Source organism: Nycticebus coucang, chromosome 24 (genome assembly GCF_027406575.1).
Source record: "Nycticebus coucang isolate mNycCou1 chromosome 24, mNycCou1.pri, whole genome shotgun sequence".
NCBI lineage: Eukaryota > Metazoa > Chordata > Mammalia > Primates > Lorisidae > Nycticebus > Nycticebus coucang.
Window position 1 is genome coordinate 12,076,894 of NC_069803.1, and position 288,358 is coordinate 12,365,251.

General features: G+C 41.6%; 1 protein-coding gene, 1 long non-coding RNA gene, 2 other non-coding genes and 1 pseudogene across 12 annotated transcripts; 3 read left to right on the forward strand and 2 right to left on the reverse strand.

Annotated features, from left to right (window-relative positions):
• Positions 1-5,597: 5,597 nt before the first annotated feature.
• Positions 5,598-195,738, reverse strand: RBPMS (RNA binding protein, mRNA processing factor). 9 transcript variants are annotated; one of them, XR_008377414.1, is made up of 11 exons: positions 194,599-194,809; positions 112,892-112,969; positions 109,088-109,126; positions 107,825-107,887; positions 74,974-75,124; positions 33,681-33,811; positions 22,477-31,153; positions 20,503-20,572; positions 13,336-13,450; positions 12,215-12,318; positions 5,598-5,715 (listed from the first exon to the last, which is right to left on the reverse strand). XR_008377414.1 is itself a non-coding variant. In XM_053578762.1 (8 exons), exons 1-7 carry the CDS (start codon positions 194,662-194,664, stop codon positions 20,510-20,512), a joined length of 591 nt encoding a protein of 196 aa, XP_053434737.1. In that variant the 5' UTR covers positions 194,665-194,809; the 3' UTR covers positions 5,598-5,715; positions 20,503-20,509. The 9 variants fall into 9 exon arrangements, 4 of the variants coding, with proteins under 4 accessions (XP_053434737.1, XP_053434738.1, XP_053434736.1 ...); XR_008377415.1 differs by lacking the exon at positions 22,477-31,153; XR_008377413.1 differs by lacking the exons at positions 12,215-12,318; positions 13,336-13,450 and having other exon boundaries at positions 194,599-195,175.
• LOC128576636 (U6 spliceosomal RNA) lies at positions 60,851-60,958 on the forward strand. The gene has a single exon (XR_008377467.1). It is a non-coding gene; the product is annotated as a U6 spliceosomal RNA (small nuclear RNA).
• Positions 195,739-195,926: 188 nt separating the features above from the next.
• Positions 195,927-198,119, forward strand: LOC128576542 (uncharacterized). Its single transcript, XR_008377419.1, has 2 exons — positions 195,927-196,060; positions 196,736-198,119. It is a non-coding gene; the product is annotated as an uncharacterized LOC128576542 (long non-coding RNA).
• Positions 198,120-215,784: 17,665 nt separating this feature from the next.
• LOC128576215 (galactose mutarotase-like) lies at positions 215,785-216,342 on the forward strand (annotated as a pseudogene).
• Positions 216,343-276,994: 60,652 nt separating this feature from the next.
• On the reverse strand, positions 276,995-277,101 carry LOC128576632 (U6 spliceosomal RNA). The gene has a single exon (XR_008377463.1). It is a non-coding gene; the product is annotated as a U6 spliceosomal RNA (small nuclear RNA).
• Between the last annotated feature and the right edge of the window lie 11,257 nt (positions 277,102-288,358).

Here is a 288,358-nt window from a genome sequence, read left to right on the forward strand (position 1 = left end):
TTCTGGACTCTGCCGGTTTCTGCTGGTCTGCTGGCCACGTAGAAGTAGGAGGCAGTGGGCATGCTTGAGTGAGTTAAGAAGTTAGGACAGGCTGTGGTGCATGTGATTAATGATTTATCACACTCGTGTGAGGCTTTTAGGGATAGTCAAGAGAAATGTAGCTGAGCCCAGACAGAGTATAAAAAATGAACACTTGGCTGCTGCTGTCACAGTCTGTAAGTGTGGCCAGATGATGGTGGACCCAGGGGGCAGGAGCAGTTGCAACCTATTGAGCAGTGTTTAGTGGAGAGGTTACTCCGGACACCCCATTACTTCCATCCTGGTGTTCCTAGGGACTGCGGATGTCCAGTCCCCGATGCCTTCAGTGAGTTGCTTTGTATAAAATCACTAGCAGCAAAAACACGTTGTGTTGGCCGTTTTGTGGGATTGAGGCGTTTGGATTTATCTGTTCTCAGGCTTGCATCAGCTAGTGCAATTTTCTGAGGCATAGAAGGTGCTAATCAGTGTCCCCTCTTCTTTGTAGCCTCAGTTTTTACTTAAAAATGACTTATTTGTGGGGAAGATTTTGGGCTTTTGGTGACAGTTGTTGACAGGGAGCCTGGGGTTGTACCTTCAGCAGGGCTGCAGTGCGATGCCTGAAGAGCAGCAAGGATCTGTCACTTGGGTCGTCCTGAGCTCCTTGTAGGGTGCCTCAGCATTGCCCAGTGTGGGTTTTGTGGGTTTTGCGGGATATCTTGAGAGATAAATGGGTAAGTTCTGTGGGTGTCAGGCTGTGGGAGGTTCACGGACCTCTTGGAAAGCGTTTCTCAGACTAACTGGCCCAGTGAACACTGTTGCATGGTGTCTTCAGTGTTGGAGGAAGCACACTTAGAAAGAGCTAGGCTAGGCCCTGGCGCTGTGCGGTTGCCCTTTCTCTGGCTATGGCTTCAAGAAGAAAAGTGCATTTTTCTTCATAAATGGAGTTCCTTTAGAAATAAATATGGATGGTCACTCTTCTGCAGAGGGACAGGCTCTTACCTCAGATAACAAATGCAAAGACTTACCTTTAAAATTTCTTTAGCTGGTGTTAGGGTGGGTGCCTGTAGTCCCAGCTGCTCAGGAGGCTGAGGCAGGAGGATCGCTCAAGGCCAAAAGTGTGAACTTGCTATGAACTATGGCATTCAACCCAGGGTGAGAGTGAGACTGTCTCAAAAAAAAAAAAAAAAATTAAAGAACACGCAGAAGGGTACGGACCAAACAACTGAGTAGACCACATCCTGGCCTGGCAGGACCTGCCCTGGCAGCACTGAGGCAGGTTTACCTTGTGCGTGACTATCATGGGCTGCTGCCGTGCCTCCTTTGCCCAGGTAAGTGCTTTAACTTGAGCATCATTTCTTCTTGCATTTGGGTCTTCTCTTGTGCTCAGAAGAGAAGTTTGGAATGAATTTGAGTATCTGGCCTAATCAAGGGTTTTCTTTTTTTTGAGACAGTCTCAAGATGTCACCCTGGGTAGAGTGCTGTGCCATCACAGCTCACAGCAACCTCAGACTCTTGGACTCAAGCAGTTCTCTTGCTTCAGCCTCCCAAGTAGCTGGGACTACAGGTGCCTGTCACAGTGCCCTGCTATTTTTTGGTTGTAGTTGTTGTTTGGCAGGTCTGGCCTGGATTCGAACCTGCCACCTCTGGTGTATGCAGCTGGCACCCTAGCTGCTGAGCTATGGGCGCCGAGTTTCTAGTTTTTGTTTTTCACCCTCTTAGACCAACTTCTGCATGTTCTAATTTTTTTTTTTTTTTTTTTTTTTTGTAGAGACAGAGTCTCACCTTATGGCCCTCGGTAGAGTGCCATGGCATCACACAGCTCACAGCAACCTGCAACTCCTGGGCTTAAGCGATTCTCTTGCCTCAGCCTCCCGAGTAGCTGGGACTACAGGCGCCCGCCACAATGCCCTGCTATTCTTTGGTTGCAGTTCAGCCGGGGCCGGGTTTGAACCCGCCACCCTCGGTATATGGGGCTGGCGCCTTACCGACTGAGCCACAGGCGCTGCCCTGTTCTAATTTGGTTTTAATGAGCCTGTTCAGAGTTCCACTTGATTTTGTCACGTAGAAAAAAAGGAAAGACCCCATTTTTCTCTTCTCTTGTAGACGTTCCATAGAGAAAGAGGATAAAACGGTCAAGTTTGGCTCATGCCTGTAATGCCAGCACTTTGGTAGCTTTTGGTAATCTGTCTACATTCTCAGAACAGAGCGTGTCTTACCCAAAGCACTCAGAAATGACTAAAGCTGGATGAATTGGCTTGTGTTAAGCTACTGCAGGCACATGCTGCCATAACCTGCCTTTTTTGTTTTTGTTTTTGAGGCAGAGCCTCAAGCTGTCGCCCTGGGTAGAGTGCTATGGCATCACAGCTCACAGCAACCTACAGCTCCTGGGCTTGAGTGATTCTCTTCCCTCAGTCTCCCAAATAGCTGGGATTACAGGCACCTGCCACATCACCTGCCTATTTTTTGGTTGTAGTTATCATTGTTGTTTGGCAGGCCCAGGCTGGATTCAAACCCCCCAGCTCTGGTGTATGTGGTTGGAGCCTTAGCCACTTGAGCTACAGGCATCAAGCCACCCTGGCTAATTTTTTGAATTTTTAAAAAAATTATTTTGTAGAGGCCAGGAACGGTGACTCATGCTATAATCCTAAAACTCTGGGAGGCCGAGGCTGTAATCCTAGAACTCTGGGAGAATTGCCTGAACTCAGGAGTTTGAGACCAGCCTGAGCAAGAGCAAGACCTCTAAAAAAAATAGCCGGGTGTTAATGGCCAGCACTTGTAGTCCTAGCTACACTTGGGAGGCTGAGGTGAGAGGATCGTTTGAACCCAAGAGTTTGAGGTTGCTATGAGCTATGATGTCCCGGCACTGTATAAGAAAAAAAGTTTTGTGTTCGTCTTGAAATCCTGGCCTCAAGTGATCCTCTTGCCTCAGCCTCCCGGAGTGTTTGGAATACAAGCCAGATGCTAGTTTTATAGCTTGTGTTCACAAGGGACAGTTCACTCAGTAATAAAACTAAAAGATGGCTTAATTACTATCTTTCTGGAGCCTACAAATTGGGACATTTTGCATTGGACTAAGAACAAGCAACTGGCTTTTCCTTACCCTAAGTTCCCGTTTCTAAAAGAGACACTATATTCATTTTTCTGGCTCAATACAGTGACAAAAAGGGCAATTTTTCACAGATTGTGATGAACTGGTGTTCAGCTGGTGGGTCAGTGGGACTTTATCTGGAGTTCACACTAGATTGGTAAAGACCATCCAGGCTTGTTGCTTGCACATCAGCATGGTAATGATTGGGGCACTTGTCTACTTAAAGGCCCAGTGTGAAAAGTCATGTGAAAGTAATTCATGTTCAGCCAGTGGCTGATTGAGATGGGGATGGCCCTAGGTGGCAGAGGACCCCAAGGGTAAGAGGCCTCCCAGTGGGCAGTTTAAAGGTGGAATGAAGGCAGAGCCACAAGATCAAGCTAGCTCCTGTGCTATCTGCAGGCTGCGGGAAGCTGAATTTTACCTTCCTGCTATGGTGTGGGGATTGGGAGGCATGACAGTCTCCCTTCTAAGAGGGATTCAAGAGCCTGAGCACAGAACTGATCATCTCTGCCCAGCAAAACTCATTTACTTGTGGTTGTTGTCATGACTTAGGCTAAAGCACTGTTTCCCTTTTGGAGGCAAGAAGGGTAGGGGAGAATGTATAAAAAACATTGTCTTGGCTGTTGACAAGCTGCTAGGTGTTAGTAATTAACACGTACTAAATTGTACTTAGGATCAGCAGAAAACTATGACGCTTTAAATTAGAATTCAAATAATTTTGAGCTCAAACTCTGGATATGGCAGTCAGCTGAGTGTAGTAAAAGGCATTTCAAAATGGAGTGTGATCCAGGTTCATATATGTTAAGAATTATGTGAATCTCCCTTGAGATTCTCCTGCCTCTGGTGTCCGTGTCAATCCCTGCGTGGCTGCAATAGTGCCTCTGTGAAGGGTGTTCCCTGGGTGCACTGTTCTCTTTCTCTTTGGGCCTTGTCACAACGGCCATGCTTTGCTCTGCTGATGCCTGACATGGGAGAGGCCTGCGGGCCCCTGTCCACAGAGGATTCATTTGGTTGATTGTGCAAAAAATGAATTTGCCAAACAGTGGTATGACTGGAATAAGCACTTTATTTTTAAAAAATGACAATAGAAAAGTACCTTTAAACAGTTTATAAAAGCATAATAGACCATGTGGGAGCGCCTGTTTGTTTTCTCAGAAGCTTCACCAAGAGCCATGCCAAGGGCACAGCAGGCCCTTGTCTGCTGAGGTGGATGGATCTGAGTGCGTGAGCTGCCCTCTGCCCCGTATTTCTGGTAAGAAACAGCTCCTCCCTCCTGGTCTTGTTGGTTTTTTTTTTTTTTTTTTGTGATAACCTTTAAAAGCTTTACATCTTTATTTCTAATGGAATATAATGAAATAAAATCAAACCCAAACCAACCATATAATCATTAGAACACTGACATTTTCAACACAAGGTGAGTAGATCAGTAAGAAAGTTTGTGATCATGTTTAGCTAGTTGAAATTCTCAGGTCAATGGAATTTTACACATGGCTCTTGTACAAGGGAAAGATGAACTGTAAGACTCTAGAGCTATGTCAACTTACAACACAAAACTGCTTTTGGCTTTGAAGACGTCTTGAGGAAAGCTGAATGATGTTTGTTCCAAACACCCTGTCCTGTGTCAGCACAGTCAGTAACTCACAGTGAGCACACAACCTTCGAGTGGGTGTGTCAAATGGTCCGCTGGCAGGCACGGTGCTGCCAAGACTTGGGACCACTAGCTCAGTTCAGGCGATGGTTTGCAAATCACTTGAGATACGAGCTGCCCATGGCAGCCAAGGGGGTTGGGCAAAGCCAGCTTCCTAGTGGGGCAGGGCTGGCCTCCTAAGTGCTTGCTGCCTGTCTTTCTCCAGGACAGTGGGGACGGCTCTCGGAATGTGAGTCATGCTTCAAGTGGTTACACACACAGGAGCGTGCTGCTATAAAAGATAGACACCAAACTGCAAAAAGTAACACTTGGTACAGTTTGTATTCACATCTGGAAGTGCTAGGGCTAAGGACAATCTCTTATCAGGAATTTTTACCACCACAAGTTTTCCTTGCCTAGTTATGAATAAGCCATCAAGGTAAGAAGCTCCTGGAGGATTCTGATTGTCTTGCAGAGAGACCTAAGCTACTAGAACCAGGACTACAGACCTAAGGATAGTTCTGTTTATAATGTCTAATACCACATTACTAATGCACCCTGGACTCTAGTCAGGGAAACAGATTTCTATACATTCACAATACAATTCAGGAAATTTTGGTAATATTTAGAAACATGCCTCAAACATGCGGCTTAGAGGAAAAAAAAATAGATATTTTTAATTACAAGCATTCAAAAGTCAAGCACAAAAACTGTGATCCATCCCGTCATACTTAAATGTTTAGTATAAAAATACTCACTTTCTTGGTTTTATTGTTGACTTTTTATGTTTCATTTGAAAATAATCTCCAAACTGTACAGAAATGTATATCATGCATTCACAAATAACACACTATCTTAAAATTATACAGTGTAAAAGAGTAAAACATTTTTATTATATTTTTTTCTTCAAGGAAAACAGATGTGTGATAGAGGCTGTGGCAAAGTCTTGAAGGGATCAAAACTGGGCATGGTTTTTTCAAGCCTGAAACAGAAAGAAAATATGTTAGTTAGGAGAGCAGGCCTCAAAACCACGCGCAGCATTTCTTCCTAGATGCTACAGCTTCCTTTTGGAGATGCCTCTGGAAAGGAGAAGTAATGGTCTAGATGACAATGGGTATGTGTATTTATTAATACAAACATTTACTTACCATCCAAATAAACACTACACACAAATCAGGTACATGGGTAGTATATCACAAGGAGAAGGTGGCTAATGTTAGTCGACATAGGAACGAGGCTTGATACTGATACGTCCATGTGGTACATGTCTGGTCTATGAAAATTAGGTCGACTTAAGGAGGTTCTACTGTATTTAATTTCCACTTTTTTTTTGGAGACAGAGTCTCACTTTGTCATCCTCAGTAGAGTGCTATGACGTCACAGCTCACAGTAACCTTCAGCTCTTGAGCTTAAGCGCTTCTCTTGCCTCAGCCTCCTGATAGCTGGGACTACAGGTGCCCAGCTTCTGTTTGTAGTTGTCCTTGTTTGGCAGGCCCAGGCTGGACTTGAACCTGCCAGCTCCAGTGTATGTGGCCGGCACCCTAGCCACTGAGCTACAGGCGCTGAGCCCCAGTTGTCTCTTAATAGAAGAAACTTTTCCAGATCTCATTGAAGTGGCTAGGAAATGCTGATGTATTTGTTTTGCTTTATGGCAGAAAAGACCAGTGGAGTCCTTGACTTCCACAGACAAGAGTTCCACCCTGCTCCGAGGGATTTTCTTAAACACATCTCACCTCTATTGTGTTTGGACTTACTTAATAGTAAAACATCCTTGCTGTATATCATTCATTTCCCTTTCTCCAAGTCCAAAGTAGGAAGAGGCTATAAAGAAAACTGATTACAGGTGGCACCTGTGGCTCAAAGGAGTAGGGCGCCGGCCCCATGTACTGGAGGTGGCAGGTTCAAACCCGGCCAAAAACTGATTGCTACTGATATCAAATGGTAAGTTAGATTTATTTGGGAAAATGTATTTAGCAGTTAAGTCCTGATTTCAACATAGCTTAATGGACTGTCTTGTAAGTATTCCTATACAAACCAAATCCATACAGTCCTGGTTGCATGTTAACTATGATCAGGTATCTTCTCACATCCGAGTTGTTGGATGACAGTATAAATGGGTGGAAATAAAAATGGCCTGCATCTTGAGACCCAGTATGATCATTACGTCCCTGTGGCTCGGGACGAGGAGAGAGAGCTTTCCAGGGCAGGAATCTGGACACCCAGAACCTCAGGTGTGATATTATACTTTTAAGTTCTTAGAAATATTTAGTACCAGCACATCAACTTAATTATGCTTACTGTAGAGAGCGCTTTGTTTGGGAAGTGCTCTGAACTCCAGCTCTGTGAGGGCCTGACACACCTGGTGTGACCACCCCCGTTATCCCAGAACTTTCTGAACCAGGAGGGTCTCTCCCCAGGAGTGAACCGGGGAGAAGCTCCTCCAGTTACCTGCTTCCTTTGTGGTGAGGCTGACCACTCATTACCACAAGCTCTGTGATGAGTGAGCAGGGCCTTTTAGAAGTACCAATCTGTACTGGGGGTCCCTCAATCTGCGGGTCTGTATAAAGCAGCCCTGCCTGAGTGGGAGTGAAGACATGCCCAGTGTGGGGCACCTTTACTGGGGCTGCAGGGCCAGGCCTCATCTTGGGGACTGGAGCAGCTTGATGTTCCCTAACACTCCAGGACCTTCTCAGCCTCTACTATTTTTTTTTTTTTTTAAGACAGAGTCTTATTATGTTGCCCTTGGTAGAGAGTGCCGTGGTGTTACAGCTCATAGCAACCTCCAACTCTTGGGCTCAAGAGATTCTCTTGTCTCAGCCTCCCAAGCAGCTGGGATGACAGGTGCCCACCACAACACCCGGCTATTTTTTTGTTTGGCAGGCCCGGGTTCGAACCTGCCAGCTCGTGTATGTGGCTGGTACCCTAGCCGCTGAGCCCCCAACCTACTTCCTGACTCGCTGCCCTACCCTCTGGTCACTGTCAACAGTGGGGCGAAACCAGCTTCTAGACACTGGATACCAGGCCAGTTTCCTTCCTCAGCAAGTCCCACATATTTCTAAACTTGACCACATGCCAGCCCAAGCTGTGTTGATTCCAGGAAACCCTTTCAGAGGAACAGTCACCCTTCAGCTATTCCTACTTTGGAATAATTCACAGGGACAGCACTGGGCCATCTTGGGAGAGCAGATGGGACTAAATGTGGGGACCTGGCCTCAAGACTAATGAGCTGCAACCAGAACGCAGGCAGAGGAAGATGGACTACGTGCGCAGGCTCTGCTCACTCCTGGCAGGTGGAGTTCCTGCCGCATCTGGCCAGCAGTACTGTCTGGCAGTGCCCTGGCTGCTCAACATCGGATCTCCTCGACCATCTGTGAGCAAACCTGCACTGCCAGCCCCGCCCCTCCCTTCCCCCACTAATGAGACCTCAAAGGCAACATGACTAACCCCGCGCCAGCCTCCCAGCCCCACCCCCTACCAGGACTCTGCACAGCCCTGCTCTCGGGTCGCCTCCTTAGTGCTTCTGCATCCACTTTGCTTCTAGGCTGCAAGAGAAGAATGATCCCTACAATGGCCCTACCACAAATCTGAGGGCCCCCAGTTCCAAACCCGTACCACCCCGCGAGGTCCTCCGTTAGTCTGTGACTGCGGCGGCTATGTGTTCCCAGTTCCTGTCCTCTCCTGCTCGGGTCCCCCACAGCACACACATCCCACTCACTGTTTCTGCTCCCCGCAGCCTGCAGGCGCACCCCTCGGAACTAGCTGGAGTCCTCACCATCCAGCCACTTCTCTGGCATTCACAGGGATTGTTACGTTCCTCTCTACCCCCTCCTTCCTCAACCCCAGACACTGGGCTCTGGGCGCTTTGCTCCTGGCGAAAGTGCAGTCCCACCTATACCTTGGGGACAGGGCCCTGGGCCTCAGCTCCCAGTCTGACAATGCCAGGCTGGGGCCACAGCACCTTGAGCAGGGCCAGTGGGGAATAAGCAGGCCATTCTGACTTCACACTCTCTCCCTTTCTTCCTGGACTAGGGTCTAGTACTTTGGCTGATGAGAAAGGCCCATCTTCTGAAGTGAGAAAGAACATGGGTGGGGGGAGGAGGACGGAGAGGGCTTGCATCTTCCTGAAGCCTCCATAACTGTGTCATGAAGTGTAACCCTCACATGGGAAAAGAATGTATCCACACTGCCATAGATAATCCCAGACAGAACAGAAGGTCAAAATGTGGCTATTTCAGTCCCTGTAAACAAGGAAAAGGTTTAGCTAGGAACAGAGTTCAGACCCTGGAATGTATTGACAAGGACATTTCCATCAGAACCCAAAGGCATCTGGGAACAGAGGAGCAGAGGGAGGGCGGGTCCGCTCTGCTGGGAGCAGACATATTCTCGCCACAGAGCCTTCCTGGGAGGGGTGGCAGCAATACACAGGTAAAGTCTCCTTGTCCCAAGTAAACTGGAACTGCCCAATCTGAAGACACTGGAAGCTGTCTCCTGATAGCTTTAGGAATCTTCTAAAATTCAGAAACCTCACATTCCCTAGTCTTTGATAGAGAAGGTCAGCATGTGGCACTTGGCACCAGGGAACAGTTGCCAACTGTGGGGTGACCATGTCCAGCAGTGGCTGCTGCCTCCTCACCCAATGTTCCTGCTGTACCAAGTCAGCTCTTTGTCCAGATGCCCTGTGAGCTGTTGCTCCCAGCAGTGGGAAAGAATCCCCCAGTCCAGGGCCGTGCCTGTGGCTCAAAGGAGTAGGGCGCCGGTCCCATATGCCAGAGGTGGCAGGATGAAACCCAGGCCCGGCCAAAAACTGCAAAAAAAAAAAAAAAAAAAGAATCCCCCAGTCCACCCACATACACTTGACTTAGCTACTGCTGATGTCTTCCTGAGTTTAATATTTATTCATTTTTACCAAAAGTCGGATAAGGAATATTCTTCTCCATCCAATTGCAAATAAACATATGACCTAGCAGTGGTTTTACACTTAACAGCTTGATTTTTTAAAAAGTTACTGATAAAGACATTTAAAAAACATGTCATTTGAAAAGTTCACAGTCTAGGTGGTGCCTTAAAGCTTAGTAGGCAGGATACCGGCCACATACACTGAGGATGGCGGGTTCGAGCCTGGACCAGCTAAAACAACAACAAAAAAAGCTGGGTATTGTGGTGGGCGCCAAGTAGTCCCAGCTACTTGGGAGGCTGAGGGAAGAGAATCGCATAAGCCTAAGAGTTAGAGGTTGCTATGAGCTGTGACACCATGGCACTCTACTGAGGGCAACATAGTGAGACTTTGTCTCAAAAAAAAAAAAAAAAAAAAAAAACCGGGCGGCGCCTGTGGCTCAGTGAGTAGGGCGCCGGCCCCATATGCCGAGGGTGGCGGGTTCAAACCCAGCCCCGGCCAAACTGCAACAACAACAACAAAAAAAAACACCCCAAAAACAAAACAGTCTCTAGAGCCTCAAGAGGAACAGTCTTCTGCAGGTAGTAACTCTACTCCTAATTCCAACCCCAGGCCACCCTCTTGGTCTGGTCTCAGGCTGTGCAACCCACCTTGGCCATCAGCCCCTGCAAACTTCCAACTCCTACCTGGGGTGCACATAGGGGGTCCATCTGCCCACCAAGGGTAGGTTATCTAAGTAGTGTCATGTGATCTCTGAACTAGGAAGGAAACAGCCTCCTTCAAACTCATTCCTGCAACCTCTGGATGACCCCAGCCCCAAGAAACACCTTGCTCCTCCCCTCACACTGCCAGCCATCCACTTTCCCAGCCCCACCTCCTACCTCTTTTCTGCGCCGCTCACTAGGCCCTTCCATCGTGTATCAAATCACTACCTGTTCCCACTGCCTTGTGCTCATGTGCTTGAATTATTGACTGACTTCATTTTAAAAGTCATGTGTAACCTGCTTCCAAAAATGGTAAGGATAGTCATTTGAATTGGTCATTAAATTTCTCCAGAGAAGGGGAAAGGCACAAATTGTGCCTTTTCTTTTTGAGACAGAGTCTTAAGCTGTCACCCTTGGTAGACACAGCTCACAAAGCTGTCACCGGGGGCGTCGCAGCTCACAGCAACCTCAAAATCTTTGGCTCAAGTGATCCTCTTGCCTCAGCCTCCCAAGGAGCTGGGACTGCAGGCGCCCACCACAATGCCTGGCTGTTTTTAGGGGAGGGGTCAGGCTGGTCTTCAACTTGTGAGCTCAAGCAATCCACCTGCCTCAGCCTCCCAGAGTGCTAGGAATACAGGCATGAGCCATGGTGCCCAGCCAAATTGTGCCTTTTAAAAAAAGTTTTACTGAGCATTAAGATCGGGAAGAATGCCACGGGCATTACTATTAAGAACTATGATAAAAGGAAAAGATAAAAAAGGAGAAAGCTACAGAACTAATGGGATAAAGACCAGCTGTTGTTTGCAGTGTAGAAAAATATTACCTGCTGGTAAGTTTGGGTTAGTGCGAGAAGCAAGGTCAGCAGACAGACGTTCACAAGCAGATTGTGAGCTGCCTGTCCCCTTGTGCTTCCCAAGAAGCACTGACAGGGACTGTTGTGAACCTTAGGTGACCAAAGACCCCAAATGTGGTGATGACCTCCTTGGGCCTCTGTCCAGAAGAGGGGCCTTCCTGTCCCACTCATTGTTTTTCCAGGCCCCTCCTTGGAGTGCCGTTTGGGCTGAGACATAATCTGCTGCGTGGCCTGCCCCGGGAAGTCCTGGTGTTCTAAGATGAGCTTGCCAGGAAGCACCTACCTGTGCGTGGTCACCTCTGGAAATGCTCTCTCTCTAGATTTAAGAGTAATTTACTACTAGAAGCTGAGAAGTGACAGCTGGTCTCAACTGAAAAGACAGATCACCAAAATCATTACCTGCTAGGAAAACCCAGCACTAGAGAGGAATTCACAGAGACTCCTAAATGATTCCATCATGCCCAAGGGCAATGAGCCTCTTTCCAAAGAGGCACATAAAAATGTTCCTGCATCAACAAGGAAGGACTGATTATCCTCAGTATACTGGATTAATAAAATAGAGGGAATAATCTGAAATAATTTCTGAAAAAACGGATAATTTCCCAAAGCAGCTTTGAGACTTAAAGGGCAATGTTTCATTTCAGTAGACGCTCAGGGAATGGACTCACTGGCGGTTAGTGGTTATCCTGCCAGCCAGACCTGAGAAGAAGATGATGTGCTTAAAAATGTATCAGTTATCACCCCACTCCACAATAGCATATACATGTCACAGAAAGTCACTGGTAGGCCCCTAAATCTATTACATTTTTAAAAAAAGTTAAAAAAAAAAAAAATCAGACGTTTCCTACGGAGGCCACAGGCAGCAAAGAACAGCCTCAGTACTACCAAGGAGCCAGGCCCAGCCCAGAGTGGTGCAGTGCCTTGGGGATGCAGAAGTGACACTCCTGACCACAGTGGCAAACACCATCATGCCCTACCCAGGACAAGCTGCCCCTCTGGCAGCTTGCTCAGTGTTGACTTTGGAACTCACCAGCACGCTCCAGTTATGTAGAACAGCTGGAAAACAGGAGCCACCATTGAAGATTGTATTAATACCCACAAGACAGATTGCAGCTGCCATCACACACCTGGGACCTGAGATGGAGAAAGAGGGACCAACCATTAATGGGCACAGGAACCTCGGCCCCGCTGCCTCCTGCTGGGGTCGCCTGGGTCTTGAAGACCAACCTGTTCTGAGAGCAAAGAGCTGACGGAGCAGGGACAAGGTAATGGAAGGCCTCTGATGGTGAGTTGAGGACAAGCCCCACTAAGGAACGATCTTACATCAGGGTCATGAAAGCACTCTCAGCCAGGAAAATGAACTTAGGACTTGGTGGAGCAAGTGAGAGGAGCTCTCAGGCAAGGAGGAAGGCCACCTCCCTCCTCTTGGGCAGGAGTCACGCCTGTGGCAGAGGCAGCAGGAGGAGGCTGCCAGGTCCAGCAAGCAGGGACTCAGCACACATGCTCTCCGGTCACATCCCAAGGACTGTGGCCCACACTCTGAGGGCTAACAAAAGCCCTGCCGAGGGAAAGCCTGGGGTATGCAGCCCCCAAACAGGAAGTTCCAGAAACATAACCAGCTCCGGCTTAGACCACACTAACAGGTCTGGTCAGCCCAAGGCCACAGCAGAGCCCTGTATTGTCACATCTACCAGTGACTAAAACTTTGCTCCCAGCACCTCCTAGAAAACAAAAACTGAAAGGAAACACATTTGTGAACACACCCTGTTACTCTATAGGGTCTGAGAATTTTGAAATATGAAGGTGCAAATACCTGGCAAATAATACATTTGCAATGTTTGTCTCGTGGGCAAGGCTACCTCTGGGCCAGCTGGTTTTTACCAGAATTCCTGGTGCCAAGGAAAGAAGCCCAACTCTGTGCATCAGGATGCCAGTGGCCTTTGTCCTACTAACATTTCTAGAATTTTCCATCCTGCAGAAAGAGAGGCTGTCTCTAGCAGGCAGGGCTTCATGAACAGAGGTGCAACATACTGCTACAAACTGAGTCCCCGAGAAACCAGCCACTGGTTCAGCGGGCATGGGAGGCCACCCCATCTGAGAGACCTGTGGCCCCCACAAGTGGTCCTAACACTCAGCAGGGAGAGAACCTACCCCATGCTGAAACTGCCTCTGGAGCCCTGGGTTAGCCTGAAGGAAAGGCCATCTTCCTAGGATTATCTCTCTCTCTTCTCAGAATTAGGGAGAAAATGTTTTCCCCAGAATTTCCCTATAAAAACATTAAAGAGATAAGTGGATAGGATTCTAGTTTCTTAGTAAAAGTTAAGTTATATGAGGATAAGAAAATAAACATTTATCTTTGCAAATGAAACCTACTGGCTCCCATATCCTCTCCTAGCTCTTCCCATATTTGTCAATAGCAGGGGAGGGAAGGAGGGCAGGAGTGAGTGACCCTCAGGCACCTCCAGAGCTGCACAGCCAGGCTGAACTTCTAGGGAGGCTGCACTCTCAGGCACCTGTCTTTTAAGAAGTCACATTGGTGGCTTGGCACCTGAAGCACAGTGGTTACAGCATCAGACATAAATACCAAGGCTGGCGGGTTCGAACCTGGCCTGGGCCAGCTAAATAACAATGACAACTGCAACAAAAAATAGCCAGGTGTTGTGGCGGGCACCTGTAGTCCCAGCTACTTGGGAGGCTGAGGCAAGAGAATCGCTTAAGCCCAAGAACTGGAGGTTACTGTGAGCTGGTCAACAGCTTGAGACTCTGTCTCAAAAAAAAAAAAAAAAGTCACATTGGTTCCTTCTGGCCTCTGGGCTTAAGCTGACCAGCATGACTCACATTGACTGAGCACTGGGACTAGCATGTTTACCCCGTGACCCCAGAGCACAGGGCTCTATCACAAGCTGCTCTGCACAGCAACAATAGTTGCAGTTGATCATTAACAATTATTATATCAGCACAGGCGTCTGTATGCCAGGCCTCCCTGGTGGGCAGCGAGGACAGAGGCTGTGCCACAGAGATGCCACGAGATGGCTCCCCAAAGAACACGGATTTCCAAACTTCATACTCCTGAATCTCCATGTTCCACCAAGGAAGAGAGAACTGGTTACGGAGGTTTGGGGTAGAGGCTCCTGGAGGTGGCCCTGACCTAGAATTACTCTTAGGACCTGTGGCACCACTGGATTCAATGTCCTGGTCTTAACACGTGGCCACCCTCTTTGAATTTCCTCCAGGGAACAGTCAGGAGCAGATGCTCAGGATCTTGAAGAACTCAGCTAGACTCACGGAAAACAGATAGTGGGCAAAAAGCAGGAGGGGAAGACTCTCAGCTTTTACTGCATCTGCTGGTCACAACAGTCTTGGTCTGGAGGGGAGCTCAGTAAGTGCTGTGGTGTCAGCAGACACCCAGAAGCCACAGAAGTGGCGAGAAAAACACCCACTGTAGCATCTGGTCGGTGCCCAGGGTCCTCAGGCCCATCCCTACCATTTCAACTCACACAAGAACTGCAACAGACACAAAGGCTTTCAAGATTCGCTCTCCTCAATGGGAAAATGGAGAAACTTCGCAGAGTAAGGCTGCTGCACCCCCAGGGCTCACCTGCACCGCTGCCCAGGCACTCTCTTCCCAAGGTTCTTTAGAGCCTCACCTGATCCCAGGCTGCTGCGTTTCAAGCCCATTTATTTCGATTTAGAAAAGCGAAAGGCAAGAAGAGGATCAGAGAAGTTAAATAACTTTCTAAATTTCATTTCAGTGATGTCTTGTTCTGAAGCAGCAGCTCCATACAAATCTGGTGAAGCTTTTGGTCTCTGCTCGGATGTAATCCTCTCAGGCAGATTCCGACTACTCGGCTGAGGCACCCACAGCATTTACCCTCTTACTTTCTTCACTTAACACTTGCCATCACCTGACTATGTTTATTATTCTGTCCCCTATAGCTGTTCACTGAACCTTTATCTTGTTAATAACCTTAGGTTGGTGTGGGGCCCTTGATTCATAGGAGAATAGCAAATGAATCCAAGTAGTGCACTGGCTTCTGGGCATACCGCGGTATGGGAGCCCCCCCCACAGGTCTCTCCAAAGGGGAGGGCAGGGCTGACTGCAGAAGCTATGGCAGCTGTCTGTGCCTGCTTGGAGACCCAGTGACCACCTTCCCTGGACATTGGCACTTGGGGCTCCAGTGAGGACAACTCTTTACTCACAGCCAAAGACAGGCTAAGCCATTCCTCCCAAAACAAAACATAAGGAATAAAGCGCTCCCAAATTCAATCTCTCTTGCCTTTTCCTTCTTTCATTTGGTGATGCTGTAACTACATGTGCTTGTAATTTCTATGCTGTGGTCCTGGTCCATGGCCAGGGAAATTTCATGAGTTCTTACAGAATAATACCTCTGCACACCACCGACTCCCACACTCTATCTTTTTATTAAAAGTTTAACTATATTTGGATATCCAACAATGAAAGCTGTCTAACTCTCATTACCTGTAAGGAGTGACAAAAACTCACTCATGCTCTCTTTCTCAGTAAGTCCGGGAAACCGATCAATTTTTACCATTATTATGGATTCTGGAGTTCACGTGGCTGGACCATGAGCAAAATTCTAGTGTCATGAAGATACCCAGTAATACCCAGGGGTCTGACCACCACTCCCTGCTGGCCTCATGTGTGCCACTGATGATAGCACACGTACCCTACTTTGCAGCTGTCCCCGCAGCAGGCTAGTCTGGGAGCATCCTGAGTGGCGCTCCCCTTTCTAACATCTGCAGTGTTTTCCCATTAGGACTGAAGCTCCTTAGGGGCACAAGGCTGGTTTTCTCACATTTTTATATGGAGCACACAGCAGACACAACATATGTTTACAGAATAAAGCACTTATTTACATTTCTGGTCTAGTCCCTGATTCCCCTTTAGCATCGAAAAGTCAAAGCAGATAAATTAAAAATCCCTGAAGGACCCCTGGGAGAGCAGGCCCTGACTGCTCAGGATTTGGGAGGATGGCGTCTGGATGCTGTGCCACAGCAGAAGTGACAGCCAGTCTGCGTGGACCGAGGACAATCTTGCCTCCTGTCCTGGTAACATCTCTCCATGCAGGGAGAGAAAACGATGAGTGGGGGAAAAGCTTCCCTCTCCCCCCATGGAATGCAGGAAGGGCCATGAGGCCAGGGGTGCCCTGGGTGGCACCTGCCTTTCATTTGGCCTTTCTGAAAGATGCATTTAAGTCTGAAGTGTTTATATTAGCTCATCAGCACCACTGTTTCCAATTCTAATTTACATTTCTTTAGGATTACATAGTTTGGATTATTAGCTGACCTGGAAAGGACCTCATCCAAGAGACTAGAAGGAGCTGAAATCACAAACCCACAGTGAGCTGGTTCCACTTCAGATGGGACCACAGATTGGGCCCCCAGTGTGGCAGGGGAGGACACTGTTACACACTCCTTCCCAGCCACCCACCTGACCCTCTGGAGCCAGGGAATCAGAACAGATGATTCATCCACAGGAAACATTACGTGTTTTTATTTAGATCATACGGAGTTTTTATAAGCTGTATTTACCTTTTTTGTTTTTTGGAGATAGTGTCTCACTATCACCCTGGATAGAATGCTGTGCCATCATAGCTCAAAGCAAACTCAAACTCTTGGGCTAAGTGATCCTCCTGCCTCAGCCTCCCAAGTAGCTGGAACTAGGGACTACTACCACCTGCCACAACACCTGGCTAGTTTTTCTATTTTTAATAGAGATGGGGTGTCACTCTTGCTCAGGCTGGTCTCAAACTCCTGAGCTCAGGCAATCCACCCACCTCGGCCTCTCAGAGTGCTGAAATTACAGGAGTTAGCCACTGTGCCCAAAAGGGGAGCAATCCAGTCCTCGTTTGCTGGCCCCTGCTGCCCCCAGCGCTCTGGTTGTAGGGTCCGAGAACATTAAGGGAAGATGCACAAGCAACGCCCAGGATCTTTTTCACTGCAACACATGGAAATGCTCAATAATGAATATCTGCTCTTTGAGCTATGGAATTTTAAAATATAAAAAATTATAAAGCCGGGCGGTGCCTGTGGCTCAAGGAGTAGGTCGCCGGTCCCACATGCTGGAGGTAGTGGGTTCAAACCCAGACCCAGCCAAAAAAAAAAAAAAAAATTATAAAGCCCTTTCTTAGGCCTTGTGCCAACATTTCTTGCTAACAGCTTTACCAACGGCAAGCGCCAAACTGCAGGTCTATACATGGCAAGTGACAGGCTCTGCCCAGGCTGCCAACCTCACCTGCCCCTCCCAGACCTTCTTCTCTCACTACAGGCTGTGACACTCATGTCTAAGTGATCTGCAAGTTCTGTGCTCAGTGACTTCTCTTCCAATTTCATTAACACCCCGGACTCCTGGCTACTGCTCAATTTCTGATCTGCATTTCAAGCCATGAACTCTCACAGGCCTCAGAATGTTATTCTGTAATCCTAGATACTTCCACTTGAATACCTTACCAGCCTGTGAAAACTAAGAGACAGACACACGGCCATGGAAAATGGAGGTGCTCCTAGCGGGATCCATGAACACTGTACCTTCTGCATTTGTAGGACAGTGCTGGGCCAATGTCATCAAGGTGGTGGAGGAGACTAAATGATGAAGGCTTTGAGATCTGTAGTATAACTGTAAAAATTAGTTAGGAGGTCTGGGCTAGGTGGCTCACACCCGTCTGTAATCCTAGCAATCTGGAAGGCCAAGGTGAGAGGACTGCTTGAGTTTGAGCTCAGGAGTTCAAGACCAGGCCGAGCAAGAGCAAGACCCTGTCTCTACCAAAAATAGAAAAACTATCTGGCATGGTGGTGGAAGCTGGTAAGTCCCAGCTACTCAGGAGGCTGAGGCAGGAGGACCGTTTGAGCCCAAAAGACTGAGGTTGCTGTGAGCTAGTATGATGCCATGGCACTGTACTTACGGTGGCAGAGTAAGAATCCATCTCAAAACAAATAAAAACCCTGTCAGGGCCGGTCACCATAGCTCATGTCTATAAGCCTAGCACTCTGGAAGCCGAGGTGGGTGGACTGCCTGAGCTGAAGGGTTCGAGACCAGCCTGAGCAAGAGCAAGATCCCATCTCTAAAAATAGCCGGGCATTGTGACAGGTGCCTGTAGTCCCAGCTACTTGGGAGGCTCAGGCAAGAGAATCCTTTGAGCGCAGGGGTTTGAGGTTGCTGTTTGAGCTGTGATGCCACCAGGGTGACAAAGTGAGACTGTCTCAAAAACAAACCAAAAAACCCAAAGACGCCCCACCGCCAAACCCTGTCATTTCTTAGCACTATCATTTCATTTCTGAACACACATAGAAATAGAATTTCAGTATAAGAGACAAATTCAAATAGCTGTAAAAAGCTACTACAGCATCCTGATTTTTCCCATCTCGTCACAGATTACTGAGTGGTATCACAGATGAACACTGATCACAGGATCTGTATTTAAGGGGGTTATGGGTTTAGTTTCTGGCTATGAAATCAGGGTATGGTTCCCCAAAGTGTGCTTTATGTAGACCAAACTCCTAAGATTATGTTAAAAAAAAAAAATCCCTGGTCTCAAATAAAATTGACAAATATTACATACTAGAGCACCCTCCTCTTAAAAATTAATGGTGTTCCTACTGACATAAAGGTTCTGAGACTCTTTTGGCAGAGAAATCTGTTTGACTATTTGACTTTGGGGAGATTTTTATACTCTCCCTATGATTATATCTGAGGACTAGTATTATTTGCCCACACTCAGTAATATGTTGGGTCAAGGGAAGAACAGATGTAATTCTAGTTTATTGACGTTGATGTCCTACAGCACAGAAAGGTGCTCGACATTGTTCCTCATATCACCTTCACAGAAAAACCCCTCACTAGCTGGCTTACACTGACTAGCCACGCTCACCACCTTGTGGGATTTCTGATGCTCTGACACCCGTTACTAATGTTTCTCCTATGTGGTGAGGCCCTTTCTTTTGGAACAAAAAAAGGCTTCCTTCTGACGTAGGACTGGAGCTTGTCTGGAAGTGCCGAGCTCCTCCATGGGGAGAACTTCAGCAAATCAAAGCCACACGCAGCTGTACCCCCAGATCTTGAAGGTTACCTGACCCACCAACTGAGACTTCAAGTTAACAGGGTAACTTGCTGTGGAAACTCTTTAAAAAAAAATGTTACTCTATGCTTTTTTCCCTCCTCACTCAGAGGCCACTGACCTGCAGGGACGGTTCTAGGGTCTACCGTCTCTTCAGTCTTTTCTGAGAGGGCTGATTGTCTCTCCATTTAAGTGGAATCTAATTCAACCAGACATCTGCTCTCTCCTCATAATGCCTCTTCATTAGAGTCTAAATAGCCTCGAATGAGCTAACAAAGCAACAGTACTGGGTATTATTGGCAGAAAAAAAGGAAATTAGTTTCATTTGAGGTATTTTAACTTTAGACTAGAAGGTCTCTGAGAATAGGCCCAAGACTCTATCGTTAGCATTAGTAACACATGCAGAACCGCTTGCCGCGACCTCTAGCTTTTCTAACAGGATGGAGGTCTTGCCTCCCTCATTTTCTTCCTGTTTTCTGAAGGAAAGATGTAAACCAAGAGAAAGCTGACTATAGAGGCATAACACTTAAAAAACCCAACTTTAGACTCCTCAAACTCACACATGAAATAAAGAGTTTAGGATAACGTGCTTTGTCTTAACAGAAATTCAGACAAAATACTTTACAGAAGGCATTTGGTATTTTGTAGAAATTATATGGGAATAAATTTATTGGGTAGTTTTCTGAAGCAAAGTTAGGCACAAAGGTGCCAAATTAGGATCATGCGTCCCTCAAGACAAAAAATTATGTCAGACAGCCTACTGGAAACACCACACTGCTTTTGGTACAAAAATCGGTAATTTTATAAAGATCAGAACTTGAGATGTGATGCGCACAGGGAGATTAGCTGTCAAAAACTTCTACAACTCCCATAGGAAACTACTATGGATACCTTATACCTGTAACTGGAGAAGGGTTTAATGCTGCCGGCAGGTGAACTAGTAATGCAATGACACTTTCTGACACCTGTTCCACAGACGACGGCTCTTGAGTGCTTATTTATGGAGTGGGAAGGCCAGGTATATCACTCCTATCTCCTTCAATCCAGGGGAAAACGTACTCAAGAGATATATTGCTACACAGCTCTTCATGTGAGAACTTAACAAAGATGGACAGCTGGAGGAAGTGTAGCTGGTGTGGGTGAGGGGAAGGATGAGAGCTAAGCTCAGAGTCCTATGTACCAGATATTACACACCAGACACACGTGAGGTGCTTCGCACTCTGCAGTGAAACCCAGTACTTACATAGTATTCAGCAGAACTGACGGGACTTCCAGCCCTGAGAAGTAGCCTCTGAGGGAGGGAGCCAGCGCATCTGCAAAGACATTTGGGGAAAAGGCTGTGAGCCAGAAGGGTCCTGCTTGCCACCACTTCCTCACTGCTCCAAGACCACACCCACTCACCCCGGGTTGAAAAGGAGGTTTTCACACACCCTGACAAATACATGGGCCAGTCTTAAGAAAGCAGCCATCGCAAGAGCCCAGAGTTCTACCAGCTCCTGTTCCCATCCTCCTTTCCAATGTTAAAGCCATTCTGAGGCTAAAAGCTGGCCCAGTGAATTCACCTTCCCATACTTACTTAGAAATGCCTAGGTTGGTGAAAAGGCTGCCTGACAGTTTTCTAAGCAGGCTGTGGAAATGTCATCTGCCTTGGCAGGGAAGGGGCAGTTTAAGACTGCATCGACACCAACGGCCTGGCAGGACTGAGATTCTGTTCCTACTCTTTTAGAAAAAGGGTATGGCTCCTTGGCGCTGTGAGGTGTCTGCCCTCTGTTGCTCTGCTGAGAGCTGCAGCCTTTGGCAAGGAGCCTCTCACAGGTGAGAAACGCCTGTTGCGTTTCTAAAGTGGAAGGCCAGCCCCAAACACAAATGGACTTAGTAACACTTTGTTCACTTGCTAGGTTATTCCAGGTCCTATGCCAAGGAAAATACGAAAAAAGCAAACACAAGGGCAAGTGCACCGTGTCTTCAATAAACATCCATCTGTCGCTGTGGTTCTCAACCCTTTAATTTCGTTCCTCATGTTGTGGTGACCCCCAACCATAAAATTATTTTTGTTACTACTTCTTAACTAATTTTGCTATGGTTATGAATTGTAATGTAAATATCTGATACGCAGGATGGTCTTAGGTGACCCCTGTGACCCACAGGTTGAGAACCACTGATACATTGGCAGTGTCTTTGGACAGGCAAGAGATGCCTGCTTCCTGCTGCTCTTCTCAGAGGAGGGACAGCCTCCTTGACTGCGACCAGCCACAGGAGGCAGTGCTGAAGTGGAGATGGGAAGAGTGAGTTACGACCCGAGAGGAGACCTGCATCAGAAGCCCACGTGAGTGGGTACCCTCTCTGGTGTGGCTGGACGACTTATCCAGCTCTCCAAAGCATACAGGGAAGCCAGATGTACTTCTGGCATGAATGGAGGTACACTGGGACCAAGGGTGGGCTGAGAGGTCTCTGTAGAAGGCCAGGCTCTGGAGGGACTGTGGAGAGTCTCCTGCCACATCGGATCTTACCTTACAGGTGGGCAAATCAACTGAGGTCTGGGTATCCCGAGTGACCACAATCAGAGCCCAGCGAGGTCAGGTAGGGGTCAGAATCCAGGACTAGGCTCTGTGAGATCCCTTAACTTGATTATAGAAGATGTGATGTCTGGAAACTGGTCCTAACATTGTACCTTTCTGCCCTTGATGGACACATGGAAGCCCTTGGAGTTTCCTTCTACCCCAGACCTTCTCAGAGTGGCTGCTTCCTCTCTGGCTGTCAATGCAGGGTAAGGGGAACTCTCTCCTCCCAGGTCCCTTTGGGGCAGAGGGGTCTGGCCTTGCCTAATGGAATGGGGGCAAACAAGACTGAGGACACGTGCTGAGCCTGCCCAGGAACTCCCTCAGGCCATCTGTGGGTTAGGTCTCCTTCCTCTGGTGACCACTTCAGATATTGCCAGCATCAGGTTACCAGCTAGAGTGAGTCTCCAGGAGGTACCAAAGCTCCTGTAAGGCAGCACTGGAGTCCCTTTCAACACTCATGCCAATTGTGGGGATGAGGGATCCCAATCTTTTCCCGTGCAGGCAAGCTAGAAACCACATTGCTTTAGAGATTCAGGAGAATATGCAGGACACAGGAAAGAGAAGAGAAATGAGGGGAGAATGTGGGATGAAGTGGGGTGGGGAGTGAGGAGAAAGAGTACAAAGAGGAGACAGAGAAAAGAAAAACTCATACCTACCCATAGCTTATGGCTCTGTGCATCTGAATCCACTTGCTCACTAAGCAAAGAGCAGAGCTGGAGTTGCCTTCCTGAGACAGGTGGTAGAGGACAGGAAGGGGCACGGGGCCCCTAAAGCAGGTGGGGGGCTGGGAACCTAGACACACAGCAGGAGGGGGATGGTCTGTGTGCACTGGGTCAGTGTGGAGTGGAGTGGTGGGAACTGGTGCTGCCTGGGGCACCTTGCCCCGCAGAGGCCATGGAGACACAGGAAGAGGGAGCGCTGTCCGGGGGTAAGAGGCGCAGAGTGGATAGTATGGTTCTGCTTGGGTAAAGGTGACCGCCAGAAGGAAGCCGGTTCTTCCCTCCCCAGTCTGACCACCTCTCTGGCATGGAGGCAGCTGCACCCACACAGCCCTTGGGCTCGCTCCATTGCACGCACCTGCACTGTGTGGGACAGCCTGTCCTCAGGTTCCTGTCAGCCTAGGAACACTCCTAGGTGACAAGAAGGCGGATTCCAAGCTGGGAGCTCCAGGGTAAGCTGTGCTCAGCAGGTGTGAGGGTGCCGGTGAAGCAGCAGGCCGGCGGATCCTCAGAGTGGATGTGGCAGTGGGAGGGGGCAGACCCCCAAATCCATCACTCCTGTGCCTCATGTCTCATGGGCTCTTCTCACCGCATTCCACAAGCATGAGGCTGGACCCACCTCCCAGCAGAGGGCAACGCCTCCCAGGCCAAGTCTAGTTCCTGTGGCTGGTCTGGGAGAACAAGCTGCCCTACACTAATCACTGCTGTGGGAGAGTAATGAGAAGGTCCACCCCTCACCTTAGGACAGGCTGCTATTCCCTAGGGCAGTGGTTTGCAACCTTTTTCGTATCACGGCACACGTGAACCTATAAACTTCCATGGCATAAATTATACACTTACTATGCTTTGAGGTTTTTTCCAAAATAATTTAATTAATGATCTTTAATTTTTTTCATGGTACCTCTAAGATCCTCTCATGGCACACTGTGCCAGGGCACATGGGCTGAAACTCACTACTCTAGGGGCTGCTTTAGGACACCCAAAGTTCCCTCCAGGCTCCCCGAGTTAGGATCCTCCCTACCTATAGTTCAGCAGGGGTGTAAGTCTACTCATCTGAATTGAGTAATACTGGCTGGCCTTCCCCCTAGGGCAATGACCCTTGACATTTCTTCATCCTGTCTGCAGAAAAATGGATGTGTCCATACACACTCACAATCCTGCATTCATACAATTCCAGGAACTTCTGAAATGCCTGTAAGAAACTCTAACAATATATTTAACCAAAAATGACCCTGACTGACATCTGAGTAGGCAGCATGAAAGACCATGGGAATATTCTCCACGAGAACTTAGTAATAGTTATTATTACTATTACAACTCACTACCCAGGAGATGCACTGTTTTAGATTTTTTTTTTTTTTTTTGCAGTTTTTGGCAGGGGCTGGGTTTGAACCAGCCACCTCTGGCATATGGGGCTGGAGCCCTACTCCTTACTGTTTTAGATTTTACCACGTCTCTTCAGGAATGCTCTTTTAAAATGCAGTGCTCCTGCCGTGTTAACACTGTCCGTCTCCAACACCTTAATGTGGTAACAGATTAAAGTAGCAGAGCATGAGATACACCCAGAAAAACTCGGAGCAAAAATAAAATGGAATGCTAGAGAAAAAGTATCCATAAAAATAATTTCCATCCTCTTCCATTTATAGATGAGAAAAACTAAGGCCTAGAGGATTAAAATACACACAGAATTTATTTCTGAACACTGCTGCCAAGGACAGAAAGACTTTGACTAGTCTTTGGGGTGGAACCCCACTCTGATCCCCATCCTTTGTTTGAGTAACGCAACATAAAGCAGTGAAAGTGTTATTTGCCTTGTACTAGCTCCTTTCTAGTGACTGGATTTCATTATCACATTGAAACAGTCATGAGGCGTGATTAGCAGGTGACCAGCTCAATTTGTGGTTACTGTTGTTAGTAAATACCCTTTGGCGTGACTATTTTCTTCTCTGTGGAATAAAGGGCTAAGTCTAGACCAGTGATTCTCAAAGTGTGGTTCCTGGACCATCAGCATCCCCTGGGAATTTGTGAGAAATGCAGAAACTCTAGGGGCAGGGTCCAATCTGCATTTAACAAGCCCTCCCCTTGCACATACACCAGTCTGGGAGACACTGCTCTTAATTAAGGTTCTCAGAAGTATGGCCAGAAAAAGACAGAGATGCTCCACAGTTAATACATGTGAGAGAAATGCGTGCTCTGTCCCCAGCAGCAGATTCTTGATAAGTATCAGCACATTTAAAGGCTCTGAGAAGTTCCAAAATAAAGAAACCTGTGTGACCTGATTTAGCTCTGGATTTCCCAAGTTTATCTGACTGCAGAATCTTTTTAATATGTAACGACTATTAATACCTGTGGGTGGTAAAAATGCTGGTCTGGACAGCCTTCCAGTAGTTAACATTTGGTGAGTCTAAGAGGCTGAGGTGAGCCAATGTGGCTCCTAATAAAAATAAGAGGGCTGGAAGATCACAGCAGCTGGTGCCCTGGATGTCTAGTCTACAGGGAAAAGCTAAGATTTTTCTCTCGCCTTTCCTAACACAGGTGCTAGATATGACTGCAGATTTCTCCAGCACCATATTCAGAACTAAGATATCCCTCTTTTGACAAACAGTTACAAGCAGTTAATTTCAACTGTTTATGTGAACTGTATGTTATCTCAAACAAACGGACTAATTGGATTTCAAGGCATGGATATTCTCAAGCAGGTTCTACCACTCTCCCCCAAATGAAGCCCTGAATACCTGGTGGAGACACTTTTCCAACACGGAGCCGTCTGCAGCGGGCCACTCATGCTGATTTACTATACCTCAGGACCCACTCTTGGGTAGAGTCACCAAATAGTGTCTCAGGCCCTACAAGGCAAGCTCTGTCAGAGCCTGCCATGTTGACAAGCTGCCCCAAGCATATGTGGTTCAAGAAACTCCAAATTCACCAAATAGGCTGAAGTAATGATTTACGATACAAAAATACCCCTAAGGTTCTAGGCAAAATGTTCAGAATTATGTGACTGGGTTCAAAGGGGACGTCTGCCATCTCACCTACCACAACAGCTGGAGAAAAGGTGAGCAAAAAAGGCCTGGCTGGAGAAGGCCATGACCACCCCAGCCATGTGCTCTTAAACAATGGTTCTCAACCTTCCTAATGCCGTGACCCTTTAATACAGTTCGTCATGTTTCACTGTTAAGCAACGAAAATAATTTTATGGTTGGGGGTCACCACAACATGAGGAACTGCTTTAAAGATCATGGCATTAGGAAGGTTGAGAACCACTGTCTTTGCAGATCTCCCGGCAGGGCGGTGCGGAGTCCAAGCCAAGGCAGGCATAAGATCCAGACGGCAAGAACAAGGTCCTGGGACTGTGAACTCCTCCTGCCAAGACCAATCAAGGCTGGTTTAATTAAACATACTTTTAGGGAGAATTTTTTTCTCCTGGGCTTTTAGACTCTTTGTCTGTCTTAAGCACAACAGGCTTGTGAAATGTGCTCAGACATCTTAGAAGTTCTTTAAGACGCCACTCGGGTTAAGGGCACCCAAGCGTGTAACACCCTGTGTCAGATTAAGTCCACAGTGGTTGCCTGTCATCCATATTTAATTTTGTCAGTCTGTTAATTTTTAACCATGTTTGCTATCAAGGGCCATTAGAGGTCCCCAGGAGCTGAGCTCAGTGAAGCAAGTGGAACTTTGTGGCAGAATGCATGAAGCTTAAGTTGGGGCGTCCCACTTTCCCATCCTGTCATTGGGTTCGGGTGCTCCCTACTGGCAGCACAAATCCTGAATAAAACATGATCCCATTTGGAGTTGAGTTCCCTCCCCATCCCCCATCACAATTGGTTTTCTTCAAGTGAAAGTTCACTTTCTCCTTTCACACAAGCATAAAGACTACAGTTCCAAAGTTTCTTCGCAGCCTTGGTTTTGTTTCCAAAGCAGTTAGAATTCACATATTTGTGGATGGCATTTGGGTGCCTAAGCCTAGGGAAGGAGGCCAAAAAGCCTGCATGGATGGCCAGCTGACCCACAGAGGCACTTCTCAATACGTGCCACAAGCTGCAGACCATACCTGCCCTGGCTCCAGCCACTTCTCCTATTTACCAAGCCCAGGCACCTCTGTCATCAGGGTCCTGGTCTGGAGTGCCTGTATCCTAAGTGCTTCTGAAGATTGTACGGAGGGCCAGGAACCCCTGAGCCAGGTCAATTCTGACAAGGGAAGGTGATGGAGGAGCTGCTGTCATAGTTGTCACTACTAATTTCTGCCCAACATTTTACTTTTGAATGCAAAGTAACTCCATGAAGCAGGTGTTTATTCTTCTAATTTATAGCTGAGGAAACACGGAGGCTCAGTGAGATAAAAAAACCAAAACAAAACAATAAAAAAAACCTTGCCTAAAATCTCAAAGGTAGCAGTGTGGGCAAAAACTCATTAAAATCTTTGTCAGATTTAAAAACACTGAGTCCCAATTAGGTTCCAGGCCCTCTGCACCACCCTATGGTGACAACTGGACCATTTTTTTTTTTTTTTTTGAGAGAGTCTCAAGTCGTCACCCTCAGTAGAGTGCTATGACATCACAGCTCATAGCAACCTCAAACTCTCGGGCTTAAGCAATTGTCTTGCCTTAGCTTCCCAAGTGGCTGGAACTACAGGCACCCGCCACAACGCCTGGCTTTTTTTGTTGTTGTTTGCAGTTGTCATTGTTGCTTAGCAGGACTGGGCTAGGTTCGAACCTGCCACCCTAGGTGTATGTGGCCGGTGCCCTACTGACTGAGCTATGGGCGCCACCCCACACATTTTTTTAATCCCAGGAGGAGGTGAGCTCACAAACAGTACATACAGGTGCCACTCACCGAGACTCAGGGTGGGGACTTACTGCTAACGAGGTTGGGGGTACTCACATAGGATGTAGGGAGTTTAGCCTTACAGAGGACAAAACAGAACCCACGTAAGAAACGTGGAGAACAGGGCTCAGAGTGGGTAACCGAGGCCCACTCTGAGCAATTTCTCCAAACGTGGCAAAAGTACTGTGGTTTCTAAGTCTTTTTGAGATCAGTGACCTTGGCCAGAGCCAACAGGCCAGTCTGGGCTTCAATAGCAACAGCTCTAACCCAACACCTCTGGATGACTGATTCTGGATTGCTAGGTTCTAAAGAGGCCAGGTAACAAGGTAAATAAATGTCTCTCACTGCCTTATTGAGTACGGGACTCCTCGGCAGATGAAGGGCTCAGAGAAAGAATCTGCTTGGCTAAGAGTCACGGGACTACGAAGGGAGTCTTCCACAGCACAGAATGTATGCTAACCCCCCTGCCTGGAAACAAGACTGAGGGGAACCCTAATAGAACAACTATGGGAAGAAAGTACCAGAGACTAGGGAGGAACAGGCCAATGACCTGTGGGTCTTTTTCTCTTCTCCAGTTTCTGATGGGAAAGCAAGATAAGGCAGCAGCTGGAAAGTTCAGCAATAGCGGGTTTGCATAAAGCATTGGTTCTCAACCTTCCTAATGCTGCAATATATTTTCATTGTTACAGAGGGGTCACGACCCATAGCTTGAGAACCGCTGGTATAAAGCAAACCACAGGGCTGTTCCGTTTCTCTGGGATTTTAACTGCTTCTCACTCTGGACCGTATCCTGTCAAGGTAGGTTTTCTTCTGGCAGGCATGTCCTGGCCTAGCCTGGAGGAAAATTCCTCCAATGCTGGCACCACTGTGTCGCTGCAGGGCAGATGCTGTCACTTGGTAATGTAGGTGGCACTCTGTCACTTAAATGCCTCATTTAACTCTCTGTCCTTCATGCATTCCTCCAGACTCTGGCTTTCCATTTGGCTATAGCCAGGCTCTGCAGCCCCTATTAGTGTTGTCCAAATGTGCTATACAGTGTGCTACATGTTTGAGCTACCACTGCCTTGTGGGTAGGCTGGCTTAGTCCTGGGCTTCCTTTTCCTTGCTGAAAATTCATATTGCTCTTAAAGGTAAATTAAAAGGAACGATTCTTCTTCTTTTTTTTTTAGCGACAGGGTTTCAGTTTGTCACCCTCGGTAGAGTGCTGTCACATCACAGCTCACAGCAACCTCCAGCTCTTGGGCTTAGGTGATTCTCTTACCTCACCTTCCGGAGTAGCTGGGACTACAGGCTATTTTTTTGTTGCAGTTTGGCCAGGGCCAGGTTTGAACTCACCACCCTTGGTATATGGGGCCGGCACCCTACTCACCAAGCCCACAGGCACCGCCCAAAGATTCTTTTTTTGTTTAAAGTAAACCTTTACTAATCCCTTACTTTATGCTAGCCACTCTTGTAAATTCTTCTACATGATATTAATAACCCCATTTCCCTGATGTCAAGAGAGGTTAAGGACCTCACTCAATCAAGGTTAGACAACTTGTACGTGGCAGAGCCTGTGTCTGACCAGGTAGCTGGAGTCTGTATTCCCACACCTCCACCACTTTCGGACTCAGAAAGGAAAAGCAGCATCTCAAAGGTCTCCCAAAGGGGTTAGTTCACAGCCCCCTGCCTCGTGGGGCAGGTATGGAACTCACAGAAGGCTGGTGTTGCCAGCACAATGCCTGCCCACCCTGCCCCATCTCCTAGGAGAGCTAACCTAGGTGCTCCTAGAAAGCCTCACAAAACAGGAAGGCAGGCAAGACTGGCACTTTCAGGAGATGTAACACTCCGAGGCAGTTTTTTCTTAGTCTGACATTCAGAGAACTACAGGGTTTTAAGGAAAGGTAAATGTCTGAGGATTAATACTTTCATATATGTTTGAAAACAACCTAAAGCCTTGGGCAGAACAGCCCCAAAGGTAACCTCTGTAGTCCTCCAACACGGGGGTATTCCATACAGTCAAAAACCTTAGGTCTGGAAGAAGACAATACGCCTCTGGAAAAACCATGCCTCAAGTTCAAGGAAGTCATGGGTTAAGTGCTAATGTGATCTGGGATCCACAGAAGCAAAGAACTACAATCTCCTGATTCCTCGCCTTTGGGAGGCAGGCCAGCACTTGGTGAGGTATGGACCCTACCTTCCACAGGTCCCAGAGATGGTTCTGTTCACAGGTTCCCGAACAGGCCAACCACACTTATGGCTTTGGCTACTGCCTCCCAAATAAGCAGGAGAGCTGGAAAATAGGAGCCCTTGCCATGTAAGTCCCCGATTAAAAAAATGTTTTAAAATCCAGTTCTCAGAAGTTGCATCCTGGGTCAGTCCTTCAGTTAGGCAGCTCACACACTTTTTGTAGGCCATCTGTGCCTTTGTGATCTCCTGGGCCTGTTTGCCCATGTCTCTTTTCCCATGATTCATTTCTGTATTTATTTTGAGTTTAACCTTTAAAAATTTTCCAGTGTGTCATAAGGGATCTCCCAAGAGGCATGCACGCCTGCCCCCAGGAAGTCTGTGCAATGATTTTTAAACTGTTTACGTATAGGCATGTATATGAATCCTGAGAGAACCACTGTTACCGAGGGCAGATGAAGCCTTTAAAACAGAAAACAGGTAACCAGGACTTAATTAGTCCTACTTACCTGCAAGTTTCTGGGCAGACATTGTGTCTCTGACTCTAGTAAAGGGCAAATGCTGTATTTCTAGAATGGGGTGAGGACAGCACACTTTAGTGATTTTCTCATGAGTTTTCTCCCTGCCCCGTCAGCAATAAGACTAAAAGGAAAAATGGAACCCAGACTTAAAAAGCCTCTGGAGGTGTGTGAATATGAGCCAGGAAGAGCTGTGTACTCTTCGGACTATAACTTTCCTGTCTTATCCAGAGTGGCTTACATAATAAACAGTATTTAATAAACTTCAAATACCAGATAATCACTTCTAAAATATTATCTTAGAAATCACAGGTGTGCTGCACAGTTTCGCTCTTTAATCTCTAAAAGAAAGCAGTACTAGGGCTTTAAGTTCTATTACCTTATCCAATAACTTCTAAAAAATGGGATCTGATAGCAAATAAATATGTTCAATTTAGAGCTGGGGAATTTGAAGGGGCACCAAACCACAAGTGAAACTGGGTCAGGGTTACACATGTGACTCAACTCCATTTCAATGACAGTTTCTGTCTCCCAGGTCTTCTTTTCTCTGGATCACAGTGGGCAGGCTGGAAAATGTATCCATTTGTTTCATATGTACTTCCACTAGCTAGATACACCATCCCTGCTGAAGCGAGATCTCCCGGAGGATGACTCATGGAGGTCCAAGCGAGAATCTTCCAGTAGGCAGCTCTCGCCGAGAAGAGGCAGGCGGCAGCAGTGTGAGGCTCGACGTCTGGCCTCCCCAGGATGCTCTCTGTGAGTCTTCTCCTATGTAAGGTATACTTAGCAGCCTGGGCCCACTTCTCCCAAAATCTTAGAGTAACACTTTAGTTCCAAAATTGCATTGCCACAAAAACAAAACGCTGCAGTCTACTGGAGACCATTTTTGCTCTGATTAAAATTTTTATTGAAATCTCTCAAGCGTCGCCAAGAAAGTTTTTGCAAAAGGGGAGAAAAATAGTTAACAAACAAATTCAACATGGGAGCTCCCTCTGCTGGTCTGCAGTAGGTTGATATGTTACAAACACATTCCCAGAGACAAATCTAATTTGCTGGAGAAGTGGACAAAAGACAGGTGTGTTGGGCTTTGCCTCAGGAGAGAAACACTAGAAGAAAAAAAAAAATCCATGTCTCAAAACAGAACACAACATTGCTAAGAAAAGCAAAATTATTTTAAAGCTTCTCCAAGGATATTATGAAATTTCCAAAACAAAATCTGAATTATCCACTAAGGGGAGAGTCTCCGTTTGGGCCTTCCTCACTCTGCTCTATGTCCAATTAATAGATTCTCTGAGGCCCTTTGGGTGAAGAGTAAGTGCTGATTCCCTTGTCTTTGCCTCCAAGTCTCTTCTTACAGGCTTCCCATCTACTTAAAGAAGAAAAGATCCAGGTGGTCACTCTGGAGAGAGGCCTTTCCAAAATTCCATTAAAGAACAAGTCTTTGGGGAGGCAGCACCTCTGAGCAGAAGAGCAAGGCCTGAGAGTCAGGTGGCCTGTGTCTAGTCATAGTAGAGCCACTCACGATTTGGGGTAACTCCATCTTCTCAGGTCTGTTTGCTCATGTGTAGAATGGGTCAGACCAGCTGATCTGTTCACACTCTCTGATTCTGATACTGGACAAATACATTTAAATAACTGTATTTGTTCATGAATCTTTAGGATACAGAGTCCAAGACTGTACTGGGAATGACTTCAAACAAGAGGGAGGTAGGGCACATGGATCTCACTGATAGCAGATGAGAGCTCCACCAAATATAGGACTGATGAGGCAGAACCAGGTGAATCTAGGGTGGGAAAGTCTCGAGATCAAGGAAGAACTCAACGGGGGAGGGTACCAATAAGGGCCACTCAAGTCAAATGGCTGAGTCCATCTAATATCGGGACTGTCTTGCCCCATCTTTCCTTACAATGGCATAGGCTTTCTAATATCTTTAGACAAAGTCTTTAGGTCCTTTTCCCACTGTATCTCCAGAATTACTTCTGATTTCATCTGTTACATCCCAGTCCTTTCTGGTCATTGTTAGCTCTTGATGGTGAAAGGCTTTTTCACTAATTAAAGCCATGGATATTCAGAAGACTATGCAAACTTGCACTGTTTCACGGTATTTATTAACATTTGCCTTAATTGCCATGAATCTGGAAAGTCTAGTAAGAGGCAACAGCCATCCAGTGAAGGGGTGAGAAAACAAAAGAGACATTTAGCTGATATATGTCATCTACAAATAATGCATAGCCCACTACAAACATCCCGGTGACTTAGCAGGTTTCTGTTTGATCCCTCTTCCCTCTCCTGTTACCTGCCAGTCGGGAGGGTTTCCAAGCACTGGTATGGAAAAAGGTGGAAGGAGCAGCAAGGGGGCTTGAAGCAAAGGCACAGATGACTCTATGTTTTTATTGACTTTCTGTGCCAAGTGTTCTCGCCACCATCTTCATTTTTCCTTCATTACTTCTCCTTCTTCCTCCTAACATATAGGGCAACTGCTACTGGGCTCAGACACCCAGGGCTCTGTAGTTTGAGTGGTGTCTGAACACATGGAGAGTGCAGCCCCAGGAAGCTGGGTCACCAGTGCTCACACAGAGCACCGAAAACTTGCTAAAGAGAAGGAAGCTGCTGGGAGCTGCTTACAGGAGTCTGAGTCAACATAGTGAGTACTGTACAACATAAAAGTTTTAAGTCAGAAGGACCAATTTTCTGAGAAGCTGTTTATTCCATCCAACCTTGTAAATAAAAACTAAGCAACACAAACAAAAACCCTACCTGTCCAGCCAAGTTTTAAGGCTGAATTGCGCATGTAGTAAAACAAATGAAATCTACATATATACTTTCTATGTATTTGTTATTAACCTTTGCAGGCCAAAGAATGAGTAGTTATCTCCAAAGGTGAATCTTTACACTGAAGACTACTACTTACACTAAAAGCAAAGCTAAGAGAAACACTTTCTCCAAGGGAAAAGGGGGTGTTAGTATACAAACAGCAATCTTTGTGGAGAAACAGGGAGTTTGTTTAAAAAACTCAGGCTATTCTTAACTAAGAAAGAAAGCTGGTCAGAACAAAGCTCTTTATTTACCATGACCTGTAATTACATCCTAGACACTATATTGCACATCCTTTTTGACAGGGTTTCTTAAAAACAGAGAAGGGAATCCTTAATCTTTCCTCTAACATATGTAAGAAAATGCATATAGTCTTCTCCTGGAAGCTTCCCCTTTGGTTGCTAGATTCTCACAGAACATGAGAGCAAAAATTTCTCAGTACACAGAAACACACGCAGACACACGTAACTCCTGCTACTACGGCCTGCCTCTGCAGCCCTCCGCACGACAAGGCACATACGTCTACACTCTCTGGTGACGCCCTCTAGCTAGCTGGGAGGGTTTGGAAAGGGATAGCCTTGCCCCAGTCTCATGTATGATATGAGGTGAGATCAACAAGGAAAGAGAGGTGTCATTTGGGGCAGACATCAGGCAGTGGGTGATATCATTGCTGTCAGATGATCCTTGTAAGTCCTGGAGGAGTGTTGAAGGTGGATCTGTTAGCTAGATAGGTGTTAGTTGTATGGTGTGCTCTGGGGTACCAGGTTTGAAAGGACGTGGTGGAGTGAGTGAAGTCGTGGCCGATGGGCATAAATTACCTGGGCATGCAGTGAAGCGGGATAGGTGAAAGCAGGAGGAGGTAGAGCAGGCGCTAACTCCGCTGGGTACAGAGGGTACGGGGCCCACACTTCAGGGCTACTGGGGTAAAGTGCAGGCACTGTGAGCTCATCTGCAAGAAAAGAATAAGGCGAGAGTTAGTTAGTGGTTATCAAACAGCTAGTTTCATATCAGAAAACACAACACCCAATAACCCCAAGCTCCAATCGATATTAGAAGTTAAGTTTCTCTCATCCTTTTTTAACAACCTGTTGTCTTTGGACCCTGAAACACTAAGCAAGGGAATGAAAAATTGAAACAGCAACAAGCATCTGTCTGGCCTGCTGAGATCTCAGGCCTGGACTCTGCCTTGGACACTCTGATGTCTTTCCAATTGTGGCTGGGGATCCCAAGAACAGCGGGAACTTCCTAAACAAAACAGAAAATGTGGGCCTTTGAGGAAAAGGAAGGGAAAGAATTAATAAAAGATATCCCATGAGAACCCATTGCAGAGATTTGGGGAGAACAATGGCTTAATGGCAGGACCCCAACAGACCAGGGGAACTGTAAGACTCTCCTGCTTATTAGTATAACCACTATTGACAAACGTATCATGATCAAACATTTCCCACTCAGTCCAAAGAAGTGCATGGCAAACACTGGCATTACAGGATATTTAGGGTGTTAAAAGTTCAGAAAAATGGAAGTAAAAAACCTGAGTATCTTGATTAAAATTAAATATGCAAATAAGAACACTTATAGTTGCTGTTTACACTGACTATATTTTCCTGGGGAGGGGGGTAGAGTGTCAGCCATGTTGCCAATTGCCTGGTCTAAATGTTCTTCATACAGCTCCAATTCCACTCAGGTCAAGCTGCAGTTTGCCAGAATAAAGGGCAAGTGCTGGGTGCCCCCCCCCCCATGTAACAGGAAGCAATCCATTAAAAGTAACAGCAACCACATGAGAGAGCCTCCCAGCAAAGGCAAAAATAACATCAGTCAATAGTTATGAATTCAGACCCTGTGAAGCAGCAATTCCAATATGTGCTTTTATCACCTGTCAAAATCTGAAATCAAGTATGCCAAAGATGCTATCCAGGACTGCTGAGGGAGACAGGAAAAGGTGACTCGATAAAGTCATTAGTAACTCCACCATTCAGAAAGCCTAAGTGTGTGTGACCCAAGGTCAACAGAGTCACTTCACTCCTTCCCACCCATCTAAGGAGCTCTTCCAGCTACTGTCTCTCTCATCCTTCCCATCTCCGAAACTTTGGTTGGGGGTAGGATTTTTAATAAGGAGAGGGGGCTAGAAATAGAAAACTTTGCAGGGTGCATGTGGATCTGGTGGGCAGAAGGGGGTGAAGCTCTCCTCAGCCAGCCTGTGTGGCAAGAGCCTCTCACAGGATGGTAGGGTGTCAAAAGTTTCTCATGGATGACGACCCATTCAGAGGGCAGTTTGTCCTCATTTCCAGTTACAGTGGGATCCCAACAATGTGGTTTAATACACTGTGGCTGGCCTCCCTGCTTCTCTCAAGAGGCAGATAAAGTACCTCCTCAGACTCGGTGATAGGAACACAGACTGCCTGTGTGTCTAGGCTGGAGCAACTAGACCGTGAGAGTGGACTGACAGTTATTATTTGGGTAGAGAAGCAATAGTACCACAAGCCTCTTTAAATGATCGGGTCCACGCCATTCAAGTTCTAGGATGTGTAGGTGTCTGTAGCCTAAAGCTTAGGAAACCCCTCACAGCGGGTTTGAGAGGACGCTTAACAGATTCCTGTGCTTCCTGTCGTGATGAAATCATATGATTTCCATTAGAGCAACTCTTATGGGAGCCCAACTAGGGGAAACCGCTGCCAGAACCAATGCCTTTGATTTTAAACAACCATTCTCAGGAATGGCAAGCTATTACTGTTGTTGTTATTTTAGCCACTAGGCTATTAAGATATAGTGAGTCTTTTTAAAAAGTCGAGTCTCAAGCCCCAGTAAACTAATGTCTAGCCCTGCATAACTGATACAAACAGAAGACCCTTCAGTGGGATGGACCTGGCCTACAGTTGTCAGCCGAACAGGAACTGGGTAATGGGGGAGCAGGGCTTTTACCTGGTCAATGGGTGCTTCCTTTAGAAAGTCTTGTAAAGGAAATGAAAATCTCCTTTAAGATATTTTATCCTGGGCGGCGCCTGTGGCTCAGTGAGTAGGGCGCCGGCCCCATATGCCAAGGGTGGCGGGTTCAAACCAAGCCCCGGCCAAACTGCAACAAAAAAATAGCCGGGCGTTGAGGCGGGTGCCTGTAGTCCCAGCTGCTTGGGAGGCTGAGGCAAGAGAATCGCGGAAGCCCAAGAATTAGAGGTTGCTGTGAGCTGTGTGACGCCACGGCACTCTACCCAAGGGCGGTACAGTGAGACTCTGTCTTTACGAAAAAAAAAAAAAAAAAAAAAAAAGATATCTTATCCTAAAGAGATAAGTAATGGAGAAAGACTGTGATGAGGTTTTAATCTCAGCTAACTGCTAGAATTTATAATTTCCAGACCTTTCTAAATTTTTATCCTAAAGCATTACTTCCCACCAGGTCTACACTGATGCCCAGAGAAAAGCCACTGGTTGACATGTGCACAAAACCCAGCCCGTCAGAATAAAGGATTCGCTCTGAAATCCCCTAAACTCAAAGTTGTTGAGTGATATAGTCCAGTAGGTACTGAAACCCAGGCCAAAAAGAGATTAGGATGAACTTACACTTGATAAGTCCCTTGGTACATCTTAGTATTATCCGTCTCTCCTTTCTCCCTTCATGAAGGAATATGGAGCTCACATAAATATCAAGAGCCATGTAGCCCAACCAGGTCAGGATCCACTGGGCAAGTGAGGCAGTCCCCACTGACACCTACATTTCAGCATGAGACTGAGAATTCTCCTAAAACACACATGGACTCCTTTGATGAGAAGAGGGTATTAAGCAGAATGAACGTTTTGCATGCATTTGTACACTTTTTACTTGCTACTATAGTTTTTTTGAAAAAATTACAAAAGTTAAAGAGGCAGGTTTTGCACAGCCCAAGCTGGTACAAGGTCTTCCCAACTGAAGGAGACAGCGGCAGGGGAGCGGCAAGGCTGTGATGGGCTTCACCATTAGAGCTGTTGTTCCTCCTGCTCAAACTGATGGGAAGGTTGGGAGAAAAAAACTGAAACAGAATGCTAAAACTATAAAAATACTAGAAGAGAGTGCAGGGAAAACCCTTGAAGAAATTGGTCTGGGCGAGTACTTTATGAGGAGGACCCCCCGGGCAATTGAAGCAGCTTCAAAAATACACTACTGGGACCTGATCAAACTAAAAAGCTTCTGCACAGTCAAGAACACAGTAAGTAAAGCAAGCAGACAGCCCTCAGAATGGGAGAAGATATTTGCAGGTTATATCTCCAACAAAGGTTTAATAACCAGAATCCACAGAGAACCCAAACCTATAAGCAAGAAAAGAACAAGTGATCCCATTGCAGGCTGGGCAAAGGACTTGAAGAGAAACTTCTCTGAAGAAAACAGGCGCACGGCCTACAGACATATGAAAAAATGATCATTCTTAATCATCAGAGAAATGCAAATCAAAACTACTTTGAGATATCATCTAACTCCAGTAAGATTAGTCCATATCACAAAATCCCAAACCAGAGATGTTGGCGTGGATGTGGAGAAAAGGGAACACTTCTACACTGCTGGTGGGAATGCAAATTAATACATCCCTTTTGGAAAGATGTTTGGAAAACACTTAGAGTCTAAAAATAGATCTGCCATTCAATCCTATAATTCCTCTACTAGGTATATACCCAGAAGACCAAAAATCACATTATAACAAAGATATTTGTACCAGAATGTTTATTGCAGCCCAATTCATAATTGCTAAGTCATGGAAAAAGCCCAAGTGCCCATCGATCCACGAATGTATTAATAAATTGTGGTATATGTACACCATGGAATATTATGCAGCCTTAAAGAAAGATGGAGACTTTACCTCTTTCATGTTTACATGGATGGTGCTGGAACATACTCTTCTTAGTAAAGTATCTCAAGAATGGAAGAAAAAGTATCCAATGTACTCAGCCCTACTATGAAACTAATTTATGGCTTTCACATGAAAGCTACAACCCAGTTATAACCCAAGAATAGGGGGAAAGGGGAAGGGAGAGGAGGGAGACGGGATTACACCAGCGGTGCATCTTACAAGGGTACATGTGAAACTTAGTAAATGTAGAATGTAAATGTCTTAACACAATAACTAAGAAAATGCCAGGAAGGCTATGTTAACCAGTGTGATGAAAATGTGTCAAAACGGTCTATAAAACCAGTGTATGGTGCCCCATGATCGCATTAATGTACACAGCTATGATTTAATAATAATAAAAAAAAACAGATTGCTGCCCAACACCCATTGGGATGAACTGGAGTTCAGGGAGGGGGTGAGACTCCTCTTGACCACCCAGAATGAGGCACACTCCAGAGAGCAGAAAGAGGGCAGATCAAGGGACCAGGGCTTTTTTGTCTCAAGGGCCTAATCCGATTGTCCAGAGAGGCCAAGCAAATCCTTTCTCATTGCACCAAATCTGGCTACATCTTTTCTCCTTTTGAACCTTCTGAGGATAATGTTGTCTAGGGCTCACAATACACATCTGAATAGGTCTTTTTCTTAGCACGAGAATATGCAACCAGAAGAGCTCAAACTGGATTCTGAAAAACAAGGACTAGAAAACTCCTAACTCCATCCTCTAATCTTCTTGAAAAGAAAACTGCACAGTGTATGGTGAAGGTTTAAGCCTAAAGAGCTGGGGAAGTCTGCCTTTTCATTTTAGATGAGGAAACAGATGAAGAAAGGTAAAGCTTCTAGTCTAAGGTCACATCGAAATATAGATAAAGATGAATGGCTCTAAGAAAGAACAGAGAAAGAGAAACAAGGAAAATTTTGAATGAACTTTAATGTGGCCATAGCTGACAGAACACAAAGATCAAGAACTTTGTATCAGTATTTTACCCCTTGATATTTCCATTCGGAAATATTCCATAGCAACTTCATGGTCAACATAGCCCAAACTAAACACACCCCCTCCAACGGTCTATCCTCTTGGTTCCAGATTTCAGTACAAGATGACACCTTTCACTCAGCTGCCTAAGTCATCCCATTCTCTTTACGTTTAAACGTCCATCAAGGGACTGCTGTGTGTCCCATCATCTCCTCTGATCTTCATCACTACTGGACTGAAAGGTTTCCTACCCTGCCCGCCACACTGAAGCCAAGACAACTTTTAAAATACACAATATTTGTCACGCACTAATTCCCCTTGCTGTCTGGACACTCTGAATACCGGGTCATGGACTATAAGACCCTACATTGTCAAGTCAAAGCTGTACCTGGGGCACTGGGGTGAAGGATCCCACATAATTTGCCCTATCTCTCCAGCCCCAGCTCTTGACCTGGTTCTCCCTCATTTCTACTGTCTGACCTCGCTGCATCTGTCCCTCTGCCATGCTTAACATTTACTCACAGGTCAGTTATTCCTTTCGCATAGCTTAACTCTTCAGCAGACTCTATATCGACATGCCACTTCTGGGGGGCCTAGCTTCACTCTCCCAGTGTGGAAGAGTGCTTTTTTGTGTGCTTTGCTGGATACTGCACCTCCTGAACTAGAAAAGCAGTTACCGCCCGGGTGCTAAACTCATATTCTTGCTCACCCAGTCTCTAACATAGTATTATCAGACAGTACCAAGAAATCAATCACTTCTACACTTGAGAAAATGAATGGAGAAATAAATATACTTCCATCCTGTCCTCAGAGGGGGAAATAATCAAATTGTGGGTGAGAAATATGCACATAAAAGCACCATGATCTATCTAAGGGCTCACAGCTGACTTACAGTGTCTGAACTGAGACTAGGATTCATGACTCTTGTCAAGTAGCTCAGGGTCCCTTCCATATACCATCTGGCTCTCTCTGGGGTGCGAGATGCCCCCACTACGGGTAGCAGTAAGAGGGCCCCTGAAACATAGGTGGCATTTATTTTGAGCTTTCATTGTACCCAGGATACTATAATAAACTCCAGGAGTCTTCCAGGACAGCTTGCCTGATAAATGAAGAATTTAGCCAGGAAAAATAGTAGGTGTGACACAGAAGATCCCAACATGATGAAAAATTCTGTTTTTAATAGAAAAGAAAAATCAATTTTGAAACAAACATGAATCAAGGATTCTGTTAGCCATCAACTCTCACTCACACAGCTTGGCAAGCAGTTGATGTATGCCTGTGAAGTAAACCCTTCAATACATTCAGAGCCAGGTCTACTAGGACGTCCTCTTCAATGCTAGGTCCAGGGAAGTGCACACTTGCTCCCTGTCATGGACAGAATAGTGTCCCCCCAAATTCACACCCAACTGGAGCCTCAGAATGTAACCTTTTGTGGGAAAGTCTTTGTGGATACAATTATTTAGGGATCTTGATGGAGGGAGAGACAGGAAGGATGTGTCTACAATCCAAGGGATGCCAATGGTTGCCAGGAGCCACCAAAGTTAGGAGAAAGGTATGGGAAAAGTTTTTGCCTCAGAGACCTCAGAAGAGCCAACACCACCGACCCCTTGGTCTCAGAATTCTGGCCTCCTAAAGTGTAAGGGAATACATTTCTGTTACTTAAACCATCCAGTTTGTGATTTGTTGTAGCTGCCCTAAGAACCTAATATAATTCCTGTACAGAATCATACATGCCCATTGGCTCCCCAAGAGGTTAAGTGCAGGGAGATTTTGATGACAGAAGCTAACGAAGAGACTGAGTGAAAAGCTCAAAAGAGGTGTTCTATATTACTCAGCATGAAGGATCACAGTACTTTTTGTGTTTTGCACAGGGAGACAAGAAGAGAAATCAGTTTGTGCTCAGCTCCCCACCACTTCCATCTGCTCCTTATCACAGACCTTGGCTATTTCCATTGCATCAACTATCCATTCTCCAAGGACAACTCAGAAATCTACAGTTTTGAATTCCACTCCAATGGAAGTATGTTTAAGTCATCAAACTCAACTCATCCAAAAAAGTAAACGCACTGTTATTCATAAACCAATTCCTCTTCTTACTTTCAAAAACTTTTTTTTATTCCATTTACTCAGGTTTAAAAGCCCTTCATTTTCTCTATCTAAACAATTGCTAAGTCCAAATAATAATAAAGATGACAGAGATAAGAAAGTTTACTGAGCACACTCCATGTGCCAGTGCTCCCCTGTGGGAGGCATTAACAGCAGCCGCTTTTCCTGAAGGCCAAGACAACAGAAGGGTTAAGACCTGGCCCAGTAACTGGCATTTGTCCAGACTCTTCACGTTTGCACTCCACTGCTTCTCCATATTGACTCCGTTTATTGATTATAAAATCTCTGTCTTTCCTCCTTTTTTCTCCTTTCTTGCCATCATCTGTAACTCAAAGGCAAGTTCTTGCCTGGCTGTTTTAACAGCCTCCTGACTTTAACTTCCACTAACTCCACTCCAGTATTTCTCATTTCACTCACTCTGGGAACAACCCTTTGAGTCTGCAAAAAGGCAAACAGACCCACAAAGTATGTATGCCAAGGTAGTTCCAAAAACAAGTTTGTCCTGATTCAATTGGTTCAAAGGTGCCACCTCTCTGCTGAACGACTTTCTGCGGTTCCCCTCATCAGTCATTGCTCCATGGTCTCTTTCATCCTGCCTGCCCAACTGGGTGACACCAGGAAACTGTCCAATGCAATCCATGTTTGTAAAAGGATCTGCTCCCCGAGCTGAGAGTAGAAGGGAACTAGGAGCATGATCAGGAAGAAAACTGTTCCTGTGAGAGCTTAAGTCACTTCTGTCACCTGCTGTTGTTCATCACACTGGGACACTTTTATTTTTCTTCTTTCCTATAAATTCCACACAGGGATGAGGATCACCCAGGTTAAGTCCACTACCAGTCACTGGCAGATTAACATTCAAAAGTATGTCAGCCTTTTGCATGGATTTCATTTCATTTCTTTCTTTCTTTTTTGAGACAGAGCCTCAAGCTGTTGCCCTGGGTAGAGTGCCATAGCGTCGTCACAGCTCACAGCAACCTCCAATTCCTGGGCTGAAGCGATTCTCTTGCTTCAGCCTCCCAAGTAGCTTGGACTACTTGCACCCACAATGCCTGGCTATTTTTTGGTTGTTAGTTGTCATTGTTGTTTCGCAGGCCCGGGCTGGATTTGAACCTGCCAGCTTTGGTGATATGCGACTGGCGCCTTAGCTGCTGGAGCTACAGGTGCCCAGCCAGAGCCTGGATTTCTTTCTTCTTCTTTTTTTTTAATTTTTATTTTTACATATACATGTGTTAATTAAGTTTCCATTTTTTTTTTTGCTTCACAAAATTAAAGACTTAAAATTTAGTAACAATAAAAATGTTGAAGATAAGGTTTAGAAACAAAAACCTTGTAAAGAATGAAGGAACAAATACATTCAGAAAAGGAATCAATTACTTCATCGAATATTGAGCAATAATAATAATAATGCAAAGAAAGTAACATTCACATTGTCAAATAAGACCAGAGCCTAGATTTCTTTCTTTTTTTTGCAGTTTTTTTGGCTGGGGCTGGGTTTGAACCCACCACCTCCGGCATATGGGGTCAGCGCCCTACCCCTTTGAGCCATAGGTGCCACCCTGAGCCTAGATTTCTTAAACAACCGCAATTAGGTCTGGATGTTTAACAGAACCTGTATTTTCAGAAAGCACTGATTTTACATTACATGAACGTTAAGAACATTTACTTTCACTCAACCCCGCACTGCAAGACCTTCATGAAGGTAGCACACTGCTCCATTTTCACTAATATGCCTGGCACTAAGGAGGCACTCAACAAATACAGTAGAACCTCCATAGCTGACCACCTCCCTACAGTGACCACCTCCTTAAGCTGACCTCATTTGCATAGGCTGGACATGTACCACATGTACTCAATGGAAGTTTCTCATGCTGACCACCTCTAAGTTGACCAGTTTGTTACAATCCCTTGGGCAGTCAATTTACAAAGGTTCTCCTGTATTTCCTGAATGACTGTTGCAATACCACCACTCTTCTCCAGAACCATGTTGCCAGTTAAAGTGTTTCATCTGCATCTTTTGTTTCTCCAAACAACCTTTCTATCAGTGGTAGATAATTTAGATTATACAAGAACTTTAGTATTATACATGAAGATGGCTGTGTGGCTCATGTATAGCACTATTCATATATCAAATGTTAATAATAAGGATAGCTACACAGGGTCCACTCTGTGCATTTAACAGACAGTAACATATTTAATTTCCATAAAGTCCTTTGAGGATGACTACTGTTAACAGCCATGTGTGGTAGTGAATGACTGTAGTTCCAGCTCCTTGGGAGGCAGAGGCAGGAGGGTTGTTTGAGCCGAGGAATTTGAGGTTGCAGTGAGTTATGAAGAATCCAGTGCATTCTAGCTGGGGCAGGAGTGATACTCTGTCTTGAAAATGAAAAAAGAGAGGGTACTGACTAAGGTTTGGAGAGATTGAGTAGTGATAGGCCCAAACCAGGCAGCTAAGAGGGGTAAGGCCATGATTTGAGAATGTAAGCACTAGAGCTCCAGAGCCCATGCTCTTAAATACTGGTAAATCTAGCATGATGGGATTGTAGTACTGTATGGCCAATGAACACCTTTGCCCAAAACATGTTTAATGCTTAATAAGTAAAGCTTAACACTCTAATCAAGAAAGAAACACTACTTTAGGGTAGATAAATGGCACAGGGCTTATTTTAAAGACAAAATAATTCTATCTGCTTTTCCAGGCCATAATGACATGTAATTAATATTTAAATTTGTTTTAAAAATCTACTATAAAAACAAGAGCTTATCCATGAGGCGATTCTGACATACATTATACATGTTATGAGGAGATAGGTGTATAAGAGCACTGAGTAGGGGAGAAACAAAGCATGAAAAAGTACAGGTTTAGAACACAGAGATGACTATGAGAAGTGCCCACGACTTCCGCCTTACTGAGAATACTGGAGTAGAAATGTTTACCCCCCAAAAATTACTTTAGTAGAACTTTTACTTGTCACTCTTTCACCTCTTCGGTGTACACGTGTTATTTGGTGAGGGAGGAAAACCAGCAAGAGAGATATGTTTATAAGCATAAGGGGAGGCACATGTACCTTTTTAATGAAACTGTTGCTTGGGCATATCTATTAGTCTACAAAAATCAGATCCCCTGCCAAACTATTTTATTCAATATAAGATCCCTGAGTACAGGCCTGTTTTCTTTACCCGTGTATCTTCAGTGCCTAACACAGTACATGTTACAAAGTAGGAGAAATCTTGGAGTACATCTCTCTATTCTTTTTTTTTTCTTGAGATAAGTTCAAGGACCCTCGTACCTCTTGGGCTGTTAAAATGTTGTTTCAATGCACTTTCCCAAAAGAAATAGTTACATTTGTATCAACTTAATATAATACTGAGAATCACCATTAAAAACAAAAGTAAACAAAAACCCACAATCTTATAATTAAAACTGAAGTATCTCCTTTACTTTAATGTATACTTCTTTGATAATTAACAAAGCCAAACTAACATGCTTTCAGTTTCCATGCTTTCAGTTGGAACAGGTTTTGCCGAAGACAGTCTTCGTTAAGGTACTTTGCTCTCTTGAAAATCCGGGATGGACCAAATATCCTTTCTCTCAGTCCCCATCACAGTCTATGTGTACCCTGATCATTGCACCTCTACCACTTATATTGAAAATGATCTCTTTCAATGTCCTTCTCCTTCACCAAATGGTAATCTTCCATCCTCAGCATCTATGTCTGGCACATAGAAGATATTTAATGAAGGCTTATTAAATTTAACTGGTATTAAAAGTGTTTGTAATTCACAACCAGCAAGAGCATGCAAACTTGACAATCATATAATCAACCAATGACTTATACTTTAGTACATTTCCTTGACTTTTTAGAAAATGTCAGTCTCAATCTGCAAAGGTTCCCTGTCCTTGATAAAAAGGCAGAAACTCTTAATAACATGTCATAGTTATCAGTTTTAAAGAGATTTGACATTGACCTAGGGAACTGACGAATCATAATCCCAAAATATACTTCAGAGTACAAATAACATGACCTAGGTGAAGACCTCCTGAATGAAGCTGTGCGCCCAAACTGAGATCCCCTTCTCTTCCACTGCCTTCTCTCCTGCTCTCGGAAGAGCTCCAGCAACTCTACCTCTTTTCTTTTGGTGCCATTGTTCTAAAGAAAGTCTTCTTACCCTTCCTTACCACTGCTGTGTCTCTATACACTTTCAAGTTGTTATTGTTACTCCACTGAAAATAACTATGGTTGTGAAGTATTTAAAAATCAGAGAAATTTTAGGATATAATTCTCCTAGGATAAACAATCTTATTTATACTACACTAATCCACACAGTGATCTACAGAAAAATATCAACAGCTAGAGTTTTTATAATAACAAAAATAGGGGAAAAAACCAGTATGTTCAATGATTAGTAAAACTGAAGTATTAATATATCCATCTAATGTACTTTAATGAAACTGAAGTAGAGCTATTTATACTTACCTGAAAAAAGACAACTAAAATATTACTAAGTGAAAGCAAGGTTGGAAAATAGCATGTTGTCCGAAGAACTGAAATTCTATTTAAATCTCCCTAAATCCTGTGAGCTAGATACTGTTTCCATTTTATAGAAGAAGAAATTAAGGCCCATAGAGTTTTAGTGACTTGTCCAAGGCCAAGGAGTTTCCAGGTGGGGATGGAGGTATACAAATCTAAAGAATGCTCCAGGAGTCAATGTTCCCAGGAGGCATCACTGCCTCCAAACTGTTTATTTTCTTTGTTTTTCTCAAGTCAGAATACAAATTATATTCTTTTTTTTTTTTTTGGTTTTTTTTAGCCAGGGCTGGGTTTGAACCCACCACCTCCGGCATATGGGACCGGCACCCTACTCCTTGAGCCACAGGCACTGCCTACAAATTATATTCTTGAGCTTACAAACAAAGAAAACATGTTAACATACTTGAAATAATCTAGTCTGGCTTGGGTGAAAAAGAAAAACAGGCCATGGGAAAGGAAAAAAATATATCACTACTAGCTGTGAAAATAAATTCCTTGGCCTTTATTTTATAGTCTTTGAGTAACGAGTATTTACTCATAAGTATCAGATGTATCAGCAACACCATGCTGGTGAACACGGAGAAGGCTGTGCCAATGTATTTTAACATCTCTTTTAGGGAGGCTAGGAATAAATCACATAAATACTGTTTCATAAAATTTCTGTGAAATAACAAGAACAAAGCCATTAGTAAACCCAGAAATGACTCGCCACAGGTAACAAAGTTGCTATAACATGTACTTCTCTGAGAAGTGCTGTCTTTTCCATCTATCCCAAATTCTCCTGCTTCAGTTGATTCAGTTTTATTATCTGGTAGCTTTGTCTGGATTAAAATTAAAAAGTACAAAGCAAACCGCCACTTTCAGAAACATTTGCTGCCATAGAAGAGTTGCTATCTTTCACCCATCTACGCTCTCAGAGGTGAGTCAGGTTTCCACATTCACCCTCTATGACGGCAGTGAATAAAGACAAGTTCTGTAAGCGTTGAACCAGGAGGCCACAGCATGGAGGAAATAAGTCTAGTTATCCAGTTAAAAATAACAAAACGAGACTAAACTAGCTCCTAGTTCAAGTTAAATACAGCTCAGGACCAACATGAATAAATCAAGCACTCAGCATTCAAAAAAAAAGTCAATTAGTAAGGGCTACTCTGTCTTAAAACTTTAACTCATCTTGGTCAATGTCTCCCACAAGTATTAATACTTACTGGGCATCTGCTATGGACCAGCTGTTGGGTGAATGCCATCATCTTTCGTTTCTCTAACCCAAATTTTAGACAGTGATACTGAGCCAAAGAAGGGCCTGATTACTCACAAGTAATTCTTGTTTAACTGAATGAATCTGGTGAGCATAGGTGGGAGTGAGGAGCAGAATGTACATGAAAAAAATTGCAGCAAAACCTCTGTAAGTTGACCACCCAAGAGACTGTAACAAACTGGTCAACATACAGAGGAAGTAGTCAACATAAGGAACGAGGGTCACTATTACCAGACCAAGAGGGTCTGGCTGTCTGTCACTGTCAGCCAATATACAGAGATCGGGATAGGTCCACCAAACTTTGTCAGAAGGCTGAGATTCTGGAGAACAGTGAGAGTAGTCTGTCAAGACTATTCTGTCCTTCCATTTCCAAAATCACATTTTTAGACATAAAAGTAAAAAGTCATGTTAATCTTTATCTTTAACAATAATCAGCATAACCCATGACTCATAATAAATAATTAGCATTACCCATGCCTCAAAGCAACATTCCAATTCAAAAGTTAATCTCCAAAATCAACTGCCCTGAACTACTCAAGATAGATACTTTTAGGTTAAAGCTGAATTTACAAAACAGCAAGAATGGGAGATAAGAAGTAAAGCTCACATAGGACCTGAATGACTCCAGCTTACTCTTACTACACATGCTTTCACCACTGTACTGACACATACATGTGATGCATGTTCAGTCTATAAAAATTAGGTCAACTTATGGAGGTGGTCAATGTAAGGAGGAGGTTCTGCATTTGGAAATGGTATCAGGTTATTATTAATTTAATGGTGTCAGGTTATTAGAAAGAAGATGTTATGTCAGACTATTAGAAAGAAAGTGCCTGGCAGTGCCTGTGGCTCAAAGGAGTAGGACGCCAGCCCCATATGCTGGAGGTGGTGGGTTCAAACCTAGCCCCAGCCAAAAACTGCAAAAAAAAAAAGTAAGAAAGTACCTGAAAAGTTGTGAACTCTTTGGAGAGTCAGTAAATGGTCACTGAAAAGGATATGGACTTTTTTTTTTTTTTGCTGGGGCTGGGTTTGAGCCCACCACCTCAGGGATATGGGGCCAGTGCCCTACTCCTCTGAGCCACAGGCACTGCCCAAGAAAGAGACCTTCTTATAACAGTATTATACATGAGGTAATTCTAGAAAATGTGTCTGTGGTGATAAAAAGAAACTCAAGAAACTTCACTTGAAAGTCAAACCAAAAAAAAAAAAAAAAAGTCAAATCAGTATCTCTCTCTAGTCCTTTAGTTGTAAATGTTGCTGGCTAGTTGGATAGCTTACCTAATCTGAGCCTCAGTTTCCTCAAATAAAAATATAAACTATAACACAGGATCATTATAAAAATTAAAAGAGAATTTGAGATGTATACAGCAAGAACACAGTGTTAAATAACAACAATAACAATGATAATCGACACTAATTAGAACAGGAGGTGAGGATATAACCTGGGGGTATAAACAATGTTTATCTATGTTATATAGGAAATCTATCCTTAGTGCAAGAAAATTCCTTGATTCATCAGATTATCTGGGGTCATACCTGCTTAGAGGAGGCAGCAGGGAGTGGCGCTGTGGAATGCATGCCGTCAGCCACTTCTCACGTTTAACGTTGTTTCTTCCTCATTCTTTTATGCCTTATACATATTATTCAGTTCTTTTTATTAGGAATAAGTTGGTGATCACTGGAAACATCCTGGTTAATTATATGGTTGCTTATTTTAAAAATGAGAACAGTGATCTTCATTAAAGAGCAGAAGGCTTTTTGTTAAAAGTTAGTCTCCATTCCCAGGTTCGCCAAGGGAATGTGATCTGCTCAAAAGGTCTACTTAACTTCATTAAACAAAAAACTGACTAAGTACCTTCGGAGACTCTGATCTGTGTCTCCCTTCCATCCATTCCATTGGCTGCAGTGAAACTGCCAAGTCACAACAGCAGATCCAGGTGTTGGTGTACCTCAGCTCTCAGAGGAGCCATACTTTATTTTTTCCTTTCTCTACAATTCTTTACCTTATAAAACCCCAAAAAATTTAGCCACAAGTTTAAGAACAATCATAACAAAAGCACAGCATTTAATTATGCAGGAGGTTAATAGTCATACTGCTGACTTTACGATAAAATAAACAGCGAACATTTGGCAAATGCTAACAGAAACAATCCCCCCTTTTTCCACCCTGTAATTCCTGAAGATTGTACTCATTCTTGGGAACTGAATGACAGGCAGAATTCATTTAAGAGAACAGGGCATCCTAACCTGGTTAGAAGTACTGAAAACTACCAAAAAAGAAAATGGAGGAGTTTGGGCCAACTGAGCTTCTTCACTTGAGGCAGTAAATAATTCTATCTCATGAAGATCACTGGTCTGAGATGAACAGATTACCTATCAGCTCTAAAAGGTTGCCTTGTCAGTATGAATCTTTTTCCAGTTTCACCCTGATGCAAAACCAAAGAAATCAGGGTATGAGGGTCAACAGGAAGGTAGGTGGCTCTGACATGACTTCTGAGCTTTTTTGATGGGTGATCCACACAGGAACCAAGGAGTTTCTGAGGTTTCTTCACTCCCTTAAGCCAGGGACCCAGGGCCTTTGAGTAGAATAGGGGCGTTCAAGCCGGAATAAGGCTTGCACCCATGAGCGCAAGGTTGCAATGACCTATAATTGTGCCAGAGCACTCCAGCCTGGCTGACAGATTGAGTCTATGTTTCTTAAAACAAAAATAAACAAACAAAAAAAATACTTGACTCAGACAACTAAAGTGTGACAGGCCTCTATTTCAAAACCCAGATCTGCCTGGCTCCTGTAAATACTACAAAATGCCAGTCAACAGGGAGTTCTCTGCAACATAGTGTGATACACAGGTGTGAAGTCAGGAGATTCCATCGGGGGTGGTTCTCAGTTTATGTTGTAATACACATACTAGTTAAAACCAGGGCTCTGCACAATAAAAAGTTGAAAACAAATCAAGTGTCTAGCAACAGATGAATGAATAAACAAAATGTGGTATATCCATACAATGAGTTGTTACTCAGCTACAGAAAGGGCTGAAGTTCTGATACACAGGTAGCGGTAGGGTGATAAGATTATACAAAGCGAAAGAAGCCAGACACAAAAGGACAAATACAGTCTAATTCCTCTTACATGAAATGTCTAGAATAGACAAAAGCTAACAGGGACCAGGAAAAGGAGGAAATGGGAAGTTATAGCTAAATGGTTTAGAGTTTTGATCTGCAGTAATGAAAAAGTTTTGGAAATAATGGTGATGATTGCAAAACACTGTGAATATAATTAACGTCACTGAATCATATGCTCAAAAATGACAAGTTTTGTGATATATATACCACAATTTAAAGAAATTAATAATACACCAAAGAGTGTTGAACTGTATAGTCTGAATGGCTGAACTGCTAAAACAACCAACCAGAAAACCACCTTGGGTTCCAAGGCCAGACAGACTTACCAAATGTTGACCACAGGCACATTTTAAAAACTCTCTGAGCTTGATTCCTCATTTGTGAAGTGAGGGTCATAACTGTATTTATACAATAGACTGTTGTGAAGATTAAATGAGATAATGAATATAAAGAGCTTAACAGAATACCTTGAATGAAAAACAGCTGCTATTATTATTTTTCAACTTCTCATTCCTAAAGATGTCCAAAGTCCAAACATGCACTGCCTACTGACCCCAGGTTTTACTAGTTCTCAGACTACGTAAGAAGGAATGAGTCCCCCGCCGCATGGTAACAGATATGTTCTGGCTCTCCATCTAGAGCCCGGTAGGCAAATATATCTGCAGGAGTTCCCCCAGCATGCATGTCCCATGCAACAACCATTCTCTAATGCCTTTGCCAACAAAATCTTACAGCTCATCAGACAAGAGATAGAAAATATAGGGGGTAATATCCTATTATAAAGGCTGTTTGAACACCTTAAAAGAACCACCCTCTGAAAAATAAAACATCTTACACAAACAAGAGTCCATCACTACAAAATCTACCTAAGCACCTTTATGAATAATACAGCAACCATAATGAAAGTGATGTAAAGGGACTGCTGACCACTCTCTCTCTCAACATATCTCATTCTCCATCTCTTCTCAAAGGTACACTGACCTCATTCCCTCCTCCGCTTCTCTTCTTTCCCATCTTTCATTCCTCTCACACTGGGTCTCCTCCCAGCTTTCCTTTTCTCACACAGTGCGGAGGCCCCAGCACAGGATGCTGGGGCCAGGAACAGTCTGGTAAACAGACCATAAAGCCCACAGCACACACAGTGTGGGGCCTGGATGGTAAATTATAGAAGAATTGTGCTGTGTATGTAACCAATGGCTGTGGGCCAGTTAGTGGGTGACATTAAAGTAGTTTACAAATGTCTCAGAGGGAAAGGAAACTGTTTGGAGAGTTGTCTCTGAACCATTAAGGAGAACTGATGAAAAGAAATGAGAATGGAAAGGTTAGTTCAGAGACCTGGAGAACTGGTGGTTCACACCTCCCAGAACGAGGCTGGGAGAATCCAGAAAAGGCTTCTTAGGGTGGCTGTACAGTCTGACTGGGGCAAGGCCCCTGGTATAGAGACTTCACACTGACAGCTAGAGTCACTTCATCTGGTAACTGCTCTGACCCTGCTGCATCTCAGGGCTTATAATTACATTATCTCAAGGTTTTTGTCAGGAAGAATTATTTTTCTCAGGATGTATACAGAGGGTGCCAAAACTATGCATATACATTTTAATAAAGGAAAAAACTGTAATAAGATTCTAATGGTCAATATATACCGTAATTATCTTGCATCTCTTGTAATTGCAGAAGTCAAACATGACTTGTACTTCTCAAATCATGTTTGACTCCTCCAATTAGAAGAGGTGCTCAAACCTCAGTTGTATTCATCTTTGTTATCGGTACAAAGTGAGTATTACATTCTAATACAGTTTTTTCCCATCTTAAAATGCGTATACTGTTTTTTGCCCTCTATGTATTTGTTTCCTACAACAGAACATCTTTAGATAAGAATCAGGTCCAGTGGGGCAAATGGTGCTGGAAATACTAGCAGTGGAGAGAGTTTCTTGAGGGTACATCCTCTTTAGGGTGGAGCTCCAGAACGCTATCTGAATCATCATGCTGGCACTTTGGTGATGTGTTTTTAATCACTCTCTTAATTCTTTCAGATGAGGAAATAACCTAAAACAAAGCTGTATCTCCTTTAAAATCCACTGGTAACTTCTGATAATGTAATTCTACTTTTTACAGATCTCTAATAACTCTCAACACCTTCTCAATCAAAAACAACTCCTAATTGTAACTAAGATTTCCATTTATTCCTTTCTTCTTTCTTCCCAACTCCATCACACACCATCAACTTACCACCAGCTGGGTAAAAATTTGTTATGATTTTCTGAATAAAGTCAGTCTTGCCACTAAACTTTTGAACCTGTTCTTCCTCTTGCCTGGAATGTAATTAATCTAAATCAAAGGGCAGCTGTTAAACCCAGAATTGGTTTTCCTAAGTCTATGTGTGCTTCTCGGGTCAACTTTAGGGTTTCTTAGCAGCCTTCAAAATTACTGGTAATAAAAATAAAAACCTGCACTTAAAATTTTGAACTCAATGAACTATCTCCAGTTTTAAAAATTTGCCTTCTACCTAGTATTCTACTTAAATGCAGTCAAAATCTAGGTTGCTGCCTGTGTTGTCTTCCTTCCCTCCTTAGAACAAGGGCTATAAAACCTTTGCCTGCCATTCCCCAGGAGGAAGGCCGCTTCTGTCCTCCTCCTGACAGCTCTTCCATAAATCTGCCTAGGTCTAAGAAATTATTCTTTCTGGGGAAAGAATGGAGAAATCTAGATTCTAAAGGACTATCATGTGAAAAAAAGGACTTTGTTTCCTGAGGCCCAGGGAGTAAAACCAGATCAGAGGGCTGAAGTTCCAGGGCATATAGATTTTGGCCAGTTAGGAGCACAAGTAGGGCTGGAATTAATTTAGCAAGTATTTATTTAAACTTACTATGTGTCTGACACAAAGCCAACCCTTACTATTCAAGGAGCTTGGAGACTATAAAGGGAGACAGAGAAATGGCAACTGTATACAGTATGAGAGGTTTGTCTAAAACAATAAATATGTCTCAGCTCCTATGGCTCAGTGGTTAGGGCACCGCCCACATTCACCCAGGCTGGGGGGTTCAAAAGCAGCCAGGGCCAGCTAAACAACAATGACACTGCAGCAAAAAATAGCCGGGTGTTGTGGTGGATGCCTGTAGTTCTAGCTACTTGGGAGGCTGAGGCAAGAGAATCACTTACGCCCAAGAGTTTCATGCTGCTGAGAGCTATGATGCCACAGCACTCTACCAAGGGCGACATAGTGATACTCTGCCTCAAAAAAAAAAAAAAAAAAAACCCACAACAATACAATAAATAAGTAATAATAATAATAATAATAATAAAACAGTTCTATAGCAGCAACCAACACACTAGAGCATCCATGGTTGGAGAGTCACACAAGTTTTATAAAGGAAGAGACAGTTAAGGGGACTTTTGAAGTATCTGCAGTTGAATTTATGGCATGGGAGTGGGCACTCTAACCCGAAAGCCTGGAGGCAGACAGAGCACATGATGAAGTCTCTTTGGACTCTCAAAGTTGATCACTAATGAAGTACAGCTTTGAAGAGACCAGTGGCCAGAGGTGAGGAGTGAGGCATAAATTAGGACAGGTGTCCAAGGTGTGTTGAGGAGGAGAGACTTTTTTATTTTTTAAAGAGACAGTTTCACTTTATGGCTCTTGGTAGAGCGCAGTGGTGTCACACAGCTCACAGCAACCTCCAACTCCTGGGGCTAAGGCAATTCCCCTGCCTCAGCCTCCTGAATAGCTGGGACTACAGGTGCCTGCCAGCCACAACGCCCAGCTATTTTTTTGTTGCAGTTTGGCCGGGGCCAGGTTTGAACCCTCCAACCTTGGTATATGGGGCCGGCACCTGACTTTCAACCAGATGAAAGTTGTAAGACTTTATACTTAGAAACAGGAAGTAAAACAAAGCTTTTCTTCCTGTTTCTAAGTATAAAGCCTTACAACTTTTATTACCCAGGGGGTAATGAAGCTCTTAAGTCACCACAGGAGTACCCATTTATTAAAAATGGCTTTTTATCAAATAGGTATCTTATTGTAATTGCTACTAATCTGGGATTTAAATACATACTTATATTGACATAGGGTCTCACTGTATTACCTGAGCTGGAATGCATGGCATTGTTAAGTCACAGCAACCTCAAATTCCTGGGTTCAAGCAATCCTCCTGCCTTAGTCTCCCAAGTAGCTGAGACTACAGGAGTGTGCACCACCATATCTAGCTGAACCCTTTTAAATAAATCAACACATCTCAGTTGAGTGAAGTTTTTTACACACTGCATAGGTGTTCAGGGCAGAATGTGAAAAAGAAGCTGAATGCTGAGAAGCCTCAGAGTAACTAGGCATGGTTGGGAAGGGCACTTGGAGGGGTTGTGACCAGCAGCAGAGAGGGAGATGTATCTGGGTGCTTCCTGACACAAGCAACCCACCTGCCCTTAGGTCTGTGCCCCATCTCTACACTGGAATTTACCTACCTATAGTCCCCTCAGAGGTTTTCATTCTCCTGATGATAAAATCTCATTCCTGATTCATTTAAAGGAGTAACATGATACCTTATAAAAACTGGGAGGGGAAAAAAAAAAAAAAAACTCTCATGGTTCCAGTGCATCATCTTAAAACACTTCATGTTTCTAAGTCTTTTTTTTTTTTTTAGGACACATTAAAATTTGCTTTAATACTTCTTTTGGGGGAAAAAAAACCCCACACTTGCAGTGAATGAACAAGAAACATTTTTATGCTATTATTTGTATCTACCATGCCATGAATTCATAGGGGAAGAGGTTCCAGCAGCTCAGGGAGGCACCTTGCCATTTAATGTGACGAAGTGTTGATTGACTTTTGAATTCATGGGAAATAGGTCCCAGCACCTTGTATCACTGTTACACGGGGACTATTGGTTATCTTGTGTGTCCCTGCTGTACACATATTATGCCATGAGCTCATGGGGAATAAATAGGTTCTTGCTCCTAAAAACATGGGTCCACTAGTACTCCTGTGTGCTATGTTATATGCTTATTATGCCATGAATTCATAGGGAATGGGTTCCAGGAGCTCAGGCTCCTTTCCGTTAGTTCTCACAAAGTGGGCTTCTCTGGGTGGAGCAGGCTGGCGCTTCAGTTGAACCCAGGTACCTTTCTCTTTGGCTTCCTTCTTTTTCTGATCATTTTCCTTCACACGTTTCAGGAAGCTATCTCGGCTCTTAGAGTGCTTAATATGCTCAATACGAACATTAATCCTCTTCGCGAGGATCTTGCCCTTAACTTGTTTGTTTACAACAATGCCAACAGCATGCTGGGTAACATTGTAAACTCTTCCAGTTTTGCCATGGTAACATTTGTGTGGCATGCCTTTTTGAACAGTACCCATTCCCTTGATGTCTACAATATCACCTTTCTTGTAGATTCGCATATATGTGGCCAAAGGAATAACTCCATGTTTTCTAAAAGGCCTAGAGAACATGTATCGGGTGTCTCTCCTCTTTCCCTTTGTGTTTGTCATTTTGGTGAATTACTGGAAGATGGCGTCTCCGGCCAAAAGGCTCTAAGTATAAAGTCTTACAACTTTTATCTGGTAGTTTGTATTATGGCTCCAGAATTTCAAAAGGCTTCAGAGGAAGCCAGTGAACTTTGAAAGAACATCATTTACATCTGTTTGCCATATCAGGTGGCACTTTAAATAACTAAATAGGAAGATGCAGGGAAGAAAAACAGAAAGATTTCTAAAGTTTCTACAGGATTAGTGTAGATTCTTTTTATTGTGGGGGAAAGGGAAGGAAGGAGAAGGTCAAGTGGAAAAATGATTTTATGATTTAAAACATTTTAAAAAATAATCACAGTTTCCTGTTTGTATATCTCTTTTGGCATTTGCTGATATCTGAGTCTAGGTCTTGGGAGAGGCTAGTGTATTTTAGACTTTTAAAAGTTTACTTTGATTTAAACTAGGAGACTGCTAATCCCTAAATTTAACTTCTACTAAAAATTACTACATTAAAACTTTTCTCAATTTTGAATAACTATTTGCCAGAAGTTAAAATGCTATTTTTGGAAAAGAACTTAAGTTTGAGAAACATTTAAAGACAAGGTTTATGAAAACAATCTAGATTGAATTTCTGTAGAAATACATCCATGATAAATTACTAGGAAAAATGGTATGTTTAGGTGAAATGATGTGGACTAAACATGGAATGTTTCTACTCTATTGCAGTTTTAGTACTTTTTATAGACAGTGTTAATAAAGGGCATGGGGACCCCTCCACCAGTTGAGGCAAGAGGGGCACTTATCTCAGGAGTTTGAGACCAGCCTAGGCAACATAGTAAGATCCTGTCTCTTAAAAAAATAAAGGGCATGGGAGGTGGTGCTATAAAATAGTTTCATTCGCAAAGTCTGCAACTAAAATTTTAAAGCCACCCATATGGTCAAATGTGTATTTTGAAAATAAAAAGAATCTAGGGCGGTGCCTGTAGCTCAAGGGGGTAGGGCCCCGGCCCCATATGCCGGAGGTGGCGGGTTCAAACCCAGCCTCGGCCAAAACTGCAAAAATAAATAAAAATAAAAAAGAAAATAAAAGGAATCTAAATAATGATCATCCATGGCTAGATCATCACAAGCATCAGAGAATCAATGAGAAGAGAAACCAAGTAAAGTTCTGCAAATCACTTTTGCACCTTAACTCCCCTCATGTGATCGGTTTGGTCCTGTCTTATAATCGCTCACTTGAACATATTTTCTTGCTTTCTATCAGTTCTACAACATGAACACAGGCGATTACCCAGGGCTGTGGCGAAAGGAGAGGAAGAGATTGAGGGAAAATTTCTATATTTTGTGTTATAGGTATTGGATTGAATAGTTGTGACCTTGTGCAAAAACGATGAATCTCCTCAGATATCTCATATATAAAACAAGAAAATTAAAATTTGGATACTCTGATATATCACTGTTAGCTATGTAAATTGGTATAAACTTTATTACAGTGCTCTTTGGCAAATATAAAAAATTCTTTTTAAATTTCATGAAATGCTTTAAAATAACCAAAAGATAAGTGAATAAATGTAAAAAGAAATGGGCAATCAGATCTTGTTAAGATCATAAACACCTGTTAACATTACACAAGAGAGACAAAGTTTATGTGCCTCCTGCTCTCAGTAGAACACTACCAGTACTATTGGAAAAGAAAAAAAGACCCAACTACTACTTTCCAAAAAAATACATAAACAGAGCCATGCTAAACAGTATTACAGAGATGCAATCAGCAACCCTTACACTATGGGAAATTAAAGGACAAACAATCTGGGTTCAAACTACAAGGGGAAAAAAGAGAGAATGAAAAGGAACATATAGACAAGTGTATGATAACAGACAAAAGAAATCAACCAAATACAAAGATAGTATAGATTTGGAGCTTGACTCCAATACACAAAAACAAAACACTATGCTAAAAATCTCTACTTTTGTGTATGTTTGAAATTTTCCATAACAGAAAACTAAAAGCAAAAAATTAGGAAACCACCATTAAAAAGAGTTAACACTTGAAAGCAAGATAGTCAACCTGTGAACAGACTCTTTTCTTGTGTATCCTCTTGCTTGTTAGATTATTCCCCCATTACCCGGAAATTAACATGCTAATGGAGACAAGTTATGATATCACAAAATGTGTCTATATTAAAGTATAATGGAATTCCTAGGACTTTGAAAGAGCCCAAGAATCAAGAAAAGAAAAAAGCATTAAGGTTTGAATTATTTTTACAGTAAAGAGTTTAAGGAATTTTTCCCTTGCAATGTGCACTGTATTCTAGGAAACTGTTCTTGAAATGACTCCTAATAATTTTTTTTTTTTTTTGACAGAGTAATCACATTCTCCATAGAGTGCCCAGGGGGTCATATGTCATAGGTCACAGCCAACTTCAAACTCTTGGGCTCAAGTGATCCGGTAGTCCCATGTCACACTCTATCAAGAGCTGTGGTATCACAGCTCTGGGACTACAGGCACCTGCCACAACAACTGGCTAATTTTTTTGTTATTGTTATTTAGCAGGCCCTGGCTGGGTGCAAACCCACTACCCTTGTTGCATGTGGCTGGTGCCGTAACCACTGTGCAACATGCGCTGAGTCAATGCCCAGCTATTTTTAAAGAGAAACTAGGGTATTAAGGTCTCGCTCCTGCTAAGCCTGATCTTGAACTCCTGAGCTCAGGAGATCTACCGGCCTGTGCCTCCTAGACTGCTAGGATTACATACATGAGCCACTGTGCAGGGCCTTAGACCCTCCTTTCTAACCGATATTTTGTATCTTTTGACCAACATCTCCCCAATTCTCTTTATTATTATTTTGGGGGTAATTAAGTGATTAAGAACACTTACGTAAGATCCATCCTCTTAGCAGATTTGTAAATACAAGGATTTGAAATTACGATCTAGAGGAGATACCTATCTGCACTACGGTTCACTCTGCTACTAATTCAAAATAGGAAAGACCTGGAAGCAACCTAATTGTCCATCCAGATAAATGGATCAAGAAAATATGGTATATGCATACAATGGAATGATATTCAGCCTTAAAAAAGGTGGCTGGGTATCTTGGCTTTTGCAACATCATTCTATGGATGAAACCGGGGGACAGTGTATAGTAAATGAAATAAGCCAGTTGCGTTAAGACAAAAACATGAGGAATCTAAAATAATTTCATGGCTCGGTGCCTGTGGCTCAAGCGACTCTACCCAGGGCAACAGCTTGAGACTCTGTCTCAAACAAATAAATAAATGAAATAATTTCATATGTGATAATAACCCCAACTGAGGGTGAGAGGCACCAAGTACCTACTAAATTTCCATTTTTGTGCCAGGCACTGTATTTGCTGATGAATTTATTCTTGATGGACACAATATGAAAATGTCAAGGAAGTTCAACCTCACCTGGGCGAGGTGGCTCACGCCTGTAATCCTAGCACTCTGGAAGGCCAAGACAGGTGGATTGCTTGAGATAATGAGTTTAAGACCAGCCTAAGCAAAAGTGAGGCCCTATTTCTACTAAAAATAGAAAAACTGAGGCAAGAGGATCGCTTGAGCCCAAGAATTGGACGCTGCTGTGAGCTATGACACCAAGGCATTCTACCCGGGGCGACAGCTTGCGACTCTGTCTTTAAAAAGAAAAGAAAGTAAGTTCAATGAACCCAAATGGATCATGACAAAATGACAGATCTACACTGTCTTGGTTCTAGAAAGCCACTAAACATTCAATAATATTAAGAAACTAAAGCACTTATATAAACAAAGAGAAAATGTCAAACAAACCTACCCATATCACTGAGTGTCTTCCTGACTATACATTCCATTTCAAGGACCAAGGTCAGGTGTTAAAACAAGCAGAGAAGACATGTTCCAGGAACACTCCATCACTATTGCACACTACGACAAAGCTAACATTTCACACTAATCTAAATATTTAACTTTCTGCCCTTTGTGCTTATTTTAAAGCATCTAGTCAATATCACTGCTCAGTCTGTTTTATGTTTATTTTACAGGTAAGACGTTCTTTTTACAAGATGAATTTCATCTTTTTTTGATGAACATTCTGGCTATTACATATCCCATCTTTCCACTTTTAGTTTAATTTCATTGGTGGAAATTATTGGATGAGTAGAACTATGTTTCATTACTCTTCTGCTGACATAGCTAAAATTAAGAAAAAAATAATAAAAACAGCGTACAATCACTAGTAATCCCAGTGTTCTATTGCATTTCCTAATTAAAGAATTTTAATAATTAGGGCGGCACTGGGGCGGCGCCTGTGGCTCACTGAGTAGGGCGCTGGCCCCATATACCGAGGGTGGCAGGTTCAAACCCAGCCCTGGACAAACTGCAACAAAAAAATAGCCGGGTGTTGTGGCGGGTGCTTGTAGTCCCAGCTGCTTTGGAGGCTGAGGCAAGAGAATCACGTAAGCCCAAGAGCTGGAGGTTGCTGTGAGCCGTGTGACGCCACGGCACTCTACCGAGGGCAGTAAAGTGAGACTCTGTCTCTACAAAAAAAAAAAAAATAATAATAATAATAATTAGGGCGGCGCCTGTGGCTCAAGGAGTAGGGCGCCGGTCCCATATGCCAGAGGTGGCGGGTTCAAACCTAGCCCCGGCCAAAATCCAAAAAAAAAAAAAAAAGAATTTTAATAATTAAAAAATAATAATCTATTTCCTTTCTAAAAACCTTATCCTCAGTACAGCTGTAGAAGTGGCCTTTTCTATGGACAAGAAATACATTACATTACTCTATATGAAAACAGGTCATACTGGGCACCCAGTGAAGCACACTGCAGTCCTAAACCACCACTACCATGAATGTCAGACATTCCCAAACTCTGCCCACTCTATCAGTCCCAGCTTTTCTTTCCATCAGAAAGGTGTCCCTTCCCGGCTCTTGGAAATCAGAAAGAATAATGACAGAAACACATGAATCATCATGATACTCAAAAACAGGTAAAGGGAAACAACAGAACACAAAACAAAAACCCTTATAGAACAGTGATCACCAATGGAGATAATCAATCACTAATCTCTTTATGCTGAAAACTCACAATAAAATGGAAAGAAGCAAGCATTTAAATTGTTCTTTATCTAAAATGAATGAAGAGTAAAAAAAAAAAAACCCACCATCTTCAACCTCTAATGAACTACTGAGGAAAGATCAATGGATTAAGCCATTAAAATGAAGTTGATAGACACCATACAATGGAGGTATTAGTTCATTACCTTTTGAATCCACAGATCTTCTTAGCATCAAACACAGGTTACTTCATAAAAGGGTGCCACAGGAATTACACAGCACCTATGACCTAGGATGTATTCTTGCCCCCAAAAGGTAAAGCTGAATTTAACCAAACCTTTCAAATCTAATCAAAGTTTTTACTCTCTTTCTCTCACAGTAAAGAGAGTGGTACATGAACATGCAAAAGAACATCTAAAGGAAGAAAACAGACAGATCAAGAGCATCTTTTCTCAGGAAGGCTGATAATGGTTTTCAACAATTCAATGTCCTTAAAAAGGAAGAGTGGGGGAAGGGAAATTGCTCTGGATTAAAAGACATTTAAGAGACAGAACTAATGCAACGTACTAACCAGATATGAACAAATCAACTGTACAAAGAAAACTGAGGACACAGAGAAAGAAGTGATTAAAAAGTAAGTTGTGTGCTTGCTTTGGCAGCACATACACTAAAAGTGGAACGATACAGAGAAGATGAGCATGGCCATTAGTGCAAGGATGACATGCAAATTCATGAAGTGTTCCGTATTTTTAAAATACTATTTGTAACAATATATAGAGTAACAAACTATATAGCATAAAATGAACATGAAAATAAGTCAAAAATTAGAAAGCTAATGATCCCTTTTATATACTATTCTGATTGGTTTAATTTCTTCCAGATATATGAATAAATTACTTAAAAAAAAGTAAGTTGTAACAAAATCTTGATAATAATTATATGTGAATAATAAATTTCTGGTATACTCCAGTATATTTGAAAACACTGACTCTCTGATTAAGCTGTAGGTGATTTACAAGTTATCCAGGTAATGTTTACACCAACAGTGTTTGTTATTCAAACATGCCCTGCCTTCTTCCTTAAAGTCATGAGGTAGAAAGTAGAAAGCTTTTAATGAAGCTTTTTCTTTCCAACTCAATTCAGGCTTCTGAGTTAACAGAAGGCAGGAAAACAATGCCCCTGGAAAAAAAATCTTTCTCTGCACATGTGGAAGGGTGAAGGGGAAGAAGCAACCTTCTACCTACTCTCCCCTTTGCTCCATCGCCCAGATGCAGGTAATACTGGTTTACACTGTTATCATGAAGGCAGGGAGAATATATGTGTGTACTTGTATTTGGAATGTTGTGGTGGTTCAACTAAATGACAGCTTAAAAAAAATCATATTTTTAGCCAATTACCTACAACCCCAAGGATCCTGAATTCTACCACAACCGTGTGGGAATGAAAGAATATCTGATGAAATCCCAACCTAGCAACATTTCAGCCTTGGAGGACCATAAGCAGAGGACCCAGTTAACCTGAGCCTGGAATTCTGGCCTATACAATCTCTGACAAAATACACATATACTGTTTTAAGGAGAACAAACAAATGAAAAACAAAAAACCCCATCCATTTTCAGTTATCAGAGTTTGGTTATTCCATAAATACTTCTCTAAGATGACTAAATATGACTTGATGAGATACAGGCTGTGATGGAGTAAAAATCCAAAACACTTCCTCCTGTTCACAGAACAAAATCTTCTGCTTGGTATCTAAAGATTTCCTAGATTCTGCACAATATTGTTGCATTGCTGCTTTCTTTTTCTTTTTGCGGTTTTTGGCCAGGGCTGGGTTTGAACCCGCCACCTCTGGCATATGGGGCTGGTGCGCTACTCCTTTGAGCCACAGGAGTCACCCTGCATTGCTGCTTTCTATCTCCTTCCGACATCTCTTCAGCTTCACTGGATCACGAGCTCTAGCTCTGTCTGTTGTAATCCCCTCCTTCTTACATTTTCAGGTTTATCCTCACACTAGCTACTCCTTAAGTCTGTGAATGTGTTTACACATTCTCTTCTTCACTGAGATTTTTCTCATCTTCAGCCAAAAGGTTAAAAGATTGCCAGGTCTTTTCTTATTCTCTCCATAATAATCGGCAGCATCACCTGAGCACAGCATTATCTGCAACACCAGCTACATGCTCGCTCTGCTTCACACTGTAGTCCTTTACAGGCCTGTTTCCTCTATTATAGTGTAAACATCACAGAACAGAACTGTACCTTATTCAGCCTTTTAATCTTGCACCTCCTCTCAAATGTTTGCTAAACTCAAGTGAGAAAATTAGAACAGGAACTCACCATAATTTCCTGTACAGAGCTGTTAGTGCTTGCACAGCTTGGTCTCCTTGACCTTCTGAGGAATATTTAATTAGAAGACAGAAAGACACCCCTCCACTTTCAGCCACTAATTAATTTAACAACTTCTCCATCCTATCTTGGGATAGCCAAGATCCTAGTGGCCACACACAGTGCAGAATGAACAGGACAATAAAGAACCTAAGTTTGCATAGATCACTATTTATGCCAGAGATTTCCTACCTCATTTACTCTCTAAGAAACCACCATTTCTGACAGTCTTTTTCCAAAGAAGAGCTTTGATTACACAGTAGAATGCTGTTATGGATGTACTGTAACAAAAATATAAGACCTAGAGCTGAGAATGAAAACAGGTATCAGAACAAGCTGTTATATAAAATCTCATCCATACCAATATCTATATTTGTATAACTATTTATCCAAAATGTAAATCCTCATCTCTGGGTAGACAACATAATCTTTTTTTTGTTTTTTGAGACAGAATCTCACTATATTGCCCTGGGTAGACACGGCAACCTCCAACTCTCAGGCTTAAGTGATTCTCTTGCCTCAGCTTCCCAAGTAGCTGGAACTATAGGCGACCAGCTATTTTTTTGTTGTAGTTGTCATTGCTTTTTAGCTGGCCCAGGCTGGGTTTGAACCCACCAGGCTTGGTGCATACAGCCAGCACCATAACCACCATGCTAACGGGAGCCAAGCCAAAACAACATAATCTTCAGCTTTCAATTTATAAATATTCAGATACTGCCGGGTGGCTCACGCCTATAATCCTAGCACTTTGGTAGAAGGAGGCAGGCAGGTGGCTTGAAACAAGCCTAAGCAAGTGTGGGACCCCATATCCACAAAATATTTACATTGCAGTGAGCTATGATAATGCCACTGTAGTTTGGGCAACAAAGTGAGAATTTGTCTCAAAAATAAATAAACAAGGCTCAGCACCACCCACATGCACCAAGGCTGGAGGATGCCTGTAAGTCCCAGCTACTTGGGAGGCTGAGACAAGAGAATCACTTAAGCCCAAGAGTTGGAGGTTGCTGTGAGCTGTGGACAACCATGGCACTCTACCAAGGGCAACATAGTGAGACTCTGTCTCAAAAAAATAAAATAAAACAAGTAAATACGGGCGGCACCTGTGGCTCAGTTGGTAGGGCGCCGGCCCCATATACCGAGGGTGACGGGTTCAAGCCTGGCCCCGGCCAAACTGCAACCAAAAAATAGCCGGGCGTTGTGGCGGGCGCCTGTAGTCCCAGCTACTTGGGAGGCTGAGGCAGGAGAATCGCTTAAGCCCAGGAGTTGGAGGTTGCTGTGAGCTGTGTGAGGCCACGGCACTCTACCGAGGGCCATAAAGTGAGACTCTGTCTCTACAAAAAAAAAAAAAAACAAGTAAATACACCAAAAATAAGATTTGAAAAGCCCCCAGATATGTTAAATAAAAGTTATAAAAAAAAAAATCAGTGAACATGAGGAAAACTCTTGTTTGTGTATACACATACATATTTAGAGATATGGAGTCTCACTTTGTCGCCCTATGGATTGGAGTTGCCAGGGCTATTCGAAGGTGCTATCATGACACATTAAGGCCTGGAAGTCTAGATTGTGATTCTATTACTCTGCCGCAGCCTCCTGCATAGCTGGGACTACGGCCTTTATATATGCATATTTTAAAAACCATGTTAAAATTCCTTACCTCTTAGTATTTTTCAAAAAAATTTGTATTTAATTTCTAAGTTTCTAAAAATCAGCTTGAATCACAGTTTGTAATGAAAGTGGTTGTATGGTGGGGAATAACTGAACATTTTTTGAAAGATAACAGGTGTATGTCCTGGAAAGACAGGAAGTTCTCTGAGAAAGAACAATGGTATGTCATCCAGTTCCTCAACCAACCAGTTTTTTGGGCTAGCCTTGCAGGAGTCCTCAAACTTTTTAAACAGGGGGCCAGTTCACTGTCCCTCACACCACTGGACGGCTGAACTATAGTTTAAAAAAAAAAAAACAACTATGAACAAATTCCTATGCACACTGCACATATCTTATTTTGAAGTAAAAAAACAAAATGGGAATAAATACAATCACACCGCCTCATGTGGCCTGTGGGCCGCAGTTTTAGGACCCCTGCTTAAGCAGCAGAAGCAGAAGCCCTTCATTAAAGCACAGGCTGGCACACAAGCTTGTGGAATCCTAGGCATTGGGGCACACACGTTTACTCCAATTTGGCTTTTTCCTTTTTTCTAAGATAGCGTCTCATTCTCTCACCAGGACTAGAGAGCCATGGCCTCAGCCTAACAAACTCATAGCCAACTCCAAACTCTTGGGCTTAATTAATCCTCCTGCCCCAGCCTCCCAAGTAGCTGGTAGTATAGGTGCCCATCACAACACCCACCTAACTTTGTTTTTGCATAGGCTGGTCTTCAACTCCTGACCTCAAGCCACCCTCCCACCTTGGCTTCCATTTAGTTCTAAATGTCTTTAGCTGCTGTTGCCAAACCTAATTACTTGGCTGGCAGGATAATCTATAATTTTAACTCTTTAAATGTTGAATTTATGGTCTATTTTTATAATTAACAATAAAATACAGCATCATTATTTTGCAAATAAAATTTTATACATTTAAGTGTAAGGAGAGAGTTCAAGGAAAAAAAATTTCTTAAGTGGAGAAAGGTCCAGATTGTGATCATGTGATAATTACACTTTTGTCTTCGAGTATGTTAAAATGGACTAAAAACTATCATGCCCTGAACAGTACACCCGATATCCCAGAAGACAAATCCCTCACACTTGTATATAAATTTTATTTTCAAAAATATTAAGGATCAGGTATCTTAATCCAATCCATTATATAAAATAAGAAGCAAACTTTTTCGCCAATCTGTTCAACCTCTTTGAAAGTTAAAAATGAAAAATTTCCTGCGGTTTTCTCTTGAGCTTTATGGGACTTTACAGAAGGAACTGTCTTTAGGTACACTATCTGCTTAACCATATATAAATATGTGAATTTACACTGGTTTCATACTACACTTGTCTAAAGAAAACAATGCAGATGAGGTCTTGGATCCCAACTATACAAAACAGGGCTGTATTATTACACCTTCCCACTTGTGCTCATTCTCATTTCCATTTCAATGACTCCAAACACCTCCTAGTGAACTGTTTGTATGTCCTCCAACCCTAAAGCAAAATCAAGTATTCTCATCTTTGTTGATGGTGCTGTTATTTATTAAATGAAAGCACTTAAACTGTGAAAGTGGTCTCTCTTATTTTCTGAAATAACCCAGAGAGAATGGAGTACAAGCAGTCCCTGAGTTACAAACATCTCAGTTATGTACAACAGACATTACAAATGAAGGGTATTACATTAAGTTCCTGAGTTACAAACATCCAGCTAATGTATGACTCCCACTTATGAACGGAGGTTATTACAGGTAATAGGTAAATGTACCTGCTCCAACTTATGTAGAAATTCAACTTAAGAACAAATCTATAAAACCTATCTTGCCAGCAAGCCAGGGACTGCCTATACACTAGTACTACATAAAATGCATCCAGTAGTTCAACTTAGTCAACTGCTTCAGAATGCATGTTATACTTAATGCAACCTGGCCATCAAATTTCACCTAAAGCTTGATTTTCTTTAAATAGTTCTTGAAATCTTATCTTTAAAATAAGATGTGGGCCTCTGGTGCCTTTAACAAGTATATTTCAAAGGCCTGAGTGAGTTTTAAGTACTTCCTATACTTTAAAAAAGAGCTATGTGTGGCAACTCACAACTATAATCCCAGCAGTTTGGGAGGCTGAGGTAGGAGAATTGCTTGAAGGTCGGAGTTCAAGGCCAGCCTGGGTAACATAAGGAGAAAACCTCTCACAAAAAATTAGCCCAGTGCAGTGTTACATAGCTACTTGGGAGGCTTGAGACAGGAGAATTGCTTGAGTCCAGGATTTCCAGGTTATAGAAAGGGGCCATGGTTCTTCATCTGGACCATAGAAAAAGAACCTATCTCTCTTTTTAATTTTGAGACAGCCTCACTTTGTCATCACAGCTCACAGCAACCTCAAAACTCTTGGGCTCAAGCAATTCTCTTGCCTCAGCCTCCAGAGTAGCTGGAACTACAGTGGCCCGCCACAACACCCAGCTATTTTTAGAGATGAGTCTCACTCTGGCTCAGGCTGGTCTTGAACCTGTGAGCTCAGGCAATAAGCCACTGCACCTGGCCCTATAAATTCATTTTTCTTGTGTTCCCAGGGCCTTTCGTTTATAACATATGTAAATATAAATATCTAAGACACTTTCTCTTAAAAAAGTCTTAAGGGCGAGGTGGGTGGCTCACGCCTGTAATCCTAACACTCTGGGAGGCTGAAGCTGGTGGATTGCCTGAGCTCACAGGTTCAAGACCAGCCTGAGCTAGAGTGAGACCCCCGTCTCTAAAAACAGTCGGGCGTTAGCGACAGCTGCCTATAGCCCTAGCTACTTGGGAGACTAAGACAAGAGAATCGCTCAAGCCCAAGAGTTGGAGGTTGCTGTGAGCTGTGACGCCATGGCACTCTACCCAGGAAGATAACTTGAGACTCTACCAAAAAAAAAAAAGTGTTCCATATTTGCTGAGTATTCTCTCTGGGACCTGTTGCTTGATACAGCCTTTCCTAAACCTTTCCTAATTCCTTCACATGAGACAGAAAACTCACTTTCAGTAAGCCCTGGTCAGTTTTAGATATTGGGAAATTCCAGGGGCATGGCAGGCAATCAAGGAAGTTTGGTGATTATTCACCCAAGGGTTATGTGCTCACCATGTTATTGAAGAATACCAATTTAACAGAACATGCTTTTTGTATGGGAGCGAGGAGGGAAGAAAGGTGCAAAGACAAAAAGAAGAGTATGTTGAGTAAGAAGAACAATTTTTTTTTTTTTTAAACAGAGTCTCACTTAGAGTGCTGTAGTGTCACAGCTCACAGCAACCTCTAGACTCTTGGGCTTAAGTGATTCTCTTGCTTTAGCCTCCCAAGTAGCTGGGACTACAGGTGCCCGCCACAACACCCAGCTATAGGAAGGAGAATTTAACTTTATAATTCCTTGGTTTATTTTATTTTATTTTTTTTTTGAGAGTTTTAAGCTGTTGCCCTGGGTAGAGTGCCGTGACATCACAGCTCACAACCTCAAACTCTTGGGCTTAAGCGATTCTCTTGCCTCAAGTTTCCCAAATAGGTGGGACTACAGGCGCCCACCACAATGCCTGGCTATTTTTTGGTTGTAGTGGTCATTGTTGTTTGACAGGCCCAGGCTGGATTTGAACCCGCCAACTCCAGTGTATGTGGCTGGCACCATAGCTGCTGAGCTATAGGCACTGAGCCTATAATTCCTTGGTTTACTGATGATTCTCAAACTTAACATTGCATCAGAATTCACTCAGAGAGCCTAAGTCCTAGCCCAAACCCAATGTATCAGATTCCCTGGGGTTAGAATACATAAATCTGGATTACTGCAAAGTTCAGAAGCCTTTTGATATTTGCTTTGGAACAAATGAATTCAAAGGAGAGGACCCATCTAATTTGAGTTAAAGCTCTATTAAGTGTTGGCTGCCTCTACCTTTAAGGGCACTATTAGAATAAGGTATATTGCCAACAGATAAACTCATCAAGAACATTTACTCAATTAAATGCCATATGTATTATGACAACTTCACCAAATCAGGCACCCTAAACATGTACTTTTGATCGTATCTCAATCACACCTCAATAACCCTGTACATTTTAAAAGTGCCCGGAAGTATACCCCTCTCTACATATTTGCTGAGAATAGAGCAATTATGATCAAATGAAAAGCATTAAAAAAAAAATCCTGTGGCATTGAAAACAAAATCCCATTTGTATTTCCAGGTATTAAATACAGGCTATACTATGTACAGAAAAACCGCAAGTCTCATAATTGTGTGGAACAAAAGGCACATAAACATATAGATTTATACACATATAGGGTGGCCATGAAGAGTATGCAAGTTAAAATAGTGTGCAATTTAAAACTGCACACGAACCTTATGGCCACCCAGAATATTAACAATCACTCGGTACTGAATATATGTAGCCCTTTCCTAAATTTTAACATATCAATAAATCTAAATCTCATAATGTGATGGATTGGTATAATTATGACCAACATTTTGTAGCTAAGAAAGCTGAGACTGGCGGCACCTGTAGCTCAGTGGGTAGGGCGCTGGACACACACACCGAGGCTGGTGGGTCTGAACCTGGTCCAGGCCTGCTAAAACAACATAACTGAAACAAAAAAAATCACCAGGCATTGTGGCAGGCGCCTGTAGTCCCAGCCACTTGGGAGGCTGAGGCAAGAGAATCACTTGAGCCCAAGAGTTGTTGTGAGCTGTGATGCCACAGCACTCTACCCAGGGCGACAGCTTAAGACTCTGTCTCCAAAAAAAAAGAAAGCAAGCTGAGACATAGAGAAGTACCAAAACCACTGCTGGCCCCATATACCACGGGTGGTGGGTTCCAACCCGGCCCCGGCCAAACTGCAACAAAAAATAGCTGGGCGTTGTGGCAGGTGCCTATAGTCCCAGCTACTCAGGAGGCTGGGGCAAGAGAATCACCTAAGCCCAAGAGCTGGAAGTTGCTGTGAGCTACTGATGGCACAGCACTCTACCGAGGGTGCAAAGTGAGATTGTCTCTTTAAAATAATGAAAAAAAAAAAAAAGTACCAAAACCAAAGTTACACAACTAGTAAATGACAAATCAGAATTTAAATCCAGGCACTTGATAATAGTTTGCTAGAGTTGCCATAACAAAAACTACAGACTGGGTACTTAAACAACAGAAATGTATTCCCTCACAGTCCAACAGACTGGAAGTCCAAGATCAAGGTGTCAGAAAGTTGGTTTCTCCTGAGAACTCTCTCCTGGGTTTGCAAATGGATCCCTTCTTCTATGTCCTCACACAGTCTTTATCTGTGTACTGGTGTCTCTTTTTTCTTTCATAAGGGTCACAGTCATATTGGATTAGGGCCCTATCCTAAGGGCCTCGTTGAACTTAATATTCTCTTTAAAAACATCATCTCCGGGCGGCGCCTGTGGCTCAGTCGGTAGGGCGCCGGCCCCATATACCGAGGGTGGTGGGTTCAAACCCGGCCCCGGCCAAATTGCAACCAAAAAATAGCCGGGCGTTGTGGCGGGCGCCTGTAGTCCCAGCTACTCGGGAGGCTGAGGCAAGAGAATCGCTTAAGCCCAGGAGTTGGAGGTTGCTGTGAGCTGTGTGAGGCCATGGCACTCTACCCAGGGCCATAAAGTGAGACTCTGTCTCTACAAAAAAAAAAAACAAAAAAAAAAAAAAACATCATCTCCAGGGCGGCACCTGTGGCTCAAGGGGGTAGGGCACCGGCCCCATATGCCGGAAGTGGCGGGTTCAAACCCAGCCCTGGACAAAAACTGCCAAACAAACAAATACCGAAACCATTATCTCCAAATATGGTTGCCTTTTGAGGGACCAGGGCTTAAGACTTCAACATACGCACTGGTTGGGGTGGGGGTGGGGGCGGCATAATTCAGTTCATATTTAGTGGCTGTGTCACCTCAAGAAAGTTATTAGATTTTGTAGGCCTCAGATTTTCCAAATGTAAAACAGTGCTACTGAAGATCAAATTAAAGAATTCATGCAAAATATACAGCAGAGTGTATGGCACACAGCATCATCATTTCATAGATGTGACAAACAAAAATCAGAGATAATGACTTGCCCTTTTTCCTTCCCTCTCCTTTTTTTTTTTTAATTTGGCATTTTTTTTGGCCAGGGCTGGGTTTGAACCCGCCACCTCTGGCATATGGGGCTGGCGCTCTACCCCTTTGAGCCACAGGCACCGCCCCCCTCTCCTTTTCTTTTCTTTTTTTTGAGACAGAGCCTCTCTGTGACCTCAGTAGAGTGCTGTAACATCATAGCTCACAGCAAACTCAAACTCTTGGGCTTAAGCAATCCTCCTGACTCACCCTCCCAAGTGGTGGGGGACTATAGGTACCTTCCACAATGCTCTTACTCAGGCTGGTCTGGAATTCCTGAGCTCAAGTAATCCACCCACCTCGGCCTCCCAGAGGATTACAGGTGTGCTGCCACTGCACTGCACCTGGCCTGCCCCTTTTCCTTCTCTAAAGCAGAGACCTTATGCTAAGAATTCACTTTCCTGCAGAATCTATTGCCATAATCTAGGACAATTTTACATAATTTGTATTTTTTCTAAATCTATGACTTTCTGCTTTCTCATACTTCTCAAATGTTATTAAATGCAAGAAAGAAAGAAAAACTCAAATTAATGATCCTATTAATAAAAATTTAGGCATAGTGGCTCACGCCTGTAATCCTAGCACTCTAGGAGGCCAAGGTGGGTGGGTCACTAGAACTCATGAGTTTGAGACCAGCCTGAACAGAAGAGACACCCCCCCACACACACACTAAAAATTTAAAACCAAGGCAAGAGGACTGCTTGAGGTCAAGAGTTTGGGGTTGCTGTAAGCTATAACACCATGGCACTCCACCAAGGGTGACAAAGTGAGACTCAAAACATTAAATAAATAAATAAAATTTAGTTAGAAAGATACACTATTACTTCCTTGAGATTGTAAGTGAATTTAATTCATCTTTTCTCCTAACTTGCAAAGACAACTGGCTATACTCCCATAGTGATGACACCTCAGAAGATCAGTACCTGCTTTAAGTACCTGTTATTAGGAAAGAAAGACAACCCAATGGTTTTGTTAAAGAAATCAAGATTCTACTTCACACTAGCCTAGTACTTTGCATATACTGGGTGTATTTAATCCACATCACAATCCTTTGATAGTTACTTAGCTCTCATAACAAATCACGTTTAGAAAGTATTATTGTCATATTATAATTGAGGGAACAGGAACAAAGCAAAGTTAAAAAGTTTTTTTCTGCAAAGGCCACAATGCTTGACAATAGTCAGCAGAACAAGAACTCTTGTTGACATCTTCAGTCTGAAGCTCTGTTCTCCACAGTGGCCACACCTTCCGTGGCAAGCCACAATCTCTGGTTTTCTCATTCTTTCTGGCACAGAGTAGATGCTAAAGGAAATATGCAGTCTGGTTTGGGGGCAATCTAGACTAAGGTGCACAATCTCTTTTGTGACCTTTATGCAGAGCCAAGTTTTTTCTGATAACTCCTTGGACTCACAGCTTTTTTCAGGCAGCAATCAAGTTTAGAGAGTTCAAGTAAATATAAATAAAATCACAGAATAGTCTTTTCTCTAGCGATAGCAGTGCTTTTCAGTCACTACCATATAAAAACATGAATAAAAACAATATTAATACCCCCCCACCGCCGTGGCCTACAATAGAGAAGCCCCCAGAGCCTTTCCAATCCCCAGATTCTATGTCTCCATTATAGTCCACGCTTTCCAGGTGGTTAAATTGACGATCTTAAGTACCAATTATGGGTACTATGCAACTGGATTTACCAGTGTAGACCCACCATGGTATTCACAGTCTGCAGTGTTACGAGGAAAGCATTGATTCTGTGTATGTGAAGGAAGTTCTCAGAGGGAATGATAATAGATGATAAAGGTGACCTGAGTCATAGTGGAGTTGGTCTCATTAGGGCCCTTGTATCATAAAAAAGAGCTCTATTAAAAGAAATCATGCTATTACTTTCTCAAGAATATATTGCTGGCTGCTTGGATTTGAAGTGCAGTGTCATGAACAAATTATTCTCATAGCTCACTGTCACCTAGAACTCCGGGGCTTAAGCAATCCTCTTGTCTCAGAGTCCAAGTAGCTGGGACTCCAGACCCATTCCACCATATTTTGACTAATTTTGTTTTTATTATAGAGATGCAGTGTCACCAAGGTGCCTAGGTTTGTCTTAACTCTTGGCTTCAAGCAATCCTTTTGCCTTAAACCTCCCAAAACGCTGAGATTACAGGCGCAAGCCACCATGCTTGGCAGATTTTTATTTTTTATTGTTTTTAGAATATAAAAGTATAAGTTTAGAAGAGAGCAGGGAGTGGGGTGGGGTAAGAGAAAAAGGAGCACAAGAATGGTGCAGAGTTGCAAAGGAAGAAAGAAGAATGCCAGCCGATTTTTATATCTTTTTTGTTTGTTTCAAGTTTGTTTTGCTGTGAGCAGCCTGGCAAGTTTTGACTCTGCCATGGAAACTATCTGGCCACTTCTGAGCTGTTCTGTACGCAAGGAAGGGAGATGAGCAAAACTGGCCAGATAAGAGCCCTAAGCTCTACTTCTATACTCTCCTATAAATATGCAGGGACTTGTGAACGCCAAGTTTGCTCACCTCTGTTGTTTTTGTACATCACAGGGTGTATGCATCACCTCCGTGGCCACCTATTTCAAAGAGCTGTTGTAATAGATTCAGAAAAGGTTTTGTGGTCAAAAAAAGCAAAGCATCTGGCAAGGAACTGAAAGGATAAAGTTAAGTATCACAGGCATTATACTTCCTGTCTGAATTAATCATTTCAAAGGACTCTGAGACTTGAGGGTGGCAAATTCACTAAAAAAAGCAGACTTACCTTCCTAAAATCAGGCATCCTAAAAGTACTCTTCTCTGATGCCTTTACTGAGAGAGAAGAAATTTCAGAGAGACATAAAGAAGGATACAAATGCTTCTATAATTGCACAAAGAGCAAGCTGAAATATAAATTTATCCACTCACTATAATGTTTATTAAAATATATACAAAGCACTAAGCTAGACAGTGTAAGGATGATGTAAGGTACATCCCTATAAACTCCTGTATTACAACTGCACTATAAGCCAAAACTTCTGTTTAGATTCCCTTCCCAAACAAATGATTCAAGTTTCCCTAGAACAGGGAAGATCAAAATAATTATTTTCTATTATGACTTTATGGCTTTTTAGAAATTTAATTTAGAATATGCTAGGGAGAAACTCTCATCTATTAGTTTCCACTGACAAGCACCAGCTTTCTCCAGAGGGACCAAGCCACAGAAGAACTATTTAACTTCCACAATATGCGATTGAATCTGACACACACATGACCTTGGGTAACAAGGAGACCACATGTCCTTCAATTTAAAGAAGAAGAGTTGAAATGTATTGTCAGGGAAAACAGGAAAAACATGACAATTATGTGGTTTAAAAAGAAGATCAAAAACGATAGTACAGAAGTATTCCAAATAACTGCAAGCCACTTGGGCTTCCTTGAATGCCCTGCCATATTAAATCACACATGGCTCTGCAATGAAAGGAAAAGTTAAGGCCTGTCTCATGCCTCACTTCTGCCACTGACTGAGCTTGAGAAAGAAAATGAAGACAACCTTTTAAAGTTAATCAATGAAAGGCAGAAATTGTAGTCTGGACATAAAACAGAATAAGCTCATTAATGTTGGGTAAAAGATTTGTTATGCCAATTAGTCATTATCTTTACCCCATTAATTTAAAACAGCAAGACCCCAAATTCCTTACAGCTTCACTGTTGTTAGTTTTTCACTGACTGTCCCAATATATAAATTCTTTGTATGTGTTTACCTCTTCCTTAGAGTTAAAACTGTTCTCAAAAATACAAGCAACTTTTCTAAGACGGCTTCTTTCACTTTATTTTATTTATTTACTTTTGGAGACAGAGTCTCAAGCTATCGGTACAGCAACCTCCAAACTCTTGGGCTTAAGCGATTCTCCTGCCTCAGCTTCCCAAACAGCTGGGACTACAGGCGCCTGGCTACTTTTTTTTTGGTTGCAGTTGCTCAGCAGACCCGGGCCAGGTTCGAACCTGCCACCCTAGGTATATATGGCTGGCAACTTTGCCCACTGAGCTACAGGCGCCGCCCTGCTTCTTTCACCTTCAATATGCCATTTTTCCCAAGTCACAGAACTAATGTACTTCAACAAATGGAGTAAAGTGAATGCTAACAACCAGCTCTTTTGCCCAAGAACAGGAGAAAAAAGAAGGGTTTATACCCCAAGGCATGTAGGGGTACACAACAGTCAATATTATATCAAGGAAATCTATAGCACATCAAATAAAACTTAAGAGGTTGCAGTGTTGTTCAATGCATGGCCCATGGGCCACACAGTGATTCTATGAGGACTCTTTTGCTTATTTGTGGTAGCAGGTATCACAGAAATTATGTGTGGAACATTTTATTTGCTACCAGTTTTCATTAGTGTTGGTACAGTTAATATGTAGCCCAAAACAATACGTTTTTCTTCAATATGGCACAGAGAAGCCAAAAGGTTGGACATACTGGCTCAAGCTGAACTATCGTTTGGGACAGCAAATCACGAATTTTGGAGTTCATACAGCAAGAATACACAACTTCTTCATAGAAATGGAAAATAAGACTCAACCAGGTCTATGTCCCACGGTATAATCTCATATGCAGTACAGGAACAATTCCTGGTCTGTTTGCTACCCCAAATGAAAAGTAGATCAACTTACATGGCTCTCTGGCAATGAACTGAGGTACTGTGTTGGGCAGAGGAGTGCTGGGGTTTGGAGTCCCTACTAGTTTGTTCTTGGCCATCTTCGTGTTTGCCTTAGCAAACTCTAGTCGTAGTGTTTGCGGAATTTCAGGATCGAAGCGGATGCCCTTTGGAAATAAAGAACAAATGGAAGATGTTTTCATTTCCTTAGAGTCAAACCGGAATGGTAACAAAATAAACACACCACTAAACTAGCCTATCAGGGGAAAAAAGGTCAACAAAAGCTCTCATTCTCACCACTTATACAGAATATACGAAAACCCATAATATAACATGTCAAGGAAGTCAGGCGGATTTAGTTTACTTAATTTAGAAGTTTAGTTACATGACTTTTCAACCGTCCCTCTTATTGCACAAAAACTTTTCCAGCTAAAGTTTTAAAATTTGCACCAGCAAATTCCTAGCATACGTAAAAACTAGGATTAATGGTTATCAGTGAGAATGGAAGAATTAATGTGAAGACCCAGGCAATACTGAAGTATGACACCTAGTAACATCTCAAGAAGCCTGGACTCTTACTCTGATGATGCTTTTACTTGTTTTCTCCTTCCAGAACAGAGTACTTCAATGGAGAAAAGGATTTTGGTCCCTTTCTAACTGCAGAGCTTTATAAAATTAATACAGGTACTCCACGTTAATCAGAAGACAGGAATTAAACTACTTTAAGATTTCAATATCTAACCAGTTATCATTGGATTCCAGTTAGTTTATAAATGTATATAAAACCTAAATGTCTTGATGTAGTCCTGATTTTGATTATAGTTGGCTTACTAGTCACATGGAAAGGTAAAGGATATCAGCCAAAGCAATCATAATTTCCGTCACCTTTGACCTTATTTTTACATTTTATCTAAAACAAACCACATCCAATAAAACAAATCGCAAACACCATGAAACGTAAGATTAGGGAAAGACAAGACAGTCTATTTTTGGAAGCTTCCTTTCCAAGAATGCCTTCCTTACTAGTACAATAGTGTCAAAAAAACATTCCAAGCCTGGCACAGTGGCACACCTGTACTCCCAGCTACTCAAAAATACTCTGAAAGCTGAGGCTAGAGCCCAGGAATTTGAGACCAGCCTGGGCAACACAGCAAGAACTTGTCTCGATAAATAAATAAAATTTAAAAATCCCATAATAGTGCATGAATGTGCATCCAAAAAAAGACTCAGGTCCCATGTTTGTCTGTATGGTGTATTCTGAATGTCCACATTGCATGTGTGAGGACACCAGCGCCCTCTTTTCTTCTTAATTAGCTTGAAGAAACATAAGAGCAATTTCCACAAAAAGAAACTCTTGCTCTGTAGATCAGGATAAAATGAAGCTGAACTTCAACATGGTTCAGCTTCAAGGATGCAAAGAAAAGCCAGTGACTGGATGGCCTTAAGGAGGGACAATAAAATCCACAGACCCCTGACCCAGAGAAGTCTGGGAGTGGGTGGAATTTGTGAGCCTAATTTATTCATTCTCTGAGACTGGAAACCAATTGATAGTAGCAAACAAGGCAGGGGGAAGATTCCTCTCATAGACCTAACCAACACAAAAGTGAAAAGGATGTCAGTTTTGTAAAACATGATTTTAACTGGTCATGTGTGTATGTGTGTGTTGGAAAACCTAAATATTGTCTTGCCAAAAACATACATAAGGAAAAAACAAAGCTCCATTCACAAGCAGCATTTTCTACTTAACATTTTACCCTAACAAAGCTAAAAGAATAAATATTTCCAAATACGGACTGGAAGAGCTGTGGTTTTTGCTGGAATACAATCACAGTCCCTGGCTGTCACTTAAAGGTACGCTGTGGAAGGGCTTGTACCACACACATAATGGCATTGCTGGCACTTAAACTTGACTAACTTTTCTGTGAAGAAGCAACTTTGCTAAATCCGAGCTCACAATTTGAGTACCATGGCCCAGGCCACTGTAGGTAATGTATCCTGGAATTACCAGTAGCCCCCCTGGAGCTTCTACATTCAGATGATGAGACTACACATCTGAACTCTATGCCTCAGCTCTCACATTGGTGTTCCAGAATCACAAGGCTCCACACAACATACCTGACTCTTATACAACCTGGGCTGGTGGTTCAAGTCCTAAAACATGCTGAACTGAGTCTCCCCCACTCTGTCCTCTTCTCCTCAGCCCTCCTCCCATTTGAGCTAAAATAACGTCAACATCATGCTCCAAATCAAAGTTCCAGCATCCTTATTTAAAAAAAAAAAAAAAGGAAAAAAAAAAAGCTTAGAAGTTAAAATGACCTAATTTGTTTGGCAGCTTATTTAGAGGCCAGAGACTCAGAATTCAAGCCACATTCCTCCAACATCTTTAGCAGCAATGCCATATTTGGTAATCAATATCCTGCTCAGCTAGGTTTCTATCCATAGGGATTAGCCAAGCCAAAAACGGTTAAATGTTAAAGGATGAGTAGGCAGAGGAGAAATGGGGGCAGGGGAAAGAGAACAGGGAAGTGAAGAGGAAAATGAAAAAGAGAGGAGAAAGATGAAAAAGAGGAAGACAGGAAGGAGATAGGAAACAAAATTCCTTGTGCTTTTAATTAACGTCTAATAAGATTCTTCTCTGGCTACAGTAACTTCCTGTTAAATATTGTCAGGACAAGGTACTGCCAACTGGAAGGAGAAATCTGTACCTTTTAGAAAACCAACCCTTTCCTGTGGCTCAGTGGGTAGGGCGCCAGCCCCATATACCGAGGGTGGCAGGTTCAAATCCAGCCAAACCGCAACAAAACAAAAAAATAGCCAGGCGTTCTGGCAAGGGGAAAAAAAACAAGTCTCTGCTTACTTTCTGTGCTACCTGACACAACAGAAAAACAAAAAAGTCTTCACAAAATCAGCCTACAGGTTGGACACCCAATCTAGAGGATGAATTTTCTACCCAGGGGGAATTCTGGAAGCTAAAAAGACACTGTCAACAAATAATGTACCCATGTTAGTCCAGTCTACTTAAGAGTCCAAGGTTAGTCCAGTCTACTTAAGAGTCCGAGGCAGTTTCAGGTAAAGTAGAAGGTGTATAGGGGGCTGAGGGAGGAAGGCATCACAAAGGAAGTGATGGAAAAGCAGTTCACAAGGTGGCAGTCCAGGAAAGGGATCAGCAAATTTCTGTGACAGGATGCACAAAGGGTGTGTGTATGATGGGGATAGCTGTACAAGCAGCTGAGGTGAGATCACAAAAGACCTTTTATGCCATGAGTGAGGACTCTGAAGTGTGTGCATGGCTGAGCCATTAAGTTTATAAAATGGGGGGAATAAGCTGGTTGAGGTGGCTCATGCTCAATCCTAGTACTCTAAGAGGCCGAGGTGGGTGGAATGCCTGAGCTCAGGAGTTTTGAGACTAGCCTGAGCAAAAGTGAGACCCCGTCTCTCCAAAATAATAGAAGAACTAGCTGAGCATCATGGTGGGTACCTGTAATCCCAGCTACTTGGGAGGGTGAGGCAAGAGAATCGCTTGAACCCAAGATACTGAGGTTGCTGTGAGCCATGACGCCACAGCACTCTACCCAGGGCAACAGGGTAAGATACTATCTCAAAAAGATAAAAACGAAATAAATGAAATAAAATGGGGGGAATAATATGATCAGATTTATGCTGTAGAGCTGTGATTCTAAAATGTTAGTGTGTATCAAAAGTAACCAGAGGACTTGCTCTAAACTGAGTCTGGGCCCACATCTAGTGTTTGATTCAGTGAGTCTAGGATGGGACTTAATAATTTGCATTTGTTAACAAGTTCCCAGGTTATGCTGCCAGAGTAGGGACTACTTTTGAGAATCACAGAGGTAGCTAAGATGGACTTAATGAAGAGACTGGAATAGACCAGACATGAAACAATTAGAACTGGGAAGAGAAAAGACAGGGTAAGGCGTCGTTCTTTGGGAAGACCACCCAGGGGCCAACGTCTGCACAGAGTTCTTTCTGTGTCCTTGTTCCTCTGACCACAGCTGACTATTTGAGGAACAGATGCTGCTCAAAGTGACCAAACACGTTTTCTCTTCTGGGGATTTCACCTTTGAGTCAGACAGAGAAAATGGAAGTAGCTAGAAATGAGTCACCTTAAAAGCCTCTCACTAGAGAAAAGGTCTCCGAACTCCTGTCACAGAGTTCTCAGAGCACCCTGATGCCTGACAAAGTCTTCACTTATTTGGTTAAACAAAAAAAGAAAAAGAAAAGGAAAAAAACACAACCAGAATAATGCTGTCACTTAACAGCTATCCCAATGTCCTTACAAATTGTTCTACCATTAATGCCAGTTTATCAGTCTTGGAGAATGAATTTTAGGGACAATGGAATCATCCATGTAAAGAAAAAACTGTGAAGAATGAGGCAGAGCTATACATATATAGAGAAAGATATCCATGTCTACATTAGGTTAAAAAAAAAAAAAAAAGATGCTCAACAGTGTTTAGTAGCGTGGACCTAGAGGGGAGAGAAGTATCTGGATATGTATGTGTGCATGTCAGTTACCGGTCCACAAATGCTCATGAGACAACCAACCTGTTAATAGCACTTAACAGCGGGAGGTGGGGGCAGATTTTTGTATTATTTGAAAGTTTTACAAACATGTAATTTATGAAATCCAATAGAGTTAACAAAATAATGAGGGAACGAGGTAGAATAAGAATGTTCCTAAGGAGGGCTAGAAGAAGCAGAGTAGAGCCAAGTAGATATCCTGCCACACAGCTCTCAACCAGCTGTATTGGTGTTTTCTGCTTACTTTGAGACAGGGTCCACTCAGGCTGGAAATTAGTAACACAATCACAGCTTACTGCAGGCTCCAACTCCTGAGCTCAAGGGATCCGCTTGCCTCAGCCTCCGTTAACAGCTTGAATTACACGTATGCTTCACCAGGCTTGGTTACTTCTTAATTTTGTGTAGAGACAGCGTCACTACACTGCCCAGGTTGATTTCAAACTCCTGGCCTCAAGTCTTTATAGACAAACTGCACATGTAGTACAAAGATTCCTGCATACTCCTCGTCCAGATTTACCAGATGTTAGCATTTTACTACATCTGCATTCTCTCCCTCCCTCCCCTTATACACACACCCATACACACCATTTTTACCCTGTACTGATTAAAAGGTGCAAGCATGAATGTCCCTTTACATTTTACCTTAGTTTGATTTCTTAAAAACAAAGACATCTCTTGTTTTCCCAATTGAGGATCGAATCCAGAATCATACATAGCATTTAGTTGTTACCTCTTTGAGTCTCCTTTAATCTAAAAGAATTCTTCATTCTTTATTTTCTGCAACCTTGCCATTTTCAGGGAGCACTGACTATTTTTTAGAATGGTCCTCAACTTGGGTTTATCTACTTTTTTTGGTTTAGATTCAAATTATACATTTTAGGCAGGAATATCAGAGATGAGATGAGTGTCCTGCACAGTTCATCACATCAGGAGGCACACGTCCTTTTTGTCCTGTTATAGTGATACTCACTCTGATCACTTAATCAAATTTCTCTACCATAGGTTACTATGTTTATACTTTTTAACTAGTACCCTGTTCCCCAAAAATAAGACATCCTTCGAAAATAAGACCTACTCACAGGAAAGATAAGACATCCCCTGAAAATCAGACCTAGCACATCTTTGGGAGCACACCTTAATATAAGACACTGTCTTATTTTCGGGAAAACAGGGTAAGTGTCTTGTAGAAAGGTATTTTCAAATCTACTAGTTTTAACACCAATTTAATGATTCTTACCTTAAGAAATCATTACTATCATGGTTGCCAGATGGTATCTTGGTAATCTCATTAATCATTCCTTTTATATACTATATATGGGTTTTCTACTCTATGGGAAAAAAGCTTTTCCTTCTGTAGTTTGTTAATTATTCATTTACATCAGAACTGAATTACACATTTATATTCTATGGATTATTACTATTATTTTTTGCATTCAAATCCCCCCAGAATTGTGTACACATGTACTCTCACATTTATGTTTTTCTACATCATTTAGATATATTACAAATATATGTGGATATATTAAAATTCATACTGCTATCTCCAATTCCAATCTACCACTGGGTTAATTCTAGCCTCCTTTGCATATTCGTAATACCTTCCTGTAATGGTGAGAATCCTGGCTCTTTTTACCCATTCTAACTTTTTATCTGTTTGCTCAGTGTAAGAACGTGCAGTAAGTAGTTTCAGAATTGCTAACTAATACCATTATAAAAACCAAACCTACTGATGACTCGGGATTTAAGATGTATAACCAATATGCACATTCAATAATTAATTGGGTTATTTTCCCCACTCCTCTTATCTTCAATGTGGCTGTGTTATCCATTTGAAATACATTCATTTATTGCTTTTTGTATTTAATCTGGAGTCTCTCCATCCTTGTCAAAGCAAGTAAAACTGCTTTACCATTAAAAGTTGACTCACCACTCCATTTCTATTTACCATTCATAAATAAGTCTTACGAATATTGACTAAAAAGCTAAAGACACAGACTTGTTTTTTTGAGACAAGAGTTTCACTATGTCGTCCTCGGTAGAGTGCCATAGCATCACAGCTCACAGCAACCTCCAGCTCTCGGGCTTAAGTGATCCTCTTGCCTCAGCCTCCAAAGTAGCTGGGACTACAGGCGCCCACCACAATGCCCAGCTATTTTGTTATTCTTGTTGTTGTACTTGTCATTGTTGTTTAACAGGCCCGGGCTGGGTTTCAACCTGCCAATCCCAGTGTATGTAGCTGGTGCCCTAACCACTGAACTACGGGAATCGAGCCAAGACACAGACTTTTAAGTCACCTGCTGTGACTTCCTGAGATACTGAACCTCTTGAGGGAAGCTTCTAAGTGATCAAAAGTTACTAACACGATTTGTTGAATTTTTTAAATTTCTATTTATTTTTTTGAGACAGAATCTCACTTTGTCACCCTTGGTAGAATGCCATGGCATCATAGCTCATACCAACCTCAAACTCTTGGGCTCAAGTAATTCTCTTGCCTTAAGGAGCTGGGACTACAGATGCCCACCCACAACGCCCAGCTATTTTTAGAGATGGGGTCTTGCTTTGGCTGAGGTTGGTCTCGAACCTGTGAGGTCACACAATCCACCCGCCGTGGCCTCTCAGAGTGCTAGGATTACAGGTGTGAGCCCCTGCGCCCAGCCAAATTTTTTATTTTTAAATGAAATATGGCAAAATTTTAAAATAAAGAGGTTAAAGAAGCTAAAATCGATGTAATAAAATATTGCTATGAGAGTCATGTCTGTTCAAATCCAGAGCTGTAGGTCAATGCCTGGCCTTTCCTAATGAATCCTGGGCATACAAAGCCTTTGTAATAAATGATATGTAATGTTTCAACATGGGCAAATTCTTTTTATGAATCCTCTTCCATCAGGACAAACTATAAGAAAGTACAAGTAGGATACTACCTCTGCAACTCATTGCACTGTCAATCACCTCTGCTGTCCTTTGGAAGACAGTCACAAGTCACTTCCTTAAGAATTTTCTCTCAGAATCTTCAGTTTCATACACAGCCTTTTCTGATCTAGTGAACCACTGGATCTGAGGCATATGCACTGAACTAGATGAAACTGCTTTTCCCTGGTAGGATAAAAATATAAAGTAGCAACAGTTTCGTAAGATTCAACCCAGTAAGTTAAAAGAGTTCCCCAATTGACTCCAGTAAGATTTTGACTGACCCTTCTTCCAATATCTAACTCCAAATGAAAACCCTCTTCAGCTTGAAGGAGCTTGGGGATCTTGAAACCCCAGCCCAGTCAGGGGTCTATGCTTAAGGGGAGAAATGATCTTTGCTTAAGTTATAGGGTTTTAACAACTCATTCTAATAGAGAATGTAAATCATTGTCACCAGAACTACACACAGTATACTAAGATCTAACTGTACAAAAATCCGTTTTTCTTTTGTGACAATCTGCTGGGCTCCTCTCTGGCCTTACAAATCTTCTAACTTTTATGACGTTATGATGAGGTCAATGAAACTCTCAAGCCAAGGTCAAATTTATCATCAATCCCTCAGTACCTGGATCTTGCTTTACCATTTCCCTTTTCCACACCACCCTCCTTATCTTGGTTTCTGATTGTAAAATCCAGATCCTGAGGGTTGGAGCACTGGTATGCCTCTTTAGGTTTTCCCAGGTACAGACCCCAGTAAATACCCAGAGCAGTTTCATAATCTGCTGTTAGATCCTTTAAGATTTGGAGTTCTATCAGGTGGTAGCTGAACTACCTGGTAACCACCGCAGGTCTTTCTTATCAATTGACTGAAGCCAAATTATGATAGCTTTTTGTCTTTCTCTTTGTGGAGGTAGCAGTGCTCATCCTGCAAGGCCTAAGACATCAGATGGTATAGTGGAGGCTGGGGGATGGTGCAGCAAAGTAATTTCCTTTCAAATTATCAAGAATTACCAGGCACTTCAAAGCACTCTTCTAGGATGAGTTTATGAACTTAATTGTCAGATCTCATATAATGACAGCTTTAATGGCCATTATAAAAAAAGTTTCAAAATTGCTTTAAGAGTGAACTAGGCACTGGTGTCAGTGCACAGCTTCCCGAGGGAATACTTCGAAGGTGACTATAGTGGTATTCAGCACTGAGATATGTAGCATTTTTTTCTAGGATGAGTTCGTAAACTTAATTGCTCAACCTTGTATATGCTCTGCTGAGGTGTGGGGGGTTCACAAGGCATTTATATGTGAATTCACTGAGATCATTACTTAGTTGGATTTCTTAGCAACATCTTGCCTTCTTCCACAATAAACTCAGTGCTCCAATAGCAGTTACCTTCCCTACAGTTGCCCAGGACAGGGTAATAAATCATTTAATAGAATGATTCCTATTACCTATTCTTGCACATGTTGCACTGAAAAAATTTCTAGTCCTAACAGTATACGGGAAAGACAGGGACAAGGTATTCACAGGCCAGAGGCAGCTTCATTATTCTACTGTACTCAAGACTACTTTTTAATACCATAAAAATACATGAGTCCTTTCTTGTTAAGTTGCTAAATATTGAAGTCTATTTTATTTACAACTTAAATTTCTATTTAACCTACTACTTAATACTGATGTAACTGGAAATTCACTGTTCTTATTTTAAAAGCCGTTATTTTAGTTTTTTTTTGGTAGAGACAGAGTCTCACTTTATCACCCTTGGCAGAGTGCCATGGCGTCACACAGCTCACAGCAACCTCTAACTCCTGGGCCTAGGTGATTCTCCTGCCTCAGCCTCCCAAGGAGCTGGGACTACAGGTGCCCACCACACCACCCAGCATTTTTCTGTTGCAGTTTGGCCGGGGCTGGGTTTGAACCCGCCACACTTGGTATATGGGGCTGGCACCCTAGCCACTGAACCGCAGATGCTGCCCTATTTTAGATTTTTTTAATAATAGCTTTGAGGTATAACTCAAAGACTGTAACATTCACTCTTTTACAAGTCAATGATTTTTAGCATAAATACAACCCTCACCACTTTGTCTTTCGAATCTCTTCATCGCCTTACAGAGACTCTCTGTATCCATTAGCAGTCATTCCCCATTTCTCCCTCTTCTCCTCCAAGCCCCGTACCCAACCATTAAACTACTTACAGTCTCTATTAATTTCCTTATGTGTTGTGGACAGTTCATATAAACGGAATCATACATGTGGCCTTTTGTTATTGGCTTCTTTTACCTAGAACAATGTTTGCGTGGTTCATGCATGATGTAGCATGCAGCAGTAACTCTTTATTGCTGAATAATATTCCATTGTATGGGTATACCACTTTTTGTTTATCCTTTCATCAGCTGAAGGACACTGGGTTGTTTCATCTTTTTGACTGGAATGAAACTTGTGTTTTTATGTGAACATGTTTTCAATTCTCTAGGATACAAGTGCTGTATCATGTTAGCTGTGACAACTTTTCTGAAGAACTGCCCAACTTTTTAAAAGCAGATATACTATTTCAATTCTCTACCAATGTATGCAATCTAATTTTTTCTATACTTGCCAGATACTTGTTATTGTCTGTCCGTTTTATTTTAGCCACCCAGGGTGTAAAGTAATATCTCATTGTGATATTGCTTTTGATTTGCTTTTCTCTATGCTATTATATTTTAAGACATTTTGTAAAGAAGGGTAAGAATAAAATCTTTCTACTATTTTCAAAGAACATTTTGGTCACAGGAAAGGAAATATCCTAGAGACCACTAATCTTTTAAAAGCATAAAAGAAAATGAATCAGAAGAACTAACTTTTTTGCCTTTTAGAAGTAAAAAAAAAAAAAAACAAACTATTTAGAAACAAACTTTTCTGAAAATTACTGACAGACTTGTCATTTCTATCAGAAACTAGGAGGTCTCACAGGGACCAAGGTATGCTTTTAGTACTGTTTTCAGCTTTCTCTTGTACAGGCAACATAAAACAGACAGATTAGAAATAGATGCTAGGCCGGGTATATGCAAAAGTTTCCCTGGGAGTAGGTGAACACAATTGTTACATTCAGCTGGATAGTAGGTCAAAAACAGATCCGTATCTGGGTAATCCCTTATAATGGAGTGCACAGGATACATGCAGAGAAAACAGTGTGTCAGTTAAGTTAAAAGTGAATGAGTAGATATTTTCTACCATTTATTAACATATCATTATGTCATAAGAGAAAACTTATAGAACCCAAACATTTTTATCTATGACTTAAAATCTCAAGAGCTGGAATTCAGTAGAGAACTGGGTCAGGTTCTTTGGTCCTAAGGAGTAGTGTTAGCTACGTAAAGCACAATCCACATAATTTTAGTACTGACTTTTTATTTTTATTTTTTGTAGAGACAGAGTCTCACTTTACCGCCCTCAGTAGAGTGCCATGACATCACAGGACTCACAGCAACCTCCAGCTCCTGGGCTTATGCGATTCTCCTGCCTCAGCCTCCAGAGCAGCTGGGACTACAGGCACCCGCCACAATACCTGGCTATTTTTTTGTTGCAGTTCGGCCAGGACTGGGTTTGAACCCGCCACCTTTGGTATATGGGGCCAGCGCCCTACTCACTGAGCCACATGACTTTTTATATTGAATTAACTTAGTAGTTCCTAACTATGCACTCTCCATTGCCCCTTGCCCCTACTCCTTATGGATATCTGGAAATACGTGAAAATGCTGAGGCTATCATGTGACTGGGAGCCATACTGGCATTCAGGGGGCAGGAGGCAAGGACAGTAAAGTTCTACAAGGAACAGTATGGTCCACATAATAGGAGAACTGTCTCTTTATCCAAAATGGCAACAGCCCCCCCAACACAAGTAGAAAAATTAAGATCCAGAAAAATAAATTAATCTCCTTAAATTCCCAGTACACTATTGGTAGAATCTGTAACAGAAATCAATTTTCTAATTCTCAATTGGGTATGCGTGTATGAGGACATTACAGTTATGTGAGATTCTTTATTTTACAAAGACCACATTGTTCTCAGATAATAATAGAGGTTGTTATTCAGTTTCCATTGAGCTGAAACTTAGGTAGATGTGCGTTCCAACAGAGAATGAATAAGGGAGGGAAAGAATCCATCAGATGTAAACCGTATTTCATACTTTTCCTAAATAAGGGCATTGCTTGCAGAAACATCAGGACTGTTAATACAACAGCTTGTGCTGTTGGGTCATTGCCCATTGAGAAAATGTATCAGACCAATTACATCTTGTTCTTTTTCTTAATCCAACTACCTCCAAGTGCTTGCTCTGGGTTTACCTTAGAACAATCTCATTAATACTCATTGTCCTCCTTGCCTAAATCAGAGTCATTTGAAAGTATGTGTCCCTTTCCATTGGTAAAATAGCTATAATAATACACTTCAAGAAAAAGACCCCCTTCCAAGGGCTCTCTGTTTAATGAGGCCTTGGGGCCATTCTGGCTAACACTAGACTATGAGTTCAGGTACAATTCCTTGCTCCACTGCTTAATTTAATAGTTTCCAGGAAGCCTTAGTTTACTGGTCATCTTGTACCCTTTTTACCTCTTGAATGAAAAAAAAAAAAAAATCTGCGTAATTTTTTTTCTAAACTACATGTTCCATAAAACAAAATAAGATTTTATCCACTTTGAAGTTTCCACAGGCTTATTCTTATTTTCAAGACTATGTAATTTCTCCTCAGAAAGTACCTGTAACAAGCTAAGTGTTGTAACAGGATCATCTCGGCTATGATAGAGAAGCCTAATATCACCCCTCATTAACCATCCTAGGTCTTGGTATTAAAAATTTTTAATAGTATTTCCTAGTGATTAGGCCACTTCCTAAAATAACATATCCTTGGTTTTGCTTTTATTTTTGTGAATGGACCATGGTACTGAAACTCCCTTCCACCACTAAGCAAAACTCCTACAATGAAACCTACAAACTGATTAAGGGTAAGAACCTTTCTGCCCCTACAATAAGAGAAAACCTCATTTCTGCACCCTGAACTCAGAAAGACTTGGAAAGCACCTAGGACAGCTGTTCTCAAACGACCCCTTTTTTCAATTTGTAACAACGCGTCAATTAGGAAGGTTGAGAACCGCTGACCTAAGAGAAGTCAGTCTTGATCAATCCTCTTCTACTGATTTATAGATGTAGCAAGAAAACTAGTTCTCCAGGAGACAATCAGATGTGGTTTATTACAGCAACCAACCATTATAAAATAGAGACATCCCAACTCAAGGTCACAACCAATTTTGGGAACCTCCCATACAAATAAGAGGATTAAGTTATGAGAATCAGGAGTGTAGTTTTGGGGTGGCCCTGTGGCTTAAAGGAGTAAGGCGCCAGCCCCATATGCCAGAGGTGGTGGGTTCAAACCCAGCCCCGGCCAAAAACTGCAAAAAAAAAAAAAGGAGTGTAGTTTTGGAGCCTGACTGTCTAAATTCAAACACTGCTCCACTGTTGACCTTGGATAGGTTCTCTGCTCTTTCTGTACCTCAGTTTCCTCAACTATAAACTGGGAAAGAAAACCATCCATATCTCACAGGGCTCATTGTAAAGATTAAATGAGTTCTTATAAGTGGATCAATTACGGCCAGGCATGTGATTAACAACCACTAATCCCAGTGGCCCAGTGCTCAGCAGCTTTGGAGCTACTCTTCCAAACATGAACTGACAGGGTTTCTTCTCCTTTTGCCTTTTTGGAGAGGTGCTTCTGTCATTTGTGAAAGAAGGAAGAGATTCACATTCAGATCTGAGATCACCACGCGGGAGAAGCAGCAAGATACCTGAGCTGCTGTCTAATCTGATGCAGTGCAGTTTCAGAGAATTCTTTTATACCATCTGTTTTCATTTTCTCCACAGGAAGTTAATAAGTGTCCTGCTCCTCTCGCCCTATTTCTGTTCATTCACACAGGCTGAGTAGCTCTTAGGGGCCGCCTTGCTGGTAACTGCAGATCTCTTGTAGAAGAACTAGGCAAACATCTGGATCTCCATCTGACTTGACCATCCACCCTCAGGTAAATTAATTTCTTTTCCATTAATATACACTTATACTTTTTGTGTTAGCCAGCCACCCCATGCCCTAGGAGAATCTGCTTTGTATAGGATGACTATAAAGTCATGACAGGGCCTTTGAAGAAGCTATAAACACCATCTTTAACATGTCAACGGAATCAGAGTCAAGCAGGGTTTATTTTGCAAAAGGTTGAGAAGGCACGATTGTTTGAACTTTTGCTACTATGTTCTGAAACTATCCTGAAAAACATGACTGAAAAGGCCTGGGCCTTGACAATGACAGGAAGAGGTTGTCTGCAAGCCAAATGTGGTCAGGTACCATTAAAGCAATATTTTACAGTGATGCTTTGAAATAGATATTACATGGAAAGAAACATAGGCCAGATTGCAGATGGTACTTTTTTACTCAGTAAGCTAGATGGTAACATTTTTACACTGAGAACAGGGGTCAACTGCACCAGTAGGGATACAGGCAATTCTCAGAAACCGTAGTTGGTGTCACAACAGACCATTTCATTGTATAGTCCTCACTGCTTTATCTTGTGGCTCATTGTTAAGATAATGATTACACCCATAAGCATCCTCTCTTTTTCTTTGCTGGCCTTTTACTCCTGCGAAGGCACTCACTCAAAGGGCACTGAAGAAGAAAGCTTAAAAGGAAGTAGCTCCTAGGCAACAGTGTTCAATTTAGTTAAGATTTTGACTCTGAGAGGATCTTGTGATTTAAGGCAAACCTACAAACTTTTTTTTTTTTTTTTTTGGCCCCGGCTAGGTTTGAACCCGCCACCTCAGGCATATGGGACTGGCGCCCTACTCCTTGAGCCACAGGCGCCATGCTACAAACTTTTTTTGTTTTACAAACTAACTTTTAATGGTTCAAATGTGCTTAATTTTGGCCAGGACATTGAAGTCTGCTGTCTGTCACTTGCTTAACACCAGAGAAACCTCAGAATGTTCAAGACTAACTTCACTTATTTGAGAAATCAATAGAAGATCTGCCTCAACCAAGCACATCCTTGCACTTGACCAAAGCCTTAAGGTGTCACTTCAAAAATTTTAGAGATTATCCCTGGTAGTCTAGGAGTTAGGGGAAAAAATTCAGAAATTAGTAATAGCCTAAAGAAAGGTAGGGTAGAAAACATGCTTTGTGAATGTAACTGTGTAGATTTCTAGGTAAGTGGCTCAACCCTCTAAAGCTCAGATCAGGGGCTTAATGAGTTTGACACAAAGAAATAAAGAAAACAAACAAAGAAAAGAAATCACAACCCTATTCTCGGTCTACATTACTAAACCAGGCCAGTCAAGAAAATACACACCTTTGGTGACATAGTAAATTTGATGAAAAAGCAAAGGTTGTTTATGTGCAGTCATTATCAATTACAACCGGAAAAAAAAATAACTCCCTTTTTCTAATGATAGCAAATTGAGAGCATAATTTTCATTCATATATGCTCACGTAGCTTATGTAAGTACAAAACCCATGATTACATTGGGAAGGAATGAATTTACTAATAGTTACTAATTTCATATCCTATTGGTAGGTAACCACAAGGTCTTTTAAAAATAAGGTTTTTAATTTTTTAAGTTAAAAGACTTACAGGTATTGAGACTAGTGTTCAGAGGATGATGTATGCTCTTTAAGCAAAAGACTAATTATATACAATTACACATGAATCTTCTAATCGAAAAGGAGATCAACCTGCCTTTGCATCCAACATGCATTCAGCACATACCAGGTAAAAGACGACAGTGGACATGTGTTGTATGAAAGTGCTTTATGAACTCAAATGTTGAATGATCAAAACTGTATAATATAAACAGTCTCAGAATTATAAAAATCAAGTGTGTCTGTTTATGTAAAAAAGCATATAGAGAGTAAGTGCTACTTGCGAGGTAGGCAGATGAAGAGAATGCATTTAACATGCTCTTCTTTTAGCTTCACCTTAAGTGCTTGTTAGGTCATTTGAGGACCTAACAGCTTAACTTTCTGAATATGCTTTAAGGATCACTCTGCAAGGTTTACTTTGAGCTTTTATTAGTGGCTGATGCAAAAGAAAAAAAGAGGTGGAGGAAGGAGAGAAAAATAGAGCTGACATAAACAAACTCTACGGCTGAAAAGAGACAGTTGCCTGAACTTTCCAAAACCATTTGAAAAAAGACTTCCATTTAAAGATCATACTTAGACCACCATAAGCCTCCAAGTACATTTTTATAGCCCTATTTCTGCTCTCCAGTTTTTTAGCAATGAACCCCCCACACCTAGCAGGATCTATTAAAGCAGTGGTTCTCAACCTTCCTAATAACTCAACCCTTTACTTTAATACAGTTCCTCATGTTGTGGGAGTCACCACATAAAGGGTCGAGGCATAGGAAGGTTGAGAACCACTGTATTAAAAGCCTCTCACTGTGCATGCATAACCAAGTTTAGTAATGTTAATAAAGTTAAAAACAAAAAGGTAGGGGGAAATATGGATATTCTACTTACTGATTTTCTCTCCCTCCTCCCTGTCTTGATCTAGTTATTGATTTTCAAGCTGCATAACCAGATAAAAATTCTTTTTTTTTCCCCCAAGACAGAGTTTTACTCTGTCACCCTCAGTAGAGTGTTGTGCCATCACAGCTCACAGCAACCTCAAACTCCTGGGGATAGGTGATTCTCTTGCCTCAGCCTCCCAAGTAGCTGGGACTACAGGCACCTGCTACAGCACCCAGTTGCTTTTTTGTTGCATTTGTCATTGTTGTTTAGCAGGCCTGGGCAGGGTTAAAACCCACCAGCCTCGGTGTTTGTGGCTGGTGCCCTAACCACTAAGCTATGGGTGACGAGCCCACATAAAAATTCTTTAGAAAGGAAAAGCTGTATTATGTTTTAAAAATAAAGATTTCTGTAAGTCAATATGCTAACTATATCAATAATCGTTCATCAGTTCTCAAAGTCACTTCTTACACTAACACTACTATAGGTAAGTCAATTCGTTGGGGGGGGGGGGAAGGGTGTGTGTGGCTCTGATGAATACAGTAAAAATGTGGACCTAAGGAAACAGGGTAAGACTTCCTCCTTAAACTTACTTTTTGAAAACCTCTCACCTATGAGTTCTACCATTTAAAACTTACACATAAGTTAGCTGAAGAAGTTAAACAGTCAAGTCCAAACTTTGGAAGTTCACTATAAAGTAATTTCTGAGCTACAGAGTCAAAACAAAGTGAAGCAAAACACACTTCACACCTCCAAGGGACATTAAATCTGTGCTGTTCCTCCATCTAAGGCATCCCTAGTTAAGACCATCTACTAGTGATCTGACAAGGGTGAGGTGGAATCTCTCCCCTTCTGCAAAAAGGCTTGCCTAAACAATACACCCAAAGTCAGGAATCTCACTGGCTATTGACAGATTACATATATATATATTATAAAACAGATTATAGCAAATGGATACAAGGGTCTTTGAAATAAAGATTCAACTGGATTTGAAATGGAGGAAGACAAGCACAATTAAAAGGTAGAATAAAAGGGATAGGAGGGTGTACTTGCTTGACTTACAGTATTTTATAGGCTTGAGAATTTTTTTTTAAGGTTTGAGAATATTAAGAACAATGTTGGGCGGCGCCTGTGGCTCAAGGAGTAGGGCGCCGGTCCCATATGCCAGAGGTGGCGGGTTCAAACCCAGCACTGGCCAAAAAATCACAAAAAAAAAAAAAGAACAATGTTGCCACTAGGTTTCCCTAAAAAGCTCTAAGGAAGGACAGACAAGTCAACTTCCCATTATTTAATATTAGGTCACTAAATTTGAAATGTCTGATTTCCATTCAAAAGTTTAGTTTATGACATCTCAAACAAGAAGCAGTACAATTAAAGAATGACCCTAAACTATTGACACACTTCTGCTATCTTAACAGTAGTTTGTGTACAAAACATGCTGGCAGTAAAGAAGCTTGGACAGAGAGTAGTGATAAAATCCCAAAAGGGATTTTCCAAAACTTGTTGAGAATTGAATATTTTTCCTTGAAAGAAGTGGTTCGATCAAAGCCTGGCAGTAGTAGTCAGTTGGTATAGGTCTGGTGAACATGGAGGATGACAGTTTCCATATCCAGCTTCTGTAGTTTCCACGGTATTATTTGTGTGGCATGCTTTCTTGCAAAAGGATGAGCCTGTCAACTAACGTCGGCTTCTCAACTGAAAAGCGCCCTCATCATTTTATCCAAATGGTTGCAGCAGAAATCTGCTAAAATCAACTGGCCAGATTTCATGAAGCTGTAGTGAATAATACCAGCACTGGACAACCAAACAGGCAGGATTAGCTTTTTTTGATGAATATTCAGTTTTGGACTGTGTTTTAACATCTCCAACCATTTTGCTGAATGCTTGCGATTGTCAAAAAGAATGCGTTCTTCCTCACACATAATGATTTGGTGTACAAATAGTTTATCTTTATATTGTGACAACAAAGAAAGGCAACCTTTGAGATGAAGATTGAAGAGATGTCATTTAGCTATTCTTTTTTTTTCTTTTACTGTAGTGTCACCATGGGAACAATGCTGTGGCATCATAGCTCACAGCAACCTCAAACTCTTGGGCTTAAGCGATCCTCTTATGTCCTGAGTAGTGGAACCACAAGCGTGTACCACACAGGTCTAGTTTTTTGTTTCCTTTCCTAATATTTTTTTTTCTTTTTTTTTGTAGCAGAGACAGGTTCTCCCTCTCGCTAAGGCTAGTCTTGAACTAAGGAGGCCCACCCACCTTGGGGGTGAACCACTGTGCCCAGATGAGATGTCGTCTCTTCTGGGGCTCATTTAATTCATGTGGAACCCATCTATTGAGCTTGTGTCCCAGCTTGTTTAGTCACACACAGGTTGAGATGGAACCATTAATCTATTGCAGTGTTCAGCAAGTCATTATCTACCTTGGTCTCAAGGTTGCCTATGTGGTTCGTTTTCTAGACTAAAATCACTAGACTTGAACTTCTCAAAGTGTCTAGGTTCTGTGCATTCATTAGCCACATATCCTTCCCAAATACTTTGGTGATAATTTAAGCTGCACTGGTTCCACGATTGAACTCATGTTAAAAAGTAACACAAATTTTTGACCTATCCATGATCACACAAAAATTGCTCTAAAAAAACTAAAAGATAATCACAAGCCGAAATGTGCAACTGCAACTGAAAGAATGAGGATGTATCTTCACAATAAAAACAGAGAAGTGTCAAAGGGAAATTGCCAGAGATATCAACTGTCAAACTTGGTACTTAAAGAAATTGAACATTACATACTTAATAACTTCATATATGACAATGATTAGAAGTACTCTGACCCAATGGAAATTGAGATACTACAGAGATTATTTTAAAACCAGTACATTGGAGGCTGGGCACAGAAGCTCACACCTGTATTCCTAGCGCTCTGGGAGGCAAAGGAAGGTGGATCACTTGAGCTCTAGAGTTTGAGACAAGCCTAAACAAGGAGACCCCATCTCTGCTAGGAAAAGAACACCCCCAAAACAAAAAACCAACTAGCTGGGTATCACAGCATATGCCTGTAGCCCCAGCTACTCAAGAGGCTGAGGCAAGAGGACTGCTCAAGCCATGGCACTCTATCCAGGGTGATAAGAGTGAGATTCTGTGGGATGGGGTGTGAAGGGGAAGGGGGGGAGGAGGGGGGAAGGGAGAGGGGAGACAGGGAGGGAGGGAGGGAGGGAGGGAGGAAGGGAAAAAAAAAAACCCCTAGTACACTGGAAAGGGGGCTTTAGGAATAAAAACAAGTCCTTTATAAAGGATAACATTCTCATTAATCATGAGCACTTTTACCAATCACTGAGTGTCAGCGGCTTTAAAAAAATAACCAATCTCTGGGGCGGCGCGTGTGGCTCAGTCGGTGAGGCGCCGGCCCCGAGGGTGGCGGGTTCAAACCCGGCCCCGGCCAAACTGCAACCAAAAAATAGCCGGGCATTGTGGCGGGCGCCTGTAGTCCCAGCTACTCAGGAGGCTGAGGCAAGAGAATCGCGTAAGCCCAGGAGTTGAAGGTTGCTGTGAGCTGTGTGAGGCCCCGGCACTCTACCGAGGGCCATAAAGTGTGACACTGTCTCTACAAAAAAAAAAAAAAAAACCAATCTCGGAGATCTGTAGGGAGGACACCAGGACATCCCCAGAGCTGTGAAATGGCCTTACTGTCTCTAAGCCAGAACTCATCACCTGTCTGGAGCAAAGCAAAGAACCATGGAAGATGAAGACACAGATGACACTAGTCAAGCACCCAAAATAGGCCGGGACCGCACCGGCACCTGCCCGGACCTCCTTAAGAGTTGCGGCGCCCAGCCCAGACCTCTGTAACAGCTGGGCCTCGACCCCCCGACCAGCCAGGGACTCCCAGGACTCTGCACGCCTTGACCAGGAACTGCAGGAGCCGCGCAACCCGGCGTCCTCCCTCCTATACCCTCCCTGCCTCCACACCAGCCTGCTCGTCTGGCCAGGGACACTGGTAGCTGCATGCCCTCTGGAGCCCTCCCTGCCTCTGCGCAGAGACCTTCTCCTGGCCATAAACTGCTGGAGTCTTGGGCTCTGTGCCAAAATCACTGGGCACCAGGCACTCCCAGAACTGTGGGCACCACCTCCCACCCTGTTGCTGAATCAGAGTGTGTCACACTCCGGAGCTGCTTCCACAACCAGAACTCCCCTGGCTGGGGCAGCCCCAGAGGAGTTACACAAGGTCACTCCCTACAAAGATCCACCGACAATAGATTGATCCAGCTGGGGTCTTGGAGAGACACCTCCCCAACTCTAAGGACAGCCAGAGGCAACAGTGAAAAACAATCATGAGGCGAAATCAACAGAAAAACTCTGGCAGAGTAGATAAACTCCCCCAAGGATCAATGGGGCAGACACAGCACAAGATCCCATGTACAAACAAATAGCTGAGATATCAGAAACCGAATTCAGAATCTCGATAGCAAATAAGACCAAATTAGAATTCCAAGCAGTAACCCAAAAGATATCTCAAGAATTCAACAAATTCAAAGACCAAAATGACCAAAGATTTTGACACATTGAGACAAGAAGTTGCAGCCCTCAAAAGATCTGAGAAACACAGTAGAATCCCTAAGTAACAGAATGGAGCAAGCCGAAGAAAGGATTTCTGACATTGAAGACAAAGCTTTCAAACGCTCCCAAACTCTCAAAGAGGAAGAGAAATGGAGGGCAAAAACAGATTACTCTCTCAGAGAGCTCTGGGATAATTTGAAGAAAACCAATATTCGTCTTATAGGGATCCTCGAAAGCGACAAAGTGGCTTCACAAGGCAGAGTCTCTTCTCCATGAGATTATGAAGGAGAACTTTCCAGACATGCCAAGAGTCTGAAATTCAGATAGTAGACAGTTTCAGAACTCCAGCACGACTCAACCCAAATAAGACATCCCCCAGACACATCATAATCAATTTCACTAAAGTTAATATGAAGGAGAAAATTCTCAAAGCAGCCAGACAAAAGAAAACCATCACCTACAAGTGCAAGAATATTAGAATAACTGCAGATCTCTCTGCTGAAACCTTTCAAGCTAGAAGAGGATGGTCATCAACTTTTAATCTCTTAAAACAAAATAAATTTCAACCCAGGATCCTGTGCCCAGCTAAACTGAGTTTCATTTATGACGCAGAAATTAAATACTTCAATGACATTCACATGTTGAAGAAATTTGCAATAACTAAACCAGCTCTCCAGGATATTCTCAGACCTATCCTCCATAAAGATCAGCATACTCCTCCACCACAAACTAAACCCACCCAGAAAATTTATCAAATTCCAACTTCCACAGTCACAAAAGGATTAAAAATGTCCACCGGACTCTCCAAAGGCCTATCAATATTCTCAATTAATGTGAATGGTTTAAATTGTCCTCTAAAGAGACACAGGTTGGCTGACTGGATACAAAAACTCAAGCCAGATATCTGCTGCATACAAGAATCGCATCTTACATTAAAAGACAAATATAGACTCAAGGTGAAGGGATGGTCATCTATACGCCAGGCAAATGGAAAGCAGAAAAAAGCAGGCATTGCAATCCTATTCGCAGACGCAATAGGCTTTAAACCAACCACAGTAAGGAAGGATAAGGATGAACACTTCATATTTGTTAATGGTAATACTCAATATGATGAGATTTCAATTATTAATATTTATGGACCCAACCAGAACGCACCTAAATTTTTAAGAGAAACTCTAACAGACATGAGCAACTTGATTTCTTCCAGTTCCATAGTAGTTGGAGATTTTAACAGCCCTTTAAGCAGTGCTGGATAGATCCTCCAAAAAGAAGCTAAGCAAAGAAATTCTAGATTTATTTTTAAAATATTGAAAAAATAATACTTCGTTTTATATGGAATCAGAAAAAACCTCGAATAGCCAAAACATTACTCAAAACAAAGCAGGAGGAATCATGCTACCAGACCTGAGACTGTACTATAAATTGATAGTGATCAAAACAGCATGGTACTGGCACAAAAACAAAGAAGTAGATGTCTGGAACAGAATAGAGAACCAAGAGATGAATCCAGCTACTTACCGTTATTTGATCTTTGACAAGCCAATTAAAAGCATTCAGTGGGGAAAAGATACCCTATTTAACAAATGGTGCTGGGTGAACTGGCTGGCCATCTGTAAAAGACTGAAACTGGACCCACACCTTTCACCATTAACTAAGATAGACTCTCACTGGATAAAAGATTTAAATTTAAGACACGAAACTATAAAAATTCTTGAAGAAAGTGCACGGAAAACTCTTGAAGGAATCGGCCTGGGTGAGTATTTTATGAGGAGGACTCCCCAGGCAATTGAGGCAGTATCAAAACTACATTACTGGGACCTGATCAAACTAAAAAGCTTCTGCACAGCCAAGAACATAGTAAGTAAAGCAAGCAGACAGTCCTCAGAATGGGAGAAAATATTTGCAGGTTATACCTCCGATAAAGATTTAATAACCAGAATCCACAGAGAACTCAAATGTATTAGCAAGAAAAGAACAAGTGATCCTATCTCAGGGTGGGCAAGGGACTTGAAGAGAAACTTCTCTAAAGAAGACAGACGCACGATCTACAAACACATGAAAAAAAGCTCATTATCCTTAATCATCAGAGAAATGCAAATCAAAACTACTTCGAGATGTCACCTAACCCCAGTAAGAGCAGTCCACATAACAAAATCCCAAAACCAGAGATGTTGGCGTGGATGTGGAGGAAAGGGCACACTTCTACACTGCTGGTGGGAATGCACACTAATACGTTCCTTCTGGAAGAATGTTTGGAGAATACTTAGGGACTTAAAAATAGACCTGCCATTCGATCCTAAAATTCCTTTACTAGGTTTATACCCAGAACAGCAAAACTCACAATATAACAAAGACATCTGTACCAGAATGTTTATTGCAGCCCAATTCACAATTGCTAAGTCATGAAGAAGTCCAAGTGCCCATCGACCCATGAATGGACTAGCAAATTGTGGTACGTGTATACCATGGAATATTATGCAGCCTTAAAGAAAGATGGAGACTTTACCTCTTTCATGTTTACATGGATGGAGCTGGAACATATTCTTCTTAGCAAAGTATCTCAGGAATGGAAGAAAAAGTACACAATGTACTCAGCCCTACTATGAAGTTAATTTATAGCTTTCCCATGAAGGCTATAACCCAACTAAAGCACAAGAATATGGGGAAAGGGCCAAGGAAGGGGAAGGGAGGTGGAAGGTGAGGGTGGAGGGAGGGTAATGGGTGGGGCCGCACGGATGGTGCATCTTAGAATGGGTACAGGCGAAACTTACTAAATGCAGAATACAAATGTTTGCATACAATAACTAAGAAAATCCCATGAAGGCTACGTTGAACAGTTTGATGAGAATATTTCAGATTGTATATGAAACCAGCACATTTACCCCTTGATTGCACTAATGTACACAGCTATGATTTAACAATAAAAAAAATAAATAAATAAATACAAATTAACCAATCTCATTTAATGTGATCTTCTTACCCTTTGAGGTAGGCATTATGAACAATGTATTAAGAGGAGGAAAATTAAGGGTTGAAGAAAAGCTCCTAATCAGTAAAGTGGAAGAAGCTACATTTGAAGTACATCAGCCTAATTTTGACAGCATCATGAGAAATGGTTATTCAGAAGACACGCTTTCCTTGTGTGTCTTAGCCTCAATTTAGAGATTTAGTATATTTTTACAGGTGCAATCTAATTTGCGTAAATATACACAAATATATAAAATTTCCTTAACATATCAAATATATTGTACTTTTTTGGGAGAAAGGGGAAACAGAGTCTCACTGTGTTGCCCTGGGTAAAATGCTATGGCATCATCATAGCTCACAGCAACCTCAAACTCTTGGGCTCGTACAATCCTCTTTCATCAGCCTCCTGAGTAGCTGGGACTACAGCGCCACCCTCAACAATACCCCACTATTTTTTTTTTAAAGAGATGGAGGTTTCCCTTTTGGCTCAGGTTAATCTCTGAACTCCTGAGCTCATGCAAGCCATCTACCTCAGAGTGCTAGGATTACAGGCATAAGCCACTGTGCCCAGCCACACTTTGCATTTTTAATACGAGTAAATTAAAATTTTAAAATTTTAAGGATAGTTTTAGGCACATTTATAGAATTTGGTGAACACTCCTACAGATAAGGACATGATGAAGTTTTGTTAAAATCAACGTACTATAACTGCCTAGGCCATCCCTAACTAAAAGCTTCCCCTTAGTTTTGTCACTCATTTATTTAGCATTCTAAGATGTATAAACTGCCAGACTCTTTTATAACCTGCTTGGTTGCCTTTTTCATATAGGTGTATCTATGGCTTTTCTGCCTTCTATTGAATGTGCTTTAATTTGAACATTACATTTGCCTTATAAGTAAAGACCAAAATCCTATGAGAAATCATACTGATAATTATTGTGTACTTGGCTATAGTTTTTCTATTTTTAGTACAGACAGGGTCTCGTTTTTGCTCAGGCTAGTCTGAAGCTCATGAGCTCAAGCAATCCACCTGCGTTGGCTTCCCAGAAAGGTAGGATTATAGGCCTGAGTCACCATGCCCAGCCTGGATTCTATGTTTTATTCCTATTTTTAAAAGCATATGTAGAAATAATACTTTTATTGTTTGCCTGCTTTAACACTTAAGAACACGACATGAATTCCTTTCCATGTAACTTCATTCTCATGTCCCATAAAGTTTCCAGATTTACTCTATGAGTTTTTTCTTTATTCATTCATTTAATTATGATCAATGTCTGTGTAAAGCAAATAAAGGAAAAAAAAATAAAAGATTCAAAATACAAAAGAACCATTGGTTACCAGTTTACAGTAGGAATTTTCTACCTAACTACTTTTCTGGGGAAATTATGCTTATCTTTTAACTTTAAAACATTAATCTTACAAATCATCTTGCTGCACATGGCCAAAAACACAAAATGCTATATGTACTTGTAAGGAAATAAAAATACAAGAATAATTGATTAATGTCATTTCAAAATAGCCTATTTCACTTTGAGGAGGTTAAGTTACAACCCACTTCTCAAGTTTTAAGATGTTCTAATGCATTCCAATCACAGAGTTAAGACCAAGGGTGTTTCAGCTTTTAGGACCAAAAGTTGAAATCCTTATAGATTATCAGAAACATTAAGCCAGTATGTGAAAGGCAGCTCTGTACCTTCCAGTCATTGCAGTGGTGTGATCATTCACTAAAAAGTAAAGAGAACAACAAAGACAGTGATTTAAGGTGCCAACGTGTGCTGTTCTGCAGAAAAGTCAATGCTATAGACAGTCCGGAAAGTCAATACTTTTTGGTTCTAAAACTGAATCAGCATCTCAGCAGCAAAACAAGTCCTAGTAACCCAGTCTTTGCAGTTCAGGTTCCACAAAAGCTAACTGTTAATGTATTTTCTACTTACACATGTAATAGTGGCAAATTTGAATCTCAGTATTTTCTGAAATACCTGAAGAGCCATGGAGGAGAAAGGGCGAAGTCAAATGAGATACCATTTTCAAAATGATATGAGTGTTTAAATGATGCAAGTTTAAACGAATAGATCCTCAAAAAAGGCCGCACTGGAAATTCTGAGAGCTGCCATGTAATTATCTGATGAACGTTTTATCTAAAGTAGAGCTATACAAACTTGAGATTTCCACATAGGCATATACCTGTCACCGGAAATGCATACTGGTTTATGCGTAAGGACCTCTGAGATTCCTGCCTATCTCCCCGAGTAAAGGATGATTCTAACATTTCTGGCTACTTTTTATTTTTCAGACTTCTTTTGGATTTCTTTTACTAGTGCTGTATCTTCTAGTTTTCTATATAAATCATTCATTCAAATGCCTCACTCTTCTTCAGGCAAAGATTAATCAGGAATTTAACAAATTCTTCATAACTAAATAAAATATATCTTCATTTGTTTTTTTAGAACAACTTTTATCTTATCTGCTGTACTACCCTAGGGATGTTTTGTAACAATCTAAATAGCAGGGTCATCATAAAGAGAGCAGAGCACAGAACTGAGCTCTTGCTAACTAGTGCCTTAAAAAAAAAAAAAAAAAAAAAATCATACTTGGGTTATGAGTCTTTGTGATGAGCTAATTTCAAATTTCTTTTGTGGGCTAAGAGAGGGAGGTAGCTGGATTAAGCTGTTTATCAAGCCCCAGAGTACATACACACAGTTGAAAAAGAGAGAAAGGGCTTGCATTATGGTCACTCTATATTGACCTAAGCCAAGTCTTCAACCAAGTGATGTCCAATGGCTGCCTTAAAACTCTGCAAGTCACAAGTAAGCAGTTATAAACAGATTTAACAGATAAACACTAGGATCAGGATCTCATCTGGCAGTCCTGCATATTTCCCATCCAAAAGTCCCAGCTGGGATCTTACTAATTGGGCCTCTTCAGCCACTTTTGAGCACCAGGCTAAAAGAAACCTAGGGAGAAAATTTTAAAACTGATAAAAAACATATTGACATGGTGCCTGGCGGAGAAGGGGGTGGGGCGCCAACACGGGCCATCTGGATGCTTGCATTTGTGAAAAGTTTTGTTTAGTAGAAATATTCACCTAACTCACAAGCTGTACAAATATTAAGATCAAAAGTCCTAACTTGCACAAGGTATCAGGAAAACCTGCTATACAGGAAACAGACTGTCATCCAGCCATCTGTCTAAAGCCAAAATGACTTTGTGTGGCCAGTGCCTGTAGTTTATGTCTACATCTTATGGCCAAGAAAGCATAGTCACAACATAGGTTTACTTATTGAGCACTGGCAAATCTTTTTGCTTGGTGATTGCCCTTTAACACTCTTTAGAAGTGTATAATACCCCCATTTCTCAGACAAGAAATGGTATGGGACTAAAATTAATTAGACCCAACTGTTCAGAAATTTGATAGTTGGACAGCTCAAACTATTTAACACAATTAAAATTATGTAGAAAGCTGGAATTCACTGTGATATAAATAACGCTAGTGTTTACTTGAATGCCAGGAATTCAGAGATGAAAAAGTGATGTTTTCCTGCTTATATAAGTTGTTTTTGTTAACATATGACTATTATACTATTAAGTACTTTTAAAGTATTAAATACTTTTTAAAAATGTTTTCTTATAATTATTAAAGATTTTCCTAAATATTCTCCTTTGACAGCAAATACTGTTGAATCAGTAACTTTCCTCACTAACCAAGAAGTAATTTAATAGCGGGCATGGTGACTCACGCCTATAATCCTAGCACTGTGGGAGGCTGAGGCAGGAGGAACACTTGCACTCAGTAGTTTGAAACCAGCCTGAGCAACATAGTGAAACCCCCATCTTTACAAAAAATACAAAAATCAGCTGGAGTCATGGCAGGCACCCAGCTACTCAGGAGGCTGAGGCAGGAGGATCACTTGAACCCAGTAGTTTGAAGTTGCTGTGAGCTAAGCTGATGCTATAGCACTCTAGCCTAGGAGGCCAGCAACAGAATAAGACTATGTCTCCCAAAGGAAAAAAAAAACTTTAATACCATATACATTTCAATTCCTCTTACTCTTTCCACTTATTATTAAGGCTCCTTTGCACTGGAAGTCTGAGTGACAGTGACCTTTTTCTTCTTCAAAACAAAGCTACTTTTCATCTCTTTGAATATTCAAAGTTTTAGACCTTGAGAAAATACCTTTCCTTCAACCCTTCTCTTATTAAATGAATCACACAAAGGTTGAGATTTTTCCCCTTCTGTTATTTATTAACAATAAAACAAACTGTTTAAGGGTAACATGGTCCCATTAATTAGAACTGCCATGGTAGAAAAGTTACTAATCCTTTAAAAGAAACATTTTAAATCACACAGGATTCCTAAAGAACTTCAATCTATTAAAATCAGTCAATAAGCTTTTATTTTTTTAGCAAGAACTCAGTAATGAGTTCCTATCTAGGATTATTGTCCCAAAAACAAGAAATAAGCACAATTGAGGATATGTAGAAATTGGAACTTCCATACTTTCCTAGTGGGAATGTAAAATGTACAACCACTATTGAAAATGGTTTAGCAATAAGAAACTAAAGAAAAAAGCTAACCATACAATTATCATATGATCCAGAAATTCCACTCCTAGGAATATAACCAAAGGAAACGAAAACAGGGACTTAAACATTTATACGCCCATGTTCGCTGTAGCACTATTCACAACAGCCAAAAGGTGGAAACAATGCACATAACCAAGTTTCCATCTGTAGATGAATAAACAAAATGCATATATCCATACAATGAAATTTTATTCAGTCAAAGAAAGTTACATTCTGATAATGCCATAACATGACTGAAACTTTAAGGCATAACAAGAAAAAGAAGCCAGAAAGAAAAGGACAAATATTTCAATATTTAGAATATGCAAATTCATAGAGACAGAAGGTAGATTAGAGGCTTTCAGAAGCCAGGGAAGGCAGAATGTAGAGGTATTGCATAAAGGTTACAGAGTTTTAGCTTGGGCTGACACAACAGGGTCAGGACTAGATAGTGGTGATGGTTGCACAAACTAGTCAATGCGATTAATCCCACTAAATTATATGATTAAATCCATTTAAATGGCAAATATTAAAATATATTTTATCATAATTTAAAAATTAATGTGAGATATTAACATTGAAATGTATACTTCAAATTATATAGTATGAATTATGCAGTATGTGAATTATATCTCAATAAAGCTATTTAAAAAATACTTTGGGAGAGAACGCCACTGGACTTGAGGGTACAGTTACAATTATAGAACACTTAGATTAATTATAGTTCGAAGACCAAAGTCTATCAGTGTACTAGCCTAAGCAATGTTTAGTTGTGAGGGCAATTTGAAGTAATGTAGTATGTATCTGATTATGTCAGACTCCCCTAGGTCTCATTAATAGTTTATAATCTAGACCAATAACAACTATTCAAAATCAGAAGAAGGATAGCAAACAAACGGCATATAACAAACAGTATGTCCTAAAAAGTCTACAACCATTTAAAGGGCTTTAGATGGGCAATTTCTAAATGCCAGTAAGATAATGCCTGTTATAGAAGTAACTGGCCGGGCGTGGTGGCTCACGCCTGTAGTCCCAGCGCTGTGGGAGGCCAAGGCGGGTGGATTGCCTGAGCTCAGAGGTTCAAGACCCATATGAGCAGCAGTGAGCCAGAGTAAGACCCCGTCTCTACTAACAACATCAAAAAAAAAAAAAAAAAAAAAAAAAACAGCTAGCAACACAGGAGAAAGAAGAAAATCAACAAAAAAGGAGTACTTCAAACAAAGAAGAATGAACAAGCACACTGAAATTAAAAATAAAAAAAAAACTAAAAAAAAAAAGAAGTAATAATCAGGAATTCGTGCGTAAGTCTATTGATCTGAAAGGCAAATCATTCTTGTTTATTAAAACAACATTTCTACTAGACAACAAAGGCAATTTTGAGGTTCTCACAGTTGCTGGGAATAGGCAGAGAAGGCTTATTCCCACATCTGCTCAGGATCTTTTATCCTATTCTGTATTCTGTGTTTCTTTTTAAAGTTTCCTCAAGTCAGAATTTTTCCCAAAACCAAGTCCCAATATCAAATACTAAATATAATTTGATACTACGGATTACCAGTGTCCATTTCTATAAGCATGGAAATTAAAAGAACTGCCAGTACAGAAATTACCAATGCATGCAAAGGGTGAAAAATGTCAGATAATTTGCTGTCAGATTAAAGAATAGATGGAGTTTCTAATCATGTGGATTAATGGAATCATAAAAAACAAGAAGGGAAGTCTGGGTTTGGGTTATTCTTCACCTAATTTGGGAGTTTTTGCTATAAAAACAAAACATACTGTTATTTATTGTAGGAGACTTGTGTAATCCCTCTGATAGAAGTTCAGTGCTAGGACTTAACTCAATGGGAGCATGTATTTCCAGAAAATTATCAAACTGAAGCACAGTCCAAAAATAGAAGAAAATAAGTGGATTTAAAAACCATTCATTGTGGGAAAAGACTAATTATTAATACTAATTACTAAACCAGATAGCAACCAGGATACAGAAACAATAACAAGAGAAGCTCCAAACATGGAGAAGTGGTTTATAATACTGAAACTTACTAGACTGAGGCTTAAGTTTCTCAATAGTAGAACAAAACAAAACATTACAACATTGAACTGACTCCCCAGAGGAATGTGAAAAAAAGCTTCTAAGAGAAGCCTGAACAGACGACATGAGAGGAGAAAATTTTGTAATGGTCATGAGCATTGTATGTTTTAAAATCAATTAGAAAAGATGACCCTGAAAAGAGCCTAATACATTGACTAAGTTGAAGATAACTATTAGCTTCATAATTAAGTACATTACCTTGAGAAGGCCCATTTTCTCTGCTGAAGAAACTCTGCCCCATGGTCACGTACCAAACTTTATCATGGCCATTTTTCCTGGACAATGTGAATTAAATAGTCCTGTGATTGCCACCAGGAAAAATGCAGCAACATTTCACGTACAAAGCAAACAAGTGCTGTCCACATATAAAATGGACAGACTGAGATGCGGGAGGCTTAGTTTTAGTTGCCTCCTAGCTGTAGCTCTAAACCTACATTTGGTAACTGAATCACCCATCTTCTCTAGGTCAGTTTCCCTAACTGTAACACTGAGAGATTTCTAGATATCTCTAATACTTCATATATAAGTTTAAAAAGTGAAAAAGAAAGAAATCACGCAGGAGCTTGTAATTAACTCTATATTCACGAGTGAGCCCTGGGCCTCCCTCGTTACTCCACATGTAAATATAAAGTTACCCATAAGCCCAGAATTAAACCAGTTTTATTTGGAGTCATCTCTGAGTAATTAATATGTGAGTAGGAAACAGCATTAGTGATTCTAAATAAAGGCTTGCTACCAGTGACAAGAAGGGGTAGCTGAATGAAAGGAAAAGGATAACCTAAAACCAGATCTCAGGACCAGAAAACACAGTGATCTGAGGGCTGGTTGGCATTCAGGTAAACAGGCTTAAATACCTCTATCCCTACATTATAGTGGTTCAATGCCTGGTATTTGTAATGATAACCGTTGAACAACCAAGAAAAATTGAAATTATGCTTGCTGTACTCTATCCAGTAAGGTACACAGTCTTTGACTATTACCATTTACACATTTAAAAAATAAACTTCAGCTATCTTTAAAAAAAAAATCCAACTAATGCCTAAGGGAATGTTGCCTTGTCAGATGAGTGGGTCACTATAAAAGGCTATTTGTTCTTCAGACAGTGAGTCAGTCATCTTTACACAAAGAGCAGAAATAAAGTAATAAAGTAAGGCCATGAAAGTCCATTCTGTGAACAAACTTCAAGTGCTGTCACTTCAGAACAATGAAAAGAATATGATGAAAACGTCTACCATAACTTTAAAAGACCCAGAACATTTTTGACAATATTTTCTAATGTGATATTAGAAAGCAGTGCATCTGGTTAGAATAAAAGAATATACAGCCTGAGTAGAATTTGTGGATTTTTTTAAAGTTGGTTATATTAAAAAAATATGAATGCAAAAATCATGAAATAAATTTTTATATCAGAACATTGAATTATATACTGTACTTTAGTGTGCACCACTGGTATTCAATAAATAACTGCTTTATACTTTGTTCTAGAGAAGAGGAACAGTGTGAGCAGGCAGTTATACTGACCAAAAGATCATTTATCCAAATCCAGGAAAATTCTGGATTCTCTGATGTTCACAGAATCCTAAAATGCTCCCATTTACTTTACATGAAAACCAACAATATCAAACTGCTTTTTTTGAGAGTGTACACTTTTTTTTTTAAATTTCAAAGTCTGAGAACCTTGCCAGTTTGTGTCATAGTGACATCGTTACACCAAATAAATAGATTCACATAAAGGCTTTCCCTTGGGTCCCCAAGTCCTCAAAATACCAGGTCTCTCCAACAGTCTCTAACAGCACTCTTGAAATGTTTGGCAGAGGCACTTGCCAGGCACCACAGAGCTAGCAGTAAGTTACCAGAGGTGCTTGCACTGTAATCAGTCAAGAGGTCACTTGCCTTTTAGGAAGCACCACTAAATATTCTGCGCCACTTTAATCAACATGTATTCACTGTCCCCTGGGCCAACTGCCTGGAGCATGATGGAACCAGACTTTAGGTAGACTCCTTCCCCAAGGACAGGCCTTCAGCATACAGAACTAAATTCTGTTTCCTTCCACCTTCTGTAGGCTTAGTTCCCTTAATTTGTTTTGTTTTTCAAAACAAATTTTTCCATCTAAAGAGGAAAAAGATTAAAATAATTCTGGAAAAAGTCTCAAAACATATGGCAGATAGGATACCAACAAGCTAAAGACAGGCATTTCTACTCCCTTACAATGAGTATAACTTATATAAAAATGCAGACTGTCTTTTGGGGAAGCCTTATATGCAAATTTTAGTGGGCTAGAATAGACCTGTTTAGGAGAAAAAAAAAAAAAAAGCCACACACCTAAAAAGAAAACTTTATGAGATAAGAAAAGCCACGAGTTTGATCTACCCTTGGTTTAGCCTTTTGGAGTATCATGATAGGCAGCTCACCTCCCCATCATCACCTCTGGAGAAAACCACCAGTGCTGCACACCGCTGTGGTGTGATGGGACTGGATTCAAAAAAGACTCACATCATCAGATATTTTGGGTATTTCAGTATAAGTTATCAAGAAGCAAAATATTATTTAGTAATTTGCACATCTGATCACAGTTCTTAGAAAAAGCTTTTTCCATGGTTAATTGATGAACACCTCCCTGTTACGCTAAGCAGTCATATTCCTTCCATTCAAATTCCGGTCCAAAAAGATTCTGTTACTTCCCACGGCCTCATGAGGAAAGCCCCTAAGATTGTATCATCAGTACTTACATTTAAAGCATTCTTTGCAGCTTCTGCTTCTGAGCGACTGTCAAAACTGACAAAGCCTACAGGCTGAGGAAAGAAAGAGAAATATGAAGAAAAAAATCAGGGGACATCTATTTTTTGGGGAATAGGTGATGTCAAACTGAAGAGCTAAGAAAATGACCACAGGCAATGGAGAGAAACAAGAAAGCCAGTCCCAAAGAATGGCTCAGTGGACTTAGCCAAATTTCTAACATGAATCACAGGGATGGTGAGGGTAGTTCTTCAAGGGCACAGCTGGGGATTTAGAAAATCACAAAAAAAAAATCTAGAAGTGGCTGGAAGGTGAATAGTAGTGAACAAGGGAATAGAGGAAAACTTGGGTTGGAGAGACTCTACTTTCCTAAATCAAATTCACTGTACCTCAGTTTCTTCATCTTTTAAAATGGAAAGAGAACCAAGTCACCTTTTGGTACACTGTAAGTGCAAGGAATACAATGATACAATGATAAAACCCCTATACTCTCACTCTATGACCAAAATTACAAAGTGAACATTTTTGTCTCAAATCCCCCGGCATGTCTTTAAAAATCCTGTTAATTAGGCATGTAAAGCACTCTGTTCCAAGTAAACAGAAGAAGAGGGGTCTTAATCCCTTTGGACTCTACTATAATCTTTCAGCCAGAAGTGGGCTGGCAACATAGCTTATTTCTGATGAGCCAGAAAGAGGAAAAGTGATTGGGAAGGTGAGTATGCCAAGTGTTCAGCTTTAAAAAATAGAAGGAAAAAAAAATCTTACAGCTAAAATCTCTAAGAAGCTTGTAGGACTATTAGAGCCACTGATTACCACTTCTGTTCTCTACCTTCTATGCTCCATTATTATCTGCCTGTTTAGGGATTTGAGAAACAACATGATTCTTCACCATCTGATACAATATTCACATCAACTGCAAAAGTATTATCTGTTTAACCTCATAAATAGAGGAGAGAATTGGGAATAAAAGTGAATTTAGATAATAAACTATCATTTCCTTTGAACATACAAATCAATATACACTTTGTTGGATGCACTGTATTTGCCATCCTCTCGGACACTCTTAGAAATTCTAGCTGAAGACTATGGAATTAAGAGTCATTTTCATGTGCTAATTCCTAATTGATCTCACCCTTAATTTCAAAACCACATAAAAAACCCAAATCCTAATGGGAATAAAAAGAATGTTGAGCTTCAGTAACACTTCTGAAGAAAGCTAAAAGGTGATATTTTAAATGCAAGTTTAAAATTCTTACCTGCTTAGATGTGAGTTTTATAAGAGAACCCTCATAGCCCTGAAAAGAGAAGAAAAAAAAAAAATTAGCCAAGTTAAGAGCATTAGAAAAAAAGGTTAACTGCAGTACTATATATTGCTAAAGTAAAAGTAAATGCTTAATAACTATCAAGTCTCTACTCCAGCTCTTCTCACAAATGCTTAAGTAAATGGGAATGCAAACAGCATACTGCATGTGCACACACCTGCCTGTTTTCTTTCCAGAGGCCAAAGAAAAATAAATCAAGCCCCCAAATTCATGTATTTATCTATGTTTCTCTTCCTTATATTTTTCCATGAAATTATGCAATGATGGAAAAATGGGTGTTTCTGTCAACAGCAAGTCATTTTGTTTTCTTAATTTAGATAAAAATAAGCATTTTCATAAAACTCAATGAGAGAAGGGGGTAAATAAGAAGGTCAGAGCATTTATTGACTTGGTTATGCATCTCCTATAGAATAAAACCAATAAAACATTAAGAACGTAACAGGTATAACTTATTGATCAAATTTTCAAGACTTCCAGAAAAGGTTAAACAGGCAGTGATAGTGAATTCTGCAGAATTCTTTTGCTTATGTATTGAAGCTGCCAATTTTCATGCTCGAATTCTGATTGGGATATGCTAAAATCTGCTGGGCTTTTACTCCAGCTCATCCTCAAGGTGGAAATACTCCCTTTCATGCCCTCTCTTCACCCTCCCTGGCTCCTCCGGATAAGGGTAACAAAATGTGTTTATTTCCTAAAATAATCAATAGCTGGTGGCTAGCACTGATGGATTACACAAGAGGGGAAAAAAACACCACTTGACATGATTGACCACCTACACATATCAGTGAAGAGACAGATTTGCAGACTAGGGTGAGCCTCCAGGGACTTTAATTAAAAGAGGGTTGTTAGGAATGTACCAAGGTCCTGACTTGAGCACTGGGGTTTCTGGGCAGGATGTTGAGATTGATTCATCCTCCCATCTTACCAGCAGAGAACTATGTTACCAATTAGCTACTATAAACATTTTACCTCAAAGGCCTTGAGCTCTTACAGCCAGAGAGGTCATGATTCATAGCCTTGCCTCTTTCTTATTTCAAGGTACTCTCTTCTGAAAAACCTGCAGGTTTTAACACCCTGAAGGCCTTGGAGGCAAAGGACAAAAGGATATTTCACTCAAGTGAAACACTACTGGTAGGGATATACTGTATTCTCAAGTCAAACAGAGAAGCAATTTAACAGTAGTTCAGAACAGGGTTGGCAGAGTCAGATTGCTGGGGTCTGAATCCTGGTTCTGCCACTTACAGCATTTGTGTCTAAACGTGAGCACAATTCATTCAATTGTTCTAAGTTCCATTTTCCTCATTTGAAAAAATGAGGCCAACACACTTTAATGAACTGTGACAATAGTTAAATGAGATGATTTGTTTAAGAAGCTTGCTGACTGAATCTCTTACTCTCTATACATACAAACACTTAACATTTTGCCATTAAGAAACTCAATTAGCTTAAACACCTCATAAAAGGACAAAAAAACTGTCTCTTTTATAAAACTGCAATCCTATAGAAGAAACACAGGAAATCTATAAAAACCGGCACACTCTCCACACTTTCTTTTCCTTTCCCACTTGCTCTTAGCTGAACTCAGGACTGTTTAACCTCTGTTTCCCTCTGTGCTGCCATTATTGTTGCTGCATTAAGGGGATGGCTGTCAGGTGGAATTAATTATGTCCATTATTACATGGCACACAAGCTAGACTGAATTATCTTTGTTGGCTGTTAACTGGCTGCCTCCTCAATCCTCCTCTTCTCCAACCAGGGCTTTTAGCTGTCACATCCTATTCCCTCTTCCCTAAGAACATGAAGCCTGTTCCTTGACCTATTCTGTCTCCCTCCCTTGATGAATTCCACGCTTCAACAAGGATGTACCTTTAACCAGTAATCAAGATTGCCTAATTGTAAATGTGGCCCATCAGGCACTGCTGCTGACACATCCACACTGACCACTGGGCACTCCTACACACTGGCCCTGAACTCATTATGCCTTCAGGCCACATTCTTATCCACTCCAGCGTTCTTCTATCTACAAAGGCGAATCAGGTCAACCTGCAAGGTTTCTTTCGTTTGTTTTAACTGAGACAGTGTCATTTTGTCACCCTCGGTAGAGTGCAGTAGCATCATAGCTCATAGCAACCTCAAACTCTTAGGCTCAGGTGGCACCTATACTCAGTGGGTAGGGCGCTGGCCAAATACACTGAGCCTGGAGGGTTTCAACGGGGCCAGGGCCAGCTGAAACAATGACAACTGCAACAACAATAACAAAAAAACTAGCCAGGCGTAGTCCCAGTTACTTGAGAGGCTGAGGCAAGAGAATCGCTTAAGCCCAAGAGTTTCAGGTTGCTGTGAGCTATGATGCCACAGCGCTGTACTCAGGGCAACAGCTTAAGATTCTGTGTTAAAAAAAAAAAAAAAACCTCTTGGGCTCATTCAATTCTCTGCCTCAGTCTCCCCAGTATCTGAGACTACAGGCACCTGCCATAAAGTCCAACTTTTTGTTGTTGTTCAGCAGGCTGAGGCCAGATTCGAACCCACCAGCTCCAGAGCACATGGCTGGCACCCTAACCACTGAGCTATGGGCGCCCAGCCCTTGTTTTTTTTTTTTTGTTTGTTTGTTTTTTGAGACGGAGTCTTACTCTGTTACCCTGAGGAGAGTGCTGTGGTGTCATCATAGCTCATAGTAACCTCAGTCTTTTGCGCTCAAGAGATCCTCTTGTCTCAACCTTCCCAGTAGCTGGGACTGATGCTTGGCTAGTTTTTCTATGGTGTCTTGCTCTTGCTCAAGCTGGTCTCAAACTCATGAGCTCAAGTAATCTACCTGCCTCAGCTTCCCAGAGTGCAAGTGTTACAGGCGTGAGCCTGGCCCACACTTTCTTCTTGGCAGTGGAGTATTTCAGCTTTAGTTTGATTTCCTGGTAAGTTTTCAATGCTGGCAACATTAAGTATCTCTAAAGTAGTTTTATTTCCATATTCAGGAAGGACATGTAACGGCATTGTATATTCACTAAATGTCAGGAAAAAACTCATACCAAGCTAGTCTTAAAAATTTAGTTTTACTTCTTTTGAAACTAAGGGTACTTCTGCCATGGGAAAAATCATGGTGGTTGGATTTCTAACTAAGTTCATGAAAGCCTATTTATCTTTTGGAGGCAAGGCACAATTTTAAGAGGGACTTTACCTAACAAATGCAATCAGTGTAATCTGGTTTTTTGTACCCTCAATGAATCCCCAACAAGAAAGAAAGAAAGAAAAGAAAGGAAAGAAAGGAAGAAAGGAAGAAAGGAAGAAACAAAGAAAGAAAGGAAAGAAAGAAAGCCTATTTATGCCTCCAAATAATAGAATCAATAGTACTATATCAACTATTTTGGCTTATACGGTTGTATAATATAAACATGTATTAAGTAATTTATAATTTAGTGATCTGTACTCAAAAGTGCACCCCCAAATGGAATAGGATAGACAAAAAGGATACCAAGGCTGTTCTACATGGAATAGACAGAGGGGGACAGCTTCAAGTTCACATCAGTAAGAGAAGAGAACTCTCTAGATAAGATGTTGGAGGCCTAAAGGCAGATAAGTCTATTATCCTAAGTGAGAATGGACACTAAAACTCAGCTGTTAAATCTCTTTTACTTATTAACTTTTTAAAAACACCACTTACAAGGCACTTTCTCAAATATTTCATTTCTTCCTCCAAAAAGCCTCCATTAAGTATATAGACGTTTTAAAAGATTGAAAATGTACCTTAAATGGTCTGAAAAGCAGATAGAGCTCCCGAGGTTTGATATCCAGAGGAAGACCACTGACAAACAAGGTCCGGACCTGAAAAAATAAATTTAAGTGATCAAGGGTGTGGACAATCCAGAGACTCAATTGAAATCTCAAAAAACATTATTTCTCCAAATACTCCATAACTGATAAATTCATGCCTGTTCCATGACACAACAAACACTCTAATATTAAGATGCCATTAAGCCAACTCTTGAGTTTTTCTATGAGGATTATTCAGAGTGAATTACATCTACCTGATTTAGATTTACTGACTTCCCCCTTTCTAACTAGCCATAGCACAATTCCAAAAATGTGAGGGTGGGGAGGTTCCATATAATTTAAATATATGTCATAAAGACAATAAAACTGGCAATCCTCTGCCCTAACCATGACCATATAATGTGCTTCAAAAATAAAATCAAAACAATTTTTGTTTTCTTCTGCTTGTCACTGTTTCCCTCACTGGCATTAATTACAATTATTTTAATAAATGTAAAAGTATAGTTAACAAGTCAATTGAATCTAAAGGGCAGCCAAAATGCATATCTACATTATCTTCAGTTCCAAACACCAGGGCAGACCTCCCTGACGCTGCTCCCATGGCGTTCTCGCGTGGCACAACCGACGCATATGCCTACTATATACAAGGCTCCTGCCAGGTGCCACCCGTAAATTCAAGAACACATAGGCGAATGCATATAGTGCAAGATACAGGGTACAGAGTGTGTGTCCGGTGTCTACTAAATACATAACAGAGATGATACACTTGCATCTGAGAGGACCAGAGAAAGCAAGTCAGCCTCTGAAGAAGAACTTAAAGGACAGACAGGCTTTTACCAGATAGAGAAAAAAGGTGAGGTGGCGTGGGCAAAGAACGACTCTCAGAGAAAAAAATAAACCGAGTAAAGTAAGGGACAGCACAATGTATTTGGCAGGGCAAAGTGAGAAAACTAAACAGGAACTAGGGTCAATCCACAGAAAACATCAGAAGCCACCAATTTAGGAATCTGATCTTGATTCAGCGGCAGGGAGGAGCCACTGCACTATCATTACCACATTTTATATTCCTCTATGTCTCTATTCAAGGTGGTACAGCATGATTGAGCTCTCATTTGAAATCATGTTACCATTTAAAGAAAATTCTAATGCTCAACTCTAATGCTCTATTAAACATGGAGAAAGATGAATTATTTTTCCTCAGTGAGAAACTGGGAGAATATTTTCTAGAGTCCTAACACTGCCCATTGATTCTGAAGCCCAAACAACCAAGCACAGTACACAGTAAAATGTCATGCCATTTATGTGTTTAATAAATGCTGTAATGATGTGAATAGCCCCCAAATTCTGAGTGCCTTATTTTATTATTTTAAATGGTTTTATAGGAGCATAACTGACATATAATAAAATGTACGTGTAGCCTGTAAAACCATTTCAATCAAGATTATTCATCACCTGCAAGTTTCTTCATACCCCTTTAATCCTTCCTTCTACCCTCTCCCAGGCAAGGGCTGATGTAGTCTTTGTGTATTAATATGTATGTTCTGAATATTTATATAAGCAAAACAATAGGGTATATATCCTTTTTGTCCGCATAAAGTAAAATTTCTTTCTGAGATTCATCCATATGTTGTTGAATGTCTTAACCGTTTATTCCTTTACATTAATGGGTAGTATTCTGTCATATGGACACACCAGTTTATCCAATTAAATGCTGATGGACATTTACATTATTTTTAATTTGGGGCTTTTACAAGTAAAATGGTTATGAAGATTCATGTACAATTCTTTGTATGGATGTACACTTCCTTCTTGGATAAATACCTACCTACAAGTGGAATGGTTACACAAAAAGGTATACGAAAAAGGTATACGCTTAACTTTTTACAAAACTGCCCATCAACTCCTTGTTTTATGGTTTACAACATGGTGAATATTCCTGTGTGCACAATTGCATTTTGCTGTTAGGTGGAGTGATCTAAAAATGTCAGTTAGATCAAGCTTGTTGTTTTAGTTGTTTTTGTTTTTTTTTTGGCTGCAGGGTTTGAACCCACCACCTTCCATATATGGGGCTGGCGCCCTACTCCTTTGAGCCACAGGCGCCGCCCTCAGTTTTCTTTTTTGAGACAGTGCGTCATTATGTCACCCTCGGTAAAGTGTGATGGCATCACAGCTCACAGCAACCTCAAACTCTTGGGCTTAAGCGATTCTTTTGCCTCAGCCTCCCAAGTACCTGGGCCTACAGGTGCCCACCACAATGCCCAGCTATTTTTTGTTGCAGTTGTTGTTGTTTAGATGGCCTGGGCTGGTTTCGAATCCGCCAGCTTTGGTGTATGTGGCTGGCACTAACCACTGTGCTTCAAGTGCCGAACCTCAGTTTTCTTTCTGTCTCCCTCTGCCCCTATCTTTGCCACCAGATAAAAAAATTTCCTGGGAAAGGGCCTGCTAAAACTGACAACTGTCAAAGACATAAACTATGAGGGAACCCTGCTTTCCAATGTGCCCTCTTTGCCATCCACAACTCTCTTTTCATGGTTCAGAAAGTTAACACAGGTTAACCTCGCTGTTCAAGCTGGCTATTCTGGCCAGGACAGAGTGGCCATCTCCCACTCATTCAAATGTTTTTGAGTGCTTACTATATCCTGACACTGTGCCAGGTGTTGACTGGATTATAGAGAGTTCCGTAGAAATAACATAAGCAGATCATCTGTTTAAACACTGGGGTACCATCTGTCCAGCAGTACAGCTTAGCTACGTGAGAGGTATCAATTAGGATCTGAAGACTTAAAGAAATCAACTACAGTGGAATGTTACTTAGTCAATAAAAATGATGTTCAAGGAGAAAGTACATATAGCTCAGTTTTATTCTGTAAAGCAGATATTACACAGTTGATTCCAAGTAAAGGTCATTTAAATCCCAAGGCGTAACACTACTGGAATCCTTTCTAGACTTCAGAATAGGAAATTTCATCAAACAGGTTTTTAAAAATCATAGATAATTGGGTGGTGCCTGTGGCTCAAGGAGTAGGGTGCCGGTCCCATATGCCAGAGGTGGCGGGTTCAAACCTAGCCCCGGCCAAAATAAAAATTAAAAAAAAAAAAAAATCATAGATAATGAATGGAAAAAGTAACTCCCTAGATACCTAGTTCATGCTTTTTTATGATGACTGGGATGGAGAATCACAAGCATCTTAGTTTCCTACTCTTCTTACCACCACACTTTCTTCTGTGTCATTAAATGGTACTTCTGAGTTGTGGCTTTGCTAACTCTATTGCCTTCAGGGAGCTTACAGTGAAGGTAAAGGAAAAAGAGAACCGAGACAAAAAACAATCAGAATCAAGGAAGAAAAGTGAGAAAAAAAATACACTCTGAAATAGAAACAGACCCAAAAAAGGAAATGGACTACAAAAATTCAGGACAACATAGATAAGAACAGAGTGATCAATACCTAGTTACTAGCAAAATCAGTCACATTTCAACTTATGATCACTTACACATAAATATAAATAAGTCCAATTTCAACAAATTCACAAAGTGGTAATTAACAAAGTTTTTTTTTTTTTTTAAATGCTCAAATTAACCTGTCATTTAAAATGGTGAGTAGATTCCCTGGACATAGAACAAGGTTTAAGACTGTTAAAGTGAAAAAGCAAACAACAGAATTGCCCATGTTCCCAATTTAATTACTGTTGTGGTTTTGTGAGTTAGTACATGCTCAAGTAAAAGGAATATATCCCAAATTATCTACATGTTAATAGTAGAAAAAGCAAAATTATAGGGAACTTTCATTTCATACATTTACATATTTTAGTATTTAAATATTTATAAGCATAAGCCCAAATGTACATACAAACATAGGGTCCAGCCTGCCATTTCTGTCCTTAGAAATGTTCTCATTTTCCTGTCTGGCCCTGATCCACACAGACAAGCTTAATCTAGCAAAAATATCTATTCCATGTAACTTAATTCACATTTCATTTCTGATCAAAAGTCAAGTGTCTCTTAGTACTTACCTCTAAAAAAAAAAAAAAACAATCTAACCAAAAAAAGGTTAGCTAAACCAATGACAATGAAGTAAAGCCCTGAAAGCAGCACCATTCTAGTTTTAGTCAAAGTGGCTTTGTGACCATTCAACTTCCAATGAAGACAAAAGGGAGGGATCACTCACTCTACACCTTAAGACCTGCTTTCTCTGAGAGACGGCGTAATGCAAACTTGGTTTCAGGAACTCAGAAGTTAAAAAGATCTCCACATATCTGTGCAGCATAAATCCCATAAAACTCAGTTGTTTTAACACACAACGAGGTGGAGGGGGGCATCAGAGTCCTGCTTGTAAATTTTACACACTGTGTAAATTATTTCACTCTTTTAAAGTAACTATAAGTGGATTTCATTTTTTTTGCTTAAGCACCAGCTCAAACACCAAGTTACAAGACTAAACCCTGCCAAGGATTGTGTTTCCAAAGAAGGTTTTCTTGGCTCGGTATGATTTCCCATTTATGTCTTGCCACCAGGAAAATGGATTGCCACAATTACTAAAATGGTCTCCAGGAACTTAATTCTGGTTGCAGCTTTGCAGAAAATGGCCTTTGGTCAGGCTTCCATTGCTTGTTGGCACTGGCTTCAAGATAGAATAGGTGGGACTGGGTGTGGTGGCTAAGGCCTTACTCAGGGAGGCCAAGGCAGGAGGATTCCTTGAGTTCAGGAGTTCCAGACCAGCCTGTGGATGAGTGAGACCCCCATATCTATTAAAAAGAGAAAAATCAGCCAGACATTGTGATAGATGCCTGTAGTCTCAGCTTCTCAGGAGAGGCTGAGGCAGGAGGATCCCTTAAACCCAGGAGTCTAAGGTTGCTTTTGAGCTAGGCTGATGCCCTAGCATTCACTCAAACCTGGGGCATCAGAATAAGGATCTCTCAAGGAAGGGAATGGGGCACTGGGCAAGGGGGAAGGAGGAAGAGGGCTGGGGGAAGGGAAGTATGCGTTTGTTATAAACTCCAAGTCTTGTTTCAGTTTTAACTTTACTTTCTAAAGAAAAAAAGCCACATGATTACCACTAAGTGCATGATCTCTTATTTTTTCTTGTTTGTTTTTTGCAGTTTTTGGCCAGGGCTGGGTTTGAACCTGCCACCTCTGGCATATGGGTCTGGCACCCTACTCCTTTGAGCCATGGGCACCGCCCCATGATCTCTTAGTTTTGAGGGATCCACTAATGTTTGCCCTAAGCGATAGATAGTTGACCCAATCTGTAGAATAATCAAATTTATACTTAATTTTATGGCCTGTGGAAACCACGGACCTTTTGGCAAGGTGGTCACAAAGTTTCCAGCAGGACTGGGGGGAAAGGAAGACTTACAAGAGCACATGTGGAAGAAAAAATAACAATTATGACCCACGAACTCATATCCGTAGGGCCTGAGCACTAACCACACATACACGGGGAATAAGTATAGTGAGTCAGCACGGGCACATACCACACCAGTATGTTCAATCTTTGGAAAATTTATCCCAGCCCAACCCCATGATAACTAAGAATCAGCTGGTTTCATAATGTCCCACTTTGATAAGACTTTTTTTTTTTTTTGGGGGGGGGGTTGGCCAGGGCTGGGTTTGAACCTGCCACCTGGGACCGGCACCCTACTCCTTGAGCCACAGGCGCCACCCTGATAAGACTTCTTAAGACCAAACTCTAATCCAGTCTATTCCTCATATCTGTCATACCCCTAAAAAAATAAAAAAATAAAAAAAATCAAGAATTTCTAGGGTTTGAAAAAGTAGGAGAGATATCTATACGTGTAAGTCCTTAACCTCTACTTGGAAGTTACCCTAATGCTGTCAGACACAAAGGGAGGTCTCGATAGAAACTAGGTATGTTTGTGTGTAGATGTGAGAAGTTAGACTCATCAGGGAATTCACTAAATGTTGTCAAACACAAAATATGGTCGTAAAGTCTTGGAATTCAGTAAGAAGTTCCTATACAGGCAGGAAGTTTTACCCTTTAACTCTGGTCCTGTTCTTAATCCACCCTGGCTTCCTTTAGTTCTTTTACCCAAGTTTTAGGTGGCTTGGCTTACAATTTTCAACTCTGATTAGCCTGCTTCGAATCTTACTTTCATACAATTAACAGTGTTTAACACTACTAAAACAGGATCTTTTAAAATGTATACATTAATCTATTGCTTTGTGAACCTAAATTTGCAACTCAATGCCCTTAAAGCTTTGAATTCTAGTAAGTACTCTGAAGTCTAATGTCGAAAAGATTATAAGACAGTTTTCCCTGGAATGATAAAATGAAATATATGCAGAAAATATGAAAAAGATGTTATCAAACTTCCAAGACTTCTCTTCCTTTCTTGTTTCCGCATAATTTGAGTGACTGTTAAATGTATTTGTTCAAAGAAAAAAGTCATTCCAGGCCAGGACACTTAAGAATTCTAGGAGAGAAGGTGGCTTGAGGCTAGGAGATCGGCCTTGGCAAAATAATGAAAACTCGCTTCTTTAAAAAATAAAAGTTCTCACACTTGCTCTTTGGAGACTTCTATGGCAAGGAAATACATTTCTCCAGGGAGCTAAAAAAAAAAAAAACTAGGGTCAGTTTCCCCCTTGAAATGTAAAAACTTCCAAATAACTCTGGAGTTAAGTAAACCTCTCCAGTAGAGTTTGCCACTATCTTTACAATTATAAATTAACTTTCATAGCCCAGTGTTATAGACATGTTTGTATACTACTCCCCCACCCCATCACCTCCTGCCAAATTCCTATGTTAAAGCCCTAAACCTCTAAGAGATGGAACCTTTCATATGTGATTAGGGTGAAATGAGGTCATGAGGGTGGGACTCTCTTGGTGGAAATAGTGCTCTTATAACACCAGACTGTTTGCTTGCTCTCTGTGCCATGTGAGGACTTAGTGAGAAGACAGCTGTAACTGTCTAAGAGCCAAGAAAAGAGCCCTCACAGGCAGAGAAGCTGCTGGCATCTTCACCTTGGACTTCCCAGCCTCCAGAGCTATAAGAAATAAATTCCCGTTGTGTATGCCAAAATAATAATAATAATAACAAATAAAAATAAGTAAACGTTCTGCCGGGTGTGGTAGCTCACATCTGTAATCCCAAAACTCTGGGAAGCCAAGGCAGGTGGATTGCCTGAGCTCAGGAGTTCAAGACCAGCCTCAGCAAGAGCGAGACCCCGTCTCTAAAAAATAGCCAGGGCTTGTGGACGCCTGTAGTCTTAGATACTTGGGAGGCTAAGATAAGAGGATCATTTGAACCCAAGAGTTTGAGCTTGCTGTGAGCTATGACGTCAGAGCACTGTACCAATGGTGACAAAGTGAGACTCGGTCTCAAAAATAAATAAATAAATACATAATTCAAGTTCTCTACAAAATATAAAAACTAGATTAGCCAGGCATGGTGGCATGTGCCTATATAGTCTTATCGCTAGGAGAAAGGCTGAAGCAAGAGGATCACTTGAGCCTGGAGTTTAAGGTTGCAGTGAGCTATAACTGTACCACTGCACTTTACCCTGGATGACAGAGAGAGACCGTAAAGGAAAAGAAAAAAAGGAAAAAGAAAGAGGGAAAAAAAGTCATTCCCCCTTTCCTAACCTATATAAGAAAGAAAAAATAAACCAGAGTTCTCATGGTCACTTAAAGGACCTGGGGGGAAAAAGTAGCAGATTTTGGTCCCAACACTGCCCCAGATTCTAAAGCATTTATTGCTTTCGATATAAGTAGACAACCTCCATCTGAGGAACTTCATCCCACTGCCAACTTTAATTTGCAATGCAGTTTTTTTTTGGACACAGAGTCTCACTCTGTTGCCCAGCCTAAAGTGCCATAGTTTCCACCTATTTCACAGCAGCCTCAAACTCCCAGTTCAAGTGATCCTCCTGCCTCAGCCTCTGGGACCATAGGCACCTGGCTAATTTTTCTACTTTTCATAGAAACGGGGTCTTGCTCTTGCTCAGGCTGGTCTTGAACTCTTGAGTTTAAGGGATCCTCCTGCCTGGGCCTCCCAGAGGGTTAATATTATAGTGTGATGCCCTGCATGGGGCCTGCAATGCATTCTTCATAACTATCTACAATGTATGTTAGTTCTAACAACTAGAGAATGTGTGAGAACTGCAAAACTAGAAAGCTGTAGAATAAAAAGTTATGCTTACCAATATTTTGTTTTGTGAAACTACCCTACAGATTAAAATTCTTTGACATCAATCAGTTCACCTTTAAACTGAAGTTCTTCCCTAATGACAGTGGTAAGCCTTCTAGTATTTGGCAGAAGGTAATCAGTAAGGATCTGTAGAATAAACTAAATGGGTGAATATAAAAATTGAGTCAAAGTTATAAGAATGAAACATAAAAGAGAGGGCTGCATAATCCATGAATATCCAGGTATAAGTAAATACAAATAAAGTCATTGTTACTGTTTATATATTTACTATGTGCTTTGAGCCTCTGAAACATGAGGAGGTTAAGTGGTCATGGCATACAATTAAAGAAAAAAGTCACATGGAGCCAGAGAGCTGGGATTCAAATCCAAGTTCTGCAACTCATTAGCAACACACTTAGACCTCTCCATTCCTAAAGTTCTTCAACTTAAAATATTTCCACCCTTTCTGAAGTCATTCATTTTGAGAGGTGGAGCTTAATTTAATTCCCGTCATCTGCATCTGGCTTCATTTAGTAGTAACTCAATTAACAGAATATGGCAAAAGTGACAGTGTATGACTTCTAAGACTAGGTCAAAAAAGGGATTGTTGCTTTCTCAGTAGAAGCAGTTCCTGAATCACTCATTCTACAGGAAGCCAGATGGAATGTTGTGATGTATTCCAGAACCAATATGAGGAGGTCAAAATGAACAGGAATTGAAGCCTCTGGTCTAAAGCTATGTGAATGAGCCACCTTGGAAGCAGATCTCCCACTCCCAATCAAGTTTTCAGATGACCGCAGCCCCAGCTTAAAAAAAAAACGGGTGGCACCTGTAGCTCAAAGGGGTAGGGCACCGGCCCCATATGTCAGAGGTGGCGGGTTCAAACCCAGCCTAGGCCAAAAACTGGGAAAACAAATAAATAAAAACAAACAAAAAAAAAAACCCCACCCAACCAACCTTGAGACCCTGAGCTAGATCTACCTAGCTAAGTCACTCCTAAATTCCTGATCCTCAGAAACAGTGAAATAATAATGTTTGTTGTTTTAAGATGTTAAATTTTGGGATAATTTGTTACGCAGTTGTTGCAAGAATTAAACAAGTTAATACATGTAGAATATATATAGAGGTCAGTACTTAGTTCATAGTAAGGGCTTAGAAAACGCTACCTATGTTAAGGTGGCTTACAATGATGCACTTTTACACACCAAAGGCAGTCCTAAGAGAGGCTGCTGGTGACAACATTATCATGCAACTGTTATGCACAAGCTTAAAACGGACAAGAGAGAAAGTTAGTCTGTGGAACTCAAAAATCTCTTCTTCACTACCAACTCTTTTTCTACTTCTTTAAAAGGCCCTAGCCAAACCCCACCATGCCCAGCTCCCACCCTCCTACAGCTCACACATCTGAACTCTTTTCTTTCTCCCTCAACTTTGGTCACATCAGGAAAATCTTTTTTCATTAAGTTTCAGTTCTAAAACTTAAATTATCAAAACTGATCAAAGATGAAGAGAAACAGAATTTCTTACTTATTAGTTTCTTACTTATAGTGGAAATGCAAAAAAGTACAACTATCAACCTGAGCAAAAGCAAGACCTTGTCTCTACAAAAAATAGGAAAACTGAGGCAAAAGGAACTCTTGAGCCCAAGAGTTGGGGTATGCTGTGAGTGATGACGCCACACCCCTCTACCAGGGCCATAGGCTTAAGACCCAGTCTCAAAAAAAAAAAAAAAAAAAAGTACAATCACTCTAGGAAACAGTTTGGCAGGTTCTTATCAAACTAAATAGGCAAAATTTCATACAACCCAGCAATTGGGCACCTATCCCAAAAAAGGGAAAACTCAACGTTCACATAAAAACATCAATGTAAACAAATGGCAATATATTCATACAACAGAACACTCAGAAATAAAACAACTAATACAGACAAGTTGGGAGAATCTCAAGGGAATTATCCTGAGCAAAAAAGGGCAAATCTCTAAAGGTTACAGTGTCAATAAATAATTCCATTTACCTAACATTTTTAAAATGACAAAGTTATAGAATAGGAGAGCAGGTGAGTAGTTTGGAGGGGTTAGCAGTAAAAGGGGGAAGGAATAGGGAAAAAGGTGAGTGTAATTACAATGAGCGTAATTACAAAACAGCAACCTAGGGGATTCTGTAACTTGACTGTAGTAGTAATCTATTAACCTGCACATATGATAAAACTGCACAGAACAAAACACACATGTAAAACTGGGAAAAATCAAAATCAAATTAGTTTGATTATATCAGGGATTATATCAGTTTCTTGCTTGTAATGTTATGCTATACTTTTATAAGATGTTACCACTGGGGAAAACTAGGCAAAGGACACAAGTACTCTCTATTACTTATTAGAAATGTATATGAAACTATAATGACCTCAAATGAATAAGTTTAGTTAAGCAAATTTAAGGGCACATTTAGATTTTTTTATTTTAAAGAAAAACTGTCCTCTAAAAGTTATCAAATTACTTTTTATTAGGAGCCTATTATTTAGACCTAACCCATATAAATTATTTATGATGGCATAATGTTAGGACCTAAATATCAGTATCAGTGAAGACATGTATTTCAGTTGGTAAAGCTAGGCAGTGAAGCTATGTGATTATGAATTGATGTGTTTCTGTTGTAAAGCCCCATCTGAAGAAGACTGTTTTCTCACAATTTTTAACTGATTAGATCTCAGAATTTAAAAGATACTAGTTTTTTAGACTGGGAACCTACCCTATCATCATAAAATACACCCGATTCTTTTTGAAAAAGAATATATTTCAACTTATTTTTCCTGATTTGTTCCTACTTTTATGGTAGTATGAAGTTATCTTAGCTACATTCTACTTTGGGGGTGGGAGTGGAGCCGGGTTTGAAGGTGCCACCTTAGTATACGGGGCCAGCACCCTATTCCTTTGAGCCACAGGCACCACCCGCTACATTCTACTTTAACATCTATACCTCATTCCAGATTAATTACACATGACACAAAAATAAAAGACCAAAACATCTCAATTTAAAATATTTTGAACTAAAACCAGGAAAAAGAGGACCAGGCCCAGAGAAGGTCATTGAGCACAGATATATACAGGCTGCATTTTTATGCACTTTACAGGGCTTTCACGAGCTCACTACTAAAAGCCACCCACTCTTATAACTAGTATAAAAACTACAAAGCCTAGTGCTTATAATACTTAACGATCTTCTGTTTTTAAGTTCAGATCATCTCCTAGCTTCTCCAATTGCAGGCATTTCTAATTTCAGAACACATTCAACATATTTAGGCTACAATTAAATTCTCCAGCCTACTAAAGAAACTACTCTCCACAGAAAACATGTTTGTTTAATCTGAATATTGCCTACAATTATGCTGTTCATAATTTATGCAGTCGCTTGAAACAAGTCGATATTAAGTCTACATATTACTTACATGTATGTATTATTATGTAAAGAGATGAAGGTCTTATAAAACTTGATATGACTTAAGACAACTAAGGAATGTACTGCATGCTGGGAACAACAGAAAACAAAAGCAAACAAAAAGAAATGGTGAGGTTGGTGAGTGGGAAGTAACTCGGGTTAACATGAGAATATGTGCCTTCAAATGGATATAAAATATTTTTAAAAGTTTAAGACAGTCTGGATTTCCACAGCACTGTATAAATTTTCAATGACTATAATGAAGGAGAAGATCATTGAGCCTCCTGGTTTGAAGTATGCTTCTGCTTCAAAACAGTGAGACACTGACCTCCTCTGGGCCTCAGTTTCCTTATTTATGAGATGAAGCTATGGAACCGTTGATCTTTAAATACCATTCCAACACCAAAGGTATAAGGAAAGGCTTTTGCTAAAAGCATGCCAGGGAAAGACCTGGCACAGTGGCTCACGCCTATAATCCTAGCACTCTGTGAGGCTGAGGCAGGTGCACTGCTTGAGCTCAGGCGTTCCATACCAGCCTGAGCAAGAGTGAAACAAAAATAGTCAAATGATGCAGCGGGTGCCGGTAGTCCCAGCTACTCAGGAGTTTGAGGCAAGAAGATCACTGGAGCCCAAGAGTTTGAGGTTGCTGTAAGCGAGGCTGATGGCACAGGACTCTAGCGCTGGTAGAAGAGTGATACTATTATTTAAAAAACAAAAGGGAAAAAAAAAGGAATACAGGTCACAGAACGCCTGATGGAAGGCCTGCATCTAGCTATTGAGAACCTTTCAATCAAGCCACTCTTCACTATATATTCACACAAGTATATTTATTTAAATTGTATAGTTTGTGGTTCAGGTAATAATTAAAACATCTTTAGTATATGTGCTGCCTAAGCAAGCAACATGTAGTAATTAAAACAGAATGACACTGTAGGTCACAAATGTGAAGAATTTAGCAGAGAACTGCCAGTGCCAAACAAGGTAAAGAGGCTGCAGAATTACTGCAACCAGTTCACCACAGATATTCTGACCAACAGCCATGATTAAGTCTATCTGCATTTTTTTTTCTTGCAAAACATTTAGCAAAGCAGTGTTCAGGTACAGACTATGCAGCCAGGCAGCCTGCCATTTGAATCCCACCTCAAGTTGAGTGATCTTGGAAACAAGCTATTAACTGAGCTCTCTCTTAGTTTCTGCAACTGTAAAATGGGAAAAATATTTAAAACCTACTTCATATGGTTGGTAAGAGGATTAAAATCAGTGATTATTTGTAAAACATTTTTCAAAAGTTTCATAGCATAGAGTAAGCACTATACAAAGTTTGTTAAATAAATATGGTAGGCACTCTGTGTCTAGATTCCACACTGTGGATTCGACCAACCACAGATCAAAAAATATTTGGGGAAGGGCCAGGCACAGGGGCTCATACCTATAATCCCAGCAGTTGGGAGGCTGAGGCAGGTGGATCGCCTGAGCTCACAGGTTCGAGACCAGCCTGAGCCAGAGCGAGACCCCGTCTCTAGAAATAACTGGGCCTTGTAGCGGGCTCCTGTAGTCCCAGCTACTTGGGAGGCTGAGGCAAGAGAATCGCTTAATTCTAAGAGTTTGAGGTTGCTGTGAGCTGTGACGACATAGTACTCTACTGAGGGTGACAAAGTAAGACTCTGTCTCTACAAAAAAAAAAAAAAAGAAGTTAAAAAAGAAATTCTCTCAAAACTGTCAGAACTTGGCAGGGCATGGTGGCTCACACCTATAATCCTAGCACTCTGGGAGGCTGAGGGAGGAGGATCCTTTGAGCTCAGGAGTTTGAGACCAGCCTAAGCAAGAGTGAGACCCCCATCACTACTAAAAATAGAAAAATTAGCTGGGCCCTGTGGTGGGTGCCTATAGTCCCAGCTATTTGGGAGGGAAGTCAGGACAATCGCCTGAACCCAGGAAGTTGCTGTGAGGTAGGCTGATGCCTTAAAAAAAAAAAAAAAAAAAATTATTAGAACCTGGGGGCACACAAAGGATTTTTCAGGGTAGACATGACCCAGCCTGTCAAGTGATTTCTGGAACCTGGTGTGCCAGGCCAGCACTGGCCAGAACACAGGCAAATATGTACAGGCAAAACATTTCTCAGAGTGCCAGAGAGTCTGTGTTCTAATTGTTCTAACATGACCAAATAAAGATACAAGGAACATTCTAGATATGTTGTGCCAAACCTTCTCAATCATTCTTGCAAATGACCACATCTGAGTTATTAAAGTGCAATTTATTCAGATCCTACTGACAGAATTTCCAAAAATTATAAATATAACAGAATATATGACCTCATCAGAAATCTTAAAAGACTGTGTATGTATATATTGCACTGTAATATAATCATGATTTTTTTTTTTTTTGAGATAGTCTTTTTTTTTTTTGTAGAGACAAGTCTCACTTTATGGCCCTCAGTAGAGTGCCGTGGCCTCACACAGCTCACAGCAACCTCCAACTCCTGGGCTTAAGGCGATTCTCTTGCCTCAGCCTCCCAAGTAGCTGGGACTACAGGCGCCCGCCACAACGCCCGGCTAGAGACAGTCTTATTACAGTCTTATTATGTCGCCCTCGGTAGAGTCCCGTGGCGTCACAGCTCACAGGAACCTCAAACTCTTGAGCTTAAGTGGTTCTCTTGCCTCAGCCTCCCAAGTAGCTGGGACTACAGCTGCCCGCCACAACACCCGGCTATTTTTTGTTTGTAGTTGTCGTTGTTGTTTGGCAGGCCCTGGCTGGATTGGAACCCGCCAGCTCCTGTTTATGTTGCTGGTGCCCTAGCAACTGAGCCACAAGCGCTGAGCCTATAATCATGATTTAAAAAAAATAATAATAATAATCTTTGCCGTTACAAAGTATGGTGAATACTACGTGCCACAAGCAATACTTTTTATTGCTCAATGAAATTGTGTCAAAAGTATCATGGACCCAGAGATGATGAAAATGGAGCTTTAACCTTACACCTCATCTCTTCAACACTGTCCAAGTGTAAGTAGTGCTTAGACAACTGGCCCATAACCCTCAAAGGACACTTCAAGGCTACTACAAGCATAATTCTTTGCCCAAGTAACATCTTTGTTTTGGAGTATATGCCATTCAGCAGGAAATTTTCAGTTTTATCTGCAATGTTATCTTAGATGACAAAAAAAATAGAGATGTTAATGAACAATAAATACCAGACACATATACAACATAAATACACAAAGATTCACATCTGGTTTTAGAAATGCATTAAAGAAACACACATAACAAAATTACTGTTTTTTTAACCTCACACGCAGAAACTGGTAGCAAGCATCAATTTCTTCCAACTATTAATAGATCAAAACAAAATTCCCAAGCCTCTGACCTTCCAAAGTTCCATACAACACTACTTACCTGGGTAACGGAGTCAGTTTCAACACTGCACATTGCTCATTTCAGAATAAAACCCATTTTTCACTAGCTATTCTTTACTTGTAGATGGAGAAGGCCAAAATTACTCTTAAAAAGACCAAATTAAACTCCCCTTCTCCAATGAAGAAAGCTTTCACCAGCTGCTGCAATTCTTTCTTTCCCGACTTCTCTTCTACTGCGCTGCTTGTATTATACTCATGACTTACTCTGTTCCTACTATTTGATAGTCTTCAGTCAAGTCCTCTACAATTAAAGTATAGATTTCTTGAAAGCAGGCATTATATCTTAGTCACCTATCACTGCAACTGATTCGGAGATCTAAATTTCCTTAGACTGAGTTTCTTTCTTGGGGGTGGGGGGGGGTTGGGGAGGGACGACAAGAGTCTCACTATCTTGTCTTTGGTAGAGTGCCCTGGCATCATAGCTCACCATCAACTCCTGGGCTCAAGTGACTCTCTGGTCTCAGCCTCCCAAGTAGCTGGGACTACAGGCGCCCACCACAATTCCTGGCTATTTTTAGAGATGGGGTCTCGTTCTTGCTGAGGATGGTCTCAAACTCCTGAGCTCAAGCATCCCGCCCATCTCAGCCTCACAAAGTGCTGGGATTATGAGCATGAGCCACTGTGCCCAGCCTAGATTGAGGTTCTAAGTTTTCTTCTGCATCTCACATTTACAAGTGACACAATCACTTGGAGCAAACCGTCAGTGGACAGTATTTAATAATCATTTCATCAAAGGTCAGGATTTTAGTTTAAGGGGAAAAGGCTTCCCCCTTTCCCATCTATCCACCAAGCACGAATTTAAACTTGTGAAATGATTTACAAAATAAAAATTTGACAAACCAAATTAGTTAACACTACCTAATTTAATGGACTTGCACAGATTTGTAGGACATTTGTGCCCTACAGTATTTGATAATTCATCTTTTTTGCCTTATTGCCCAAGATACAAGGATTACTCTAATCCTAAATTAGAGGTCAACACAATGTGTTTCCTTCCAAGAGCTAGGTCCGTTCTGTTCAGAAAAGATGACACATGAACTATTTAATTATTCATTCCACTAAATAACAATTAATAGTAAAACTCACTCAATTTAAAATGTCAATAAAAGGAGTTGTGGGATAAGAAAGGCCCCGTTCATTATCATCCCCCAAGCACTCAACCCTCATGTATTCCATGAGGTTTCATTATCTCACTATCTTAAACCTCTACATGCAGAATGTACATTAACACTTGCCATTTTTATGACATTTTCTTTTCTTTTCTTTTTTTTTGAGACAGAACCTCAAGCTGTCCGAGGCATCACAGCTCACAGCAACCTCCAACTCCTGGGCTCAAGGGATTCTTCCTCCGCCTTCCAAGTAGCTGGGACTACAGGCACCTACCACAACGCCTGGCTATTTTTTGGTTGCAGCTGCCATTGTTGATTGGCGGGCCGGGCTGCATTCGAACCCATCAGCTCAGGTTGTATATGGCTGGCACCTTAGCCACTTGAGCCACAGGCACCAAGCCATTTTTATGACATTTTCAATAAAATAAAAAACAGCATGAAATAACTTATCAAGTATTTTTTAGTCCTGGACAAACAATATTATGCATTACTTAGTAATTCATATTTCTGATTTTTAACACTAAACTAGCGTTCCTGAGCTGCCTCTTTACTGCTCTCAGGGCAATACATGTTCAAGAAAACAAAAGGCGGGTGGTGCCTGTGGCTCAGTGAGTAGGGCGCCGGCCCCAGATGCCAAGGGTGGCGGGTTCAAACCCAGCCCCCACCAAACCGCAACAACAACAAAAATAGCCGGGCATTGTGGCAGGCGCCTGTAGTCCCAGCTGCTTGGGAAGCTGAGGCAAGAGAATCACGTAAGCCCAAGAGTTAGAGGTTGCTGTGAGCCATGTGACGTCATGGCACTCTACCCGAGGATGGTACAGTGAGACTCTGTACAAAAAAATAAATACATAAAAATAAAAAAGAAAAATAAAACAAAAGGGATAATATGCGCTCCAGAGACTATAATCCGAAAGTTCATCTGCTGGGGGCAAGATCTCATTACTACATAATTTAGTATTTCGTAACAGGCCTAGTCACAAGAATTATCAAGGGTGTCAGTTAAAGAACACACTGCTGGGACACTCTCCCAGAAATTCTGATTCAGTTGAGCTAGGGGATAAGACTTAGAAGTCTGGGGTGGCACCTGTGGGGCTCAGTGAGTAGGGCGCAGACCCCATATACCGAGGGTGGCAGGTTCAAACCTTGGCCCTGGCCAAACTGCAACAAAAAATAGCCGGGCATTGTGGTGGACGCCTGTAGTCTCAGCTACTGGGGAGGCTGGGGCAAGAGAATCGCTTAAGCCCAGGAGCTGGAGGTTGCTATGAGCTGTGATGCCACAACACTCTACCAAGGGCAATAAAATGAGACTCTGTCTCTATTTAAAAAAAAAAAAAGACTTAGAAGTCTGATTTTTTTTTTTTTTTTTGGCCAGGGCTGGGTTTGAACCTGCCACCTCTGGCATATGGGGCCTGGGCCCTACTCCTTGAGCCACAGGCACCACCCAATTTTTTTTTGTTGTTTGTTTGGTGTTTTTTGCAGTTTTGGGCTGGGGTTTGAACCCACCACCTCTGGCATGTGGGGCCGGTGCCCTACTCCTTTGAGCCACAGGTGCCACCCAGAAGTCTGAATTTTTAATAAGCTACACAGATGATTTTCCTAATCAGGCACATTTTGGAAACACTGATATAACACATTACTAAATCCACAGGAAGGTTTTCTAGTTTTAAAAAAAACATATAAACAACATTCAATTATATTTACTCCCACTGAGATGAGGCTGTGGCCCTTGAAAGCTCCCACTGCCAAGTGCCAGTGAGATTGTTGGGAAGTCTTTGCTTGATCTTGGAGCAGAGGCCTCTAAGCCAGACCCAAAGTGAATCTCATACAGGATAAGAAGAATTAGACCCTTTTGTGTGAGGAACAGATAATGCACTTATATTTTACAGGTACTTCTGCATCTATTTAGGAGTAAATCACTAAACTTGTGCTTAAACTAGTAATACTGTGAGCTTTCACTATTATTTTTCCTGAAAATAATGTAATAAGAGAACAGTTCTTGTCAGACACTCCCTAAATTTCTAGGGACCTAAGTTTGTGAGGTTTCGTTTTGGACAAGTAGAGTTTCTGGGAAGCAAATCCATGAACCAACAAGTAATGAATCAATCAAATTAATTAAATTAACCAATGCAAGCTTACTACTTATAAAGGGTTATGAAGCAATTTGCTACAACTTTAGTGCGTATATTATTATGTGGGATTTGATTAAAATGTAGACTCAAATTCAGTAGATCTCGTGGAGCCTGAGATTCTGCATTTCCAACTAGTTGCCAGGTTCACAGACCATATTAGCAAGATTCTACAGAAATGGTTGACCAAACTTTAATGTGCAAAAAGATCACAGGGAGGATATGATGTGATTATTTAAAATAGAGGAGTCTTGGTCTCCATTCCTGGATATTCTGATAAGCTAGGCAGAGCCCCCGAAATCAGCATTTTTAACAAGGATCCTAAATAATACTGATATATAGCCCATAGAACATGCACTGAGAATTACTGCTACAGGTCACAAAGATTATCAATAGTTTGTAATTTCTTTCTGAGGAATTTACAGGGAACGGGGAAGACAGTATCTATGCTGAGTAACTGTACTTCAAAGTAGTAAGAGATACTTGTTAATAGTTAACTCACTATGAAAAGGACAGTTTTCAAACAAATAGCAGAAATATATTTCATATGATACAAATGTCAGGAAAAGCACCCCCCCATTCTCTGATACAATAAATGGTTTTTATAGCTAACAGTCTGGTATATGCCCTGTATTGGAGAACACTACAAACAATTCAGTGATTGACTGGAATCCGAAGCACAAGAACCACGTGGCACTCTTTCCCACCTAGGCATTATTATAGAGGTCAAAGACGACAGAATTATAAGAACTATACAAAAAAGGAAAGAGACAAGGATCATCTCTATTCAGTAATCATAAAAAAAAAATTTCTTGTAGGGGTAGAGGTGAGGAGAGCTAATAAAGAGATCTGCAACAATCACATCATATTTATCTGGTGTCTAGATAAAATGCCAGCAGTGAACATCTAATACCCTCAGTGATTCTCTACCTTTCCCTCCACATCCATGACATCTAGCACTTTATTAACGTTTGGATGCATTCTCTATAAATGGTAACACTTTGTACAACCATGTCTTCACGTCAAACACGAACTGTTCTTTCCTTCTAGTTTCCTTAGCTTGGACTTTATGGACCCTTATTTCTGGGTACCTCTGACAGCTCTCAGAAACACCTATATTTTTCCATGATTAACTGAGCACTGATGATGTAAAATGCCATGTCTGATCATGGCCTTCCTCTTACCTAGTTTAACCCATGGCGAACTTAGTTTAATACAACCTGTAGTGATGATCTCTTAGAAACATGAACGCAGGCTTGTCCAGGATCTCACAAAGCAGGAAGGTACAGTGATATAAAGGAAAAAAGCCCTTGACAAGAAATTGGGAGTCCTATGTTCTAGTACCAATGACCTTCACTGTTTCTTCCCTAAAAACTGCCATCTATGGATGCGACATTTTTCCAAGGATGCTTGAAATAATACTGTGACTAAAATGATGGAAAAGAAACACTAAGCCAACCATTACCTTGTGGTTTCACACTAATAACAATTGTTAGAATAACACTGTTTCTAGATGCTGGCTGTTCTCCAGTCCCCAGAAGATGGGTGAGATTTATTACAATTTGCAATTTGATTTAAAAACCAAAACAAATGGGCTAAATGTCTCCATAAATAAAATTTGCCCCCAGACCCTGTACAAATATCCCCAGCTTCTCACTTGTTCTCTATTCTTAGCAGTGTATCCATCACCAGCAGACCGTTTCCTGCTGGGAAACATCAGTAAAATGGCAGTTTTCCCTAAGAAAGACACTAGTCCTATTCACACTTCTAGAAAACCTGAAATAATGTGAGCTATTTCCAAAAGAGAAACTGTTGTGGGGAGGGGAGGAGAGAGATAATAATCTGTATCTATCAAAATCTCAACTCAGTTCCTGCTCTAAGCACTCTTGCTTTGCTTGACAGACAACCTCCACATAACCTAAATCAAAACACCTATTAAAAAATAAAAGACATCTCAGTCTTGCCCAAAGCCTCGAGTCCAGACCCTGTGTCAATAGCTGAAGTAATTCTTGATAATATATCATCTTATCCATTAAGTTTGTTATAAAAGACAAGATATTATTGAAAGATCTTGGCTTGAGGAGGTATCTAAAAGAAATCTTCCAAGTTCAAAGGCACTGGAATGGCAGGTGTGTAGACCTTAGCAGCACAGTGAAATGTGTTGTGGTCTGCCTACTTCTGCCACAGAGCCACCAATTATGAAAAACAAACAAAAAGACCCGCTGCTATGATACAGCATCAAGGACCTGTGCAAAATCCCAGGATGGAAACACTTGTTTTGACACCCAAGAAGGTCCATACTCTACCTCTAGGGCTTTTAAAGAAGCCCATTTTTCAGAAAATTAAGATACTGGCCAGTCACCACAATTACTTGTTTTCTACTGATTTTAATATACACCTATGATTTTTACCAAAAATACACCTATCAATCAGTGCCAGAAAATGCTAAGGATGCTTCTATGCTGAAGCAGATTTATTTTTAAATAAAAGGCCTTTCTTTGCGTTTGTTTGTTGGTTTGCTTCAGGCAATGGGAAACCAAATAAAACCAAAAGCAACAAATAAACTTATGACTACATTTACCTATGTTGTTATAAGACTGTGCTTTTAGAATTCCAGTTGTGGGCGGCGCCTGTGACTCAGTCGTTAAGGCGCCGGCCCCATATACCGAGGGTGGTGGGTTCAAACCCGGCTCCAGCTGAACTGCAACCAAAAAATAGCCGGGCGTTGTGGCAGGCGCCTGTAGTCCCAGCTACTCGGGAGGCTGAGGCAAGAGAATCGCTTAAGCTCAGGAGTTGGAGGTTGCTGTGAGCTGTATGATGCCATGGCACTCTACCAAGGGCCATAAAGTGAAACTACAAAAAAAATTGAATTCCAGTTTTTTTTTCACAGTTTACACAGCTCTGCAAATAGCCTGTGGTATTTTAGGTGATGACTTCTGCCCATTCAAGTGTCATGAATTCCAAGCTAGGAATTAGGCACATTACCAAGTCTGCTGTTGGATCATGATTTGGGAGTTCCTAGCCACTATCACAGGCATAGGCATGGTGTTCTGCTCACACTCTATAGCCCCAAGGTGTCCGTCTCACCCTCCTCCTCTAAGTTCAGTTCTGGGTATAAAGAGTAAAAGCCAATCAGACTCAAACTTAGTCCAAGGCTGGGCTAAAGAACACCAAACTCAAAGTAGTTCACCTATAAATCCATTTCATGCTGAACTGCTTAATTATTAATTCTTAGGAACTAGCATGTAAGGGATTAAATATTCTACCTCCAAGGTTTTTAAAGTAGTCTACTTTTAAATGAAATTAAATGCTGACTAGTCATTTGATTTTAAAGTGTCTAGATGTGGCAATTTTTAATTTTTTTGTTTGTTTGTTTTTTATTTTTTTTTGTAGAGACAGAGTCTCACCCCATGGCCCTCGGTAGAGTGCCATGGCCTCACACAGCTCACAGCAACCTCCAACTCCTGGGCCTAAGCGACTCTCTTGCCTCAGCCTCCCAAGCAGCCGGGACTACAGGCGCCCGCCACAACGCCCGGCTTTTTCTTGGTTGCAGTTTGGCCGGGGCCGGGTTCGAACCCGCCACCCTCGGTATATGGGGCTGGCGCCTTACCGACTGAGCCACAGGCAATCCTTTTTCCCATTCCCTCATTGTAAGAGGAAAGTTACTTGAGAGAAGGAAACATGTTAATTTATTATGATGTGGCAACCTGCCTGCCATCTGTGAGCTCTGCAATATCTCCATTTGTTTAAAAGAAAGATAAACAGTTCTTTAAAAAGGCTTGGAGCCCTGCTTCTAAACAGGACATCCTAGTTGACTTGAAGTATAACTAAAAGTAAATTGTAATTTTTCATGATTTTCTGTTGAAACCATATTCTACCCATAAAATTATAGAATCTGGCCCTGAAGGAGTTCTTTCTAAAACAATGGAAAAATACTCTGCAGAAGGCAAAAAGCCTAAGAGTATCAGAAAGCAGAAAATGCTAGAATCTAGCCTCAGGTCTCCTATGAGCAGCAATGCTCCTCCAATGAATCACCCCGAGGCCCAATTTCTCCACGTGTGAAGTAGAGGGGACAGTGCTTGCTTCTGTCTCCACCAGAGAGATGGTGTGAGAAAGAGAATCAAATTGACTTAGAGAACAAAAATGAGGGATTGGGGGGTGGGGGTGGGGTGTTCTGGACATTATTTAAGTTGCTTCAAGATATCTGAATATAGGGCCAAGTGAGAATAAAGAAAACCATGTTGGGGTATCCTAGTATTTTCAGAAAAATCTAAGCTTAGAAACACTCTGCATTTCTTCTTTTGTTTCATTCTCATTAGGCTCAAGGTATTTAATGCCACAATGATAAACTGCTAAAAGTTCGGAATGTGGAATTATCACTGTTCTCATCACTGTTTACCCGTGAAGACACTACCTATCATTCTATAGCACTCCCAGTTATAAAATGTAATATGCTAAATCCCCCAAATTCTAGGCCTGACTTCCACCCCAGGAAGCCTAGGCAAGGAGGCTAGCCAGGATAACACACCAAGAAACCAAGGACAGAAAAGCTTCCTTCTATGAGTTTGCTCTCACAAAAATTTGATAAACTGGATATACAGAAAAAATGAAGAGTATATAGAGTTGTATAGTACTTGTTCAACATAACTACCATACACTTTACTATGTGCATTATTTATTTAATCCAATCTCCAACTAGGTAATTTACAGATAAGGAAAAACTGAGGTTCAGAAAGTAACTGGGTTCAAGGTAACTAGAAAGCGACAGAATCAAGATTTGAATCTTGAGCAAAACCTGACTTCTGAGTTCAAGAGCTCGTATCTTAACATTACACACACTGGTCTCTGAAGACCTCGCCTAATTCTTAAAAAATTTCTACCAACTACCTACCCTCATGCATTGCTGTTTTCATCTAAAAGGAAGGAAAGACAGCTTGACTTTGAGAGGCAACACAGGGAGCTGGGTTTTTTTTTAATTGTTAGGGATTCACTGAGGGTACAAGAAACCACCTTACAAACATCTTGGTGTCTTCCATCTCAGTTCATGTTGCACATTCAAAAATGTGCACACGAGGACTTCACACATGCTTAATAAATGGGCTAGCTCTTTTAATGCTTAACACACAGCTAATAGGTTAAATTCTAGTATTCTAATTAATAGAAAACAATTAGACAAATATCATCTAGAGCTAAAAACCACATCTATTTTTTCTATGTTCCACTCTGAACTTAACAGTGGGCACCACAGCTGTAAACCTCAATAATTTTGATTTGTTTGCTTTTCATGTCTCACAGAGAAAATTTAGAAACTCTGAAAGGTCAGACTTTAGACTACTGAAGCAAGAGGACTAAGTTACTAAAAGGCTTTTAGAAATCTCTTTTAAAAAGAAAAAGGAAATTTCCTGTTTATACCAGGAAGCTAGCTATATTCCATCATCTATCAAAATAACATATAACCACAAATGAAGTATGTGTCAGTTACGGTAACAGCCATTGTTAGAACATTTCCAAAATAAATACTACATAGTATTTTTAAATGAAGTAGATACTCCTGATATAGAAAAGTCTTAAGATTCACTAAGTGGAAAAAAACATGATGCAGATATAATTTTATATACTGATAAAATAAAGTTCAATGAAAAACTGGTTAAGACTTTTACTTTCTATTCTTCTTTACTGAAATTAATTTTTTTACCATATGTTTCACTTTTTAAAATAATAACGTCTCCTTCCAAATTCTCTCCTAAATTAAGGAGATCTTTTTCTCCATGGGTAACAGATTGGAAAGAAATATTTTTCACAGATGGCCCAAGACTGGTGATTTGTAGATCCCAATGGGAATATAATGGAATTAAGTCCTTTTTTTTTTTTTTTGGAGATAGAGTCTCACTCTGTTGCCCTAGGCTAGCGTGCCATGCGGTCAGCCTACCTCACAGCAACCTCAAACTCCTGAGCTCAAGTGATCCTCTTGCCTTTGCTTCCCAAGTTGCTGGGACTACAGATGCCTGCCACTATGCCCAGCTTATTTTTTTTTGTTTTTAATTGATGGGGTCTTGCTTTGGCTCAGACTGATCTCAAACTCCTGAGCTCAAGCAATTCTCTCACCTTGGCCCCCAGAGTGCTAGGATTATGGGAAATCTTTTCTTTTTTTTTTTTTTTTGGGGGGGGGAAATCAGTTGTTGGCAATAAGTATCCACAATTCTTAAAACCCTGCACTTAATATTATACACTTCAGTAGCAACTGCCCATTTCCTCCAGTATCTTTTCATTTTACATAGTAATACATTTCAGCTGGATACATAAGTTCCTAAATTCCTTTGCTAGTTAGGACTATCCAGGTTGAGTATCCCTTACCCAAACTGCTTGGAGGAACAGTGGTATTCGAATTTCACATTTTCCTAGGTTTTCAATTATATGAATTATATGTACTTCTGGTTGAACAACCCAAATCCAAAAGTCCAAAATCCAGAATGGTCCAATAAGCATTTCCTTAGAACACCAAGTTGGCACTAAAAACACTTTGTGTTTTGGAGTGCTTCAGATTTGGGATGCTCTACCCATATTATTAAATTCTGGCCTATAATTATTAATTCTGACCTGGGTCGAAGTGATGCCTATAAGTTCTCAATTTTTAAAAGAGGCTTTCTTCTCTCTTTCCAGTTTTCCAGAAGATGATTATGAGAACTGAAACAGCCATCTTAGGCCATAAGATGACAGATACATGCTAAAGATGGCAGAGAACCAAAACGAAAAATCCCTAATGAATATAGGCCACTGACATTTTTCAGGCTTTTACGTGAGGGGGAAATAAATACCTACTATGTTTAAGCCACATTAATTTGGTTTTATATTGCTACAGCCAATATCATACTACACACTTGTGTGCACACAGACATCGGTTAGTAATTATTTTTCTTTTTTGAAAGAGTCTCAAGCTGTTGCCCTGGGTGGAGTGCCGGCCAGGGCTGGATTCAAACCTGCCAGCTCTGGTGTATATAGCTGGTGCCCTAGCCATCTGAGGTACAGGCGTCGAGCCACCAGGAAGTTATTCAATGCTATACTTAAGAACTGTCTCATTTTAAAAGTGAGCTTATTGTAAAAGATGGCTGAAAAAATTAATCTACCTGTGTTAGGTCTTAAAATAGAAAACACAGAATTGAACAGCAAGTCAGAAACAGAACAGTTTCTCCTTTATTGATAGCTGACCTTGATTCTTACTGAAGAAATAAAACATTAAGATTTAAAATATCGGGAGGTGCCTGTGGCTCAGTGAGTAGGGCGCCCCATACACTGAGGGTGGAGGGTTCAAACCCAGTTCCAGCCAAACTGCAACAAAAAAATAGCATTGTGATGGGCACCTATAGTCCCAGCTACTCGGGAGGCTGAGGCAACAGGATTGCTTGAGTGCAGGAGTTTGAGGTTGCTGTGAGCTGTGATGCCACAGCTCTCTACCGAGGTACCAAGGACAATAAAGTGAGGCTCTGTTTCCAAAAAAAAAAAACAACAATTTAAAATATTGTAGGCCCAGCTCAGTAGCTCATGCTTGTAATCCTAGCACTCTGGGAGGTCAAGGCGGGTAGACTTCCTAAGCTCAGGAGCTCAAGACCAGCCTGAGTTGGAGATCAACCTAAGCAAGAATGAGACCCTGTCTCTACTAAAAACAGAAAAATTAGCCAGGCATTTTTGGTGGGCACCTACAGTCCACCAGAGTTTGAGGTTGCTGTGAGCTATGATGATACAGCACCCCTCCCAGGGCCACAGAGTGAGACTATTCCAAAAAAATAAAAAATTGTGAAACTGCTAGAAGAGGTATTAAATAACCAAATACACGTAACAGAATAACCACAATAAAAGAGAATATGAACTAGAAGTTATCAATAATCATAATCAACTATCTTTAAAATTAATATCCCTTCTCTGGGCAACATGAAGTAGCAACAGAGATAAATTTATACAAAGAGACAGGGCTTATACTTTAAGAAGATAATCTCTGGCAATTTTGATTCAGCATTTCAAGGTGGTAAACTAAATACCACATTGATATGCCTTAACTGATTTCATGTTTCTTTAGCAAAGTCCTTACCCAAACATATTTATAGACAGACAAAAGATATGATAAAGAAATGGCAGAGAGAAAGAAAATTTGTAAAAACTCCAACATCAGTTCTTCATCTACAGAGAATCACATTATTTTTAGAAACTAGTGGATTACTGATTATGGGTAAAAGTAGAACATATAGTTCTTCAGAAAATAGGACCTAGGTTCTAGGAGTGGGGAACTTGTAGCCTTCTGATTTCAAGATTGTTCTTTTTTAAGCACCAAAGGAGATAAGAAAAGCTTCATCTTTCTAATCCGCACTCCTTTAAACAAAAAATTTTGTTCTGCAAAATTTGGATTCAAGGCCCCCCTTCATGACCTAGAAGGCCACAGGTTCTCCACCCCACCCTGAAAATAACGTTAAGATATGTTATCCAGGCCCAGTGCAGTGGCTCACGCTTGTAATCCTAGCACTCTGGGAAGCCAAGGCAGGTGGATAGCTTGCGCTCACAGTTCACAGTTCAAGACCAGTCTGAGCAAAAGTGAAGTTTTATTAAAAATAGAAAAACTGAGGCAAGAAGATCACTTGAGCCCAAGGGTTTGAGGTTGCTGTGGCTATGACGCCACAGTACTCTACCCACGGTGACAGCTTGAGACTGACTCAAAAAAAAAAAAAAAAAAAATGTTATCCTTCTGAATGAAATTACCTATGTATTTAATTAACAGTTTCTTTTTGGGCAGCGCCTGTGGCTCAGTGAGTAGGGCGCTGGCCCCATGTACCGAGGGTGGCAGGTTCAAACCCGGCCCTGGCCAAACTGCAACAAAAAATAGCCGGGCATTGTGGCAGGCGCCTGTAGACCCAGCTACTTGGGAGGCTGAGGCAAGAGAATCACCTAAGATCAGGAGTTGGAGGTTGCTGGGAGCTGTGACGCCACAGCACTCTACCCAGGGCTACAAAGTGAAACTGTCTCCCCCCCCCCAAAAAATCTTTTTATCTATTTGTCTATTTTTTGTGAATACAAGGACACTAAGATTTCCCGAAAAATTTTAACTTTGCTTTGATAGAGTTTCTAGTTTTATCTTTTCAAAAACATACACTAATGTTTCAGACATTCTCACATTATTGTGTAGGTCAGGGTTTGACCAGGTAACCATATTATGCATTAGGTGAAAGAGGATGAGAAAGGGAACTAATTATTTTCTAGTATAAGAGCTACAAAATACAGTATTTTCAGTGGAATAATGGATCACAGGATCACTAGACTTTTAAACCAATCATGACATAGCACATGTAAGTTGCATGTTCCCAACAGTTTGCTTTCCTTACCAAAGTTTGTCTTGTCCTAACATCTATACTATCAGATATTCCAGAAATGATCCATTGGCAGCAAAGCAGATCAAAAGAGTAACATTACAGGGTAACTTACTTTCTTCTTTTTTTTAAGAGATGGGGGTACCACTATGTTACCCAGGCTAGTCTTAAACTCCTGGCCTCAGTGACCCTCTTGCCTTGGCCTCCCAAAGTGCTAGGATTACAGGCTTGAACCACACCTGGCCTGCTTCCTATTACTAATGTGTTACTAATGTGTGCTTTAGAGTCAAGTCAAGGTAAAAGTAACAAGTCACAACAAAAGAAAACACTTTAGAAATTACTCGGAATCTTGCCTGACTCAGTGACTGTGGCTCATGCCTATAATCCTAGCACTCTTGGAGGCCAAGGCAGATAGATTACTTGAGCTCAGGAATTTGAGACCAGCCTAAGCAAGAGCAAGAACCTGACTCTAAAATAGCTGGGTGTTGTGGTAGGCGTCTTTAGTCCCAGCTACTCAGGAGGCTGAGGCAAAAGAATCACTTGAGCCCAGAGTTTGAGGTTGCTATGAGCTATGACACTACAGCACTCTATAGAGGGTGACAAAGTGAGACTGTTTAAAAAAAAAAAAAAAGAAAGAAAAATTATTTGATATCTTTGAAATAGATACCATTTTTAAAAATTGGTCTTTCAGGAGCCAGTTGGCTGACTAGGTAAGATGGAGTTAAGAAACCACAGAACTTCTTGGCTTCACCTTGTTCTGCAAGCTTTCTTCTCTGCTTCACCTTGTTTCTTGTATTTTTGTATTTACATTTAATATGGTATTTGCTATGTGCCAGGTACTACTGTTCAAATGTTTTATAAATGACTCCACAACATCTAACCCATAATTACAAAATCCAAAAGCTCTGAAAGCCTAAAAGTGTGAGGTGAGGGAAGGGCTGTGCAACTCACTGAGTGACAAAACCTGCAGTGATGTTAAACTATTTACAGTTTTAATTTATCCAGTTTCATATTAACTATTCATATTTCATCACAGAAATATTAATCTGCTTAATTACTAGATGCTACCTTTGGCCTCACTGTACTGTTACCTAGGGGTCATGTACCATGCCATCTTTTAAAATCTGAGAAAGATTGTGAAGCACATCCAGCCCCAAGGATTTCAGAAAAGTAGCTGTGAACTTCCACAAACTTAATCATCCCTACCCACAACCCTATGAGGCAGGACTACTCTGCAAATGAGGAAACTGAGGATTAAGGAACCTGTCCAAAGCAAAACTGGTTCACCATTATGCTATGCAGCCTTTTCTTTTTTACATACAGAATAAAATTTTATATTTTTAGCCATTAATTGCCAAAACTGTTAATGCAGGACACCATTACAAGAAAACTTTTTAAAACCCGTAGTCAGGCAACAGAGAAAATAAGTTTCACATTTTAAGGGATAGCAGACTTTGGGCAAACCATTACAGTATTTTACGAACAAACAAAATCCACCTAACACAGTATTCCAGATTAGGGTTGAGAAGTTGCAGAGCTTGAGGAGACTCCGTCATAGCTGCTTTCATGATGGACCCATTGCCGGCAGTGCAGACAAGGAACTTAAGGACATGCTTTTTTCAATGGTGCTATACTACAACAACTGGCTATTTCAAGGGAAGTAGTCATTAATACCACCTTTTTTTTTTTTTGCAGTTTTTGGCCGGGGCTGGGTTTGAACCTACCACCTCCGGCAGAAAGGCCAGGCGCCCTACACCTCTGCGCCACAAGCGCCACCCAACACCACCATTTTTTTTGGGGGGGGGGGGGAAGAGTTAGGGCAGGCTCAGCGCCTCTGGCACCAGCCACATACCCTGGAGCTAGCGGGTTCGAACCCAGCCCCGGCCCGCCAAACAACAACGAGAACTACAACCAACAAACGGCCGGGCGTTGTGGCGGGCGCCTGCGGTCCCAGCTACTCGGGAGGCTGAGGGAAGAGAATCTTCAGCCCAAGAGTTGGAGGCTGCTGTGAGCTGTGACGCCACAGGTGAGCTGTGACGCCACAGCACTCTACCAGGGCTACATAATGAGACTCTGTCTCAAAAAAAAAAAAATTAAGGTGAAAAACTAAAAGTAACGATAGAAGAGTCATGGTACCAATAGAAAGAGCTAATTGTCGAGTCTTTCAGTAGTTTTCCCCGGAAGCCCCAGGTCAGTCACTGAAGTCACCCTAAATGCCTCCCTCTGGTCTCCCCGCCATACCGCCAGGGTAAGTGTAACAGACCCCTCTCTGGTGTCTTAGCTCTCGGTCCCTCTCACTTGCCACAGCAGCCGGCCCCGCACCACAATGGCGGCAGGCACGGGCCTCACTATGACCCGGAAGTGCAGCCCCCACCTGACCCCACTTCCGCCGGGCAGAGGACCCTGGGAAGACCGGCCGGGGAAGACCACGGGGCTCAGGGCGCGAAGCAGGAAGCCCTCCGTGAGGAGTGGGCAGATGTGAGCGAAATGGGAAGGGCTGGGACTCGCGAAGGTTTGCAGGATCAGAGAAGAAAGTGCCACAAGCCACAGTGAGAAGATGGCGTGAGGGAGTGGAAACGGGTGGAGGCAAACCCGCATGGCACGCAGGGGCCCTGCAAAACCAGGGGCAAGGGGAGGAGGAGAAAACAGTGCACGTAAGTCGAAATGGCTAGATGGCTAGTTTCATATTTTGGCTTAATTCTGCCTTTATCACCAAAGGCAACATCGACATACTAAAAAAGGTGGAAAAACTTGTTTGAAATTGCTACTCAGCCACTTTATACTCTTTTTGTAAGAGTCAGAAGTGCCTCGTGTTCTTCTAAGTTTACTGGATCCTCTAATATATGTGGTCTAGAGGAGGTAGATTATAAAATTATTTCTGATTCGTGAAGCAAGTATAAAGTAAAAAGATACTAATGATGACACAGATAAAACATCAGTTCTTTTTTTCCTTTTAATTTTTTGAGTGTTCATTTTTCAGATGGAACATTTTGATACTACCTAACATCTGTTAACAGAAAGTAAGGAAGTTAGGCAGAATTAAGGGAGAAGTGAAATCACTGCAGAGAGCTGAAGACATCTCCCACCATATCCATCTTCCTTGCCGCTACAATCCCTGCTGTATTTACATTCACAGGCAAGGAACATCCCAGGGCACTGGTACACCTGTAATCTGTAAACTTTTATGACATGAATAATACTTCCCCCACAATCTGTTCCGCTGAACTCTTTTTCCTAATAGTTTTGCCAAGTTTTAAGATCTGCGATTTTAGCTACCTTAGTATTCTCCTGCTTTTTCTATGTAGGTTAAAAATCATACAGACTGCCAAAACCCAAGAAGCACAGCAATTTAATTTGTAATAGGACCAGACCTATTACAAATTAAAAAGTCCCAAAACAGTGTTTAAAAGCATTTGAGAAAATTTTTAACTCCAGCCTTGTAGACTGCACGTAACTTGCACATTTTTGCACCCCAAGGCAATTAACAATTATTTGATCATTATGGTTAGGGTGAATAACCGACAATTATGGCTACTACCAAAAAACCCAGTAAATAGTAAGTGTTGACAAAGATGTGGAAAAAACTCTTAAGCACTGTTTATGGGAATGCAGCATGATGTAGCTACTAAAAACAGTACAGTGGTTCCCTAAAAAAAAAAAAAAAAAAAAAAACAATTACCATATGGCCCAGTAATCCCACTTCTAGATATATAACTAAAAGAATCGAAAGTAGTATCTCAAGAGAGATCTGCTGAACCATGCTCATGGCAGCATTATTCACAATAGCCTAGGTGGAAGCAATTCAAATGTCCATGGACAGACAGATGGGACAAATACAATGGAATATTACCCAGCCTTAAAAAGGAAGGAAATTCTAACTAAGAAAATGCCATGAAGGCTACGTTGAACAGTTTGATGAGAATATTTCAGATTATATATGAAACCAGCACATTGTACCCCTTGATTGCACTAATGTACACAACTATGATTTAACAATAAAATAAATAAACAGTAAAAAAAAAAGGAAGGAAATTCTGACACATGCTATAATGTGGATGAACCTTGATGACATTAGGCTAATTCAAATAAGCCAGTAACAAAAAGACAAATACTGTATGATTCCACTCCTGAGGCATCCAAATTGGTCACAGAAACAGGAAGTGGAATCCAGTTGCCAGAAGCAAGAGGTGGGGGCTAGGGGTGAGAGGGAGCTGTTTATAAGTACAGAGTTTCTGGTTTTGCAAGATGTAAAAGTTCTGGAGAGCTGTTGCCCAACAATATGAACATACTTAACACTGCTGAACTGTACACTTAAAACACTGGTTGAGATGGTAAATTTTGTGGAGTTTTTACCATGATTATTTTTTTCATTATAAAAAACTGACAATGAGCAAGACAGAAAGAACTGGGAGGCTGGCTCTAAGAAAGAACTTTTTCTTCCTAACTTTTAGGAAACTTCACCAGTGTGTCAAGATTTTCTCATGTCATTCCTTTTTTGAGATGTTCCCTGCAAAGTCAGCCTACTTAAAGTTCTCTTAGGTGCTTCAAGTTTCCTTGTAAATTATCAGTCAGTGCCTCCACATCATTATGCTACCCTGAGAAAGCAAAGGACTCTCAAAGGAAAAGATTTTTCTTTATGAACAAAATTACTTTACTCCTTAGAAGTTGCTCATTCATGATTCTTCCAATTCAGTGGTAAGATTTGCCAAAAAACATGGAAGAGAACACTTTCTTTGCTTTTGGCTTTGATTAAAGAGGCTTGCTTTTAAATGATACTCTGAAATTAATGGCAAGCACACACAAAATTGACCCTCTAAACTTTTTTTTTCTTGAGCATTGTGACAGATTACAGCTTATGTTGACTTAGTCTAAAATAAGAACCAAAATAACAACTAATACTACAATACGAAGTGTTTCTGACATGTCAAAGTTAGGTATTCCTCCTTTGCCAAAAAAAAAAAAAAAAAAAAATTTTTAAAAAAAGATCACATCTTCCTAGTTATCTGGATTCCACACAAACCTGATGACATGAATCATGGCACATCTAAAAATATTATCCTTGCCAAGGCAAAGAAAAACACTGATTAAGGTAGAATAATACAGTATCTGTATTTCAAATGCCTCTCCCTTTTGGCTCCAAGTATTAGGATAAAGAGCTATAAAAGACAGTGATCACACAAAGAATTCCAGTTGCAGAAGTAAATGTAGTAATTACATTCCCCTGTGTAAAGGTAGTGAGGAAACCCTTTGCTTGAGCAAGTGTTTCCTCAACTCAAAAGTTTCACGAAAATGGCATTTTTGGTTGCTGTTTTTCCTTACCACCATTAACTTCCTGGTCCCACTTACTACCGGTCTTCTTCACTGCACAGGAGAACAGAATGGAAAAATGCACTTGAACTCTGTATCTGATAAACATTTATGATGACCATGCTAAAACTTGGAGAGAGAAAGAGCAAGGCAAACAATCAGCTCGGTTCCTTTACAGACTATCTTATTTAGAAAACCCTGTTCAGTTGTTTTACCAAAAGCCACCAGGCTATTTATCAGCAAGAGAAGAGGAAGATACAAATGAATAATAAATAGCTACAGTTGTGCTTAAGACAAACTTGCATGATAGAAACATCCTAAGTGAAAAAATACTAGTTAACTTTTTCAGCGAATTTGTTTTTCCAAATGGCAGGCTCTGATAAGATCAATTTTAATGTTTTTACCTATAATCCTGACAACTCTATGTCAAATTGCTGTATTATGAGAAGAGAATTTAAATACTTAAAGGTTCATTATTTATTCAGTTATATTCAGGACATATTTATGAGGTGCCCATGAGCAAGAACAAAACCCAATCCTAGGAATTCAACACAATGAGTTATTTATAATTATTTTTTTTGAGACCAGAATCTCGCTTTGTCATCCTGGGTAGTGTGGGTAGAGTGCCATAGCATCATAGCTCACAACCTCAAACTCTTGGGCTCAAGTGATCCTCTTGTCTCAGCTTCCCATGTAGCTGGGACTACAGGCGCCTGCCACAAGGCCCAGCTATATTTTTAGTAATGGGGGGTCCTTGCTCTTGCTCAGGCTGGTCTTAAACTCCTCAGCTCAAGCAATCCACCTGCCTCGGCCTCCCAGACTGCCAAGACTACAGGCGTAAGCCACCATGCCTAGCCCAGTGAACTAGTTTTCAAACCGAAACACAACTGCATGGGAGACGGCACAGGTACCAGCAAAATCCAGTCTTGGAGAAAGAAGCAGGGAAACAGCGTGATGTGTTAAGAAAATTAATGTAGTCCTAAGTGATACTCGTGTTAGCTAAAGGAATGTGACAGCGGCAGTATGTTCGTGGGCTGTGCTCAGTACAAAATCCCATCTAAAGACTGGCAGAGTAAAATTGAAGACCTGTGGTACAGCAACCAGACAGAAGTGGTGGAAGAAAAGATGGTTAGCCTAAAGGAAAAAAAGACCAGGCTCAGGGGAAATCTGATAGCACCTTTCAAGTATATTTAGAGCTGCCTTGTAGAAATGGATTCATTATGTAGTTATCCAACAAGACGGAAATAGTACCAAGCATGGAAGTCACAGGAAGGTCCTATATGAGTGTGTAATCCTTGGAACTGTCCATAGTAAATTAAATCCATAGTAACATGTGTTAGCTTGGAGTTCCTGGTACCAGGAAGTGTGGAGGTTAAGGAAAGTGAAAAGAAGGCCTGATTTGAGGCTGACAGTTACTCAAAGAAAAGGCAATTTTTTTTTTAAGGAAAAAGGGGCAAACTTAGAAATAAGGACTCTAAGAAGTCAGAAAAATTATAGCCCTCTCCCTTTATGTACCCATATTCTTCTGTTATTTTGTATCTCAGATCAATATATTTCTGATTTAAATAATCTGACCATAGGTTGCTTCTCTTTCACTTGGTCACTGATTTATCTCTGAAGACTCTTCAAAATTGTTATTGATGTGAGTCTCACCCCTCCCTCTACCCACTCCCCCACTGGCTGCTGTGGCTTCTCTAAGCTCCCAGTTATCTGTGTTTATCACCAATACAGTACCCATTGACCCACAAGGATTACTGACATGAAGAGAATTTTAAATTATAGCAAAGGGGTTTGAACTTAGAATGTCAAGTACCACAAAATACTGGTAACAATGGATCACAAAGATCTATGATTTATGAGAGAATTAACTAAATCAAAGAGCAAGGTGCCTAGAGAAGCTTCCAGAGAGTATCTATTATAGCTTAGCACCCCCACAAGTAGTATAGGTTGTGTATTCCTTACCAGAAATGCTGGAGATCAGTGTTTCAGATTTAGGACTTTTGAATACTTGCATATACAAAATGGTATTCCAAGGATAGGACTCGAGTTTAAACAAAAAATCCATTTGTTTCATATACATAACCTGAAGATAGTTTTATACAGTATTTTAGTAAGTGTCTGCATGAAACAAGAGTCATAACTGGGACTCATCACGTGAGACCAGGTGTGGAATTTTCCACTTGAGGTATCACGTTAACACTCAGAAAGTTTTGGGTTCTGGAGCATCTTGTATTTTCAGATTAGGGATGTTCAACCTAGAGCTAGTCAGACCAGATGGTTCTATGTCTTCTCCGTTAGTTCATCCCTCAGAAACATATCTCAGGGCCTTTTCCATTTTATTTCAGTAAACCCAGCACAGATTAGAAACTTCCTGAGGACAGTGGCATCACCCTTTCCCACCCCATGAAAGCCCTGTGATGATGGTAAAATGGAATTCCATTCACTCCTTGTCAAGAGAAAAAAACTATAGAGCACGAAATAACGTGTGTTTTGAAGAGGTAGTTTTGCAATTCTGCCAGAAGCAAAAGTGACTTTTTTTTCTCTTTTGTTTTCTGACATTGTTCACAAAAAAGCCACTGTTAGTAACTCCCTTACCCTCACTTGCCTGTAACAACCTATGATATATCTTATTAGGAGAAATTAAACGATCCAAGTTTTATTACTGGGCCTTTTACCAATCACAGAATTTCAGAGTGACTTACTGACATAGCACTCTAGACAGGTTTTTTTTACTTTTTCTTTTTAAATGATGTACACATAGGCTCAATTACCTCAAAAAAGGTCACTGCTTAGATTTAGGACCATCTGAAATTAATGATGGTTCAGTCACTTAATTCTTGAAATAGCTCTTACTAGAAGTTATCAAATTAGATAACATTTGTACGCAATCATGAGAGAACCAAGAATTGGGATATGAAGTTCTTGATAAAGTAAATGATATAAGAACAGCTACCACTTCATAAATTCCTACTATGTACCAGGTAGTTAATCAGATCCTATACTTGTAATAAAGCTCATGTAATCATCCCACTGACCCTATCATGAAAGGTAAAATGTCTGTTTTACAGCTGAGACAAATGAGGTTCATTTTGCCCAAAAACAAAGCTTCAAAATATAGAGTGCCTATATTTTCAACTTTATTTTTTGGGGGTGGGGGACAGTCTGGCTCTGTTGCTCTGGCTAAAATGCAACCTCATCAGAGCTTATAGCAATCTCAAAGTCCTAGGCTCAAGAAATCCTCCTGCCTGAGTCTTCAGAGTAGCTGGAACAATGGGCATTTGCCACAACGGCTGGCTAATTTTTTTATTTTTAATAGAGATGGGGGTCTTGTGTTTGCTCAGGTTAGTCTGGAACTCCTGAACTCAACAATTTTCCCACCTCAACCTCCCAGAGTGCCGGGCCTCAGAATGCCAGTATAAACCCAGTCTCTTCCTGATAAAAGCCTGTCTCCTTTGCTGTGTCACTTTAAGTAGGGTCTTATGGTTCCTTCAAATCTGTTCCATTTCTCTAGAACCACATTTCTGAATGTTTGAAAAGACATACAGGAGGTGGTATGGGTCACTGCAACAAGCTGGGGTTTCAAAGCCACACCCACCACTCACTGGTTCTGAACAAAGTGCAGAGAATACAAAGAAGCCTAACAGAGCAGATTTTAAGCAATACAGTCTTATGAAATTAGTTATTTATAAATTATCTATTATGATTGCCCTTAATATTCATAGTACCACTTTCAACAGACCCCATTAAATTGTCCCAAACTTACCTGTGACAACCCTAGAAAGAAAAAAATGCACCCTTGCAAAACAGATATTTGAAAATCCAAACATAGAGAACTATACACTATTTCCCTTCTTTTGTGAATGTTTACTTTGTTACACATTTAAGTGGCTATTGGAAGAATAAATTTTCTCAAAGTTCTGGAAAGTCAAATCAGGCCCCGGAAAGAAATGGAATCTCTTTCAGTAATGACTCTTGTTTTCTTTAAAAGTTCATGTTTGGGTCAGCCAAGTTTTAAATGGTAAAATTACATTGCTGTGTTGTTAGTCAAGTTTGGGGGAGTGGTGGGGGTGAGGCCACTGGCTGTTTGGATCACTTTAGGACAGCTTATCTGGTTTCTATACTGAAAGGAAGATCTATTCTTAGGCAAAAGACATCATTTCAGAGGAGCAGAAGTTTATAATGTATTTCTCTTGAATATTCCACATGGAAAGACTCAAGACTAGTTCTCAAAATAAAAGTTGTTTCCAGAGCTTGTGTGATTTTTCTTGGGTCAATGGAACGTTTAAGCTTAAAGGGGTTTTTCTTGTGGTATTTCCTTACTTTATGGTTTTGGCACATGGAAAATAACATGTAATGATTTCTGTCCATTTGTTTATTTCTTGCCTTGTTTTAATAAGAACAAAGTAGTGAATAATAAATAATATATGTAAACTATCGCTAAGAGTGAGCCAGAAACTTTATTTGGTTTCGTTGTAATAGCTATTACCTTGAGTTTCTTAGTCAATCAACCTGCATATCACACCCTATTAATGAAGCCTATCACATGTGACTTTACCATAACCATCTTTTTTTAAGTAACTACCTTCATAGAGGTAGGTATTGTGATAAGGAGGCAAAACAGGTAAATGACACAAGCTAAGGCAATAATTCCCAAGGGGTGAATTCACCCCACTCCAGGAAGGATGGTAAATAGTTCTTGGCACCAATCTCTTCAAGGGACACAGATGTCATGAGCACCTCTATGCTGAGTACTATGTCGGCACCAGATCACCAGAGGACCTGGTGAAGACTTACTGCTTTAGAGTAAAAAGTATTATGCAAATGAGATGCAGAGCTAACTTTTCTGCAGCCTTCTATCTAATCAAAGACTTGGAGCACCTCATCAGACCACAGGATGAAAAGTTACTTTTTGATGTGGAAGAGTACATTTACTTAATCAACTGTAGGATTCAACCTAGGTTAACAAGTCAGAAACCAGTTCAAAAGTGGTCTTTGGAAAGTCAAACCAAAGATTTTAAAAGCTCTTAACATAACCCAGCAGAACTGTATAATCAGCACATTACTGAAAGAGAGAACAGATCTGGGGTAAGGGTTGCAGGCCTTGGCTCTAGACTCCAATCAGGCAACTGCTCTTAGGAAACCTGAGTTGTCCCCTTACAAGGTAACAAACCTAGGCCAAACAATAAATTAAGAACCAATCTGGTACCTTTTCTCACCCTGGAAATACTGCCATTTGGACCATGTGTTTCTGAGTTCTTTGTAGAATAATGCACAATTCCCAGTGAACCCTTGATAAGCCCCCATCTTTCCCTTCAATTGAAGAAAATGCAAGTGATTAAGACTATTAAAGTGCACACTTGAAAACCACTTCTATATTCAAATAACATATAAGCTCTCTGCTATGTCACTTCAAATATATCCCATTCACAAATAATTACTTATCCTACCTCATTATAATCATCTGTGTTACTTTTCATCACCCTCACCAAGGAACAAAAGACCCTTGTTAGCAGGGTGTGGTAATCACACCTGTAATCCCAGCACTGGGAGGCTGAGGTGGTGGATAGCTTGAGTTTGAGACCAGCCTGAGCAACAGTGAGACCCCATCTCTAAAACTAGCCGAGCACAGTGGCAGGCACTTGTAGTCCCACGTACTTGGGAGGCTGAGGCAAGAGGATCACTTGAGCCCAAGAGTGTGAGGTTGCTGTGAGCTAGGATTCCACAGCACTCTACCCAGGGTGACAAAAGTGAGATACTGTCTCAAAAAAAAGGACCTTGTTATACTTGTCTTTAAGTTTTAGCAACCTGTATAATGCCATGGCAGGCACTCAATGAATCTTTTTGGGATAAGTGAAATAGAGAGGTATTTTGAAAATTCACAGCAGTTTCATTCACATCTAAGTAAAGGAAGGTAAGACAGAGGCTGTAATTTTGGCCTTTAGGAGAAACTACTAAATATGGTGTTAGTACATCTCTCAAAGCTGTAAATACTCAAACGTGTATAAAAGGATTGCTGCATGATTACTCCATCATATCCAATTAATAATTGAGATAGCTACTTGGAACTCAAACGCCATTCTCTTCATATAGCATTTAAATACCAGTAATTTTTATAATGCTGTCATTATTGCATTTTTGTTCTTTGATATGCTTTCTACTGTACTTCAGGGAATGGATCTAAAGTTATAACTAGGATTAGCTTTCTCAGTAAGATCTGAAAAATGTGCCAAGAAATACATTTCAGGAACACACACAATGAAGCCGCCATCTTTACTTTCAGCTTACAAATACCTTGTTCCACATTACAAAAAACAAGACAAGCAACTTGTTTCTTCCTCAAAGATGCTATGTAGTCCCAGCTACCTGGGAGCCTGAGGCAAGAGAATCGCTTAAGCCCAAGAGTTTGAGGTTGCTGTGAGCTGTGAGCCACAGCTCTCTACCAAGGGCGACATAATGAGATTGCCTCAAGAAAAAGAAAAAGAAAAAAAAAAAAAAAAGATAAGAAAAAAGATCCTCTCCCATATTGCCAACAAAGGAGACTTACCAGATTTCAGATTTTTTAAATTTACTAAGTTTATGTGTAGATTCCATAATATTCTACAGCTATCACCGAAAATATTTTTTCTATATTTCTAAGTTACCAGGGCTTAGGCATTTAATTTTTAAATTACTAATAAATCTTCCCAAAAAACTCGCTCTATCGCTTTAAAACTAAGTCACAAATTGACCTACATTGTCAAAAAGGAGACAACAGCATATGTGTAACATTTTTAAAACATGGAAACTTGGGAGGTAATAGCATAATTTATTGAGCTGCAGAGCTTAAAAACTACGTGAACACCATGAAGCCAAAACATGAAAGGAAATGCCTGAAAGGAAGTTGATGAAAGGGATCTCTTGCTGGGTGACTGAACCCTATTGCTAAGGACTTTTCGAGACCTATTATAATTGGTTAAATTTTGATTACAAAATAAGATTACAGACTCTTTTTATATTTCACTACAAAAATTTGGGGACAGGTATATGTCAGTCACTGCCTGGGTGGTTAAAGTTTCCAACACTGTCATTAGCTTAAATGTTCTGCCTTTTCTTAAAAGGAAACCTAGAGACCCTTCCAAGAGGCCTAGGCTTCCCTTCTTTTAATTTAGGCAAAATTTAGTTATAAAAGCACAAAAAAGACACTACCTGGGGAGTCCAGGAAAGCTTTCTAGAAGCAATTTGTGTGCTTTAAGTTATATAGGGGCTCCTACTTAGAAAGGGCATACAAGACCCCCCCAACCCCAACTTCCCAGCAGCCACAGACCATCCACATGATGACAGGACACGTTCCCCAGATCCCCAACACAATGTTATCTCACTCCACATTTTTGGACCTCGGTTTCCTCATATGTAGAGAGAGAGTGGTCTGGGTGACACCTGTGGCTCAGTGAGTAGGGTGCCAACCCCATATACCAAGGGTGGCGTGTTTGAACCCAGCCCGGGCCAAACTGCAACAAAAAAATAGCTGGGTGTTGTGGCGGGCGCCTGTAGTCCCAGCTACTCGGGAGGCTGAGGCAAGAGAATCACCTAAGCCCAGGAGTTGGAGGTTGCTGTGAGCTGTGACGCCACAGCACTCTACCGAGGGCAACAAAATGAAACTCTGTCTCTAAAAAAGAGAGAGAGAGGGCTGTCCTAGTGAAGCTCCTTCCGGTTCTAAACTATTATTATTACACTAATGACATTAGCTGAGTATTTGTACGCTGCCTTCAAATAAGGAAAGAGCTCCTCCAATGGCATCCTTTTTTTTTTTTTGGCGACAGTCTCACTTTGTTGCCTTGGGTTGAGTGCCAGGGCATCATCATAGCTCACAGCAACCTCAAAGTCCTAGGCTCAAGTGATCCTCTTGCCTCAGTTTTTTGATTGTTTTTTTTTTTTTTCTTTTTCTTTTTTTTTTTTTGGTAGAGACAGAGTCTCACTGTACCGCCCTCTGGTAGAGTGCCATGAGGGCACAAGGCTCACAGCAACCTCTAACTCCTGGGCTTAGGCGATTCTCTTGCCTCAGCCTCCCGAGCAGCTGGGACAACAGGCGCCCGCCATAACACCCGGCTATTTTTTGTTGCAGTTTAGCGGGGGCTGGGTTTGAACCCGCCACCCTCGGCATATGGGGCCGGCGCCCTACTCACTGAGCCACAGGCGCCACTTTTTTTTTTTTTTTTCTGTAGAGACAGAGTCTCACTTTATGGCCCTCGGTAGAGTGCGGTGGCCTCACACAGCTCACAGCAACCTCCAACTCCTGGGCTTAAGCGATTCTCTTGCCTCAGCCTCCCAAGTAGCTGGGACTACAGGCACCTGCCACAACGCCCGGCTATTTTTAGGTTGCAGTTTGGCTGGGGTTGGGTTTGAACCCGCCACCCTCGGTATATCGGGCTGGCGCCTTACCGACTGAGCCACAGGCGCCGCCCCCCCCCCTTTTTTTTTTAAGAGACAGGGTCTCACTGTTGCTCAGGCTGGTCTCTTAACTCCTGAACTCTAGCAATCCACTAGCCTCTGCCTGCCCGAGTGCTAGGATTACAGAAGTGAGTCACTGTGCTGGCAAGGACATCCTTTTGTCTCATCATCTTTCACTTGTCTGAAAAGCAGAAGCAAAGGCTTTTGTGATTGTGTCTTCTGGAATCCCACGGGGTCTAATGTTGTAAGTGGGATTACAGATGGTGGCAAACCTCTCCCACAGACCCCCCCCCAAAGATTACTGAAAAAATGTGATCTAAAAACACAAAATTTTTGACACATTTAAATCATAGCATTAAAACAGCATACATGGGGCCGGGAGTGGTGGCTCACGCCAGCGCTGTGGGAGGCGGAGGCGGGTGGATTGCCTGAGCTCAGAGGTTCAAAACCCATATGAGCCACAGTCAGCCAGAGTAAGACCCCATCTCTACCAACATCATCAAAAACAGCCAGCACTGCAGGAGAAAGAAGAAAATCAACAAAAAAGGAGTACTTTGAACAAAGAAGAATGAACAAGCACACTGAAATTAAAAATTAAAAAAAAAAAAAAAACAGCATACATGGGATTTCCTACCCTTAAGAAAAGAAACCTTATATTACCAAAGTACCTACTTCTAAATGCTTTATAGCCCTCCCACAGGCGATAGTTAACTTTAACATGACAGAGGGGGTAGATTGTAGAGCAGTGATTTTCACCCAGTGTGCCATGAAAAATCATGTATTTATTTTCGAAAGAAGTTCAAAGCACAGTAAGTACATTCCTTTTTTTACTTTTTTTTTTTTTGATCAACATAATTTAAGCATGCCTTGGAAGTTTAACTATAGGTTCAAGTGTGCTGTGAGATAAAAAAGGTTGAAAAACACTGTTGTAGACAGTGTCCTGGGAGCCCTATAAATTTACATTTCTGTATTTGACCTATGCTGAGATTTAACCTTTGGAGAAGACACAATTAACTCAATTTCTGTACATCTGGTACATAACGTTTTCTCCAATTATGCCAGATAATTTGGGGAGGTTCTCACTCAGTAACGTTATGATAAAATATCACAAAGGTTAATCACTGCTTGGTGCTTTACCATGTGCCAGGCACTATTTTAAGTGCCCAACCTGCATTGTGCGTTGACTCAATTCCCTGCCAAAGCCCCTCAGCCTACAGATGAGAAACAGGTACAAAGAGATGAAATAATTTTCCCAAAGTCACAGAATCTGAATCCCACCATCCTAACCCCACAGCACACTCGTAGAGTATGAACTCTGGATGGCAAATGTATCCAGCACCCAAAACTGTGCTGAGTAATCAAAGATGATTGAGACAAGCACTTGGTTTGCAGGCAATAAAGTCTGCCAAACATAAAAAATAATTACAATATGATATGTGTAACAGAGGCCTTTAAAAATTGCTATGGAAACAGAAAGGAGGGGAGCGAGGTTGCCAGGGGAGCTCAGCAAGGCTTCCACTTGATCTGTGCGCTGAAAGATGAGCAGCATTCCTGGCAGGCAGGGAGAATGAAGGGCATTCCAGGTGGAGAGCAGGAGGTGCCAAGGTACATAAAGGTGAGTGAGCTCAGGGAATTCAGCGCAGCAGAGGGGAGGGAGAGGGATGGGACACACAGGGGAGGTTTACAGGCTGGGTAACGGGCCCCTTGCTGCATCCATTCCTAATTGGCCAAGAGTGGCCAGGAAAACAGGGTGCCCTTTGCAGTTACCTCCTGAAGTGACAACATCTGATGCAATCTGAGGGGGTGTTTTGTTGTTTTTTTTTTTCTCTTCCCTTCTGAAATTAACTTCTGAGTCTGAAAGACTTTAAAATGCAAATAATCCTGGGGTGCGAATGAAGAGATGATAAATAAACCCACTGGCTGAACTGGACAGCCAAGTGATCCAGGATGGTACACAGAAAAGGGAGAGGCAGTGAACAGACCCAATATCCTATATTCTAAAGCCTATGTTTGTGGCCCTGAGAAGGTTATAAACAACGCATATTGTATTTGTGTGTGTTTTCTGGGGAGGGTGTCCTCAGATTTCACCAGACTCTCCAAGGGATGAAAGATCCCCCAAAACATTAACAATCATTAATCATTGCTTTTAGGCAGGCTAGGAGCCAGACCGCCATGCAACCTCTCATACCTGAGTAAGACACAGCAGAAAAAGCCACTGAAACAAAATGAGAAAGTCCTCCCCAGCTTCCATGTATTCAGGCTTTATTTAAAACTATAAAAAACAAGTCAACCTCAGACTGTTCAAAAAGAAGTCTTTAAGATAGCTGAGATAGTAATGTTTGCCTAACTTTACTCAGGTCCCCAAATGTTCATGATTTGCAGTTAAGATAACGTATGCACCTTCCATGGTATAATCTAATTCCAAGAAAAAGTTTCCCTCCAAATAGTGTAAATAGCAGTGAAATGCAGGAAGCTGGATCCACAAGCCAGGTACACTTAATTAACCTCTCTAATATTTAAATGAAAACTTAAAAATAAACCACAGTTCAGTGAAACGCCCTTTAATTTTCTACCACAAGATTAAAAGGATGACTGGTCCCTGAGGAAAAATAACTACTAAGGAGTCTGAAGACAAATCTTATTTACAGATGGACAATTTGGCCCCCTGGTGGAACGGGAACATGGACCCAGCATCCATCCATCAACATCTTCCTGTCTTACATCACTAGCACTGCCATGCTGCTGGTGCACAAGTCAAGGGAATACAGGTAACTTTCGTGAAGGGCACCGGCCCCATATGCCGGAGATGGTGGGTTCAAACGAGCCCCTGCCAAAAACTGCAAAAAAAAAAAAAAAAAAAGAAAGCTCCAGGCATTTAGCATGGTAAGCAGCAGGGAGCAGAGTGGTGCTTAACACTAGCACAGTGGCTCATGCCTGTAACCCCAGTTCTCTGGGAGGCTGAGATAGGAGGTTTGATTTTTTGAGGTCAGAGTTCAAGACCAGCATGGGCAGCATACCAAGACCTCATTTCTATACATAAAAAAACTTAACTTGGCTTGGTGGTACACACCTACAATCTGAGCCAAGGAGTCTGAGGTAGGAGGATCACTTGAGCCCAGCCGCTCAAGGTTATAAGGTTATATAGTAAGCTATGGAAGTGCCTCTGCACTCCACCCTGAGCGATAGAGTGAGACCCTGTCTCAAACAACCAAAAAATACTCCACCATTGCTAGAATCAGCAGCTGCCTGGGTTCAAACGTCATCCTCAATCAAACTCGAGTTGTCAGAGTTACACCTTCCTCAGAGGATTTTTGTAATAACTTAGTTAAAATGTTTAGAACAGTATCTGGAATATAGTTAAAAGTGTTTGACAAATTGTATCCTAATTCTTACCAAAATTCCTTGGCCAAGGAAAGTAGCTAAAAAAAATAAAGTTGTTTTTGAAAATTAAAAAAAAGAAAAAAACTGATAAAAAAAGAAAAAGCATGTTTACTAACAGGCTATATATCTGTCTGACATTCAGAAATAAAACACCAAAAGTAATCAACTATGCTGCAAAGCTTAACTGTCAATGGAGGGAAAAATATTAAGCAGTCAGGAAATCAAATTAAGGGTCCCCTAAGTGCACTTCTACCACATGTTAATCATTATGCTAGACGTTGGAGGACAAATTAAAATCATTCGACACATAAAATATACATTTAAATCACAGATACAGAGAACAGCCAGAGAAGAGGACTCAGACTACATACACATATTTCAATATATTGAGAAATCTAGCCTCAACTTTTGAAAGAAGACAGGAATTCCTACAAAAGTAGTAGTAACAGGGCAAAGAATTAATACCAAATAATGATGGCTCGGTGCCTGTAGCTCAGCAGCTAGGGCACCAGCCTCATACACCAGAGCTAGCGTGTTTAAATCTAGCCCGGGCCTGCCAAACAACAATGACAACTACAACCAAAAAACTGCTGGGTGTCGTGGCAGGTGCCTGTAGTCCCAGCTACTTGGGAGGCTGAGGCAAGATAATCACTTGAGCCCAAGAGTTTGAGATTGCTGTGAGCTGTGATGCTACAGCACTCTACCCAGGGCAACAGTGAGACTCTGTCTCAAATAAATATAAATAAATAAAATAAATAGCTAATGCTAATGTGGTGGGGGTGTATTTCCTGGGAAAATAAAATGAAGGGGGGGTTAATAAGTCTGGAAATAGACTAGCCATGCTTCAAAGGACATAGAACACAATAATGTAATTATTATTGAGCATTGCTTTTACTGTTCCCAAAAGGTAGCTCTAAAGTAGAAATAAGAGTTTTCTTTCTATATGATTCTTTTCCTAGAAACTATGTCACATTTTACACATATCTCACAACTCCATGATCCATTATCATCTTCATCCTCTTCTTATAAACAGATGAAGAAAAACTAAGGTCTAGAGAGGTCAGCCAAGGGGATTAGACTATGAACCTAGTTATGAATCCAATATCACCAAGCACCCTAAGTGACCGATTTATAATTAAATTTTCAATATCACAAAAGCTTGGCTTGTTAACTTATTGTTCCATAACCTCTCTACATCCCATGTCTTGGTGATAGTCCCTTCCAAATAATAATGATCATAACAGCAACTTTCCACGTGCTGAGCACATTATTTACATTCTATTGAGGCATAATTTCTATAACTATTGCTACAATCCATACACAACCCTGTATCGCAGATTTTGTTATTCCCAATTTACACAATGAAAATTAAGTAATTTGACCCCATCAAACACTGCTAATAAGTGACAGAGTCTGGAGAGGAGACCAGGATGCCAAAGCCACACGGGCTGACTCCAAAGCTCATGCACCATGTAGATATAAAAAGCCCACACAAATATTCTTTTTTTTGAGACAGAGTCTATGTCACCCTTGGTTGAGTGTTATGGCATTATAGTTCACAGCAACCTCCAACTCTTGGGCTTAAGCATTTCTCTTGCCTTAACCTCCCAAGTAGCCGAGACTACAGGTGCCCACCAAAATGCCCGGCTATCTTTTTTTTTTTTTTTTTTTTTGGATTGCAGTTGTCATTGTTGTTTTAGCTGGCCTGGGCTGTGTTTGAACCTGCCAGCCTCAGTGCATGTGGCTGGCGCCAAGACCCACACAAATATTCTTAATGCAGACCCAGTTTAAACCCCTTCACCATCATGCCTTTCTTCTTGAGAAGAACCTTCCTTCTTTTCAAATGACCTAGGTGACTACTTTATCTCTGAAAACCTAAACTGAGATTTACTGTTTCTAGGAGGTCCTTCCCCCCACCCCCAGTTTACCCTGCAGATTCTTTGGTTCTGATGAAGACCAGTGGGCCTGAGATGTAAGCAGAAATGGAAAACTAAGAGAGGGAGGAAAGAAAAGGGCAAGGGGAGAGGAAAGAAGAAATGGAAGGGAAGTGGCCCTTTCTCCCAGGATAGCTCTCCTACCCTAAGTCCCTTGAAGGCCCACCACACTGGAGAATAAGCACGGGCCTAACTTGGGTTTCTCCTGGGCTTCCCCTTTCCAGACCAATCCTCACTCTGTCCCCTCAGAGGTCACTAGGCAACCAGGCCCCAATACACCAAGAGGAAAGAGGTGCCAAGCCCTGCCAGACAGGTCTTGAAACAGAAAGCAGAAGACCTATGAATACCCACAAGGTGACAACATATGAACAAACAGATAAGGGGGCAAATTTTACAGATGTTTGAGAGTCTGGATTTCCACTCAAAGTAAGAATAAAAAGAGCCCTGGTATCGGGCAGAGAACTAACTGGTGGGCCAGGCTGGGAAATCAGATAACAAAGCCCAGGACAATTCAGTGCCCAGAGGAAACAGGTTGGAAGTGAGGCTGAGCAGCCCAGTCATGGACTTTGCAAGATACATTTCCACTGCTCAGAGACCTTGAGCCAGGCCCTGCTTCACAACCCTCCTCTGGATAGGTGAAACTAACAAATGATCTCTACAAAATGAAGGTAAGTGGGAAAGGGACTCACTCCAATAACAGAAATCCCTGCTTCACCAAGTTCTCTACCACATGTAGACGTAAATATTTATTGAAAATGCAAACTCCTGGGTTGCAGTCCTCAAAATTGGCCCAAATAAACATGCTACTGATTAAAAAAAAAAAAAAAAAAAGAAGAAGAAAATGCAATTTTGCCTCAGTAAAACATCCATTCAATACCATTAATTACAAAAGCGTGGTATTTACATCTTTAAAGGTGTATTTGTTACCTATTTTTCCTGTGACTTCTTGGGTGTGCTAGTTTACATAAGAAAAAAAAAATGAAAACATCGAACCTGAATAGAAGAAAGTTTTCTAAAATCTATCCTCCACTGTTTGCTTAAATTCGTTCAGAAACATACATTTGGGCTTCTGTTGTACATTGCTAAGTTTCTACAAAGGAAATGTTATGGAACATTCTCATGCCTAAACAAAGCCCAGATTTGTATATAAAACAACAGTAGATTATCCTACACATCCCAGCCCAAATGCTACTGCTTTTGAGAACCTTTCCTCAACCTCCTACCTAGTTATTACTTTTTTTTTTTGGGACAGAGTCTCACTATGTCACCCTCAGTAGAGTGCTGTCACATCACAGCTCACAGCAACCTCAAACTCTTGGGCTAAAGCGATTCTCTTGCCTCTCTACTCCCAAGTAGCTGGGACTACAGGCGCTCGCCACAACACCTGGCTATTTTTTTGTTCTAGATGTCACTGTAGTTTGGCAGGCCCAGGCCAGGTTCAAACCCGCCAGTCCCAATATATGTGACTGGTATCCTAGTGCTTTCAAACTAAATAAAATATGTGAACACTGGCATTTTAAGGAATTTTTAATGGGAAACACACACACACACACACACACGACAAAAACCCTCTAAATTCGTGAAAACATCACTATAAAGAGGAAGTCAAATAAGTCCTATATTTTCTTCAAGAAATTTACTTTTTAAATGATTGCTGCAAATGTACCTGTCCAGAACTGAAGTTAAATTCTCCTGGTAGTTGCTGTCACTGGTGATAATTTTCTTAGTGCCAGGAAGCAGGTATGTGATTAAATGTGTTTCCCCTTTAGCTCCAGCCGAGATGCTATCAAGTTTGCTAACCAGGAGGTTTTGCAGCTGACCAGCTCCACCCCCACCCCACACACAACCCCAAGGGAACAAAACAAACAGCCACATTTTCACACAATTATGCAAAAATTCTAAATCTCCAAACCCTGTACTTTTATACCTATTGACTTCGTAATTCTGCGCAAATTAAAAGTGTGGGAAAAAAATAAATCAAAATTGGCCATTTTCATGACAGATATTTTAGATTTATAACTTGCAATGTCACTAAAACTAACTAGTGGATCAAGCCACTACTATTCCTGGATAGGCCCCTGACCTGCTTCACTTTCTATCCTGACTGACCCTTCACCTCTGAAGGGAGAATTATTAGGGAAAACCCCCCATGAAACACACAGAGACTTGCCACATTTTATAAACATTTTTCTTTTCCAACCTCTACTCAAGTTCCGTGAATGCCCAATGTGTTGATGATTCCCTTTGTAAATAATTTTCCCCAAAGATACGATCTAACTTGTAAAACAAGAAATCTCCAGGTGGAGACTACAACGTTGCTAAAAGAATCACAGGCAATCAGTCTAGAAACTGAGAAATACTTCAACAGACCCACATGAAAAATGTTCCCATCTAGCTTTAATGACCTGAAACTTGTCATTTCACCTTTGTGGGGCTTCAGTTTCCCCACTTAGCTCTTTTAACTACAATATTACAAAATGGGTTTAGATATCTGGTGTAGAGAGTCCCCTCTTCAGAGCTCATTTCCAAAATTGTATTGATTGTATACATTAATGCATTTATTGCAAGTCTAAGTGACAAAGTACTTACGAATTTTTATTGGAATTGTATTTAATTTGTAAGTTAATTTGGCAAAAATTGACTTTATAAGACCCATCCAGGGACAGTCTTTATTTTCATATTCAGGCATTTTCTGCTTTCAGAGTACATATTCTTCGAGTAGTTCTAACGAATTTACTTTTCACTGTTGCCAAGAATGATTTTTTTTTTATGTTTTCTAGTTGACTCATACACGTTGAGTATCCTTTATCCAAAACGCTTGAGATTGGGAAGCATTTTGGATTTTGGAATATTTGCACATACACAAGACACCTCGGGGATGGGACCTGAGTCTAAACATGAAATTTGTTTCCATTTAGTATACACCTTATATATACAGCCTGAAAGTAATTTTATACAATAATTTAATAATTTAGTGCATGAAACAAAGTTCTGACTGCAACCTATCACATGGGGTCAGGTGCAGAATTTTCCACTTAAGGCATCAAATGGGAGCTCATGAAGTTCTGGATTTTGGAGCACTTTAGGTTTAGGAATGCTCAACCTACACTGCATTCTTATGAGGATATAGCAAAAAAGTTAAAGCCCTATGATTTTTTAATATATTTTGTCTTTTTCAACCGATAATCTTGGATTTTCTAGGCAAATAATCACACTTACAGCAAATGATGACACTTTGGGCCCATCTTTATAAGACAGTCAAAAAGACTACGGGGAAATAGTTCCAAAACGGGCTAAAGCTATGTAAAGAGTATCTGTAAAAGAAAAAAAAAATCAGTAATAAGACAAACAACCTAAAAGAAAAACACAAAGGATACAGATAATCAAGGTGCTGAAAAACTAAAATTAGCTAAACTTCATTAAAAATAAAAAGTCAATAATGAAATGTCCTGTTCCAACCAAAAACTGCAGAGTAAGAAAGATAATATCTAAGCTGGGTGAGCTGCTAAGTCTCCAGAGCTCCTGATACTCAGGAGGTTGAGGCATGAGGATCACTTGAGCCCAGGAGTTCAAAGCCAGCCTGGACAACACAGCAAGATCCCATTTAGAAAAAAAAGGGGGCGGGGAGAAAAGGAAGGGGCAGGAAAGGAAAAAGAAAAGAAGAAAAAAGAGAAATATCCTGGGCGGCGCCTGTGGCTCAGTCGGTAAGGCGCCGGCCCCATATACTGAGGGTGACGGGTTCAAACCCAGCCCCGGCCAAACTGCAACCAAAAAATAGCCAGGCGTTGTGGCAGGCGCCTATAGTCCCAGCTACTCGGGAGGCTGAGGCAAGAGAATTGCTTAAGCCCAGGAGTTGGAGGTTGCTGTGAGCTGTGTGAGACCATGGCACTCTACCAAGGGCCATAAAGTGAGACCCTCTCTCTACAAAAAAAAAATATATATATATATATCCTATGTTAGGGCATGGAGGAATGGACACACTCTAAATAGGACTATAAACTGATGTCTTTTTAGAAGGCAATTAAACATTACCTATTTAAAAATTAAATGCACAGAACCCTTCCATTCAGAAATGTAATTTCTTTTTTTTGAGACAGAGTCTTGCTTTGTTGCCCTTTAGTAGAGTGCCTTGACATCCATCATAGCTCACAGCTACCTCAAACTTTTGGGTTCAAGCGATTCACTCTTGCCTCAGCTTCCCGAGTAGCTGGGATTATAGGCACCCGCCATCAATGCCGGGCTATTTTTAGAGACGGGGTCTCCCTTTTGCTCAGGGTGGTCTCAAACCGGTGGGCTCTGACAATCCATCCGCCATTGCCTCCCAGAATGCTAGGATTATAGGCATGAGCCACTGTGCCCGGCCTCGGAAATTCTATTTCTAGGAATCTGTGTTAGACTCAAGTTCTAGAGTTAAAGAGTAAATTATAAAAATGGCATATGGTTGAAAAACACCCTTAAATATCCCACAAACCAGTTTATTTATACATATGGTAACATTAAATATAAATTATAATTACTAATGTACACATCAGGAAGAACACTTACACAAAATTTACATTATTTTAATTTAAAAAACTTAGCCAGCTCAGCTCCTGTGGCTCAAGCGGCTAGGGCACCAGCCACATACACCTGAGCTGGCAGGTTTGACAGCTGCAACCAAAGAATAGCCAGGCGTTGTGGCGGGCACCTGCAGTCCCAGCTACTTGGGAGGCTGAGGCAAGAGAATCACTTAAGACCAAGGGTTTGAGGTTGCTGTGAGCTATGCTGTCACAGCACTCTACCCAGGGCAACATAGTGAAACTCTATCTCCAAAAAAAAAAAGAAAAGAAAAGATAAAGAAATCTTAGCCTTTATTAAGTTGAAATAAAAGCACATTATTTTCATGATCCCTTTTGAAATAAGCTTTTACATATTTCTGATGCTTTCTTCTGAATGACTCATATAAATTGATGGTTTTAAAAAAATGCTTTGATTTCACTTTGATCTACTTCGATATCATTCTCAGGAAGAAAGAACTGTGGTTAAGTCACTTTTAAAAACGATATCTCCCCATTGCTTCTACAGTAATTACAAAGAGAATATATTCATAATTGTCTTCCAGGGCGGCGCCTGTGGCTCAAGGTGTAGGGTGCCGATCCCAAATGCCGGAGGTGGCGGGTTCAAACCTAGCCCCCGCCAAAAACCAAAAAAAAAAGAAAGATTGTCATAATTGTCTTCAAAATTCAACTTCAGCCTGGATGAAAATTTACATTTTTAATTACAAGACAATACCTGTGGTTGAACTCTAAAAAGTTAAACACATAAAATGTAACTCAACAACACTATTAGAAATCCTAGCACATCTGTGACCCAAGATGTATATGCAAATATACTTCCTACGGTAGCATTAACAACAGCAAAAACAGTAAAAGTAACCCAAGTATCAGCCAGCAGGAAGTGGTGAATATATTTTTGTACATCCATACAATGAAATACTATGTGACCATTAAAAAGAATGAGCTACATCTGTACATATTGACAAGAAAGATCTAAGATTTACTGTCAAGTTAAAGTTTTAAAAGGGAATCAAAAAAAGCTTTAAAAAAAGAAAACATTCTTATTGGCATATTAAGTGTTAAGTACATAAAAAGGTGTGTATTAAGCCACCAACAGTGATTATACTTCTAAGACAAGGGGCAGGATGGCAGTATGAGATTGAGGAGCAATATCTATCATTTTACGTAATTAAGTCTACATTTTTTATATTTTTAAAAGTCACAATTACTTGTTACTTTGTAATTTTTTAATAACAAAAATGAGGTAATGTGGCATTTATCATTCTTTGCAACATTCTGTAAATTTATATAAAACAGGTTTTCTGAGATGTTTCCATCTACATTGATTTCAGCCACAATAACCAGTGATCTGGTTACGTAGTGAAGGTTCACAAGTATCATCACTCTGAAAATAACAGAGAGGTGGGCGGCGCCTGTGGCTCAGTGGGTAGGACGCCAGCCCCATATACTGAGGGTGGTGGGTTCAAACCCAGTCCTGGCCAAACTGCAACAAAAAAATAGCTGGGTGTTGTGGTGGGCGCCTGTAGTCCCACCTACTCAGGAGGCTGAGGCAGGAGAATCACCTAAGTCCAGGAGTTGGAGGCTGCTGTGAGCTGTGTGATGCCACGGCACTCTACCGAGGGCAATAAAGTGAAACTCTGTCTCTATATAAAAAAAAAAAAAAAAAAAAAACAAACAAACAGAGAGGGCATCTGATAATTCCAAACATTCTGCTGAAAGCTTAAATACACAGTCATTGTGACAGATTTTGTTTTGTTTCTACATAAAAGTATCTGAACATTTTAACAAACTTTTCAGTGATCAAAAATACAATCAAAAGATCTTATTGTATTCTTAAATTAGTTAAAAAGATCTGTCTGTCCCTGTGAATAAGCTTCCCCCACCAAAAGAAAAGAGTAAAGGGCTAAAGAGTATAACTGTAAAACTGGAAAGCAAAAGAATATTCTATTTGCTATGGATTAACATTTACACAAACATTAACTTCACTAATGGAGGGCTTTTCTACCCTTTATCATTTTGTTTAGTTTATCTGGCAAGGAGATACAGAGATACAAACCCAAAAGGAAGCACAGAACATGGCTAAGTATATACACACACATCTCCCAACTCTTAGGTCACTAGGATATGCAGAAACAGCCCTCGATATCCTGGCTCACTGGGATTTCCCAATTCCGAAAAATCCCACATTGTAATGTTATACCTTGGAATGTTACAAAAGGGATTACTGTGTTACATTAAAATTTAACCCGACATGTAGAAATTTTAAGTATAACACAAAACCAAACTGACAAACCTCAGAAACACTTATTTTGGGTGAAGAAATCAGGATGTCCTTTCTTCTGTGCAATGTGCTCCCAGAATAATTCTCCCAAGGAGACAGCCTTCAAAGGCTCAGTCAAAAAGCTGCCAAGCATCCTGCAAGGCAGGATGTATATTACACACAGCCTTCTAACAGACCACGCAGTTAACTGCATGTGGTGTTGCTCCATGTTTTCCCAAAGCGAGTCATTACAGAGGTCCAGTCCAGCCAAGCACACTCACCATCTAACACTCTGATTTCTTGAAGCATGTTCCCAGAACCCAGTGTCTGACATGGCTGATGATAACCAATAAAAACGCTTAATTTCATACAGCTTTTAGCTCAGGAGGCCAAAGTACAACTTTCTTCAACAGTCCCAAATCCAGGTTCATCCGACACCAGTTTGCCTAAGTTCAACCCCAATGAGATCAAAGTCATGTACGTACCTGAGGGGCACCTGTGGTAAAGTCGATGCTATGTCTGTCCGGGCCCCTAAGATCACCCCCCTGAGTTTGGCTCCAAAAATAATTGGTGATGACATCGCCAAGGTTACTGGAAGGGTCTGAGGATTATGGTGAAACTGACTATCCAGGACTGATAGCCCAGTCTGAAGTGGTACCTTCTTGCCTCTGCCCTGACCCTCAAAGCCCTCAAGGAACCGCCAAGAAACAGAAAAACATTAAACACAATGGATATATCACTTTTGATGGGACCGTCAACATTGCCAGAGAGATGCAGCACATATCTTTAACCAGAGAACTCTCTGGAACCATTAAAACAGTGGTTTTCAACCTTCCTAATGCCGTGACCCTTGAATACAGCTCCTCTATGTTGTGGTAACCCCCAACCATGGGAAGTGGAGAGTCTCCTGGGGGTCACCACACATGAGGAACTGTATTCAAGGGCATTAGGAAGGTTGAGAATCACTGCATTAAGAAGATCCTGGGGACTACCCAGTCCGTGGGCTGCAATGTTGATGGCTGCCTCCCTCATGACATCATAGGTGACATCAACAGTGCTGCTGTGGAATGCCCAGCTAGTTAGAAAGTACCAAAGAGAATATTTCAGTGAAGGATTATCCTACACACAAAAAATAAATAAATAACACTGTGTAGACGATACAGAAAAGGATGTATTTATCATCAGAGAAGTGAATGATATTCAGTATGATGGAAGCATAGAGTCTGCAGGATAAAGTTGCAGATGAGACTACGGGGCAAGGGATACGCCTGTGGCTCAAGGTGTAGGGTACCGGTCCCACATGCCGAAGGTGGCGGGTTCAAACCCAGCCCAGGCCAAAAAAAAAAAAAAAAAAAAAAACCACAAAAAAAAAAAAAGTATCAATGTATTGGCGGCGCCTGTGGCTCAAGGAGTAGGGCGCCAGTCCCATATGCCGGAGGTGGCAGGTTCAAACCTAGCCCCGGCCAAAAACCAAAAAATTAAAAGGTTTTAAAAGCAGAATGGCAGTTTTGTTTTGTTTTGTTTTTTAAGACAGAGTCTCAAGCTGTTGCCCTGGGTAGAGTGCCGTGGCATCATAGCTCATAGCAACCTTAAACTCTTGGGCTTAAGCGATCCTCTTGCCTCAGCCCCCCAAAGCTGGGACTACAAGCGACCCACAATGCCCGGCTATTTTTTGGTTATAGTTGTCACTATTGTTTGGTGGGCCCAGGCTGGATTCAAACCCGCCAGCTCCGGTGTAAGTGGCTGGTGCCCTAACTACTTGAGCTACAGGCACCAAGCCCATATTTACATTTCTTTTTTTTTTTTCTTTTTTTAAGTCATTTGTACATAGATCATGAATACATTTATGCCATTATGGGAGATTCAATGTGTTGATTATTTATACAAATTGGAGTGCTTACATCCTACTAATTAACATAGCCTTCACGTAATTTACCCAAGTACAGTGTTAAGACATTTATATTCTACACCTGATAGATCCAACTTGTACTTGCAATATGCTCCATAGGTGTGGTCCCCCTATTAACCCTCCCTCTATGGACCCACCCCCTCCCTTCCCCTCCTCCTCCTCCCCTTCCCGCCTTCATCCTAGGCTATAGGTCTGATTCATCTTTCATATGAAAGTGTGAGTGATTATAAATTAGTTTCATAGTAGTACTGAGTACATTGGATTTTTTTTTTCTATTCCTGAGATACTTTACTAAGAAGAATATTTTCCAGCTCCATCCATGTAAACATAAAAGAGGTAAAGTCTCCATTTTTTAATGCTTCATAGTATTCCATGGTGTGTGTGTGTATACCATAATTTATTAATCCATTCATGGGTCAATGGGCACTTGGGTTTCTTCCATGACTTGGCAATTATGAACTGAGCTGCAATGAACAATCTGGTGCAAGTATCTTTGTTGCCAAATGATTTTTGGTCTTCTGGATATACACCTACCCTGTTTCCTTGAAAATAAGACAGTGTCTTATTTTAAGGTGTGCTCCCAAAGATGCGCTAGGTCTTATTTTCAGGAGACATCTTATCTTTCCTGTAAGTAGGTCTTATTTTCAGAGGATGTCTTATTTTCGGGGAAACAGGGTAGTAGAGGAATTGCAGGATCAAACAGCAGGTCTACATTTAGAACCCCGAGTGTTCTCCAAACTTCCTTCCAAAAAGAACGTACTAGCTTGCGTAACTCCACAAGAGTAGCCCATATCACAAAATCCCAAAACTACAGATGTTGGCGTGGATGTGGAGAAAAGGGAACATATTTACATTTCTTAAAAGGCTACTTTGGCTGTCCTGACAAGCCAGGACTGACAGGCAGGACTGATAGGAAGGACAGGAAAGTGGATCGGGGCTGGAGACGTTGTGCAGAAGCTTTGCTGGTGGCCTAAAGTAGGAGGGCAGCAGGCAAGACAGAGAGAGGTCAATTGACTGGAGAGGTATCTGAGGCAGTAAGTTGTTGAAGTGGGTGATGGATCAGCTAGAGCACCAAGGTGAAGGCTGTGACTCCTACAGACAGGGGGCACAGGTGTTGATTTGCTGGTAAAGAGAAATCAGTTACGAGACACATTAAACTTGAGGTGTGTGGGAGACAGCCACCCGGACATGGTATGGACGCTGCACATTTGAATATGGAACTCAAGACAGAAGTCCAGGACAAAGGAAGGACGGTGTCCATGGGAGTGCAAGACAATGAGGAACAAAGAGGCAGGGCTGAGTGCCGAGGAACACCATCATGTGAGGACCAAACCAAGGAAAAAGGTGAACGGGAGAATGCAGAGGTGGGGGAGGAAGTGGAGAGTATCCTGAGTGTGGTGTCACAGTAGACAAGAAAAGGAATGTCAAGGACAGAAAAATCCCAAATCTAACCTCTGCCAGGAGTGGGGTAAAAAGTCATTTTTGGTTTCCTTCCTCAAACTTTTCTATATTTTCCTGACACCCCCACTAACATTTATTTTATTGTTAATCAGAAAAAAAAAAAACTCTAAGAAAACGATGCAAAAATTTCTTATGACAAGCTCATAAATTAAAGAGGCACAAATAATCTATTCTGCACAGATATCTACCATCTGGGTCTGGTGATGGACTAAGCACCAATCTATCTATCTGCTCCAGCCCCGTGACCAATGACACACATTGCCCAGCCTCCTGGCCAAGGGCTAGTATCCCAGCAGAGCAGAGTTGGCTGACCCATGCAGAGATGGCCCAGTAACCTTGGGTTCATTAACACACTGCTCTAATCGGAAGAGTGAACCAGCCACAGACCCTGCCCACTTTGTTCGACTCCCCACCACTACTAAGGCCAAAGTTCCTCAACTCTGCACCATTTCCCACAAACAAGAGATTGCCTATAAACGTTCACACAGATACAGCAGGTCCCAGGCTTGCCAAAAAATATTTGTTCATTGCTCCAAATAGGATTTGTGTTCACTTACAAGTTGCTAACTTACAAGTTGCCGGTCCTGACAAACACAGTCTATCATTACTGAAATTGAGAAGAGACTAAAGCAGCCCAGACACAATAACCAGCGATCCAGTGCCTGTTGTTCTGATGACATTAAAAAAAAAAAGGTATGACTAAAATAAAAAATTCTCTAAAGTCATCAAGGGTATAAGAAATAATATTCTAGGTTGGGCATATTGGCTCATGACTGTAATCCTAGCACTTTGGAAGGCTGAGGCAGGAGGATCACTTGAGGCCAGGAGTTCAACACCAGCCCGAGCAACATAGCAAGACCCAATCTCCACAAAAATTAGAAAAGATAAGTCAGGGGTAGGGGCATGTGCCTGTAGTCCCAATTACTTGGGAACATGAGGCAAGTGGATTGCTTGAGCCCGGGAGTTTGAGGTTGTAGTGAGCTATGATCACGCGAATGTACTCTAGCCCAGGTGACAGAGAAAAACCCTGCTGAAAGAAAGGAAAGAGGCTCAGGGGCTGTAGCACAGTGGTTATGGCACCAGCCACATACACTGAGGCTGGCAGGTTCAAAACTGGCCTAGGCCAGCTAAACAACAATGACAACTGCAACAATAAATAGCCGGGCATTGTGGCGGGCGCCTGTAGTCCCAGCTACTTGGGAAGCGGAGGCAAGAGAATCACTTAAGCACAATAGTTTGAGGTTGCTGTGAGCTGTGACACCACAGCACTCTACTGAAGGTGAAACTGTCTCAAAAAAAAAAAAAAAAGAAAGAAAGGAAAAAAGAAAGGGAGGGAGGGTGCAGGAGGAAAAGAAAAAAATTTTTAACCCTGTACCACCTTAACTCACCCCCAAAATTGTGGTATTTATTTTATTGCATTCACTTACAACAGCACCTTTCTTAAATAGGCTAAAACTGTAGCTATCATTCTTTTCACCTTTACAAATTTAAAAACTCAAAAGACAGATGTTATTTTGCTTAACATCACAAGATCCAGAAAGATATGACAGCTCTCATTCTAGAAACAGGGATTAATTAGCACACCGCCAATGAGAATGGCACAGCCTATTTTAAAAAAATGGAATGTGTCCCAGACACAACCTTGGGCTTCAGCCGCCTCACTGCTCAAGTTCCATGTTGCAGTTCAAAACCTACATGGCCTAAAACTATGCCATTAAACAGACCACCATGGCAGGAGAAAAAAAATTTTTAATTGCTTTTTGAATATGTATATTTCCACGTTCACATACTACTGTTCAAAAAGAAATGTCAGTTCCGTAAGAAACACTGAACTTGTACAACTCTGTAATATATGTGCATTTTAATTCATTGGTTTAAAAAACGAAGTACTGTTCAAATGTTATCTACTTTTTCCCCTCCAATACAGCATTTAAAATAAAATGAGTGTACTTCAATTAATTCTTAGGATAAGTAGCCTATGTTTCTAGGAAAAGAAAATTCAAGAATTTAACTTTGGAGTATCTCCGTTCGAAGATTTTACTAAAATTGGTTTTGAGAGGGCAAGAATCATGGAAATGAGTGCTAAAAATACATGTAGTAAAGGTGAGGGGAAAGTACTTAGTGAGACCAACACTAACAATTAGTGAGAAAGTAGTATCAGTATTAAAATAAGAAATCTGAGCCCATTCCAGGAATACTGTCTCATGAACTGCCACAGTCATCTGGGCTCTGGGCTGGCCTGGTTCCCCATGGCCCCACTGGACGGCCTTATAAGGCCATGGTGCTCACAGAGTAGATAAGAACACCATCACCAAGCACGTATTATTTCCAGAGGACTCTGCACGTATTAACTCATTACTTCTCACCACATTCTGGGAATGTCACATTTCTAGGCATAGAAGAAAAGAGAAGAAAGAAAAAGGAAAGAAAGAAACCCGGCTAACTACAATTAATGACAGCAAGGTGGTTAAGGAGCTGGCGGCCCTCGATTGGCACCTCATTCAGAGCCAGACAAACCCAGGTTTTGTCAGAAACTAAGCAAAGGCTTTCCTACTAAAGGACAGGAGGAGAAAGAAAATTTCTCAACTTTGACGGTAAATGAGGAGCACATTCCACCCTACTCTCCCCCATCCCCGCGGGGGTCTCCACAAGACTCTATTCCTAGAATAATTAAGACTCCAACTGGAACAACCCAGCAGAGGAGCAAATCGCAGGCACGGCTCAGGAGTAAAGACACACAGGAGAGGATGTGAGATGTGCTTTCCCAAGTTCATTTCTATTCTCCCAGGGGACAGTTCGTAGCCTTTTGCCTTCATGAATAAACTCAGCAACTGTGATTGAGTAAGAAATCAGACCACCAGCTATACAGTTTGAATATTAAGTGGCCTTGTTGAATTTTTAAAAAAATTATTAAAGAAGCTTCCATTTCGGTTAGCAAATCATGTTTATTGAGAATCTATACCATGTGGTATCTTATAGTAAGGTGCTGGAAATATGAAAGAGTAGTGAAGTTGCCCAGAATGTAAGCTCTGCCAGGATGCATTCGGGATACATTAAGTCCTCACAAAGGCAGGGCTCTTACCTTTGTTCACCGTTTTACCCCAACTGCTAACTGGGTGCCTGATACATTTAACATTTGTTTGAAGAATTGTCTTGTAAAAAAGATGAGCTCAATGTCCAAACAAAACAAACTTTATATACAGATACACAAAAAGACATTAAGTAAAAGGAAGTATGTGAAGTCAGTCACTGACTTAGAATACTGAACAGTCCTGTGGGGCAAGTCCCATAGGGTTGACCTAGAAGGAAAAAAATGTAAGTAGATGTGGAGGATTGAAGAAAGCATTCTGGGCCCTAGAAATCTGGGGACCTAGAGGTGGAGTGGAATGCCTTCGTACTAAGAGGGCACACAGAAAGTGGCAATAAGTCAGATGGAACAGACAAATAAGACGTGGTACATCCATGGAATGGGTATACTGCTCAGCCAAAGGAGCAAAGCACCAATTCATACTGCAAGACAGATGAAAACTGTATGCCAAGTGAAATAAGGCGATATTGTGTTATTCAGTATGAGTGAAATGTTTAAACAAGCAAATCCATAGAGACAAAAAAGTAGATTAGCAGTTGCCTCGGGCTAAGGAAAAAGTGAGTAACTGGTTAATGGGTCTGGGATTTGGGGGTGGGGGGGGGTTGACAAAACATTCTAAAATTAGATCATGGGTCACTACACAACTCTGAATATACTAAAAACTATGGAATTATATGCTTTAAAAGGGTAGATTTTAAGATTTGAGATTTGTATCAATGAAGTTGGATCTTACCCACTAACTATAAAAATGATACAGTACATGTGTTCGGTGCTCTATGGTCTCCAGAACACTTTCCTATTCATCAAAGCTTTGATCAAGGTACCTCAAAATGTTTTTAGATGCACCTGATTTGGGAAGAAGTAGCCCTTTAGAAGGGGAATCTGCCACTAGCGTTTAACAGGGTAGGAGAGTCCAGTAAGGTTCTAAGGGTCTAAGGTCCAGACAAATGGGATGTGAAAGGTGGGAAAGACTAGCCAGCAGGAAGCCAGAGGCTACACTGATTTTCTGAAACTAGAGATGCTGTAACTGAGTGACTGCCTTCTTGATAAGAACTTGCCGCATGACTGGTCACTGAGGGCTTAGGTTAAGTCCTGTCCTGAAGGCAAGGTATATGCTTAAGAGACCTCTTGTTCTCCTGGAATAAACTTCGCTGAAAAAGCATACTCAAAACTAGAAACAAGGTACAGTGAAACATGGCAGATTCTGAGCTAACAACCTAGGTTCAAATCCAGGCTTTGCTATTTATTAGCAGTGACCTAGCACAAGATATCCTCAGCTACCTGTCTGTCATTTACGAATGATGGTCTGTACCGATCTCACCATACAGTGGGGATTAAATGACAAAACAAAAAAGGTCCCTAGTGACCCATGAACTCAAATCAAGTGTGCATTTTCTTCATAGCAGTTATCAGTTTGCTTTTTATTGTTTCATATACACTTCCCCCCTACACTGTAAGCTCCAGGACAATTAAGGACAATATCGGTGTGGGGCTCACTGTGTCACCCAGGAATTATATATTCAGTTGCCAAGACACAGAGCCACCATGACTGATAATCAGCCAGCTGGCTATTCTGAAAAGGGAGGAAAAAGCAGCAAAAAAAACAAGGGTGGGGGCAAATTCATGGTGGAAATGGCTTCATCAGATAAGTTAAAGAAGACTAGCTGAAGAGAAAAATGCCTTATTTTTCCAGTATGCTAATACTAACTTGAACACTTGCATGGCCTTCCACGCAAAGCCCCCAAATTTGACTCTGAAGGGAGGCTGAGTAGAAAGAAAGAAAAAAAAAGGGCTTAGCCTATTAGCACTGGGTTCTGCAGATGTCTAACTTTTTACCCAGTGTACAAGAGGCCTGCTTGGGAAAACAATGACATTGATAAAAATTCTTTAAAATATCCCCAAATAGGGAGCAAGACACAATTCTAAGAGGGACTTTACCTAACAAATGCAATCAGTGTAAACTGGTTTCTTGTACCCTCAATGAATCCCCAACAACAACAAAAATCCCCAAATATACATCATTCATTCATTCATTCAAAATTAACAGGCAGATAGATGAGGCTTCTCCTTGCCCTTTGAAGTACACTACATTCATTCCTACTTCTACACCTTTACGATGGTCAAGTTCTCCTAACCCAGTGCCATTTCTCTCTACATCTTACCAGTTCCTCAAGGCCCACCTTTCCTCCACAAAGCCTGTCTTCCTCTGGGTTCACAATGAGCTCACACTGAGCTCTGAATTTCTAAGCCTTCTCCATCTGTATTACACAACATTGTCAATGTATGTAGGCTCTCATGTTATTTTCCCATTGTTTCTGGTGTTGACTGGGGTCTTTCCAAGTATGTTTCCTAAACAGCTTCTCAGTACTCCCTTCTATATCCTCCAGAAAGGCTGAGACGACGGACACCAGGCTCTGGGCCTGTCTCTCAGGGGAGACAGACATTCCTTTCCCCACTAATCAATGTTCTCCTCACTTGGTCCTTCACCATCTGCCAAGCAGATTCAAGGAAAAGAAGACACCTTTTATTCTGAAGAGTTTCTAGTTCCTTTGAGAAAGGTGCTAGAATGCATATAAATTGAGTATTACATGATCTTAAATGGAATTTATCTTGAAATCAATGCTAAATGAAATGCAAATTCCACTCACATAGAACAATCAGGATGAGTCAAGCCTGAGGTTTCCATGACGTCTGAGCATTTCCTAGAGTCACACTCTAGCAACACATGTGTAGGCTTTGTGGAGGATGCCAAGGAACGTAGTGCTGTTAACAATTAAGGAGGCCTCGGGGCTGGGGTTAATGTGACTGCCCTACCCACGTGGGGAGACTCCTGCACTCTTCAGGACACGGCTCTTGGCATGCTGTAGGCATCTGCAGTGAAAAGAGGATGAGAAGGCCCTGAACGGTCCCTCCTTCAGAAAGACAAATACTTGTGGCAACTCCTACAGTGGAGCTGCAGGGCCACCTCCTCAATTTGAAGGGGAAATAGGAATATTTTTACTAGTAGATACACACCCAGGTCTGTTACCTAATAAAAGACTTTCTTAATTTAACTGTGGTTACAAAATGATTTCCAAGGATGTAACTGCCTGGCTGTCCACTAAAATTTAAGTCAAACTGACCAAAGAGTCTAGAGTGTCTCTGTCCTCACCTCCAGGGCAAAGCTGCCAGGTGACCAGAAAAGCAGATGCGAGGATTTACCCACTGATTCTGCAATATGTTTCTATACCAGTCTTTTCCAACCATTTTTATTTCATAGCACACTTGAACCTCAAGTTAAACTTCCACGATAAACTTAAGTTATGTTGATCTAAAGAAAATATACTTACCTACTTCGTACTTCAAATTAAAATAATTTAATTAGTGACCTTTAAAAATTTTAGAGTCTTAGGCACACCTAAGATCCTCTCATGGCTTATCAGTGGTTGAAAATCAGTGTTCTACACTGTAACACATATGAAGTCAGGATATATCCTGAGATACTTCATATGAAAAATGTGGAGCTGATTCAATCACAGAACACCTCCAGTACTGGCTTCATCAGCAGACTTTAATAGCCAGAAAATGCATCAAGCTACCTAACAGACGTGGTCACAAAAAGCAACACACTTTTCATTGTGTTCAATAAACTCCAGAATGACATCTCCAGAAGTTATCTGCTAAGCCTTTTAGTGTCTACTGAAGTATTAGAACCCCCCGGGACATGTCTTGAAATGGGGTTAAAAAATGACAACATGGGGCGGCGCCTGTGGCTCAAAGGGATAGGGCGCCAGTCCCATATGCTGGAGGTGGTGGGTTCAAACCCAGCCTCGGCCAAAAACCACAAAAAAAAAAGTCAACATGTAGCACCCAGGTGTTGTACAGACCAGGCTGGAATATTAATTATGAATCACAGATAGGACACAAATCTGAAACACTCCATGGTAAAGAAGCAACTCTTGAAATATTTTTTAAACTGCGATGGCAATGGGTGCACGGAAACAGGCCGGCTGCTTCTTTTGGTGGGAGTTGAGTACACTGTTTCTAGAGAAGATTTGGCAATAAACATCAAATGCCTTAAAAAGAATGTATGCCCTTTGACCCAGAAATTCCACTTCTGTGAGTTTAAGCTAAGGAAACCACCAAGGGTGTACACACAGATTGAGCTAGGAGGATGCACAGCGCTGTTTATATCACAAAGCTGGAAACAAGCTCCGTGCTGGATAATGAGGAATGGATGGGTTGAATACTTTAAGGCACATCCACACTGTACCACAATAGGAAGAATTTAAATGTATCCACTGCCATACAAAGATGTTCACAACAATGTTAAACTAAAAAAACAAAAACAAAATCTCATTTTTGTTAAAATGAATGTGTATATGTATAAAGAGAAAAAACATGAAAAAGATACACATTGAGATATTAAAACTGGTTATAAGGAAGGGAGTCAAAGAATTGTTTATTTCTGGTTAGACACTGTGGGATGGTGGCTCCCATGTGTAATTCTAGCACTCTGGGAGGCCGAGATGGGTGGATCCCTTGAGCTCCAGTGTCAAGAGTGAGACCCTGTCTCTACTAAAATAGAAAAATAGCTGGAGTTGTGGCAGATACCTGTAGTCCTAGGTACTAGGGAGACTGAAGCAAGAGGATTGCTTGAGCCCAGGAGTTTAAGGCTGCTGTTAGAGCTATGACACCACAGGACTCTACCCAGGGCAAAAGAGACTCTGTCTCAAAAAAAAAAGAAAGAAAAAAAATGGTTTTCTTTTTCTTCTTCTTTTTTTTCTAATCCTTACCTGTCTAGAGGGGAATTTTTTTTTTTTTTTTTTTTTGAGAAGGGGCCTTGCCGTCATCCAGGCTAGTGTACAAAGGTAAAATCATATCTCATTGCAGCCTCCAACTCCTAAGGCCCAAGTGATCCTTTTTCCTCAACCTCTTGAGTATAGCTGGGACTATAGCACATGCCACCATGTCTGATTTTAAAAAATCATTTTGTGGAGACAGGGTCAATCTTTACTGCCCAGGCTGGTCTGAACTCCTGGCCTCAATTGATCCTCCTACCTCAGCCACCTGAAGTGCTGGGATTATGGGTGTGAGGAACCACTGTACCTGGCGTAGATGAATTTAGCCAAAAGAAAAAAAAAATACTTCAAAAACAGTGAAAAGAAACTTGTACACAATATGACACAATATGATTCATAAGCCATTTGTTCACCTGATTGTTGAATCTTGGTAGTTTCAATCCTACATATCAAATAAGTTAAATACCTAATGGGTTTATTATCATTTTTATCTCTAAAAAGCAACACAATCTGTTGAGAAATGTGGGAAGAAATGACCAAAAGAATTAAGTATGTAACAGGTCTTAAAATATGCAATCATATTCCAGGAGAAAATTTCTGCTCCCATGGAAGCTCTGCTCCAGACCACTTACAGTGTAAGATTTGCAAATTTCCTGGGCGGCGCCTGTGGCTCAGTGAATAGGGAGCCGGCCCCATATGCCGAGGGTGGCGGGTTCAAACCCAGCCCCGGCCAAACTGCAACAAAAAAATAGCCGGGCGTTGTGGCGGGCGCCTGTAGTCCCAGCTACTCGGGAGGCTGAGGCAAGAGAATCGCGTAAGCCCAAGAGTTACAGGTTGCTGTGAGCCATGTGCTGCCACGGCACTCTACCTAGGGCAGTACAGTGAGACTCTGTCTCTACAAAAAAAAAAAAAGATTTGCAAATTTCCAATACATCAAAAGAACTATGAGAATACCCAAGAGCACCCTAGAGCTTTCCATAAAGGGAAACCCCCTCAGGGCCCTAAATGAACAATAATGTTTACTGTTTACTTTTTTTTTTTTTTTTGGTAGAGACAGAGGCTCACTTTATCGCCTTAGGTAGAGTGGTGTGGCATCAGCTCACAGCAACCTCCAACTCCTGGAGCTTAGGCGATTCTCTTGCCTCAGCCTCCAGAGTAGCTGGGACTACAGGCGTCCGCCACAATGCCCAGCTATTTTTTTGTTTTTTTGTTGCAGTTTGACCGGGGCTGGGTTTGAACCCGCCACCCTCGGCATATGGGGCCAGCGCCCTACCCACTGAGCCACAGGTGCCGCCCCAATAATGTTTACTTTTTATCTTAGCCCTAAATAAGAAATTTCCTAATTCATAAAACTACAACAAATTAATCCATTAAGGGTGGGGAGGGAGGAAAGGAATTTATGGCTAGCTTTCCAAGTCATATGACTACAATTCAATTTGGAAAATATAGTGCTTATTAGTTATGGAGAGATTTTAAAGAGCATTGATTGGTCTGAAGGGGAGGACCCAGGTCAGACTGCTAGACTTCTATGTCTGGGTCTCTTGTGCCAAACAGCCAAGCTTTTTGCCTGGCCTTATTTTATAAGGAAAAATAACACTTTTTCCTTGATTTCAAGGTAAAGTCATACCAGTAGGATTCCTGTCTGCCTAATTATGACCCATGGTATTACAACAAAAGAAAACAAGAGCAATTTTCATGTAGATTACAGGCCCATGAAGTTTTCAGGAACAGGGAGAAGAAGGGGGCATTGAAGATGGTTACAACATCTTCAATATGAACTTGCCAAAATCAGAAACTCAGTATTCCAAAGCCCAAAGCACTTCTGAATCTTTGCTCCCTCCCCACTGACTTTTGTTTTGTTTTTAAGATACAGAGTCAGCAGGCTGGGTGCACTATGACCAAATGGCAACAGATGCCGGTCTAGCAAAGGGCAAGACATTCCCCTTGGATCATCTAAGAACATGGAAAGAACGGACAAACAGTCCCAATCAGGACATTTTCATTTTGATTCTGAGTTTACCAGTAGTTACGTGAATGTGAACTACAGAAAAAGCAACTTGCGCCCAATAAAATCAGACACACTACATTCCTAAATCCATCTCAACCACAAATGAACCTTCCCAAAGGTCCCCAATGTGAATGTTTAGTCTTTTTTTTTTTTTTTTGAGACAGTCTCACTATGTCGGGCCTTGGTAGAGTGCTATGGTGTCACAGCTCACAGCAACCTCAAACTCCTGGGCTCAAGCGATTCTCTTGCCTCAGCCTCCCAAGTAGCTGGGACTACAGGTGCCACCACAATGCCCAACTATTTTGTTGTTGTTGTTTAGCAGGGCATGTGGCTGGCACCCTTACCACTGAGCTAAGGGCACGAGCTGAATATTTAGTTTAATTCAGCATGCGTGGATACACAAACAGTTCTCAATGCAAAGAATTTGAGTGTCTGTCTCCTGACGCTGGGTATCGCACAGCAGTAAGCAGCTTAGGGAGTGGATCACACTGATTTTCATCTTTAAGAGGTGATGTTATAGGTAATAACAAGAAAATAACTGATACTTTAAGAATGGAAAACATATGCCAAATGTATACCATAGATAAGCTGCTATAAATGAACCTATGCCAGTATGTATTTCCATGTTTGTAAACAGATAACTTACTATGTTAACCTTTCCCAAATTAAAAGTTTAAACAATGTATTAAAAAAATGAGGAAAACTCACCAACAAACCACAGACACTGGAATTTTCCTTTGTGGGGGAGGGGAGAGGTCAGGGTCTTTCTTTTCTCACTCAGCGTGGACGTGATGACCTCATTGCTTTGGCAGCTCAAACAATTCTCTCAAAAAGCTAGGAGAGCAGGTATGAGCCACACCACTCCTGGCCTGGAATTTTCAGTGAGAATAATTCTTCCCTGTAAACTCTGAAAGTTACAATTATCACATTTCTTTTGAACAATAATGCAGTAGAATCTCTGTAAGTTGACCACTCAAGGGAACGTAACAAACTTGTCAATATACAGAGTTGGTCACCATAAGGAACTAAGCTAATACATGTAGGGTCCATGAAAATTAGGTCAACCTAATGAGGTGGTCAATTAAAGAGATCCTACTGTAAACACAACTCTTTTATATGGAAACAGAGGGCTGTATGCCGATAGCTCAGTGGTTAGGGTGCCGGCCACATACACCAAGGCTGGCAGGTTCGAATCCTACCCAGGCCAGTTAAGTAACAAAAACAACAAATAGCTGGGCACTGTGGCGGGCGCCTAGTCCCAGGTTGGTGTCCCAGCTACTTGGGAGGCTGAGGCAAGAGAATCTTAAGCACAAGAGTTTAAGGTTGCTGTGAGCTGTGACGCAACAGCACTCTACCAAGGGCAACATAGTGAGACTCTGTCTCAAAAATGAATATATGGGCGGTGCCTGTGGCTCAGTGGGTAGGGCGCCGGCCCCATATACCGAGGGTGGCGGGTTCAAACCCGGCCCCAGCCAGCTAAAACAGCAAACACAACTGCAACAACAAAAAAAAAAAAAGAAAAAAAAAAAATGAATCTATGTATGTATGTGTGTGTATATATATATATAAATAAAACCAGAGTGGTAGCTTTAATCTTGCCTCTGCAATTCAGTTCCGTATCTGGTATTGTGGGGTAAGTACCCCTCTCCCCTCAATACACAACACCCACCAACTATATCAGCCGCCCTTTCTTTTTTTTTTTTAGAGACAGTCTCACTTTATCACCCTCAGTAGAGTAATGTAGCGTCACTGCTCACAGCAACCTCCAACTCCTGGTCTTAGGAGATTCTCTTGCCTCAGCCCCCTGAGTAGCTGGGACTACAGGTGCCTGCCACAACACCTGGCTATTTTTTATTGTAGTTTGGCCAGGGCTGGGTTCAAACCTGCCATCCTCAGTATATGGGGCTGGCACCCTACTCGCTGAGCCACAGGCGCCACCCCAGCTGTCCCTTCTAAAAATACAGTCACAATAATAAAAGATCCCGAAAACAGTGGTGTAACAAACAATGCTTTTTCTTAGAAAAGCTGTTTGTCGTTTCCAAGTGTTCTGAAAACTAAGTAAACCACAAAACCATTTTTAACAAGACGTGTGTTTCTAATTATTAGGGAGATTTATATGCCTTAAAAAAAAAATGGTGTCCCAGGAAGAGCATAAGTTCAATTGCAAGTCAGCAAGAATTTGTAAAGGCAAAAAAATTTTGATAAGACCCAACTACTTTCCTAGCAATAGAAATTCAGGATCCTGCTGTACAAATACTAATATAATGAACGGCCACTCTGATGTGAAAAGAAAGAACATTCCAAGCAAGGAAAGGCCTGACATTTCTTCATCAAGGACCCACTACTTAATACACCCATGATTACAAACTTCTCCTTGTTAGTGAAGAGAGCCTATCACAGCCACTACCTATTAAGAGGGTCAGTGGTCAGTTTAGATTTAGACAAAGACAGTAGTTAATACAGCAAATCAAAGTTGGGTTTACTTAAAGGCTATTTATTAGCAAACCATAATATCTGAAGTTCTACTTGTAGATAAACAGATCATACAAAATCCCTTTCTCTTGTCTCCCTTCTGTATTTATTTCTGCATTTTGTTGAAGTCATGGGGCTTTAGGGTACTGTGGCGTGATAGCAACCTCAAACTCTTGGGCTCAAGCGAATCTCTTGTCTCACCTCCCGAGTAGCTGGGACTACAGGTGCCCACAACACCTGGCTATTGTGAGAGATGGGGTCTTGCTCTTGTCAGACTGGTCTCAAACCTGTGAGCTCAGGAAATCCGCCCACTTTGGCCTCCCACAGTGCTAGGATTACAGGCTGAGCCACCTCGCTGGCTGTCATTGGTTTTTTCAAGCAAAAGCTGAAAGTCCCATGTTAAAGGCGAAATGTCATGCTGAGTATTAATTCTGCCCAACCTAGTGCATTCTTTCCTTTCAAGGGTATGAAGATGGCCCTCCAGAAGACCTGAGGACTAGCCCTGGCTCTTCCTTTCTACTTCTTGGGCTTTTACGGTGGGTGTCATCTGGCATTCAAGACACTTGCGACCCTCGCAAGCAGAGAGGGAATCTTACCCTTCCTCCTCCCCGATTACAACAGCTAATGCAAAGATTCATTTCCTAGCTCGGGTTTACAGCATAACCCCTCCTCCAAACACAAAGACTCAGGATGGGCCTTAAAAAAGTCCTTTTGTTTAGACAGGGTCATTTCCTGCCTTTAGCTCACACCCAGAGGCTCCCACCCATTTCTCAAGGAGAGGCACTGATTTGCTTAGGAAAAAACAACACAATTTCAGGTAAGAAAACCAGGCCTAAGAAAATCGTTTCAAATAGCAAAGTCTAGTGCTCCACTAATTTTTTCCTTATTTTGTTGAAATAGTAATTTATTAACAAACAAAACGAGAGGCAAGGTCTAAGGGTTTTTCACTTAAAAAGGCTTAAAATTAAAACCACTCCCAACCCCCACTGCCCCACACACAGCCCACCCTGCACGAATCTTGGCCGGCCAAAGCAGCATTCTGTATCACAATGGGAAAATGGAAAGTAGAATGAAAGTGGAAAAATTAGTTCCAGTATTTTTAGGCTGCAGCTGGCATTGTTGGTACAATACCTACCTTTTAGTTGAGAGGCTTAAAAATGACTTGTCCTAGGTTCCCCACAAACAGATAATAAGAAAAAATGAAGAGTTACTTACCTATAGGGACTTATATACTATTGGTTCTAAGACTATCAGATAATGGTAAAATTTTAAAAGTTGCCATAAATAAGCATAGTCCAATGGCCTGTATTTTCATGAGTGCACTAGTCTGCTCAATTAACAGGTGACCTGTCAATCTGAAGCCCTAACTAATGATGATTTACATTTTTTTCACCCTTAAGTGTCATCTGGTCCCCTTTACAATGAATAGAAATAGCTCCTGAGTCTACGAGGCCGACAAGTGGCTATAAATAAGATGGCTGTGTAAAGGTTCACGAAGCATGGATTAGAATCTTCTTCAAGGCTCCATGCACAGGTGCTTAAAGGCCAGATTCCTCTGCCTAGAGCCAGGAGCAGACTTTTTTTACTTTGCAGGCAAATGTAGGAAAGCACAGTGAGCTTGAGGGTACACTCAATCAAAGGACCAGAAGTGGTAAGTCTATCTCCAAATCAATTCCACCTGGGTTATTAACATGAACCCTGGCAACCCAACAGTCACATCTGCAAAACAGGAGTCAAATTCACCTTGCCCTACTTTCTACACTTACCACTCCCCTGCCCCCAAACACACATACACCAGGCCCACATTTCTCTCCTGGTTCTGTGGAATTATGTACTAGGTTTCCACTCTAACTCTTTCATGTGTGAAAAACCCGCTGCATATTCCCATAAGGCTTCTATCACTTAGCATCTGAGTAACATTTCTGGCTCAAAAGTATGTGAGATGACAACTGCAGTTTCAGAGATAGATAACAGAGTGGGGACTGGGTCCAGAAATGATCGTCCTGAAGGCAGAAAGTGATTAAAATGTAATCTGAAAACTGCTGAGAAAGGGTTATGACAAGATGTTGTTATCAGACAGGCCTCAGAGTTTGACAGTTTGGGGCAGTTCTGGGCACTGTTTAGGGGCATTTAAGGTTTTTGTAGCATGAAAGCAAGACAGGCGGTCCTTTCTGCCAGGGAGTTACATTCCAGGGGTACCAGATAACCGAGCACACAAGGGAAAGTCAGGGGGGAAGCAGTAGTAACCTGATGAGAATCCAGGACTACTTTAAATTTGGAGGTCAAAAGTCTCTCCAGGTCAACATCTGAACTGAGATCTCAATGAATGACAAGCATGGGGCTGCCCAGCACTGTCTGCGTGTTGGCCTTTCCAGGCATACACCAAGGCCCTGCGGCAGGAACAAGTTTGGCAAGTTGGAGATAACTAAATAAGGCCCAGGCAACTGAAGCATAAATGAATGGAGCTGTGATTCTTGGCAGATGAGGTCAGAGAGAGACCAGCAGGGCCCAGATCACATGAACCACATGTGCCACTAGAGAATCTTAAGCTCTATCCACCAGCCGTAAAACCTCAGACACATTTCTCCCAGAGCCTCAGTTTTCTTATCCCAAAACATGGAATGATAACACTTTACTTGGCCTGTTAAAGAGCAACGTAGACCAACTCCAAAAATATTGAATAAGTTCATTAATATGTAAGAATCCATAAGTACTTTTATCAGTTTGATGATATATGGACATGAGCCCGATCTTCAATTCCCCTGCTGATTTTCTTAAACATTATTAGGAAAATAAGATCAAAAAGGAAAATTTTGCAACAAAAACAAGTCTCAGTGTTAGCGCTAATGCTTCTTTCCTGGGAAAAGGAGGAATTAGGCTTGAGAAGGCAGAACGGGAACAGCAGATGACCAGCCTAGTAGCAGCTGACTAGACCGCAGCACTCAGCTGAGTTTCCCAGGCCCTTCTACTCCGGTAGGCAAGGCCCAAGGGACAGCAGGAACCAAGGGTTTCAAGTCCTCCCTCCTCTCCCCAAACACATCCTGCCTGGCTGGAGGAATACAGTCTTTAAAAACAGATGCCTCCTTGGAAACTCACACATTTTAAGTCCTGTAAATCACACATGCTGGGTAAAGTAATTACACTTTTGTGGCACTTCCCCTCTGAGCAGAAAGGAAGCTGCCGCTTCTGTAATTAGATAGCACTTTCTGTGTACTTTCTCCCGTGAGGCATCAAACTTCTATCCCATAGGTGAGCATAGGAAGAATTTTCACAAAATAGGATCCTGTGGATTCAAGAAAAAGAAAAAAAATTTTTTTTTGGTAATTCTGAGCATTTCTCTCAGGATAACACTGGCCACCTGCCAGCTTATCTACCTGGTGACATAAGAATTTGGGAAAAATCAGAGCAATGTCACTAAAGTTCAACTCATGAGAAATAAGGATTAATTAAAAGTAGAAGTTGGTCTCTGAACTTATTTTCATGGGTTGGTGAGATGGACCTGAATTTTGAGAGGTTCAGATTTCTCATACCTTTGAAAATCCGAAAGTCTGACAGGATTGCACCAGGCGGAATAAGCATTTCCTTTGCATTTTAAATTTGTGTAACAATACTGCATTACAGCCTGAAATTTGAATCTGTTTTTCTGGTGTGATTGGCATTTATTGCTGCCATTTCCTCCTTTTCTTTAGCACTTTTACAAAATATGCATCATAATGGTTGCAGCAGGGTTAAAACCTATGAGAAATACAAATGTGAGATGGTGTTGTTTTCTTTTTAAGTTCCTGGATTGTTTTTTTCAGCTGACAAATAGCTGGGCAGAAAAGGGAGCAGCAAACCTTTAGGAAAATAGGAAATGAATAAATGAAAATCTCACCCACAAAATTTCTCCCACCCCCAATAAAGTCAAAAAAGAACAAAGCAACTTGTAGGAATTTTTTCTTATAAAAAATGACCCTTCTAGATTTTATGGCAACTTGATCTTATTTTCTAATTTTACCAAACACTAATATGTAGGCAGATTATATGTAGTATATAATACGTTTTTATGTTCCTAAATTAAAATGCTTTTTAAACTGCTTTAATTTTTCCAGGTAATTTTCAATTCTCTTGCTCCTCCCAAACATTTTTTCACATGGCTTCAAATTTTACTACATTTTCTATTTCTTTCACTGCATACCTTCACAAGCTAGAAATCTCATTTTCTAGGCACTTATTCCCATTTACCCCGTTTTCGAGTCCCAGCTAGATTTTGTTGAATTGTTCTGAAACTCAGATTTCAAGACCAGACCTCTCCTCTGCATCCCAAACTCAACATCTTCACCTCCTCCTGGCTGACCTCTTTTCTTCCTTTTTCAACCTCTGTTTTCTATTTGTACAAATACAACTACCACTTGGTGAATCATAACAAGAGTGAAACCCCAGGATGTCTCTGTTTCCTCTCTAGCAAGTCTGACACCAAGGGCCTGAACTCCTCTGGGGTCTCTGCTTCAGCTGCCACTGCCTTACCTTGAGATGAGAACTCTTGTAGCAATAACCTCACTGATCATTCTCAATAACCCTTCCCCAAACCACTGCATCCTCTTGCCCACTGGGACATCCTGGAATGCCACCTTCTCAGGGATATCCATCCACCCACCACTCCTTCGGGGAGTCCCTTAAGGCAGAAGGCAAGTTCCTCAGTCACCTCCTCACCTCCCAGCCGCCAGTTCCATTCCTCCGCTTCCTTTCCATCTTGCTCTTCCTCCAAAGAGTCTTTTTAAGCCTATGTTCATCTCTCGCCTGAGTCATCTTTTCCCCACTGTCATACTCCTTTTCTCATCTGTCCAAATCCTAATTGAGACATAGGTCGAATGTCACCTCTTCTTTAAAGGTCTCTTTGACATAGCTCTAATCACCTCCTTGCTGGGTTGACTGTGCCCCCAACTCTCAGCTTTAATGCCTTATTTCAGTCTTATTTTGTCTGTTTATTTACACAGGGCCGGCACTATTAAACTGTGAGCACCTTTAAGGCAAGAGCTGCCTCTCTCAGATCTTGGCACCCCCAGACTCTATATATAGAGAGCCCTGGTTACAGAGTCTCTCCAAGCCTCAGTAGCCTTCCCAAAAGAATGAGGATGACAGTCCTTGTTACACCTTTGTCTGCTTGCTGTAGGGATAAAAATAACAGCAAAAGTTAAAGATGATTATTTCTTGAGCGAATGGATAAGAAGATTTCTCAAAATTTCATAGGCTAAATAAAAGATATTATTCCGTTATCAACAACACTGACAAACCAGGCCAACTTTATAAGCTCAAACATGTACCCTTTGGTCAGCTTCAAGTTCCAGGAAATATCTAGCACCACCCTCTCCCCAAAACACACACAGAAAGCACTGAAGTTGTTTAAAATACTCTGCTGGTATGCTTTACAGATAGGGATATGAACAAGGAGTTACACCCAAGTTAGTCCCATTGTCAGCTAAACTCATCCTCCCTCACTGGGGCATGGAACAGACCTCCTGGCAACATAGCATCTATTTAAATACCTGGTTCCAGATGGCCTCAAGCCCACTGAGCTATGCAGCCTCTTTAGCTCCAGCCATTAAGGATCATTCTCCTCATTCCTTCCTGCCTAAGTTTTTTTTCTTTGACCAAAGCAAAGCACTGTTCAAGAGGAACATTTGCATTCCCTTTCCCCTACCCCCAGGCAGACGCTAAGGTGCCAAATGAAACTGAACACAAACATTCCGAAGTGGCTGTCACAGAGCAGGCTTGTTTGGGAACACCTAAACAAGGCTTCCGGAAGCCCGCATCCAAAAGGTCAAATGGAATTCCACAGCAGAAACCAAATTCTAATGAGAACCAAGTGCACCGTAGAATCAGCAGTCCCACATTGCCCACAGCTAGTTGATGGACCAAGCACACTCACCTGTGCGCTTAAACAGAGGCTCCTGATGACAAAATGGAAGGTCCTTTCCTAGTGGGTCCATTCATGAATTCCCTAAATCCCCAGTGGGCACGCAATATTAAACAAGTGGCTGCTTCCTAACAAACTACCTATACAAACTCATAATCACCAACTTTATCAGTAAGGACATTTCATTTATGTTCCCAAAGTATTTGTAAAAAATTGTGTGTATGTGTATTATACATATACAAGTGTGTGTTTGGGGTACTTACTGGATACTGGGGTACTGTCTTTTGGCAGGTTGAACATTGGGAATAAAAAAATGGTATAAATCTGCTTTTAAAAATGACAAAAGGTAACAATCCCGGAGTTAAGTGGAAGTAACAGAAAATTAACTTCTACTTGAATTCTGAAGGGAAATCATCTCTATAGGACAGGACACTCAGGCGAGGGGATCTTGTAAAAATGCAGGCTGAATGAGTTGACGGAGGGCAACATAGTGAGACTCTGTCTCAAAACAAACAAACAAAAAAAAATGCAGGCTGAAAATTGAATCCTACCTTGAAAAGAGCTCAGACTAGATCAAGAGAACAGAAGAGGGAGAGTGGTTGTCAGAGTACAGAAGTAGAATCAGACCAATCTTGAATGTGATGTTTGGATGCCTTTCATAGAGAACAGAATAGCTCTGAAGGTTATGGGGACAACAGAGGACCCAGAGGTATGGCATAGGATAGATTTTGAGAAAGGATATTGGCCCGTGACAAGAGGAGCTTATCCTCACTTAAATGACCAGGATAAGGGATTGAGTGAGTTAACATTACAAAGAAAGGCTACGATGAACAGAACAGGCCCAGTGATGAACAGAACAGGCCCAGTGATGAACAGAACAGGCCCAATGACCAACCGAACAGGCCCAGTGATGAACAGAACAGGCCCAGTGATGAACAGAACAGGCCCAATGACCAACCGAACAGGCCCAATGACCAACAGAACAGGCCCAATGCCGGCAGCAAGGCCCATGTGCAAAATGACATGTGACCAACACAACAAATGATTTTTGTGAGTAACTTGAGGGAATTCAATGGAATCGTCACAATGAAAAGAAGTTGAATTATTTTTGTTCACACAAAACTTAAAACACAGAAAAGCATCAGAAAGTAATTAACAGTGATCTGTAATTCATCAATGAGATAAACTGTATTAATATTTGGCTTTATGCACATAAACATTTACTTTAAAGAACTGGCATCACATAGTATAAAACTTCCAAGTCTGTTCTTTCCATTTAAAGTTCTAACAAGAAAATAAAAATGACGTCTTCAGAATGTCTAGAAGCCACCAGAAGCTGAAACAAGGATGGATTCTTTCTTCCAAACAGACTTTAGGGTCTGCCAAAACTTTGATTTCAGATTTCTGTCCTCCAAAAGCATCCACATATATATGTATATATTTGGTGGAGAGAATGAATTCCTGTTGTCTTAAGCCACCAAATAAATACAGATATGTGTGCATACATATACATACACACATTTACATATACTATATAGTAAACTATAGCATACGGTACACATAAAATAGGCTGGGTGCAATGGCTTACACCTCTAATCCCAGTCCTTTGGCAGTCCAAATGGGAGCATCGCTTGAGCCTGGGAGTTTGAGAGTGGCCTGGGTAAGACAGGGAGGCCCCATATCTCAAAAAAAGAAAGAAAGAAAAAATTAAAAAATTAGCCGGACATGGTAGAATGTGCCTTTAGTCCTAGCTACTTGGGAAACTAAGGCAGGAGGATCTCTTGAGACGAGGAATTTGGGGTTACAGCAAGTTAAGGTTAATGCCACTGTATTCCCACCCTGGGTGACAAAGCAAGACCCTGTCTCAAAACTACATATAAAAAATGTCAAAAATATATTTATGATATATAAAATATACACTTACATTATTGTATGTTTTAAACACATATACACATAAATACACACACAGCGGATGCCAAAAAAAATGAATCCACATTTTCAGGGAAAAAAATTTATTAAAACTGTAATACTTATGTTTGACTTCTGCAGTTACAAGAGGCACTCAAAGTAACTTGTATTCATCTTCTGCTATTGCTATATATTGAATTTTACAATTTTAGAAGTTTTTTCCTTTCTTAAAATGTAGACACATTTTTTGGCACCCTCTGTATGTATTTTTTTCTATTTACAAACATAGATAGCCTTCAATGGCTCCATAATACCCTCTTTCTGGAATTATGCAAAGACTTACTTAGCAATTTCCTAATGTTAGGCACAGTTTTTGTGAATTTTCACTATCATAAGTAACTGTAATAATCATTCCTATACACCTTTATTACACACTATTTCCTTATGGCAAATTTCTAAAAATAAAAGTACTAAATCAAAGAGCTTGAACACATTTTAATACAAAGTCCTTCCTCAAAGCTGCACTAAATATACATCACCTTAAGAGTGCACAAAGAGCACCCACTTTACTGTTCCATCACTGAACATTTTTTATCCTCAAAGCAAAAATTAGTATAAACTCACAAAAATTATATGAAAGCATCTCCAAAAAACAGCCTCTACCCCCATCCACACTGTCCACCCAGGAAACAAATGCTAGGGAGCAGGAGATGAGCTCTCGTCTAACCCTGATTAGGGCATAACAAAATCAATACCTGTAACCAAAAACATGTGTACCCCCATAATATTTTGAAATTAAAAATAAGACAAATGCCATTGGAAACAAAGAAGACTGCTTTATGTGCTAAGGACTTACCAGGGAAACTTTAAAACCATTATGGGAAAAATAACTCAAAAGTGCGTGCTGTATGGGTGGCAGTCCCACTGCATCGTTTTAGTATAAGGTCACTACATTTTCATCCTATTACTGAAATATAAAGTTTATTGTATTAAATTTGATCTGGAATAACAGAGACTTGAACTTGATTAACTGTATAAAACCATTTTGTACCTTCCCCAAGTCAGACTGTGTAACAGATTAATCTTAATGCTCAGTGACAACCTGACGTTGCCGCATCAAATTCACATTTCCCCCTTTACTGTGCCAATTATAAAAAACAATTTTCTCTATGACCCAAATGTTTAGGCAAAATTACTAAGAACTTTAAAAGAAGGAATGCGAAGTGAAGATCTGTATTAACTTCTGAAGAAATAACCTTATTTGATTTCTGCCCAACATCTGCCAAACATCTTTTCAATCAATATTCCAACAGCGCCCAAGTATTTTGCTTTTTTAGTTTTAAGTAAGTCAGTTCAATCATAGCAATTTAAAGAGAAATTACTTAACACCAGTGCTTCAACATTTTAGAAATGATTTGTAATCAGCCTAAAAATAAAAAATTACATACTTATCTGATTTCCAAAAAAGAAATTTCTATTTTGAAAATTCAATGTCCAACAAATAAATTATTTCTATGTACAAGACAGAAAGTCTTGATATATTTAAATACATTAAAACTCATTAATGATAACTGATTAGATTAGTTGTGGGTCTATTATATATTTATTAATTTTAATAAAGTCCATAAAATTAGAGACAAATTCTACAAATTATTTTATTAATTATAAAAGGATGTTAAGAAATGATCAGGTACTTTACACATATACAACCTTATAAATTTCAGCTCCCTTTAAGATTTTGACCGTTTTTTTTTTTTTTTTTTTTTCTTTTCAGGGACCATGTACACACACACACATACATCTAATACACCAGAAACCAGAAAGCCAGATGTATTATCTCTCTTACACCACTGGCTAGCCAAACCTTAAAATTATTTTTCCTCAAAGTTTAAATGCTATCTAAAGCAGAAGTACATGCTGCCGGAGTTCTCAAAAACTTCCAACCCTAAAAAGCCTCAAAAAAAAATTTCCCAAATCCTAGACTATTCACATTCTATACAACTGGAACAAAGTAAGAATTGCAGATTATTTTAGGGTAAGCACTAGATACTCTGAAACAGGGTATGAAAATATCATGAATGATAAAAGGAACTCATTTCAAATATAGGAAGGAAAAAACCACTTGGATTCTACAATGTGGCAGAGAAAGCACAAACCATTGGTGATCTCTGAAATAAACTATTTTCTCTTAATGATGATTGGACTCATATTTCCACGTCAGTTCAACGGCCACCAGAAATTACAACAAAGCACATTTTTCCTCTCTTGTCATTATGTGGATATACATGTTATATGTGTGTGTTCTGTTTACTGAAGTCTACTGCCAGGGCTTTTAAATGTGTTCAAGAACGAGTTGCCGATCTGCTGGGTGGGCAGGGAACGAGTCCAGTGCAGTGGTTTTGTATAATGTGGAGCACATTAATGGGACTCACCAAATATCCTATTTATTTTACTTGTGGCTTTCAGAGTTAGAAGGAAAAAAAAAAGAGGTTGGGAGTTTTTCAAAAACAAAACATAAAGCAAAAACAGGGTATGAAGGCAAAATTACCTGAATCTTTCAAGCTAACTTACCTTTTTTTCCTGACTTTCTACCATCTGTAAGCCCTCTCTCTTCGTGGTTTATCTGTGTTATTTATACACGCTACCTCCTGGACAACTTGGGCTCTGAATTCTTCCTACCTGTACCTCTTAGTTTTTAAACAACAAGTATATTGCTAAAAATACTGACATTTCCTAAAGCTACATGCCATTTCTACCCAAAAAGGAACAGTCAGGGTAAGAAGACCAGTGAGAGGCAGGGAGTGTACTGCTATGGCGGGTGATTATACCCTAATTATTATACACAACCTCGTATTAACAGCATGTCACCCTGGTTCAGAGCAGGCAATACCTCAGCAGTTCAGCTGGGATGGCTCAAGCAGAAAAGCATGACTCTTCCCTGCTTTAAATTTTAAGTTAATTGTAAGACACTTAACACATACACACAAAAAAAAATCTTAGGTTTGCCTGATTAACTTTTTCCCAGTTACACATTTTTTCTACTGGGTTAACAGATAGTTTCACACAAGACATTCTTACCCTTAGGAAGTAAAGAGATTGCCTATCTAACCGAAATAGAAAGGTTTCTGAAGCAATGACTACTTTAATGCCTTAAGTGAAATAGTTAAATATAACGATAAAAAAGCAAACTTACCATGATTTAAAAATTTTTATGTGATAAGGGAAAATCATTTAAATGGCAAAGTAGCCAGTAAGGTTGAACAAGTGGAACTTGCAGTTCAAGTCTCCATCTCTTTAAATAAGAAAGGAAATATCAGTAGTACCCCTACATTTGTAGTTATACAACATGTAAACATCTTTAAAAATAATACTTAATACTAAAATAGTTATTTCCTCAGGTGAGAAGGCAATTCTCTGCTTACTGCAATTTACCTGGGCTGCACTATCAGCCACTGAGTTAAGAGTAAAATTCTGCATTGTGTTAAGACTAAAATTTTGCATCGTTTTGTGTGTTCTTCGGTTTTTCTTCTACCTTTCCCATTTAAATAGTTCCCGTTTTATGAGTGAACAATATATGTACTAACGAATTCCTCCTGAAATGTTTGGTTTCACTATCAAAATTTTAGTTTGCACACAACACGGTATGTTAACAATAATCTCAGCAGGCTAACCGCTTTAGTATGGGTTTACTTCTGTGTTCACCTTCTGTATTAGGATGCAATACCTGCAAAAATCTTTTATAGGGCATACTGAGATATGTATACTTTCCTGCATCTGCACAGTCTAAGTTCCTCGCAGGATGTTTAAGAACTCAACCATGCAAGATCTTAAAAAGCAAAGGAGAAATAGTTTCTTGGATTCCAGATGATGTACCTACAATCAGAGTCATTTGATAGGCTACTACAAATATCCTAATGACGAAATCCTATAAGGTTTGTTCCCGACTCTCCTTCTCCCCCACATTCCTAAATTTTGTTTCCACCATAAGAATGCTCCGCAACAGCGCCGAGCCACTATTACGGACACGCAGCATAAAATTTATGCTCAGAAGTCAAACTCCGATTAAAACATCCTGGATGAACACTCCGGGAATTGTTAAACTTTGAGCCCTCTTGCTCTGCTCCCCACATCTGCGTCGCCCCTAAATTAAAAAAAAAACTAATCAATCGCCCAGGTTCGGGGTCTTTGACTCATTCGAGAAGAATGTAACTGATGAGTTATCTATTAATCCAAAATGCCTCAGCTAAAAAGATATTTCACCAAGAACTTTTAACACTGAGAGGAAGGGGGCAGGGATCAGAGGTGTCTTTTAACCAGAACTTTTCCCCGAGTTTCTTCCTTAATCCCCACCCCCCACACTAATTACACACAACTTCCAGCCCCAGACCCAGAGCTAAATCCTGACCCACCAGGTGCCAATAATCTGAGGTCACTCAGGAGTCAAGTCTCGATTCCACTTTTTAAATCCCGGGCAAACAAAGCTGAGTATTATACTTACAAAAAGTCTCCGGAAAGTCCTTGGAGTTATGCAATTTTAAGCACGCAGACGCGCGTGGACACACAAAACACGCGCTGTCCGGATACACCCTCCCGGGGCCACATTTCAGGACCGTGTCCCGGACTAGGGGAAGTTCCCAAACCATCAACCGCCGCGCCCCACTGGCCGCCCGCACTTTGGAAAAAGCCCGCGGCTTCCGTCCCGGACCACTCAGTACCTCTTCCTCCTGAAGGTTGGCCTCGCTCGGGGTGTTCTCCTTCTCGGCTTTGCCGCCGTTGTTCATCTTCCCGGTCCTTCGTCGCCGGGCAGGGCTGGGACGCGGGGCTGGGCGAGGGCGCGCGCCCACTTCTGCCTTCCGCGGGCGCCGGGGCTCCCTCGGCGGGCGCCGCGGGCTGCGGGGGCTGGAGCGGGGCAGCGGCTGCCGGGGCGCGGCGAGACTGCGGCGCTGGGCGACTCAGGAAGTGCGAGGGAGAGTCGGGGCAGGGCGAGGGCGCGGGCCGAGCGAGAGGAGACGGAGACAATCGGGCCCCGGGAGGGAGACCTGGAGAGGGAGGGCGGGCGCCAGGGGAGGAAGGAAGGAAGGAAGAAAGGATGGGGCGAGGACGCGCGTCCCAGGAGAGAGCCCGGAGAGTTGGGGATGTAGCCGAGATGGGGCTGGAGGCAGCTTCTGGCAGGAGGGGAAGAGGGGTGCTCGGAGAGGAGGAGGAGGAGGTGTGGGGCGCGGGCCGCGGCTGGGACGCTGGACCCGGAGAGCCGCTGAGTGCGCGCTCCAGGCAGGCTCTGAAGTCCGCGATCCGAGCAGCTCCCTTTCTCTCACCCTCCTCCCCCCTCTCTCCGCCTCCCTCCGCCCTCCCTGGACGTGGGCTGCAGCCTCCAGCCCGGAGGGACGGGACGAGGGACGGCGAAGCCCCCCGCGGGAGGAGGGGCTGCGGCGAGCGCGGCGGCCGGATGGCGCGCGCCGGGGAGGGGCGGCGGGCGCGGGCGGAAGCCGCCGACCCCAGCCCGGCTCGGCGGGAGGTCGGAGGGGAGGAGGCCCGGTCCTCCCGCCCCCTGGTCCGAGCGGGACCTGAAATGCCACTTCGCGCGTTCGCGCGCGTGAGCTGGGAGAGGGGCTGTGGGGACCAGGCCCCGCTCGTGTGAGGACCGGGAACTGGCATGTGCTACTTTTGTTTGCCCGCTTTTCACGAGGGATCTGCACCTCTTGTCCCTAAGCCTACCCTTCTCTACACTACTGAAGGGGACCCTTCTCCTTCCTCGCATAGTCGCTGGCTTGAAATGACAAGATGAGAGAACTCGAGGGACCCAGTGGACAGCCCACTCCGGGCCGGCTTTTTCAGCACATAGTTCAAACCCATCTCAAACGCCGGTCCTCCGACGCCCCCGCAGCCTCCGGTACCGACTGTTACTTTCTAGGATTCTCTAGCCCGTGGCTCCTGTCGCCAGCCCTCGCCAGACTCTTCTGGAATAGTTTACCAGACCTGCCCCACTACTCTTCAGGGAGCTCCTTCCTGGAAAACAAGACCGTGCCCTGTTTTATCTTTTTAATCCTGCGGCTATTTAAAGGCTCTACCTGTTGTATATAGTAGGCACTCAGTAAATATTTGTTAGTTAAATGAATATTCCTTACTGCAAGCGAAACTGGAGTTCTTGTTGCGATGATCTTCAACAAGAAAAGGGGCGTAAGTATTTGCAACAGCCTCAAGGACCTATGGCTTCAGCTTCCTCCTCTGTGACCTGAGAGTAGTTCTATTTATCTTCGGGGATTTGAGAGAAGAGTGTAGGCTGGTAAAGCACGTATAGCACCCATTCTTGAGTAGTTTAGCTTGACAGTACGTGGAAACTAACATTATTATTGAGGAAATTTCCAGTTTTCCTGGGCCCAGAGAGCTTTTCCAATATTGGATCATTTAAGCTTTTAAACTTGCTTCAAACTTACAACTTTACAACTCCGTGATCTGTAGGTTCTGCTCCACCTCTTCCCTGCACCAATCACAGTTTCTAACCTCGGTCCCTGCTGGCTTAACTGTTTATCTCCCCACCCCCGCCGGACATTCTGTAAGTGCTGCTGGGGTTGGGTTGGGGGTGGCTGTGGGAGATGAAGACCCCTGCCTTTAGGGAATGTGGAGGCAAGATACCCCAAACCACTTCACAGCAACATATGCGGAGAATCCCCACATAATACAAAGAGAAAATGTTTGCTTTAAAGGGCATTGTGTAGAGAAAAACAGTCGTGATATTTGCATTTACATATTGGGTTTTTCTTGGGGGTCTGGAGATTTTGAAAAAGAAAAGGATTTCTATAGGGGAAAAAGCGTGTTCCTTCAATTGTGCCATAATGCCATTTCTCTCTATAGAACCAAATTATATCCTGGATGAAAAAAAACCAAGAGTCTATTGGAACTTGCAACTGAAGACATTTAAAAGAATCAAGGCTACAACTATCTGGAAACTTTTGTGTTTTAGTTAGTGTATTGATTGTGTTAATTGGCAGCCCTTTCCACTGCCAGCTCCTCTCTCAGTTGTATGAGGAACCACGAGGGGGCAATGTCTTCCTGACCAATAGCTGAGTGGTGGTCTCTGACCTCTGTGCTGGCTTTGCACTTTGTCCTCAGCCATTCTTGCCAGTTACTGAATATACTCCACAGAAAGGCATTGTCTTCCTGGAGCCTGGCAAGGGCCCAAGGAAAATGGCAATTAATCTAGTCCTTGATGGTTCCAGTCAGACCCCGTTTAGAGTAAGTGGAATATGTTGTGTGAGTTCAGGATGTTGGGAGAACCTCCCCTCCCCCCACCCAGGGAAACGTGGCTTTATTCCAAACATGGAACCTGATTCCTTTGTCTTTAAGCCAAGCCAGGACTTTGTCCATTGTTGAAAGTCAGAAACCTCTGAGATAAAAAACAAAAGTAAGTTCCATGAGAGAATCCTTGCCTGCCGTGTCCATGGTTGTGTACTCAGCATCTAGACAGTGCATGAGGCATAGTAGGCACTCTTTTTTAAATGAATGATCACATTAAGTCTTACCATTGTTAATTTTCAGGACTGAATGACAGTATTGGATCCTTTCAAGTATATAGTCAGTGGTGAAGGTGACATGTTCAGAGTGTTTTCAGGAAAGTATAGGGGGATGGGATGAGATGTCACGAAAATGGGGTTTACCGCTTTCTATCCCTTTTGTGGAAAATGGCTTAGGCTTATTTGGAAGAACAGTAAAGTAATAAATACATCACCATGAAGACCCAAGGAAAATCTGTAAACAGACTTGCACTATTTATAAAACTTTGTGATCAAAAAAAAAAAAAAAAACTTTGTGATCGAAGGGAAAGAGTGAGTTTGCAGGGAGAAGAAAAACGTACATTGGATCAGGAAATAAATGATCTTTATGGCTTGTTTACTACTTCAAAGGAAGAAATTTTGAAAAGTGAGACGTGCTCAGTAGCAATAGTTTCCAGGCATACCGAGAATAGAAGACAACAAAGGGATTTTATGCCCTGGAAAAATTGGGCTAATGACCCCAAAATATCTGCTTTCTCCTGGGCCCACTACCCTACCGCATTGCCGTCTAGTCTACAAGGTTATGTTGGGAGGGAAATATTGCATACACCTGTAGTTTTTATTACTCATTGCTGTTTCCCTGACAGTGTTCATTTTGAGGCTTGTTTTAAGAAATACAAACCCATAATTATGTCTTAAATGTCTGTCTTGGGAATTGGAAACATTGAAGGTCTATTTTGAGTCTATTTTCATGGCTGGGCTTTGTACCTATGTTAGCTTTGCAGCAGAAAGCTGCAGTATCTACCACATGTGTTCTGAATGCCTGTTAACTCTTCTTCTGGGCCAAAGAAACTCTGGCCAGAGGCTGTGTTTTATGGGGTTTTCCCATCCTTGACACCTCTCTTTCTTTGCCTCACCTCACCTGCACCCACCTCCAGGCCATCGGTATCTTCCCCGCTCTTATTTATTTATAATTGTTGCAAACAACACATAAAACTTGCCATCTTAACCATTTTTAAGTGTACAGCTCAGTAGTGTTTTTTGTTTTTTGTAGAGACAGAGTCTCACTTTATTGCCCTCGGTAGAGTGCTGTGCCATCACAGCTCACAGCAACCTCTAGCTCCTGGGCTTAGGCAATTCTCTTGCCTCAGCCTCCCCCAGTAGCTGGGACCACAGGCGCCCGCCACAATGCCAGTAGTGTTAAGTATAGCCACACTGTTGTTCATCACCTCCCTAATTTTTACCTTCCACAGTGTTCTGCAATTCACTCACTTCCCTGCAGTCATTTGAGGAAGCCCTGTCAGCTGTGTGCAGAGGCACACACACAGGAGAATCCAGGTCCCTGGCTTACAGCCCACCTGAGTTCTCAGCTGACAGCTAGTACCAATCTACCAGCCTTGGGAGTAGACTATCTTGAGACTGAATACTCCAACCCTAGCTGAGCTGCCCTAGCTGGTACGATATGGAAGAGCAAACCTGCCCAAATTGCAAAAATTGTTAGCATAAAGTAAATGTTGTCATTTTAAGATACTAGGTTTTAAGGTGGTTTGTTATATGGCAGTGCCTCACTGAAGTGTAACTGCATACCTAGAAGGGGGGTCCTGGGGTAATAGAAATCTGAATCACATGGCAGTGGCTTTGAGAGCAGGTGGAAGATGGAAGCTAGAAGAACCTAGAGGAGTCAGTTACAGAGGAACATGTTATTAAAGGACAGTGAAAATACTGTTATTTGCAGGCTGGAGAAAAGGGGGTCTGTGGAGAAGATGAGTTAATTAGGCTTTCTTGCCTGAAGGCCAGCAGGTACTGATTATTGTAAGTAACCATGATTAACGGCTGGTGCCATGTTATATTAAGTAATCATGATTAAGCAATATGACATCATTCTTACTAGTGCTTGATTCAGAACCACTGTTGTTCTGGCTGCTATATAAGGCTCCAAAGCTTTCTGTTTGTATGGGCTTCTCATGGGGGAGAGCTTCTTCTAGGAGCTGAATGAAGAAGGATGGTACCATGCTTGCTCACTGGCCACCATGAGCTGAATAAAGAGCGTGTCACGGCTACCTTTGGTTCCTTGTTTTTTCTTCCACCTGTCCAAATTCCATGTGAACCTCTGTGGCCTCCACCACTGGCAGTACAGAGTCCAATTTAGGTAGAAGAATAACCCAAACTAGCCTGCAGATAAATGAAAGCTAAAGAAGGTACCTAATGAACATGTGGAGATTTCTGGAGTTGGATGGTTTCTTTTAAATGTACTTGATGGGCTGGGTGCAGTGACGCATGCCTGTAATCCTAACACTCTGGAATGTCAAGACAGGTGGATTGTTTGAACTTAGGTGTTGGAGACGCCTACACAAGAGTGAGACCTTTCTCTGCTAACGATGGAAAAAGTAGCCCCCACACACACCAAAAAAAAAAAAAAGAAAGAAGGGCAGCGCCTATGGCTCAAAGGAGTAGGGCACCAGCTCCATATGCCGGAGGTAGCGGGTTCAAAACCAGCCCCAGCCAAACACAGCAAAAAAAAAAAAGTAGCCCAGCATTGTGGCAGGCACCTGTAGTCCCAACTACTAGGGAGGCTGATTTGTACAAGAGTATTGCTTGAGCCCAGGAGTTTGGACAACAGTGTGAAACTCTGTCTCTAAATAATACATGTGATGTAGTATGAGAGACGTGAAGTAAGCGAAAAAAGGAACTGTTCTGTTTGCCATCAGAATTTAGAAGAAACGTAAAGAATCCAGGACTTGCTGGATTTGAAATAAAACTATTTCTCATTCCTAGCTTATCTAGAGGACTTAACTCTTCAATTTAGAAATGCCCTGGGCCAAAGTCAAATCCAGGGTAGTACCAGGAAAACAGCTGCAGGTAAAGTTGAAGACAAGAATGTATCTAGAATGTTCTGGGTAGGCAGCCTCTATAGCAGCCCCTGCGGACTCTATCTCCTGGTACTCAAACCCTTTTGTAATCTCCACTTATGTGTGGCCTGGACCTGATTATTTGCTTTTAATAGTTACACCATGGCAAAAGTGATAGGTGGACATGAGATTGTGGCTAGTGTCTTCTGTGCTCTCTGGTGCTCTCTCATTTGCTGCCCTTGATAGAAGCCAGTGCCACGATGTGAGCCACCAGTGGAGAGGCTCATGTGGCAAAGAATTGTGAGGCCTCCAGCCGAGAGCCAGCAAGGAGTTGATTCCTGCCAACAACCATGTGAATAAACTTGGAAATGGATCCTCCCTCAGTGGAGCCTTCAGTGAACCTGTTATGGACTAAATGACTGTGACCCTCCAAAATTCATGTTATGTTTTTTTTTTTTTTCTTTTTTAGAGACAGAGTCCCACAGTGTCAACCTACCTCACAGCAACCTCCTGGGTTCAGTGATCTTCCTGCCTCATATTCCTTATTAGCTAGGACTACAGGTGCACACCACAATGCCTGGCTAATTTTTTTTTTTTCTTGAGACAGAGTCTAACTCTGTTGCCCTGGGTAGAGTGCCGTGGTGTCATAGCCATAGCCCAAACTCTTGGACTCAAGTGGTCCTCTTGCCTCAGTCCCAAGTAGCTGGGATGATAGGCACCTGCCACCATACCCCACTAGTTTATTTTAATAGAGACAGGGTCTTGTTCTTAGGCAGGTTCTGGATCCACCTGCCCCAGCCTCCTAGAGTGCTAGGATTACAGGTGTGAGCCACCATGCCTGGCCTCTGGCTAATTTTTGCTGTTTTTTTTTTAGTAGAGATGGGGTCTTGCTCTTGCTCAGACTGGTCTGGAACTCCTGAGCTCTAGTGGTCCTCCTGCCTCAGCCTCCCAAAGTGTTAGGATTACCAGTGTAAGTTACCATACCCAAACAAAATTCATATTATAAAATTCTAATCTCCGGTGTGATGGTGTTAGGAAGTAGGGCCTTTGGGAGGGGATTAGGTATAAATGAAGTCATGAGGGTGGATCCCCCATGATGGGGTTAGTGCCCTCATAAAAAGAGGGGGAGACACCAAAGCTTCCTTTCTCTCTGCCATGTTGGGACACAGTGAGGAGGTGGTCTGCAAACCACGAGTGGGTCCTGCACAGGAACTGGATTGGCGGGCATCTTGAGCTTCAACTTCCCAGCTTTCTTACCTATGAGAAATAAATGTCTGCTGTTTTAGCCACCCAGTCTGTGGTATTTTGTTACGACCACGACTGAGCTAAGTGATTGATACCAAGTAGTGAGGTGCTGCTGCAGCAGATAATTACAAATGTGTAAGTAGCTTTGGAACTGGGAACTGGGTTTTGAGGTACATCCTAGAAAAGCCAAGATTGCTGTGAAGGTACTGTTAAAGAAGATTTTGGTGAGGGCTGAGAAAGACAAGGGGAAAGCCATAAGGAAAGCATCAGTATTCTTAGAGAATACATAAATGATCATATAACAGAATGATCATGAACAAGGATCACTTGAGCTCAGGAGTTTGGGATTGCTGTGAGCATGATGATGCCACAGCACTCTATCCGGGGCAATAGAGTGAGACTTGTCTCAAAAAAGAAAAAAAGTGGCAAAAAACTTGACGGTGTTATGTTTATGTTCTGGTGTTTTGTGGAAGGTAGAACTTGAAGAATTTAAGTTGCATATGTAGTAAAGTGCCAAAGGAGTGGCTCCTAACTGCTTATAACTAAAATGCAAGAAGGAGGAAATGAAATGTCAGCCTGTCTACATATAAAAAATGAGAAAGTAAGGCAGCACCTGTGGCTCAAAGGGGTGGGGCGCTGGCCCCATATGCCAGAGGTGGTGAGTTCAAACCCAGCCCTGGCCAAAAACTGCAAAAAAAAAAAAGAGAAAGTGTGTTCAGAAAAGAATACTAAGGGTGTTAATGACTAACTATTTGCTAAAGACATTAGCGTGAGTGTGAACCACAGGCCTAATCGGCCACCTCCACAGACACCATGAGATTGTACAGGCAGAAACACTACCAGCTGAGACTAACGGAAACAGAGAAAACAGGAGGGGAAAAATCAAGGCTACAAACATGCATTGTCCTTCAAGAAAAATGAAGAAAGACCTCAAAGATGATTCAGAGATCACCAGGACAGCTAGTCCCACCACATGCCCTGGGTGAATGGGCTGAGGAACAAGGTCATCTCCATCTTGGGTGGGAATGGCGTCCAGGCGGGCCATGTGGATAAGCTCTTTCAGAGAACCATTGGGTGGCATTCCATGAAGCCAAAAGGTCAGCCTGCCTGCAGAGCTGGACCCCAGTGAGTCAGTGTGGTGGTAGAGCATTAAACCAAAAAGGATTCTTCTTGAGCCTTAGAATCTCGTGGTATTTGCCCTGCTAGATATTGGCCTTGCTTGAAACTCGTCATCCTTTTCTTTGTTCCAGTTTCTTCCTTTAGGAATACTATCATGTATCCTATGCCTGTTCCACCATTATATTTTGGAAGCACATAATCTATTGGGTTTCACAGATTCACAGCTAACGGGGAATTTTGCCTCAAGATGAATTGTACTTTGAATATCACTCATATCTGATTTAGATGATATTTAGATGGAACTTTGGACTCTAGACTTTAGTGTTGATGCTGGCACAAGTTAAGACTTTGGGATGGAATTAATGTATTTTACATGTGAGAAAGACATGAATGAGGAGGGGCTAGGAGCACAATAAATAACTATGACAAGACCATAGCTGCAGCTGACACCTGGGTTTCAGTCTTGGAGACATCTTGAGGGAAAGATATCCCACTGAGCAGAAGTCAGACTCCTAACCAACAGAGATTGAGATAATAACAGTTTGTTTTAAGTCATTAAATTTTGATGTCACTTTGAGAATTTGATGCTTCCCGTAGTATCTCATAGAGCTCTTCAACTGGGGAATAGGGCAACTAAGATCCTAAAGGGTGTTGCCTCCAAAACAGTCTCATACTAGCCCTAGACTGAGAAGAGTTTGTCTTGGAATATGGCTTTTGACTAAGGAAGATGATGATAACTTGAAGTATAAGACACCTATTGCTTTTTAAGGACCGCTTCTAGCTTGCACTGAAAAGACTGTTCGTAGTGAAAAGACGCAGGAAGCAGGCTGAGAAAGATAACTTTTTGCAGTTACAAATTATTCCCAAAAGGAAAGATGATACAGAAGATGGAACAAAAAACCACAGAGAATCATTCCTAAAGAGCAGGCATGGGCCTAATTAAGGAACAGATAGAATTAGACTAGCTGGATTTCAGAATTACTGTGGACCAGTTTCTTCCATACCTCTTTTATATTCTCCCTGTTTTGAATGGGAGTGTCTATTATAGATTTTTCTATCCCTACCTTGCCATTGGATGTTGGGTATGTGGGGACTAATCTGATCAAATATGGCTCCTTGGGCTCCTATGTCTGAGAACGTAGTTCAAGGAAAATGTACCCAAAGAGCTACATCTACACGTGGACCTGACTTGATAATATCCTAGACCAGTGTTTCGCAGCCTTTTTTTTTTTTTTGGTTTTTGGCCAGGGCTAGGTTTGAACCTGCCACCTCTGGCATATGGGACCAGCACCCTACTCCTTGAGCCACAGGCGCCGCCCTTCACAACCTTTTTTTAATCTCATGGCACACTGGAATCTATAGTCAAACTTCCATAGCACTTAAATTATGTTATTCAAAAAAGACTAAAAATATATATATATCTTACTGTGCTTTGAACGTCTTTCAAAAATAATTAGGCTCGGCGCCCATAGCTCAGTGGTTAGGGCACCAGCCACATATACCAGGGCTGGCGGGTTTGAACCTGGCCTGGGCCAGCTAAACCACAATGACAACTGCAACAACAACAACAAAAATAGCTGGTTGTTGCAGCGGGCACCTGTAGTCCTAGCTACTTGGGAGGCTGAAGCAAGAGAATCGCTTAAGCCCAAGAACTTGAGGTTGCTGTGAGCTGTGACACCACAGCACTCTACTGAGGGTGACATAGTGAAACTCTGTCTAAAAAAAAAACACCACACCTAAGATCCTCTCACAGCACTCTGGGGTTGCAGATCATTATTCTAGCCCATGAGTTGGCAAACTTTCTGTATAGGAAATACTAAAATTTTTGGATTTTGCACATCAAAATCGTGTATCCCCACTGGATATATTTCTTTGTTTTTCATAATTCTATAAAAATATAAAAGCCATTTTTTTTTCTCAAGGGCTGTGGTAAAATCGGCCAGAGACCAGGTTTGGCCTCAGGCTGTGGTTTGCTCACCCTTGTCCTAGATTTTGAACTGCTATATAATAGGAAGAGATATTTTGGTATTTTAGGGGAAGAGGTAAATGTGCTTTACATATGAGAAGGACATTCATTGTGTGGCCACAGGGTGAATGGTGGTAGCTGGTCTTCCAACATAGCTCTACATAATTTCACTTTTTTTTTTTTTTTTTTTTGTGGTTTTTGGCCGGGGCTAGGTTTGAACCCGCCACCTCTGGCATATGGGACCGGCGCCCTACTCCTTGAGCCACAGGCACCGCCCAATTTCACTTTTTTTTAATGCATGCCACTCCTGCCATCAAGACACAGAGCTTATGTGTCCTCCCCTTGAATCCGAGCTGAGCAGTTGATAACTGATTTGACCAACAGCATGCAGAGGAACTGACACTCTGGGAATTCTGAGCCTAGGAGCTTCTGTTTCCTCCCTCTTGGAACCCAGCTTCCATGTAATGCAAAAGCTCAGCCACCTGGTGAGACCTCTGAGGAAGAAATTCATGCCCTAGCCCCCACCCTGAGCATCATCTGAGTTCCCTGCCAACAGCAAGCACCCAGCACTGACACCCAGCCTTACAAGTCAGTCATCTTGGAGGCAGACCCTGTGTTTAGTCACTCCAGTTGACACACAGCAGGGACAAGCTGTCTTCACAGAATCCTGCCCAAATTGCATCTTCCTTTGTAAGAAAATTAGTGATTATTGTTTTATTTTTTTCTAATCATATTTTGTAATTTATTTAAATCTTAGCTGTGTACATGAAATGATTATTGTTTTAAACCACTGGGCCTTGGAGTAGTTACTTTTGCAGCAATATGTAATTGAACACTGAGGTGGGGGAACCAGAGAAGAAAGGCTCTAGAAACCAGAAAACACTGGGCATTTTCAAAGATTAGTAAGTGTAGTAATCCGTGACACAAGATTTAGATCTCTAAAACAACAAAATCATAAATGCCAATATCTCTTATGAATATATTGCAAAAATCTATATACTTTCTCTTCTAAAATACAGTAAGATGGGATTGAAAAATAGACATATGTGATCCCTTCTGCTCTTAATAAGAATTGCTGAATATGTGATGAACGACAAAACCAGACTGAGGGGTGGCTGTCAGGCAGTTGGCAGGGCGGGTTTAGGAATAAGTGACTCTTCTTTATCGTTAACTTTATAGCATATGTGACCTGAATTTGTACCTCAGTAAAGTGATAAATTAGCCAGTCTCCGGCCTTTTTGAGAGTCACAGACAGTCAAGTGTCGAATGCTGAATGCATAAATTCTAAATGTGCAGTATAGTCTACTTGTCTAGGATGTAGAGAACCCAGGAGTGGGGTGGCACCTGTGGCTCTGTGAGGAGGGCGCTGGCCCCATATACCGAGGGTGGTGGGTTCAAACCCAGCCCCAGCCAAACTGCAAAAAAAAGAACCCAGGAGTGAGTGTTAAGAGAATAAGATTGAAAATTTAATTCATTTAGTCATTATTAAGAACTTCGCTTTAGTCTGGCACACTGGCTCATGCCTATAATCCTAGCACTCTGGGAGGTTGAGGCAGGTGGATCACCTGAGCTTAGGAGTTCGAAACCAGCTTGAGCAAGAGTGAGACAGCTGAGTCTTGTGGCAGGTGCCTGTAGTCCCAACTGCTCAGGAACCTGAGGCAGGAAGATCGCTTAAGCCCAAGAGTTTGAGATTGCTGTGAGCTATGATGCCACAGCACTCTACCCAGGGTGACAGAGTGCACCCTCCATATATTACAATCTTTTTTTTTTTTTGAGATAGAGTCTCACTCTGTTGCCCAGGCTAGAGTGTTGTGGCATCATCATAGCTCACAGCAACCTCAAACCATTGGGTTCAAGCAATCCTCTTGCCTCAGCTTCCCAAGTAGCTGGGACTACAGGCACCCGCCACCATGCCCAGCTAATTTTTCTGTTTTCAGTAGATACAGGGTCTTGCTCTTACTCAAGCTGGTCTCAAACTTCTGAGCTCTAGTGATCCAGCTGCCTCAGCCTTCCAGAGTGCTGAGATTATAGGGGTGAGCTACTACATCCAGCCATTAAGATATCTTGTTGATAGGACCCACATAGAAGCACAAAATTATTTTATTTATTTATTTATTTATTTATTTATGAGACAGAGTCTCAAGCTGTTGTCCTGGGTAGAGTGCTGTGGCATCACAGCTCACAGCAATCTCAAACTCTTGGGCTTAAGCTATTCTCTTGCCTCAGCCTCCCAAGTAGCTAGGACTACAGGTGCCCACCACAAGGCCTGGCTATTTTGTTGTTGTTGTTGTTGCAGTTGTCATTGTTGTTTTAGCAGGCCTGGGCAGAGTTCGAACCTGCCAGCTGTGGTCTATGTGTCCAGTGCCCTACCCACTGAGCTACAGGTGCCGCCCTTATTTTATTTTTTTTTTTAATTTTAAGAGATGGAATCTTATTCTGTCACCCAGGCTAGAGTATAGTGGCATGATCATAGCTCCCTGCAACCTCAAACTCCTGAGCTAAAGTGATCCTCCTGGCTCGGCGCCTATGGCTCAAACAGCTAAGGCATCAGCCACATACACCTGAACTGGTGGGTTTGAATCCAGCCTGGGCCCGCCAAACAACAATGACGGCTACAACCAAAAAAATGGCCAGGCGTTGTGGCAAGTGCCTGTAGTCTCAGCTACTTTGGAGGTGGAGGCAGGAGAATCCCTTGAACCAAGGAGTCGGAGGTTGCTGTGAGCTGTGATGCCACTGGCACTCTACCCAGGGTGACAGCTTGAGGCTCTGTCTCAAAATAAATGAATAAATAAAGTGATCCTCTGTCCTCAGCCTCTCAAGTAGCTGGAACTACAGGCACATGCTGCCATGTCTGGCTAAATTTATTTTAAATTTTTTGTAGAGATGGGGGTCTAACTGTGTTGCCCAGGCTGGTCTCTAACTCCTGGCCTCGAGTGATCCTCCCACCTTGGCTGCTCAAAGTGCTGGCATTAATAAAGGCATAAACTACCACATCTAGCCAATATTTTTAATAATTTAGTGCATTAAACAAGGTTTTTGACAGCATTTTGTCTGTAGCTCATCATGTGAGATTAGGTGTGGAATTTTCCACTTGTGGTGTCATGTTAGTGCTCAAAAAGTTAATGAGTTTTGGAGCATTTTAGATTTCAGATTTTCAGATGAAGGATGCTCAACCTGTACATTTATTTGAAGGCCCTCTAAATAGAAGTCATGGTTGAACATAAATGATGAGAGATCAAAGAATAAAATCTTAGGAAATATATATTTATTTTTTGTAGAGACAGAGTTTTACTTTATTGCCCTCGGTAGAGTGCCGTGGCGTCACACAGCTCACAGCAACCTCCAACTCCTGGGCTTAGGCGATTCTCCTGCCTCAGCCTCCCGAGTAGCTGGGACTACAGGCGCCCACCACAACACCCGGCTATTTTTTGTTGCAGTTTGGCTGGGGCTGGGTTTGAACCCGCCACCCTCGGTATATGGGGCTGGCGCCCTGCTCACTGAGCCACAGGCGCCGCCCCTTAGGAAATATTTTTGCTTAGACAGGATGAGAAGAAAGAGTAGCTAGAAAAGACAGAAATGAAAAAAAATTATTATTTTTTTTTTGATACAGAGTCTCACTATGTTGCCCTCAGTAGAGAGCTGTGGTGTCACAGCTCACAGCAACTTCAAACCCTTCGGCTTAAGCAATCCTCTTGCTTCAGCCTCCCAAGTAGCTGGGACTACAGGCACCCAACACAACGCCCGGCTATTTTTTGTTGTTGTTGTTATTGTTGTTTGGCAGGCCCCAGGCCAGGTTGAACCTGCCAGCCCTGGGGTATATGACCACTGTGCTAGAGGCATCAAGCCCAGAAATGAAATTAATAGCAGCTAAGAGTATTAAACAGGGGACTGTGCTACATGGATTGTCACATTTTTATTGTTTGAAGATTGCAAGTTTAACACACCCATTCCTATTCACTCTCTTCAATCCTCTAATAATACCCCCCAAAGTATTTTTGTCAATTTTAAGGCATAAACTAACAAGGATAAAGAGAATGAAAATAAACAGGAGCAATAAAATTTGGGAAGCCACAATACAGATTAATACTGAGAAAACTATTAACAAATCCTATGACTGCTGGCAGAAAATTGAAAAACAGTCTGAAGCTGCAGAATCCCCAAAAGACTCAAGCCTCAGCAGCAGCTGGCACCTCAAAAGTGAGAGTGAAAATGGGATTGTAACCATTTTCAAATTGATCAAAGGAAAGTGGTTTATTCTCAGAGTCCTCTTTTATGTTTCACATTTTATTGTGAAATCAACATTTTAAATTTCTCTCCTCCTTTTAGGACTACCCAACAGAAAAAAGAATAAGAAGCAAGTCTTTTTTTTTTTTTTTTTTTTTTTTTGAGACAGATCTCACTCTTGTACCCTGGGTTGATTGCTACGACATCACAGCTCACAGCAACCTTAAATTCTTGGGCTCAAGCAATTCTCTTGTTTCAGCCTCCCAAGTAGCTGGTCTGCCACAACACCTAGCTAGTTTTTCTGTTTTTAGTAGGGACAGAGGTCTCACTCTTTTTTTTGAGATAGTCTTACTTTGTCACCCTGTGTAGAGTGCTGTGGTGTCACAGTTCACAGCAACCTCCAACTCTTGGGCTTAAGCAATTCTCTTGCCTCAGCCTCCCAAGTAGCTGGGGCTACAGGCACCCACCACAACGCCTGGCTTTTCTTTGTTGTTGTTCCAGTTGTCATTGCTGTTTTAGCTGGTCGGGTCAAGTTCGAACCCGCCACCCTCAGTATATGGGGCTGGCACTCTACCCACTGAGCCACAGGCACCACCCCCGGGGAGGGTCTCACTCTTGCTCAAGCTGATCTTGAACTCCTGAGTTCCAGCAACCCACCTGCTAAGCCTCCCAGAGTGCTAGGATTACAGGTAAGCCACTATGCTTGGCCAGTTTTTAATATATTTTTCTATGAATTTTGTTTGTTTGTTTTTGCAACAGAATCTCATTCTGTCACCCTGGGCAGAGCATCATCATAGCTCATAGCAACCTCAAACTCTTGGGCTTAAGAGCTCCTCTTGCCTCAGCCTCCTAAGTAGCCGGGACTACAGGCCTCTGCCACAACACCCAGCTAGGGCTAGTTTTTCTATATTTAGTAGAGATGGGGTCTCACTTTTGCTCAGGCTGGTCTTGAAATCCTGAGCTCAGGCAATCCTCTCACCTTGGCCTGCCAGAATGCCAGGATTATAGGCGTGAGCCACTGCACCTGGCCACTACAAATGCTTTTCAATTAAAAATATGTTATTGATATTTATCCTTATGAAAAGAAATATAGATTTTTCTAACTTCATCTTTCTTAAAAGTTTTGTAGAAATCTACTATATGTACAAGTTCTATATGTATAGACATTTAGGTTGTTTAGAGTTTTTAATATTAAACAATGTTGTGACCAGTATCCTGGCATAAACGTCTTTTACATTGCCTGACTATTTCCTTAGAATACATTCTAAAGCAATTATTAGGTTAAAAGCTAGGCAGATTTTATATGTTGGTGTTTATGGTTAGGAAGTTGATACAATTTCCACTCCCTTCTACAGTGTATGAGAGTGCCCATTTCATTACGACACTCCCAATGCTAGAGAAATCTTCATTTTGTCAATCTGTTGAAAAATAATAAAATTGGGCGGCACCTGTGGCTCAGTCAGTAAGGCGCCAGCCCCATATGCCAAGGGTGGCGGGTTCAAACCCAGCCCCGGCCAAACTGCAACCAAAAAATAGCCGGGCGTTGTGGCGGGCGCCTGTAATCCCAGCTACTCGGGAGGCTGAGGCAAGAGAATCACTTAAGCCCAGGTGTTGGAGGTTGCTGTGAGCTGTGTGAGGCCACGGCACTCTACCGAGGGCCATAAAGTGAGACTCTGTCTCTACAAAAAAAAAAAAAGAGGGCGGCGCCTGTGGCTCAGTCAGTAGGGTGCCGGCCCCATATACCGAGGGTGGCAGGTTCAAACCCGGCCCCGGCCAAACTGCAACCAAAAAAATAGCCGGGCGTTGTGGTGCACGCCTGTAGTCCCAGCTACTCGGGAGGCTGAGGCAAGAGAATCGCTTAAGCCCAGGAGTTGGAGGTTGCTGTGAGCTGTGTGAGGCCACGGCACTCTACCAAGGGCCATAAAGTGAGACTCTGTCTCTACAAAAAAAAAAAAAAAAGAAAAAGAAAAAGAAAAATAATAAAATATTATTCTTTTAATTTGCTTTTCTCAATTAGCAGAGCTGACCATCTTTTCGTCTATTTATGACCATTTGGAAATTGCCTATCATTTCTTTGTGAATTTTTCTCTACTGGGGTATTTGCCTCTTTATTTATCTATTTATTTTATTTATTTATTTCGAGACAGGGTCTGTCTTTGATGCCAGGGCTAAAGTACAATGGCATCATCATAGTTTACTCAAACTCCTGTGCTCAAGCAATACTCCTACATCAGCCACCCAAATAGCTGGGACTACAGGCACACATCACAGCAACTAGCTAATTGTTCTATTTTTAGTAAAGATGGGGTCTCACTCTTGCTCAGGCTGGTCTTGAACCCTGGAGCTCAAGTGATCCTTCTACCTTGGCCTCCCAGAGGGCTAGGATTACAGGCATGAGCCACCTCACTCAGCCCCCCAAAACTTATTAACAACAACAACAAAAAAAGTTGCCTAAAGAGAGGAGAGAGGACTTTTGTCTGGTGAATTAAAAACACTAAAAGAGTGCAAAATGGAAAAGTGGTAAGAAATGAGTTTAGAGAAGTAACAAGAGCCAGATTACTAAGAGTTTAAGTTTAGGATGGGTGCCGAGGCTCATGCCTAAAATCCTAGCACTCTGGAAAGTCAAGGCCGGTGGATTGCTTGACCTTGGAATTTTGAGACCAGCCTGAGCAAGAGTGAGACCCCATCTCTGCTAAGAATAGAAAAATTAGCTAGGCATCATGGCAGGTGCCTGTACTCCCAACTACTCAGGAGGCTGAGGCAAGAGGATCGCTTGAGCCCAAGAGTTTGAGGTTGCTGTGAACTATGATGCCACAACACTCTACCCAGAGTGACAGAGTGAGATTCTGTCCAAAAAAAAAAAAAAAAGTTTAAGTCTTTAGTAAGTTGTAGAAAATAGCATAGACTTTATCCTAATGTCATAATAAAATGTATTCATTAGGATGCTTTCAGCTGCAAATAACAACAAAAAAATCAGCTAATGATGACTTAAGCAAAAATCTTTTAACAGGTTCACATCATGAGAGGGAAGGTACCCTGGGCTGGCTCCTCTTTCCCTTTGTCTCCTCTCCTGGTCTCGTGATACCTCTCGAGAGGTATCCAGTAGTCCCCAAATAGCTGCAGCAATTGCAAGCATCACACAGTTATGTCCAATAGCCTGGAAAGGGCAGGTACAGTGTCTGTGAAAAGGGAGGAAAGTCTTTTCCGGAAGCCTCTAACAAAGTCTCCATCTCTCATTGGCCAGAACCAGATCATGGGGGCCGCGCCACACAAGCAGGGACAGAGAGCACCTGGCATCTTCACCTCTGTGATGGAAGCACTTTCATCTGCAGGGCAGAGCCAGAGGTATTGAGGAGGAAACCAGCAACCTTGTTCTCTGCATTTGAAAGGTTTTGAGCAAACACCTGGTGTGATGAGGCTTACATTTAGTTGCCTATTCCTCCAGGTCTTCTTCCTTTCACTTTACTCTCTGTCACCTCCTTACTCTGCTCACAACTGTTACTTTCCCATTTAGCTCTCCTACCTCTCTCTTGAGCATAATAAGCTCATCTTCTACAACATCTCTAAACAGTCATGACAGGATGATGTTATTCTAATACGTAGTATAACTACCTAAAACAAGTGTATCCATAGCATTTGACATAAATACTTCAAAAAGTACCTTAGTTGATCTAAAAAATGTCCTGAAACAACTAATGTTTTGGGTTTCAAGTATGTTCAGATATGCTTGGTATTGCCACTGGTATGCTGAACAAAACGTACTTAATTTCCATAATTAACATAAGAAAATGATACACTTACTTAGATTGTGTTCCTGGCATGTTACATATCAATAAATATTGGTGGAATGGATAGCTTTCCTTCACCACCCTTTTTTTTTTCTTTTTTGAGACAGAGTCTCACTCTGTCACCCTGGGTAGAGTGCTGTAGTGTCATAGCTCGCAGCAACCTCAAACGCTTTGGCTCAAGCGATACTCTTCCCTCAGCCTCCTGAGTAGCTGGGACTATAGGCATCTGCCACCAGGCCTGGCTAGTTTTTCTAGCTGGTTTTGAACTCCTGAGCTCAAGCAATCCACCTGCCTTGGCCTCCTGGAGTGCTAGGATTACTCCACTAGTGTCATGAGCCACTGTACCTGGCCTACCTTGAAAAAAAAAAAAAAAAAAAAAATGAGAGCAAGCACATGAATATTGTTGGAATCTTCACTGATTTTGAAAGACCAAAGTGACATAGCTGCTGTCACTCCCATTTTATCTGCTTAAGACATGTAAAAACCACTGCAGGCAGACGTGGCTGGATTCTTTTCTTAACCATGATAGAAATCCACTAACTTGCCTTTTAAGTTTGATGCCATATCAGTTAAGCATTCTAGAAAATGTTTTTTGAAAAGGATAATTTGCTCTGAAGGCATCTGGAATTTATTTTGTGAGTACTGATCTGGATTTCTGGCTGACCAGAGATAATCAGACTTGCTGTCACAGATTCTGGGCTATACCCTGTTCTGATTTTACTAATTTTCTCTACGTCTTGAATGTCAGTCTAAACTGGACAGCAGCCAGTCAACTATTATTGAGATGTGTGTATGTGGAGATTATGGAAGAAGGATTATGCTTTAACTTCTGTAACATTATTATTAACAACTATTTTAAGCACCTGTTGATATTTTCAATGAAAAATGTTTTAGAAATTAGTTACAGGCTCAGCGCCCGTAGCACAGTGGTTATGGCACCAGCCACATACACCAAGGGTGGCGGGTTTGAACCTGGCCTAAGCCAGCTAGACAACAAAGACAGCTGCAACAAAAAACAGCCAGGCATTTGTTGGGCGCCTATAGTCCTAGCTACTTGGGGTGCTGAGGCAAGAGAATCCCTTAAGCTCAAGAGTTTGAGGTTGCTGTGAGCTGTGACGCCATGGCACTCTACCCAGGGTGACATAGTGAGATTCTGTCTCTAAAAAAAAAAAAAAAGAAGAAGAAAAGAAATTAGTTACATATGAGTACTTGACACTAGCTATTATTGAATGAATGGGGTTTTGGGCCATATACGATAAGATATGAACAATGGCTTGAGATAGTGGAGTTGCTAGTTAGTGTTGATTTGTGATTCTTTTGAGTGGGTCTGGTGTCATAGAGATTGCAGTGAATTTAGAGATAGGACATCCATGTTCAGTCTAAGTTCTGACATTTGTATCAACTTTATGAAAAGTATTTTACCTTGGGGCGGCACCTGTGGCTCAGTGAGTAGGGCGCCGGCCCCATATACCAAGGGTACAGTTCAAACCCAGCCCCGGCCAAACTGCAACAAACAAATAGCCGGGCATTGTGGCAGGCGCCTGTAGTCCTGGCTGCTTGGGAGGCTGAGGCAAGAGAATCACATAAGCCCAAAGAGCTGGAGGTTGCTGTGAGCTGTGTGACGCCACGGCACTCTACTGAGGGCAGTAAAGTGAGACTCTGTCTCTGTCTCTAAAAAAAAAAAAAAAAAAAGAAAAGTATTTTACCTTGCTTAGAAGTTGTTTCCTTTTTTTTTTTTTTTTTGCAGTTTTTGGCCAGGGCTGGGTTTGAACCCACCACCTCCAGCATATGGGGCCAGCATCTTACTCCTTTGAGCCACAGGCACTGCCCCAAGAAGTTGTTTCCTTATTTGTAAAATTGGACTAGTGATCACAGCTTAGCTCTTGCTCAGAGGTTCTGTCAAGACCACATAATAGAGTGGTTCCCCCAATCAAGGGGGGATACATTACATGACTCCCATACCTTAAACCTCAAACTGTATCAGACTCTATATATATTGTGTTTTTTCCTATACATACATACCTATGATAAAGTTTAATGTATAAATTAGACAGTAAGAGATTAACAGTAATAAAATAGAACAATTATAACCACATACTATAACAAAATTCTGTGAATATGGTCTCTTTCTTCTCTCTCAAAATAACTTATTGTACTTATTCACCTATTTTCAGATCACAATCAATCGGAGATAATTGAAACCACAGATAAAGGGGCCACAGACTTGAGTTAATATATACGTTGCCAGTTTGAAAGCTCTGTGATCGATGTTTGCACACGGCTGACCACATGAAATAAATTTACCTTAAGCAATGTCTCTACAGTATGCCATGCAATGCTAAAATAGAGCTTGTGTCTGTAGAGATTAACTCAGCTGAGAACATACCCAGCTTTCTTCTGTCTTTATAACAAAATCCAGACTTTCTATTAAAAAGCGTGTCTTTTACTTCAAAAGCTTGAGCAGGATGATTCTTTTTAAAAGAGAGTTCCAGGCCCAACGTGGTGGCTCACACTCGTAATCCTAGCACTGTAAAAGGCTGAGATGGCTGGACTGCTTGAGTTCAGAAGTTTAAGACCAGCCCAAGCAAGAGCAAGATCCCTTCTCTACTAAAAATAGAAAAACTAGCAGGTGTGGTGGGGTATACCTGTAGTCCCAGTTACTTGGGAGGCTGAGGCAAGAGCGTTGCCTGAGGCAAGAGTTCAAGGTTACTGTGAGCTATGATGCCATGGCACTCTACCCAGGATGACACAGTGAGACTTTAAAAAAATTAAAAAAGAGAGAGAGTTCCTGGCTTGGCGCCTGTAGCTCAAGCTGCTAAGGCGCCAGTCATATACACCAGAGCTGGCAGGTTCGAATCCAGCCCAGGCCTGCCAAACAACAATGATAATTACAACCAAAAAAATAGCCAGGTGTTGTGGCAGGTGCCTGTAGTCCCAGCTACTTGAAAGGCTGAGGCAAGAAAATCGCTTAAGCCCAGGAGTTGGAGGTTCCTGTGAGCTGTGATGCCACGGCACTCTACCCAGGGCAACAGTTTGAGGCTCTGTCTCAAAAAAAAAAAAAAAATAGAGTTCCAGATGGTTAAATGTAGGTGCTGAAATCCATTTCAAGAATATCCTGGAGTCTGACCTAATCACACCCCTTCTCCCATGAACTTGGGTCGCTCCTAGCTTAACAGCTCAAATTCGAAGAGCCAGGAGCAGCTGCACACCCTAACCTTTCCCCATGGTCTCAGTGAGCAGAGCTGTGTTTGGAGAGCTGCCCTCCGGGGGCAGGGACAGTGGAGAAGTTCCAGCTGCAGTCAGACCTGCTCAGCGTGGACATCATATCCTGGGGCTGCATGATCACAGCCCTGCAGGTCAAAGACAGGCAGGGAAGAGCCTCAGACGTGGTGCTCGGCTTTGCAGAGTTGGAAGGGTACCTCCAAAAGCAGCCCTACTTTGGAGCAGTGGTTGGAAGGGTGGCCAACCGAATTTTCAAAGGAATCTTCCAGGTGGATGGGAAGGCTTATCACCTGGCCATTAACAATGGGCCCAACAGTCTGCATGGAGGAGTCAGAGGGTTTGATGAGGTGCCCTGGACTCCTCGGGAGCTGTCAAATGGCATCGAGTTCTCGCACGTCAGCCCAGATGGTGAGGAAGGGTACCCTGGAGAGTTAAAAGTCTGGGTGACGTACACCCTGGATGGTGGGGAGTTCATGGTCAACTACTGAGCATAGGCCAGTCAGACCACACCACTCAATCTGACCAACCATTCTTATTTCAACCTGGCAGGTCAGGGTTCCCCACCATAACCATTGTGCTATGCCAAGCCAGTCTAAAAAATTTTTAAGTTCTCTTAATATCATTCCCAATAGAATATATGATATTTCTTTTTTCTTTTCTTTTTTTTTGAGACAGTCTCACTTTATCACCCTCAGTAGAGTGCTGTGGCATCATAGCTCACAGCAACCTCCAACTCCTGATCTCAAGCGATTCTCTTGCCTCAGTCTCCCAAGTAGCTGGGACTACAGGCGCCCACCACAATGCCCGGCTACTTTAGAGATGGAGTCTTGCTCTAGCTCAGGCTGGTCTTGAACCTATGAACTCAGGCAATCCACTCACCTTGGCCTCCCAGAGTGCTAGGATCACAGGCTTGAGCCACTGTGCCAGGCTTACTACTATACTACTTTTCTTTCTTTCTCTCTCTCTCTTTTTTTTTTTTGTAGAGACAGAGTCTCAGTTTATCGCCCTCGGTAGAGTGCTGTGGTGTTACAGCAACCTCCAACTCCTGGGCTTAAGCGATTCTCCTGCCTCAGCCTCCCAAGTGGCTGGGACTACAGGTGCCTGCCACAACACCCAGCAATTTTTTGTTGCAGTTTGGCTGGGGCTGGGTTTGAACCCATCACCCTCAGTATATGGGGCCGGCACCCTACTCACTGAGCCACAGGCGCCGTCTCCTACTACTATATTTCTAATAAAAAAAAAAGTTGTCATTTTGAAATTAAATATCTTTTTTCCCCCACAAAGTGTCACTGTGTGGCCCCAGGCTAGAGTGCCTTGGTGTCACAGCTCACTGCAACCTCAAACTCTTGAGCTCAAGTGATCCTCTTGCCTTGCCTCCCAAGTAGCTGGGATTACAGATACCTGTCACAAGGCCCAGCTAGTTTTTCTGAGTTTTTCTGTTTGTTTGTTTTTAGTTTTTCTATTTTTAGTAGAGGTGGAATCTCACTCTTGCTCAGGCTGGTCTCAAACCCCTGAGCTCAGGCAATCCACCCACCTCAGCCTACCAGAATGCTAGGATTACAAGTGTGAGCCACTGCCTGGCCTACAGACTGTCTTAAGAATGTTAAAAAAATCATAAGAGAACAACCCGATTTTATTTTATCATTATTATGTTTTTAGGCAGAGTCTCACTATGTCACTCTCGGTACAGTGCTGTGGCATCATAGCTCACAGCAACTTCAAACTCTTGGGCTCAGGTGATCCTCTTTCCTCAGCCTCCCAAGTAGCAGGGACTACAGGCACCCACACAACGCCTGGCTTTTTTGTTGTTGCAATTGTCCTTATAGTTTAGCGGGCCCAGGGGGGGTTTGAACCTGCCAGCCTTGGTGTATGTGGCCAGAGCCCTAACCACTGAGCTTTGGGCACGGAGCCAGAACAACTCAATTTTAAAATGGACTAAAGACTTGACAAATGTATCATCAAAGAAGATAATTAAGGACATGAAAAAATTCTCAACATAATTAACCATTTAAATGCAAATTAGAGATAATACTACACACCTGTTGGAATGACTGAACATTTAAAAGCTAATAATTCTAAGTACTAATGAGAATGTAAAACAACTGGCACTCACACGTTGCTATTTATGAAATAATTTGACAGCTCCTTATAAGTGTAGGTGCATCATATGACTCAGCAATCCCCTTCCTGGCTATTCATCCAAGTGAAATAAAACTCATTCTTATTTACACAAAAACCCACAGGCGAATGTTTATAATGGCTTTTTATATAACCTCCAAAGGCTGGAAATAACGCAAATGGCTTTCCTCTGGTGAATGGATACACAGACTATGTGATATATCCAATCAACAAAATACTGCTCAGCAATGAAAAGAAACAACGGGATGACTCCCATATGCATTTTTCTAAGTGAAAGGCTCAGAAAGTTTACATTGTGTATGATTCCATTTGTAGGACATCCTGGAATAAGGATCAGTTGTTATCAGTGGATGGTTGGTGGAGGGAGCAATTTATTACAAAGAGGGGCCAAGGAATTTGGGGAGGATGGTGACAGAAAGATGGTGGTATTGACACAATTGCTTTTCAAAATTCATAGAACTGTACTCTAAAAAAGGCGACTTTTACCAGGTCTGATTATACTTTCATTGTCCTCATGCGGGCTTCTCCAAAATAGTTGCTGAGATAAGGATTTGGGTGCAAGTAGTTTATTAACCAATGGTTTGTATGTTGAGGAAGCAGGGAAGTTCAGAGAAGAGAGGAAAGTGTGTTAATAAGCAGGTTATTACTCATCCCAACAGGAGTCCTTCGGGGCCTATAGAAGACAGCCTAGGATTGTCCTGTCCCACTGAGAGGCAAGAACACTGGGCTATTTATCCACTAATTTCCATCCTTCGTAGAAGTTAGGAGTTTTCCCTCCCTGGTACTCCTCTGCAGCCAGAGACAGCCCTCAGGGAAACGGACTTAGGTGCTGCAGGCAATCTTGAGGTGGGTTGAGGGGACTTAAGTGGGCACCAATAGCATCTGCTACAAATGTTTTAATCAGTTAACATATTTGAAAGAAAGCACTCTCTTTCCAGGCAGTACCTGTGGCTCAAGGAGTAGGGCACTGGCCCCATATACTGGGGGTGCTGGGTTCAAACCTGGCCCTGGCCAAAAAATTGCAAAAAAAAAAAGAAAGAAAAAAAGTACTCTCTTTCCCATTGAAGCAGGATTTGAGAATTACATAATCCTTGCTGTCCAACTGATCAGCTCCCAAGATAGTCACATGGAACCCATTAATACCACATAACCAACCTGCTGTTCTGTTTTCTCCTGCATGGCTAGGTTTGTGCTTCAGGGTCCCAAGTATTTTTACCCCCACCCCCTCTGGCGTTCTGTGGTGCCAAATTCTATGCATCTCTTTTTGACATAAAAGCAGAAGGTATCTGACAGGAACATGTCTGGCTGTGGGTCAGAGTATCTCATGCCCTGAAGGGACCTTACCACCTGGGGGCAACCTTAGAGGCAAATAGTTCTCTCAATTCCTGCTTTGAGGTTTGATGATAGTGCTACCAGAGAAAGTAGACAGATGCGAGTTGGACTTGCTAGGTTGCAGGTGACAAGCCCTGGGAGCAGACAATCCAGGACACCTAACTCAAGCTGGGCTTTATTGCCTTTAGGAATCCAAGAAAGGTTTGTTACGTTGAGATGAAGCAGTCTTAAACCCATGCAGACCTCAGAAACCACCAGAAGTGGGGTCTGAAGTGTCTCTACTTCCCTGGGTCAACTCAGTCCTCCTGCAGATCTGTTTTCTCTGCATGTCAGGGCATGGCAGGTGACAGCTCACAGTTTTATGTCCTGGAACTTCAGTTACTAAAAAAGACTGGGCTGACTTTTTTGGTTCAAGGTCAAAAATCAGGGAGAGGAGCTCATTATCCTGGCGTGGGTCAGGTGCCCTGGATCAGTCAATGGTGGGCTGTTAAGAACATGACCACTCCTATGGGGATCCTATCTCTGGACTAAGGGGTAATTTTCAGAGAACCGGGCAATGATGTTTAGCAAGCAAAAATAATGAGTAGGAGAAATAAAAATAGTGTCAGAGTCAAGAAATAATATACTTTTATATTGTCCAAGTGAATGAGGTCTCATTAAAAAGGACAGGCCAGGCAATGCCATAAAAATAAACTCTCAGAGTTTCATGGTTTATTTCTCATTCATATAATGATCAATGTGGGTAACATAGTTCTCCTTGATATTGTAGCAATACCATCTAGAAGACAAGGTTGCCACCAACATGAACTGGATGGAAGAAAGCAGGTCAACTCTTATGTGCCTTTAGCCCAGAAGTGACACGTGTCACTTCTTCTGGGTCCCTAGCACCAGTCTCAAAGCCCCACCCCACTGCAAGGGAGGCTGGGAAATGTGGGAGCACACGAGTGTTGGCTGAGCACTAACTTACAAAGTTATCATTTCTACTCAACAACCAAATAGTGCACAAGGGATAAGAACAGTCCGGGCACACTCAGAAAGAGGGGAGAGTTTGTTTTGTGTCTCAGAGGAGGATTCTCCTTGGATAATTGGAGGGAAGTGGGACGGCAAATTGCTTGTGTTTCTTTTTTGACAGAGTCTCACTCTGTTGTCCTGGGGAGAGTATCTTGGCATAATGGCTCACTGCAACCTCAAACTCCTAGATTCAAACAATTCTCCTGCCTCAGCCTCTGGAGTAGCTGGGACTACAGGTGTCTGCCATAATGCCTGGCTAGCTTTTCTATTTTTAAAACAGACAGGGGTCTCTTGCTTAGGCTAGTTTTGAACTCCTGGGCTCAAACAGTCCACCTGCCTTGGTCTCCCAGAGTGCTGGGACTGCAGGTGTGAGCCACCACGACCGGCAGTCTTGGTGCTCTTAAGAGACACTAATGAGTCCAGGTTAGCAGAGTGGAAATTTGTATCAAGGTAAAGTTGGAGAACTGGATTGGGACAAGACTATGGAAGGCCTTGACTGTTTAGCTGAGGACATTAATATATAGGAATGGAAGAACTACTGGAAGCTCTTCAGCTAGAGACTGACATGAACAGGGTGAATTTTGAAGCCTAACCTAGCAGCAATGTGCAGCTCAGCTTACACTATAGGGTGTCCCCAAAGTCACCCATAAAGTTGCCATACATTGGGGAAATATAACTAAATATACATTTATTTACAAAATATTTATTATGAGGGCGGCACCTGTGGCTCAGTTGGTAAGGCGCTGGCCCCATTTACCGGGGTGGCAGGTTCAAACCAAGCCCCAGCCAAATTGCAACCAAAAAATAGCCGGGCGTTGTGGGCGCCTGTAGTCCCAGCTACTTGGGAGGCTGAGGCAAGAGAATCGCTTAAGCCCAGGAGTTGGAGGTTGCTGTGAGCTGTGTGAGGCCACGGCACTCTACCGAGGGCCATAAAGTGAGACTCTGTCTCTACAAAAAAAAAAAAAAATTTATTATGAAATTTTACAACGAGGTGACCAACACATAGAGAATATTTTGTAAAATTTTGTAATAAACTTTTTTTTTGAGACAGAGTCTCACTATGTCATCCTGGGTAGAGTGCTGTGGCATCACAGCTCACAGCAACCTCAAACTCCTGTGCTCAAGTGATCTTCTTGCCTCAGCGTCCTAAGTAGCTGGGACTACATTGCCACAACGCCCAGCTAGTTTTTCTATTTTTAGTAGAGACGGGGGTCTTATTCTTGCTCAGTCTAGTCTCGAACTCCTGAGCTCAAGTGATCCACCTGCCTCAACCTCCCAGAGTGCTAGGATTATAGGGGTGAGCCGTCTCACCCGTCTCACCGGTCTGGAATGAATATTTTGTAAATAAAGTACATTTAGCTAAAATGTCCCACTTTCCTATGTACAGCGACTTTGGGCACACCCTGTATTCTACACACAGCCTAATTGCAGACATTGTTGACTTTAAGACATTCTTTTTAGAAGACTTCCGTTTGGGGTAAAATGGCAGTCTAGAGAGCCTAAAAAAAAATTCCATTACAAAACACCTCAGATACAAGGAGAGATACATCCAGATGGCCCTGTAGCTCATCTCTGCTCCTGTTTCTGCAACTTAGAAAGGTTTGTGCCTCAGCAGGTTTGTGTTCAGCAAAGGAACAGCTTTGCCAGCAACTGAGCTCTGGAGTGCTTGCTTTAGAACAAACTAGATTCCTTGACCAGGACCCTCCTATTGCCACAGTCTAATTTCCCCATCAGTTAGCTGTATCGAGAACAAGCACATCTATCCACAGGTTAACAAGAAGAAAGGTGACCCAGGCGCTCTGCCCATCCTCTGCCTGTATGTTTCCCAGTAAATTTCACATGACATTTACGCCACAGGTGGCCACTTGGTCTATGCATCTGTGCTGTTTATGTGGCAAAACAAACATCTTTTTAAATGTATGTCCAAAATGGTAACAAAGTAAGGTAAATCCTCAAACATCAAATGTTGAATGCCACATACCTGGAGAAGGTATTTGCCATCAACGAAGAATGAGTATTTAGAATATGTGGACAACTCTTAAAATTAGTAACAAGATGACATACACCCAACGGGAGGAAATGGACCAAAGACAAGAACAGGCAATTCACAGAAAAAGAAAAGAAAAAACAAACCAAAAAACATGGAACGTGTGAAAACCTCATGGGTAAATCAGAAAAACAGAAAATTAAAATCACAGCATTGTTTTATATTTTATACTGGTTGAAAATGTATAGTCCCTGGGCGGGGCCTGGTGGCTCACACCTGTAATCCTAGCACTCTGGGAGGCCGAGGTGGGTGGGTGGATTGCCTGAGTTCAGGAGTTCAAGACCAGCCTAAATCAGAGTGAGACCCTGTCGCTACTAAACATAGAAAAACTACCCAGGTGTTGTGTCAGGTGCCTGTAGTCTCAGCTACTCAGGAGGCTGATGTAAGAGGATTGCTTGAGCCCAAGAGTTTGAGGTTGCTGGGAGCTGTAATGACACTATGGCAATCTACCAAGGGCAACAGAGTGAGACTCTGTCTCAAAAAAGATTTAAAAAGGAAAGGAAGGAAAGAAAAGAAAATGTAAAGTCTGGTAGTTTTTTGTACAAACTGCATCTCAGAGTAACCAAATAATTGGTAAGAGAAAATTCCTCTTTAGAGCAATATTCTGGCTAATATACAAAAAAGGAATTGGTAGACTCTCATGATTTTGCAACTTTCAATAAAATAAAGAACTAAACAGTGATTATCCATGACCGCTGCCTTTACACACTAAGGAGAAGCAAACAAATGTTACGTGCCTCTGGATGGAACAACATTCCACTACTTGTAAAATGTTCTTGTTGGAAATTTGATCCTCAATCTGATCAAGGCTCTGCATCTAACAAACACATTACTGGAAATACAGGGAACAGAGGGACATGTTGAAACAGCATCATGAAATTGCATCGAACAGAACCCAAACTGGGGGAAACTACAGAACAAGCCACCTGATTTTTTCACCAAATAAATTAAATTGCAAGGGAGGGTGGGGGGCGAAGGATGATTCTAGGGTTTTTTGAACCTGATTTGAACAATAACAAAACAAATAAAAAAACAAAAACAAAAGCATGTGGCAGTTAAATAAATCTGAATATTAAATGGACAGTAATGTGGCCGGGCACAATGGCTCATGCCCACAATCCCATCACTTTGGGGGGCCAAGAGGGGAGGCATTGCTTGAGCCCAGGAGTTTGAGACCAGCCTGAGCAACATAGTGGGATCCTATCGCTATAAAGAAATATTATTGTAAAATTTTAGTGTGGTAGTGGTATTGTTCTTATGGGTTTTTTTTTTTTTGTAGAGACAAGAGTCTCATTTTATGGCCCTCGGTAGAGTGCCATGGCATCACACAGCTCACAGCAACCTTCAACTCCTGGGCTTAAGCGATTCTCTTGCCTCAGCCTCCGAAGTAGCTGGGACTACAAGCGCCCGCCACAACACCCGGGTATTTTTTTTTTTGGTTGCAGTTCAGCCGGGGCCGGGTTTGAACCTGCCACCCTCGATATATGGGGCTGGCGCCTTACCGACTGAGCCACAGGCGCCTCCCTGTTCTTAATGTTTTTAAAGGGTTCTACAAAAGGGAACTAGAAATATTCTAGGTATTGATCTGGGTGGTAGTTTCACAACTGTGTATATGTAAAAAAAAAGAATCGCCATTCACTGTGCTGTGTTCTTTTAAGATTTATGTATATTACTGAATGTACCTCTGTTTTTAAAATGCAGAGTCCTTAGTTTTTTAGGGATAAATTCTGAAATATTTATAGATGAAATGGTATGTCTGGGATTAGTTTTAAAATACTTCAAGATGGCCCACAGAAGATTGGCCATAAATTGGTAAGTGTTGAAGCCTAGGGATAGTTTATAACATAATTCTTGTACATGTTTGAAATTTTCCATAAAACTGAGCGCCCTAGTTCAGTAGTTAGAGTGCTCGCCCTGCAAACCCGGGGCAGCCAGTTCAAACCCTACCTGGGCCTGATTAAGAAAAAAAAAATGAAAGAAAGAAATGCAATTTTTTATAACATAGTTTTTAAAAAATGTCTGGGAAGGGCTTGGCTCCTGTAGCTCAGGGGCTAGGGCACCAGCCACATACACTGGAGCATTGTGGTGGGCACCTGTAGTCCCAGCTACTTGGGAGGCTGAGGAAAGAGAATCGCATAAGCTCAAGAGTTTGAGGTTGCTGTGAGCTGTGACGCCACGGCGCTCTACCGAGGGCAACATAGTGAGACTCTGTCTCAAAAAAAAAAAAAATTGTCTCGCAAGATAATGTTGGTAAGGATGTAGGACAATGGAAACCCTCATATGCTGTTGGTAAGAAAATAAACTGAACAATAATTTCATATTCTCTAGTAAAACTGAAGATGGGCACATGCTTTAACTTAGTGATTTCTCTGAGCTTACAACTTAGAGACACATTAGCAGGTGTGCTTATACATGTCTGTACATATAAAACAATCCACACATGTATATAATAAACTAAAAGAAAAAGGGAAGATGCTATGGTCTGCACATATTTGCCAAAAGTTATGTATTGGAAACAACCCCCCAGTGCAGCAATGTTAGGAGGCGGGGACTTTTGGGAGATACAAAGGTCATTTAGGCTCTGCCCTCATGAATATATTAATGCCACTGTAACAAGGTTTGATCGAGAGAGTTTTCCCCCTTGACACCCTTCTCTCACTTCTGTCCTGTGAGGACACAGCCTTCCTCCCCCCCAGAGACTGTGGCATCAAGGTGCCATCTTGGAAGCAGAGAGCAGCCCTTCCCAGACAACAAACTTGCTGGCATCTTGATCTGAATTTCCCCACCTCCAGAACTGTGGAAAAGAGAATTTCATATTTTATAAATTACATAGACTCAGGTATTTTGTTATAGCAACATTAATGGACTAAGAAGGAAACAACTCAAATACCAATTGACAGGAGAATGAGTAAGCAAATTGTGATATAATCACACAATGAAATTCTATATTGCAATGAATGAGTTATAGCTACACTTAATGACATGGAACAATCTCACAAAATTAATAAGCAAAACCTTGCAAGTCACAGAATAATACTAAAGTCATACCATTAATTAAAGATTGAACTACGTGAAATAGAATAATGTATTTTAAGGATCTACACACTCATATATGTATGTAGTCAAACTATAAAGAAAAGCAAGTGTATGATAAGAACAATGATAAACACGGGAGGTGAAATTGAGGAGGAGCCTGCAGGGTTCATAAGCTGCAACACATGTATAAATAACTTGTGTGCATAGAAATATTTTCTAATAAAAATTTTAAAGCCATTTCCTGCTGTTTTTCAGCACCCCCAAGGACCTGACTCACATAGATGATGGTGTGTTAGGATGCAAAGAATACTGGACCATCAGGAATTTGGGGAACCTGGGTTTTAGATCTAGCTGTGTCATTGTCCAAATTACTTAACTTCTCTTAACCTCAATTCCCTTATCTAGGAAATGGGCTAATCTGCATTTCCCAATGACATTCTTTGGAACGTCAGTTCTAAGGTTATATTAGTGGATATCTTGTGGCAACCAATTATAGTTTTGTGGTCAAATTAGTCTGAGAAACTCCAGATTAAACAATGTTAAAGAGGATTCCCCACTGGCAGGACTTCTCAGAGCCTTCAATATACAATTGTGAATATCTAAGAGGGGAATACAGAATTTTTTTCTTTTTTTATTATTAAATCATAACTGTCTACATTAATGTAATCATAGGGCACCATACACTGTTTTTTTTTTTTTTTGGCTGGGGCTGGGCTTGAACCTGCCACCTCCGGCATATGGGACCGGCGCCCTACCCGTTGAGCCACAGGCGCCGCCCCATACACTGTTTTTATAGTCTGTTTGACACATTTTCATCACACTGGTTAACATAGCCTTCCTGGCATTTTCTTAGTTATTGTGTTAAGACATTTATATTCTACATTTACTAAGTTTCACATGTATCCTTGTAAGATGCACCACAAGTGTAATTGAATACAGAATTTTTAAAAGTAGTTTACACCACTAAATCACATGTATTTATGTACTTATTTAGTAGCTTTTTAAAAAATTTTTTTGAACCAGAGTCTTATTCTGTTGTCCAGGCTAGAGTTCTGTGGCATCAGCCTAGGTCAAGAAATCTCAAACTCCTGGGCTCAAAGATTCCTCCTACCTAAGCCTCCCAAGTAGCTGAGACTATAGGTTCATACCACCGCATCCAGCTAATTTTTCTATTTTTAATAGAGACAGGGTCTCACTTTGCTCAGGCTAGTCTTGAACTCCTGAGCTTAAAGGATCCTCCTGCCTTAGCCTCCCGGAGTGCTAGGATTACCAGTGTGAGCCACCACCTATGGCTGTTTAGCAGCTCTTAAAAGGAACACAGCTTGGGAAATCCTGGAGGAGCTGCCTCCTAAGGTCTTCTTCAATCTAATCATCAATAAATCTACAATTCTCAGATAACCCTGGCTACAGGGTGTGTGATGAATTTTCAGGAAAGAAAGGGAAAGCTCCGATACCCATGAGATCACTGTGGTGGTCTAGGCATGCGTGACGACCTTAATTAGGGTGGTATTGATGGAGGATGAAAAGGAGGGAGCATAGCCAGGAAACATCACTAAGGGATAGTAAAACAGGGCTGAACACAAGGCCATATCTTGCCTGGGTAACCTTTGAACACCATGCTCATCAAGCAAAACCGCAGTGTTTGATTCCTGTTGCAGTGATCCATTAATCACACTGAACTTAGCTATGACTTTGCCACATGTAGAATATTTTTAGGATGGGCTCTCAGTGCTCATCAGGTCCAATGCTTGCATTTGCCTGTGAACTTCATGTTTTTGAGTTTAAGTGATTTCCCCAAGGTCACAGAGCTTCTTAGTGTTAAGACCAGAATAGTTCAGGCCTCTTGATTCCTGGACCAGCCACTGTACTATGACACAATAGTACATTCCAATGACATTCCAATAAGTGACATTCCAATGTAAGCGGAGTATGAGCACCCCACCAAGGACTCAACCTAGTTTTTATTCACTTTAATTTCAATAATAATCTCGTGCCATATAGCATCTATAAAATGAGATGGGGATCATGCATTCAAGTGTTTCAGAACTAAAGGAGGATAACAGGTGCTTTGACCCCAGGCAGCCATCTCTACCTGCCATTAGCAACAACAATCTGAGAATGTTGCTATGTTAAGGAAAAACTCCCACAACTATTGCTCCTACTTGCAGTATTGTGATATCAGCAATACATTGTAATACCAAGAGAAAGCACTATCAAAACCACACAAAGAGAAACAGTCACAAATACTATAAATAAATCAAGAGGGAATCCTAACAAATGTTCAGGTAACTCGCAGGAAGGCAAGAAAGGAGAAACAGAGGAACGAGTACCAGAGGAAACGAACAGAGAACAAACAATAAAGCAGCAAGTTGAAGCACTAACATATCAATAATTACCTTAAATGTAATAGTCTGACTAAACCAATCAGAAGACAGAGATTGGCAGAATGGATAAAAGACATTACACAGCTATATGCTGCTTAAAAGAAACTCCCTCCAAATTCAATGACATGAATAGGTTGAAAGCAAAAAGATGGAAAAAAACAAACCTTAATCGAAGAAAGCAGGAACAATTCTCTTACCTGATAATATAGACTTCGGACAAAAGAAAACTACTAGGGACAAAGAGGGACATTACCTAATGATAAAAGGATCATCCCTCAGGAATATGTAAATATCCTAAATATAAAGGAACCAAACCACAGAGTCTTAACATACATAAAACAAAAAATTGGTTAAGCTGACAGAAGAAACAGACAAATCCACAATTATAGTGGCAGGCACCTGTAGTCCCATCTATTCAGGAGATGGAGGCAAGAGGATCACCCAGGAGTTTGACGTTTCTGTGAGTTAGGCTGAGGCCATGGCGCTCTACCCTGGGCAACAGAGTGAGAATCTGTCTAAAAAAAGAAAAAAAAAAATTAAAAACAAAAACACTATTCTAAAAAAATGATTCCCATTCCCTCTCTCCAAAAATCTAAAAGAATACCCTCTCCAAATGCTTCAGTTTTAGTTTCATTGAAGAATTCTACCAAATATTTGAAGACTCAGTACCAACTTTATACCATCTCTTCTAGGAAATAGAAGAGGAAAGAATATTTTATGGAGCCAGGATTACCTGGATACCCAAACCAGACAAAGGCAGTACAAAAAAAGAATATAACAGACCAATATTTCTTATGAATTTAAATACAAAACCACAACAAAATATTAACAAGCTACATCCAACGATGTATAAAAAGAACTATGAGGCCAGGTGTGGTAGTTTATACTTATAATCCCAGTATTTTGGGAGGTTGAGGCTGAGATGGAGGTTGTGGCTGGAGGATCACTTGAGGCCAAGAGTTCAAGACCAGCCTGAGCAAATTTAGGAAGATCCCATCTCTGTAAAATAATAAAAATTAGCCAGATAGGCCCAATACGTGCCTGTAATGCCAGCTACCCAGGAGGCTGAGGTGGGTAGATTGCTTGAGTCCAGGAGTTTGAAGTTATAGTGACCTGTGATCATTCCACTGCACTCCAGCCTAGGTAGCAGAGTGAGATTCTGTTTCTTAAAAAACAAAACAAAAACCCAAGAATTAATCATCATAACCAAATAGGATTTATTCTAGGTATACAAGACCAGTTCAAAATTTGAAAATCAATATAATTCATCATATTAACAAGGTAAAGAATAATAATAATATGATCATATCAATTTGACATAGGAAAAACATTTTGTAAAATCCAACATTGATTTATAATAAAGTGTCTCAGAAAGTTAGGAATACCTAAACTTGGTACATAGTATCTTCAAAAAAAACCTCTAGCGCTGGCATCATACTCTAAATGATAAAAGAGTGAATGTTTCTTTCCTAAGATCAGGAAAAGGCAAGGAAGTGCTCTCCCAACAGAGTGCTGGGAGATATTGTAATAGAAAAAAAAAAAAGCATTCAGATTAGAAAGGAGGAAATAAAACAATCTCTATTTGCAGATAAGAGATTTACTATATAGTGAATTCCAAAAAGTCTACGAAAAGTATCTTAGAACAAATGAGTGATTTTAGTGAGAATTTAGGATATAAGATACACACACAACTTTTGCATTTTCATATGATCATAAGCATATTGAAACCAAAATTAAAACATAATGATACGGGCAGCACCTGTGGCTCAAAGGAGTAGGACGCTGGCCCCATATGCCGGAGGTGGTGGGTTCAAACCCAGCCCCGGCCAAAAACTGCAAAAAAAAAAAACATAATGATACTTAGGACCACTCAAGTAAAATGAAATATTGAGATACATGTAAAACATGGTCTGTATGCTAAAAATTCCAAAATCCTGAAGAAAAAAATCAAAGAAAATCTAAATAAGTGGAGACACATATTTAACAACATAATTAACTTAGTTCTTCCCATACTAACCTACAGATTTAATACAATTCTGATTTCCACTCCAGGAGGGTTTTTTGTATATATGGACAAACTTATTCTAAAAGTTATATTGAAAGCAATGAGCTCTAGAATAGCTAAAATAATGTTGGCAAAAAATAAAGTGGGAGGAATCGCTGCCCAATGTTAAAGTTTACTACAGAGCTGCAGTAATTAAGATGGTATAGTATGGACAAACACATAGACAGATATATCAATGAAACAAAATAAAGATTCCAGAAATAGACCCACAAGAATATCCTTAATTGATTTTTGACAAGGATAGCCTTTCAATAAATGGCATTGGAGCAACTGGACAACCATAGGTAAAAAAATAAACCTTGACCTAATCCTTACACCTTAAACAAATTAACTTAAAATGGACCACAGATTTTTTTTTTTAATTTTATTTATTTATTTATTTATTTTGCAGTTTTTGGCCAGGGCTGGGTTTGAACCCACCACCTCCAGCATATGGGGCCAGCGCCCTATTCCTTTGAGCCATAGGCACCGCCACACAGATTTAATATAAAATGTAAAACCATAAAATTTTAGAAATAAAACATAGTAGAAAATCTTTATGATCTAGGACAAAGAGTTTTTAGCCTTGAAATCAGAAGCATAAAATATTGATAAATTGTATTTTTTATTAAAACTGAAAATATTTGCTCTGCCAAAGACTTAGTTAAAAGGATGAAAAGATAGGCTAAGAACTGGTTTTGCAAACCACAGATAATAAAGAACTGATCTCTAGAGCACATAAAGAACTCTCAAAAATAGAAGATAAACCCCAAGCCATTAGAAAATGAGCAAAGAATATTAACAGACATTTCAAAGACGAAGAGATATGGATGGCAAATAAACATGTGAAAAGATGTTAAACTTCATTAGCCCTCAGGAAAACATAAATTAAAACTACAAGAAAAGGATAATAAAGGGTACTACAACCCCTCTATTCCCACAGATTTGATAACCTAGCCTGGACCAGAGGAAGAAATTCCTTGAAATATACACTCTGCCAAAACTCACATAAGAAGAAACAGACAATGCAAATATGCGTATATTAAAAAAATTGAATCAGTGTGGCACCTGTGGCTCAGTTGGCAAGGTGCCGGCCCCATATACCGAGGGTGGTGGGTTCAAACCTGGCCCCAGTCGAACTGCAACAACAACAAAAAAAAGCGGGGCCTTGTTGTGGGCGCCTATAGTCCCAGCTACTAGGGAGGCTAAGGCAAGAGAATCGCCTAAGCCCAGGAGTTGAAGGTTGCTGTGAGCTGTGTGATGCCATGGCACTTTACCGAGGGCCATAAAGTGAAACTCTGTCTCCACAAAAAAAAAAAAAAATTCAATCAATAATTAATAATTAATCGCCTTCCCAAACAAAGTCCTAGGCCCAGATAAGCTCATGGCTGAATTCTAGCAACTTTTACAGGAGAAATTATACCGATTTTCTATAATCTCTTTCAGAAGATAGAAGCAATGGAGAAAATGCCTTACTCATACCACAAGGCCAGCATTATCCTGATACCAAACCTGACAAAGACATTATAACAAAAGAAAGCTACAGAACAATGTCTATCTTGAATATAGATGCAATAAACCCTAACAAAATATTAGCAAATCAAATCCAACAATGTGTAAGAAATTGTATACAATGTGATCAATGGGATTTATCTAAGGTAAATGCATGACTAATTTGAAAAGCAGTGAATGTAATTCATCACATCAACAGGCTAAAGGAGAAAATCACATGATTGTACCAATAGATACAGATTAAAAAAAAACCTAAAAAAAAAAAAACCCACAACTAACACCTACTTAATGGTGAAAAAGTATATTTCCCACTAAAGTCAGGAATAAGGCAAGAATACCCCTTCTCACCACTACTTCTCAACATCATAATGGAAGTCCTAGCCAATGCAAAAAGAAAAAGGTGTAAAGATTGGAAAGAAAAAAATGAAACCGTCTTTGTTAACAGATGGCATGATAATTTATGGAGAAAATTCCAAAGAATAGACAACAACAAAAGCAAAAACAAAAACCCAAAGAAACCACCTCCTGGAATTAAATAAGTGATTATAGCAAGGTTACAAGATACAATATTAATATACAAAAGTCAATTGCTTTTTAAACTATGTACTAGAAATGAACAAGTGGAATTTGAAATTAAAAACACAATACCATTTACATTAGCACCCTGCTTTAGTCCGTTTTCTGTTCCTATAACAAAATACCCAAGACTTGGTATTATATAAAGGAGAAAGATTTATTTAGCTATGATGACTGGAAAGTCCACGATGGGCAGCCATATTTGGTGAGGGCCTCCTGCCACCTCATAGTATGGCAGAGCTTCCTATGAAGTATGAATTATGGCACACAGAGGCATGAAACAGGCTATCAAGCACATTTCAAAAGTGGAAAGAGAAGCAAGTGCGTACAAAGAGACGAATGAGAGACAATTTCACTTTGTAACAACCCATTCTCCTGGAAACTAATCAATTCCCAAGATAACTAACCCCACCTTGAGAGAAAGAGATTAATCCATTTTAACAACTTGATGACATCTTTTTTTTTTTTTTGAGACAGAGTTTCACTATGTCACCCTCAATAGAGTGCTATGGCATCACAGCTCACAGCAACCTCCAACTCTTGGGCTTAAGCGATTCTCTTGCCTCAACCTCACAAGTAGCTGGGACTACAGGCGGCTACCACAATGCCTGGCTATTTTTTTGTTGTAGTTGTCATTATTGTTTAGCAGGCTTGGCCCGGGTTTGAACCCGCCAGCCCGGGTGTATATGGTCAGTGCTCTAACCACTGAGGATGGAGCCTTGATGACCTCTTAATTAAAGGTACTACTTCCCTTCCTATTTAGGCTGGGGACCAAGATGGCATGATAATTTATGGAGACCACACTGGGGACCAAGCCTAAATATGAATTTTGTTGGGTACAAACCATACCCAAACCATACTCCTCCAAAATAAAATACTTTGGTATAAATCTAACAAAATACACGTAAGATCTATATGAGGAAAACTATAAAACTCTGATGAAATCAATCAAGAATGACTATGGAGAGATATTCCATGTTCATGGACAGGAAGAACCACTAGTGTCAAGATGTCAGATCTTCCCAACTTGATCCACAGGTTTAACGTAATTCTATTCAAAATGTCTTGCAAATTATTTTGTGGCTATTGATAAACTGATTCTAAAGTTTATATGAAGCGGCAAATGGCCCAGAATAGCCCGCACAATATTGACAAAGAAGAATAAAGCTGGAAGACTGATACTACGGGACTTCAAGATTTACTATAAAGGTACATTAATCAAGACAGTGTGGTTTGGCAAAAGAATACACAGTAGATGAACAGAATAGAGACTCTAGATCAGGCATCCTCAGACTACGGCCCGTGGGCCACATGCGGCGGTGTGAATTGTGTTTCTTCCTGTTTTGTTTTTTTACTTCAAAATAAGATATGTGCAGTGTGCATAAGAATTTGTTCATAGTTTTTTTTTTTTTTTTTTTTTTTGTAGAGACAGAGTCTCACTGTACCGCCCTCGGGTAGAGTGCCGTGGCGTCACACGGCTCACAGCAACCTCTAACTCTTGGGCTTACGCGATTCTCTTGCCTCAGCCTCCCAAGCAGCTGGGACTACAGGCGCCCGCCACAACACCCGGCTATTTTTTTGTTGCAGTTTGGCCGGGGCTGGGTTTGAACCCGCCACCCTCGGCATATGGGGCTGGCGCCCTACTCACTGAGCCACAGGCGCCGCCCCATAGTTTTTTTTTTTTTAAACTATAGTCCAGTCCTCCAATGGTCTGAGGACAGTGAATTGGCCCTCTGTTTAAAAAGGTTGAGGACGCCTGCTCTAGATATATACCCACGTTAATATAATCAACTACTCTGACAAAGGAGGAAAGGCAATACAATGGAGCACAGAGAGTCTTCTCAACAGATGGTGCTGGAATAACCGGACATTCACATGCAAAAAGAAAAAAAAATTAAAGTGGCTCACACCTGTAATCCTAGCACTCTGGGAGGCTAAGGGGGGTGGATTGCCTGAGCTCACAGGTTTGAGACCAGCCTGAGCCAGAGTGAGACCCCGTCTCTAAAAACAGCTGAGCATTGTGATGGGTACCTGTGGTCCCAGCTATGAGGCAAGAGAATTGCTTGAGCCCAAGAGTTTGAGGTTGCTGTGAGCTATGATGTCACAGCACTCTACTGAGGGCAACAAAGTAAGACTCTGTCTCAAAAAAAAAAAAAAAAAAAAGAAAAGGCTCTGCACCTGTGGCTCAAGTGGCTAGTGCGTCAGCCACAAGCACCTGAGTTGGCGGGATCGAATCCAGCCCAGGCCCGCCAAACAACAATGATGGCTGCAACCAAAAAATAGCCGGGCATTCTGGTGGACACCTGTAGTCCCAGCTAGTTGGGAGGCAGAGGCAGGAGAATTGCTTGAGCCCAGGAGTTGGAGGTTGCTGTGAACTGTGATGCCATGGCACTCTACCCAGGGCGACAGCTTGAGGTGCTATCTCAAAAAAAAAAAAAAATTAAAGCTAGACACAAACCTTATACTCTTCAAAAAAATAAACTCTAAATGGGTCACAGACCTAAGGGCAGAAAACAACAACTATGAAATTCCTAGAAGATAACACAGAAGAAAATCTAGATGGGTTTAGTGATGACTATTATTTATTTATTTATTTATTTATTTTATTATTATTATTTTTTTTGTAGAGACAGAGTCTCACTTTACTGCCCTCCGTAGAGTGCCGTGACGTCACATGGCTCACAGCAACCTCCAGCTCTTGGGCTTACGTGATTCTCTTGCCTCAGCCTCCCGAGTAGCTGGGACTACAGGCATCCGCCACAACGCCCGGCTATTTTTTTTGTTGCAGTTTGGCTGGGGCTGGGTTTGAACCCACCACCCTCGGTATATGGGGCCCTACTCACTGAGCCACAGGCGCCACCCTATTTATTTATGTTTGAGACAGGTCTTGCTCCTTTCCCCAGGAGTGCAGTGGTGTGATCATAGCTCACAGCATTTTCAAATTCCTGGTCTCAAATGATCTCTTGCCTCAGCCTCCTGAATAGCAAGGACTATAGGGGTGTGTCACCACATCTGGCTAATTTTTTCACTTTTTTGTAGAGACTTGGTCTTTCTACGTTGCCCAGGCTGGTCTCAAATCCCTAGCCTCAAATGATCCTCCTGCCTCAACTTCCCAAAGTACTGGGATTATAGGCATGAGTCACCATACTCAAACACAATAACTTTTTAGATATAAAGGCCAAAGGCATGATCCATGAAAGAAAGAATTGATTAGTTGAAGTTCATTTAAATGAAAAACTTTTGCTCTATGAGAGATAAGAAGAATTGGAAGAAAAGCCACAGACTGGGAGAGAATATTTGCAAAAGACATATCAGATAAAGGATTGTTACCTGCCATATAAAAACAAACAAACAAACAAAAAAACTCTTCAAACTTAACAGCAAGAAAAAACCTGACCCAATTAAAAATTAGGCCAAAGACCTGACTACACAAGTTTACAGATAGGACATCTGCATATGAAAAGATGCTGCATATTATATCTCATCGGGGGAAAAAGCAAATTAAAACAACAAACTACACAACTATTAAAATAGCAAAAAATTCAAAACACTGACAACACTAAATGCTGACAAGGACGCAGAGCAATATATGTAACTCTCATTCATTGCTGGAGGGAATGCAAAACGGTACAGCCACTTTGGAAGACAGTGTGGCTGTCCCTTACAAAACTAGACAAACTCTTATGCTGTGATCCAGCACTTGTGATCCTTGGTATTTATCCAAATGAATTGAAAAGTTATGTTCCCCTTGGGCGGCGCCTGTGGCTCAGTGAGTAGGGCGCCGGCCCCATATGCCGAGGGTGGCGGGTTCAAACCCAGCCCCGGCCAAACTGCAACCAAAAAAAAAAATAGCCGGGCGTTGTGGCGGGCGCCTGTAGTCCCAGCTACTCGGGAGGCTGAGGCAAGAGAATCGCTTAAGCCCAGGAGTTGGAGGTTGCTGTGAGCCGTGTGACGCCACGGCACTCTACCCGAGGGCGGTACAGTGAGACTCTGTCTCTACAAAAAAAAAAAAAAAAAAGAAAAGTTATGTTCCCCTAAAATCCTATACATGAATGTTCTTAGGAACTTTACCCATAATTTCCCAAACTGGAAGTATCCAAGATGTCTTCAGTAGCTGAATGGATAAACTGTGGTACATTCAAACAATGGGATATTAGTGCTAAAAAGAAATGAGCTGTCAAGTCATGAAAAGACATGGAGGAACCATAAGTGGATATTGCTAAGTGAAAGAAGACAATCTGAAAAGGCTACATGCTGTATGATTTCAACTATATGACAGTCCAGAAAAGGCAAATTATGGAAAGAGTAAAAAGTTCAATGGTTGCCAGGAGATCGAGGGAGGGTTGAACAGATGGAGCACAGGGGATTTGGGGGGCAGTGGAACCGTATGATAGTGTAATGGTAGATACATGTCACCCTAACATCTGTGTGTTCATACCCACAGAATGTTCAGCACCCAAGAGTGGACCTTATGAACTCTGGGTGATAATGATGTGTCAGTGTAGCTTCACCAGTTGTAACAATGTACTGCTGTGGTGGGGGATGCTGATAATAGGATAGGCTATGAATGTGTGGGGCAGGGGTTATATAGGAATTCTCTGTACCTTCCTTCCAATTTTTCTGTAAAACTGCTCAAAACTCAAAAAAGAAAGAAAGAAAAAGAAAAGAAAAGAAAAAGAATGAAGCCTGTAAGAAAAACCACAATGAGAGATCATCAGAATGGCTAAAATACAAGTCTGAGCACTAAATGCTTATGAGGCTATAGAGAAACTAGATCACTCTTTGCTGGTGCTACAGCCCTTCTGGAAAACAGTTTGCCAGTCTCATAAAACTAAACATATAGTTACCATATGACCCAGCAGCCCATAAATACTCTTGGGCATTTATCCCAGAGAAATGAAAACTTGTATTTACACAAAAGCTTGTACATGAATGTTCATAGAAGCCTCATTTGTAATAGGCAAAAACTGAAATCAACCCAGATATCTTTCAAGAGGTGAATGGTCAAACCAACTGGACGGCCATACCGTGAAGCACTATTCAGCATCAAAAAGGAATTAACTATTGATGTGAATAACAACTTGGATAAATTTCCAGAAAATTATACTGAGTGAAAAAATCCAGTCCTGGGTGGCACCTGTGGCTCAGTGAGTAGGGCGCTGGCCCCATATACTGAGGGTGGTGGGTTCAAACCCAGCCCCGGCCGAACTGCAACAACAAAAAAAAATAGCCGGGCGTTGTGGCGGGCGCCTGTAGTCCCAGCTGCTCGGGAGGCTGAGGCAAGAGAATCACATAAGCCCAAGAGCTGGAGGTTGCTGTGAGCCGCGTGACGCCACGGCACTCTACCGAGGGCAGTAAAGTGAGACTCTGTCTCTACAAAAAAAAAAATCCAGTCCCCAAAGGTTGCACATTGTATGGTTCAATTTATAAAACAATTTTTATATAACAAAATTTTACAAATGGAAGACAGGTGCCACAGTAAAGGACTTAGGGCCATGGATGGGGTGGACAGTAGGAAGGTGGCTGTGGATATAAAGGCATGCTCGTGGAGCTGGAACTGTTCAGTATCTTGGCCCTGTGCCACCAATGGACATCTGGACCTACACGGGTGATAAAGTTGTATGGAACTCAGCAAATATTCACACATATACACAAATGAGTATCAGTAAGGTTAGCAGATTGTAGCAATGTCTATAAGCTGGTTATGATTTTATACTGTTTCCCCATTAGGGGAAACTAGGCCAAGTATAACATAAGGGATGTTCATATATATATTTTTTTAAACAGAGCCTCACTATGTCACCCTCAGTAGAGTAATGTGACATCACAGCTCACAGCAACTTCCAACACTTGGGCTTAAGCCATTCTCTTGCCTCAGCCTCCCAGGTAGCCGGGACTACAGGTGCCTGCCACAATGCCCGGCTATTTTTTGGTTGTAGTTGTCATTGTTGTTTGGCAGGCCCCGGCTGGGTTCAAACCCGCCAGCTCTGGTGTATATGACTGGTGCCCCAGCCGCTGAGCTACAGACGCCACGCCATGAGGGGTGTTCATTAATGAAAATTTACAATTATCTGAATACAAATTTCAATTAAAGACATGTAAATATCTAGATGCCATAGTGACAGGGATGATTTTGCAATTGCTTAGAAGAGTAAATGACAATATTCAGAAAAAGGAAAAGGAATGTGGAAAAGGCAGTTAAGAAAAACAAGGAAGAGAGAAGCTGTGAGAGATCCTGACAACACCTCGGAAGTTTGGAAATGCGGATAAGGTACTGAGCAGCTTAAAGTACTGAAATTCCCTCTTCATGTGTTGTCTACCTTCAGTTTCTTAGAACAGCTAGTTTACTTGTGACATACAGGTGTGGTGCTCTAAACACACCTGGATCTAATTTGACAGAATTCTTTCCATTTTATGATGGATATAGGTAGTATCTGATTACCGTGCCTTTTAGTGCACAACTGAAGCAGTTTTAAGCATTTCTGGCAATGATTAATTTGCTTTAGATTTGTCATGTGAAATGGTTTATCTTGAAAGTTGTCCAATGTTCAATACATGGATCCATATAAGGAATGATCAAGAAGTAATGCCTCCTAATTTTCATCTTTCTTGTCAGTGATCAGGCATTTGCCAAAAATGATTCTTTGATGTCCTATTTCTATTATACTTTTGAAAGTACATTAAAGGTCAATGGTTGGAAGCTAATTAGAAATAGCTTTGAATCCAAATGATTCCCCAGCTAGGCTGTGTCTCATGATCTCAGCCTCTTTTAAAAGACTTATCAAATTCTAGGCCCTACTGCTTGCTTAGTAACAGCCCCTTATTTCATCCTATTAACCACAATAGAAGGTAGGTTACTGTTATTAGCCTAATTTTATAGATGAAGAAACTAAAATACAGAGACAGTAAATGACTTGCCCACATACATAGTAAGCCAGGGAACTGGGATTTGAGCCAATGCAACCTGTTTCCAGAATCTATACTCTCGACTCCTAGGCCTCTCATATTTTCTGAATCAGACTCTGTAAAGCAGTGGTTCTCAATCTTTCTAATGCCTCAACCCTTTAATACAGTTCCTGTGAGTCGCGACCCACAGGCTGAGAACCGTAAGGGGTTGGTGTCTGTATATCTCTAATTTTATAAAATAACTAAGTTCTACAGATGATGGGTTCCCAGGTTTGGGATGTCCAGGTGAAAAACCATTCTAAAGAAGAGGTAGTGATAATTTATTAGGCATGGTGGCTCAAGTCTGTAATTCTAGCAATCTGGGAGGCAGAGGCAGGAAGATTCCTTGAGCTCAGGAGTTCAAGACCAGCCTGCGCAAGAGCGAGACCCTGTTTCTACTAAAAATAGAAAAATTAGCTGGGAATGGTGGTGCACACCTGTAGTTCCAGCTACTCGGGAGGCTGAGGCAGGAGGATTGTTTGAATCTAGGAGTTTGAGATTGCTGTGAGCTAGGCTGATGCCATAGCCCTCTAGCCCAAGTAACGGAATGAGCCTCTGTCTCAGAAACAAAGAAACAAATGAGGCATAAGCCACTGAGATAGACATTTGTATGTATCAGTAAATGTCACAGTCCCCAGAAGAATCAGACCTTCCTCTGTAGAGCCTCTCCTAGCCACACACTTTTCCTACTCTCTCCAACTTGCTCTGCTTTCACATGTCCCTGAAAACATCAACCCAGATCTGCATAAATGAAAGTGACCAAGACCCCTGTTGACTCGGTGGGCACTATGCTTCCTGGAGCTAGAAATGAGCTTAAAAACCTCTGCTTAGGCTCGGCGCCTAGCTCAAGCAGCTAGGGCACCAGTCACATACACCGGAGCTGGTGGGTTCAAATCCAGCCCGGGCCTGCCAAACAACAAAGACAACTACAACCAAAAAATAGCTGGGCATTGTGGTGAGTGCCTGTAGTCCCAGCTACTTAGGAGGCTGAGGCAAGAGAATCACTTAAGCCCAAGAGTTGGAGGTTGCTGTGAGCTGTGATGCCATGACACTCTACCCAGGTGACAGCTTGAGACTCTGTCTCAAAAAAAAACAAAAAAAAAAACCCAAAGCCTCTGCTCAGTTAGAGCAGAATTCTGTAGCTGAAAAAATTTCTTTGGAGACTGCTTTCAATTTCTGGTGTTTTTTGCAGTTTTAGGCCAGGGCTGGGTTTGAACCCGCCACCTCCAACATATGGGGCCAGTGCCCTACTCCTTTGAGCCACAGACACTGCCCTCAATTTCTGGTTTTTAAGACCCCATTCCCATCTCCCAAACCCAGCCTGACCCTAGAATACCAAATTTGAGAGGGTATTGATTGGGGGCAGGCAAGTGGGGTGCCTCACAGTTGCAAACACTCTCTCTCCTGACCCACCTGCCGGAGAGGCTGCCCAGCTGAGGGAGGTGCATACGCTCAGGCAGGGTAACAGCTGCCTTCCCACTGGCCTGTAGTCCTTAAAGAGATACCATCTGTTGTGGTTAAGTGTTTTACGTATATTTTCTCCTTACAACTTGCCCTTCAAGGTAAATATTATTATCCTTATTTTATAGATGAACAAACTGAGACTTCAAGAAGACTGCTTGCCTCAGGTCACTCTTGGCTGAGACAGGGTTTAAATTCTAAAACGTAACCCCTAAACATTACTATAACCTTTTCCATGAAAGATCCACCAATCCACCAATCTTGTTTCTTGTTTTCTTGTTCTTTATCTCTTTTCTTTTTCTTTTTTGGAGACAGAGTTTCTCTCTGTTGCCCCAGGCTAGAGTGCTGTGGCATCAGCGTAGGTCACATCAACCTTAAACTCCTGGGTTCAAGCAATCCTCCCGCTTCAGCCTCCCAAGTAGCTGGGACTGCAGGTGACCACCACAATGCTGGCTAATTTTTCTATTTTTAGTAGCGCTAGGGTCTCTGTTGCTCCAAGCTGGTCTCCAACTTCTGAGCTCAAGGGATCCTCCCTCCTCAGCCTCCCAGGGTGCTAGGATTATAGGTGTGAGCCACTGTGCTGGTCCCACCAGTTAATCTAGATCAACTGGTTAGAGCTCTTGCCCAAGAGATTAGCTAAGAAGTGTCCCCAGAGGTGCTTTGAAATCTTCAAAGTAGAATCATAAATTTGACCAGCCTTTAAGACTCCATGGAAAATTTGTAATGATAGGATCTCAGGCACTGTGATAAATCTACAGGAAGATCAGTATGGGCACCAAGAGTGCTGCTCAGCAGCCCTCAGATTACGGGACTTTGGTGCAGCCTATGGGTAACCCCTGAGCCCATCCTACAAAGCCGCCACCTTTGAAGCCAAATTGTCCCTATCTTGGTCTTTCTAGCTTCCCAAGAGTCTCACTTCTCACTCTTTTCTTCCTTTCCATCTACCAGTACATTTTGTCACGTGCCATAAATACCATGGAGCTGATTTTTATTTCTATGTTTTTTTGCAGTTTTTGGCCGGGGCTGGGTTTGAACCCGCCACTTTCGGCATAAGGGGCTGGTGCCCTACTCCTTTGAGGCATAGGCGCCACCCTGGAGCTGATTTTTAAAAACCGTTCTCCCTATGTTAACGTTTGCCCAACTTAAATAAAAGGCTCTTCATTGTACCCTATATAACAATGAAACTCATTAGCTGCATAATGGCTTCATGCTCCCTGGTCTAAAATACAGAATATACTTAAAAATTAAAATCAATCCATCAATATCTAATGGTTAATTAGAGATATTAGAAAAGTAAGAGGCATATTAAGACCTGTGTAAAATTGTCATAGGAACCATAAAAATAATTGGCAAATTTTGACATAGGACAGAACCTGAGGTAAAAATAAAATCCCATGCAGATCAAATCACAGATTTGGTCACTTGGTTATATCTGAGGCTCGGTTTGATTGAGTTGTCGTCTCCTCTGGGTCTCTCGGCCAGATTTCTCCAGGGTCACCTGACACACAGACATTATATTCTTCTGAAGAGGGAGTGCTGGGGATGATTAAATGGGCTATAATGGGCTCCCTGCACCAATGTTGTCTTCAGCTCTTTATGTTTCTTTTTTTTTTTGAGACAGAATCTCACTCTGTTGCCCAGACTAGAGTGTCATGATGTCAGCCTACTTCACAATAACCTCAAACTCCTGGGCTCAAGGGATTCTCCTGCCTCAGCTCCCAATGTGCTGGGACTACAGGTGCCCACTATTACATTTGACTAATTTTTCTATTTTTTAGTAGAGACAGTGTCTCCCTTTTGCTCAGGCTGGTCTTAAACTCCAGCCTCAGCCTCCCAAAGTGCTAGGATTACAGCCATGAGCCACTGCATCTGGCCTCTTTTTGGTATTTTAATCATTTCAAAATTTTTCTGGTTGGGTGTCTGATTAACTTAACAAAGCCTCTTTGCCGTCTGTTATTGAAACTTATTTCAGTTTCACAGTATTAATGTATCAAGTATGTTAAATGAAGTACTGAACATTCAGTTTTGGTAGATTTACATTAACTTTTTTTTTTTTAACTTCTGGGGATTCATTGAGGGTACAAAGAACCAGGTTACAGTGATTGCATTTGTTAGGTAAAGTCCCGCTTATAATTGTGTCCTGCCCCCAAAATGTATGTCACACACCCTGACACCCCCCTCCTTCCTTCCCTCTCTCTGATCTCCACTTCCCCCACACCACACCATGTACTAGGTCATTAATTGTCTTCATATCTGGTTTGGCATCCGTAGCGCAGTGGTTACAGCACCAGCCACATACACTGAGGCTGGTGGGTTCAAACCAGGCCTGGGCTGGCTAAACAACAATGACAACTGCAACAAAAAATAGCCAGGCGTTGTGGAGGACGCCTGTAGTCCCAGCTAATTGGGAGGCTGAGGCAAGAGAATCACTTAAGCCCAAGAGTTTGAGTTTGAGGTTGCTTCTAGCCCTGATGCCACAGCACTCTATGGAGGGTGACATAGTGAGACTCTGTCTCAAAAAAAAAAAATTGTCTTCATTTCATAATTGAGTACGTAGGATTCTTGCTTCTCCTTTCTTGTGATGCTTTACTAAGAATAATGTCTTCCACTTCCATCCAGGTTAATACAAAGGATGTAAAGTCTCCATCTTTTTTAATGGCTGAATAGTATTCCCTGGTGTACATATACCACAGCTTATTAATCCATTCCTGCGTTGGTGGACATTTAGACTGTTTCCACAATTTGGTGATTGTAAATTGAGCTGCAATAAACAGTCTAGAGCAAGTGTCCTTATGGTAAAAGGATTTTTTTCCTTCTGGGTAGATGCCCAGTAATGGGATTGCAGGATCAAATGGGAGGTCTAGCTTGTGTTCTTTGAGGGTTCACCATACTTTCTTCCAAAAAGGTTGTATTAATTTGTAGTGCCACCAGCAGTGTAAAAGTGTTCCCTTCTCTCCACATCCATGCCAGGATCTGCAGTTTTGGGATTTTGTGATGTGGGCCATTCTCATCTGGGTTAGATGATCTCTCAGGGTGGTTTTGATTTGCATTTCTCTAATAATTAGGGGTGATGAGCACTTTTTCATATGTTTGTTAGCCATACATGACCACTTTTTATAGTATTTTCATAATATTGATCTCAAGGTCTAGGGCTTTCTCCCGAAGCTATATTTGATGACTCACAAATTGTTGGTCATTTATCAGTCTTTTTAATCATGCCAATGCCCTCAAGACATAATAAAAGGAATATGACATCTTTGAAAGTAGAAAAAGAAAATCTTTTATTTTACTTAGTCATTCAAAAGAAGAATATGGCTGGGTGTGATGGCTCACGTCTTTAATCCTAGCACATTGGGAAGATCACTTGAGGTCATCAGTTCAAGACCAGCCTGAACCATAGCAAGACCCCATCTCTGCTAAAATTAGAAAAAATTAGCTGGTCATTGTGGTGGGCACCTGTAGTCGCAGCTACTCGGGAGGCTAAGGCAGGAGGATCCCAGGAGTTTGAGGTTGCTGTGAGCCAGGCTGAGGCCTCAGCACTGTAGCCTGGACAACAGTGAGACACTATCTCAAAAATAATAACAGCAAAGAAGAATATGGATTTGGTCTTTTTAATCATACTTTTATTTTTTAAAAAGTGTATTATTTTATGATTATAAAGTAATACATGCTCATTTGAGGATATCTGAGAAGTGGATAAAAGAATAAGCAACCGGGTGGCACCTGTGGCTCATATACTGTGCCAGCCCCATATACCGGACGTGGTGGGTTCAAACCCAGCCCTGGCCAAAAACTGCAAAAAAAAAAAAATAAACAACCATGTAGAATTCCACTATCCTAAGGTAATCTCATAATTGAATTTTTTGTTTATTTAAAATGATTTTTTTCTTCTGTATAATATCTTTATTGAATTATACTTATAATGGACAACCAGCTTTATGTCTAGTTTTTTAAACATTGTAAAAAAGTATTTTCCCGGGCGGCGCCTGTGGCTCAGTGAGTAGGGCACCGGCCCCATATGCTGAGGGTGGCGGGTTCAAACCCAGCCCCGGCCAAACTGCAACAAAAAAATAGCCGGGTGTTGTGGCGGGCACCTGTAGTCCCAGCTGCTCTGGAGGCTGAGGCAAGAGAATCATGTAAGCCCAAGAGTTAGAGGTTGCTGTGAGCTGTGTGATACCACGGCACTCTACCCGAGGGCGGTACCGTGAGACTCTGTCTCTACAAAAAAAAAAAAAAAAAAGTATTTTCCCATATTATATAAGTAATGTTTTAAAGACATATGATATTCTGTTAAATAAATATATAATAATTTTCAAAGGGCATTTAAAAATTGCCAATTTACACTGATTACATAGAAAATTTTCTTATCTAGTTTAGGATCCATTTCCAGAAATGGAACTACTTTATTTTATTTATGTATTTATTTATTTATTTTAATATCCATTCAATTTTAATCATGTTACCATTTATTATTTTACCAAATGGAGCTACTTTAAAAATGAATGTTTAATATTCTGGTATATATTGCCAAATGTCTTTCTGAAAGGATTGTACCAATTTACACTGTCTTTTTTTGTTTTTTGTTTTTTGTTTTGAGACAGAGTCTTACTATATCGCCCTTGGTAGAGTGCTGTGGTGTTACAGCTCACAGCAACCTCAAACTCTAGGGCTTAAGCGATTCTCTTGCCTCAGCCTCCCAAGTAGCTGGGACTACAGGTGCCTGCCACAATGCCTGGCTATTTTTTTTTTGTTGTTGTTATAGTTGTCATTGTTGTTTAGCAGACCTGGGCCAGGTTCGAACCTGCCAGCCCTGGTGTATGTGGCTGGTGCCCTAACCACTGAGCCATGGGCACTGAGTCTCCACTATCATATTACTGTTCAAAGATTTCTAATTCACTATATTTTCAAAAACATTGGTTATTATACATTACAAAATCTTTGCAATTCACTAAGCAAAAACAATGTTATTCTAAAACAAAATAATTGTCAGAAGTAGTGATAATCCTGTTAAAAATTTTTTAAAAATATTATTTTCAGATATAAAAATTTAACTTCAACCAAAATAAATAAATAATAACTCCTCTAATTTCCAACTGAGTAACTTGAAATCACTTTGCTTTTGAACTAGTTATTTGCCAATTTTGTGACCTTGAGAAAATTATTTAACTTCTGTAACCCTTGGTTTCCTGATATGCATAACATGAGGGTAATAATAACATCTTCTTCATAGGGTTATTATTATACTGCTAAAGCTCCTAGCATGCAGAAAGCACTCAATAAATGATTGCTATGATGATTATTGTTTACTTAATTAATAGTGAAAGGAATCTCTGTGACTTTTTGTAGTAAATCATTTGCTACTTTAACCATTTTAAAATCCAATGTGGTAGTGTGCTACTATCACCGCTACACCACTATTTATTTCCAAAACATTTTCATCGCCCTCAACAAAGTTCTGTATCCATTAAAATATAACTCCCAATTTGCCCCTGCCTTGTTTCCTCATAGCCTCTATTCTGCTTTCTGTTTCCATGACTTTGCCTATTCTAGGAATCTCGGGTAAGTGAAATCTTAACAAAATTTGTCCTCCTCTGGCTGATTTCACTAAGTGCATCTTCAAGTCTCATCCATGTTGTGATATATAGCAGAATTTCATTCCCTTTATAGCTCAGTAATATTCTATTAGATGCTTACACCACTCTTTTTTTATCCATTCAACTGCTGATGAAGACTAGATAGCTTCTACCTTTTGCCTAGTGCGAATAATGCTGCTATAAACATTGACATACAAATATCTGAGTTCCTGCTTTCAATTATTTTGGGTATATGCCAAGAAGTATATGTGGATGGAATGCTTGTGACCCTTCAAAATCAATAAGTTGGCCGGGTAGGTGGTTCATGCCAGCAATTCTAGCACTCTGGGAGGCCAAGGCAGGAGGATCCTTTGAGCTCAGGAGTTTGAGACCAGCCTAAGCAAGAGTGAGACCCCATCTGTACTAAAAATAGAAAATTAGCCGGGTGTTTTGGTGTGTGCCTGTAGTCCCAGCTACTCAGGAGGCTGAGGCAGGAGGATCCCTTGAATCCAAGAGTTTGAGGTTTCTGTGAGCTAGGCTGATGCCCTGGCACTCTAGCCTCAGCAATGCAGTGAGATACTGTCTCTAAAACAAACACACAAAACATAATCAATAAGCTGAAATCCTACCCCCTAATGTGGTGGGTTAGATGAGGTCATCAGGGTGGAGCTCTCATGAATGGGATTAGTGTTCTTGTGAGAGTCCCAGTAGAGCTCGTTTCTTTCCTCTGCTATGTGAGGACACAGCAGGAAGACTCAATTATGAACTGGGAAGTGGTCCCTCACCAGACACCAAAGCTGCTAGTGCTTTGATCTTAGACTTCCCAGTCTCCAGACTTGCAAGAAATAAGAGTTTGTTGTTTAAGCCACTGGTTTATGGTATTTTGTTATAGCAACCCCAGCTGACTAAAACAGAATGGAATTCCTGGATCATATGGTAATTCTATGTTTAACTTTTTGAGGAAATGCCAGACTGTTTTCCACAGTGCCTCTACCATTTTACATTCCTACCAGCAATACACAAAAGTTCCAGTTTCTCTGCATGCTTTCCAACACTTGTTAGGTTCATTTTTTAAATTACAGCCATCCTGCTAGCTGTGAAGTAGCATCTCACTGTCTCGTTGGTTTATGTTTCCCTAATGACTGATGGCATCGAGCATCTTTTCATGTTTTTGTTGGCCTTTCTTAAATCCTCTCTGGAAAAATGTCTGGAGACAAAAGTGAGTCCTTTGCTCACTTCTAAATTGTGTTGTATGCCTTTTTTGTTGTTGAGTTGGAGGAGGGTTTTTAAAAATAACCTGGATATGAAACCCTTATCAGATATATGCAAATATTTTTTCCCATTATATGGGATAACTTTCATTCTTGTAATAATGTTCTTTGATACACAAAAGTTTTTAATTTTAATGAAATCTAATTTACCTATTTCTACTTTGTTGTCTATGCTTTTGGTGTCATGTGTAAGAAACCATTGCTGCATCCAAGGTCATGAAGGTTTGCCTCTATGTGTTTTCTTCTAAGAGTTTTATAGTTTTAGCTCTTAGATTCAGGTCTTTGATTCATTATAACTTATTTTTTATACATGGCATAAGGTAAGGGTCCAATTTCATTCTTTTGGATGTGAATATCCAGTTTTTTCCAGCACCAATTATTTAAAAGACTATTATTTTTCCCCATCAAGTGGTCTTATCACCCTTGTTGAAGATCAATTCTTTGACTTTTTTTTTTGACACAGAGTCTCACTCTGTTGCCCAAGCTACAGTGCCAGAGTGTCAGCCTAGCTGACAGCAATCTCAAACTCCTGGGTTCAAGTGATCCTCCTGCCTCAGCCTCCCAAGTAGCTGAGACTACAGGTGTGTGCCAGTATACCCAGCTATTTTTTTTTCTATTTTTAGTAGAGACAGGGTCTCACTCTTGCTCAGGCTGGTCTTGAACTTCTGAGCACAAGTGATCCTCATGCCCCAGCCTCCCAGAATGCTAATATTATAGGTGTGAATCACGGTGCCCTGCCAATTCCTTGACTTTTAACTGTTTAACCCCATTAAGTAAATTTATTCCTGTGTCTGGATGACAGCATCTTCTTTGATCTTCCTGTCTCCCACTCTTGGAAGATACACTAAGTTCACAGATGTTTGAGCCATCTACATGGACAGTCCCATTGGGAGCCCCTACCCAGATAAGCATGAGTTGTAGCCATGGGAGAAAGAAACGTCTGAGCAGGTAAGGGTTCAGTGTCTGCCCCACATCCTGGGGCATCTGCTTCTGTCTCTCATTTGGTCTTCTGTTCCCCCCACCATCACCCTGCTGGCTCCTTTCTCATTACTGGCTTCAGTGTCTTTTTTTAGGGGTCTCCATTGCCCATGGTCCTGGGTAGATTGGGTGCCATGTGTTTTACTAGAAGCCAAGGTGGAGAATAGAACCCTTGTTGTCCCATTCAATTATTCAAAAACATGACAGAGTTCCCGATACCTTAAGCACTGGGAATTCAGATGAAAAGGAGACATTGCAGAGGGGTTTGCCTCTTCTTCTTCACAGGGTGAGGGGACATTTCCCCACAATTGTAAATCCACATCTTCTGCATGTCCTGAAACTAACTTGCTGGGTGTTTCCACCTCCACATCCCTCTTCCATTCCAGACTCAATGTGTCAAAAACTGAATCCCTCCTTGTCCTCCCAGCATCCCTACGGTGTTCCTCTTCTTCAGGCATCCAGACCACACACCTGGAGCCACCTTGAATTCTTTTTTTTTTTTTTTTTTTTTTTTTTGTGGTTTTTGGCCGGGGCTGGGTTTGAACCGGCCACCTCTGGCATATGGGACCGGTGCCCTACTCCTTGAGCCACAGGGGCCGCCCTCCTTGAATTCTTTTTGTCTCTCACTCATTATTTCTGATCTTCCAAGAAATACCCATTGATTCTCCCTCCATAGACCTGTATTTATGCCTTCATTATCAGTCCCACGCCAGCTCCAGGACCTTGTAAATCCCCTAACTGGCTTCTGTGTTTTAGTCTATTCCACACACCTCATGCTACCTGCCTGAAAACCTTACAGTGACTGTCCTTTGCTTACAGGCTAAAATCCTATTAGGACTCTAGCATGGCCTTCTGGCCCTTCCATAATCAAAATCCAACCTATCTTTCCAGCTCTATTTTAGCAAATTTCTCATCTAGGTCTTCAGCTCTAGCCAGAATGGTTATTTAGGTTTCTGCAGTTACACTTTGTATGATTTTTTTTTTTTGCCATTTTGCTCCTTTTTTTATGTTGTCCCCACATCTATAATGCCTTTTCTTGCATCTCTGTCAAAATTGTATTTGTCCATCAAGCCACCTCCCCCATCTAGTCTGTTGGGAGGCTCAAAAGGTGTTCCTTATGGATTGCCTCTCTCTTCTCTGCCCAGGTTATGAACAATTAGAGAAAGAAGCCAAAGAATAAACCAGGTGGCCAGGGCATTAGCTTTACTATAGAGAAGTTTTAGGGGCTTAGTCCAGTGTGATACCAGCCGAACGGGCCTGGACAGTAGAAAGCAGATCCACTCACCCACCCAGTCCTAGGCAGCACTCACAGCACCTTCACTGCTGGGGGGACCCAGAGAGAACTTCTCTGTGACAGCTCACTATTAAGAGGAAGGAGAAGGGCTGAGACAAACTCCATATGGAGGAAAGAAACCTGGGATTGAGGAAAAAGCCTTCACACTTTCATGATCTCTCCATAAGAACTAATACCAGCTTTTTACTCTCAAGTATCTCCCCCATCCATCCACATCTGTCCTCTGAGGCTACCGTCATCTGTTGCCTGAATAGGTGTCGCTGCCTACAATTGGTCTCTGTAGTCCTACAATCAATCACTCCCACCCTGTGGCCAGAATAATGTTATTAGTAGGTGAATCTGATCTTCTCTCCTTTATTAACGCTCTCCAGTAGATTCTCATGGCTTTTGGCATTCCACCTGGTAGAACACCTACAGAGTGTTCCAGCTCCAGTCTTCCCTCTTCACTGTCATTTTTGCTTCACCTGTGTGGGAGTAATTTTTTGGTTGTTGTCATTCCTGTCTATAAACCCCTGGAGAACATTTTTAATTTCTTTAGTGGCCATGATTACTCATATCTCAAAGACTTTGCAGGTGCTGTTCCAATTAACTGTAATGCCCACTCCTAAAGCTTCTTTCTCTTTTCTTTTCTGTTCTTTTTTTCACCTGGTTAACGCCTACTAATTTCCAGATCTCAGCTCCCATGTTGTTACATAGGGATGTCTTTCTCAGTTTGGTCCTTCGTGCCCTCATAGGCCCTCTACTTCCTTCAGTAGAGAGTGTCTTTATTACATAATTGTATGATTGATTAAAATCAATTTCCCCTGCAAATGCTGAGTGCTGCCTGGGACTGAGCCGTGGGCCACGTCTGTTTATGTTCTTCGGCAATGAGCACAGTAACAAGTTCAGTCCTGAGACACCCACTACATATTTATTAAAAAAGCAAAAGACCAACTCAACTTGAACTTCTTCTGTTGAGCTAGACATCTTCTCTCCCTCCTCTGAAATCCTGTGGCACTTGAGATCCCACTGCACACTTAGATGACATTTATGGCAACTGCCTGGCAGCGGCTGCCATGTCTTATCTCCCCAGTTAGACTGTGATGGCTGTGGGCCAGGTGTCACTACTTCCACACAGCTGTGACCTTTGCAGCATCCAGCCCAATTCCCAGCACTTGACATGTGTGCAGAAACAATTTATTCAAAGAATTAATAAAGATATTGGGTTTTCTTTTTCTGTCTGGAGCAGTGTTGGTGGTGGTGGGAGGAAGTTATAATTCCCTAATGCTTGGAAATGCAATAGAGACTGAATTTTATAGGGTAGAGCTATTAGGATATTAGGAAGAGATATTAGGATATTGTGTTATCTTTTTATTGCAAGTACATTTTCCCTACCAATTTGCTTGGCAAAGCAAAGCCTTTTCTGGTAAACACAGCAGCTCAGTCTAATGTTATGCAAAAAGAGGAAGCCGTAATCAAAAAATTGCATTTCTACTCACAGGTGAACTACTTTTATTTTTTTATTTGGGATTAAGAGAAGGACCCTAGGTAAACAGAATTTAGTGGAAAGGGCCACCTGGTGGGCTTGAAGATAAATTAATCTGTAGACAACTTCTCATGGAGGGCAATGACCAACTGTAAATGAACCCAGCATAGTAAAAACAAGCGGCTGCCTCCATAAACATCTCGGTTGTCTTTGGAGGGTATTTGGGTGTCTTTCCACCTTCCTGAACCCAGCCATCAGCAATACAGTGAAAACATGAGTGTCGGCAGCACATGTGACCTTCAGTCAAGGTATCTCATAGTCAAGGCAATTAAGGAAAGTGTTTCAAATAGTTTCTTAACTGGGAGGCTCTGCTTAGTGTAAAACATGACAAGAGAAGGGCTGAGACACAAAATTGCTGATAACAAGTTCTAACAATAGAAAATCGTAATATACTGTACTTGGTTTACAAGCCTTATATTTTTAACATACCTTAGCAAATTCACATGAGTATTGCATTTACAGCAATGTAAATTCTTTAACAACCAATGTATTTATCCATATGTTTTGGCAGCAATTCTGGACTCACGAGACATGCTGTACTTTGATTTTTTGCGAAACTGAATCCTGGTACCCAGGATTCTCACATCAGCTTACTTCCCCCTTTTCTTTTACATTTGAAAAATTTTCTAAAAGTCCATCTGGCTCTTTTTGATCACTTTTTTAAAATGGTAAAAATGTTTCCTTTTTTAAATTTTTTGTCAGAAAAAAACATATGTACTTTTACACTCAATACTAAAAAAAAACAAAACAAGGCTTTGTTTTTAATAACTTTGGCATGTACTAAATTTGGTCCTGGATAAGGAGCAAAGCCTTATATTCAAAGAAAGCAGATTTTGAGTATCTATATTTATGGGTATTTTTGAAATACCCTTCTGCACAGACCTGCTGCAGTCTGCTACTTTATTTAAATATTCCTGTCCTTTTGCCTATGTTCATTGTAAACACAACTCAGGGATGCTCTGTTCCTATAAACAAGAAAATGTGAAACATATGCTATCTGAGTCGATATGAATTTTTAAAAATTAAGTTCCAGTCATATACCGTGTGTGTGTGTGTGTGTGTGTGTATACAGGGTGGCCATAAAGTTCATGTGCAATTTTAACAAACTTTATGGCCACCCTGTATATATGTGACACTTGGTCATCCTTCCCGATATGAATTTGTGAGACTAGGTTATAAATCTTCACAATACTTTTGACTAATGGCCAGAAAGAGGAAAGAATCATTTAAAATTATAAAATGTGGGCCAGGTGCAGTGGCTCATGCCAGTAATCCTACCACTTTGGGAGGTCAAGGAAGGAGGATTACTTGGGGCCAGGAGTTGGAGACCAGCCTCTCTGCGGGGGGTGGGGGGGGGAGGGAAGAATTACAAGGCAGCCCCTGTAGCTTAGTGGGTAGGGCACTGGCCACATACACTGAGCCTGGCAGGTTCAAACCCGGCCTGGGCCAGCTAAAGCAACAATGACAACTGCAACAACAACAAAAAATAGCTGGGCATTGTGGTGGGCACCTGTAGTCCCACCTATTGGGAGGCTGAGGCAAGAGAATTGCTTAAGCCCAAGAGTTTGAGATTGCTGTGAGCTGTGATGCCACGGTACACTACCCAGGTGACAGCTTAAGACTCTGTCTCAAAAAAAAAAAAATTTTTTTTGAATTACAGAATACTTCATTATTAAGAGGTAATTTATTTTATGACTTAATAAACATGTAGTAGTTTAAACTGATGACTATCCCCGTATTGTCATACACATGGAAGTACTGTGTTTGGTGAGTGTATTAACTGTGTACTTGTCGTCACCCCCGCAGGGCTTAAAAGTGAGTAGAAGTGGCTGCTGGTGTTCTTTCCAGAACTGGGATTTGTTTTTTGAATCTGTTTACTTTATTACTGCCCGATCTTAGTGAGAAACAGAATCTCACTGTTATATGATAATGATGCGCGATCAGGCTTCCAAATATGGGAGGAGCTTCTTTCTGCCGGAGTCCAGCCCAGGCCTATGTTCTGGTACAAGAAGCCAATAGGAAATGGGGCCCAAGGTGATGTTGTGAGAGACCGTGAGAGGCACTGAGTACAAAAATACTTTCTCTCTTGGGCAGCTTGAGAGAGGCACACAACCTCATTAAGAAACCAAGTCCATTCACCAACACCTCTTACTTTTAGAAAATGTATCATTTTCATTGAGTACATTCTGCCAAATCCAGCTATTTAGCCTTATTTTACAACACACCATTAGTACTCTATTTTCCAATTGTGTATGTCTTTCTAAAAGCAATTTTTTTTTCCTGAGATAGAGACTCACTTTGTCACCCTTGGTAGAATGCCATGGCATCATAGCTCACAGCAACTTCAAACTCTTGGGCTCCCGAGTAACTGGGACTACAGGTGCCCACCAGAACGCCTGGCTAGTTTCTTGTATTTTTAGTAGAGACAGGGTCTCACTGTTGCTCAGACTGGTCTTGAGCTCCTGAGCTCAAGTAGTCCAGCGTGCTAGGATTAGGTGTGGTAAAAAGCAACATCTTTATGCTGAATTCACAGTCCATTTAAAAATTATCTGAGTTTGCTAGGTGCTATGGCTTATGCCTGTAATCTGACTTTGGGAGACCAAGGCTGGAGGATTGCTTCATTCAGCACAGGCGTTTGAGACCAGCCTGGGTGACATAGTGAGACCACATCTCTACAAAAAAGATTTTTAAAATTAGCCAAGCACAGTGGCATGCACCTATAGCACAGTGGCATGAGCCTGTTGTCCCCAGCTGCTGGAAGGCTCGGTGAAAGGATCACTTGAGCCCAGGAATTCAAGGTTATAGTGACTTATGATCTCTCTACTGCACTCCAGCCTGGATCACAGAGCAAGATGGCCTCAAAAGCAACAACTAAGACAAACAAAAAAACCTAAGACTCCAGGATAGTGGACTTTTGTTGTGTAGCTTAATTATCACAAAGCCTCTGTGAGGTATTCTCATTTTACGAGACTCAAAGACGAAAATTAAAACCTAGAGAGGGGGTGACCCCCATAGCTCAGTGGTCACATACACCGAGCCTGGTGGGTTCGAACCCTGCCCGGGCCAGCTAAAACAACAATGACAACTGCAACATCATCATCAACAACAACAACAAGAAGTAGCTGGGCGTTGTGGCAGACACCTGTAGTCCCAGCTACTTGGGAGGCTGAGGCAAGAGAATCACTTAAGCCCAAGAGTTTGAGGTTGCTGTCAGCTGTGACACCACGGCACTCTACCCAGGGTGACAGCTTGAAACTCTGTCTCAAAAAACCAAAAAAATAGAGAAGGTCCTATAGCCGGTGAGGGGATGAGTAAACCCCTGTGTGCTACTTTCCAATGTGTTGGCAATCCCTTATAACCTGGGGTCAATTATAAACTTGAAAAGCTGGTCTTCTGTGTTGACAACTATTAAAATGGACAGGACTAAGGACAGACACTTCCCAGGCCTCAGGATTGCTCAGAAGGCTCATGTGAAGCCAATGACCAGCTCCGGTCATCTTATAAAACACGGGACCTGCTACCTCTTCATGGAACTTGAGCATCCCAGACCAAGAAGAATTCTGGGGGATTTCGTTAGACGCCTATCACAAATCATGGAACATGGGCTTCCTGGTTTGTTTTTATTTTAATTCATCATTTAGGAAATCTTTTAAAAAATAACTGAAGTTTGTTTGGTTGTTTCTTTTACTTGTTCCTTTTCTCAGTGATTACTAACCATCTGTTATTTGTCAGTTTGGGGGGTTTGCCCCAAAATTTGATCAAACAAAACCAAATGAATACGTATTGCAATACATTCTTCCTCCCCTGCTGAATTTTGACACATTTGGTTGCTACTTGTTTTAAATGTATAAACGAGCACTGAAAATGGCTCAAAATTATACTGTACCATGGGATGTATTCCATGTTACTTTAAAGTTATTTAAAGTGACAAAATTTTTCATATTAAAAGCATCTCTTATTTATGGTTCCCTTAGAAAGATCGCTTTCTCTATTTTCTTCTGTTTATTGTTTTAATGCCCAGTTTTTACTGGCTTCACAGTTATCTCTCTATAGACAAAATCAAGGGGCTCTCCTTCTCACTCTTTTTCATTGGAGATATTCAGAACGAAAATGAGTGCTAATTAACCACTCCCCCCAAAAAACTTGATCAAGCTAAAAAGCTTTTGCGCAGCTAAGAGTATCACAAACAAAGCAGACAGTCCTCAGAATGGGAGAAGATTTTTGCATGTTATGAATCTGACAAAGGCCTGATAATTAGAATCTACAGAGAACTCAAATTAATCAATAAGAAAAGTGCAAACGACCCTCTCTATAAGTGGCCAAGTGATTTGAACAGAAACTTCTCTGAGGATGACAGACGAATGGCCAACAAACACATGGCCATTTAATCATCAGAGAAATGCAAATCAAAACCATTCTAAGGTATCACCTAACCCCAGCAAGATTAGCCCACATCATGAAGTCTCAAAAAGCCAGAGGCTGTTGTGGATGTGGAGAGAAGGGAGCACTTCTACGCTGCTGGTGGGAACTAATACAGCCCTTTTGGAGAGAAGTATGGAGAATCCTCAAAGATCTAATTGTAGACTTTCCATTTGACCCTGCAATCCCATTACTAGGTATCTACCCAGAAGAACATAAATCATTTTACCACAAAGACATTTGCACTTGAATGTTTATTGCAGCTCAATTCATAATAGCCAAGTCCTGGAAGCAACCTAAGTGCCCATCAACCCATGAATGGATCAACAAACTGTGGTATATGTACACTATAGAATATTATTCAGCCATTAAAAAGGGTGGAGACATCTTTTACATTTACCTGGATGGAGTTGAAATACATTCTTCTTAGTAAAGTATCGAAAGAATGGAAAGATGAATATCCAATGTACTCCATACTAATATGAAATCAATATATAAACAATTACATGTTCTTTTTATTTATTTATTTTTTGAGACAGAGTCTCACTATATCAACTCTTGGTAAAGTGTCACGGTGTTACAGCTCACAGCAACCTCAAACTCTTGGGCTTAAGCAATTCTCTCGTCTCAGCCTCCCAAGTAGCTGGGACTACAGGCTCCTACCACAACACCCGGCTATTTTTTGTTGCAGTTGTCAAGCTGGCCCGGGCTGTGTTCAAACCCTCCAGCCTCCGTGTATGTGGCTGGTGCTGTAAGCACTGTGTATGAGTGCTGAGCCAACAATTACATGTTCCTAAGAGCAATAAAACACTATTGTGAGGAAGCCAGAGGGGTAGAGGGGACTAAAGCAGAGGGAGGGAGGGCACGAGGCAGGTGCACATTGTGAGGGTGTATAATGCGCCCCCTGGGTGAGGGGCTCCTCTACAAATGGAACTTTGCCCTGGAAGTGAGAACAATGTAACCTAAATGTTGTACCCTTATATTATTTGAATAAAATTAAAAAAATAAAAAATAAAAATTAACCCCCCCCAGCCATGATTGTTTTACTTGGTTTTACACATAAGACCCTAGAAGGTAAAACAAGTTTGATTTTCAAGGAAGATTTACAGTTTTTATTTTCAATCTAGAATGTGTACGAGGTGAATTCTTTTCAAGCTTTCTTGTCATCTAAGTGCATATAAAAAGCAGTGAAACTAAACAGCAAAGGGCTAGTGTTTTGAATTCCTCCTAACTTCTGAGGGTTAAGTGAGTTCACAGACTGCTACCACTCTGTCCTCTGTGAAGCTGTCACCGCAGTATCTGTCCTGCCATCTGGATTCGCTTAGAGTGCCAATGCCACTGAGGTGCTTTCTTACTTAGCAAAGTTCTTCCTTGAATTCCTGACAGCACTCAGCTCAACCTAATGGACAGAATGCAATTCCCAGATGATACTGCATCATAAATCCAAAACCTCCCAAACGTTAATGTCTCCAGTGGACAGGGAACCTACAATTGCTCATTCCAGAGTCTTATATTTTGAGCTAAAGCAGGTGCCCTTGCTGGGAATTTGAGCAATTCAGAATAAATACAGTTTTCTTTGATATGTCCAGGTGTGGGTTATGGCAACCCTGATCAACTAAGCGGGCTTGTCTAGAGCAGTGAAGTGTCTTGACTTGGTGTCATCTTTAGCAGTTTCCAGGAAGCTTAGACCAAGGAGAGGGGCACATTTATACTGCACTGAATGGGAACATCAATGGCCCAATGGAAGGAAAGCCATTCTTAGAGCCAGAGGTCAATTTACTCAGTGTATTGAGCAAGGTGTAAAGCTTTGCTCTAGATTCTGTAGAGGGCATTTTAAATAGACACGATGGATGCCAAGGGCATCTGAAAGATGAGTTGAAGTTTGACCTTTGGCGTTAGGATTTCTGGTGTCATGTTTTGCGTCTGGCCAGTGTGCTGTTATCCTTCCCCAGTTGTGTGGTAGACTCTCCTGTGGCTTCAGCTCCTGGGCTAAGCATCATTTCCTAGAGAGGCCTGCTCTAAGCTCCTTCCCTAACAAAGTCACCTCCCTCCACTATATCACCTTGCTTATTTAACTCAGACCATGGATCACACTTTGTAAATAGAGACAGGTTTGCTTGTGTATGCACTTTCTGTGTCAGTACACTTGTTTTTTTATCTCCATGACCACAAGGATCCTCTGTTTCTCTCCTCTACCTTCTTCTTTCTCCTATATATATTCCCAATGCCTAACACACAGCTCTGAATTGGTACTTAATAGGTTTTTCAATAAATATTGATTTAATCAATCAATCAATCATTAAGTGCTTGTGTTATTGAAATTCAATAAGGAGCACTCTTTTTCTTTTTTTTAAAGCTCCCTAGTTATTCTTTATAAGGCTGCACATATTTTATTTTAAGATTTCATTGGTTGTACTTTTAAATAGATTTGGGAAAAGTTGCTCAAATATCAGCTCTAATATCTACCAAAAGTTTTCAGAGATGGTGGGATTTATTAGCTGTGCCATTCCCTGAAACATTGATGGTTTTTCTCCTATTGCACACAGCTTGTCCAGTGTTACTGGGCTTACCTGTCAGCTGGCAAGAACTGTGGTCTCTCGAGTGGGAGTTCATATGCTGAAACATTCCAAGAAGTTTAGGAAGGAAATATTAGAATATCTGTTTATATACTTTTATCTACAAAAAGAGATAACTTTTATGAATATTTAATATGTTTTAACAGTAGTTCTCATACAAATATTTAACATAAATCTTGAAAGTAGCTCCTGTGTAACTGTACATTCACATACCTGATGGAGGAGCACCTGCTCTGGTTTTTTTTTTTTTTACTTAATTCGACAAGTATGGAAACCACTAGACTAGAATATCATGTCCATGTAAGTTTCCCTCCCTTCCTTCCTTCTTTCCTTCCTTCCTACCTACCTTTCTTTTTTTTTTGAGATACAGTATTACTCTGTTGCCCTGGGTAGAGTGCCCTGGTGTCATACTCACAACAACCTCCAACTCTTGGGTTGAAGCGATCCTCTTGCCTCAGCATCCTGAGTAGCTGGGACTACAGGTGTGCACCCACATGCCCAGCTAGTTTTTCTATTTTTTTTCTCTTTTTATTTTTTAAAATTTTATTTATTATTATTATTCTTTTGTATTGTTTGGGATTCATTGAGGGTACAAAGAATTAGGTTACACTGATTACATTTGCTAGATACAGTCCCTCTTATAATTGTGTCTCGCCTCCAAGAGGTGTGCCATACACTGTGACTCCCCATCCCTCTCCCTCCTCCTTTCTCCCCACTTGCTCATTCCCCTACCCACCCCTTGTATTAGCTCATCTGCTGCCTTCATATTAGAATAGACTACATTGGATGCTTGCTTCTCCATTCTTGTGATGCTTTAGTAAGAAGAATGCGTTCCACCTCTGTCCAGGTTAATACAAAAGATGTAAAGTCTCCATCTTTTTTAGTGGCTGAATAGTATTCCATGGTCTACATATACCACAACTTGTTAATCCATTCTTGGGTTGGTGGTTATTTAGGCTGTTTCTACATTTTGGCAATTGTAAATTGAGCTGCGATAAACAGTCTAGTGCAAATGTCCTTATGATAAAAGGATTTTTTTTTAGAAAGAGTCTCACTATGTTGCTTTCGGTAGAGTGCTATGGTGTCACAGCTCACTGCAACCTCAAACTCTTGGGCTTAAGCAATTCTCTTGCCTCAGCCTCCCAAGTAGCTGGGACTACAGGCACCCCCTACAATGCCCAGCTATTTTTTTGTTGTTGTTGTAGTTGTCATTGTTTGGCAGGCCCGGGTTTGAACCCACCAGCCCTGGTGTATGTGGCTGGTGCCCTAGCCATTGAGCGAGTTATAGGTGCTGAGCCTTTTTGAGGATTTCTACTGTTTCATGCCTTAGACTTTTTCTTTTCTTTTTTCTGAGACAGAGTCTCACTATATCGCCCTTGGTAGAGTGCTGTGGCATCACAGCTCACAGCAACCCCAAACTCTTGGGCTTAAGCAATTCTCTTGCCTCAGCCTCCCAAGTAGCTGGGACTACAGGCACCAGCCACAATACCTGGTTATTTTTGTTGTTGTTGTTGTTGCAGTTGTCATTATTGCTTTAGCTGGCTAGGGCCGGGTTCAAACCTGCCACCCTTGGTGTATGTGGCTGGCGCCGTCACCTTTGTGCTACGAGTACCGAGCCTCATGCCTTAGATTTAAATCTTTTATCCATCTTGAATCAATTTTTGTAATGAAGAAAGGTGTGGGTCCACTTTCAGTCTTTTAGATGTGGTTATCCAGTTCTCCCAATACTATTTATTGAATTGGGATTCTTTTCCCCAGTGTATGTTTTTGTTTGATTTATCAAAGATCAGGTGACTATAAGATGTTAGTTTCATCTCATGGTATTCTATTCAGTTCCAAATGTCAGTATCTCTATTTTTGAGCCAATACCATGCTGTTTTGATCATGATGGTCTTGTTGTACAAATGAAAGTCTTCTAGGGTGATATCCCCACCTTTGTTTTTATTACTAAGAATTGCCTTGGTTATATGGGTTTCTTCTGGTTCCATATAAAACGAAGAATTATTTTTTCCAAATCTTGAAAGTATGATTATGGCATTTGAATGGGGTTTGCATCGAATCTGTAGATTGCTTTGGGCAGTATTGACATTTTCACAATGTTGATTCTTCCCTGCCATGAGCATGGTATGCTCTTCCATTTGTTAATATCTTCTGCTATTTCTTTTCTTAGGGTTTTGTAATTTTCTTTGTAGAGGTCCTTCACAAGGAGGAAGGACCTCTTGTGAGGTATGTATGTATGTTCCTATACATATTTCATTTTTTTGAAGCTACTGTGAAGGGAATTACATCCATGGTTAGTGTCTCATCTTGGCTGTTTTTGGCATATACAAAAGCTACTGATTTGTGGACATTGATTTTATATCCTGAGACATTGCTGTATTTTTTGATCACTGCCAAGAGTCTTGTGGTTGAGTCTTTGGGGTTCTCTCAGTTTAAGAACATATTGTTGGCAAAGAGCAAGAGTTTGACCTCCTCTGCACCCATGTCTTGCCTGATTGTATTGGCTAGAACTTCCAGCACTATGTTAAATAGTATTGGTGATAGAGGACAACCTTGTCTGGTTCCAGTTCTAAGTGGTAAAGCTTTCAGTTTTAGTCCATTCAGTATAATATTAACTGTGAATTTGTTGTAGATGGCCTTGATCAAATTCAGAAATGTGCCACCTATGCCTACATTCTTAAGTATTCTAATTAGAAAAGGATACTGAATTTTATCAAATGCTTTTTCTGCATCTATTGAGATGATTAGATGGTCTTTGTTTTTGCATCTGTTGATATGGTGAATTATGTATGTTAAACCAGCCTGGTATCCCTGGAATTAAACCTACTTGGTCGTGATGAATAATTTTTTTTTTTTTTTTTTTTGTAGAGACAGAGTCTCACTGTATCGCCCTCGGGTAGAGTGCTGTGGCGTCACACTGCTCACAGCAACCTCTAACTCTTGGGCTTACACGATTCTCTTGCCTCAGCCTCCCGAGCAGCTGGGACTACAGGCGCCCGCCACAATGCCCGGCTATTTTTTTGTTGTTGTTGTTGTTGCAGTTTGGCCGGGGCTGGGCTTGAACCCGCCACCCTCGGCATATGGGGCCGGCGCCCTACTCACTGAGCCACAGGTGCTGCCCGAATAATTTTTTTTTAATGTGTAGCTGTAATCTATTGGCTAGGATTTTATTGAGAATTTTTGAAACTATATTCATTAGTAAAATTGGTCTGAAATTCTCCTTTTCAGTTGGATCTTTTCCTGGTTTGGGTATCAGGGTAGTGTTTGCTTCATAGAACATGTTGGGGAAGATTCCTTCTTCTCAATTTTTTGGAATGATTTCTGCAGTATGGATATAAGTTCTTCTTTGAAGGTTGAATAGAATTCTAGTGTGAAGCCATCTGGACCAGGGCATTTTTGTATTGAGAGATTTTTAAATTATTTCTTCAATCTTAGTTCTTGAAATGGATCTGTTCAAGAGATTTTTTCTTCTTGATTAAGTCTAGGGGCAGGGGTGATTCCAGGTATTGATCCATTTCCTTCACATTATCAAATTTCTAGGCATAGAGTTTCTTGTAGTACTCAGAGATGATTTCTTGTATCTCTGTGGCATCTGTTGTTATTTCCCCTTTATCATTTCTGATTGAGATTATTAGAGATTTTACTTTTCTGTTTCTCAGTTGATCTGGCCAAAGGTTTATTGATTTTATTTATTTTTTTAAAAAACAAACTTTCTGTTTAGTTAATTTTCTGATAGATTCTTTTGTTTTTAATTTCAGTAATCTCTAATTTAATTTTGGTTATATCTTTTCTTCTGCTGTGTTTGGGATTAGATTATTCTTCTTTTTCCAATTCCATAAGATGGCTCATGAGTTCACTGATGTGCTGTCTTTCTGTTTTTTGAATGTAGGCATCCAATGCAATAAATTTCCCTCTTAAGCCTGCTTTGGCTGTATCCCACAGGTAACTTGTGTCTTCATTGTTGTTATGTTTGAGGAATTTAATGATTTCCTCTTTTATCTCTTCTTGAACCCAACTGTCATTCAGCATAAGGTTGTTTAATTTCCAAGTCTTTGTGTGGGGATGAATGTTTTAGTTGGAGTCAAGTTCCACCTTTATTAACTTGTGGTCTGAGAAGATACAAGCTGTAATTTTTATTCTTTTAATTTTGCTGAAGTTTGATTTGTATCCTAGGATGTGGTTGATTTTGGAGTACGTACCATGGGCTGATGAGAAAAATGTATATTCCTTAGCTTTGGGATGGTCTATTCTGTATATGTCTATTAATCCATTTGTTCTATGGTCATGTTTAAGTCCTTTGTATCTTTGTTTAGTTTCTCTTTAGAGGATCTGTCTAGTTCTGTCAGAGGGCTGTTAAAGTCCCTGACTATTATGGTGTTATGGGATATCATATTGCTCAGACCTATCAAGGTCTGTTTCATAAATTTGGAAACATTTATGTTGGGTGCACAAATATTTAAAATTGAAATGTCTTATTATTGTATTGTTCCTTTCACCAGTATAAAGTATCCATCTTTGTCTTCTTAATTAACTTTAGTTGCTTTAAATCCTCTTATATCTGAGCATAAAATTGCAATCCCTCCTTTCTTCTGATTTCCATTTGCTCGAAATATTGTTTTCCATCTCTTAATCTTGAGTCCTGATTTGTCCTTCAGGACAAGGTGTGTCACCTGGAGATAGCATAAGGATGGCTTGTGATTTTTCATCCAGACAGCCAGCTGTGCCTCTTCAGTGGTGAATTCGGTCCACTGACATTCATTGAGAGAATTGATAAGTGTGTTGGATTTCTATTCTTTTTTTTTTTTTTTTTTGTGAAAGTCCATGGTGTAGTTTTATCATTTGGCCATTGTAGAAGCTAAGTTTTGACCTTTAGCTTCTGGGTGTTTGTTTATTTTACTGGTGGTCCATTGTGGTGGTCAGTGTTGAAATTAGGTCTAAGTATTTCCTGTAGAGCTGGTCTTGTTGTGGTGAATTTCCTCAGTGCTTGTATATCCACAAAAGATTGATTTATCCATCAATTTTGAAGCTTGGTTTAGCAGGATACAGAATTCTGGGCTGAAAATTGTTTAGGGAATGTTGAAGTTGGATGACCATAGTCTTCTGGCTTGGAAGGTTTCAGTTGAAAAGTCTGTAGGGTGGCGCCTGTGGCTCAGTGAGTAGGGCGCCGGCCCCATATGCCGAGGGTGGCGGGTTCAAACCCAGCCTCGGCCAAACTGCAACAAAAAATAGCCGGGCGTTGTGGCGGGCGCCTGTAGTCCCAGCTGCTTGGGAGGCTGAGGCAAGAGAATCGTGTAAGCCCAAGAGTTAGAGGTTGCTGTGAGCCGTGTGACGCCACGGCACTCTACCCAAGGGCAGTATAGTGAGACTCTGTCTCTACAAAAAAAAAAAAAGAAAAGTCTGCTGTCATCCTAATGGCTGTGCCTCTGTAAGTCAGTTGGTGCTTATTCCTGGCTGCTTGCAGAATTTTTTCTTTCATCTTGACTTTGGACAGGTTCATTATAATGTATCTTGGAGAGACTCTGTTTGAGGTGAGATGACCTGGGGTTTGATATCCATCTGAAAAGAGTATGTCAGGGTCTTTAGTAAAACCTTGGGAAGTTTTCATTTATGATAGTCTCCAGTAGGGTTTCCATGTCCTTTGGGACAATCTTCTTCTACTTCAGGAATCCCTATAATTCATATGTTTGAATGCTTCATGGAGTCTCATAGTTCTCTAAGCACCTGTTCTGCTTTCTCTCTCTTCTTTTCTGCCTCTTTAACTACCTGGATTAACTCAAAAACTTTATCCTCTAGCTCTGAGGTTCTCTCTTCTCCATGATATAACCTATTTTTTATACTTTCTACCGCATCGTTTCATTCCCTGATTGTGTTCTTCATTTCCTTAAGCTCCACCATATCCTTTCTATATTCTACATATCTCTCATCTAACTTTTGGTTCTGTCTTTCTATTTTCTTGTCCATTCCTTTTATTGTCTTTATCATCCATATTTTAAATTCCCTTTCTGTCAAGCCCATTAATTCCTTATAGGTGGAGTCATCTGCTGTAACTGCTTCAAGGTCCCTTGGGGGAGTTCCTCTGTTTTGATTTTTCATGTTGCCTGAATTTTTGTGTTCATTCCTCCTCATGTGTTCTTTCTTCTTGTTCACTTTCTTGTTCTCCTTTTTCCTTCTCACTGCCTCCTTTGTTTCAAATAGAAGTCCTTGCTCTTGATGACAGTATGTTGCAATATATTGCAACTCAGCAATATATTGATGGCAATGTGGGTGGCAATGTGGGTTTTTTAGGAGATGGAGAGCACAGCCAGCAACCTTTATGGCCCTTATTCCAAACTTAGTTGCCTTCAGTGATCATCTGATTGTTTTCTCAGCATTCAGACCCTGGTGGGTTGGGATCTTAAAGCTCAAAAGAATCCTTCAGGGACACATCTCACAGTGGCCCCCTGACTCCAGTTCCCATAGGGTGTGAGAGTCCCTCATCTTGTGCCAAGAGTGAAGTTCTGATCCCAGCAGGTAGAATTAAGATAGCCATGCTTTAGGCCCCTGCTAAGTAAGACCTTCTCATGACCTTCCCATAATGGCAGCCCTCTGGCCACTGAGACCTTCTCAGTATAGCTACCTCTCCTGCCACCAAACCTATGGCAAATCAACCCTAACCAGCTTTCAAATCTGGTTGCTGTATACTATTCAAGTCTACCTATTCTTCCATGCTTGCTACTTAATGCACAGCTTCCCCCAACAAGTGAAAACTCCAGAAAGGCTTCCTTCCATCCCAGAACTCTGTTGGAGAGGAGGGACAGCTGATCCCAGCTGGTCACAATCACTTGCCTAATTCATCAGATTTTCACCATTCTGGATCAGATGCTGTATCCTGTTCACCACCTCCTCACTGTGCTCCCTGAGCTATGACTTTGGGTAAGGTCCCTCATACCCAAAGGTGTGAGGTCCCTCTTGCCAGGTGTGGCTGGGTTCTCTCTTCCCCCTCCACCAGTCATTCTAGGAGAGCTCAAGTGAATGATACTTCTGGTCCACCATCTTGCCTCAACCAGTTTTTCTGTTTTTAACAGAGATAAACTCTCACTTTTGCTCAGGCTGGTCTTGAACTCCTGAGTTCAAGGGATCCTCCTGCCTTCACCTCCCAGAGTGCTAGGCTTATGGTATGAGCCACCTGCCTGCGCTCAATATAGTGTTCTTAAAGGAAGGAATTGTGGCTTCTGCTTCTGTGGATTCCTCAGAGGGCCTAGCATAATGATTTGAAAACACAAATAGGTGACTCATAGTTGTTTACTTGATTGGTCAAAGATCACAGATACTTAATCTGGGATAGTTAAATTTTTATTAAAAAAATGAAATCAACAGGTTGTGTCCCTAGTTGTCTGTAGTTCACCAAAGCATTTTTGTGTAAACACTTATAAATAGACCTGAGAAAACAACTCAGAATGAAGTCCCACTGACAATGGGTCATTGGAATTATCTTAGCATATGAAGGGCAGATTGATTCATTTTCACTATATGCTTCCCCTTGAAAGCGTCACAGATCAGCAAAACTATGTTCCCTGGTAAAAACATAAACCTGTTGAAGTTGATACAAGTCAGACTGGAGGGTTGTACAATAACAGATGGTTGGTTGTTTACGTGCTGGACTCTGCTGTGCTCTGCTTATGTACTTCTAGTAATGGCCTCCTTTGAATAATCTTCATATGGACTTGAACTCAGTCCCTCTGTAGCTTCTGTCCATAGGTGCTGGTTCCTCTCAGACCCTGCACAAACCTAACCTTCCACAGCAATGCTTCCCAAAGCTTCTCAGGTCTCTGAGGGGTTTTTCTGCTGCAGGTTAGACACTCTCAAGTCTTCTCAAGATTTTTCCATGGAAAATGCTGCTCTGGCTGCATGGTGATAATTAGTCACCACATGTGCTAATTATCCTCCTTGAAATGAGCTCTAGTTTGTCACTCTCCCCTAAAGTTCAGTGCTTAGAACTACATGTGGTTTTCCAGATGTTGCCTAATGAGCGTAGGCCAGGTGCCTACTCCCCCCACCCCCCAATGCTGTATTTTTATTAAGTAGATGAACCTGGACTTGGCTGTTCCTGCAGACATGACCATTACATTGCAGATGCACATTGAGCTTTTGAATTAGGAAATCCCCTCTCCCTCACCATGAACAAAAGCAAATGATGAATCTTTTTTCCACTCTCTAGCCCCAAACCAAAATTTTGTATTTTCATGTGAACTTGAGAAGGAAAAAAATAATGCTATAAATCTAGAGTACCAGCTATTTGCAGCACTCTGTTCACTTCTGATCATTATCAATGAGCACGCAGACTGATTTACGTTTGTAGCTAGAGCTAACATTTCCTTTAGATTTTTCTCTTTTCTCTTAACATTATCTTACATGTGCACTTCGATGTGTCAGCAGGATCTGTAAATTTAATTCCTCCTAATAGCAACATAACATTCCATTGTGTTAAAGTATCATAGTTTGTATAACTTTTTCCAATTTTGGGCGTTGGGTCCTGTCCCATGTCTGCACTGTTGGGAATGGTGTGACCATAAACATCTTTGTGCTGTTTGCTTTCTTTTCTCTTTCGCATATTTCCTTGGGGCATATTCCAAAACTGGGATGATTAGATGGAAAGATCAGAACAGTTTTATAGTTGTTTTTACATATTGCCAGACTGGTCTCCAGAGGGGATGGATACTTTCCGAGAAAGTGCCAAATAACACAGTGGGGACTGGAAAAGTTGTAGCTTAACTGGAAAAGCTGGGCCTGCCCTTAGGCAAGTTACCTAAGATTCCTTCCTTATCTATAAATGAGGTTAAATAGCAGCTGAGCTATTGTTATTCTCTAAGAAGCACTTATGGGAACCCTGTGTTTCTTCCTTCTCCTTTGTACTGCCAGTATCCTTTTTTGCACTTGGACGGATTGTCTTCCTCTGTGGTCTTGTGTCACAGTGTTTAAGAACTAGAAAAACATAATAGAAAATTTCCTGAACTTGCACATGCACTTGAGTGTTTGTGGGATATGCCAGGTTTGGGGCCTTTGCTTTGGTTTACTCACCAAGCTGGATCTGTTGCTGCAGGAAGAGCAGGAAGAGCATCTCCAGTTGATTTCAAGGTCTCCAGAGGCATAAGAGTTTGTACAGGAGATGGGCTGGAAACTTAGGGAGGGTGGTCAGAGAAAGTGGTTCATTACAGAGACGGCTGATCGCAGGAAGGCCCCAGGTCTCCAGGTCTCCAGGGATGGTTTGCCCCATCTCCAGTCTGCAAGATGGGTTGGGAAGATGTGTTTAACACCTACCTGGCATCTCTCTGGTCCCATTCTTGCTGCTGAAGAGACAGCCAGAGCAGCAAAAAAATACACTTTTGTGTCTTCCCTTTTGTTGTGTAGGTAGTCACTTCCATGGGTAAAAATTCCTTCATTTTCCAAAATTCTGGGCTAATGATGGCTGTAAATTCTTACTACTTCTGGCATTTGTAAGTGGCACCTAATGTCCCTATTGTTGGAGCTGGGCTGGTCTTAGTGACTTCTTACCAGTAGGATGCTACTAAAGTGACATTCTGGAAGCTCTGAGGTAAGGACATGAGAACTTTTGACACTTCCACCCAAGTCTCTTGCAACACTTTTTGAGACAGAGTATCACTCTATCACCCTGGGTAGATTGTCATGGCGCCATAGCTCAAGCAATTCTCTTGCCTCAGCCTTCCACATATCTAGGACTACAAGCCTACAAGCCTGGCTACATTTTCTGTTTTGGGTAGATACGGGGTATCACTCTTGCTTAAGCTGTTCTCAAACTCCTGAGCTCAAGTGATCCACTGGCCTCAGCCTCCCAAACTGCTGGGATTACAGGCATGAGCCATCTTGCCCAGCCTCTTGCAACACTTTCAGGGAGCACTAAAGCCTAAGTGTGAGAAGTCTGACTATCCTGAGAACGCTACACTGTCAAGGTCAAATGAATATGCCCTGGTTGCCAGTTCCAGCTGAGCCCACTATGGCTCTAGCAATGTGAGTGGAGCCATGCTGGACCCTCCAGAAGGCCATCAGCCAGCTGAACGCCACTGTTTGATCTCAGTTGATGCCACGCACACCAGAAAAATTGTCCAGTTGAACTCTTTGGAATTTGTGTCCTACAGAGGCAGGAGAGAGTGTGTTTGTTGTTTTATCCCATTAAGTTCTGGGCAATTGATTTGGTAGCAATAGATAACTGAACACCAGGGCTGCCCCGCTGAGCTCCCTTCCCTTCAGTGAGCACTGTTTGGCAGAGCCTGCATTGAGATGAGTGAGCCATCTTTTCTCATTTATTGGACTAAATATCAGAGGTCAGGCAGAAGTCACTGATGTCAGTGGTTGTATGACAGGATTCCCCAAATATATATTTTGGACTGGAGTCCATTATTTATGATCTCTTGTTGAATTTTATGGTCATATAGGGTGGGAAGAGTTGGCAATGTTCTAGAACACCAGTTAAATGGATTTTTCTGTTATATTTAAAGAACAAATGATGGCAAAAAATCCCAAGAGCTCCTTCCAATAAACTAGGCTCCCCATTTATGTGTAGGGGTGACTTTGTTCTATGACAGTGCTGTCCTGAGAGGCTGGAATCCTAAATAAGAATCTGCTCAGAGCACCCAGATTGTTTGCAGTCAGTATACCTTTTCGACCTACCCTCATCACTCCTCAGGTAACCAAGGAAATTTTACTTAAACTTATTTTATTTGAATTTAATTTATTTGGATTTTAATTAAATACTCCACAGGGTTAAAAGTGTGCTTTTCCTGACTGATGTGTCCGTGTATCACATGGTGACCGTTACCAGGGCCCAGACATACAGGAGAATCCAAAATGATGAAATAATTGAACAGTTTTCAGCTTTCTCTGTTATAACATGTCAATTATCAACCAGGAAATTAATCATTAAGAGTATTAACAAAATTTGTCCAGTTGTCTCGTTTGGCTGCATGGCTCCATCCACAGTAAGGCTAATTAACTTTTGGCCTTTCATTTATCACTTCCCTAGCAAATCTGTCTCTCTGTCCCATGTATTTTTAAGGGAGTCAACTCTTTTATTTCCATTTACTTCCATGGAGGTGCTAGGGACTGCTACAGACACCAAAACTAAAGCTTCCTCTTGACCTTTAGCTCTTCCGAGCTGGTTCTGAAAGCTCAGTACCTCCATATTGATTCATTTCTTCCTCTTTATTCACTTATTTTTTTCCTATCTGTGCATTTCTTTTTTTACAACTTTTTTCAAAATTTCAGATTAATATAAGGGCACATATGATTCGGTTACATTGCTTCCATTTGTTAGGAAAAATCTGAATTGTATTTGAGTACTTCCCCAAGGAAGTGTGCCATCTACCCCCTACAATGTACCTGTTAGGTGGGAGCTCACTGAGCCCATTTCCACCTCCCCTCCCTCTCATGTGGGCATGTAGTAATTTTCTTATTCAATTCTATAAACATTGGCTTGATATTTAAGATGTGCCAGACATGGAGCTGGGCATCATGGATGGGAACTGCTTTATGGGTGTTCTTTGTACTTCCTGATTAAGTGACCCCTGCCCCAGAGACTGTGCTGGGAATCTGTGTTTGGGAAACTGACGTTCTCAGTAAATAAGAGTACAAAGCTGCACAGTAACAAAGCAGGAGGGAACCGGGGGGTGTCTGACTCTGCATATAACCTGCATCACTGTGCTTCTTTGCTCTTGCTCTGTTCCCACTGGTCCTTCCACAGCACTTGTTCATACATTGATTCAAAGTTCAACATTTCATTTATCTGAATAAAAAAAAAATCCTCCCCTAGATTCTACTACACTGGTGTCTACCTGCTTTAAGGCAATGCTTATTGGAGGATCCTACTGCCAATCATGGGACATTCTCTACTAATTAGTTATGGAAAAGCACCAACTGTATTCCAATAAGAAAAGATGGCTCAGGAGAAATTTTAGCCCACAAAAGATGCCATAGCCTCTCTGAGGGCAACACAAGGGCAACTTTTGTCTTTGGAGCCAGTGGGTTTGTTGGCACTGTAAACTTACTCAGGGGGTTGCTACAGTGTAAAGGAGCCTGAAAGTTCTGAAGCCCAGGGGTTGACTGCACTGTGAGCAGTCCTCGGAGATCTTGGAACTGAAGAATAGCTGGAAACCCAGCTGATTCGGTGGCAATCAAGGGCAGTGCTGTTAATTCCACCCCTTGCCTAAGCTCTTATTTAACAATGACCAATTTTTTCTTTAGAGCCCATTTTCCTTTTTCCATTAAAAGCAGAGACACACCAATCAAGGTCAGGATTCAAGAAGACAGGGGAATACTTGGTCTACAGCCAGGCAAACAAAGTGAGGCAGTAAATGAAACAATTCCCAGAGGCAGTTACCAAAGAGGGTTTACGTGCCAAACATTTATCAAGACTCACTTTCAAACTGTAGTTCAGCAGCTCAGGAGGCAAGAAGTTATATGCCAACTCCAGGGCCACTGGTGAGAAAGGTAAGGAACAGTGGAGTCACTGAGTTTCAGAATAGAGACTGAAGGCTCCACCTGGCAGACCTATTGGACATTCAGACTGGGTGAGTAGGTTGACCCCAACATCTCATCTCAATGATCTCTGAACCTTGGCTTGCCATTTGCCCATGTCTTTGGCTCCACTTTCAAGAAGTACTTGAACTTCCTTCCACCTTGGAGTGCTGGTCCTGACTCTCTGTGCTAAACAGCCAGGTGTTCAGATGGAAGGAACATCACTCCATCCAGTCTGTGTTTGTGCTAAGCTACTCTCTTGCCCAATCTCCACTAGACCTCCTACTTGTTTTTCTGTCATCTCTCTTGGTGATGATAGCTGCTACCTGACAAAGGCTCACTCTGAACCTGCTTCCCACCTGATGCCCTATACCCCATCCTACATCTCCAGAGTATACACATGGCACTTCCCTGCCCCTCTACAGTGAATCATTACTGATTTGTCTGAACCAAGTTGATTAGGAAATATTGAACTCATAGAGTACAAACAGCCTGTGCCTATTAAAAATTTCTGTTTTTGGTGAGGAAAACAAATCAGGATGTAAAATCATGTGGTATAAACTTAGGATAAACTTAGACTTAAGAAGTTACTTAGGAGAAATAACAATCCCTTATATGTATGTACCTAACAACAGTATCAAAATACAGGAAGCAAAACTGATAGACCCTGCAAGGGGAAATAGATTAATCCACTATTATAGTTGAGGACTTCAAAACACCTCCATAAGAAAGGGACAGATCTAGCAGGCAAAAAATTAGTAAGGGCATAGCTGAATTCAATAGCACCATAAACCAGCTGGATATAATTAATATCTATAAAGTACTTTATCCAGCAAGAGCAGAATATCTGTTCTTCTCAAGTTCACCTGAAAGATTCACCAAGATAGATCACATCCTGAGTCATAAAATACACCTTAACAAACTTAAAAGAACATAAAATTATATAATACTCTTAGACCACAATGGAATTAAAATAGAAATCTATAACAGAAAAATAGCTGGGAAAAAAATGCCAAAATATGTTGAGATTAAGCAGTACCCTTCTAAATAACAGATTATTTAAAGAAAAATACTCAAGAGAAATTTTAAAATAGTTTGAACTAAATGAAAATGAAAAGACAACTTATTGGATTTTTTGGAATACAATAAAAGCAGTTCTCAAAGGTAAGTTAAAAGCATTAAATAAGTATATTAAAAAAGAAAAAGATGGAAAATCAATAATCCAAACTTCAATCTTACAAAACTAGAAAAAGAAGTGGAAATGAAATCCAAAATAAGCAGAAGAAAAGAAATAAAAATTGGAGCAGAAATCAATGAAACTGAAAAGAAAATCTGCAGAGAAAATCAACAAAACCAAAATCTTTTTCTTTGAAATGACTGATAAAATTGATAAACCTCTATCTAGGCTAAGAAGAGAGCAGACACAAATGACTAATATCAGAAATGATAATCTGGATTTCTGATAAATATAAGAGAAAAAAATGATAAGGGAGACATTAGCACAGATCCCATGGACATTATAAGTATAATAAAGGAATACTATGATCAAGTCTATGTCCACAAATCTGATAACCTAGATGAAGTGAACCAATTTCTTGAAATATACAATCTGCCAAAACTCACAGAAGAAGAAATAGACGATTTGAATAGGTATACATTTATTAAATAAGTTGAATCAATAATTAGTAACCTTCCAAAGCAGAAGTCCACTGGTGAATTTTATCAAACATTTAAGGGAGAAATTATACCAGTTCCCTAAAACCTCTTCCTGAAGCTAGAAGCATATGGAACAATTTCTTTCTTTTCTTTTTTTTTTTTTGAGACAAAGTCTCGCTATGTCCCCCTCGGTAGAGTGCTGTGGCATCACAGCTCACAGAAAGCTCAAACTCTTGGGCTTAAGTGATTCCCTTGCCTCAGCCTCCCAAGTAGCTGGGACTACAGGCATCCACCACAATGCCTGGCTATTTTTTTTTTTTTTTTGTAGAGACAGAGTCTCACTTTATGGCCCTCGATAGAGTGCCGTGGCCTCACACAGCTCACAGCAACCTCCAGCTCCTGGGCTCAAGCGATTCTCTTGCCTCAGCCTCCCAAGCAGCTGGGACTACAGGCGCCCGCCACAATGCCCAGCTGTTTTTTTGTTGCAGTTTGGCCGGGGCTGGGTCCGAACCCACCACCCTCGGCATATGGGGCCGGTGCCCTACTCACTGAGCCACAGGCGCCACCAGCCTGGCTATTTTTTGACTGTAGTTGTCATTGTTGTTTGGCAGGCCCGGGCTGGGTTTGAACCTGCCATCTCTGGTGTATGTGGCTGGTGCCCTTGCTGCTGAGCTATAGGCGCTGGGCTGGAATAGTTTTTAACTCATTATATGAGGTCAGCATTACCTTGATACTAAAACCAGACAGACATCATAAGAAAAGAAAACTATCAACCAATATGTCTCATGAATATAGATACAAAAATCCTCAATAACATATAAGTAAATAAATTTTAACAATGTATTAAAGGAATTCTACAACACAACCAAGAGGGATTTTCCCCAGTTATGCAAGGATGGTTTAACATTTGAAAATCAATGGATATAATCCATCACATCAAAAAGCTAAAGATGAAAAATCACATCATCAGGACTGGGTGAGGTGGTTCATGCCTATAATCCCAGCACCTTGGGAGACCAAAGCTGGTGGATTGCTTGAGCTCACAGGTTCAAGAACAACCTGAGCCAGAGCAAGACTCTGTCTCTAAAAATAGCTGTACATTGTGGTGGGCACCTGCAGTCCAAGCTACTTGGGAGGCTGAGGCAAGAGAATCACTTGAGCCCAAGTGTTTGAGGTTGCTGTGAGCTATAATGCCACAGCATTCTACTGAGGGTAACAAAGTGAGGCTGTCTCAAAAAGGAAAAAAAATCACATCATCATATAAATAGATACAGAAAAACCATTCGACAAAATCCAACACTCATTCATGATCAAAACTCTCAGAAGACTAAGAATAGAAGGTGAACGTTCCCAATTTGATAATGAATATGTACAAAAACCTACAGCTGAAACCAGGCAAGGTTGCCCATTGTCTCCACTGCTTTTTTCTTTTTTTCTTGTAGAGACAGAGTCTCACTTTATGGCCCTTGGTAGAGTGCCGTGGCATTATAGCTCCAGTGTCCAGCTATTTTTTTATTGCAGTTCAGCCGGGGCCGGGTTTGAATCTGCCACCCTCGGTATATGGGGCCGGCGCCTTACTGACTGAGCCACAGGTGCCGCCCTGTCTCCACTGCTTTTTAAGGTTGTAATGGAAGTCTTAGCCATTGCAATTAGGCAAGAAAAGGCAATCAAGGGTATCCACATAGGGTCAGAAGAGATCAAACTTTCACTCTTCACAGATGATGTGATGTATATCTGATAAACACCAGGCATTCTACTACAAAACTCTTAGAAGTGATCAAGGAATAGAGCAGCATCTCAGATTACAAAATCAACACTCATAAATCTGTAGTCTTTATATATACCAACAATAGTCATGCTGAAAAAACAGTCAAGGACTCTATTCCATTCACAGTAGTGCCAAAGAAGATGAAATATTTGGGAGTTTTCCTAACAAAGGATGTGAAAGATCTCTATAAAGAGAACTATGAAACTCTAAGAAAAGAAGTAGCCGAAGATGTTAACAAATGGAAAAACATACCATGCTCATGGCTGGGAAGAATCAATATTGTTAAAACGTCCATACTACCCAAAGCAATATACAATTTTAATGCAATCCCTATTAAAGCTCCACTGTCATACTTTAAAGATTAGCCCACATCACAAAATCCCAAAACCAGAGATGTTGACATGGATGTGGAGAAAAGGGAACACTTGTACACTGCTGGTGGGAATGAAAACTAATACATTCCTTTTGGAAAGATGTTTGGAGAACACTTAGGGATCTAAAAATAGACCGGCCATTCGATCCTATAATTGCTCTCCTAGGTATATATCCAGAAGACCAAAAATCACATTATAACAACTTTGTACCAGAATGTTTATTGCAGCCCAATTCATAATTGCTAAGTCATGGAAGAAGCCCAAGTGCCCATCAACCCACGAAGGGATTAATAAATTGTGGTATATGTACACCATGGAATATAATGCAGCCTTAAAAAAGATGGAGACTTTACCTCTTTCATGTTTACATGGATGGAGCTGGAACATATTCTTCTTGGCAAAGAATCTTAAGAATGGAAGAAAAAGTATCCAATGTACTCAGCCCTACTATGAAACCAATTTATAGCTTTCTTATGAAAGCTATAACCCAATTATAGCCCAAGAATACGGGGAAAGGGGAGAGGAAGGGGAGAGGGGAGGATGGGTGGAAGGAGGGTAATTGGTGGGACCACACCTACGGTGCATCTTACAAGGGTACATGTGAAATTTACTAAATGTAGAATATAAATGTCTTAACATAATAACTAAGTGGGTGCCATGAAGGTTATGTTAACCAGTTTGATGAAAATATTTCACACTGTATATAAAACCAGCACATTGTACCCCATGATTGCATTAATGTACACAGCTATGATTTAATTTTTAAAAAAGGGTTCCAATTAAGTTCAAATTTATAAGCATAGAGGTAGACCTTGCTTTGTGTGGTTTTTGCTATACATAAATTTCTGATACTATGGCTCAATTAAATAATGCCCATGGCTCAAAAATTAAAAAAAAAAACAAACCTGCAGCTAACATACTTAATGATGAGAAACTAAAGTCTTACTAAGATCAGGAATAAGGAAATGGTATTTTACCACTTCTTTTCAATAATGTACTGGGATGTCCTAGCTAATGTAATAAGACAAGAAAGAGAAATAAAAGGTATGCTATTTGAGGAGAAATTGTCATTGTTTTCAGATGACAAGATAGTATATGTAGAAAATCCAAAAGAATCAACAAAGAGACTCCTGGAACTAATAAATAATCACAGCAAGGTTGCAGGATACAAAGTTAATGTGCAAAAGTTAACTGCTTGGGCGGCACCTATGGCTCAAAGGAGTAGGGCACTGGCCAAAAACAAACAAACAAAAACAATAACAAAAAAGTTAACTGCTTTCTTATATACCAGCTATAAACACGTGGAATTTGAAATTAAGAACACACTGGTATTTATACTAGTACCTCTTAAAATAAAATATTCAGGTATAAATGTAACAAAACATACATAAGATCTATAAGAGGAAAATGATAAAACTCTGAATAAAGCAATCAAAGAATAACTAAATAAATGGAGAGGTATTCTATGTTCATGAAAAGACACAATATTGTTAAGAAGTCAGTTCTTCCCAACTTGATCCATAAATTCAATGCAAATCAATTTAAATCCCAATCAAAATTCCAGCAAATTATTTTGTGGATATTGGCAAACTGAGTCTAAAGTTTATATGGAGAGGTAAAAGACCCAAAATAACTAACACAATATTGACAGAGAAGAACAAAGTTAGAGGACTGACATTACCAAGTTCAAGACTTACTACAAGGCAGCACCCGTAGCCCAGTGGATAGGGCGCCAGCCACATACACCGAGGGTGGCAGGTTTGAACCTGGCCTGGGCCAGCTAAACAACAATGACAACTGCAACAAAATAAAATAGCTGAGTATTGTGGCAGGTGCCTATAGTCCCAGCAAGCTACTTGGGAGGCTGAGGCAAGAGAATCACTTAAGCCCAAGAGTCTCAGGTTGCTGTGAGCTGTGATGCCACAGCACTCTACCAAGGGTGACATCTTGAGATTCTGTCTCAAAAAAAAAAAAAAAAAGAGTTACTATAAAGCCATTATTACCAAGCTTGTGTGTATTAGTGAAAAAGGGAAAAAGATATCAATGGAACAGAACAGAGAGCACAGGAATAGATAGACTCATGTGACTATAGTCAACTGATTTTTGACAAAACACCAAAGACAGTCCTTTCAACAAATGGTGCTTGAAAAGCAGGACATTCATGAGCAGAATAAACAAAACAAAACAAAAACTAGACACAGACCTTACACTTTTCACACAAATTATCTCAAAATGAATCACAAACCTAAATGTAAAACATGAAACTATAAAACTCCTAGAAGATAATAGGTGAAAATCTAGATGACCTTTTAGTCGTAATTTCCCAAACTTGGAGGCAGCCAAGTTATCTTTCAATAGTGAATGGAAAAACTGTGATCCAGCCAAAGAACAAATTTTATTCAGTGTTGAAAAGAAATGAGCTATGGAGCCATGAAAAGACATGAGGAAACCTTCAAAGCATATTTACTAAGTGACAGAAGCCAATCTGAAAAGGCTACGTACTGTCTGATTTCTACTATGTGACATTCTATTTTTTTAATTTTATTTCATTATTCATTTTTGAGTGATGTGGGGGTATCACTCATGCTCATCTCCAGCTCCTGAGCTCAATCCACCAGCCTCAGTCTCCCAAAGCACTAGGATTACAGACATGAGCCCCACCATGCCCAGATAGCACTAGTTTTTTGATTAGGGAAGTAAAACCCTAAGATCATTCAATTGGGTAAGTCACTTAGCTTACCGGAATCTTAGTTTCTGCACCCAAGAACATTAGTAGCAACCAAAACATGGAACACTTCACGAACCTGCATGTCATGCTTGTGCAGGGACCATGCTAATCTTCTCTGTATCATTCCAATTTTAGTATATGTGCTGGCAAAGCAAGCACTATGTGACATTCTAAAAAGGCAAATCTCTGGAGACCGTAGAAAGTTCAGTGGTGGCCAGGAATCAGGCGAGAAGGGGTGATGACTAGGTGAAGCCCAGAAGATGCAGGACAGTGAAACTACTGAGTCTGTTGTAACAACAGTGGATACACGTCCTTATTCATTCATCCAAACCCATACAATGTGCAACACCAAGAGAACGCCCTCATGTAAACTTTGGACTTTTGGTGATAAGGATGTGTTAATGTAAGTTTGTTATAACAAATGGACCACTCTGATGTGGTATGTTGATAGTGGGGGAGGCGAGGCATAGAGAAAGGGATACAGGCAGTCCTCAAGTTACAAACACCTGACTTATGTACGATTTGCATATACAAATGGAGGCTATTATGGATACTAGGTACATGCCCCTGTTCCAACTTACCAATTCAACTTAAGAATAAACCTTTAGAACCCATGTTGTTCATAACCTGGGACTGCCTGTATATTGGAATTCTCTGTAGCTTCCTCTCAGTCTTTCTAAAGCTGTTGTAAATAATAAACCTATTTGAAAAGAGACAAATAAAACAACAACAAAAAGCAGGTCATAAAACAGCACAACTTAGACTGGAGAAAAGAATGTAGTTGGACCTCCGTATCTGTGAGCTCCGCATCTGTGGATTCAAGCAACTATGGGTTGAAGACAGTAAAAGAAAAAAAAAAAAATTGGGCGGCGCCTGTGGCTCAGTCAGTAGGGTGCCGGCCCCATATACCGAGGGTGGCAGGTTCAAACCCGGCCCCGGCCAAACTGCAACCAAAAAAATAGCCGGGCGTTGTGGTGCACGCCTGTAGTCCCAGCTACTTGGGAGGCTGAGGCAAGAGAATCGCTTAAGCCCAGGAGTTGGAGGTTGCTGTGAGCTGTGTGAGGCCACGGCACTCTACCGAGGGCCATAAAGTGAGACTCTGTCTCTACAAAAAAAAAAAAAAAAATTATATATATATATTTTTATATATGCATTTTTACTGAACATGTACAGACATTTTTCTTGTTATTATTTCCTAATTAATATAGTATTATAACTCTTCACATAGCACTTGCATCATGTTAGACATTGTAAGTAATTTACACATGGTTTAAAGTATACAGGAAGATATGTGTAGTTTATATGCAAATACTACACCATTTTATGTCAGGGACTTTGGAATCTTCGGTTTTTAGTATCCCTGGGAGGTTCTAGAACAAATCCCCCATGGATACTGAGTGATAACTGTGCTAAAATATTGATGGTTCCCTAGATGGTGGAATTATGGGTTATGTTTATTATATATATATATTTTTTTTTTTTTGGAAACAGTCTCACTTTGTTACCCTTGGTAGAGTGCTGTGGTGTCATAGCTTACAACAACCTCAAACTCTTGGGGTCAAGCAATTCTCTTGCCTCAGCCTCCCAAATAGCTGGAACTATAGACACCTGCCACAATGCCCTGCTATTTATTTATTTATTTATTTTTGAGACGAGGTCTCACTATGGCTCAGGCTGGTCTTAAACCTGTGAGCTCAGGCAATCCACCTGCCTCGGCCTCCCAGAGTGTTAGGATTACAGGCGTGAGCCACTGTGCCTGGCCTTTATTTTATATTTTATGTTATTCTTTCCAAATTTTCTATAAAGAATAATTATTAGTTAGATATTCTGGAAAACAACAATATTTATTTTAAAATAAAAGGAAATAAAAGAGCACAAACTTTGTATTCAGAGCTGAATTCAGTCCACACTCTATCCCCTACTGCTATTTTAACTGCTCAAGGGACTTAGTACTGAAAACCTCACCTTTGCATCTATAAAATGAAGATAACAAAAACCCACAGTGGGTTTTGTGTACGTGAGATGTGAGTATCCAGTAGGGATAAGCAAGGGCTCACTGTGGATTTAGCACATCTGGGTGCTTACAAGTCCCAGGAGACTGCTGGGCACACTTACGGCCTTTTGTTCATCTTTCTCCCTTTTCCAACCTGTGATTCCTGCTGAAACAACCACACTGAGAGCAGCCCAGCCCTCAGTATCCACTGAGCTCCTTCATTTTGGAGGAGAGAAGGGGCACCAGGAATGCCAAGGCAGCCAACACTTCTGCTTTGAAAACCCCCCGAAAGTGCAAAGCTCTGAAGCCGGCTGGTTGTGTTGCCTTTCTCCCCCTACTGTTCCTTAAGCCAGTTTCTGCACTTCCTGCCCCAGCCCAGGGCAGAAGCCAAGGGTGCGTGCCATCAGAAAACAGCTGCAGGGCCAGAGTCTTACAAGAGAATTTGGATCCAGTACAGGCCTTGGACAGACAAGCCCAAGACTGTTGTGGACATAGAGCAGCAAGAAGGGAGGCCCAGAGCCACGAGGAAGACAGGAACAAAGGTCTCAGTCTCAGACAAGCTGGGACCAAACCAAAGGGCTTGGAGCAGTCGGGAGGGAGAAACCACGGCCCCCCCAGCGAAGAGCAAGGTGTGGAATGTGCAAGGAAGGTGAACGGAATGTAACAGAGGGACTTTGGTCCTCTTGGGTGGCGCCTGTGGCTCAAGGAGTAGGGCGCCCGTCCCATATGCCAGAGGTGGCGGGTTCAAACCTAGCCCTGGCCAAAAAAAAAAAAAAAAAAGAGGAGGTCCTCTTAATCTAAATTTTAATTACGGAGATTTATTCTGCATTCTTTTGTCCCTGTATTATTTTCATTGGCAATAGGGTTTTTAAAACAAAGACAATCTGTGTTCAAAATACCCATAACCTCCTGCAATGAGTGGAGCTTCCTGTCACTGGGGATGATCATGACAAAAGCATAGCCACGGATGACAACAAAATCGCATAGCAACCCCCCCCCCCCACTACCCTCATTGTCACCTTGCCTGCTCCAGCCAAATTCCTTTCGTCCCCTGAGCTCTCCCTGTGCTTTTAGGTACTTGGCATGGAGATGGAGGTGGGTGGTGGCAAATACACCCTCAGTATCACCCACAAAGCATTACTGGCCACCATGAGAGTATAAAAAGGGTGATGCTTCCCGTGACTTATACTGTGCTCTTAGGAAATGTAAGGGAGTTTGGTATTTTGTATGGCTAGGCCATGATGTTGTAGGAGACACCCAGAATAAACTCATTTCAAAATGTCTGAGCAGCAGGTGGGTCGTTTCTCAGCCTAGCAGATCATTCTGTCACAGACTCCCTCTCTCTCTCCTTGACCTTCCAGACCACTATCTAAATTCATCAAAATGTTGTTCTGGGGGAGCCCCCAGGGCCTTTGCACCTGCTGTTTCCTCTGCTGCAATGCCCTTCCCCCAGATCCCACATGGTTCGCCCCCTTACCCTCACCTTCAGGCTTTTGCTCAAGTGTCACCTTCACAGTAAAACTTTCTGTGATGGGTAGAATTGTGTTCCTTAAGAAAGGTATTTGAGGTCTTAAACCACCCCCCCCCCCCCAGCACTTCTGAATGTAACCTTATTTGGAGATAAGGTCTTTGCAGGTCATCACCCTAAAACGAGGTCATTAGGGTGGACCCAATTCCAATACACACGGTGTTCTTACAGAAAGGGGAAATGTGGCACAGAGAGTGACACAAACAGGGAAGAGGATGTGAAGACACAGGGACTGCACTTGCCCCGTACAAGCCGAGGACAGCCTGAGGCTACCAGAAGCTGGGCGACAGACAGGGAACTGATTCACCCTCAGAAGGAGCAAACCGTGAGGACGCCTTCACCTCAGACCTCTGACTCAATGCATTTCTCTCATTGAAGCCACCTAGGTTGTGGGGCTTTGTCACAGCAGCCTAGAAATGAGCACTCCTCCCTGGATCCACTTAAAATCGTACTCTGTTTCCCTTCTTTCTCCAGAGCACTTATCACTGTCAAAGACACTGCGCATTTGGCTATTTATGTTTTCCCATGTAATTGCCTTTAGCAGGGCTCCCTCCACTGAGATGCAGGCCACGAAGGTGGGAACTTTTGTATGCCTTCTTTATGTGTGCCCAGCACCCAGAAGCTGTGATGCCTCTGTACCCAGTCAAGCCTCAGGGGCCCTTTCTGGTCCTCATCTGACCCTGTCACATCTCTCTAGGGAAGGGGTCCATGTGGCAGCTGCTCGTCCCTTCTGGGAACTCACACCCTGCAATGACCTGCACAATGGCCCCTCTTGGGGTGTTACAGGCCACTTCCTCAGCTATGGACAGAGTGTGGGCAGGTTGGCTGGGGTGCCCACAGAGTTAGCAGAGTGCCCCTCTGGGGTGGGATGAAGGCAGGAGTGGGTTGGGGAGATTAGAAGGGGAGTGGGCCATAGGTCAGGGGGTGTCTCCGTTTGTCCTCTTGCTCCACACCCCACAGGAGCTATGGGACTAAGGTGGGCTTGGCCTGGCACATAGTAGCACTCAGTGAATATGAATAATAAAAATGTGACCCACTTTTATAAGAATCATATAATTTTCTTAGAATCACAAAATCCTTTAATTTAAGAGAATATAAAAAACCTCAGTGATTCAAACTGAAAGCAAGGTATCGTCCTTGTTTTCAGATTGGACCTAGCCCCCCACAACTGTGAAATAAACGGAGACCGGGTATCTCCTGTCACCCGCTGCCCTTCACCTCTGCACCTCAACCTCTTTCCCACTCCTCCCTGTCTGTCCCACCTCCTGTCCTGTTTCTCAGTCTTCCCTGTGGGGCAAAGATGAAGGTCTGGCTACATCAACTTGTGTCAGAGTGTCGATAACATGATGAGAGACTTGCAAGAGAATTTCCATCAAAAAGAACTGTAAGGAAAGGTTCATCCATTAGCCAAAAGAATTGATTTCTAAGCTGGCTGTTGTTGCTGATGCCTGTATTCCCAGCACTTTGAGAGGCTAAGCTGGGAGAATCACTTAAGGCCAGGAGTTTGAGCCCAGCCTGAGCAATGTAGCAAGATCCCGTCTCTACAAAAAAATTAAAAATTAGCCAGACATGATGCCTTATTTTTGTAATAGCCACACTTATAGTCTTAGCTACTCAGGAGGCTGAGGCAATAGGATCATTTGAGCCCAGAAGTTCAAGGCTGTAGGGAATTATGATTATACCACTGCACTCTATCCTGGGTGACAGAGCAAGACCCTGCCTTAAAAAAAGAAAGAAAAAATTAATGCCTGAGTTCACAGGTTTGAGACCAGCCTGAGCAAGAGCAAGACCCCATCTCTAAAAAACAGCTGGGCGTTGTGGAGAGCTCCTACAGTCCCAGCTACTCGGGAGGCTGAGGCAAGAGAATCACTTGAGCCCAAGAGTTTGAGGTTGCTGTGAGCTGCGACACCATAGCACTCTACTGAGGGCAACAAAGTAAGACCCTGTCGGAAGGAAGGAAGGATTAATTTCTAATGATAAAATTTAGGGGACAACCTATGCTACCTGGAATGGGGGGAGGGAAAGTTAGAGTTTGGAACTTGTCACTACCTGTACTACACATGACAGTCGGGCTCTTGTCATTCGGGTCAAACCCAGGTGGAAGCTGCTTCTTTTGCCAGGTCGACAGTTGGGCAAGTCCTTTTATTTCTGACACCCACCGGCTTTGTCTTTTGTCCTATGCAGGGAACACACATTTTGTCATGTCTGAAGGTAAAGGAGATCTGTTCTTAAATAGTGACTTGTGCAAGAGCTCTATCACACAACATGGCAGCTGGAGTTCTTGTATACTTGAGGTAGAGAGGGGCTAGTGTGGCAGAAGCCTGTGGGTCCCTAGTTAGGTGAGAGGGACCTGTACAGCCCTCTCTGCTGCCTGAGCCATCTCTACTCTCCCCTTGTTTCAGTGCTGCAGGTGTGAGGCTGCCCTTTGGGGCACGCACACAGCTTCTGGGCCTGGGAGTTGTCCAGGTGCAGGGTTCCATTCAGGGCTGAATGGCGAAACCCCCAATTTCATGGGAAATTTCATAAAGGCAACCTACTGACATTTTGCCCCAAGCAGAAGGGACTGTATTCATTCATTTGTTGAGAGATGGATAGATAGATAGATAGATAGATAGATAGATAGATAGATAGATAGATAGATAGACAGACAGACAGATATCCCTAGACAAAGGACCCAGGCAGAGAGAGGAGAGATTTTTTTTCCCACTTGGGTTTTTCCCTCTGCCTGAAGCTCTGGTGCTTTTTCTCTGTATTCTTTTCTGTAAAATAAATCCTATCTTACTACTGAAAAACAGAAAAAAAGAAAAAAGAAAATTGCTAAGACAGTGGAGGTGAGGTGTTCTCACGAGAAAATAAGTATGTGAGCGGATGCACATGCCAGCCAGCTCACTTTGCCACTCCACAATGTATGCACAAATCAAAACATGCACACCACAAATACGTACGACTTTGTCAATTAAAAAGATAAAAATAAAAGAAAGAAATTGTGACTTGTGGCAGAGAGATGAAGATGGGAAAAGGGGATATTCATACTCACCACTTACCATGGCTCCCCGATGGAGGGGCAGCCTCTTTCTTATTTCCCAGGAAGGAGGTTCCTGAGATGTATCCCCTGAAGGCTCAGGGTGGGCCCCTGTGGAGCTGGGGAAGACTGCAGGTGTGAGAGCTGTGTCTGTCCCTGAGTGCTCACAGCTCATTATGACCTGAGCTCCAAGCTTCAATGTCAGAAGTCTGTGCTGGCTGCAGCCCTCTGGGACATCTGTGATCAGCCCCCCTGCAGGGAGGCCAGGACTGGGTCTTCTGGCATAGACACAAAGACATTGGCTTTGGGGTGCTGTCATGTGAAATGAGTGTGTGAAGAAGGCCTATGTACAGGACAAACATATTTTCCCCTTCTTTTACAAATGAAGACTAAATGAAACTAGATTAATACTTTCTAATATTCTTGCAACTAGACTACATTAAAAAATGATTGAAAAACTTTGATAACTGGTGGGGCACCTGTAGCTCAGGGGTTAGGGCACCGGCCACATGCACCAGGGCTGGTGGGCCAGCACCTGGCCCGGGCCAGCTAAACAAAACAAAACAAAACAAAACAAAATAGCCGGGCATTGTGGCAGGCGCCTTTAGTCCCAGCTACTTGGAAGGCTAAGGCAAGAGAATTGCTCAAGCCCAAGAGTTTGAGGTTGTTGTGAGCTATGACACTTTACAGCACTTTACAAAAAACAACTTAGATAACCATTAAGAACAACTACCATTTATTGAGCAGTTACTTTGTGCTGGGTTACTTCACACAGGTCACTCCACTCTCCTCATTGCGAACTGTTGTGGTGAGAACGGATAATTCTCCCCCATTCGATAGAAGAAAAAACGAAAAACATCTTGGAGAGTTTAAAGATCTCACCCCGGGATGCACAATTAATAAACCAGGCAGTGGCAGGTCAGCCAGCACAGCCTCTACATGACTCTGCCTTGCGATGTAGTTTCCTTTTTATATTTAATTATTTTAGGGGAGCAACTGCTCTGTGCTGGGCACTTTGCTACACTCTGAGGACTATGATGGTGAATAAAAACAGTCAAATAATCAAATATATACATGCATAAAAATAAAATTGCAAATCTGAAAAATGCTATAAAGGAGACACAAATAATACCATGAAAGCCCATAAAGTTAGACTTTTTAAAATTATTGTGTTATTCTAGAATTGTTTTACATGTATATGTCTTGTTACTTAACAGGCTGATATAAAGTCGGACAATTAAGTTCACAAACTCGTCCTGAAAAGAGCGTTTCAGATAGTACCTCATTGGTGAATATCAATTTGGTCACCTTCAAAGTACTCCCCTGGGCAGCTATGCACCGACGCCCGTACCAAGTCTACCCTGCAAAGCACTTTTTCTAGGGTGAGTTCTTGAATTAAATTGTCCAATCTCATATACTCCTTTCACTTAGAACTGGGTCTTAGAACTGACTTTAGAATTGAATTTCCACAGTGCTGAGTGCACAACAGATTCTGCAAAAATACCTGCTGGGCTTGGGGAGAATGGTCTTTTCCATCTCTGTAATCCAAGCATTTCTCATTAAAGGTACGAAAATATAAAAAAAGGCATGCTGAATATCTGACTGTTTCCAGTGCTTGGAGATCGAGTGCAGGGGGCAGATTTGCTGGCGCCATTTTGTGAGTCAACTTTTAAATCTATGTTTGCCCAGCCCCGACTCACTTCCACATCTATTCATGGAATGACCATCCTCACTTGAGCTCTGTGGCAGCACAGGGGAACATGGGAACCTCGCCTCAGAAAGTGAGTTAGGAACTGAACGTTCTCAAATCAACGACCTCAAGTTCGTGTTCTCTGTACTCATGGAGAAATGCCAAAGGGGACCCGTTCTATTGCATCTTAAGGTTCACTGAGTCCATTCTTTCTCCTTACGCTCACGTTCATCGCACTTGTTACCTCCCAACATAGTATATATTTATTTGCATGGTTGGCCTCCTCGGACTGCAATGTAAACATCCTGAGAGCAAGGCCTTCCTGTTTGTTTTGTTTCTGTAAACATTTTACTGAAGTAAAGCCAAGACACAGAGACTGCACAGATCATAAGTGAATAGCTTTGTAAATTTTTGCAATGTACACACGCCCATAAAATCAGCACCTGGTGATGTGGAATGGGACACGACCAGAGCCCTGGAAGTCCCTTCCTGCCGCCCACCACCAGCAGGGGCTTTGCTTTGTGCACCATTGCATTCCAGCACCTCCTTCAGTACCTGGCATACAGTAGGTATTTAACAATCGTTGACTAAGTCCATCCGCTTATTTACTTATATTTATTAAGTGTCCAGGATAGGCACTGTTCAAAATGCTGGACATACAAAGATAAAGAAGGTACTTCCCATTTCTGTGAAGACTCTCAGTTCAGTTAACATCTGAGTTCAAAGGCCCTTAGAGGAACAATTGGAAAAACATGTGCTTGGAACCGTGTGGACATTCGCAGCCAGAGAGAAGGAAGGAATGGAGCCTGCAGTCTAGAGAATTTTCTCTGGTGTCTCAAGGTCTGGACATGTGGTCAATTCTCTGGGGTTCCTATTTGGTTAAGTCACATTTCACTGACTTCTCAAATTTCATATTTACCATTTGGGAAATTTTTTTCAATAGAATCATTGAATTTTAAAAGGTGAAAGTTAGCCGGGCGTTGTGGCGGGCGCCTGTAGTCCCAGCTACTCGGGAGGCTGAGGCAAGAGAATCGCTTAAGCCCAGGAGTTGGAGGTTGCTGTGAGCTGTGTGAGGCCACGGCACTCTACCAAGGGCCATGAAGTGAGACTCTGTCTCTACAAAAAAAAAAAAAGGTGAAAGTGATCTTCCTTGATTCCCATGTCTAAACCCCAATTCTATTAGTTAGGAAACTTTTGGTTGCAAGTAACAGAAAAATCCACCCCCAACCAGCTTACACAATTAAAGAAAGATACTGGCTCATATAACTGGGAAGTTCACATACATGGTGGCTTTAAGGCAGACTTTGATTCTGGGACCAATAATATCGACAAACATCCAGTTTATTTTCCTCTCTTTCTCTGCCTTCCACACTGCTTGCTCTATCTTTCTTTTTCTTAAACAGAACATCATCATCATCATCATTATTATTATTATTATTATTATTTTGAGACAGAGTCTTGCTCTATTCCCCAGGATAGAGTGCCCTGGCCTCAGCCTGGCTCACAGCAACCTCAAACTCCTAGGTTCAAGTGATCTTCCTGCCTCAGCCTCCCACATAGCTGGGACTACAGGTGCCTGCCATCATGCCTAGCTAATTTTTCTATTTTTAGTAGAGATGAGGTCTTGCTCTTGTGCAAGCTTGCTCTTGAACTCCTGAGCCCGAGCTCAAGTGATCCTCCCACCTCGGCCTCCCAGCATGCTAGGATAATAGGCGTGAGCCACTATGCTCGGCCCACCTCCTCTATCTTTTTTTTTTTTGTGGTTTTTGGCCAGGGCTGGGTTTGAACCCGCCACCTCTGGCATATGGGACCAGCGCCCTACTCCTTGAGCCACAGGCACCGCCCCACCTCCTCTATCTTAAGGCTGCCTTCTTTGTGGTCACAAGACGACTATCAGTAATTTTCACAGACTCAGGCTTTTTTATTTGTTTCCAAGTAGAAAAGAGCATGTCTGTAGGTAGCTTCCATGGAAGAGGAAAAAAGTTTCTTCCCTTAAAATATCCAAAAAATAGCCGGGCGTTGTGGCGGGCGCCTGTAGTCCCAGCTACTCGGGAGGCTGAGGCAAGAGAATCGCTTAAGCCCAGGAGTTGGAGGTTGCTGTGAGCTGTGTGAGGCCACGGCACTCTACCGAGGGCCATAAAGTGAGACTCTGTCTCTACAAAAAAAAAAAAAAAATTATCCAACAAATGTCATCTTGTTTTGCATTTTAGTGGATGGGGATGGAGTACTTGCCCATCGTTGACAAAATCTTGGTAGCCAGGAGATATGATGGGATGTGATGATTGGTATAAGCCAAACAAAGTTTGCCCCTGGAATAGGGTCGCGAATAGGGTCAGATTTCCCCAAAGAGCAGAGACTGTGTGGGTGAGCCATGGATAACTGTCAAAACACGAGATTCTGTTATTGAGAAGTGGGAAGAACAGATACTGGCAAGAGGAAAAGAACAAGCCTCAGCTACACTTGAGTTTATCCCATCTTTAGGGACAGAGCCAGGTTAGAATTAATACCTGCATTCCATGTAGCTTCTTATTATTTATTGCCTGTGCAGGTAACTTACTGTGCTAAGTGTTGTGACAAAATAATGCCCCAGATCCCAAGAACCCAGAGGTTTAGTATGAGATGAGAAGCACACGGAAATAACTAGAGTAGAAGGTAGTATACGATACATACCATCAAAGAGAAATAAGCAAGGTGCTTTTCCCTACAGAAAAAATGTCCCCCTGTAGTTTCAGGGTGCTTCCTTCTTTAGCAGAGTTGCATGCCACTTGTGTACCATCCTTACTGCCCAGCCCGGGGCACCTGCCCACTGCCCAGGAGGAAGCCAGTACCCAGAACAGCAGGGTTTACAGCAGAGAAAGAGTTTATTCTGCAGAGCACTAAGAGGGGAGACGGGCGAAATCTTTCAAATTCGCCTCCCTGGGAATGGCAGGGACAAGGGTTTTAAAACCAGTTTGGTGGGCAGAAGATTAAGTAATCAGGGTCTGCTGAATGGCAGTTTCAGGGAGAAACCATGAGTTTTCTTGTATGGGCCACCATCTAGGTGGGTCAGTTCCTGGAATGCAGAACCTCGGGTGGAGGGTCCAAGACCAGCTGAGTCAGTTCTTTGGGCTGGGTGGGTCAGTCAATCCGCTGGACTGCAGGACCTGGAAGATACTTCAAAAACCACCTCGAGGCTCTGGATAG

Bases quoted from the DNA above. Each gene is read 5' to 3' on its own strand.
- RBPMS (XM_053578760.1), bottom strand. From the start codon at position 195,538: ATGCCAGTTCCCGGTCCTCACACGAGCGGGGCCTGGTCCCCACAGCCC. The intron at 112,970-194,598 runs GTACTGAGTGGT...TTATTTTTTCAG, and splicing joins CCAACCTTCAGGAGGAAGAG to GTCCGGACCTTGTTTGTCAG.